The sequence below is a fragment of the Agelaius tricolor genome, unplaced genomic scaffold, assembly GCF_023055355.1.
Source record: "Agelaius tricolor isolate 1412-34295 unplaced genomic scaffold, bAgeTri1.0.p SCAF_4, whole genome shotgun sequence".
Lineage (NCBI taxonomy): Eukaryota > Metazoa > Chordata > Aves > Passeriformes > Icteridae > Agelaius > Agelaius tricolor.
In genome coordinates this window covers 47,007,988-47,296,345 of record NW_027269264.1, presented here as the reverse complement: position 1 = coordinate 47,296,345, position 288,358 = coordinate 47,007,988, and the positions used below count along the sequence as shown (strand labels likewise).

The 288,358-nt window shown below is 40.9% G+C and overlaps 6 protein-coding genes across 9 annotated transcripts; 3 read left to right on the top strand and 3 right to left on the bottom strand.

Annotated features, from left to right (window-relative positions):
* The first annotated feature begins 45,748 nt into the window (after positions 1-45,748).
* On the top strand, positions 45,749-131,151 carry RAI14 (retinoic acid induced 14). Of its 3 annotated transcripts, XM_071425575.1 has the most exons (19): positions 45,770-45,901; positions 55,447-55,589; positions 56,326-56,417; positions 94,263-94,393; positions 111,218-111,306; positions 113,037-113,101; positions 115,912-115,969; positions 116,166-116,236; positions 117,601-117,707; positions 120,046-120,224; positions 120,846-120,874; positions 121,808-121,894; positions 122,627-122,713; positions 123,393-123,453; positions 123,770-123,888; positions 124,403-125,914; positions 126,678-126,827; positions 128,804-128,869; positions 129,128-131,151. In XM_071425575.1, exons 3-19 carry the CDS (start codon positions 56,382-56,384, stop codon positions 129,203-129,205), a joined length of 2,925 nt encoding a protein of 974 aa, XP_071281676.1. In that variant the 5' UTR covers positions 45,770-45,901; positions 55,447-55,589; positions 56,326-56,381; the 3' UTR covers positions 129,206-131,151. The 3 variants fall into 3 exon arrangements, with proteins under 3 accessions (XP_071281675.1, XP_071281677.1, XP_071281676.1); XM_071425574.1 differs by lacking the exon at positions 55,447-55,589 and having other exon boundaries at positions 45,749-45,901; XM_071425576.1 differs by lacking the exons at positions 55,447-55,589; positions 121,808-121,894 and having other exon boundaries at positions 45,749-45,901.
* A 10,077-nt stretch (positions 131,152-141,228) lies between these two features.
* Positions 141,229-146,558, bottom strand: RAD1 (RAD1 checkpoint DNA exonuclease). Its single transcript, XM_071425573.1, has 5 exons — positions 146,273-146,558; positions 144,682-144,790; positions 143,806-144,064; positions 143,354-143,452; positions 141,229-143,021 (listed from the first exon to the last, which is right to left on the bottom strand). Exons 1-5 carry the CDS (start codon positions 146,465-146,467, stop codon positions 142,838-142,840), a joined length of 846 nt encoding a protein of 281 aa, XP_071281674.1. The 5' UTR covers positions 146,468-146,558; the 3' UTR covers positions 141,229-142,837.
* A 40-nt stretch (positions 146,559-146,598) lies between these two features.
* On the top strand, positions 146,599-151,261 carry BRIX1 (biogenesis of ribosomes BRX1). Its single transcript, XM_071425572.1, has 10 exons — positions 146,599-146,842; positions 147,530-147,641; positions 148,030-148,073; positions 148,672-148,742; positions 149,124-149,173; positions 149,271-149,344; positions 149,444-149,494; positions 149,786-149,887; positions 150,413-150,541; positions 150,865-151,261. The coding sequence occupies exons 1-10, from the start codon at positions 146,675-146,677 to the stop codon at positions 151,132-151,134; spliced, it is 1,071 nt and encodes a 356-aa protein (XP_071281673.1). The 5' UTR covers positions 146,599-146,674; the 3' UTR covers positions 151,135-151,261.
* Positions 151,262-153,780: 2,519 nt separating this feature from the next.
* Positions 153,781-166,896, top strand: DNAJC21 (DnaJ heat shock protein family (Hsp40) member C21). Of its 2 annotated transcripts, none has more exons than XM_071425570.1 (12): positions 153,781-153,966; positions 154,118-154,211; positions 155,078-155,201; positions 156,107-156,229; positions 159,209-159,513; positions 161,142-161,293; positions 161,627-161,714; positions 161,957-162,115; positions 162,768-162,807; positions 164,657-164,847; positions 165,246-165,318; positions 166,351-166,896. In XM_071425570.1, the coding sequence occupies exons 1-12, from the start codon at positions 153,870-153,872 to the stop codon at positions 166,507-166,509; spliced, it is 1,605 nt and encodes a 534-aa protein (XP_071281671.1). In that variant the 5' UTR covers positions 153,781-153,869; the 3' UTR covers positions 166,510-166,896. The 2 variants fall into 2 exon arrangements, with proteins under 2 accessions (XP_071281671.1, XP_071281670.1); XM_071425569.1 differs by having other exon boundaries at positions 165,243-165,318.
* Positions 166,897-167,809: 913 nt separating this feature from the next.
* On the bottom strand, positions 167,810-180,420 carry AGXT2 (alanine--glyoxylate aminotransferase 2). Its single transcript, XM_071425571.1, has 13 exons — positions 180,346-180,420; positions 179,784-179,968; positions 179,355-179,478; positions 178,413-178,507; positions 177,219-177,312; positions 176,124-176,217; positions 175,198-175,298; positions 174,048-174,140; positions 173,180-173,312; positions 171,997-172,085; positions 170,405-170,554; positions 169,978-170,076; positions 167,810-168,501 (listed from the first exon to the last, which is right to left on the bottom strand). The coding sequence occupies exons 1-13, from the start codon at positions 180,379-180,381 to the stop codon at positions 168,391-168,393; spliced, it is 1,404 nt and encodes a 467-aa protein (XP_071281672.1). The 5' UTR covers positions 180,382-180,420; the 3' UTR covers positions 167,810-168,390.
* Positions 180,421-184,580: 4,160 nt separating this feature from the next.
* PRLR (prolactin receptor) lies at positions 184,581-276,917 on the bottom strand. The gene is made up of 14 exons (XM_071425568.1): positions 276,385-276,917; positions 255,108-255,198; positions 208,160-208,273; positions 207,048-207,180; positions 203,514-203,683; positions 202,552-202,718; positions 201,596-201,737; positions 199,449-199,581; positions 198,051-198,220; positions 196,634-196,803; positions 195,545-195,689; positions 194,613-194,712; positions 193,610-193,679; positions 184,581-192,990 (listed from the first exon to the last, which is right to left on the bottom strand). Exons 3-14 carry the CDS (start codon positions 208,227-208,229, stop codon positions 191,980-191,982), a joined length of 2,481 nt encoding a protein of 826 aa, XP_071281669.1. The 5' UTR covers positions 208,230-208,273; positions 255,108-255,198; positions 276,385-276,917; the 3' UTR covers positions 184,581-191,979.
* Positions 276,918-288,358: the final 11,441 nt, after the last annotated feature.

Sequence of the window (288,358 nt, the reverse complement as noted above, 5' to 3'; positions counted from 1 at the left end):
AGATTTAAAAAGGCAGAAACAGAGTAAGCTAAAGTGCACAAATTAAACATTCTTTCTTTGTTATCTGCTTTTCAGAACTACATTAGGTTACTTATTTGCACTTTTCATGTTGAGATTTTGGTCCAAAATCAAGGCTGTTTCACAGAAGTTTTCAACTTCAATAACATTACAGGCTTTGATGGAAAAATACTCATCAAAATTGTTTGAGGATTCCTTCCTGTGCAGACAGAATGTGTGAGGGCTCCCTGGAAGTGGCAATACCATTCCAGATATCCTTGCCACCTGATGAGCACAAATCAGCACAGGAAGTTGGAGGTGGGTACATTTCCTAGCCACACAGGGCACAGCTGATTAACACTCTCCTTTTGCACCCCCATCTAGATCAGGGAAGCACCTGCTGCTGGAGAAAGAAACAGTAAATGCAAAGTGAGGATATCACTGCCCTCCAGTCAAAAGTGCTTTATGTAGGAACACTGGCGTGTCTTCTGTGAGATCTGGGAAACTGCAGAAAGTAAATTTATACATCAGTGCTTGACTTTTGTCTGCTCTGGCTTTTATGTTATGAGAAAATAAAGGGAATGTCTCAGAGGAAGACAAAAGAAGTTTAAAACAAATGTTCCCACCTCCAATGGTGGGATCTCAGCTCCACAGCATGGGAAGCCACAGCTGAAAATGCTCTGTCATGGCAGAAAACATTTCCCAGAAAGCAACTTCAAGGGAGACTGACCCACAGAAAAAGGCACCAGGCAGGGGAAAAGTGCAGGAAGCTTCATGTTGGAGTCCTGGACACAATAGACTAGTGTTAAAACAAGAATAATTTCTGACCAGAAAGCTCATCAAGATTGGATTTTACCCACAGAATAAATCAGAGATCACGTCACTGTTGGGGAGAGCAATTCTGGGAGCATACACTTGTGCAGATGCCCAGGGAGTATTGTGTGTACAGGAGGTAGAAGTTCACTAAAATCTGAGTGCAACACCCCTGTCACACAGGCACCTTCAGCTTTGGGCCTTGAACACCACGTGATACTTGCACAAACACAAATAAACACATTATTTTAATTATGTGTGGACTTGTCCTTGTTTCAGTCTTTACACAGAAACCTGAATGTTGGCTTCAGAAACTCCACTCTGCTTGAACACAGGCAGGGCTTTCTGGCAAGCCCAGCACATCTCAGGGACCAGCCCCCACTTTTCATCTCTGCAATGCATGCAGGGGGCCCTGCTGCTGGATCTGATTGTGTTGAAGGAGAGGGATCTTTCCTCACCACCCTCAACCCCCAGTCTGGGAAAACCGCAGGGATGCTCCAGGCTCCTAATGCCATGACTTTGGCCAAGAGTGACACCAGTGCCCACCCTCAGTCCTGCCACACTGGGATTCACTTCTGCAGCATAAATAAAACCAGAAAATCTACTTCACTTGGCTGACCTGTGTGCTTTGAAAGGTTTCTGGGGAAGGAGACAAAAGATGGGAGTAGGTTTGCATGTGAAGGGTGAACTTCTGGGGAATAGGTTATGGGACTAGTTTAGTCAGCACTTCACATGGTGCTGTATCCGCTAAGTATCAGTTAAGTAATTAGTGTAGTATAAAATGAAGTATAATTTATACAAGTATTCTAGATCTGTTATGAGAACAACTGAAATGTTTTTTCTTGCTTAAATTAAAGGAGCTGCTTTGCAGACACAGCAGGAATTTGACTGCCTTCAGCATCACTGCCTCTGTGCCAAAGAGAGCTAGAGAAATAAACAGGCTTTTTTTGTGAACTGAAGACGTGCTCCTCCAGCACCACACGCTCACACAACAAGGGGTGAATTTCCATATGGGAATGTGGAGACACACAGCCAGAAAAGCCAATGTGCAGGAGAATAAGCAGGGAGACAGGAGGTGAGGCTGGACAGGGGGAGTGGGGAAGGAACTGTGTCAAAAGGGTTCATGTACCAAAGGAGTCCATAGTCTAGATGAGTATACAGATAATTTATGAATTTGGGACACGCACTTGATAAATCTCAGCAGATTCCTTGTAGTCATGGGAGGGTCTGTACAAATATGTGCATTTCAGATGAGATGAGAATCATGTGTGAGGAATGGGGAGGTTTCACTGCTTTGAAGCGGGTACCAATGAGGAATTTGTAGCTAGTGTTTAAAAGCACTCCTGCATGTTCCAGTTGGAACTTGGAACAGAACTAGGTTATGAAAATACTGTAAAATAATATGCTGTTCTTACACAATAATGTTGAACAATGCTGTGCAGTGTTTCTCCCTTGCTATGGCAAAGGCTATGAAAAATAATGACTTCCTAAATCAGAGATCTGTAGATAAAATACAACTATTGTATTATCAATAATGAGTTATGTTGGTTTAGAAACCTTTTCCTGTAGCCAATTTGTGCATCACAAGACGCAGTGCTCAAGATCAGGGTCTTTTTAAAATGGCAAGAATGCAGCAGAAGTCCAATTCTGAATGAAGGCCATGAAAGAGCTTTTGTGCCCTGGAATCTTGATATTTTAAAAGTTTATTCACAGTCATTACTAAATGTAATGACTGTGAATCCTAAAGCCTCCCTAATTAGACGATATGGAAACAAGAGTGGATATTTTCATGTGTATTGGAAATAACAGAAGCCAAGTCCACACAAGTATGGGACACATGGTGTCCTCCATGGTGTCCAAATTAACTGCTACAGATTTCACTTTCACAGGCACTATTTATCCTCAGTGCACGTCACTGTCTTGTTTTATTCATTGTTAACCCATGGGTTAATCTGGGTAGGCAGGCCATGAGGGCTGCTACACTTGGCACAGCTTGGATTTCTTCTAGGAGAAATAAGCAGAAGCTGCTGTGGTCCATGAAAGCATCTGAAACACTGTGTGGTGGGGCAAAGGAGTGAAGGAGACACCACAGAGCAGAAAAAGGGTAAGGCAGACCAAAGGGCTGGTGTTCATCCTGGCTGGGAGAACTTGGGTGTCAGCAGGGGTAGAAGAGACATCCCAGGGCTTTTGGAGAGCACTGGGAATCAGAAGGAGCCGTATGGATGATTCATTGCTCAAACTGCAACAAGGAGGCAGCTCACATGGAGCTCAGCTAAGGAGCCTGGCCATTGCCCACTGTGAGATGGGTCCTGCTTCAGAGACATCAGGAGAGGAGCCTCAGCTGGGGCTTGGGATGACCTGAGGAAAACCAGCTGCAGGTCTCTCATGTCATGGCAACATGTCCACCAATGCTCCACATCCCCTGGCAAGTACTGGAATTTGCTCAGCCAGGTATTGCCAAAGAGGTTTGGAAAGAAGTGCAATGACCTGCAGTCAAGGTCCCTCCATGTTGATTTTCAGGCTGAGCAGAGGTCACCTCCAGGCACTGCAGATACTTCCAGACACTGAGACAGACATAAACTGGCTGCTGCTATCTCTAATGTATTGATCACAAAAATTGGGATATTTCCCTTTTTTAAATTTTTTTTTTTTAATTTCTATGTTGGGTTTTTTCCCCTATTTTTATTTTCTTTTCCTTCTTATTTTTTTCCTTTATTCCTTTATTTTTCAGGTTACTTTTTTTTTCTTCTTTTTTCCTTTACCTCCCCTCACTGCCTAGTGACCCACGCTGTCAATGCCACAGCTGATCATTTGCTTGAGGCTGGAGACAGCACACAGAGGAACCCCAGCTACTTGAGAGAGGGCTCTGGGAGGCTGTGGCACTGATGCAGGCTCTCACTCAGCGGGGAAGGACAGGGGCTCCCTTTAGCCAGATTTATCTGGAATAAAGATAAAGCCAGGAGCTGGAATAAGACAGACCTGTAGTACATCAACCTTTTGGGTGGTCTGTGTGTGAGAAAGCTGCAGAGTGGTTTTTCAGGTCCCTGAGCAATGAATTCCAGTGATGAGAAGTTTGGTTTGAGAGCAGAAAGGACTGCCAGTCCCACTGAGAGATGGCACAGCCAGGCAGGGTGGGCAGACAAGCCACGCTGAAGGGGCAGGTTGTGAGAAATTTGATGGAACCAGAGGGCCAGAAGTGACAGACTTGTAGGAGAGCACAGGGGCTCCTCTGGGCAGGCCAGACACCCTTGCAGCTCAAGGGAGGTCACTGGGTTGTGCTGCCAGCCAGGCTGGAGCATCCTGGGCTGGTGCAGTTCCTGGAGCAGAGGAGATGTTTGCCAGGCACTAACACTCCCTCCTCTTCATCCACTGCTGCTTCTTTGCAGAAAGACATTTTTTGCAGGTTTTTTTTTTTTTCTGCTCAGCACTGTGATGGCATCGTGAGGCCATTGCCTTGCCTTTTTATGCACATTCACAACTGATACACTGCAATCTAATCATAAGTCCCTGCTGATAAATGCACATCCTGTCCATAGATCTCAAATAATTTTACAAGTTATGGCAGTATGGCACTGCAGTTGCCAGTATTTGACAAGTGGATAAATCAAATAGAAGAAGGGAAATTGATTTTCTCGCTGCTAAAATAGAGTCACGTAAAGTCCCCCAGTTCCCAGGCATTTCCTACTTCCAGTCCTGGGACTGGCATGTTCTTACTATCTCCAGTACAGAGTTTGAAGAAAACACCAGAATATCTCAAATAAAATTTGTAGCAATTTTTATACATAAGATAGAATTACACCAGCAGTTGCATAAATTTAAAAATATGCCAGAGAAGAATAACTGCTGAGAACAGCATGATAGCTGGATCACATGCTGTTTGCTAATAACCTTCTTGTGCAATGTGCCATATATACTTCAAAATGCAAACACTCCAACTTGCTTAAGCTTTGAATTGGGAATAGAATCCGCATGACAAAGACTAGGAAACAAATGGTTGAGATATGCAGATTCATTTGTATCTGCACATCTGTTCTAAAAAAAGCAGAAGGAGAGGCAAATATAATGCAGAAGAGGAGCAAATAAAATGCAGAAATAAAGGAGACATAGGAAGTTAAATAAGACACAAAATTAAACTTTCTCAAAAGTCCTTATTTCATGAAATAGAAAAAAATCTGGGGCAATACTACAGTATTTCTCTTAGGAGTGTCACATAAAAATGTATTTCTAACATAACCAAAGTAAACTTACAAAGCTGTAAACAAAAATATGAGACATATGCTGTGAAGTCTCATATGCAGAAAACCACAGCAGTTAAACAACACAACAGTCACAGCGGTTCAGCAGGTCAGCAAAAGCTCCCAGCATGATGTGATAAAACTGAATTTGCACCCAAGGGAAAAACACGTGTGATCAGTGAGGTAATCCCGAACCTGGGAGTGGTGCTGGTGAGTCCAGCTCTGGAACCAGACAGATTGTTCCTCTGGCCATGTTGTCTTCAAAGATTTCAAAAGACTTGGGGATTGTAAGAGGACTGAAAATATTGAAAGTGCTTTCAAAATGTGAATTGAGAGTACATTTGAATACAGTGATTAAACAAACTCATGTGGAGGAAACGCTAACAGAGGAACATACTTGTGAGGAGTTGTTACCAGAATCTACACCCGGGTGAATTGAAATCAAGAACTAAAAAATCTGTGCAAATAGTGCACAGCCCAGTCTTTTGTGTGCCTGGCTTGAAAAATGTGCTTGTTTATGCTTGATGGAGGAGAAACAGGTTGGTGTGGAGTGGGCAAAGATGCAGACCAGGTCCAATTAGAAGCTCTGCTCAGTCTGTCCAGCACAAACCAGCAACAAGGCAGCTCTTCTTGGTGAGGTGTGCAGGCTCCTTCTGCAGCTGATACAGACAGTAAACTGAGGGAATGAATCACACCATCTCTGTCAGACATCAGCCACAAGAGATACAAGTGAGTTGCCTTTTTGGGTGTCTTTCTCTGCTGTACTGGGAGATGAGACAGCTTCTAGCAACTTCACCTTCAGACAAAGTTCTGTGAGGTAGCCCCAGTTGTGTCCGATGGTCCCTTCTGATCTGATGTGACCAGGCAGGAGTGGCTGCCACCACCTGCTGTCCTCCCTCTGGCTCCCCCCAGCTCCCACCCACCCACTGCTTTAACCAGGATATCTGTTGTGCATGGGAAAAGTGGCTGCATCTCTATGAGCAAGAACAGATTTTTGTCTTCAAACCCCTGGTTTTTTCCTGCAATTCAGCCATGCTCAGTTCTTCAGGTCCCCCCCCACTGTCACTTACACTTCTGCTTGCTGGCACCTCTTTCTGCTTCTCCCTTCAGCCTCCCAAGCCCTTCCCAGCCCACTCCTCTCCCTGGCGTACCCTGGCACGCTGGGCACAGCCGCTCCTTTGCCCGCCGCGTGTGCTCGGGCTGGGCAGGCTCGGTGCCGCCGGTGCCAGGCGAGGCCAGCCCAGCGCGGTCCCAGCAGAAGATGCCAGGTGCCCGGGGAGCCCGGACTGCTCTGGCGGGCTCCGCCATGTCGTGTTCCCCACCAATAAGCGCAAACAGAAAGCAAAGGTATGGAAAATGGTGCTGGAGGAGCTTCCTCCGGGCAGCGCCAGGAGACAGTGCTCCGTCTCCCTCTAGTGATGCCGGGGAGCAGGGAGGCTGCCCCGAGTCCAGGCTCACACGGCGTTTGTCCCCTCCAGCGCACGGGAAGCCCAGGTCCCCTCCCTGACCAGTGGGACAGAGCTTCAAGTCCCATCCCTCCCATCCCAGAGCTCTGGTTCAGGGTCTGAATTATTAATTACTGCGAGCTCTACTCCTATGGAAAAGCTGCTTCCCAGTCTAGTGGAAGCCTTCTTAGAGCTCACACCAGCCTGCTGCTGCCAGATGGTCCTCTGTGTGTCTGGAGAAAACCATCCACATCAGCAGCTTGCAAACTGGGAGAGCAGGAGCTCACCAAGTGGTCTTTTGCCCTGTGGGGCTGTATTCAGTGTCCTCGCTGTAGCCATCCTGCGTGCTGGCTTTGGCTGGGGAAGAGTTAATTGTCTTCACAGTAGCAGGTATGAAAATGTGGTTTGGACTCATGCTGGAAGCAGTGCTGATAGCACAGGGATGATTTTGTTACTGCTCAGCAGCACTTGCACAGCACCAAGTTCTTTTCTGCTCCTCACCCCAACCCACCGGCAAGGGGGCTGTGGGTAGCAGGAGCTGGGAAGGGACACAGATGGGAGAGCTGTCCCCAAATGACCAAAGGGACATTCCGTACCATATGGCACCATGCTCAATATATAAAGCAGAGGGAGAAGAAGGAGGCAGAGGGCACACTGGGGGTGGTTGTGTTTGACTTCCCAAGTCACCACTATGTGTGATTGGACCTGGCTTTCCTGGGGATGGCCAAACACCGGCCTGCCCACGGGGAGGGGTGAATGAATTTCTTGTTTGCTTTGCTTCTGTGCACAGCTTTTGCTTTGCCTGTTGAATTGTCTTTACCTCAGCCCAGGAGCTTTCTCACTTTCGCAATTCTCTCCCCCATCCCACTGGTGGTGGGGGAGCCTGGGTGGCCAAGTTGATAGCTGGGGTTAAATGACACATCCTGCTCAGAAAATGCCCTGGATTACTCTCCTTGAGGAGGAAAAAAAACCCTAAATCTGCTTTCTCTTAGCAGCCTCACGTAACCGGATAAATGTAGTGTCTGGTCGCTGGCAATGAAAGGACACATCGGTCACCTGCTGTCACAGGGCCCTGGCTCTGCCGGGCAGTGGCCTGGCGGCTGCACTCCGTCTGGAAAGGCCGTGGGACAGAGCACAGCAGGGACACAGGCAGGACAGGACCCGCCAAAGGCAGGGAGGGACACAGGACACGGCACTTCCAGCAGAGCCCGCTGGATGGCAGCGACAGGTCTGGGATGGAGCCGGTCCCTGCGCAGCTGCCCTGGATTAGCGACTTGGAAAAGACTGAAACCTCTTCTAGCGCCTGTACCGTGGGCACACAGATCCCTGTAGCGCTCCTAATATTCGCTGGGAGCTCTTCAGGCGTCATCGCCCCACAAATGAGTTGCTGCAGCGCTGCATGACCCATGCTGCTGTGCCTGCGAGTGCTGTGCTTTTTGTGGTGTGGATGGCCCGCACCGCGGGGTGCAGGCTGGATGCGTGTCCCGAGCTAAAATCGAACTGGTCGTCGTCCCTTCTCTGCCACATCCCGGCCACTCCAAACACTGTGAACATCCTCAGTCTGACAGACCTGAGCCTGCACCTCCTCCTGACAGCACTCTGGGGCTGGGGGCCAAGGCAGCCCCATGGAAGGCTCCATAACCTGGTGGAGCAGGCAACACATGTCTAGGAGCAGAGATGCAAGCAAGGAGGGCAGGACTGCTGCTACTTTTCTTGTTAGGGATTTTGTTTTGTTTGTTTGTTTGTTTTTTGAGGAACACCTGTGGGCTTCATCTAGTCACATTTAGTAGTATAGTTAAAAATAATAATTTGGGGGTGGACACCCAAGTGGAGTTTGTGCGGTCCAACACCCTGTTCCGAGTAGGTGAGACCAGGTTGCTCAGGCACTTTCCTGGCTGAGTATTGAAAATCTCCGTGTGGAGATTCCCTGCATCTCTGAGGCCTTCTTCAAGATTTCTTCACCCACATGATGAAAAAGTGAAAAAGTTTTTGGCTCATTTTAGTGCTCCAGGTTGTGTCTGTACTTCTTGTTCTGCAATCAGTGAACTGATCACTTCAGGTGACTTGCACTTGCCTGATCAGCCCCACCCTGCCTTGAGATAATTCTAGACAGTGATAACATTCCCCCACCTTCCAAAGAACCCACTCCCAGTATTACACCTAGAGTTTTGCCACCAAAAATTACTGCATTTTGTTCCAAGGTGATATTTTTCTAACAAAAGAAATCTTGCGAAGCATTGGGCAGGTACATACACAAACCCAGCCAAGATGAGTGTCCTGAAGCAAAGCTTTTTCTCCTGCTTCCCAATCATCAGTACCCGTGGCTGCCCCGGTGGCTCACTACCTTACTTGAATCTCTGCTCCACCAGGTTTAGGGAGCCTTCCATGGGGCTGCCTTGGCCCCCAGCCCCAGGATGCTGTCGGGAAGTGGTGCAGGCTCAGGACATGTCAGATCCCTCAGACTGAGGATGGTGACGGTGTTTGGAGTGGCTGGGATGTGGCAGAGAAGGAGCCTTCATCCTTCCAGTGAAGGAGATCCAGGTGGTTCGCAGGGCTGGTGGCTGACACCCACCTTGGCAGCGAGAGCGGAGCAGCAGAGACACCCTGGGTTTGTGGTGCTTCAGTTCTTTCTGGACAACTTGGGTTTCTTGGTGCTCAGGAGAACCTTGGGAGTGCTGGGAATCCACAGTTGCTTGGAAAAACGGGATCTCAAGAAGGGAACAGCTGCTACCAAAGGGTTCAAACCTTGGAAAAATGAGATTTTTTTAATCAGAAGTCCCATGGATGAGCTTTTCCCACTTCTCCAACCTCATTTTATTCCAGCTATTCCAGCAGGAAATGGAATTTAATTACCACCAAACCCATCCCTGAACACCTCAGAGCTCCCTTTCCCCCTCTAAAATTCCTTAAAATATATGGGAAGCAAAACTTGGAGGGATTTAAATCAAAACTGTGATCTGCAGATTTATATTTTTGTATCATTTGGAGGAAAGTTTGGATTTGGCTTTCTATGGATTTTCCTTGATTTGTGGCTGCTCTGTTGGGTGTTTTGGTACCTAAAAATTCTATTTCTGTACATAAGAAACTATTCAGAACTAATCCGTGTGTTGCAATAAAGAGATTTGCAAGATAAATTTGGGAAAAACAGCTGGAAAATCCAGTTTTGGATTGGATTTCTGGGTGGTGAGGAGCTGTGTTTGTCATTCCAGGCTTTAATGACTGCAGGGGGTGAGGGCTGTGACTCACCAAAGGGCTTACGGCAGCTATGGGAGAGCTGACCTGACTTCCTGCCCTTCTCTCTATCCCACCCTCTTTTTTGAGGTTCCCTGCCAAGCTTCAGGCATGGCTGAGTGTCTCAAACACTCCCAGGCTGCCATAAGCTGTAACCCAGCATGCTAAGGTAAACCAGCACCCATCTCAGTTCTCTTTCAAGCCACAGGACTACAACTTGTAATTTCTTAACTGCTTCTCCCATTGACTATCTGGAATTTGATGGGCATGGGATGCTTCATTTCCAGATTCAGGGAGCTCTGGTATTCAGACAGCTGAATCATACAGGCTATATTGTGCTCACCAAGGATTTGAGCCACAAGGAAAAAGAGAGCTTATCTCTGCACTCGCAGGCAATGAATCAACAAAAAGACACCATTAAAGAGCTAAAGCTGAGGGAGGAGAGCAGCCTGAGTTCAAAGTCACATGAACTCACTGGCCGTGTTTGAGCTAAGCAACCTGGGAGGTGGCAAATTCTTCACGACTTTAAATTAACCTTGTCAGCATAATGTTCCTTGAAAAAACAGAGAACAAGAAGAACAGTATCATTGACTAAAAGCCATCGTGCCAAGTACCCCATTCAGTGATCCAAATATTCAAGTCTCAATATGCAACTAGAGCAGATCTGCAGAAATATCAGTCTAACTTTTAAACTCTTTATTCCTGATTAATTAAAGCACCCATTGAGAGGTAAAGGTTTTACTGTCTGTAACGTGTGCTTACATATTTCCACAACCAGTTTGCAAAATAAATATTCTCCAAACCAGGAAACAGACACAAAGGTCTCCCTTGACTGTGATGATTTTCTATAATTTATATGATGACTCCATGATTCCAGGCACTAACCCTTGCTCTCACTATCACATGCTGGATGGATGCTACGCCATCTCACCACCCCTTCCTGATCCCTTTGATCCAGGCAGACACACCAGCTGCAGCAGCTGCTGACATATGTCTGGAGGAAGAAAGTTCTGTTCCATGAAAGATTTAAAGATTTTCCTGGTTAAATCATTTGAATCTGGAACAAACCTTCTGAATTTATTTTATTAAGAGAAACCCTGTCTCAAGCCTGTGATTTCATTTTGACAAAATGGGAGTGTTTGTATTTTGGGTTGAAATGCCGAATTGAAAAATGTTTGTATATTAAAGTACATCAAAATGAAAGCAGTTTAGTATACAAACTAGAAACAAGTGTTGAGGCAGGACTTTTTCTTCCATCTCATGAGCTGAAACATCAGCAAATTGAATTCCACTTTTCAGAGTATGTAAAATTCCTTAGATTTCCATATCCTGGCAGAATTTTCCACCACTGCTTGCTTCACCACTTCCAGTGCTTGTACATACACCAGTTTCAGAGCCGCTTTGCATTGATACTGGAGTTACAAGAATCCTACCACAGTATTTTTACACGTGGGGCCACATTTTTGGGGGTTGTTTTGAGTACAGCTGTGCAAATTTGCTTGAAAAGGCAACCTAGCACAGGTCTGCTCGGGACCCCAGCCAGCTCTGCCTGGCATGCAGTGGAACACAAATGGAGGTTTTTCTAGCTCTAGTAATCACAGCCAGACCTGGTGCTGCTTAATTTAACAGCATAGCTCAGAGGCCAAGATTTTCTGTTTGCAGAATCACATGGGAATTGTAAAAGGCTCAGAATGTCTGAAAATCAGACAGCTTATACAGATGGCTGAACAGTGTGCTTGGGGACACAACTTCAGGCAGACAGTCTCAAAAGTCTTGGCTGTACCAGCTGTAGGAAGGAAGGTGATATCCCATTTTTCTTTTATATTGTGTAGAAATGTAGGTATTCAAGGAATTGAATCATATGGCTTACATAAGAAATCTTTCTTCTAATGTAGAGCACACTGTACTGTCCCCCTTTCTCTGGGCATTTGTAACTTAATTATGTGAAAGTTAGTACTTACTATGAATGGAAAAGAAATAACATTTATCCTCATTATTGTTATTTGTTTTAAAATGGGGAAACCATTTTTGCTGCTGTATTTTTCCCCAGCAGAAATGAGATGGGATATAATGGAAAAGTGCCTGCATGGAGAACTGGTGCTAAGACTGGCCAGGACCCAGCAGCCCCAGAGAGACACAGGGAAGCAGATGCTGACATAAGCAGCAAGAGTAACCTCTGGCCTCACAGAGATCACCTTTCCAGCTCTTTCACCATCTTTCCATGTGGTCACAGACACAAGCCCCTTCTCCTGTGATTGCCTGTCATTTTGCTGACTTGACATTCAGTCCTGTGACTCAGCCTGGGTGTGATGGACACACATCCATCTGCCCAAGGGGACACACAACAGTCTCCGGTCGTAGCTGAGCCAGTTCTTTTCCAAAGTACACCTGGTGAAATGCTGCAGGAGAGGACGTGGCACGTATCCTTCAGACACCTCCAGTGGCTCTGTGGCCTATTGTAGCTCAGATGCTGGCTGCTGCATCTTTTGAAGCCCAATTGATCCTCATTTCCTTCAGGGAGGGAATGTTGGTGTCCTGGGAGCAAAAGGTGCAGAAAAGCCTGTGTTCAGTTACCATCCATGTTCTTGGCCTAGCAAAAACTGTCCCTGGTGCACGTTACCCACTGGCCTCGCTGGTGTCCTTAAGAGTTTGAGATGCACTCATGATCAAACAGCAGGGGGAGGTGAGGCTCTGCCCTGGCCCTTGTAGCTGGCACAGGCAGATGTGTCCTGGATGCACAGTCCCCCCTGCATTCAGTCCTCTCCCGCCTTAAGGTGAGCAACAAATTCCCTGGGGGCTGTGTGGGTGGCACTCTTTGCACCCTTTGGGAGAATGGGTGCTCTGGGGTCACTGCAAGCTGCCCTTGCTGTAGGTTTTCTCTTCCTGGCAAGGCACACTTTTCCTTAAACAATATCTATGTTTCCACCTTATCTGTACTCATCCACCCCTCACCAGGCATCAAACGCCATCCAAGCACTAAAACAACATGACCTTGCAGAGTTTCATTTACCTGTTAGCAAGCAGGCTGAAATTGCTGGTTACACAGCCATGCAATGGCCAAGGAGCTTTATTGTTTCACTGGTGGCTGACAAAAGCTGGCAGCAAGCATGGCTCTTGCCCCTCTGCCACTTGAGATTGCTGCAGCCCTCTGAACTTGATGGGCAGTAGTGCCAATTAATCACAGCTCAACTGTGAGCCCAGCAGGCTCCTGCAGGGAGAATGCAGCTGCAGAGGGGAAGGGGAGCAGGGTGGTGCTGCTGGAAAGGGACTGTACCTCCTGGGTGAGGAGATGAGGGGGCCAGGAGATATCTTCAAGCAACACCTTTAAGAGGGTTTCCTTGATAAAGGACAGGTGTCATCACAGCAGGACATCCCACCAGCCCTGCTGCAAATGGAAACCTCTCAAGTTCACAGTCAGACCCAGAGCTGCTCAGGGCACAAACTTCATTTTCATCAGAATATTGTAATTTAATTTTCCCTGGAGAAAAAAAAGATAGCTTTTCACTGTCACAGAGGCTGAACCTTGAAATATCTTCCTTGAAAAACAGAAGTTTGAATCCAGAGGAGTCCTAAATAAAGGCTTATCAAACTGTAAATATCATCATCATCCATCATGATAAAGATGACAGTTATACTGCAGGAATCATATCACAGGAGATGTAGATCAGCTGAGAAGCCTGAGTACAGAAAAGTTCAGAGGTATAAAGAAAGAAGATTGCACCATTTGACCCTGAAAAGTCAAATGCAATGTCCAAACTAGATTATTTCACTGTATGAATTAAAGAGAAATTTTAAGAAACACCTTTTTTTCTGCCCACAAAGCGCATGAAGTGAAAACACATATTTTTCAGTGGTAAGACAGTTTAAATAAACCAATCTAACAAATTTTATAAAATAATTTTGTTTCAAATAATACCAAGAGGAAAAAAACAGTTAGGACAGCGTGAGAAGACGCGCCACCCCCAGCAGGCACATTCCAGCAGGAAACAAAACAGCCCGTGGGTTCTGGGTGGCTCAACTTTCCCAGCACAGCCTAATCAATAATCTCACACGCAAACCTTGCCAGCAGCCCTGCTCACAGGCAAACACGGGACACAAACACTGATTTCCCAGAGGGAAGGTGTCCCCTCTGAGTGCATGGGAACACCGTTGCTCCGCACACATCTGGGGCTTCAGGCACTGAACTCTGAACCCACACGTAAGGATGTGGTGTTTGTCCTGGCCACAAACATTGCAGCCCAAACCTAGATTTCCCCATCATTCCTGCTGTCCATATTAGTCTGCTGTGAAAGTTTTCCAGAGCTGTGGGAAGGGAAGGCCCTCCTGGTAATGTGCTGTTAGAACTGAACAATGTATTCACACTCCATTCACTCTCTTTTGAAGAAGGAACATGTGCTCTGGGAGCTCTGGCAGCCACAGTCCTGCCACATGCCAGCAGTGTCATACTGATGCAAAAATGTATTTATTACATATCAATGTAAATTACATTGATATGTAATAAATAAGGCTCAGAAAGTAATAATTCGCCTCAAATTGCCACTACTGGAGTCTGAACCTGCACAACCTGAGTCTGTCTCGGGCAAGTGTCCTTTGGAAATGTAGACCCAAGAGGAGGTAAGGGTGCCAAGAAGAGTGATTAGCTATCTAGAAACCTTTTCAGAAAATTGAACTAATGGAGCAGGTTGCCTTGGGAAGCTGAGGGAGTTTCTAAGAATAGGTTAGAGAACATCTGTCGGAAATGGTTAAATGATATTTGATCTTATCTTGTAGGAGGGGAAGAGACTAGCTGGCCCTTCAACATCCCTTCCAGAGCTATTTTTATGTTTCCATGACAACTCTTTTGCAGATAGATTTTTCTTTGTATCAAGGCACTGGGATACTCTAAGGTGACTCATGAAAGCGGATTTTGGGAGTTGACACTTAACACCTACATGTGAATTGTTATTAACAGTTTTCCCCTAGACTGATCCTTGTATTAATTATTTGAGGAGACTTATTAAAATAAATCTGTTGTCATGCCATTTTTATCCTATTCACATCCTCCTATTGAAATTCAGCCAAGGATGGGATGACAACAGAGAGATTGCATCCAGTTTTGGTAGGATGGAGAGGGAAGAACAACATTTCCTGCAGTCACTACTAAAAGAAGTTCTTCCAAGTAAGATTATCCAACAGGAATTTGCCCAGGTATCCCAGAGTTCACAGCATTGCTCTTTAAAAAGCAATGTTAGAACAAGTGGCTGGTGAGAATCTGGATTTGCAATGCCTGGCCAAGATGGGACTGGGCAGCTGCAGCCTGGGGAAGGCCCTGAGGAGGAGCTGAGCACGGTGCAGAACCAGCGCAGAAGATGCTGCAAGTTTGGATATACTGAAAAGGAGTATACTGAAAGTTCTGGCCAAAGGAGAAGCTGCAAACCAAGGGACCCCAAATCAGCCAGGACTGATAATGATATACTCAATAAGCAAATATTCTTGGCCAGGGAATATTTACAAGAGGTTTCTGCAACAGCGCTAGGACAGAAGATGGTAACAGCTATCGAGTGACAGTGAGCTGTTCAGATACAACAGGTGAGATGGGGGAAACTCACTTTGCCATTTAGAGACGAGCTTAAATTTTCCTCCCTAAGTGGTATTCTACACCCTCCTTATGTAACTGTAGGAAAATGTTAGCTAAACAGTCTCTGGTCTGCTACCCTAAGCAAACTCTTAACCAGCTTGGCAGGCGGCTTGGCAATTGCCTAGGATTCAAAAGCCCCGATGGAAAATTCTGAAACAGAAGCTCTTGCCACGTAGCACATTGGCATCCTGAGGAAAAGACCTTGGCCTGGAACCAGGGCCTTCTGAGTAACAAAATCAACCCCTGGGACAAGCTAGCATGGATACTTTTTAATTGTAATTTACACACTGCTCAAAAAATTTTAGGCAGTGACAGAAGCTCAAGAGTAATAAGACCACCCAAACACCTACTAAGACATAAAGACAGTAATTATGAACTGATATTACCTGGTGTTAAAAAACAACCGCTTGCCTTTCCCTACCTCCAAGCTGTTTTTCTTGAATTTTTTTCCCTTTGCCACACCCCACTCCAGCTTCTTGCGACATTCCCACAGGGCCAGCCCAAGCCCATGCCCTTGGGGGATCTGCTGATGCCCCAACATACATCCAGTGCTCCTTTACAGGCCTTGTCTGGAGCTGCAGCCAGCTAGCCAGAGCCAAATCTGGGCCACCTGGGCTAGGGAAGGTGTCTCACCCCGTGGCTGCTCTTACTGAGCAAGAGAGCAGCAGAAACACAGTGAGGAGCTGGGCCAGATTCACATCTCACTTGGGCTAGTATTTACCTTGTGAATATACTGGTGTGCAGCTGGGGAGAGCGAGATCAAAGTGAGCTATCATGCTCAGAAGGGAATACAGAGCGGAGGCAGCTCTAGGTCAAAGTCATAGGAAAGGCGCTGTGATGCTTAGCTGCATTTATAGTTACTCCATACATTATATCATACATGGTGTTCTTCCTGTCTCTGCAGTCAGCCAGCAATCCAGAGCTGGAAGTTCCTGAGGAAATGGCCTTTAGCTCTTCCACCTGTCCCCAGCGTGGCTCGTGGAGACCTCTCCACTGCTCTGGGAGAACACAGGACATGGGCTAGGACAGCTGGCACTGCTGCATTCAAACAACTTATTCAACTGCTGAAAAACTTCCCTAGCATCCAAGGAAGGTACAGAGGTGAAAATGTAATAGGCTAAAAGGAACAGTGGAGTCCTTCACAGCAGCATGAGATGAAGATGCATCATTTTATATTTGGTATCATTCAATCCTTTCCCCACATCCAGGCAGCAGAAAGGGTTCCAGCAGAACCCTTTCCAGCAGAAAGGGTTCCAGGACAACATCCAGGCAGCAGAAAGGGTTCCTTGACTGTGCTTTTCAGTATTACCAAGAGTGGGTGATTTCAGCTGTAACTCTGGCAACTTCAGATTAAGTATCTCTGGTCTAAGGGATTTGTTTTTATTCCTTCTGTAGTCAACAGATAGAGCAAGGCAGCTGCAAAGGGGTGATTCACCCCACCCTAAAATAGATGGAATGAGTCATGACCAGACAGGCTTATCTCCTTTCACTGATTATAGAGAGAGATCAGCCAAATAGCTTAGGTGAGATGCCATGACTTTTAGATGGCTAAAATTAAATGTGTGGTATCTCACTCTGTAATCACAGAGGTCTGTAGGTTTCCTGGCCCAATTAATTTTTTTGAGAGAAGTTTTTCCATCTTTCACTGCTGATAAAATGGTATCAAGTGTTCTTGTGTATTTAGAGAAATGTAGCCCAAAGAGAGGTCTCAGAGCTCAGCACAATAGCACAAATTCCAGAAGAGGATAAATAGGGCTCTAGGCAGTGGGACACGAAGAAAATCCAGTCTAAGTTATGTGTGCTCCATAATGACTTAACAGAATGGGAAGTGTGTATTATTAGTAAAATGCATTTGTGGTCCCCCAGCACCACTTGCTCTTGCAGTTAAACAAACACACCATGGGACACTTTCTACAGACACTGAACAAGGAACAAACAGAATACTGCTAGAAAATGACAAGATGCCCAAACTCAGGCCTTTTACTGTAGGCATTTTGTGTAAAATCTGCAGTATCTACTCCTCTGTGTACGTGTTAAGAAATCTCTTTTCTCCTGACAGAGAGGAGGTGCAAGATTTCCACAACAGAGTAGAAATATAGCCATGTAGCTGCTCAAAGTTTCAGCATGTTTTACAGAATAATAGATAATGGCCTGGGGCATTGCTTAGGGAAAAGCTGCTAAAAACAAGCAAAGTCAGTTTTGCTGGATAACGTATTGAGCAGGATGATTATGAGGGTGAAATATCCAAGCCCAGAAAAGACTGGGGCAGTGGGATGGAGATGGAGAGCAGAGCTTCTGGCAGAGAGCAGAGTGATGCGTTTGCATTGCCAAGCACATTTCCTGCAGTGTCAGTATTTGCTTTGATTGCATTTTCCACATGACATCTGCCAAGGTGGCAGAGCTGCAGAAGAATAAAGCCAATGGACAATGGCAGTTTCTTTGGAACTTATGATGGAGATTGAAAAACCCCAGCATAAACAAAAGGCCTGTGACTCATGCTGCAAGGGACACTGTGTGGGTATAGACTAAGACCTCAAGAAACAAGGGTGAACTGCTGCTTGGGAGTGTCTGGGACACAAACCAAAGAAATATATTTCAGCACAGCTGTATTGCAACTGGGGAGACAGTTCACAGTTACTTGGGACCAACCACTTCTAGAATGCTTGAAGCAATTCACAGTGTTACCTTTTGTAATGAGGGAGGTCTCCATCACTCCCACGTTAAAGAAGAGTTAAATTACAGCATCCCAGGATCCCAGGGCTACCTGACTTGTAGACTCAGACCACCTGGTAGATAGCTACATAAGGGAGCAATCCACTGGCCAGTCGCAGTAGTGAGGAGTTAAAATCCTTGCTTCCCCTTTCTTTAGACAAATAAATCTTTCTGTGGTTGCCTGGAAGGAAAAGCAGGCTGTGGTATGTGGACATCTGGGAGAGATTCAGGCCACCCTTTGTGGTGTGGGGGGAGACCAGTGTGGTGAGGCTGCTGTGGGCCACCTCCTGCCCCAGGCTTCTTGATGGTTTGGCAATGGCCTTACAGCTCCTGCTCCTCTTGCAGCTGCACTGGGATGCAATGTCCCCTAGCAGCCCACATCTGAAGGAGAGGGGCTTGTCCTCCCCAGGTTGTTCTATATGTACCTTCCTGTCCCTGGAGTATGTGGCTTGCCAAGAAAATAACTCTCTGAAAAACCTCACAGAGCAGGAATACAGGACCTATCAAAGGAATGGCAGAATTATGAAATGACTGAGTTAATAGCTCTTGGAACTCCCTTTCCAGCAGCGCTGGGTGTGCCTTCCTATTTACCTTTGACAGTGTTTTTCTCACACCGTGAGGACAAGGGGCACAGACTTTGCTTTTCTGCATGGAGGCAAAGAGGGGCCTGGCAGAGTCAGACCCCACTGAGCTGCTCAGAGAAGACCATGCTTTGTGCTGAGATGTTCCCATCTGAACAGTCTCCTTGAATGTCTCCTACTGAGAGTCCAGAGGCACAGCAGCAGAAAAACACTCTGGGCTAGCACTTCCATGCAGAGTTGTTTTGGAAACAGTCAAACATGCCAAGTGTAAAAAAAAATAAAAGGCATTTTACCTAAAGGAAATGACTTCTGCCAGACAATGAGCTATCAGATCCCTTCCAGATGGAATTTTTGTTTTGAATCAACACTTTGTGCCTCAAGGAACCATGTTACAGAGCAGGAGGCACTGACCTTGGAGGAAGCGGAAAGGTTTGCATGACTCCTCTGTGCCTGCTGCAGACCAGAGCTGACAGTCCTTTTAATGGGCATGCAAAGTTCAAGGCAATACAATGATAGGTTTGAAAATAGACATGGAAAGAAGGCTCTGAAGGGCTCAGTGCTTTTGGGGGAGGTTTGGTTTCTCTCAAATTGAAACAGGGGCGCTTAAGTAGGTTATGAGCACGGGAAGGAGTCCCAGCTGCAGGAAGAACACATAATGGGGCAGTAATTGTGATTCCAAATGCAATGAAATCCAGTAATATCAGAGTGGTGCTGATACCAGCTTTATGCACCCTGCTGTGGCATTATGGCCTGACACAGCTGTTTTCTGCATCACCTCATTTTGCAGCCGCTCCCTCGGAGCTGGAGCCACGCCTGGCCTCTGCTCCATGGGCTGGCAGCACTCACCCCTCTTCCCTGGGAAGGGCTGGAGCAGAGCAGGGCTGCCTGTGTGTTATGGAGCCTCAGAGTGGGTTTATGCCCTGTTTTCAAGAGAGATGTAGGAAAAAAGCCATCTTATGTGGTAAGCTGTGCTGTGGAGTGATAGCCACAGGGATATTTCATCATTTCCTAGGTAAATCATATGACAGGGGGAGCAGAAGGCTTGTGACTGTCCAAGAGACACAGATGCACAGCCAGCCCTGACCCTCACTGCCTCTTTGTCCCAAGACTGGTGGTATCATGCTATGAGGTGAATCATAGTGCTGGTTTCCCCTGTTTTTATGAAAGTTGCAAGTGGTATTGCCCATGGCTGTTACACGATCTGCTTCCTCTTTAGAATGTGCTTCCAAAAACAACATTCCTTTGGTATTATCTTCTCTTTTCTCTCCTTTCCCCTTCTTCCTAATCCCGTCTCCACAAACTGGTCATTTGTCACTGTCTTCTCAGACTAAATTCCCCATCAAGCTCTCCACCAGAGATGGAGAAAAAGGGCTGCAAACATCCTGCACACCAGTCCTCAAGGCTTCACAATGCCTTGCACAGAACAGCCATGTCATCTTCTCCAAAACTTTCCATAGTCACTCCTGTCTCAAAACAGATTATCCCGGGGATGAGGTGGGCAGCAGTGACTTTTATGCACCAAGAAAGCTTAGTGTGGAGTATTTGAGGAGCAGCAAAGGATCTTGTTCTGCTCTCCTCCATCCGTCGCTCAATCAGGCTTGCCACTCAGAGAGCAGCTGGTAGATTTTTAATTAAAACATCCGCCTCACAACTTCTATTTGGTTCCAGTTTTACAACACTGAAATTACCAGCAGAATGCAGTAAATAAGCTCATGTAATTTTTACAGGAGGTCAGGCACCAATTTCGACAATCTTAACTCGAGCACTTTACTACAGGTTTTTATATTGATGTTTTCCAGCAGCTGAAGGCAGGGGACCAGGTCAGAGCTCAGAGCAGGGCAGCTTGTCAGGGGAAAGAGGGCTGGGGTGAGGAGCAAACCAGATTGTATACAGTCTAGCACTGCTGTGGTTTTAGTCTCTTAGGATTAAATAACTTAACTGAGAGCAGCCAGAAAACAGCTGCAAATGTACACTGCAGCTGCAATCAGCGTAGGCACAGCCTGTGGAACAAGGCAGTGCCCATAGCCACACACCTGAAACCATTTGCCATTGCTCACGGCTGATGTCTACACTGTGCTTTCACTCATCTGCTTCTGAACAACCCCCACCAGTGGCTGAGAAATGTCCTCAGGCGAGTGTGGAGGAAAAAAGCCAAAGGCTCTTGCTTAAACCAGTCCTGTGCTTGCGTTTGCTTCAGAGCAGTCACCCCAACCACGGAGCACAAGCCAGAGGACAAAGTTTCAGACCCCCAGGACTGGATCTAGTTTTCTGGGAAGTCAGTGACTAATCCCCGAGGAATGGCTGCGGGTGGGAGATGGCTGCTGCACAATGCTGCTGCCTCACAGCTCAGCTCGCCCCCGATGGTGTGGGATGAAGACGGCTCTGAGGAGCTCCACAGTGAGCGCACTTCCTCCTCGTGTTGCCCACTAACTGCGGGAGCATCGCTGCTTCTTGTTATGAGTAGAAAACTTGCCCAATTTTTTGAAAGGTTGCAGAGTTCACAGGTTGGGCTAGTTGCTGCCAGGGTGGAGTTATAACTGTTTGTTGTTGTAATCACCTGTTGTTAATAGTTTTTCGTTAACTACCGGGTTTTGATGGTGGGAATTCCCCTTTTTGTCGAGTGGCACCCTGCTGCTTCCTGGAGGATGGCACCCAGGATGATGAAGAAGAGGGGACATCGGGATTGGCGTGCAAATGAAGGAGCCCCTCACCAAACCTAGCAAAAACCCCTACAAACAATGAGCGAACACAGAACTGAGGGATTGAAGTGATGTCTGGATGTGAGGAACAGAATCCAGTATCCACTGAGACCCTTTTTACCCTTCATCCTAACCTAAAAAAGATGTCGGCTAGAAAGAGGACCTCAAATGTCAAAAAGAAAAAGCGGGAATCTCCTGATGCTCTCGTGAGGATGGAACCCCCCTGCTCTGCTACAGACCAGTGGACAAAGCTGCACTCTTCCTCCTCCTCTGTGACACTCCTGGAAGCAGTGGCGGCGTGAGCACGACCCATCAATTCTTCCCACCCAACCTGATTTTTAATAAAGGCATTAAAAAGGAGAAGGAACTCCTGCATGTGTTAATTTCACTTTTCACGCTGATCCTCCCCACCCACCCCTGCCAGCCCAAGCGCTTCACCTCTGGCTGAACTGGCTATCACAGAGATGCTGGACTAAGAGTGATCAGACAGGCAACAAGGAAAGGGGTGCACTGAGTTCTCCTGGTGATGAAATTCAAAATTTCTTCTCCAGGAGAACCCTTGCTATCCCTGTACTGGGGAAGAAGTGGCCATCAGGAGCTGATGGGGAGAGTTTGAACTGATGGAGAGAGCTTGAGAACTTTCTCTGATGGAGAGAGAAAGAGAAAAAGGGGAAGACAAAAATTACTTCATACTTACTTTCATACCCTTAAAATCTGAAGACCTGAATTCATCTAAACCAGGGGATTTAAAGCTCACATTTCACCTCTTGGGTTGGAGTCAGACTAAAACACCCACTCCCTTTGGCCCTCTTTCTGAGTCAGTGTCAGAAATAAGAGTCTCTGTGTCGGAAAGCCCCTTGTGCTCCAGTGACAGCAAAAGCTGGGAAACCAATCCATTCCTGGAAATCCCCTGCAACTCCAGCAGCTCCAGGCTGAAGAGAGAAGCTGGAAATGATCAGTGTTGCACTCCAGGAAAGCCCAACCAGCCTGGAGGGCCAGACAGGGCCTGCACAGAGCACCACAGTCATGGGAGCACACTGCAAAACAGCAGCACTGGGAGCTGCGGGGTGGCGTAGGACAGTGGGAGATGGTGGTGGAAAGGAGCCTGGGCTTTTCCATCAGGGAATAATCCAGGAGAATGAAGGTGGCTGAGGGGATTTTTCTATCCTCCCCCAGCCTCCTCTGTGGGACAGAAGTTACCAGAGGCCATCCGAAACTGAGAGGGACCAGCATCTGCTTTCTCTGCATTTTCATTTTGTTTATATACGTGTATTACTGTCTGGAAGAAATGTCCTCTGCATTCCAGACAGGGATAATGAAATCCATTCAGGGCAGGCAGAATGGGGATGACAGGTTAGGCATCCCAGACAGCCCAAGTCAAGGCCTTGGCTGTGCACGGGCAGAGCCCAGCAGTCCCACATCGTTGCCATACACTGTCACTCACAGGACTCGGCTTCCTGCAGCCTCCTCCCCCTTCCTGCCCCCGATCCCTTCTCTTCCCCTCCATCCGGTTCCCGAGGGAACCAAAGCGAACTTAGGAAGATGCAACTCATCATCCTGGGACTTGCTCAGACCCTTTCTCATCAGGGTTTTTCCCATCAAATTGGTTTGATAAATGTTTTGACCTCTGCATACCTCTGATAAACTCTGAGGGCTGCTCTCCTCCTCCCTCTACCCTTACTGTAAATATCTTGCAGATGCTCTGCTCATTTTTGTTCTTTTACAGCCAGCTGGCAACTTTGTTGGCATGCCAAAGAATTTCAGACCTTGGAGCAAAGCAACTTTTTAGTCTTCAGCTCTGAATCTTTTCTCACCAATATGCAAATCATTTGATATTTTTAAGACTTCTATTTAATTTTGCCATTAGACCATTGGACAAAAATTGTAGTCTAGAAAATGCTGTCCATTAAAATGAGAATATTAAATGTATACAGCTGAGAAACATTATGGAAAGGGCCAAATAAATTTCACAGAAGGTTAATGCCTTCAGACAAAATATTTTAACCAGTCTATAATATTTTATAATATGGATAGAATTTTCTATAAAATTCCTTAGGTGAGGCTGAAAGTTCACCTGGAAGGATCTCCTTCGGTACTGAATTTTCATTTGTTGGGTACATCTCAGACATTTCCAACTCTGTTCCCATATAATAGCATTATTTTCATCTTTATGACATGCTAAAGATTTTCCATAGAACAAGAAGCAATGCAGCTGACAGGATTTGCTAGGTAGTACCACTGTGGGCATCAGCATGCTCAAACTGCATTAAGACCATGAGGCTGACATCTGAGGAATGTGCACAAAATCAAGGAAAAAATGTGCTGGACACAGTTGATTTGGAGCCCCTGTGGCGCTGTGTGCTGTGCAAGGAAGAAATCCAGGAGAGAGGAATTTGGTTCTGTCTCTGTCAGTGGTGAGAAGAACAGATGAAGCACAGGGGAGGGTGGTTTGAGGCTGGTTCAGCATAACCTGTCTTTAATGGAGCTCATTAGTTTGGACTCTGGGCCACACAAACCCAGTCACAGGGCTTCCAGGCAGCCTCAGGCACAGGCAGGGCGAGGCTGCCCTGCTCACCACGCACCACACAGGCAGATGCCTGGAGGAACAGGCTTGTCTGAAGGAAGCCAAGCTAAGCCTGTAGTTTTCAAATGTTCCCAGCACTTGCTCCTCTCCCATTGCCACCCCCATGTTATTCCCATTCAGCAGCCAGGGGAGCTCTGAAGAGAATTGCAAATGGGCACTGCCTTTTCCTCCTTCTCCATGCAGACTGTTAGTGTAGTGACCCGCTCCAGCACGCAATATCAGATGTGGCACCATAAACATGAGTAACAGGGAGGTGTGAGGCTGACGTAACCAGGAGCGTGGGTACAAACTGGTTGGGCAGGTGTGGCTGCTGGATAAAACATCTACAGAGTTTGGCTCTGAAGTGGAGGGGTTAATCTGTGTGTGAGTCAGGGAAAAGTGTAATAACATAACGTGAAGATCAGCTGAACATGGTGGGGTTGACAGAGTCAGGAGTGGAAAATCAGGGAGATCTGAGAAGCACCAGGAGAGGATGGAGCAGTGAAACTGAGGGAAAATAGCATTTTGAGGAGAGAGTTGGGCTGCTGAATGGAGTGGAGGAAAAGAAGAAAGATAGATGGTATATCAGACAGTTCTAGAAGAGGCAAACCTATAATGAGGCAGAAGTTTCTGTTGTTTCAGTTGTTTCTGAGGCAGAAGTGATTGATTTGTGTATCACTGTTACAGCCTACCAAATGAAAGGTTGTTTGCTGTCACAGCATGATTCAGGCATTTTCAAGAACCATTGCTGGAGGACACAGATGAATACATCAAGCAGTTGTGTCTAACTTACTTGAGTGAATGCGCTGCTAAAGAAGACACTGTTTTAAAATCTTTACGGATGATTAAGTTAAAGTTCCTGTTCCTTGCACACACAGCGTTTCCACTTTCCCCTTTCTCCTCCAAATGCCAACTTTTCCTCTGACCTGTGAGAGGTAGTGGTGGATAAAGAGGCAATCACAGCCAGTCAGGAGACCAAGCGATATAGGAAGCCTGCCTGAGCAGTTCCCTTCTGACTCCTGGCAAGCGAGAAGGTTACAGGAATGGACTCACAGACCGTGTGTGCAGAGTCAGACACAAAGGCAGCTGAATTCCCTGCTTCCCCTGGCTCAGCACCACCTCTGAACCACATCCCAATTCATCAGCTCCTGACAACCGAAACACTGTCTCTGAGTGCCCCTGAGATGAATCCCTGCCTTGCTGCAGGGTCAGCACACAGCCACCTTGCCAGTCCCCAGCAGCATCAGCCCTAAGCCTTTACAGTCCTTTGGAATTGTCCCGTCCCAGTCTAATCAGCTCGATCAGACCTCCCCCTTCCTGTCACAACTAGTGTCAAATTGAATCAAGGTCTGAGAACCTGAATTTCCCAGTCTGTCATTACACCTTTATTTATTATCCCATTCAGACATTAGTCTGGATGCCTTCCCCCCAGCTTATTCACACGTCTTCTGACGTAGTCTTTTCCTGTTTTTTTTCTTCCAGACCCAGTGCTAACTGGGTTATGAAGTCAACCAGCTTGAACCCAAGTTCTTAGCAGTGACCTCTTCACCTGTGACGTAGGGAGGTCCTGCAGCTCACAGCAAGCTGGGGCAGAGGTGCCCAGTGGCCTGACCTGCCTTATGGGTGTGAGATTTCCAGCAAAAAACCAAAACCACTAAACAATATATAAGCATTTTGTAGAAAATACATAGCATGGTATGAACACAGCAGAGCTGAGAAGGATTTTCCCATGTATGTTATGCTGCCCAAAGAAGGAAGAGTTTGAGAAAAAAAGACAGTGGCCTTTTTAATGGAGGGACAGGCAAGATGGCAATCAGGACCACTACAGGAGTTGAACATCAGAGTCTGATTAAATTGTGCTGGATTTTCATGGGTATGAAAGTGCCAGTGTAGCTGAGGGGACAGAAGGAGTCTGGGTCACCTGGTTGCTGAGGCAGGGGATGCCAGACACATGTGTCCCAGCATCTGCAGTACAGAGAGGGGTTACAGGTAGGGACTGGCCAGTGATCAGTAAAGGACATTTTCTGTATTGTTTACTTATTGTAACTTTGTTTCCAGCCTTGTAATGAAAAGCCAGATCCTGTTTCTTCCTGAGTAAACTCTTCCTCTGTCTTTATCCTTATATTCCTCTGCAGCTGGAAGGATTCCAAGTGGGACTCAGTGGCTTTTGTTTTTTTTTGTTTATGTTTCCGATAACTAATGTAAATAAAGCGCTGTGTACCCTCCCCATGTTGGGTGTTTGCACTGTGACATCTGTTTAGCTTCATAAAATACAAGGACCCACCCTTGTCTCCTTCAGGCCGAATGAAATGGGAAGCAGACAACATGGAAAAGAAGTTAAAGAAAAGCAAGACACTGTGTACACAGACGCACTCTGTCAGAGGCTATATACGTTGGAAGCTGGTTCTTATCAGCCTGTGGGCACACGACCAGGCAGTCTGCAAAGTTGCTAGGACACAGGCACACAACTGCAACACCTGCAAAAGCTGTTTTGTGATTACAGGATTATGTAATGTAATGTGATGTAATGTGAAACTACACCTGAAGTGGCTGAAAACCTGACTAGTAAATGTGAGACTCAGTTTGGCCTAGATCTACAACACATGTGTAAAAAAGCCAACAACCTCCCACACCTATGTGTAAGTCAGGCTCTCAGGCCATGTATTTGAGTCTGTAGTACAGGTTTTACTGTAGATGGCTTTCAGCTTTGGACACTGTGCTCCACTAGCTGGGCCCAACAGAGTTATTTTGTTCCCAAGAGAAGCAGCTTTGTGTGGAGCAAAAGGGAGATGAATCGCTTCAGCAAGTAAGGGTTTATGTCTCTCTCTGCTTACCCTGTCTTCTACCCCACCAGGTCCTCAGGAGCCATCGGTGGCTTTAACCCATGCTGGCCACCAAGGACCCCTAGGCTGAGATATTTGTGTCCTGCTGATGCAGCTACCATCCAGATTCTGCCCATTTCTCCCCTGTAAGGCAAAGTGTAACGTAAGTCCTGTGAAAGTTACTCTGTTCTCATTCAGACAACAATCTTCATAAAGAAATCTGTCTCTCTTCTAAATCCCTATAACTTACAAAGGGAAAAAGGAAGCATAAATCAAGCCTAAGTTTAAATGACCTGGACATGGGCCTCACCAGGAAAATCTAAAATGGTTCTGTGGTTGCAAGAACAATTTTCACTCCATGTTTCTGGACTGCATAACACACCACCAAAAGCATTAGACATTGGGAAAATAAGATCTCTTAATGGAAATATTATAGAGTTGTAATTTGCTTAGGCAGCAGTTTCTGTAAAAAGATTTCTTACTATTCTAAGGAAATGAAAAACGTGTGTTTTGGGTTCATATAAAAAGCACAGCCATTAGCAGAGAGAGGCCAGTAAACAGCAAGTGTGTTTCAGCAAAAGCCTTGGTGTAGTGCTATTTTAAGGACAGCTGGATGCAAGTATAGACTGCTGTGCTGAAAGACTTTAGCAGACTTGTATGGACAAGATGTTAATTGGAAATGCAATGGATGACATTATCAATACTAAATATGCTGAAACTAGTTTAGGATGGACTTCACACTGGGCTTGAGTTTTGTTGCCATTTACACCAGCATAATTTCCTTGTAATCAAATTTTTTCTTTGCCCATGCTTTATTGTCATGATACCCTTAGACCAGCAAGCTCTGCAGAGGGACATTTACCTTCGCCTCAGCCTGCTTTCCAGATGCTCTTGCAGGCTAAAGGAACATTTTACACAAAATGGTAGGTGGCTTGTTTTTCTCAGGGCACCCTCCGGATTGCAATCTGGAGGCTCAGGATATATCTACTTGTGGTGCCAAAGTGCAGGCAAAGTTACATGCTTATTTACAGGATTTACTTAGTACATATTGAAGTGTGAAACCTCAGTGGATCTCTCTGAGTGATTATATGGATTGTGTTGCTGGCACAGGAGTAAAGCAGAAGCATAGAATTGTACACATTGAATCACACTTCCAAATACTTTAAGTGTGCCAGATGAGTTAATATATCTTATTAAATCCACTAGTTATCTGTCAAACAAATAAATTTGAGTAGGTCTTGGCTGCCATTGAACAGTTCTATGGAGGAAGAAATATTTAAATGGGATAAGTGACTTCAGGTGTAAGTCTTTCTAAAATACCTGAATGCTCAAAATATTTTGAGCACTCACATTAAAAAAAGTCAGATCTTAATTTTATCTCATATCCAGTGCCCCAAAAAGGAGTTACTTGATGCCATAATTTTGTAGGGACAAATTGGTGTCAGCTCTTTGCAAAATCTAGCTCTGATGTTCAATCTGAAACTGAATCCCTTTCAATTTTTAGTATGTCCAGATTAAGCATTTAGGTCTGGTCTTTTTTTTTTCTTTAGAGAGAGTGGCCCAGCTTTGACCATAATTGAAACATGCCCAATGTCAGAGTGTTGGTGAGGATCTAGGTTTCTAATTCTGACTCCTCTCAATTTAAACACCCTATTTGATGAATTTACTCAGAATAATGAAGGATGAAGGCTAAATGGGCTTGTGGTCATTCCTGGAAAACAAGTTGGTTTGTTGGGGTTTTTTTTTGTTTTATTTTGTTTTTAACTGGAAAGAATTTATATTCATCATGCTAGGAGTTTAGACTGACTTGTATCATCTTTAAACACTATCATGTCAAGGAAATGGGAGGAGCCAAGAATTGTGCTGGATATCTAATAAACGAGATATGACAACTGAAAATCAGCTGAAACAGGGATTGTCTACCTGCAATAGTCCTGGCTAATGGTGAATACATTCATGTGAGACAGCTAGTGGTTTTCAATAGCAGCTCACGTGCACACCACGCAGCCCTAAGCAGTGTGCAGGCATCCTTCCTGGCATGTCTGCAGTCCTGCAGGGCTGCACTCTCAGTGGGGTTCCCAGTTACAAACCCATCGTGTCTGGCTGGAGCAATGCAGGACCAGCTGACCTGCCGTGTGAACTTTTCACGGTTGTTTTTGTGATGTCTGGACCCTGTGGAATGTGTAAGTTTCCTGTTTCACCAGTGTACCATGACTTGCATTTTGGGCAGGGAAACATGTAAACATAATTAGATTGCTGGCAGCTACAATTCCCTTTGAAAATGCTGTCAAGATTTGTGCCTTTAAATTCTATTTTATTCGGATGGATTAATCTGATATTGCTCGAGGCTGACTTGTTTATTGACTTAAGAATTTGGGAGTTTCCTAACACACTGTTTATGGGTTGCATTTGCCTGTCTGTCCAAAATAAAGGTGATGCAGAAATTGTATGATTTTCACAAGTCAAGCACTCTCAATTTAAAGATGTGATGTGTCCTCTGGCTTCTTTCTGGTTTTCCTCCCAAGTATCAAGATACACAGCTTTCAAATACCCACTAGCAGCAGAGCCTAGGCTTTCATAACTCAAAAAACATGTGTGTTTCCCTGCTGAGGGTGATGGGCTGAAAACAGTAATTCTGCTCCCAAAGCAGCCTCCTCCTCTGTCGATGCTGCTGCTCTCCATGTCGAGGCTGAACCGAATCAGTGTAAGGCCAATACATTATTGATCACCATCTGGGCAGGCATAACACGATTCACAGCCTCAGGGGCTGTAGGAAAAGGACAAAGGGGCTGACAAAGGTCAAGGTCTTCTGCTGGAGGTCAGCTGTTCCCTCCTCTAATTAGACATACAAATACCTGATTTTTGTAGAAACTGCAGATTGGGAACGCCCTTTTCACCCACCTCCCCACAGGCTGGGTAGGAGATGCAGACTCCTGGGGTCACTGCCCTTTAAGTTTCTCAAAATAAGAGGACACCAGAACTTGTAAGGACCCTAACAGCTGGCCTTCACAGCAGTTTTCTGGAACCAGATAGGGATTTACTGCCCTGATGTGCTAGAAGAGGAGTATCCCAGGCAGATTGATTTCAATGCATCAGGACTTTTTCTCGATGCCGACTCTGATTGCATTCAACAGACAGAGAGGCTTTGCTAAATCATTTTTCCAGAATATCAAGAAAGGAATTTAAAAACTAATAGGCACAATGAGGATTTACTACTAACTTATCTTCAGTCTTTTGCAAAGCACTCATAGATGAGTTCCTAAAGCCAGCTTGATGGCTGGAGACAGAGATGTGCATTGACACCAACAAAACCCAGGATAACTTTTCCTTATTTTTCTTCTTTTGTGTCATGGTAGTTTCTCTTTTTCTGCCACTAGGTTCAATAGAGATGCTTATTTTATTTAATCTTTAAAATATGTTTTCTCCTTTCCATTTGTCAGTTCTGGACACATATTGTCATAGAATCTCATAATGGTTTGGGTTGGAAGGGACGTTAAAGATCATCTTGTTCCAACCCCAGTGCCATGGGCAGGGATGCCTTTCACTAGACCAGGTTGAGAAGACTTGTGAAAAGTCCCTGTCCAGATTTCTTGCAGGCTCCTTACAGGTACTGGAAGGTGCTAAAAGGCCTGCCCAGAGACTCCTCTTCTCAAGGCTAAACAGCCCCATCTTAGATCGTCTTCACAGGAGAGGTGCTCCAGCCCTCTGATCACCTTTGTGGCACTTCTCAGGATACACTCAATGTTGTTCCTGTGCTGGATGCAGTGCTCCAGGTGGGTCTCAGCAGAGCAGAGCAGAGGGGCAGAATCCCCTCCCTCCTCTGCTTCCCACGGGGCTCTGGATACAGCCCTGGATGAAACTGGTTTTCTGGGCTGTGAGTGCACATGGTGCTGTGTCATGTTGAGCTCCTTGTCAACCAACAGCCCCAAGTCCTTCTTCCTACATCTGCCCTTAATGAAATCATGTTGGCCATTGCTGATCACCTCCTTATTTTCCATGTGACTTAGCAAAATTTCTGGGAGGATCTGCTCCATCATCTTGCCAAGCACCAAGATGAGACTGACCAATGTTTAGTTCCCTCGTTCTTCCTAATTTCCCATTTTAAAAAATGTGGGTTATCTTTCCCCTTTTCCAGGCAGTGAGAATTTCACAGCATTGTCACAACTTCCCAAAAATAATGGACAGTGACTTAGTCACTTCATCTGACAGTTCCCTCAGGACCAACAGATGCATCTCAGCAGGCCCCATGGACTTGTGCACCTTCACATTCCTCAGATGTGCTTAAGAACCTCATCTTGTGCTACAGCAGATGGCTCTTCATTCTCCCAGTCTCTGCTTTTGCCTTCTGTGACTCAGACAGTGTGGCTGGAGCACTTGCTGGTGAAGATTGAGGCAAAAAAAGTCATTGAGTACCTCAGCCTTCTCCATATCTTGGATAACCAGGTCTCCCGTTTTCTTCTGGAGAGGCCTCACTTTTTCCCTAGTCTTCATCACTGATGTACCTGTAGAGGCTTCTCTTGTTGCTCTTGATAACCCTAGCCAGACTTAATTCCATCAGGGCTTTGGTTTCCCCAACCCAATCCCTGGCTGCTCAGGCTCTCCCTCTGTACTCCTGCCAGGCTAAGGGAGTCTTCACTTCAAGATCAGGTTGATGGTGTTGTCTACACAAACAAAATATACCCCTAGCTCCAAGATGCACACACAGCTCAATTTTTAGGGAAGAGAATCTTTCCTACTTTCCTCCCTAATGTACTCTCTGCTGGGATGTGAGCTCACAGCTTTCCCAGCTGCTTAGGAGGCCATACTTTACACATTTTTGCAGTATTGGAAATTATAGAAAAGTATTGGAAAGTATAGGAAAGTACCTAATTATCTAGAAAATACCTAATTATATCTGGAAGTTATCTAGGTAAAATCCTTCCTGCTTTTCAAGTCAGAACAGTTTTTCATTCCAGCATGGAAGTTTTGCTGGAAAATGACTTTTGTGTTTTTATAGCTGATCCAGATCAGGGTTATCATTAGCTTAAGATTTTCCAAACATGCTCTCCCAAACCCTTCTCCTCCTCCCAGGCTACCAGCAGTCTGCAAAAACTTGTAACAGCCACAGAGGGATCTTTTACTTGAGGCTGTGCAGAAGAATTTTCTGATGCAGTCTCTAGCTACTATCATACCCATTCTGTTTATGTACCTGGGATGAAAACTATAGGAAATCCCAGTCTAGACCTAAATTCCTGAGCAACTTCTTTTTTTGTTGACTTTGAAAAAGAAACTACATTTGAGTGATGTCTTTAGAGCAATTAGAGAGGTCCATCCAGTGTCATCTGTGTCACTTGCACATTTTTATTATTGCTTTTAAAAACATTTATAGAAACACTTGAGCCTAACCACAGTCATCAAGCATTTGTCTCTCCCAGACTGTTACTCCTCAGAGGCAGAAGATGGACTGATGGAAGCAGATCTCAGCCTATGGAAAGGACCAGGAGTTGTGCCTTACTGATCTAAGTTAATCACAGCACCCAAATTGCAATGCTTTTTACCAGCAACCAGGAAAAACATGAGGTTTCTATTAAAAATTTTCTTTGGAAACATCAGAGTTTATAAATAGCAGACAAGTCTATCATGATCAGATTGACATTCCCTCACACGATTTTTCCTCCCATTATAAAGTTTGTAATTTTCCAAGTAAATTCTGTTCAAAGGTAAGAAGCAAACCAAGCAAAGAATGTTACTATATTTTTATTCTCCTACTATTGCAAAAATGCTAGAACTTCTACAGCTGTTTGCAAATAAATAAACAAAAATATAAAGATCTACAGGGGGAAAAAAGAGATGGATTTTTATATTTTTTATAGTTTTATATTTTTTATAGTATTTTTATAGTTACGAGTGACCACTGTGAACATTCAATCTCATCACAGATGTAGCCTGTATTTCAGAATCTTTCTCAGTTAACCTTTTGCCCAGTCCAATAACTTGCAAGAAACTCACACTCATGTCCTAGAAGGATATCCATAGGCCTTGAAAATTCCTTTTTGGATTTGTGCTGGATCCTAGGGGACAGCAACTACTTTTCTCTAATGCCACATCAAATCAGTCTGAGATATTATTGTAATTTATAGAAATTCAGAGGTCTCCTTTCATTGGTAGAACCTTGTAGATAAGGTTTAACATTAATGCAACTGAGTCTCAAATGCATAAATAATTAAAATTCCATGTATACATAAGGACAGCTATAGTGCTAGTGGGGAAACTCTGCTCTGTTATATTGTGAAAACTGTGCTGATTTTGGCCTACCAGAAAATGGGCATTTATCCTCAGTTTTGATATTTTGTCCACATTCTTCTTACCTTCGGGGCTTGCTCAAGTGCCCTTCTGCTTTTCAAGGTAATTAATGGGGGAAGTGAGGAGACCTGTGCTCCAGAAAGGTGGTATGCTCTGGGAAGGGAGTATATTTTGAGGAGTGATAGCGTGGAAAATTAGTCAGAAAGACATAAGCTTTCTTTTTTCCTGATTGTCAGCTCTACAATATAAGGCTCCTCATTGTTGGGGTACTCATATTTGGGTGTAACTCTAGATGCATTAATTAAAACATAGTCTTCAAAAAGGTCAGTTCATGATCTGCAGCTTAGAAAATCTGAATCTCATTGTGAAAGCTGCCCTCTCTGCCACAGTTCCTGGGAAGAAACAATAGATGGAAGGAGAGAGAAGGGAGGAGGAGAGAGAGGCAATATCAAAACAAGAGTGGGAGAAACAGAGGCAAACAGAAGAGAACTAACTCCACAGGGAAAAGAAAACACAGGTCATGGAAGAGGGCAAAGGGATGAAATGGGGGGTGTAAAGAAAAAAATTCAGACAAACAGAGAGCAAATGGGCTGCAAACTAGAAAAAAAAGGTGTGGGGGAGGGTGGTGGAGAGGAGGAACCAGAGTAACTTATTGAATCCATTATTGTCACTATAGAAGTCTTTTTAAAAAACCCTGATGAATGCAAAGTTCTCTCAAAAATTTACACATGTAGCCTGGGAGGGCTTTGAATTTATTTAGATGCACTGCTATGAAACCCAAATCGTACTCTGATCACTGAAGAGAACTGCCAGCGTAAATGATGTTTAATGGCTGGTCTTGACACAAGTAAGGATATCCTGCATTCCTGATTTACAGCCCTGAGGAAATAGACTATGAAAGAATCTTACACACCGAAATTCCAGTTTAACACACACACAGCCTATATATCCAACAAAAACACTGAATGTTCTTCTTATATTCTTTTGTTATGGATTTAAACTCAGAGCAACAGAATCATAAGATGTGTTCCTGTGGATGAAAATTTAAATTAAACATAAATTGGTCCTATTGATTATCTATCTATAGAGTCTCAACATGCCACTACTTGGAGATATGATGAGAAGCACTCAGTCTCTTAAGCACATCTTCAGAGCACTTATGCAGCAGGGTGAGGAAAACCTTAGAATGATGCATTTATATGAAATAAAAAGATTGTAGAGTGTGACAGTGCTTTTGACTAGACATAGTACACACACCACCACAGGTTTTAGGTATTTTTCAGTCATTTATGCATCACATTCTTATATTTATAATCAGTTCTATTTTAGTATAACTATTTTCTTGAGAAGAAGCTACCCAAGTAAATGTTTGCAGGACTGGTCCTTAACTGATTTTAGTATCAATTTCAGTTCTGGCCATCTGTTTTTTTCATTCTAACTCTGTAAATGAATGTCTGTCCTTTGAGAATTTCAAGAAACAGAAAGTAACAATGAGCCTCTTCTGCAGTTCCAGACTAAATACTCTAACAATTATTAGTTGATGGGATATGCAGTAAAAAGAATTCTTACTGACAGTATAATTTATAAGGATAATTTGCTTTACCTAAAAAGTATTATAACATTTCTGTGCAAAGATGTGGTGGGCTTAGCTGTGTGCTTAGCCAGTTTTGAGCTGGTCTTTGGTGATGCAACCTAACCCAAAGAACAAGTACATAATCAGATAAGTAGCTCTGTGTTAATGGTATGTCAAGATTGTGGATTATTAGGGTTTCCACTTAATTTATTTTGTTTTGAAGACCACAGATTACAAGTTGGCAAGTAAAGAGAATTAAAAACCCACAACCAATGAAAAGAAGCTTTCAAATCTGCCATCTATACTGGTATGGCTGGAATGCTGGTGAAGGATACAGTCAGGAACTTAGGATTCAGTGCTTACTCAGCTTTCGTTAGCACTGCCATAATTAGTTTTAATAATGAGATAATACCTAAGGATCCAGCCTTTACTGTTACTGGGAGCTGTAACCATGTAAATGGAAACAGAGCGGGCTACTCAACCAGAGACCTATGAAATATTACCTAAAGGAAAGAATGGAGTATATGGGTAGGTTCTTATTTACACCAAGACAGGAAAAGCACAGAAAATGTAATTAGATCCACTTTGAAGGAATATAAAAAGTAGTAGATAATACAAATCATGCCTGTAATGATAAGATAATCAATTGTGTCAGATTAAATTGGCACTAAATTCAGATTTTGTAATTTTTTGTAACTTTTCCACAAAGTTATTGATGAATAAATATCCTCAGAAAACAAAAGTGTCGATGTTAAATGCAATTCCATATACAGCAAGAAGTCCCACAAAGCAGAACTCTGTGCTAATCTCCTTACCCTGAGACTGATCACAAATGGACAGTAAGCTGAAGGGAAGAGACTGTTCTGACTATCCAAGAGAGGAAAAAGTGGGAAAAAAACCAAAACAAAATACAAAACACAAACACAAACCAAACCAAAACCACAAAAAAAAAATCTCAAAGCAAACAAAAGCATAAACACCTATAAATTGTATATTTCTTACTGAGGTCAGGTAAAAATTGCAACATAATTAAGGAATTTTTTAATACAAATTTTCTTAGCTCAATTTCACCATTCATGAGGTACACCACATTGTTCACTAACCTGTTGGACTAGTGAAGCACAAAACCATTCCTGCTGGATAAAAGCTTCTTTGAAGAGCAGGTATATACGGAATTTTGTGCTGCTTTGTGGATTAAATTCTGCTAAATACTGATGGCAATCTCATTCCATCATGAACTGAACTGAGACCTAAATGCCTACCGACATGGCATGGATTCAATTTAATTTGATACAGCTCTCATGGATGTGTACCATGCAATCCTCCCTCCTCATGTGCAAAGAGAGGATTTGGACAGGTATTTGCTGTAGTGTACAAGATAATGAGAATGCCCTAGTTGGTTCCAAAACTGGGTTAGAGTAATCACATTTAAAATAAGTCAGGAAGCTTGTACTGTGTCTGCATAAACACTGTGGTTTGGTGTGGCTACAGAGTTAATCTCCCATCATTTTAGTTTGACTTGAAGAGCAGCTTTGGTGCACATGAATCACAGAATCACACAATCAGCTGAATTGGAAGGGACCCTCAGGGATCATCAGGTCCAACTCCTGGCCCTACACAGGACCCCCCAAAAGTCACAGCCTGTGCCTGAGTGCATTCAAACACCTCTTGACCTCAGTCAGGCTGGTGCTGTGACCACTTCCCTGGGGAGCTGTTTCAGTGCCCAACCACCTTCTGGGTGAAGAACCTTTTCTTAATATCCAACCTAAACCTCCCCTGGCACAACTTCAGGCCCCTTACACCCTATCACTGGTCACCACAGAGCAGAGATCAATTAGATTCAGAAGAAGCTCCGTCCCAAATGCCTATTAAACATTCCAGCTCCTTGGAGGCGTGGAAGGAGGAGAGTATAGCGGTCTAAATCAGCAATTTGCTCTTTAGAGCAATTTGCTCTTTAGATGTCTTTGAACCACCTGCGTTGGGGACAGTTTGCTCAGGGGACAAGGCCAAATGTTGTCTGAAGGAAAAACTCTCAACTGGTGTAGTGAAATTATGGGGGCCTAAGCCTCAAATATCTTTCTAAAGCAGGCATTGGCAGTAATTGTCCCAGCTGGGGAGGTGTATCTCACTGAGCCATTGTATCATATTCATTCCTCATTGATGGAGAAAAGGTCTGATTTGACATATTTTGAAGGACAGCATGCGGGACACTCAGGTTCCTGAAACTGAGAGCTGTGTCTTGGGAAGGTGTGGTGGTGAGAGAGAGAGGTGAAGGGAAGTTCAAAAGCTGCATGAAAGCTCTGGCAGAAATAAAAGTGAACATGAAATTCAAAGGCAAAACTGACATTCCAAAGGGAATTTCTCATTCCATCAATTAGATTAATAAAAACTCTCAGGGCAAAGGTATCTATTTGCTTTCTCCAGAAAATACAGTACTTCGAGCAAATCTCTCAAAGCACTGGTTGTGTTGAAGGATGAAGCTGGTACCAGAGACTGAATCTTCACCAGTTTGCCTCTCATTCCAACTAGATACTATCTCACTGCAGCGTTTGAACAATGCATCATCCTGATATAATAATAGTGAATGTGATTCCAATTTCATTCTGCGTACTACTTCATATACAAACTGGAGTTAGAACATCAGATGCAGGATTCTGGAATAAACAGCAAGGCTGAATTTAAGATTGATTCAATGTAATTGTGATGTTTTGACCTGAATTGGAACTTGTTGGATATCTAATGAGAGAAGGAGAAGTTTATGAATCTTGATCCAAAAGGAAGAATAGCAGAGGCTAAGCTCAGCAGGAAATCAGTTCTGGAAAGAGGTCAAGTATGGACCTAACTAATGACAGAAAATACAAATATATCCAAATAGAGAGATTTTAGCATCTTCATTTAAAATATTTGCAAGTAATAACTTTAGTATACCATTTAGTGATCTGGTTTAAATATGGTTCCTCAGGGATAGCTGCCTGGAGAAAACAAAGTTGTGGAGTTTGAGGCTCATTTGATAAAAGGGGGAAGGTGACCTACACTTCTTTTAAAATAAAATGACAGAAAATGATGGTTTAAGAACCATTTTATAAGCTTTCATGTGCACAAATATTCTCAAACTCTTCCTTTCTTTGAATTTTCTAAAGAAAAAACTCTTGGTTTTGCACATGATTGTGGAAGCAAATACTGAGAAAAGGCAATGAAATTACTTTAATGTACTCAGTTTTTATTTCATTCCAACAACCACCATTTAATGTTCATAGAAAAAAAGTGTACTGTACCCATCTGTCTCTACTCTTCTGCATCATATTGCAGCTATAATTTTGTTACTCAGTTACTTAAAATGCAATTGACAACATCCTTACTGCTAATATGCATGCACTGTTTATTTGCAAAGATCTGTTTTCAAATTGCAGAGTAAAATAAAATGACAAGCAAGTACCCAAGCAAGAAATTCTTTCTTAATTATTTTTGTGCTTTATTATTACATTTTATTGTAAATGGCCCCATTCCTTCCAGTAATAATTTCAACCTGAGGCTATGGTTTCTTGTCTTTGTTTTTTTTAACGTACTTAAAAAGCGATCCATAAACTGTACCCATATCTCTTGGTAATCATACTCTTACGTTCAGGGCATCAGAAGTAGGGCAGCTGATTTGAAACAAATGTTCCAAATGGCTGTATTTAATGATTCTTATTAATCCTGAAATTGAAGGAATTGAAAGGAATTGAAAGCAACACCAGATTGGCAGCTGGGCTCTCACTGTCACAACCAGCAAGAACAGACTTTGGTGCCCAGGGCAAAAGCTAGCAGGTTCCAGAGTCAGGCTCTGTATTTCCACAGAGGTCAGTACCACCAGAACCTTTTGTAAAATCATATCTCTCTGCATAAGTGGCACTCTTGAAAAAGGAAAAAAAAAAAAAAGCTTTTTTTCTCATTTCTTGGGCAGCAGTTCAAACTAAGAAAAATGTTCTTTCCTCACAAAGAACTAGAAGGAGCAAATTGAAATCTGTACGTTTTCTTTATTGAAAGACAACAGTACCATACAACAGTAAGACACTCGAAGATTTTGCTGATCCCAGTTAGGAGTTGAAGATAAGAGCCTTGACTTCTAGGAACTCTGTACACCATCAGTTATAATAGCCCATGGTTTCAAGGTAATTATTGATGGATTTGGGCATAGCTAGGCATCTCTCAGCACAAACAGGATCTGTGTTAAATCTGAGCACATCTAACCAGGCATCAGATCAACACATCCACCACACGGTGTTTACACTACCGTGCACAAGGGACCTAGTGGTTCCTAGAAAATGAAGGCTTGTGGTATGTTTGGTGTAACTGGAAAGCAGCAGATGGGTTTGTGTTTCTCTGACTGGGAGGGAAGGGTAATATTTAGCCTAGACTCAGTCACAGACCCTTGAATTTCCAACTGGTCATGAAGGATGGGCGAGTATGTGGGAAGGAGAAGGGGGGATCAGCTGGCTGGTGACCACTGACCACTGGACACAGTCCTCACAGAGGATGATGTGATCCTGTGCATCATTCCATGGCAGGCAAGTTATTTCTTCACTCAGGACCAGAGGAGCCTGCTAAATAGATGAACTGAAGCTACTTTGGCATTAGGCAGTGAAGTGCCTGAGACTGACTATTCAAGCAAAAGATTAAGCACACAGTGTAAAACTGTGAGAATAGAGGACATTTCAGCAATGCATTGTAGAGATACATGATATTGCATGTGAGAAAAATTCCACTAGACAGAAAAATCACTTTAAAGAAATAATTTCCAGAAATTATTGAATTATTTCTATTGAGTAGAGTGAACTTATACTCTGGATAATGTGGCTTTGGCATTTTTAAACTTTGATAATGCCAAAGCCAGACCTCATCACTTCATGAAACTCTGCCTTCAAGTCCATATTCATAAACTTCTAAGTACAATTGTATTCCTCTGTGATGTTCTGATTTGTCACAATCTTTAAGGACTGCTACACCATATTAAAGACTTACTCTCCCTCCTTTGTTTGCTATTTATTTGGTGATAATTAGATGCTTCATTTGTAGAAGTCCTTAAGAAAAGCCTCTCTGCTGGAGCAGGATTACCTAAGATTTATATCTGTCCTTGTGCAAAGTGCAGAAATCTCCAATGTCTCCACACTAAATTGCAGTCTTAAACTTGGATCCCATCCCACTTTCCAGCCCTTTGATATTTTCTCTTGTGATCCAGGATAAATGCTGTAGCCATCTCTAAGAAATAAAAAGGAATGTCTGACACTCATTTACACCAATCCCAGCAGAGGCAGGGGCATTTGCATGCAATATGCAAATATGCAATATGAATGAGACCCAAAGTTTGATTTTCATGATACAGTAGAAAGAATCCTTGGATTTTCTTTTCTCTTTTTCTTTTTATACAAGTTTTAACATGGTCTGAAACCCCCTGCATCAGAGAAGCATTTTAAAAAACAAAACAGATGACTGACAAAGTGAGATTCAGTTTCTCTGGAAGTGTAAGGAAACTTCTTTTCCAAAACCTGGAAGAATGTCAATGAAGATATAATGCATATGGGGTTTTGAACCTCCACAACAAAATCAGCAGCAGAAATTTTGTCATGGGAATACAGCATGGGACAGAACAGGAGTTTCAGCTTGCTGATGCCAAGTGCATTAAGAAATCCTGTGAAGAGCAAAGACAAAAAATAGGCAGTTTGAAATGCCATTTGCAAGGTGCTTGGCTTCTCAGTAATGCAAATAGTCATATAAAATATGCAGGAATGTGGTTTTTTCAGGTTTGAATGGGAAGAGGAAATTGATTTACAAATTCTGACTGGAATAGGAACCTTAGACCAAGACTAAAGACAAAGCAACTTTCTGCACTCCTGTGTGGAGTGTATGCGGCATGTAGCCGCCTCTTTCTGTGGGAACTGCTTTGACTTTTGTGCTATTACAACACAATCAAGGTGCTCAACAGTGTAATTAAATACTAGGAATTTTGCTCTTCAGTGATCCTCAGATTAGTATAATCTTCTTCATGGTTGGTCTTGGGCAACTGGCCTTTCAGGACTTTCAGTGGTGTGCCTTCAAAGGGCCCCTTATATTTGTGGAGGGGTGGATGTCAGCTCTGCTCAAGGTGTGCTCTCCCTGTCTGTGGTAGTCTGGTGGCTTCACACAGGTGTTCCCATCTGGCTTTTGAGAAATCTCAGCCCTCAAGCTTTCAGGGAAACCTGTAGGTGCAGGGTCTGAGTAGAGGATTTTCTCATAAGTATTTTCATAAGGATTTTCTCATTGATCCCGGTTCCCATCTGTATCTGTGGGGCCAAGCAGAGAGGAAAATGCTCCTCTTGCTTGCAGAAGACTGTAGAAAATGTGAGCCCATATGCACAGAATTTCCATGGCCCTGTGCAAGAGATATTGAAGCAGTCCTAACTCAAGGACAAAGCAGTAGATGCTACACATAAACAGGAATTATGGTACTGAGACCTGAAATACACCCTGTTGATTCTGGGATAGGCTTTTAACAAAGCTTTGCTCTTTACCTCCAGAGCTCTTGATGTCTGTTTGGTCAGTTGTGTTTCTGCTTGATGAGCTTTTCTATGGGAAGAAACAAAACACTTTTTCCTTTTTAAATTTAAAAAAGCATAGATGTTCTGCCATTTCAGGCACAGTCTGTTTGTGTAAGGAGTGTGTAATTTTCTTTTATTGTTTCCAAAAACAAACACTTGGGCTTGTACTTTTAAAATATTTTCAGAATTAAATATGTTATGGAGTAATTCTGAGGCTGCGTGGGAAATCTGCATTAAATCATCAAGACCACTTCATGCAAAGCAAAGCTGAGTTTGTCCCCCCAGGGAAGATATACAAAATAAACTTATTTTACATTGGACATTGGTGAAAAGGCCAAAATTTTTTTCTCCTAGTTAAATCTACATAAATCACTTTCATATCAAAGACACTAATATGCAAGCACAGATTTCCATAATAATCTGAGAAAGAGAAAAAAAAAAAAAAGAAGGCAATCTTTACTCTTTGTACTTAAGAAGGATTGTATTAATTCCTTTTGTATATTCCCGTAGCTACAAACTAAGATGAAAAGTATAACCACAGACAGATAATGTCCTTTCTCTTGCAGGGAAAGAACAGTAAACTATGTTTCTCTTCTCTCCTAACTGGAACATCTATTCAGTCCCACTCAGGTAAGGCTGCTTTAGGGCTGGCTCTCCAGGGTTCACCTGATCTCTGCTGCAAAAGCAGTGAAGGGTTTAGCAGCAGTAACACAGACAGCCTGGCCTCTTCCCTCAGCTCCTGACTCCGGCTCCCATGGCAGAGGAGGAATATTCAGATTTAAAGGGCAGCCCAGCCTCACAGTGCCACTTGAGGCCATGACAAAGCAGGACCCTGTGGTGCAGGAAGAATCACAAAGGCAAAAGTTCACTGGAGCTTTCCAAGATATGTCACCTGGGACTATGAAGAGGTCAAGTTATAAACTGGGGCTCCTTGCAGAAAGGTGTGCAAAGGTGAGTGCAGGTGCAAAAACCATGAGAAAGAAGAATGGTTGTTGGAGGCAGAGGAAATCCATCTTGAAAGAGAAAGTTGAAATAATCTAGATAATTCCCTGCAACCATTCCTGGATTTTTCCTTCACTCTTTGAAAGTTCAGTTCAAAGTAAAAGAAGTCCCTAGGTAAGCTTTCCTCTCTCTGAAGATTCTGTCACATTTAAGAGCCTAGTTTGAGCAGATCCAGTTGTGTTCTTTTTCCAGTTCCACTTTTAGTGTTGTCCTCTGGCGCTGACCCTTTCAGGCTCATTGCTGTTGCTATATGAAGAGCATGGAAACAGTAAAGGCAAAAAATTCCCAACCAAGTTTTCTAAACATACCATATTGTGAAGAGGCATCAATCACCTCCTTTCTGTGCTAACAAGTTATTAAAAAAAGAAATTGCTCTGGTGGAAGCAGATAAAAATGACACTTTTTAACTGTCTCACTTGTTACCACAGTGATTCTTGCATTTATGTGGGACATCTGCTACAAAGAATGATAAAAAGTACTTTACTGTAGGCAAAGAACAGTCTGGAAACAAAATCATGTCTTAAAATGTAAAGCTAAACTTTCTTTAAATTGCATTTCAGTGAAAAATAACAGCCAAGATTAGTAAATCAAATTATATTCCAATTCAAAATAGTCAAACCAGAACCAGTCCAACAAGGGAACTGAAAATGCAGCACTTAGAGCTTATAGAACAGGTTTAGGCTGCTTGAAGGGATAGCAGGAAGTAATCAGGCAGCTCAGGCGTGTGATTTCCTTTGCAAATGACTTCTAGGTGGAGATGTGGCCAGTGCTTTTTGTTCTACTAAAGGCAGTAGCCAGAAGCAGGGGGGAAAAAAATTAACTAGCCAGGAGCAGCATAAAAAAATTAACTGTGACAAGGTAAGCTAATTAGCAGATGCTATCAAGATAGAGTGATAAGATGTGATTAAAGACATCTTTAAGCCACTTCCAGGCCTCTCCCTTCTGGAGAAGTGGCTAGGAATGCAGAGGTGGTTTCATTACACCTCCCCGTGGGCAGCCAATTCCAAGTCAAAACTGACTGCACCCTCTCACATTTTCCAGGAGACTGGGCAGAGGAAGGTATCTTGCTCCCCCATCCTCGCATCATGCCTGCTGCACAAAGGACTGGAGTGGCATGGTAAGGGTGTCACGCAGCCAACAAGTTAATATTTAGATTTTGAGAGAAGCTGCTTGTGTAGGATGTACTTTACCTCACAGATTTAGTTGTCTCCAACTAGCTAACAATTTATGTTAGCTTATGGTGAGCATTTAATGAAACTCTCAAAGAGTTGTGTTTGCCCCAGAGTAGAAGCACAAGTGGAAAAATATGACTATGGCAGAGCACCGTAGCACAACGAGGGCAAAATTTGGAATAGAGCTGAGCTCATCCGGCTCCCAGCTTTGTCCTCTGCCTGCAGAGGCTCCAGCCACAAAATTACATAGGAGTGCTCTGAATAAAAAGCAATGATTAGCCCTTGGAAGGGGACCCAAAAGGGGGCTCAGGAAAGAAGAGATGAAAGGACAGCTTTCCATGCAAGGAGACTAACCCAGAGGGCAGGTATGTTCTGAGACACAGATCAGTTTGGTTTAATGCATTTAAGCTTGCTCCCACAACACACCCCAAAGCCTTTATCTTGGTCCACAGCTAATATGATTAACAATACTTCCCTGGTAAGTACTAAATATGGTATTTTCCACTTCCCAAGAACTGAAAGTTTTATGATGCATAGACAGAAGGTACTATCAGTTATTAATGTGTCATTTTATATGTGAACATCCCATGCAAACATACCCAAACTCCATCTTAATTATATAGTGGCATTGAGAACAGAAATAAAAATCATATTTGGTCAAACTATGCAAATGCAAGAGATAATGACTTACTAACATTTTCAGGTTAGTCACAGTGACTACACAGACCTTTACTGGTGTTGCTATATGTAGGCAAGAGACTTTCTAACAATACTGTACACATGTATTTGGCTTTAAAAATAACAGGAATTAAAGATAACTCAATAGTAAATGGAACATATTTTGTATCTGATGAGCTAGCATTGCAGGGAAAGTTTGATTTTCCTGTTTTTATTGGTTTTCTGCAAATTAAGTTCTTATCATTAACTACATTAGATTAACATTTTGGGGTGTGTCTTTTTAATAAAAAAAAATAAAAGAAACAGTGCTGGCACAATGATGGCTGTTCTCAGACATAAAACACATGCAGAACAAATTGACCAAGGTAAGGGCTGCAGATTAGCAGAGCAAAGTATACTTCTGGTGATAATCAAGTATATTTGTTTAATAACAATACTTGCCACTATTACAATAATCACCTAAAGTTTTGAAGTGCTCATTTCCTCCTTGTACTGTTTGCCACTTCAGGAGGTGTGGATACTGTTGAGGACAGAGAAGATAAGAGCGATCACAGAGATTAAAGGAGAACTTCTCAGTCAGGGAGCCCAACTGTGGTCAGTGGGACCAGTAGATGGAGAGCAGCTCTGGCAGGACATTATGGGAAGCAGCTCTTCCCATAGAAGAATGGGATGGGACCATTGACTCCCATCTCACTCTTGTGGTGGGATGGGAGTCAATGGTCACTTAACAGGTTAACTCATAGACAAAGTGTACAAGGTCTTGCACAGGTGGTGTTTTTAGTGAGATATCACCGAGTATTTGGTGGTTTTGGTGGTTTGCCATTGGCTTGACGGAAGACTCTAGAAAGGGTGCTCCAGAGATTCAAGTCTGAGCAGAAGGGTTTGACCTACATGGGAAACAGACTCCTAGAGCACATCCTGAAACTTGGTACTGCTATAAAGCCCACCTGTGATTCCCACTGTAAGCTCCTATGTAGTCAAACACTACACCAGTTATTAATTTGGATCCTGAATAGTTCTCTTCTCTGAAGAGAAGCCCACTTCTCTTTCTTCTCAAGCAATCCTTTCTACCTAGAGGTCTGACAAAGGGAAGCTTTGGGGAGAACTGAAACACAGGACTTCCCTCATGTGCTGAAGAACTTTTGTTTCCTTAAGAACTTGACATAGGTTTGGCCCCTGCCCCCTGCCCCCATCTTTATCCTAAGGAGATCCTAAAGCGCCCAAAGATGGCAGTGGCCTGGCATCCACCTTCAGCCCGGGGGAGACTGAGGGGATGCCTCATTGCAGTTACAACTTCCTTGTGAAGGGAAGAGGAGCAGCAGACACTGATCTCTTTTCTGGGATGAAGTGACAGGGTCTGAGGGAAAGGCTTGAAGTTGTGTCAGGGAAGGTTTGGATCTGATATCAGTAAAACGTTCTTTCCCAGAGGACGGCTGGGCACTGGAACAGGCTCCCCAAGGCAGTGCTCACAGCTCCAAGCCTGACAGAGCTCAAGAAGTGCTTGGACAATGCTCTCAGACATGCTATGACTCTTGCGTTGTCCAGTGCAGGACCACGAGCTGGACTCTTGATGATCCATCCTTGTGGGGCCCTTCCAATTGGCATATTCAGTGACTCCGTGGCTCCCCGCGCCCCTTCAGAGACACACGCCGGCCCCGAGCCAGCAGGGGGGTCTCCGCTCTCCGCCGCCCTCCTCCCCCTCACGGCCGCTCCCGGGGGGGGCGGGGCCGAGCCCCCTCCCCGCGGCCCTCAGCCCCCGCCATCACGTGGCCTCCGTGTCACGCCGCCCTCCCGCCCCATCCCGCCCCCGAGTGTCCCGGGGCGCTCGGCGCCGCCGCTCCGCCCTTCGGCAGCGCCGTGGATCGCTCGGTGCGCGGCTCCCGGCACAGCCGCGCCGGCGTAGCGGGACGCGGGCGCTCCATGAGGTGAGGGCGCGGCGCGGGCGGCGGGCGCGGCTCCGTGCGCGCTCGGCGGCGGCGGCGGGCGCCGTGAATGGGGCTTTGTGTGCGGCGCCCACCTGCTCCCGCCGCCGCCGCCCGGCGCGGGGGGCTCCGGGCGCTGCCGCGGCGGAGCCCGGGCGGGGAAACCTCTGAGGGGCGCAGAGGGAGGGAACTTCTCTTCGCTGGGCGCTGCCGGAGCGCCCCGTTTGCCCGGTGTGGGGGAGCGGGGAGCAGCGGGGCGACGCAGCCCGTGAGTCTCTGCCGCTGGACTGTTTATTTTCATTTAGTCTATAGTTTATATTTCGTTTGCTGAGTTTTGTTTTGTTTCCTCCTCAAGATGCGTGGCGGGCAGTGACAGCTGCCCGCGGGGGTGAGGGATGGCACCGCCGGTTCGCTGCCCCGCGCCCTGCCCGCCCGCAGAGAGGGCTCCGGGGTCCCTCGGCCCGAGCGGAGCAGCCCCGGGGTCGGGGGTCCCTGGGAGAGCGCGTCCGGCCGGACCCCGACAGCGGCTGTGCCGGTCCCGGGGCACCGTGATGGGGATGAAGTCCTCCCCGGGGGGACCCTCGGAGTCCTCCCTCCGAGCAGAAGGGTGGCCCCGGCTGTCCCGGTGCCCTCCCCGGACGTTTGGAGCCCGTGGAGGGCAGCGTCCTGCCGGGCTCCGCCGGTCCAGGCTGCCGGCCGCGGATCCCCGTACCCCGCGGGCGCGCAGGGGGCTGCGCCTTCCTATGGCAGCGCAGGCTTAAAAGATCCAGAATTTCTGTTGCTGTTAAAAAAAAAAAGATTAAGTAGTCTGCTTTAGGAATGGCATCGAGTTTAATCGGGAACCTGTGCTTCTAACTTCTCACAGGGCATGCGGAAGATTTATCTTCCTCTTGCACAGCGTTTGGCAGCACGAGCCTTCTGCAGTCTGCTGTTGCCACTTGTGACATTCTTAACTTTCCCCTTGTGAAAAGAGTATGCTTTAACAGCGTTGCAGGATCTCTAACGAATTCTCCCGTTTGCTTCTATAATAAGCATGAATGTGCTTACTACAGCACTGATATAAAACACTTAGGCTACTTTCATAGAAGCTGAAGTCTCTTTTTGCCTTTTTCTTTTATTCTCCTGTACCCTAGCAGGTTGTAGATTAGCTGTGTCATTAAAAAAATAAATAGATCAAATGCCAAAATTTACACATACATCATGTTAGAAAGGTTTTCTGGTGTCCAGGGTTAACTAGGAGTAACTGAATTTGTAAATATCTGTCAATGACCTGCTTGGCTCTTGTCTTGGGACACTCATGGAGAGCTGTCAATGAGATTTTATTTACTAAAAGAAGAATTGCATAACAGCCATATGAACCAGAGTGAAAGAGAATTTTGAGTAGAACAACACATTTTATGAGCTGAGGGTTCCCTTGATTTAAAGCCAAGCTCCGTGCCAATAAGTTACTGAGCAGTAGCAGACACCCATCCTTCCTCTAAAATATTGGCCCTCTAAAAAAATTGGCCCTCTGCTATTCTTTTCCCCTTCCAAACGTGCATCTGCTAGCAAAGCAATAAAATGCTACCTCCTCCCCTCTATTTCCCTGAAACAAGAGATAGATGGATAACATCAAGTGAAGAAGAGACTAGATGGGAGGCTGCTCATCTCATGAAGTGATGTAAGCATTTCATCACTTGCTTGCCTCAGATCTTCCTTTTTTTTTCTTTCTGTATATTCAGTTTTCCTTCTCCCCCTCACTGATGACTTCATGCCTTTTTGAGGGAGAAGCAGTGATTGGAGAAGCATGAAAGCTGGTTCTTGTGTAAGATGTTGGTAATTTCTAAATCTTGCTGCAACAATACCCTAATCACCTTCCTTTTGGGAGTTGATTGTGGTCTGGTTCTTTTTGCACAGGGATAGTGCTTGAAATAAATATAGGGAAAAAAAACCCAAGGGAAACTAGAACAGATTCAAAGCTTTAGTGCCTTGCTTAATGGCAGTCATAGTATAGTATTGAAAATTCCAGAGTAGAAGCACAGCAATCCATAGCATCTTCTGGAGTTATAGATTTGAGCAGCTGGCTCCTGCTGTGTGTGTACCTCTTGCATGTCTGAGAAGCCTGCCCACTTGCCAGCATTTTTTGGAGCTGCTGTCTAAGTGCCTGTGGATGCATACAGGTGATTGAGGTAGTTTGGGCTTTGCTTTCAGAGTTGTCAATCCTGACTGCTCCTTATATTTAGAGTCATCTGATCATGGGCTTTTCAGGTTCAGAGGAAGTAATGCAGACAGGTATAATTCTGGTAATATGTTAGAGCAGAGCTTGTCACTGCCCAGCTGCCAAAGACATGCCAGTCTGCTGAACTCTGGGAGCAGCTGAAGCTCTCCCTGGCACCTTGGACTAGCTGACAGTCCAGGTGCTTGCCAAGGAGTACAGGAGTGGAAGCACACAGCAATGAAAGAATACATCCTTCCCTTGTGTTGAAGTCCTGGACAAGATGGGCAGAAACACCTAGAGGTGATGGTGGTGGCCTGTGTGCTGAACTTGAGATGGTCACATCTTAGGGAGAGCCTCATGGTTAGTGCATTTTCCTGGGGAGTTTTAGGTCTTGATAAGTCCTTCCTCTGCAGGCAGAACTTGCATTTTAGATGAATGCTACAGTAACTTATGTACATTTTCTAAAGCTGTCATAGTCTTCTTTTGGTTTTCTGCCTGGAAGCCATTGCCAGTGCTGAAAATACTGTAAAACACGATGAGTCTTATTTATTTTCCCTCCTACATGAGTCTGTTGGTAGAGGAGAGAGAAAGCCAAATTTGTTCAGTCATTACAACATGAAAAGAATTTGTGTGCTGGTCTGCCTGTGCCTCTGTAACTTCAAGGAGTTGAGCATTTTCCATTTCTTTTCTCATAACTTTTGAGAGGCAAGGAGCTACTGTTAGTTCTTGCAGATGTCTGACTTCCCAAAGGCACTTTGGAACACCCTGAATTATCTCTTCAGAGTTTTCACTTTTGAGTACTTCTGAGGACCTTGTTTACAACTACTTGCCTGAGACACCAGCATGTTAACTCTAAGGGATATGTGAAGATTCCTAAGTCTATGAAGACTGGGAGAAATATCTTAAACACTGTATCTCCTTCTTCAATATTGATACAGCACCTAGTGCTGCTGCTATTGAATATGAATTTCAAAAACCTGAATATAATCAGAAAAAAAATCACTTGATTGTCATTGAGATCATAGAATGGCTGAGGTTTGAAGGAGCTTCTGTGGATCATCTAATCCAACCCCTCTGCCAAAGCAGGTTTGGCTAGAGCAGGTTGCACAAGATCATGATCAGGAAGGTTTTGAATATTTCCAGAAAAGGAGATTCCACAGCCTCTCAGGGCAGCCTGTTCCAGTGCTGTCACCCTCAAAGTAAAGAAGTTCTTCCTCATATTCAGGTGGAATTTCACATGTTTCTGTTTATGCTTCTGTTGTTGCCCCTTGTCCTGTCACCAGGCATGCCTGAAAAGTGTCTGACCCCATCCTCCTGACACACATCTTTAAAACATTTGTAAGCATCGATAAGATCCCCTCTCAATCATCTCTTCTCCAGGCCAGACAAACTGATCTTTCTCAGCCTATACTTGTGAGAGAGAAGCTCCAGTTCCCTATCCATCTGTGTCCCTCCACTGGGCCCTCTGAAGAAGTTCCTTGCCTTCCTTGAGCTAGGGAGCCTGGAATTGGACACAGCACTCCAGATATGGCCTCACCAGAGCAGAAGAACCTCCTTCAGTGTGCTGTCCACACTATTCCCAAAGCACCCCAAAATACAATTGGACTTCTTGGCCACAAGGACATACTGCTGGCTCATATTTAACTTGTCCACCAGGACTCCAGGTCCTTCTGGACAGAGCTGAATTTCAGCAGGCTCACCCCTAACCTGTGCTGGTCCCTGGGCTGCAGCACCCCACACTTGCCTTTGTTAACTTCATGAGGTTTTTGTCTGCCCAGCTTTCTAGCCTGTCCAAATGTCATTGAATGGCAGCATAGATACCATTCCACAAATATCATTTACCAAATGTGGGTGTTAATCTTGCTGAGGTCCTGCTAGTTTATAGCACTGAGAGTCTTCTAGAATAGAAAAGATCTGAATTTTTAGTCCTTTTTATTGAAGATTGAAACCACATGAAACTCTCAATTTTTGAATAATGTTAAAAATTATGTTCAGTTTTCATCAGCTAAAGTATTTACCCAAGAACTTGGTAGCTGAGAAGGGGAGCTGTGTTACCAGCACAGTCTCTGAAAGTATTTCTAGATTCAAGCAGATTCTAGTGGGATGCCCTTCCAAGGTGTTTATGGGAATGGGGCTTGTCAAGTGTCTTAGGTAAATTGCTTTGATACTCCTGTCTTTCTAATTTCACCTCTAATAGGTGACTGCTCTGCCTTAGGCTGCTTCAGAATATTAATCCATAAAGTCATGGGTGTATCTCTTCATAGATTTAATGTTGCAACTGTACAGTTTGTTGTGTTCGATGATTCTGAAGAACATCAAGTTGAATGGTTGATAACAAAATACTAGGAAGGAAGTATAAACAAGTACTAGCTATTGTTATCCATGTAGGTTTCTCATTTAAGAACTGAAATTTCAGAAGTGGGACTCTAAGGCTTTTTTCTCCATTGCTAATTGCAGCTAGATTCTTTATTTCCAATCTCATTCAGTTGAGCTGAATATTGAACATAGAAAAGTCTTCAGGACTGCACCCAGTCTTATGTATGATCAAACTAAAGAAGATGGTCTCAAAATTAAGGGCCGTGCAAGGGTGTGTGTATGCTTTTGTTTTAGAGACAGGAAAATTGAAGGCAGAGAAGGAGCATCAGTATGTCCCAGTTCACGCAACAAGTCTTGCCTTTTTTGTTGCGCCTGGATGTTGATAGACACCTCCAGACAAAAGAATGAGAGTGGGACTGGAATGAAGCTGTGTGTAAGGAGTAAACGACAAATTTACCTGGACTTAATTTAAGTTAGAATTTTGCCCAGAGTCCTGTCTAGTATGCCAAGTAAACAAGCGAGGGCAATGTCACATTTTGAATTTTCTACAACCTGCTCCTGTTCATTGTGTGTAAAGGCCTTGTTGGTGCTAGCTTTCTTCTGGCTGTCTAGAGCTGCATTTGAATACACTGTGTAAACAAACTGCATGTATCCCCAGACTGACCATCTTGCCTGGGTTTATACTGTCTGTATGGCGTTCTCAGAGGCTGATACTTCTTCAGCTGAATCCATTAAAAGAAAATTTAACATTTGCAAATTCTGAATATCAAAGGAAGTGTAAGAGTAAAGAGTTGGTACAAAGTGTCCTGGAGAGAGGAGCGATAGCTGTAGATTTGTTAGTGTTGCATCAGCTGTGGTGCTCTAACTTCTGGACTCAGATGCTTAAATTTGTACAGTTCAGCACATCCTTGCCAGTGATTTGTGAGCAGATAGAGGGAATGCACTAGGTTACCCAAGGCCCTTGCTCTCTCTGATGTTGGATTCTGTTTAGAGTGGGATTAACTATATATAAATCACTCCCACTCTTGTGTAGTGCTTGGGCTTCTCAGTGCATTTTTCAGTGCATTTTCATTAGTAAGTAATAGTAGATTAACCAAGCCAAGAATTATTTGTCTTTATAGGTAACACTGAGTTTATAAAATTCTGTTCCATTTGTCTTTTCCTATGATAGCAGGGTGGGTTACTCAAGATGGAAAAACTGAGTTGTGCTGATAAAGAGCAGGGAAATGTTCCTGTAGCTTTCGGTCGCATCATACATGCTTCTCTGATTTGGCCTGAGAAATGGAAGAATATGCTCAGCTGGATGGAAATAGGAAGTAGTCAGGGGAGGTGGAGTGTTGGGTGGATTATTGTTTTTTAGGACAGAGTGGGCTTGCTGTATTTATGTGGGAGCAGCCAGAGAGGCTGAGCAATGGCTAATGCCTCCAGGCAGTACTGTGTCTTTGGCCACGTTTAAGGAGCAGCTTGGGTTGGAGCACATTCTTGGTGTTGTGTAGGTCAGGGAAGCTCAGGGATGGGAAGCATTTGTGAAGTTGGACGCTGAAGGTGATCAGCAGAAGGGATGTATTAGTGTGGATGCCTCTGGCTGCTTTGCAGTGCTGGCTGCTGCTAGGCTGTGCTTCTGGGTCAGAGCTGGGCTTGTGGTTTAGAAAGTGATCATCCAGAGGGTAAATGATGGTGTGCTTTGGGGGAAGATGCTTCTGGGGCCCCTTATTTTCCCTGTGAGAGGAGGTGTAGTCACACAAAGGAGGATGTAAGTGTATAGCAGCAGGAGAACTCTTCCACACTCCAGACTCTTTTTTCATTTCCCCCACACCTCCACGTGTGTTGCCACATCTTGCCTAGAGTCTGTAAATCTTTACTGTAACCTTTCAAGGTTGAAAAAGTTTTTTTGGAGTGTTTTTGGGAGGGGAAGGGGAAATTAGTTGAAACATTAGTCATGCTTTACTGTGAAAGACATCTGCGTGAGATGGAGGCTTCTCAGGGTGTTCTGAAAGAGGTGTAAGATTTTTGAGACCTAAATTAATTGAATTCAGCATTTATCAGTGAGGAGTGACTCATTAGCATGAACACTGTGCATAATATAAGGTTTTACTGTAAACTTCCAGTCTTGCTTAGGGAAACAAAGTCTTTTCCTTATTGCATCACTGGATTTTGGCCCCCTCAAGGAGTTAATTGTAACATTGTTTGAAAGGCCTTGCTCTGATTTTAATGCAATTTATTGAAAGGGGAAAAAATGTCAGTATTTTTGTTTACTGTGGTTTGCACAAATCTCACTATAAATCTGCAGGGAAGATTATCCTAATCTGTTTCCTACATTTAAACCTAAATATTGTATTGTGTATTAAAACACAATTGCAATGAAATTGTTGAGGCCAAAGATTGCCACCACTTCAACGTCTCTTGTTCTAGCTAGATAGGTTTACCACCTACCTAAAGCTGTTTTTTGTGGCTTGTGTTCCTCAGGGCTGTTTCTTGACATTAAGCGAAAGGAAGATAGAGGACTAGATATTTAATTTTGGAGATAATGGTTAACAGCACGTGATCAGCATTAGCTGTTGAGAATCCCTGGAGTTAAGCACTTATCTGCTGCTAACTTGCTGCAGTTATAAAATGACAGCACTCAGTATTTATTACCACATTCGTTCTGAAAGCAGAGAAATGCCACTATTAGTAGAGATTGCTTCTTGTAAATACCTGTGATTCATTGCAGAAATATTGTTTTGAAGTGTCTTGATGCTCCCCGGTGAATTTCTAGTAGTCACTTCCTATCTTGTAAAACAGGAGAATAATTTTAATGGCGCTTCCTTTATCCCCCCTCGGGCAAGTGAACAGTTGTCATAAAGCTCCAACGAATCAGGATGCTGACCTCCTTTTCCATCAATTCCAATAATTGCACCCTTTGAGAGGGGACTTCCTCCTTTAAACAGTGACAAGAAAAGGCAGCCCTCACCACTTCATGCATTTTTATCTCTACAGTGGAAGGATTATGGGCATTATGATGCACAAACTGTAATCTGAATGTTTGTGTTTAACTATATCATATGGAAAAAATACAGATGTGAAAAGCACACTAAGCTTGGGAATGCTGTTTTTGTGTTCTTGAGCATGCTTTTTTAATTATGCTGAGGATTTGAGTTTCACATTCAGTGTATAAAATGTGCTTTTTCCTTTCTCACAAGAGGGAGAGTAATGTATTAGCAGTGCTTGCAAAACTTGTTAATTAGACTCTCCTATAGGTTCCTCAGAGGAGAGGGTCCAGCTTTGCAGCTGCTCTGTGTACCTACAAGGAGTTTTCCTCTCTCCCATAGCCTCGTAGTTGAGCACTTTGTCTTCCTTGGGAGCTATAATAAATCTTTTGTCCATAGGAGCCAAAAATGCTGAGGGAGTGGGAAGGGGAAAGACAGCCTACAGCAGACAATTCTTTGGCAATCTGTATGTGAGGAAAGATTTCTTGTTTTCAATTCCCTGTGCATGGGATTTATTTATACTTCATTAACTAGTCAAATTAAGCAGTTTGCTTTTTTTAGTCAAAGTATATTTAAGTTATAAAATATGAAATCCTGTTAAGTTTTGGGTTTTGAGGGATATTGTATAATGTTTCATGCCTTTAAAGTTTCTTTACATTGTTCTTTTTTTCTTTTTTTCAAATAAAATTTGGGGGTTGTTTGGTTTGGTTTGATTTGGGTTTTTTTTTTTTTTTTTTGCTGGTGTGGTATGTAAAGAAAGCCAGGTGAGTAATGGAATTTGTCTTGTCTGTACCCTGGCATTTGCAGTTCTCATCATCCTTGATATTACTGGAGGATAATTTAGAAAATTATTGGGCTCTTGCTGAGGTTCAGGCTCCTTTCCAGTGCAGGTTATGACAGCTGTAATTTAAAAACTTTCTCAAAAGTTTGGGTAGGTGTAGCAGAAACAAAGTGGTATGCTTCTCTCAAAGCAATCTGAAATAATTCCTTTTTTTTTGATTGTTCAGTTATTATTTTTTAAATTTTATTTATTATTTTACAAATACTCTTTTCCATCCAGGAAAAAGCTAAGAAATTTTCACCTAGGTCAGGCAGTGTAAAGGTTCTGCAAAATCTATTTTCCTTTTTTCTTTTTGCCTACTAAAGAATTAAACAAAACACCACAAACCCATTCTCCTTGTGATTAAATGCAAGAATTTTGAATGAAACCCCTTATTCATATACCTGGATGCAGTCAGGGATCTGAAATGACTTGAAAATGACTGTGTAATTAGAGTTAGAGTAATTTAATTCAATTTAATGATTTTTTTAACAACTTGCAGAATTAGCCCATTTAGATTACCTACTGCTACCTACTGGAAAGTTGTAGCCTGTGGGAAATGTGTCTGTGTGTATTTAATGAATGGGATTTTTGTTTGTTTGTTTGGGGTTTTTTTAAAGAAATGTACTTGACTTTTGAGTTTGTCTTAAATCACTCTCAGATAAATATGGGGTTGAACTAAATAACATGTTTACTTAGCACTGATTGCTATTCCTGAATGGTAGTTAGGGCTGTATTTTGTGGAAGCATTCATATGCATATATATTCCACTAACAATGTGCTGTGTAGTTGGATTTTTAAAATTCATGGTAGAGTTATCATGTAGAGCATAGCAACTTGCCTTTAATAATGAGATGTACTTTTATGAAATAGCTGAATCTCACTTTGGTTATCAAACTGTAATCTACTGTTTCTGAAGAGTGATGTGAAACATACTGCCCCTGCATAACCTATTTGATTTTATGCTTCAGTCCCTATTTCAGTTATTTATTTATCTGACTAGACTTGTAAAACTTCTTCTACTTTTTTTTCCTAGGGTGGAGAGAGGAAGTTTATACAGCTGAACATCCTTAAATTTAAACTGTTCCTTCAGAAAGAATTTGTATAGCAGCTAAAACTTGTAGATGAAAGCAACTAACTATTTCAGTAACCCTACCGTAAAACTAGAAATGTGGAACATTTTTATCTAGATGCATTTACCAATCCAGATGTTGCTCTCTCATTATGATTTTCTGCTGTGCTCTAGGGAAAAGCACATTGCCATGCTGCTTTAATGTGCTTTCACCATTATGTTGGATTGACAACATGTGGCATCATTGAAGCTTTCTGTCGGAAACCTTGCTCTAGACACCCACTTTCCTCTGTGAGAGTTTGCAGCTTGTCTGTTAGGTTAGTTTTGTATGTTTGTTCAACTGCTGCTTTCCTTCATGTGGAAGGGAGGAAGGGGGAACATGACTGTGATAATGCACTGCCAAGTTTCAAGCAGCTATGGCTCTTAAAAACAGTTCCCCCACATACAGTTCCCCCCTTATGGGGAAGAATCCAAAACAATTCTTCCAGCAATTACCTCTGTCTTGTTCAGACGATTCTGTCTGCTCTGCTGTGTCAAGCTGTCCTAGTATGTGTCCAGCAAGGTAGAAGTACAATTTAGAGTTTGGTTAGTGGTTGTACTTGTGCATAGAATAATGGTGATACTTCTGCTACCCAGTGCAGACCCATGGTGGTAGGATGGCAGCGTTTTAATGAATGACTTTGTATGCTTAATTATGATTTTGCATAATCCATTATTACAAATGACTGTCCTGGTGATAATAGGCAGTGGTCAGAGGAATCTGCTCATGTATGAACGTGTTGCTGATCTAATTATGTGGAGGTGTAGTTAATATGATATACAGCTTAGGTTTTGGTGAACATTTGTTCTGTTGTTCAGTGGTCAGATTTAGACTTATTTCTAAGTTTAGAGAAACAGTTAGAAAGGTTCCCTTAAGTGACTGTTAATCTTTTTTAGAGCTTGAGGGCTAAATCCTCAAAGACTGATAGGGGTATGCAAATTCAATTGTGACTTGCCTGCCAGTGAACTGGATGGTATCAAGTTGGAATCTTACTTTCTTTCTTTTTTCTTTAGATATTGAAGAAGAATAAAAAGCTCCTCAAAGGTTTGGAAGGTTGAATGTGATCAGCATGAAGAGCTTAAAAGCAAAGTTCAGGAAGAGTGACGTAAGTACTTCTGCTATGTTTGACTGCTGGTTTTCATGCTGGAAACAAGTTCTTCACTCCCACCTTGATAAGCTTGTAGGTTAATGAATTACAGAGAAGAAAGCACAAAGGCAACAGCTGAGTACAGTATGGAGTAGGCTGTTTCTATTTGTAGAGCCATTATCTGTTATGCAAATTAACAGTGTTTTACTACCTTGGTCCCCATAGCTGAATCATAGACGTCTGTGGGGTCTGCAGAACTTCTGTTAGATTGTGCTGGTGCCCAGATTGGAACTTTGTTCCAGTTTTAGGGTTAAGCCTTGTAAGGGCTTTACTACCCAATCATATTTCTGTCTAAACCTAATACCATTCTTATCAGTGTGGTGTTTGAGCACTTAACTAATGTCTCCCCAGTCTGTGGCTGGATTTCTTTGTCAGCAAGAATACAGGAACCAGCTGAGCAATTAGGGCAGCTGTGGTCTATCAGTTCTAGTATGACAGGAGGGGTGGATATGAAGCTTGAGCAGTGGGGAAGGAAGACATAAATGTGGAGGTTCTCAGGAGAATCTCCAGAACAGTATTTAGAGAGACGTTAGGCTGCACAAAATCTTGCTTGTTGTAGAAGTATTGGTGGATACCCAAACTTTGACATGTGTAGTAAGCAATACTTCCCTTGGAGCAGTGGAACTGCTGTAGTCTAGTCCTGTTCTTGTCCTACTACTCGTCCCAGGTTTTGTGTCACTAGTAAGAAGTCTGTGAAATAGGTGAGTTTGTTTAATCCACTTTCCAGATATCGTGTGGAATTTGTAACAGATACTCATGATCCGTGGAGAATGTAGTGTTTCATTCTTCATCCTAATTTTTTTGTGCCCTTTTGAAAGAGGTGATGTATTGTTTGTCAGTGCCAGATTTGCATGGGGCCCTGGGGCAGCCATGTTGGATGAAAATGGAGTGTCTTAAGAAGCTTTGGTGTTCAGGAGTAAAGTTACACAGTGCACTCAGTGGGTGTTTTGATGTAAAGATGGTCTCACAGCATACCATTAGAGTAATGTGTCTTCAGCCAGCCTGTAGTGATCATCAGTAGCAGAAGAAGGTAGAGTTGCTCTTATGGTGTGACCTGCAGATGTGCTGGCTACTGCCCGGAAAGAATTTTGAGCTGTGGGTTAGCATTTGGTGCAGCTGCTGAATTGGTGTCCTTGGAGCAGCACTGGTGGATGCTTCTCTCCTTCAGTTTAGCAAGAGGTATTTCTTAAAAGACTGCCTCTGTAAGCAAGCTAAATATGTAAACCAACCTTTGCTGTCTAGAATATCTAGAATATTCCAGAAATATTTTAATTTTGGGTGCAGAGGGAAACACTTTTCACTACTTAAGCAGTATTTGATTTTGCTGGTCACCAGGTTGAATCAGCCAGTGGCACAGTGTCTTGTGCCACTTCACAACAAATAAAAATAATATCACAAGTCTCTGGTGTCCCATCTCACTGAACTTGCCTTTCAGTTTAGAACTGCTAGAGTTTTGTGGTCAGACTTTTTTCTCCTGTTCCAATGAGCAGCAGCAATTGCTATTTTGAGTTCACCCACACCACTAAAACTTTTAATAGGCATCTGCTTGGGTAATGAGAGCAGTCTGCTGGCTAATACATGAACACACTTGGAAGTTAGGTGTGCCCATGTGTTAGGATGACTTCATCCACACTTTTATGCTGCTTGGCTGGCCTGCTGCTCTAGAGCAAAGGCTAAGTGACACGTGTGATGAAACCAGACCTTGCTGTAGGAGTTCAGCCACTGTCATAAATCGCGCTGGTTCACTTATTCCTCACTTATCTAGCCCTGATAACTTGTGTACGCCTCTCCCCAAAATCAAGGGCAGTCTGAACGTAATTGCTGTTTTGATACTACTGCTGTCTACTGGCTGGAGACAAGGTTGACCGCAAAGGATTTTTCAGATACCTAAAATTTAGATATGCATCTCTAAGAGCATAGCAGTCTAAATCCATGACAGTCTGGTTTCCTCTGTTTTGAAGCCAAGCCTTAAGGGCATAATTCAAGGCAACCAACAGGAGCTGTCCTATATTTTGTGCAAGATAAGCAAGGAAAATTCTCTTCAGTTTCCAGAAGCTGCTCTTAGTTACAGTTTTTGAGGGGGAGAAAAAGGATGTCTTTTTAATGGGAAGTAGTTGGTTGTATTTCGTCTTAATGTATAAGATGTGGTAAATTCTCTTGGATTGGGGATGAGGGTGAAGTTAGAAGGGTTGGAGTGAATTTTCTCATTGCTCTCTAAAAGAAATCTTGAATGTATTGTGTTTTAGAACTGAAGATATCTTAGGGTAAGGAAGAGTACCCTTGTCTGTAATCTCATTGTTAGCATTAAAAAATGGGGAGTGGGATGAGTAGGAGGTAAGTCTTCAAGATGTACATAAGAAACAGGAATTGCAAACACTTCTCCAGCAGTAGGGCTGATAACAAAAACTCTGTACTGGAATGAAGACCACAAAGGAAATTTCACTGATGCATTGAAGCTCTCCAGGCTTTCCTGCAGTGGCTGAATTAAAAATGAGTATAACTGGTGATATTCAAGTATATTTCTTGGTATCCCTGCCAGAAGGCATTGCTTTGTTGCTCAAATGATGCCAGTGTTGATGCTTGTGAAAGAAATGACCCTGCTCCCTCTTTTTCCATGTCTGCTCTTCTCATTTTGAGGGTATCTGACCCTGCAGTGAGCTAGGTCAAGGACAAGAAGTGATGGAAAAATACTTTATGGAGTGAGTGTCAGATGAGTAACTCTGTGCTCTGTGTTACTGTAGGGTCAGCTTTAGGAGGAATTGTGGAAGTAGGAGGAACTGCAGGACATCCCTTTCTCCAGTTGTTGTTTGGTTTAGTTCCATTGTCAGGTCACACCCTAAGAATACTGGCGCAGAAAGCACAAGGGTGGGCATGCCAGCAAAGGAGTTGCAGGAATACACAAGTAAATAAGGCTGCTAATTTAAGTATTTAGCAGGATTGATATAGTCCACAGCTGAGAGATGACAGTATGACTCATAGATGAAGGGAGACTCCTCACTTCATGCTTTTGCTGTATCCCTGTATTTCACCTGATTTACTGTTTGTGAATCCAGCCCCATTAACTGGAGAATCCTTTGTCCTTGACACACTTAATTGCTGTGAAATCCTTCTTGGGGGTGACTGTTGCCATGTGAACACGTGTGTTCGGAGAGAAGGAATGAGATTTATCGCTCTGTCACAAATGTCTATTGTCAAAGCATGATGTGTAGTCACAGGAGGATGCTTGTAGACTGGGAATCTGTGAACAGGGTGCCTGGGTGGGAGCAAATGCTAAGACTGGAAGCTAAGCAGTGGTTGTGCACACTCAAAGAATGTATAGACAACAGAAACCACAATCATGTCTTGACAAAGCAGCAAGTCTCTTCTGTCTGAGAAGCTGTATTTTCTCTACTCTCCTCATCTCTTGCTTCTCATTATCAAACTCAAAACCTACCATTAAACACATAAAAGCTGACTACCTAAAAGGATGGCCATTTTAATTGTTGCTAGAGGCTATCACATGTAACACTTGAAAAGGTTGCCATAGTAATACCAGGAGCTATCACTTCAGACCTGAATTTGTTTATACACAGTCCATAGTTTATTCACACAGTGGAGAATGAATGTCTCTGCCCTGTAAGACAGAAGTTCTTCATAGTTTCTGCTTAGAAAAACAGATTTTGAAAAATTACTATTAAAATATAGCTACTGATTTCTTATTAGGTCTCTAATATTGGAGATTGTAGTGTTTTCTGTAGTAACTAGTCAGTTTGTGGTCTGACTTCAAAAGCGTCTAGAACCTTAAATAGTGTAAAAGTGGATTTTCATGTGTGAAGATTTAGCCTGTCTAAACATGTTTTGCCTGTTTCTTAAATATGACAAGGTGCTCATCAACGTTTTCAGGCACCTACACATATTTAAGTATCTAGCTCTTGATACTAGGATGATGTAAGTGCATAAGTGGTTTATTCAGGTAGACTGGCTTTTAACCATGATCTTGGTTACTCTAGAAAAAGCGTATTGTGTGAAGGCTCTGATGGTTTGGATTGTTTTCACTGTCTTAAGTGTGTGGGCAAGAACTGAAAAGCTTTAGGACCCTTTTCTGTGAGTATTGAAGATCATCTGAAAAACACATACTGCAATTTGACAGAAACCAGTTTTCTTCTAAAAAGCTATCTTGTTGAATGGACAAGAAGATTTGTTTCCAAATACCCTCAATAATAATAATAATTAAAATAGTAGAGTGTTTTTTAACATTGAAAATTGACTGTGCAGTTCTCCAAAAAAGGTACTTAATGTCAGAAGCAGATCCGAGACAGGCTGGGATTCCCCAATGCTAATTACCAGCTTTAGCTTCTAGTATTTCTGGAAATGCCTGTATGTTGTACTATTACATGGGTGTTGAGAAGTTTGCAGTTCTAAGGAAAATTTCTGCTTTTTGGCCTTTGCTGTAGTCATTGTTCCATAAATCTCAAAATGATGAAGTTAGGTATGTTGTAGTGTAAAATCTTAGTCTTAATCTAGACACTATGCTAATTAAATCTTGGCATTTCTTTTTAATACCAAATGTTTGAAATAGTGAGTTTACATTTAGCAATTTTTAAAGTATAAAAAGCTAACCTACTTGGGTGTTTGGAATGGAAAGACTGCCTGGGACACATTAAATAAAAATCTGTGTTCTTGTGTGTTCTGGGCTGAATGTGTGGGAGAACAAAACTTGGGTGGGGCAACTTGAAAAGTAATAAAGCAGGATCTCCTGCAAACAGCCCTTAAATTACCCTGTCCACTAAGAGATACAATTAACCCAAAAGGAAGCATGGGATTCAAGTTTGCTGTATCTGCTTTGTACATAGATACTTTCTTTCAGGGTAATTGTGACAAAAAATCACCACATACCATATTATCTCTGGCAAAAAAAGTGAAATGGCAGTGTTGTTTGACCATTGTCCACCATTATTTAGAAAATGAACTACTGAAGCTTGCTTTTACTTCAGTATCCTGCTTTTGTTGTGTGTTGGATTGAATCAGGCTGAAACACATCATCATGACTGCAGCTTTTGCTCAGTTTACTGTTCCTCAGTGGTAATCTTTGATTCCACTATGCAGCATGTGATGGAGGGTTGATCTCTGGAACTTAACAGATTGCCCTCAACCAGTTCTTCTTGGGAATGGAAAATTGAACCTTCTTTCCCTCTTGAAATGAGTGCTGTGGTTCCTGATTGTCCCTCCCTCTGTTAGGAGTCAAAAGTTTTACCTTCCACCCCATGTTCTGCTCTTTGGCTTCATACCTCCAGTTCTGAGCATACACTCTTCTCTACTCAGCTTGCTCTGCTTTGTCCAGGAAAGAAATTAAGCCTGGTCTGAGTATATTAGAGTAAGACCTGCTGCTGGTTCCAGTCAGTTCAGGGTGAACCTCTTGCCATCAGGTAGTGTATTTTCTTTATTATTCACAATAGGAATGTCCTCAGAGTACATTTAAAATTATTTTATTCAGGTGAACTGTAATTCTGGTGTGCAAGAGCCCTCTGTGAAGGGGGCCAATATCAGCCCAGAAGTTATGTAGCATCTCTTTTAACGGTGAAAAGAAAATGTAATGGAGAAGACAAGCAAAGACTGACAAATAAGGGTGTGGGAAAACAGAAGGGAAGCAAGAAGGTCTGAAAGAGAGAAGAAAGGAGGGACAGTTGAAGGGTCAGAGTTACTATTTTGGTAACTGTTCTGGGAGAAGAAGCAACTGGGCTGCTGTGGGTTGCCTGTTGATCATCTGTCTCTGGATGGGAAAGTATGAGAAGTGTTTAAGGCTAAATAACTTGCAGATATTCTGTAAACCACCTGCAGCATCTCCAAATGTTTGAGACAGAAAGGAGAGGGAATTGGTTAAATGAGAACTGTGCTATGGTGTTTGGAATTACAGTAGACAAACCTTAGTTTACTTTGAATAAACACATGGTTATTTCCTTAAACAGGATTATGAAATGGGAGTGAGTAGGAAGAAGAAAGGCAAATTGGCATATACAGACTGGAGAAAACTAGTAATTTTGAATCTCTTGGTAACAAGAAAGGAATCTTTTTGTGTAGAAACATTTCTTTTCTGTCCCTTTAAAGAAAGCACAAAAGTTCAAAGGCCTCCCAACTTTGGAAGAGTTGGGGGAAAAGCATTTGTAATTTTTTCATTTATTTGTTTATCTTTAGTAAGATTTAAATGTAAAGTAAAATAAATGTGAAAATTATAAATGAGCAATCTGTGTGTCCTTACTGTGGTACACTATATCCCCTCTTCCTTTTTGGCATTGCTCGTGCCTGATCTGATATGAAGTTGTCTGTTAAAACTCATGTGGAGGAGAGGATTTTAAGGAATGGCCCAGTCTTTGTGTTTGAAGGCTTTTGTCTTGTCTTTTGTTATTAGTGAAGACAGTTTGCTGTGAATATCTGCTGTAATATCATCTAGTGAATATAACACCCATACACTTTATTTTAGTGGAAATTTGAGCCTTTTCATTCTGTGCTTATGTTTTGGGTAGACTGTGAATGGTACAAGCAGACAACAAATGTTAAGGAGTGAGTCAGACTGAAAGAGGTGTATTAAATACCTTATTCCAGCAATGGATTCTAGGGCTATTCTTCAAGAAGCTGTTCTGATTGTGTGTAGTCCAGGAAAATATACAGCATTAGGGACATGTCAAGCCCTTTTTTGCTTTCTTGCATATTGTCACATTGAGGTGTGCTGAATATACATCTCATACATGCTCTGAATATCGGTGAAGGTAAAGCATAGAGTAGAATCACTGTGTCAATGGCCATTCTTCCCTGGAAAGGGGAAGTCTGGACTTGTGTAGTTGTTCTGATATCTGAAAACCTGTTTAATGAGCCATTTTGCCTATTTCAAGACCTGAATGGTCTGGGCAAAGCTGCAGCCTTAAGCTTTTAAAAGTCCTGTTAACATTGAGCTGGCAAAAGCCATCACAGTGGAATGTCTTTTAACTACAGCTTCAGGATGTCATAATTTCTTAGACTCACTGTTTATATTCACGTTTATTGTTACTGCAGGTACTATCTCTTCCAGTATTTGGGTTGCTATGTGGACTTCATATTTACCTTGAAGTATTTTGAGGTAGAAAACTCTTTAAGTAGTGCTCTTATTCCACATGACCCCAGTGCTACTTTCTACTGTCTGGATTTTGAGAGGTGGCATAGTATTATTAGCAAAACATAATCTGAAACTGGCTAATTTTACTCCTCTGTAGCTGTCTGAGGACTCTCATTCTCTAGATATGATGAATGTGATTGTCTCAGATGAAATACACAGCTAACTGTCCAGAACACTTGCACTGACTTGATTGTAATGATAGAAGCAAAGGTATTTTAATAACTTTGCAAATGATGTGGTTGCCGATGCGTATATATGTGCCTGACATACCTGTGTGGCTCAGTTCATGGGTGCATACCTCTCCTCTTTCATCTTTGCTTCTTTGCTGTGTGTGGTGGAAAATTCTTAGGAATCTTGCCAACTTGGGTAACCTGTCTGGTTATCCAGAGCCTGAAACAGGGCCCTTTGAAGTCAGAAGAAAGACTTCAGTCTGCTTGAAAGAGCATTGAATCAAGAATGAAAACCAAAGTGCTGGTTCCATGGACGCACATGGCCAGCTCCAGCGAGGGATGGATTTCCCCTCAATGAAGCATTGAAATACATTTGGGTGTTGAAAGTGCTGAGATTGGCAGGTTATCCAAAAGTGCCTTCTTTCTGGGGTCTAGAGAAGGTTGAGTTTCTGTTCTTTTCCTCCAGCTTTTTTTTTTCTTTGGGGGATGGTTGCTCATGGCATGATGTGATTCTGTTTGACAGGAGCAATGGCAACCCACTACATCTAGTTTCAGTCTACCCTCTTTTAGTTTAAAACTATTATCCTTTGTCTTATTGCCCCAAGTCTGGAGAAAAAGTTCCTCTCCATTGTTCTTTACTAACTGCCTTAAAGTATGAAAAGGCCACAGTAAACTATTCTGGAGCCTTCTCTTCTCCAGGCTCAGCAACCCCATCTCTCTCAGCTTGTCCTCAAAGGAGAGGTGGGTCCCCTTTGATCTCCAGCAGGTCCCGGTCCCTCCTGTGCTGGGAGCCCAGGGCTGGATGCAGTGCTCCAGGTGGGTCTCAGCAGAGCAGAGCAGAGCAGAGCAGAGGGGCAGAATCCCCTCCCTGCCCTGCTGCCCACGGGGCTCTGGATGCAGCCCAGGACACGTTTGGCTCTCTGGGCTGTGAGTGCCATGGCTGGGCCATGTGCAGCCTCTCACCCACAGCACCCCCAAGCCCTTCTGGGCAGGGCTGCTCTGGGGCTGTTCATGCCCAGCCTGTGCTGGCACCAGGGCTTGTCCTGACCCTGGTGCTACACCAGCACATGTCCTTCTTAACCTCATGAGGTTCCCACAGAACTCCTTCTTGAGCTTGTCTAGGCCCCTCTGGATGATATCAAACACACCTCTTGGCATGGTGTTATCTGTAAATTTGCTGAGAGTGCACTGGATCGCACTGGCTGTGTCACAAATGGAGACACTGAGCAGTACTGGTCCCAACACAGACCTCTGAGGAACACCACTCATCACTGGTCCCCATCTGGACATTCAGACATTGATGACTGCTTCCTGGATGTGGCCATCCAGCCAATTCATTATCCACCAGACAGTCCATCTGGAGCCATGCGTCTCCAGTTGAGGGAGCAGGACTTTGGGAGAGGCCGTGTGTTGATGACACATTATTGATTATTTCTGTGTGCTTATCAGGGGATGAAGAAGGACCCTTTTCTTTAATTCCTTCACTGTGGCTAAAGGAACGTGAGCGGTATACCATGGGCTTATGCCTTTCATTGCTGAGAAAGACTGCAAGTTCAAACTGTCTTGGAGTGTGTTACTGGCACAGTAACAGCATACTTAAGGATGGAATTCTTGTGGATTTCATTTTGACCACCCAGTTGTATTCCTGTCCCACTTGGTACAAACAGCCTGTTGCTGTCTAATTTTGCTGGATTTGTCTCACAGCTGTCTCCAGTCCTGTGTCAAAGTGTGATAAATGCAGCAGGCAGCAGGTGTGCATCCCTGCAGCCCTGGTGTTGCAAATAGGGCTGTGCATGTGAAGTGCTGCACAGCAAGAAGATGCCCTAGGCTTTGTGTTGGGCAGCAGTTTTTTTTCCAGTAGTGAATACCACTTCTTAATGCTTATGTTGTTTGCTTGTAAACTTGAAGTTGCTCAGTGTGTTTTGGTTTTGTTTCTTGTAGTGTAGGTTCCTTGTGTGCAAGCCAGGTCTCGCTTCAGCTGGATTGCTGTGCTGGTTATTTACCATGTTGTGCACTCAAGAGGAAGGTTGTGTTTCCATGTGTTTGTGAGGAACATTAGCTCAGATTAATGTATGTCACAGCAAAAAGGTCTTGAAAGTTTCCAGCGGTGATGCACTGCAGCTATCTCCGTTTACTCAGATGATGGTAAGATGCATAAGGTCAGATGTAAGCTGTTGGTTTTTTATGTTTGTGAGTAATTTTGCTTTCCTTAGAGGGTCATTTAAGGAAAGAAATGTAATTTATGTTAATTTATATTGTTTTCTAAACTGTGATATAGTGAATGAGATGGGACAAGCATGAACAGTGTGTGGGAAAATGGCTATAGCTAAGTTTCTTCTGTTGAAGGGTGGCCACTGGTTTCTGTTGAAATGCTTGGAATTTTGGGATAATATATGGTATATTTTTTTCTCATTTTTATGTGTGATGCTTGCTCAGTCATTACACATGAGGTGGTAAACACCAAAGTTTCTTTACTATTTTCTTCTTTTAATTTAGGCTAGCTGGGGGAGCATGGACACTCCTCTGGCTATAGAAACTTGTGTCCAGACTCTTCTCATTCACTGTGTCTTTGCATAGTTTTTGGCAAATGAGCAGCTGTGGGTGCTGTTTCACCCTGTAAAATACACAGTATCTGTGTCATTTAGCCATGCAGTGGTGAAGGGAGGGCACCCAGTCCAATTTGAGAATTTCTGATGCAAAATGGAAGAACATGAAGTAAGTGTTCTTCAGAGACCAGGAAGGCGAGTTTAGCAAATTAACTTCTAGCTGAAATGTACTTGTCATTTTCAGTGTGTTTCTTCTGCTAGTATAGGAATGTAATTATTATGCCCTGGAACTCCATACAAGGGAGTTTCCATGCCTGGAATTTAGATTTATGATCTGCTTCCTCTCACTTCCAAACCCAAAGTATCATGATAATTTTAGATGAAGATCAAGTCACTTTATGATTTATTCTTGAAATGCTAAGTTACCTGTTTGCTGCAGTGGTGGCTGTGATTGTATTTGCCTTTAAGCTCAGAAGAAAAAAGCCTGCTATCTAGAAAGTGTGCATAAATACTACTTAATGACAAATATCTTCCTGCTCTCTGGCAGTAGCAATTCTTCCACTCATTTTCCTCTCCTGTCTCTTGGGTAACTCCCATAGGTTTAATAACTGTGGCTGGGGCAGAATTTTAATTTTCTTAAACTTATGTTTCTGTTTTTAACATTGATAGTTTTTCTGATATTTGGTTCCCTTCCTCCCACCCTCCACTGGCCTGTAAATTACTTTAGCAGTGCTCAGCATCCTCAGTTTTTTGAAAGTAGGATTGTTTCAGCTCTGTACACAAGGCAAACACAATTAGAAAATTACATCCTTTGACATAAGAAAAACAACCTTGTACGTGGTACATGTACTGAAGGTGTCTGTAAACAAACTCAGTATAATCTCATGGGGGTGGGGGGGAAATGGACATTGTAAATCTTGCCATTGGAATTTATTTAAGCTGCTAGTTGAAAATCATGAGAACTGCCAATGCAGTGCAGTTAAGGAAGGAAAGGTCAGGAGATTGGAAAAAAGGCTCAACCCCTCATCTTTCAATGTGATTTTTTGCAGACTTGTGCAGGAGCTTATTATCCCACTTTCACACCTTAAAAATAAGGGAGAGCTGTGGAAAAATATTTCAATGGGGTAATTGTTGTGGATAGAATAGTAGTTCTGCAGTGCTGAAATACTGTGGAAACATTTGGACTGTGTAAATTCCCTTTAAGGAGAGACAAGCAGCTTCTACCACACCCAGACTAACAGCTTTCAGAGCTCTGCATAGCTTGGGTCTCATCAGACTCTTCTGACTTTGGTATGTCAGCTAGCTGTGGTGACCAAGAAAAACCAAACTCTGCCTCCTGTTTAAAATCTGTTGGTATTTAGTGTTGCACACTGCTGGAGATCAGACCTGCTTTGCAGGGCACTTGAGTTTGTCCCAAATGTGTGTAATAGGACTGAATGAGGGTTCCATCAGTAACATTCAGAGGGGTGTCTTTAAGTATAGAAGCTGTAAATGTCCTTGATGGTAGTCTCCTTTAATAGTCCCTGATGATAGTCTCCTTCTCTTTCTGAGAAGTTGAGACCTGTGTTTATGGTGAGAAGGTGCTGAGGACTTTGTAGGATCACATCTTTTACATTTTAGTAGTTCAGTTGTATGATTACTCACAGTTTCATCAATGCATGATCATGCTCTGACCTAGACCATGTCCCCTTCTGCTTTCAGTGTATGTCTGTGTGATTTTGGATGAATTGTCAGTTTTCACACACAGCTGAAATGCATCTTCTTTTCAAGTATGTTTGAGTAATCCATAGTGATTAAGCAAAACAAGTAGGAAAGAATGTGATCTTGCTATATGCCACGATTGTAATGACCCCCTCTTTTCAATAAATCAGTTGTTTGTCAGAAGACTCATGTCTGCATAAGCACACGACATTGCTGCAGACAGGAAGTGCCCTAGTCTGTTGACCTCGTCTCCCAGGGAAAATCAAAAGTTCTCATTAAATTTAAAAAAAATAACAAAACCAAGAAAAACTCCCCCAACTTGTCTTAGTACAAGATGAAGGCAATAATATGTATAACCTCTTTCTTTTCTGTTGTTTATGAATGTGCAATCTGATATTTAAATTGCATTTAAAACCTTTTTAATGCAGCTGAAAGGAGTGAGGTCAGATGTATTTTCTTAGGGTTATATTACACTCCACAAGGGTGAACAGGAAATGGTTTAAAGGAATGCCAAGAAGCCCCTATTCCCTAACCAATTCCCTTGTTTTTTCTTAACCAGCTTTATTTCACATTGCATGCTTCAGCTGCTGTGAGCTTTTCTGGGTTGAGTATAGGAGCAGGTTTCAGTGTGTTCTTAAGTTACATCACCCAAGTTCCTTTGCCTGCATTTTAAAGAAGAAAACTGTCTAGATTCTAAATACAGCTGTATACAGACTAATTGTGGTGAAACAGAGATCTTGCTTTGTGCATTTCTAATCTGTTAGAAATGGTAGGTGTGCTATCTTATTGACGCTGTTAATGTTAAAAGAATATGCATCACAATTTCCAATTATTATCACTGTCCTCAGGAATTTGCATATGAATGTATGCAGTAAGATCCCCATTTATTGACTTTATTTTTTGAATTCTTATTCTTCTGTTTCTAGATAGTTTTCTTCAAAGCAGCCTTATTTTTTTGTCATCAATCTGAGTATAGAAATTTGAAAGAAACTTACATATTGCCAAATCCATGCTCTTACAAACTATGAACACCTTGTGCCCAAAAAACCCAAAACCCAAACCAAAACAAAAACAAAAAACCAAACAAAAACAAACAAACAAAAATCAACAACAAAAAACCCCAAATCCAGATTTAAGTGTTTCTGTATCATACACTAACTGAAATACTTAAAGACCATTTGTCTCTTTGCTGGTTTTGCTTGTCACCTAGAATATCCAGTTAAGTAACACAAAGGAACACCTTTTAGAAAAGAAATTTTGGAAGTAGATATTTCAAAGAGCTGTGGGGGATGTAGCTTGTTTTGTGGAGTGATCTGCACAGCATGAACTTGGGCTTCCTACTTTTCATAGGTGAGGCAAGTCCCTTCCTCTGTGGGGAAGGTTACTTGCTCTAGAGTAAGTCACTGCTTTCTGAGGCTTTGAACAGAAGCAGTGAAGGCTTTCCTAACACCTGTTTTCTGATCTAAAAGCTCTCAGATGTTTTCATACCTGATTTCATACCTGATTCTAGGGGTGCATTTAGTGGTTGGTTAATAGGGCAAATCTTGAAAACATTCACAATGTTTACCAGAATGCTGCCACAATGAACATGCAAGACTAGACCAGAAATGTTCTAAATTCCTTCACAGAGTATGTGTGATGTGGATTTTTTATAGTCTTGTCTCTTCACAAGTCATTTCAAACACATGCACATTAAGTGTAAGTTTCAAAAGTAACCTACTGCTGATCTTAAAATGTCCTTAAATAGTCACATTAGACATTATCCTGGGCTTTTTCAAGCTTGGATATCAACCCAGGATGTCTAAAGTATGACAAAACTAGATAAGCTGACCAATAGTGTTGGTACATGACCAGGAGTTTAAATGTACTAATCTCCAGCTCCTATCCTATTAGGAATATGCAGTTGTAGCTTCTGGACACTGTGATTTGGCTTCCCAGGGTTCAGCAGCTTTGCTGACCACCAGGATTAGGTGATCTCTTGTAACAGTGTTTACAGAAGTCAGAAATATTTGCACAACAGTAATTATTAAAAAGGACTAAGAGCTGTGGTTATGAAATCCATCACCCATAACAATAATTAACACTGAATGGTTGTGTAGAAGGCAAGTAGTATGCTTGCTTGGGACTGAATGCCTGCTACGTGAGATCAAAACCATGGTTGTTGAATACTGTAACTTTAAATTAAACATGGGGACAAAACCTTAAAATGTAATTAGGGGGTCTTCTCTAGTCTTTCTGACATTTGTAATTCTAGACTTAGTTGGTTTTTCCATGCAATTAATCCTTATCAAATGTCTGGTTTGTTGCACTTTGGGTTTGTGAGGCAAGACTCAAAATTATAGATCTTCCAGTGTTACATCCCTTGCTCACCCTGCATTTCTGGTCAGTTTTCTGTTTGTTCCTGGGCTCTTTTGGTTTTGGAAGACACCAACAGAGAAGACTGGGAATGGTAATTTTTCTTTCTACTTCAGGAGTACTCTGGCAAAGTCCACTTGAGACCTTTGCTGGATCTTTACCCTACTTGCTTCCTGCATGAGTGGAGAGGTCTTCAGTCTCTGTTTTTGGGAAAAGAGTTAAGGCATTTGAGATTGCCTGCCATTGCTGAGCCCTGGAGAAAAGTTCTTGGTTGGAAGCAAAACAAACAGAAAAACTAAAGGAAAAGAGAATATGTCTATTGACATGAAGTCTGACTTTTATTTGAAATAGAAAAATAGAAGCTTGCACTGACATGAATCATCATCATCCATGTTCTGTTCCTTGTTTTCTCTTCAGCTGATAGTGGGTGGAGTTCAAAAGTATTTCAAGCTAAACTAACTTCAGACACCAACTTGGGATTGCATTACCATCGGCCTGGGCCTCCATTGTCCTCCTGCAGCTTTGAGGATCTTTGTGGCGTTTCTTCATGTGGGTTTTTCACACTGCCCTTGAGGCATTGTGCTTACCAACAGATCTTAGTTGTTGTTGCTGCTATAATGAAAAGCATTGCTGCTAAGCTGTGCCTTCTTCCCTCTTTCCATGTCCCTTTGCTGTTCCCTGCAAGCTTATTTTGTGTGTGTGTGTGTCTGTACCACAGAAACCTCGTACTGGGCCAGGATCTTGCTATGCTTAGTGCTGTTATGTTATTTTTATCTTCCCTTCTTGCCTTTCCAGTTTGAGGGGTTCTTCTTTTATGAGGTTTTGTTCTAAAATGAAAACTGCATTTCCCACTTATAAAGCACCAAATGCAGATGATCATACCTTAAAAGAGACACTGTGCTTGTTTGTGGAGCAGCGGGTAAAACGTGATTTGTGCTACCCAGACATGCCGAACATTAATAAATTCCAATCACCCAAGTCGATGAAAGACACACATTATCTGTTTCTGGCAAGAATTATATTGCATCTAATTAGGCCCAACTTTAGAACATAGCATTTCATGAGGAAAGTTAATTACAATGCCTTAAGTCTTTGTTACAAGAAAGCAGTGGTGGGGAAAATCAGCAGTTGACGTTAATTTGTGTTCTCTTACTTAATCAGTCTTTTAGCATGTAAGCTTGTCAGGGCTGCCATGCGCAGCAATTTTTTTGGGAAGAATGTAACTTCAGCTGATGAGAATGACAGAGAATCTCATTTCCAGTAGTAGAAAGCAATGTAGTGTTCATGCAGTTCTCCCTCCTCAATGGCTCAGTATAGAGAGTACTTTTAAGGGAGTTAATCAACTAATTTCTTTTGTGTGCTAAGTGAGGGTTGGAGTTACTGCCATTGGGGTTAAAAAGTACCAAACGCATTCTATTTGTCATCTCTCTTACCTTCCTTCTTGATCCCGTAATTTAAACTTCCTTTCTGAGCAAAGCAAGTCTCCCTGATTGATGTTGCAACTATGACCACATACCCTGCAGAAGTTGTAAGAAAGTAAGGTTACCACTTAGAAAACATCTTAAGAGCGTTTACAGTTTTTCCTGGGATTGGGAGGAATCAGTCTTAGATTCCTTAGATTTCACAAAGCCCTTTGTGAGAAGCAGAACTAGTGAAGTGTGGCTTCCCTGCAATGGTTGTTTTGTAGTTCTCCACATTATAACAGTACCTGTGGTTTTTCACTCTGGCCTTCAGTGTCTGCCTTTTCTGCTCTTTTTCTGACCTCTGTGCAGAGGCAGCTCTCTCCTGGGTCCCCCATGTGCCTGCCAGGCGTCGCATAGTGTCTGCTGGGGCTGTTCCACATTACTAAAGCAGGTGGTGCAGGTAGCTCTTTGGCATTTCACAGGTCAAACACAACAGCTAAGCTCATGCTGCAGCCTTCAGTGGAAGCACTGTATTATTCTTGTCAATATAATCAGTTTTTCATGAATCTTGCATGAGTGTATTTATCTTGGAGACTGTTTTCTAGCTTTTGGTAGAAAAAGCTTGGAGTAGGTATACTGGTATTAGAATGATTGCATAAATCTTTGGGGGGTTGGGGAGGGGGAGGAAATGGTGCCAAATTAAATTTTATTTCTAGAGGAGCAATTCTGGAACAAGAACAGGACCCTCAAACCTCTATTGCTGAGTTTGCTAAAACCAGTTTTATCAAGGGATGAAGGTTTCTTTTGGTCACAAAGTAGTGTTAACAGAAAGCTACCAGCTGGGACCTGTTTCTAAAGCTGACAATTTATATTCAAGTACAGGGATGTGATTTCTTCCTGTGCTAAATAAACTTGTTAGGAGATCTGGTTTGACTCTGTAAAATAGTTGGAATTATGAAAGTAGTGTTGCACTGAATTTTTTTAATTAAAGCTACCTAACGTGTCTGTTCTGGAGACTTTCTTTTGTCAAGCATCTGGCTGTCCTTGCAATTTGAGAATAATTAAGTTTAGATTTTTTTTTTACTGTAGTGCTTTGTGCAATGGCACTTTCAACCCTGACGGAAACGTTAGGATAAACTGAACTCTGACACTCATCTGCCTGCACTGTTTCTAATAAAAGAAGTAGACCTCTGCCTTTTGCAACATTACAATATTTTTTTCCTACCTGATATCATGTATGTTATGCTGATAGGTGTAACCTCTTGTCAAAGAAGAGTTATATTTTGTCACTCTCACTGTTTTGACAACTTTAATGATAGAAGTTGCATCCTGTTTCTTCTACTTTTATACTGTTTATGCAGACAAGAAATGAAAGAGAATGAGGTATTTTGTCTTTATTATAATTGTGCTTTGTTGTATGATACAAATTTTCCAGCTTCACTTTCAGAGATATTGAGTCTCACATGTCTGAGAGTGCATATGCAGGAGTGCTGTCTGCCTGGTGCCTGCTCTGTCCAGGTTGCTGCCTCCTTCATTCTGTCAGGGTAGCAGAGGTTTTAGTGGAGGAGGGTCTTGAGATGCCTTGTTTCAGGACATGGTGCCTAAAAACTGGCAGTCATTAAATAATTTCCATGCAAAATCTGCATTTTTTTGTATGGGAGAAACATACAGCTTCCTCAGGAGCTCTTCCCATGAGCCTGTTACCAGGGCAGGGTGCTGTAGCCTAGTGAACAGTCAAAATGTGTTACTGTGATAGCAAATCTGTCTGACAAGTTATTACATCTCAGACAAAATGCAAGTGAGGGCTGGACAAATCCTGCAACACAGGTTCTGTGGAGCTTGGAAGCTGCTCTACAGATGCTCCTTCTGTGAGAATGAACTCTCTGTGGTCTTATTTGGCTTTGCTTGGCTTCCCCTCTGTCTTCTGAGATCAGCAAGCAAGATGCCCCACTGTAGGGTATTGACACTGATATCACACAGATGTAATGACTTTCATAATCTTTCTTAAGCACACATGTGAATCTAAGTGCAAAAAAGGATTGTTTGGAGTAGATGAACCAAAACAGTGGGATTAGTTTATTAAGACAATGAGATTTTGCCCTCTTCTGTAGGGCATTGTTGGGACTTGTAGCAAAATGCATCAAACCACAGTCTTCATAGCTGTGAGGAATATAATACATAGCTGTGATACCATCTCATTTGAGCTGTGCTGTTTCTGCTTGGGGTGTTTCTATAGTGCAGTTGTTTTGTGAGCCTGGGATGCTCTCTGGAAGGATACAGAGCAAGTATTGCTCATTGAGTCATCTGTGGCAGAGCAAAGACTGCAGCAGGAAAGTATGTTCAAAAGGCAAATCTTGAAATCTTGTATACCGTGGTAAAAACAGGACTTTGCAATGCTGCCCTTTGTAAAACACAAGCAGCCTGCAAAGACCTGACTGCACAGATTTCTTTTTCCTTCATTGCTTGTAAGCTGGGTTGGGTTTGTAAGAAAAAGCTCTGGTTCCCATTGTCATCTGAAATATGAACTCTGCTTTACATTCCTGACCTGTAACAGAGCTATTTCAAAACCATGCTTTTTCTCCAAAACAGCATGTGTTGAATTATAATGGCCCATCCTGCAATGCAGACATTTTAATTTTCAACAGGCATGAACGTCTGCAAGGAGGTGAAAGTTCAGGGTGCGGGGGGAAGGCTAACTCAGAAAATATGAACAGAAATATGCTTCATTCCCAGCCCTCTATTCTTTAGAGCATTCTCACCAAAAGAAATTAAAACCAGAAAGAATTTTAAAACGATTTTTATCTTGAGAAGAACATGATGCCTGTTTGAGGTTTGGAATGTAAGTCATGAATAAAAAGCCATCTTGTTTTTGTGTACAACTTCACAGTTGTACACAGTTTAGATGGTGGAGGGGAAATACACCTTTCAAGTCTAAAAATCATTCTGTAATTATGCATAATATGCAAAGATAACTGACTGTCGTGCTTAGCCTTCATAGTTTGGCCTATGGGAAGGGAAACCTTCTGCAGGCAGTGTTCTGCTTTGTAAACACTTGACATTCTTCACGCCTTGTAAAGCATGTTGTCTGCAAGTTGTGTTGGTTAACTTTGGCTCCTGAAGTATCTGTTGCTCACTGCTCCCCTGGCTTTTCTCTGGCAGAAGAGGAGCATTTCCCTAGTGTAGTGGAAGATAACTTTTTTTTTGGTGTAGTGTGGTTGCAGATTTTTGTAGCTCAGGGACTAAGCAGCATGAGAGGCAGTTGCAGAAGTAAGTAAGGTATCAATTCTGCTGTACTTCTGATAAAACATAGGGCTTGAGAGTTGGAGAACGAAACTGGGACCAAGTAACTAAAGAGCTTTAGCTGTGGTGATGGATTGACTTTCGTACAGTTCTGGAAATAACTGCTTGACTTCCCAAAAGAAGAGGAACGTCAACTCAGTTTTTTTGCAAAAACATATCCAGTGCCTGAATGCTGTGTGTCACCAGGGCAGCAGAGACAGCATGGATCACCCGTAGCTCCTCAGGCAGTCTTACGGAGCAGGGGAGGGTGTTACAAGTGCTAACATAATAGAGAACATGTCTCTGCTGAAAGGATCTAGAAGTCCTGTTTGGCAACACTGTGTGCAGAACTAAAGTGAGGCAGTGGAGCTGTCTGTTTTCCTAGAGCCTGATTTATGCAGGAATTCACTTCTGACAAGTGAATTATTTGGTGATAAACACGCCTTAAAAAAATAAAATTAAAAAGTGCAAGTATCACATATGTTTTGATGTGAGTAGGTGAGCTGCACAGATGCAGTAAGAAAAGGCAGAAACTTAAATATGGGTACGTGTGTCTGTTCTGAAGAAATGCTAAAATAGGAGGAAATTGTAAAATCAATGCTAAGAATTCTAAACATATGATATTTTCCTTGTTGTGACCAACCAGCCTGTAGCTTTTGTTGACCTTGTTACTCTGGCTCATTAATTAATCCTGACATGTACATGTGCCTTAATAATGGGGGAAAATTGGGTTCAAATTCCATGTGGTGCTTTCAAAATACATATGTGGAAGTGTGTGCTTTTCTCTTTTTTATTTAATGGTTATAAATTTTCCCTTTCCCTCGGATCTGCGTTCACGGATTGACTGTGAAGTGAATAGTTTGCAAAGAGTTAATCTTTTTGCCGTGTTGAATACCAGCTAACCCAGCTGTGTGGAACACAGGTAAATGCAGAGCAGTACAGCTCAGTCTGGCTTACTGTGGAAAAGGTCGCTGGATAATGCTCCCCATCCTCCCACCTAAACAGTTAAGGAAACTGGAATGCTTAACCATGCAAATCAGATACAATTGTAGCATTTGAATGGCTTCTTTGCCCTTTTTTTTTTTTTCAGCTGTTGGTGCAAGAAATGCCCTTTTATGCTGTCTTCAGAAACAAAAGAAGAACAAAAGTATTCTTGAATACTGTGCATCATCACAGATGTGTTGAGCTCTTGTTTTCATAGATCCTTCCAGTTCTCCTGTGACTGTGTTTATTGCAGGGCTCCACAGTTTATTTCCCAGATACAAATTATTTTAGGCTCAATTTAGAAGAGGCAATTTCAAGATGAGTCTGTTGTTCTGTTATTTTAAAAACATGAGTATTTGTTCCAGCACATGTCCCAAAATACGAATCCTCCATCCCAGAGATTATATTAAACCAATGAAATAATTGGCATATTTTCTACATTTGGTGGGAAGAAAGCCTACTTAAATGAATAATTTTGGTATCATACCTACTTGTTATCTGTACAATCCCTAACAAAAGCAAACAAACAAACAAAACCCTCTGTGTGTACAGAAGCCTTCTATCACACCTAGTAGGATCTGGACACAATTGTTTTCTCTTTTTACTACATGTTGAAATTCTAGCTATGCTGGAAGAGTAGTTGAAGTATGCACTAATTTGGTGTTTCTTTTGTTTGGTGTCCTTGTGTTTTGCTTAAGCACATAGAAGTTGACTGACTGTATACAAAAGAGTAAAAAATTTTGGTAAAATACATCTTGTGAGTTCTTCCAGAGCTGACTGGGAGTGATCTCCAAGGTAACCAGGCTTTTCCTAACATAACTCAGTAGCTGTATCTAAAATAAGAGTTGGTAGTGGCTGTGTGGGTGCAGTAGCAAGAAACATAGGTTTTTTACTGAGCCCAAGTAATTAGCTTTCAGTTTTTGGTCCAGTGTTTTCTGTAGATATCATCCATGTGAGACAGGCACTACCACATCTCTGAAGGTGTTCAGAATTCACTCCCGAGCTGCCAAGGTCAGAAGAGACCATGTCTTGAAACGTGGTTAACTTCTTGGTTGAGAATAAGTATTTTCAGTGCTTGTCTCCACAGTGATTGCTCTTTCAGTCAACTGAAAAGCAGTTCAGCTTGCTTTGGTGGGAGGTATATGCAGACAGAGGAATACATAATGAAGACTGGAGTTTTGCAGGCTAATAATGTATTTCTTAAACATAATCATTTTTAATGGCTTAAAAGTAATAAAAATGTTGCACTGCAGCACCTAACTTTTCTAGTTCTACTTACATACAAGGATTATTTTTATTGCCTTTTTTATTTTGTTTTCCAGTCTCATGCAAACAGCATATGGATCGTAAACAATATGGTATATTATTTTGGGCTTTACACTGAAATTCCGTCGTTTCTGTTTGCAAAATTGTGACGTCTCTTCAAAGAGCAGTGGCATGACTGGCTATAGTGCTTGAGGTAATTGAGAGCATGTATAGTGTGTCAGGATGTATGGACTGTGTTGATAAAGCTCAGTTAGACTGGCTGTCATCCACTTTCCACTTCAGTTTTCCTGTCTGACATTAAATGTTTGGAAAACTTTTTGCATAGGCATAGAAATAAAAGAATGACGCATTCTAAAATAAAACAAAGCTAAGGAAGTGGCTAGCTACCCATGAAGCTCAATATTAATCTAAAACCTCTATTTCCAAATAATGTAATATTCTCAGAATGTTTCTCATTTGCCAGAATGTTTGCTGCCTTCACTAAAAAACAAAGCAAAACAGCAACAAAAAAAAAGACCCCCAAAATAATTAAGAAAAAACAACCCCACACCAAAACAAACCAAAACAATATACCAAAACAAAACTACATTTGAAATGGTGGAATCTCCCTTCCTTTATTTATACCTGATGTTGATTCTTTCTTTTAATTTAAGTGTGAATAGCTCTTGCATAAAAGCTGTTTTTAATATGCCATGGAAGATGCAGGTAACCATCAAGCAGTCACGGAGCTTTGGCCCAAGGTTTGATGTCTTGTTCAATCAGGAGCATTTGCCTAAAAGAAAGTGGCATTGGAGATGGCCAGGCTGTAGTGAGCCCGGTTTTACAAGGGGGAGCACAATGGAACCAGTTCAGTGGCTGGGCAGGCATTCAGCAAGCAGCCCGAGGCAACGTGTTGTGTCAGGGACTGAGTACAAAGCCTTGGACAGCTGCAGCACAGAGGTTTAATTTATAGTGACGTTGCAGAGTGCATGCCAAAACTTTCCTCATTCCTAAGGAAACACTTTCCAGTGCATAATCATTCAGTCTTGTAGAGATCTTTAGAGATGCTGAAGAGCATTTTGAGCCTTTTCTTCTCAAGCAGATAGCAATGTTCTGTGGTGAGGTTATGGATGAATTGTCTGTTCACACTTCACTCTAATTTCTGTAGTCACTATGGTAATAGTCCCAGATTTTGCTAATAGCAATATCTTCACTGCAACTCCTGGAGGAGTAACAGGAGGTTGATTCCATTTTCTTAGCTTTGTCAGCCTCTTCCCATTCAAATAACATAGCAGGCCAAAATCTTTAAAATTTGATTTCTCAGAAGTAATTGCAGGGCTGTTGTGAAATACTATACAGAGCTTTCCAAATAGAAGTCATTGATTTTTTAATTTCTTTTCCCATAGTGCAGTGAAGATTTTTAGAAGGATTAAACAAAACTGAAAAGTGGTGATTGATAATTCAACAGTTGCAAACAATATTCTTTTACTAATATGAGGGTTCTTGAGAGCTTCCTTTTCAAATCCGTATTTAGGTAAATAAATAAGCTATTTAGCTTTCAAAATGGCTGGTTCAACAAATAATTCAGTAATGGGATGTGCATAGCATAAAATATATTTAACATAAGAGATGGTAATCTACTGAAATCATATCCTTCCATAGTAAAGATGTGTCCTCAGCCCATGTCAGAATGACCTTTTTTATCCATGCTGAGGTTTTTTGTTCAAGCCATGAATTACAGTGTGGCTGTAGGCTGTCCTTGGTTTAGACTTCATCCCTTGATGCAAGTTGCCATTAAAATCTCCTTCCAGAAGATTATAGAAATTGGTGGCTGGGGCCTGACAAGACCATACAATCAAAAGTATTGCAGCTTTTTGCCTGTGTGGTTAAGGCAGCATGGCCAAATCTGGTGGCTTTAAACCATTTGTGCTCTGCTGTCTTTTAAAAAATGTTGGTCTCATGATGCAGAGCTGACGTGTTGAATTCAAGATTGCTGCCTCGTTTTCCTTCATTGTCTTGGGATACTCGAGAAAGGGCTGTATGGATCCCTCCACTCTATTTTGTGGAGGTTCCTTCAGCACAGGCGTTCCTTGCTTAGGACTGTGCTTGTTGGTGAGGGGTAGCAGTTCTGCATTTTTTTCTTTCTACCTTCTACCTGTCACTACTGAAGGAAAGCAATATTGTCACGTGTGGTTAGCTGCTGGTTTAGGGCACTGTTTGTAGCCTGACTTGGTCCTGGTGCCTATCAGGCTGTACAAACACCAATATGTGGTTGGTTTTCCTTCTGCAGAGCAGGAGAGGGAATAGGAGCTGTGGCACAGAAAAAACCCAATGGAGCTGAACAAACTTCTGTTCTGTTATGAACAGAACACTCAGTTTGAGGGTCCCTAGTCTTTTTTTTCCAGCATGCCTGCTGGGGTATACCTAGGGAAGAAAAAGCACTGCACAAGTGTGTATGACGCTTCTCCTTAATACTTTCCTTAGTAGTTTCAGCTCAAGCAGTTTTCTGCACATGTGGAAACACTTTTCCAAACTTGTAGTGAACCTTTCTGCCTAATGTTTGATCAGTCCCTCCCTGAACCCACATAAACCTATTGTCTGGAACATCCTTGGAAAGGACTTCCACAAGTCCGGTATTGTTTGTTGCTTTACTCTGACCTGGTTTCACCTTCATGTGATGGTCCCTCATCTGTGCTGTAACAGTTGAACCCTCTGTACCTCCCCCATTTCAGTGGTTTTTGTCATCTTTGTGTCCCCCTTAGTTTGAGTACGTTGAAGTACCTTAGCCAGTTTGATCTCCATACAAGTGTTGTTTTGGATCATCTTTGCCCTTCTGAAACCTTTCTAATGCAGCTCTAATGCAATTTTAAAGAAAGAGCCCAATACTGCACATTGGTGAATACAGTCCATAATTGTTCTGTTTCCCTCTTTATGCCTTACCTGCTGGGTCCCAACACTTTGATTTCATATTAATTGGACCGGGACTTAGGAAGCATGGATACATTTCCTGGTTCCCTTGTGTGGTCTCTTGGCTTCTTAGTTTTTGCTGAAACTTAGTTTCTTTCTAAACTTCTTTGTTGTTGTGGTTAAGTGTACGCACTATTAGAGGGGAAGGATACTCGCTGTGTGCTCAGGCTGACAGACTCCAATCTGTGTATTATATAATATGGGGGTTATGGTAACACGGTGTTTTTCAGAAAGACTTTGGAATAGTTACACCCCAGTCAGTCCCCAGTAATTGTTCCTCGCTGGTTCTGTCACTATGAGAAACAAAACTATTCCTGCTTGTCATTTTTCTTTAGTTTTCATGCAAGAATCAGTTTATTTTTCTGGGAGCCAGGCTTGAACCACCTACAATATAAAGTGGAGGGGTTTTTTATATAACACTTAGACATTACATGCTTAGTTAAGGCATCTCTGCATACCTTCTTAAATGGCACCCTGAATACAACGAGGATCAGAGTAATAATGTGCTGAATGGTTGCCATTAATTCCAGGGGACTATATTAAATATTTGAGTAACTGAGATATTAAATATTTGAGTAACTGAGATGGCTTCTGTTGCACATATTTCAGTAGTGAACTGAAGAGTACTTTATGTCTTACAGTTGATTACTCTGATTTCCTTCGCAGCACCTTTTTTCCATTCAGCATTTACATAATGCAGAAAATTATATCCTTTGCCTCTTACTGAGGTGAATTCTGAATTCATGTGCGTTCTTTTCTCTTTCCCAGATATTTTAAAAGGTAATCTTCTCTTGGTTTCCAAATAGTCCTTCAAACTCTTTTTTCCAAGAGGATTCATGCTAATAAGTGTGAAATGTAATAAACCACAGATTGCTTTCAAAGTCTATAAAGGCAAATTTTTTTAAAGCTCCATTGCTGCAGAAAGGTGTAACAACTTGTTGATTATACCTATTTCGTTTGTAATGAAAATGGCTGGTGCATTAATGTAGCTTTTAAGAGCAATATCCATTTCTTTTCCAGGAGAAGGCTTAAGAGTATTTATCTTGGAGTCTTCTAGAAAACCCTGCTCATTTGTATAATACCTTTTTAAAATAGCTAGCCAGATGGATCCAGGCAACGCTTGTGTATGTCACATATGTCTAACGCCTTTCCTTCTCCTGGGACCAAGCTGCATTACATCATATTTTATGATTACAAGACAGAATTTTGGTAGAACTGGAACTTAGCCATATGGTTGAGTCATCTGTTCTCTTCAGTTTTGGAAGGATTATACTGGCATCTTCAAAAGACTGTTAAATTTATTGTCTTTTTTAACCCATAAAATTTGGAAACCTTCTGCTATCTCTGGCAATGAAAACTAACTAATTTTCAGCTTATTTATATAATTCTTTGCAGTTATTAACTGAATCTGTTGAAGATGCTGTTCCGGGATGAAAAAAGGATGTTTGTATCTTTTTCTGGGTTTTCTACCTCATGAGATGGAAGGGAACCCCTAAGATATGTGACGTGGATTCCTAAAAGAAACCAAAAAATCAACAAATGCACATTCTTTGCATTTTTTCATGACTCATAAAACTCTTCGGCATTATCTCTCCTTCCATGAAGGCTTAAAACCTGTTACAAATCCTTGCTCTCCCTCTGCTCCTCCAACCTTTCACATGAATTATTGAAAAGCATGTTTTGAAAAAAAAAGAGAATTACTTCGCCACTGACTGGCCATTTGCTCCTGGGAATGTGTCTGAATTCGGCAGTTACTCAAAGTTCTTCTGTTAGATGCACTCCACAGAATCCAGCATAGCCCTGGTGTGCAGTCTCAGGCTTTGAAATGTGTTTAGAGTAAGCTGATCCTGATGGGGGAGCGTGGCTAAGGATATTGGTCAGGTCAGTCTTGCTTGTAAGCATCAAGGGGAAAATGTTTTATAAGATTTATGATGCTACTTGGGATTTTTCTCTCTCATGTCAGCCCCTGCAAGAACTGTGATGAAATGGTTATAGCTGTAGCAGGGATGTTTTTGATGATGGAAAAGGGGCTGGTAGCACAGCCAGCCCACTCACTTTTCCTGGAGTTGTGTGCTCTTTCTCCAGAAGGACTCTGGGGAGTGGACTGCTCTTCAGAATTTTGTGCTTTGGTCACCATTTTATTATAGGTTTTTAATTTCTAGTAGCTTTGTACTGGGGAAGCTGAAAATCTCTATGTTGTTGAGCTGCTGTGCTCTGTTACAGCAAATGTGGGCAGATCATGTGAAGAAATCAGAATATAAACTAGACAACCTGCAGTAGGGTGCCTTGGTACATCAGCAACAGTATTCCTTAGAGGGGAAGGACAGGCAAACCACTGGCAGCACTTATCCTGATAACAAGAGAGTATCTTGATGATTGTGACATCCAAATATAGTCCAGTCTAGGACTAATTAGTAGGAGCCAAGTGAATCTTTATTTAAAACAAAAGAGCAGAGGGTTGTTTGTATCTCTTGTCATCTTGTGTGAGCCACTCTGGTGCATTTGGTGAGTTGCAGGGTATCAAAATAGCAAAAGCACTATGGGGAAAGGACTGAGTGTTCTAGTAAATCACATATTATTGATAAGAATATTCAAATGAGGACAGGTTATTGATGTGCAGATCTGTCCGTCAATACTGAGCTGTGGTGGTTGTGCTGGGTTTTTAGTTCAATCACTGATCAAATTGGCAAGAGTTAAACCCCCAGCATTGGCTTGGGGCAGCCAAAACTGAGTTTCCAGGAGCTGCCTGGAGGAAGGTGTGCAAGCTGTGGCTCTGATCAGATGAAAGGCAAGGTCATCCATGCCTGCTGAACAGAAAACTTGTGCATGTCATTATTCATGCCTGTGGAGAAATGGAACTCCTTCTTCAGATAAGGCCTAAGGACAGAACCAGGGTGAGTGCCTGCTTGTTCTCTCCCTCCTTTTGCTTTAGGCCTGGCATGTGTGGGCAGCTGATGTTCTGCATACAGAGTCTGACGCATAAAAGACTTGCCTGATTCTCAGTGCATGTGATGTGGAGGATAAACAACGTGGGAAGATGTGGTGGTGTGAAATCTCACATGTTCTTCACTGGCAGCTGAAGTGGATTTTATTTTCATGCAAAACAATTGCTTTCTTTTCCCCATGACTCTTGGATTTATCCCTCATTGCAGTCATGGAAGTAAAAGCAGCTAAGCTTAGCTTGCTTCTTTAATCTTTGATTTTGGAAACTGACTAATATTAGGTCTAGAGGTCAATTCACAGCACTAACATCTGTTAGTGGCCTCAGGAAGATCAGACAGATAGTGAAACTTTTTTGCCTTCTTATGTAGTCATGAAGTACTTTTGGAGATTGAGTTGAGTCCTTGAAGACTCCAAACAAAATAATTTCTTGGAATAGGGATTTGTCTCTATGCTTGCACTGTGTTTTGTTTGGCTTCGTCATGGGTTTCAGAATAGAAGGCTATAATCCCGTAACAGTGGTTATGTCCTTTACAAGAATGATGAATTCAGCTATAAATAGACTGTTTTTGTACTCCAAATAGTTTTGAAATGTTAATACATATTTTGTTATGAATTTGGAAATTGTATTGCTTCCTACAATGGCATTCTAGTAGGTATAAAAATATTTCTAAATGTTTTTAAAAACATCCAAGATCTCTTCAAGCACTTGTGAAGAACATTAAGATGGTGAAGTTTAGTCAAGCAATGAACTTTGTCTTGCTAATAGAGGGATAAAAGGTAGCAACTTTCATTATGAGCTGAAATTTCATGTAGGCATTTGTAATAGAAGCACAAAGTGGCTTGGCTATATGGTGGCTTGTACCTACAGCTTAGCACAGTACATCTTACACCAGTTCTGGACAATATGCAGTTCTGTTTGGTGTTTATTTATTTATTTTTTTTCTTATCTGCAGCCTTTGTGTCTGTATTCCCCTTTGCAGAATAATGGCGAGGAAAAACACGTAGCAGCTCTAAACACCATGAAAATCAGCTTACTGGGCAGAAATGGCAAGATAAGCAGTGTTTTGAGAGGTTTAGCAAAAGACAGAAGGAAAGATGGAGCCATAGGTCTAAAGAGCCAGTACATGATGGGTGTCCATTTGGCCATCAGAAATGAAAAGGATCCATCAAGTACCTGTATTCTCTAAGTTCACTAGTTAACAGAAACTGGAGCATGCTACAAAACAACACCCAAACCAAGTTGTAGAATCATGGAATGTGCTGATTTGGAATGGACCCATCAGGATCATTAAGTCCAGGTCCCAGCCCTGCACAGGACACCCCAAGAGTCACACCATGGACCTGAGAGCATTGTCCAAATGCTTTTTGAACTTTGTCAGGCTGGTGCTGTGACCACTGCCCTGAGGACCCTGTTCCAGTGCCCAACCACCATCTGGATGAGGAAACTTTTCCTGATATTCTAAACCTCCCCTGACACAACTTCAGGCCACTCCCTTGGGTCCTGTCACTGTCACCCCAGAGCAGAGATCAGTGGCTGCCCCTCCTCTTCCCCTCACGAGGGAGTTGTAGCTGCAGTGAGGTCTCACCTCAGTCTCCTCCAGGCTGTACAGACCAAGAGACCTCAGCCACTCCTCACATAGCTTCTCTTTCAGACCCTTCACCTCTTTTGGATGCTCGCTGATGGCGGAGTTTACAAACTTTCCACTCAGGAAGTCGTATGTCTATGGCTTTAAATGTTGAAATCTAAGGGACTGTTCCTGTCCCTATCTAGAACCAAGGAGTTCAGATGTGTACCTTGGTCCTTGCAATCTGGTCTTCACAGACCACTGTGTCTAACACAGTATAGAGGATCCTCAAGATCATCAACACAGTAGCTGAATAAACAAACTTTGCTTGCAGAGTTAGCATTCCCTCTGTATTTTACAGCCTACTTACCACTGAAACATACTTACCAGATAAAAGGTCATGTTAGATTATCCAGGCAATTTTACTTTGAACCTCTTGATTTCCCCTTTTTCCCAAGTGACCATGAGGCAGTTGTGCAGCAGAAATCCTAAAACATGAAAGGCTTTATGTGAATTGCTCTTTGACCTTTTAAAGTAACTAAAGTCTGTTGATTAAGTAGTTTTTCAGTCTTAAAACTTCTTTAGAAGTGGTCTTTTTCATATGTCTCATGCTGATTATCAGTTTGTTGTTTGTATATGGTTTTATATTTAAGGGTAAGGAAAACTTGAGGATCTTTGGATAACCATTTGAGAAGTGTGGTCATTTTTAAGTCTGTGTTTTGACACCCCCTGGATCTTTTTGAAAGTAAGAGCTCCCACGTGTCTAGCAGTAATCAGTACTTTGTTAGATATATTTTAGTTTTAGTACAATTACTGAGTAATTTCAAGATGAGAACAGTCATCTGAGTCCTCTGTAGCTCAGATCTTTAGAACTTTGAGAAAAGACAGAACAATGGGAGATGGTCACTTCAAACAGAATAGATTTAACATCTTTATTTTTAGAAAGTCCCCTGTGTTTTTTCCTGTGCTAAGATAAACATTGTTTCATTTATACAAATATACACAATTAATTCTTGGCTTTACTTTCTTCTGTCTTACTGAGAATGATTGTTTGCATGTGGTGTGCATACTGCTACGTCCTTTGCTATCTGAAAATAAAGATAAATCTTCAGTTGCTGTACTGATGATGTGTGAGATGATAAACAATGGACAGTAGCTGGACTTACTGCCAGTGCTCTGGCTATATGTTACTAATGATTTAGATGTACTTTTTCTTGTTTTCTTCTAATGCCTTGCATGTTGTGAGCTTTTTACTCATCACTTTTCCTTTATATTCAGTGAAATGAAATGGCTTACATGAAAATATCAGTAATTTACTGATATTTAAAACATCAGTTTAAAAGAAACGAGAATACCTGATGTACTAGATGTAATGTTAGCAGGAAACGCCACTGTTCCTCAAATGCAAAGATTGATTTATCACTTTAAAAAAGGCTGAAAAGTACTATCTGGATGGAAAAAACCATTGTGGCCTTTAGTATTAAGTGAAACAAGCAGCATGTGTGAGCTGTGTGTCTCCCAACCCACACAAAACTCCTCCATGTGCCTCTAAACTCGCTGGTGTGGGCCAGCTGTATTCCTTGGTCTGGGTGAACTGTGTCACACTCTCTTGGCCTCCCTTGCTGACTTCTGCTCTCAGGCTCTTCACTCTCTGGTTCTTACAGAAATGAAGTTTTGCAGTTGAGTTAAAAAGTGGCTGCTTTTCTCTGATTTAACTGTACATGCTCTCTTCCTGACCTTATGGCTACTCTGCGTTCAAAGCCTGACTGAAACTGTGAAACTAACCACAGGGGTTTTTTAGAATAACCCAAACAAACAACAAAGCAAACAAAAAAACAAAACAACCAAACCGCCACCAAAACAGATAAAAAATACCCAAGAAACTTGCATGCAAGAAATACAAATATCTCAGCAAAACAGCAAACTTATTTCCACTTTCATTTCAAACTTATTTTGATTTTCATTGAGTGTTCTTGCAGCATAGCAAAGACCACACTAACTTTTTTCTGCAACTTCCCTCCCCCCACACTCCCAGTCCCCAGACTTGCAGTCTCAGATGACCATTTTAGTCAGGTCATCTTCCCCCTTTTTTCTTGGTGAAAGACCCTTTCTTTTCACAGTTTGTGGTCCCCTTCTGCCAGGAAAGTTTCCGGGCAGCCTTGCTGGCTGATAGAAGTGCCCTGCTGAGTGACTTGCTGTTCAGTTGCATTATTCTGGGGTTCAGCATGAAAAAATGGTTTGCTTGGATAATAATCACTTCTTTATCTGCAGAAGCTACCCAGTGAATGGGTAATTATCAAGGTTTACTGACAATCTGCCCGTTAGTCTTTTGTTAGCATTCCTTGTCCATTCACTCCAACTGCTTCCTGCCTTCCCTGTCGTGTTTTTATCTCTGATTCAAATGGAATTCATGGTCTGACACAAGTACAGCCTCCAGTATCAAACAGACCTCATGCAATTCGCATGGCCAGTTACCCTAGTGAGGCACCATAGCAAGAAACAAGAGGAGGGCAATGGACTAACGATTCTGGTTGTAAAATGTGCACAGGTTACTTCATTGCTGCCATTTCCACCTTTAAATAATGACATGTGTAATCTTGTGAGCTGCAAATGTTTCACCTTCCTATGTAAATATAATTAGTGTTATTAGCCATCATTAGACATCAGGTGACTGATGGCAACAGGCAACATGGATGGTCAAGTGAAGCTGGAGAAGATTGGGTTGTAGCAATTAGTGACATTTAGATAGTATCACTATAAATACTTTGAAAGCCATTGTCACGCTTTGCTTTTCTGACAACTTAATTAGAGGTCTAGACCTTACTTGTGGTGAAGTTAATGAGAACAGCGTCTTTTGGCATGGCCTTTCAGGGCGCTGCCTCGGTCGGCGCGGTGTAGCAGAGGTCAGCTTGCAGTGCCACAGAGCTGTGCCTTCGCCCAGGGCGGGCTTTGGGAGCGGCAGCAATTGAAAGGAACCCGGGAGGCAGCAGCTGCCGGCATCTGCTGAGCTCTGGATGTCCTGGGAGAAGCTGCTTCAGACTGGAATAAGCTGTTGCTGATAAGGTCAACAACATCCTGCCCTTCTGCAAGTGAGATTTCCACTCCCACCACCCAAGCTTGCTGCTGGCAAATACAATCTCTAAATTGCAGATGGGAAGGCCAGGAAAGGTGTAAGCTCCTTACCTACATAGCACTGGCTTCTAGGTTATAGTGTTTACAGATAAGCCATTCTTTTGAGAAAAACTGTCATCTGTTGTTTTAACTTCAAGGGATGTTTTGTTTAGTGAATGCATTCAGTACAATAAGATTGTTCTTGTTTTTAAAACTCTCTTGGGAAGTCCTGCACATGTGGACTTTTGTGGATGACCTTGTGGTGCAGTGGTGTTCAGTGTCTTTGCCATGCATTTGTTTGTGACGCCAGTCTTTAAGTATTCCTTTCCTTTTCAGACACTTGAGTTGCTGAGTTCGAAATTATCAGGAATTTCAATTTGCTACTCAGCTTCCCTGCAGTTCTGATTTCAGTGGAGATAACATAACTCTGTCTCCAGTAGGTTTGCAACAATGCAAGGTCACTTAAATCATCTCCTGTAGGCTGCATGCCAAAGATAAAGAAACTAAGTTGTTGCCAGTTAATGTTTGCTCAGGTATTTGCTCATGGAAAACGTTGTACAAGTGTTAAGTAGAACTATCACCTCTTGTTATACGTTATTTCTTGCATGATATTGCTGGTAATAGACAATTGAGGCTTAATATCCTGATATGGTGGTGATGAAAAAATGAATAGCTACCTTTTTTGAACATGTTTTGATTCCTCAGCTTCTCTTCTGGAAAGGAAATTGTTCACTTTGTGACAGAGAAAACAATGTATAAAACAGCTAGTACAAGCTTTAACTCTATAAGAAAATAGCCTTCAATATTAAGGTTTCTCTTTGGACTCAAAATCTGTCAACTTGCCAACATGCTATGTGTGATCCCAAATATGAAGGATTTTTACTGGATGGTTTCAGTCCCACAGCTATGATAAGTACTTTATTAGTATCTTGCAATGATAAAATTGGAAATAAATTGTGCACAGAGAGGGCTTACAGGAGACTCAACAGCTGCCGGTGCAGTTGCTGTGGGTAACTGCTGCCAAAGCTTGTGATGGAGCCATGGTTTTGAGAGGTCATGCTGATGGTGATCACTGGAGGTGGTGTGAACACTGCTTCGGCTCAAGCATTGCCTTTTTTAACCACTGGTCATAAACTGGTGGTGTAGATCAAGTCAATCAAGTTCTCAGCCTCACTTCATTAACACCAGCCACAGAGTGCCCTATGCAGGAGTGGCTTTGCACCCTAAGTGTGGCTACCTCTGTGCTGCCCGCCCTTTCTTGGGTTCACGAGGGTATCAGTATGAAAAACACTGAGCTGTTACCAAGGAGGTGCTTCTGAGTGAGGCCCTACAGCACACCTTTTCATCTAAAAGCTGAAAATTGAGAATAAAAGGCATGCTTGAGAGGGATGTTCAGTGCCACCAGATGTTTGAATTTTAGCATGCCATCCTTTCAGCTGTCAGTGTTGTATCTTAGCATTTATAAGAATGACAGATTATCTGATCCCCTGCACATTACTAGGAAAAACACCTATTTTATCCAAAAACTTGCACGTCTTGAGCTTTGATCAGATTACTTTGTCTCTGTGTATGTAATACTCATTATTGCTACCTACACTGAACACGATACACATTTAAAAAAACCCAAACAAACAACAGACTAACTCTTCCCCCTCCCCCAAACCTGAAGAAGTACTGAGTGGAGTAATGGCCATGGTCTGTGAAGCTGAAATATGTGTTTCATCAATTTTGCATGTGTTCACAAGCCATTGTTATTGCAAAATGTTAATTGTTTGAAGGAAGGCTGTTGATAACTGTTTGGCTTGTGGCCTACAGGAGTGGGATGGGTGTGTGTAGGGTGGGGGTGGAGGTGAAGAGAACTCTCATGTGCAGTCTTTTCTGGGATAAGAGTCTTCCAAATTCATTACTCATATGTGTTTATCTTTAAGCTGAGATGCTCAGGTTTGGGGTTTTTTTACTAGAATGCTACATACTCAGTTGACTAACTTGTGTATTTGCAACAGTCTTACTGTAAAACAAACAAAAACCATCTCCAAATAAAACAAAAGAACCCCCAGCTTTATTGGTGGTGAAAAGTACCTGCTTAGCCATTGTTTTTTTTGCTCTTGTGCTATAGTCAATATATTCCTGAAGACTGTGCTGCTATTTTGTGCTAGCCTTGAGTTTGAAGTGTCTGTGTAGGTTGGCTCAGAATGTGGAGATCTCTCTGACATAAAAGAAAACTCTTTTATGTTACCTGAGTGAGTGGTATAACAGAACTGAAGTCCCCAAGGGCTGTGTGGTGGCTGGTGCCGTGCTATTTGGATGAGATCTGAAAGCAAGGCAAGTGAGGAATCTTTAGATAGAGGGGGTGGTAGGTGGTGCAGAGCTGAAGAAGGGGCAGCAGAAATGTCTGGGCAGCTTGGAAAAGGGAAAGTTTGGGGACTGCAGTAGAGGAAATGCAGTGGGTTTATGAAGCTGGCCATCCTATACTCCTGGCAGAAGAGAGCACCTCCCATGTGCATGTTTCCCAGGATAGACAAATGCTGGTGCTGCGTGATGGGTGTCAGTTCAAGGTGGCTTCTACAGTGAGCACTAACAGGGAGTACCCATGTTTTGCATCATCCCAGCAGAAGTTACCTCCCAAGTCTTTGGTGTATACTTGATGATGTGTGACTTGTGGGGTCAAAACCAGGCTAATATTACAAGAGATTCCAGAAATGTAATGTAATGCAGCAGTTACTGCCTCTGTTCAGAAATCTGGGTTTTCTGATCTGCTATGGACAGCAGTGCCTATGCAGTATTTGATTGCATGAGGCACTTTAAGACCACTACTGACTTAAATATCTCCTACTTTCTTGCCAAATCCTGAGTACAGTGTCTTTCTGGATGTCATATGTATTCTCTGTCCTTTGAGATTTTTCTTCCCCTGAAGAAATGGACAGTAGGGATATGATCCCATATTGAAATGGGTTTTTGAGGGTCTATTATGTGCCATTTATTTTATTAGCTGTACCTTTAACTTTTGAAATGCATAGCTGGTCTTTGAGCACAATGGGGAAGAAAAAAACCAGTTTGATGCTATCAGAGGAATATTTGAACAACAGTTGATGCCTGGATACTTGTTTCTTCTGTGTGAACAGATTTGTGTATAATTTAATTTCAAAAATAAAACAAGGTGTGTAAATAGTTTTTTGTAGCTTGCATAAAATTGTCATTTCATCTACAGTTACAATGATGGCACTTTACTGATGTCTTAGAGTGGAATTTTTATTGCTTTAATGAAAAGATCAACAACTTTGTGTGAGCAATAGAGTGTGATGGCTTTTAAACATCTTGGGTAGGACACAGATATTTTAGTTTATAAATAAGCATAACTCTGCTGTGTGATGATAAAGAGAAACTGCGTGCATTCTTTTGTTTTCCAGGAGCAAAACTAAGTTTCAGGTACAGTAGTGTAATGGATGTTAAATATGCAATTGCAAGAACAAATATAGGTGGATTTAGGTATGTGGCAATCTCTAAAATTACTCATTCCTTTAACATCTCTTGAGTTACAATGCTTGAACGAAGAAACACTAATTAGATATAGAACTGAAAACAGGAATCTAAAATGACTGCCAAATACAGATCTAGCCTAGCCACCAGCCTCTACCATGTTCCTCTAAGCAGGAAAAGGAATTAATTTCCAGCTCTATGTGAAAAATAAAGAAAGGTATATTGATAGCCTTTCCTTGACACTGAGATACATCTGATACTACTGATTATATTTTCAGGGTCACTTAATGGCTTCTCCAAGTTTAGTTCTACTTACTTCTCAAATATGAGGGAATCTTTTTAGCTGTGCAGATTAGTAGGCAACAGTTTTTAGTTTTCAGTTGAGGCCTCATTAAGTCTTTCCTTAGTTGTGTTTGTGTGTGAGTGTTCATTTTAGGATAAGGAAATGGTTGAATACTACAGTAAAGACGAGTTAAAGAATCTGGTCTTGTAAAAGAGTGATTCCATATGTAATAAAATGGTTTACTGTTAGCATGAACATTACTTTGCATCATCAGAATCACTTTCAAAATACTCCAGGGTTCTCCATTCAATATCTGAGTATCTCCTAGGTGCAGCCTCCACACTACATAAATACTGAGGGGTAATTTGGGACACAGCTGTGTTCATTCCTGTTTGGTCTGGGATTTTAATGATAGTATAATTATAGATGAATACAGTTACCACAGAAGCTTCTTAAAGGGGAAATTGACACTTTATCTCATTATTTCTTAAATACGGGAGTCAGTATTTGTGTGCTTACTTGCTTGTACCAAAACACTGAATATTGGATTATCTGTCAATAATGTTTCAATTTAATAGCTGGCTATTGAAGGAATATTCATGAAACTGCTTCTTGAAGATGTGGCCATTTTGTACTCTAAAGCTGAATGTTCTCTTGAAAGCTGTTCTGCCAAGGATTTTCAGCTGGCCTTGATCTTAACATTTTCCTGTAGTTTATTCAATTTCATTTACTTTCAAAAGTAAATTGGTGATTTCAGGTAGTATTGCATTGGATGTTGTGTAGATGAAGGTTGATTCATCAAATAGCCTGTATTTAAATATCTTACGTGACTGAATAATAAAAAAGCTCAGAAACAGGTCAAACTACAAAACAAAAGACGTACTGTCAAATAAAGAGTGTTAACTTTAAAGTTTTTTTATTTACAAGTGAGATACATTTTTTTAAACATCTGCTTTTAATAACAGGCTGCCTTTAAAGCATGAAATTCCCCAAATGCAGAATAGGCAATGAGTCTCATTTTGGGTGGAGCCTGCTGCTTGGCTGGCCACTCATTGTCATGGAGTCTAAATATTGCTTAGAGAAACAATTTTTTTTTGCTGATGTAATTAGTGCTCCAGAGTCTATAGAAATTTATTGCAGTGCCATAGGAATAAAGACTATAACCTGCTGGATGTGCACTGACTCACCAGTCATTCACTGCCATAAGAGTGCAGTTGCTCTGTCTGCATGCCACTTCCTTTGTCAGAGCTGCCATTCATAGTCTTGGTTCCAGGTGGTGTTCTCCCAACCTGTCTGCTCTCCTGCCCATGCTCTCCCTCATAGTTCTTTTGATTTGTTTTTTTAAATTACTCTGAACCTGGAACACTTTCCTCCTGTTCCTCCTGTTTTTCAGGGTGTGAATAGCCTGTGGGGTTAGTTCAAATAAGTGGGCACATCATACACTTTTCCTCTCAAGCCCAGACAGAGAAACATCAAAGGAAGAAAGTCTGTATAGAGCATGAGGACAAGGTGTTGGGTGTGTGGGTGTGTGTGTGTTTATTGGTTTTTATTAAATATTTCTCAAGGTAAGTAACATGAATTCAGTAATTCCAGAAGATGTGTACAAATCAAGTGCTCATGAACAGCAGTCATGCTGGAGATGAGCTGACTGATGTCAAAGAGAAAGCCACAGCTGTTGAAGTTAACTCTCCTGAGTGTAGCTGGGTGCTAACACTGCTTCAAACACAGCTTTTAACTGCACCAGATTGTTTTTCTTGGAGACTGAACACTGTTGTTAGTCCAGTTGTGTGCAATTTTCAACTCCTTTTCCAGAGCTCATTTTGCTGTGATCACATGGAATACAGAAGGTTAACTGTCCTCCGTTTTCTTAGGATCTTGTGATTCTACTTGGAAGTCTTTTAGAGGAAATAGGCCATTGTCCTGTTCAGACCATTCAGAGAAGGGAGAGTCATCAAGTTGGGAACTCATGTCCTGTTCTTGATTCAGCTGCTGAGAGGGATCAAAAAGATTTAGTGGATTAGGTTTGGAAAGATCTGAAAGAAGCGTGGTTTTCTTTTCTTTCAGTTGCACTGTGTGAGTGGTTTGTTTGTTTGTTTTAGAGACCAACACAGGATAAAAAATTCAGTAAAGCTAGCTGCTGTCTGCAAAGGGCAGTCTCTTAAGCCATTAGCCTCCACAAAATGTACGCTGGGAAAAGCCTTTAATATGGAAAGTTTTGGCTGGTTTGGGTTGTTAGGGTGGGGTCTGGATAAGATGAGGCACCTCATTGCTTATCCATATGATGTATGTAGTGAAGGTCCAATGGGGCTGGTACAGCTCTGAAATGGAAACCAGGACTGGAAAAATAAAGAAGAATGTTTGAAAATACAGTAAGAAAATATGGGGTTTTTTTCCCTGCACTTCTCATCTACAGAATTTCCAAGTTACAGTTCATCTTCAGTCATTGCTCAGGCCCTGGCTTAAGGCATCAAATCCTTGGGAACCTCTGCTGCACAGCTTGCAGATTACTTTTATGCGGGTTTGTCTGTGCCATTTCTTTGGGTTGGGCTTTTGTTCAAGTGGTGATAAATGCATGCAGGATCATTCTGAAGAGCCTATAAATGAAGCTGGTACTTATAATATTTCTCCTTACTTTTCCTTTTGCTCAGACCAACGAGTGGAATAAGAATGACGATCGGCTGCTGCAGGCAGTGGAGAATGGAGACCCTGAGAAAGTGGCTTCACTGCTGGGTAAAAAGGGAGCCAGTGCCACCAAACAAGACAGTGAGGGCAAAACTGCGTAAGTCCAACCAAAACTTGTGATTTAACTCATGGAAAGCCCCAGGCCTAGAAATTTGCCACTTCTGTGATTTAAAAACCAGATACTATCCTGAAAATGATGGTTTCTTTTTCTTCTGAAGCACAACACATTCTGCAAGTCTTGATTTTTAATTCTACCTTTAAAATGCCATTTCAAAATCATAAACCCATTGAGGTAACTTGAAGGTTAATAAACTACTGGGTAGAGTGGGATTCTTTTAGGACAGGGTATTTTCAAATTTCATGGCACACTGCGGATTACACGCTCCAAAAGGTATTAATCTTTGGGGGTATTTTTTCCCATGGACATTACTTTAATAGGACAGAAGTTAAGATAGAGTTTCATGCTAATGGGTTTGACTGAACTGAAACTATGGTGAAAGAGTTTTAAAATCCTGCAGATGCTAAGGATTTGCTGAGGGTTCCTTGTTTTGATTGAAGTGTGTAAACGAGATTCCTTTTGATATATATATCGAGATTCCTATTTCATATATATCTTCTGTTATTCCTCTTGTTCTCCCACAAACATTCTGAATTGTGGAAGATAAAAGATTTCACTAAGAAAGTACAGCCAAAAGATTGCTATCCTTGCACTTTTCTCAGTATGGCACAGAAAGATGATTCAGTGAATAAGTGAGAAATAGGTATCCTGTGACAGAACAAAAACCTTGATAAAATTCTGGATAGATGTGGGCAAAGAAGGACTTGGGAGGGCAGCACAAAGCAGTTTATACCAAACTCTAAGTTCTGATAAATTACCTCTGGATTATATATATTGAGTCATACTCTGCTTCTTTCTTGGTCTGGTTTAATTTCCTACATCTGCTCTATTTCTGCTCTGCATCTGAGAGAGCTGAGTGATGGATTGACTCATAATAACCTGCAATTTCTTACTGCAGAAGTCCAAGTCATCAATTACGTCAAGCAGGCTTTCTCCTCCATACTTTAATAGTTTAAAAGTTACACACATATGTTTTTCTTTTGGCCACTGAATCTTAAGAATTACAGCTGTATTTAGCGTTTCATGTTTTTTACGATCAACATAACTTCAGACCTCAATTCTTAAGATCTTCCTAAACTGCACTCTGTATACAGTGTATCCAGTGTAACACCTACTTTGCAAGTTTCCTGTATAAATTGATACTATGGATTTTCCTAGGGAACCACCCAAGACTGAATTTCTTAGTATCTCTTAACTCTAAGAAAGTAGCCAGGTATTGGTGCAACAATTTTTGAGCTTTACATGGTTACAATAAAAAAATTCCCATTTTCATTCTTTGACTGCAGCTACTAGGTCAGTCGGCATATATTTATATGAATGATGGTGTTACTAATAATGCAGTTGCAAATACTTCTTTTAGTTGCTTGGAATAAATGTGAGTTAGTGCTATAAAGATCTCTGCTGCTTCTTGTTCTGTGTGCTCATTTGATTGTCATTTACTTTTAAATTTTTTTCTGTGTTGTGGTTTAAAAGGCAGCTTGAGAGAGAAGAAAGAAAAGCAGTGTTGCTGTGATGCAGAAATACAGCATGTCACGTCTCATTCTGTTTCCAATGCTTTGGGAAATTTAGCAGACCTGCTCAGGTTATTTCTGTCTACATTTTGAAAGATAGAGACTGACAGGTGTGGGAGCAATGACACTAACCTGAAGAGACATAGCTGCCAAAGGTGGCACAGAAATGTTCTCCAGCATGTCTTGTTGCTATTGGCCTGTGTCTTGTTTGTGTTTTTATCACTCTAGAGTATTTTTTTGGTGTGTACAAAATGGAGTTCAGCCATCATTTCTGCAGCATCTCCTATGTTTGCAGTATGATGCCAGCGCTTCATTCCTGCTGTGTGCCTGGGTGCCTGACACAGCTGTTTTTGCCTAGCCTCAGAAGCTCTGCTTAGAGACCCTTCTGCAGCCCAGCACTGAGGTCTGTTGGTGTGCTGCAAGAATATGGTGCTGGTTTGTTGGCTACTCCACCTTAACATCAGCAACTCATGTGCTGGGAAATCGCGATCTGCACAGGGCTTTTTGGGAGAGCTGTCCACCCCTGTGCTCAGATTTCACAAAATCACAGAATGGTTTGGATTAGAAGAGATCTTAAAGATCATCTTATTCCAAGCCTCCTGCCATGGGCAGGGACACCCACATATGGCCACATTGCTCAAAGCCCAGTCCAACCTAGCCTTGAACACTTCAGGCATGGTTCTTCCACAACCTCTCTGCTCAACCTCTTACAGTGCCTCACCTCTTTCTCAGTAAAGGATTTCTTATTACTTCATTTAAATCCACCCTTTTTCAGTTTGAAGCCACTCACTTTGTCCTATTTCTATATGCCCTTCTCTCCAGCTTTATTGTAGGTTCTGTCTTAGGTACTGGAAGGTGCTCCAAGGTCTCCCCAAAGCCTCCTCTCATGAGCCTTGCACATGGAAAATAAGGCAGTGATTGGTGACAGCCACCATGACTTCAATAAAGGCAAATAATGGCTGACAAATTTGTTGGCCTTCTGCAGTGGCGTCCCAGCTGTGGTGCATGAGGGAAGAGCAACAACATCATCTGCCTGTACTTGTTCAGAGCACTTGACACTGTCCTGCACAAAACTCCTGTCTACAGCCTGGAGAGACATGGCATGGACCAGTGCTCCCTCTCATGAGGGCAGAGTAGAGAGGCAGAATCACCTTCCTTGACCTGCTGCCCACAGAATTATTTGGATGAAGAGCAGGGTACGATTTCTGTGAGCTGACATTGTCAGCTCATGTCCAGCCTCTTTTCCACCAGCACCCCAAGTCCTTCTGGGCAGGGCTGTTCTGGGTCTGTTCATGCCCAGCCTGTGTTTGTGCTTGAGTTTGCCCTGACCCAGGTGCAGGACCATCACTTGGCCTTGTTGAACCTCACAAGGCTCATGTGGTTCGCTGGTTGCATTTTAGAAAGTTGTCTGCAGTGCCATGTGTGAAGGGAGCTCTTTGGATGAGTGTTCTATTGATCCCTGTGAGTACATATTGATGTGTTTGTTTACTTGGTTAGGATGAAGTTGACTAACCAGAAGAATGTGGCGGATTCAATTATGTAACAGACTGTATAATGTGATTAAAGACTTTGGAATGTGGTTGCAAACAAAAAGGAGAAACAATTACAATATTTTGCAATATTTTGTTTGGTTTGTTAGCTCCATCGTTGTCTGTACCCTTAAGGTGTGACGTGTTTCTTTTAAGACTTTTCTTTCTCAGTCTTTTTGTTAACAACCCTACAAACAAAATTTACAGTGCTGTCCAGATTTTTGAGATATAGTAATATAGTTTATTATTTTAAACAGAATGTGGAGAGGATAATTTTTCATGCTTAGAGAAGTACTTTTAAGTTTTCATTTTATAATTAGATAGCTTCCTATTATAAAATGCTTGAGCTGAAAGGAACAGAGACCAGCTCTGAGGGTATTCTTTATTGGTCCTGTTGTGTACAGTATGTATCATCCCACTGAGTCCTGCTATGATGTGCTCCAGCTGTGGCCCAGTTTTGGACATTACCTCCTAAATGTCCTCTTTGTGTCCTTTTTAATCCCTATCATTTAGGTCCTTTATTTTGTGACTTGTGGACATGCAATAAAAAGGAGGTACTTAAAATAATGAGGTCTAGGTACCTCATTAATTTAAGGTATCTACTACTAAGGTAGATATTTCTTAGAGATAATATTTACAAATTTTCATTAGGAGGTTTAACTCCTCAGCAGTATCTCTTTAAAAAAAAGGTACTTAAAAAAGACCTTGTCAGAGTAATGAAATTATAGTTTTTTAAGACTTGCTTGACTTTCCACACCGTCACCCTGCCTTTGACTAAGTTCTTTCTATAAACAATAAATCACTTTTAAGGCCATGGAGCAAATCCACCTTTGGCATAAGTTGACACAGTTCCATTGTTGCTCCCACTCACATAGCACAGACTATTGCCAAGTATAGTTGTAATAGAACCTATCTGGAAATCTGACTCTGTCATTGTAGTCTTACTTTGCCAGATAGGTTGGTTGTTTTTTCTTTTGGTCCAGCTTCCTTAAACAAAAATACGTGGCTTTCCAGCTTGGAATTTGATCATTTGAATCCACTTAAACTAACAAAAAAAAGGCTTTCAAAAAGATCCCTTTCGGGAATGATCGGATTGGATTCATTCATGTGCTGCACTTTCCACAAGATCAAGTGTTCAAATGGGCTGTTATTTTAAGACGCTACTGCCATTATTGAGGGGAAGTGGAGGGATGGGGGTGGGGGAATGATTTTGGAAAGGATTTACAGTGTATAAATGGTAGCACTTCCTTGTCCTGAAGTTATTTTGTCAGTGTGCCAGTCCATTACTGCCATGTTTCTGCAAGGTACTAAACTAGAATTAAATGCTTTTGGCTATTAAGTGAAACAATAGATCTCTGTACATTTTTTTAATCTGCAATTGAATCAGTTGTTGTTCAATAAAATCACTCTAACAATGGTACAAAAAAGCTTTAGAAACCTCTGCAAATTTGTGCTTTAAGGACTCTTTCACAAAACTACTGCCAATAGCAGTTAATAGAAAAGATATATTTTCATTTGAAAGAGACTCTTAATGCCTTGGAGGCTGAACTAAAAATAAATTTTGGAGCATATTCCAACTGCAAATACTTGATATTTATTATGTACATAATATTAATTTTTGTTTTCTTCCTTTTGGATCTTACTGAATAAGGAGGTGGGGACAAGTCGCATGAAAAACATCACTTTTTGAAAAGTAGATAATGTTTTAATTACCTTTGAGAGAGAATGTTTCCTTCTATGTAATAATATTTACCTTAAAAGAAGCTATTGGAAGAATACATAGAATGATGAACAATTTGAGTTGGATGGGACCCATAAAAATCATCAAAGTCCAAGTCCTGTCCCTGCACCAGACACCCCAAGAGTCAGATCATGTGCCTGAGAGCATAGTCCAGACATTTTGAATTCTGTCAGGCTTGGTGCTGTGACCACTGCCCTGGGGAGCCTGTTCCAGTGCCCAGCCACCCTATGGGGAAGAACCTTTTGCTGATACCCAACCTAAACCTCCCCTGACACAACTTCAGGCCATTCCCTCAGGTCCTGTCACTGTCTCCACAGAGCAGAGATCAGTGCCTGCCCCCAGTTTGCTCTCACTTGTGAGCGTGTTGTAACTGCAATGAGGTGTCCTGTCAGTCTCAGCTGCTCCTCACACGGCTTCCCCTGCAGACCATAGAGCAAAGTAAGGTCAAGGGACCTGCTCAGGAAATTCCATTTTAGGAGTAAAAAGGGAGGATAGAAGTTGTTAAGTTCCAGTAGGTGTGGCCAGCAAAATAGCAGCTCTGTCCCTGCCAGCTAGATTGAAGGAGGCGCAGACTTTCCTAGGCACTGTGGGGTTTGGAGAATGCATATTCCAGAGCACAGTCAGACTGTCAGCCCTCTCTGTCAAGTAACGTGGAAGCATGATCTCAAATGGGGCCCTGACCAACAAGAAGTTTTTGAACAAGTTAAGCAGGAGATTGCCCATGCAGAAGCCCTTAGGCCAGTCAGAACAGGGCAGGATGTGAGGAATGTGCTGTACACTGCAGCCAGGGAGAATGGTCCTTCCTTGAGCCTAGGGAAGAAGGGACCCCAAGAGACTCGAGGATAACCTCTTGGCTTCTGGAGTCTGGGATACAGAGGATTTGAGGCCAGCTACACCCCAGCTGAGAAGGAGATTCTGGGAGTTTATGAAGGGGTTTGAGCTGCCTCGGAAGTGGGGGGCACTGAAGCACAGGTTGCAGAGCTTTATATATAAAGCCTGCTGGCTTTATAAATTGCTGAATGAGAGAAATGAACAGTGCCCTACCTCTACACTGACTTGTGGATGTTGGCAAACACTCTGTGGTTGTGTCTGGACTGACAGAAAAGGAGCAATTGGTAGTGCAGAGGGAAACCCATCTGGGCTGCTGAAATGTGGCAAGAAATCGCTGCCCAGGTAGAGAAATGGGCTGTAAAAGTGCATCATGTATATGCACACAAATGCAAGGGTCAGGCTGCTGAAGAGCTGTACATTGATTTGATCTCTGAGAAAAAAAAAAATTACTTTTATCACAGTATTTAATTTCTGATGGTCGCAATAATGTCTAGGTTTCTGAACATGGACAAAGTAAGAAAGACCACGGGGATCTCAACCTTTGTTTTATCTCTATCCAACAGACGGCTGAAATCTGGTTCTTATTCCAAAATGTCTTGTGAAGTTTTATTTCCATGGGAGATCTGGGTGTAAAAGCTTTTGTCTTTCTAAATATTTTTTGAAGTTTTTTTTAGGTTTAAATCATGATTGTTCATTTTTTGTCCCCTCCCCTGCCCTGCAGCTTTGCTAGGGATATAATTTAATTAAGATGTTGATATTAAGTTTCCTGAAAAATTGCTTTCAACTTCAGACAAATGCTCGGAAATGCTAGGCCATGGTTGGATTAATGTGTCCACTGCCAGGATACTAAATTGGGCTAATTAACTTTCTATTATGTTTAGTATGAGCTGATTGTTCATGTATGGTGAGAGGGAATGCTTTTATCTCCACAACAGCGGAGCAATACTTAACTTTGATTTCATAATCAAATCATGGCAATACATGAAAAAATCCACACTGCCTACAAGCACCATTGACAATCATGCAGGCTTTTAAATGAGATCCATGCAGGGGAATTCATGACAGTGGTTTGTTCCTGGCTCTTGACTGAAACTGTGTAGACCATTTCTGATGGTTTTGACCCCTCACTTGACCCTTCCAACTGGAGTTGGAAAATTTCATGATCCAGTTTTTAGTTCTTGCCTACACTTTTGACAGAATTTGAAATCAACAGCATCCAGGCTCTGTCATTTTTAAAGTAATTTTTATAGGCTATTTTAGCATTTTTGTAGCTTCATGTTATTAGGGAAAAAAAACCAGGCCATCTTCTGAAGAGACAGAAATTAATCATCTTTAGTTGTATTTCAGTTCCAAAGATGCTAAACTTTTTACTTTATCTCTTTAGTGATTTCCTATGTTGTAAATCAAACAAATTCCATGTATTTAAAAAACAAACTCCCTATTCCATATAAAGTTCTCTGAGCATTAAGAATCCAAATGGATTTTGCATCTTACATGCAAGGGGCTTCAGGCAGATGATATCTGAAGTTCAAAGACAAAACAACCAGTCTGCAATTTCTTGAGCCAGCTTGTGTCTTCTGTTCTAAATTTGCTTTTCACACAGCTGATGGCTATTGTTAAGAGCTTTTGTATTTCATTGTCTTTTAGTGGGACTGTCATCTCAGAGGGAAGCAAATCCTCTTCTGAAGGGCCCTTGTACTCATGTTTGGGTAGCCTGTGAGCCTCCTGCCTACAGGCAGGCTCGGCCAAACCTGTACTGCAGCATGAGGCAGCCACTGGAATTCCCTGTTGATGCAGCTCCATTTGCAGAGTTGCCAAACACCCAGATTTTGCCAGACCTGGCTGGCTTTCAACACGTTTGTCAGTTGCTTGGATCAGAGGAGAGCCTGGATGATTGGGAGTTTTTGTATGCCTGGGTTGAAACAGCTGCAGTTTGGCTCATGTGGAGGCAAAACCCAGTGCCCCAGTTTCCCGTGGGGAATGCTGTGCCTGCTCCCTGCACTTGTCCCATCTGAGCTGGCAGGAGAGCCATGAGGGAAGCGTGCCTCTCATGGGTTGGGCCAGAATCAACCTCTTCAAGGCTGGGGGGGACAGGGTTAAGGCTGCAGTTGTTTTTCAGATTTATATCTACATGATGGGCTGCAGTTGTTTTACATGTTTTTCAAAGATTTATGCAACCAAATGAGCTGTATGTGTAGATTTTAATTATACCCACTGGCTGTTACTGGCATAAAAATGTACTCTAATCTAGGAAGGGGAGCAGACAGCCGAAACAGAGCAATGTGCAAATGCTGAATTTACTTAAGTTTTTTTTTTAACTTCAAACTGAGGTCTCAGGCAGTAGACTGTGCTGGTGGCTGCTTATTTACTAGATTTATGTTTCACTCTGTTTTCTGCTACCTTGTTTACAGTCCTGTGTTAGGAAACTGCTGAAAGGTAGCTGGAAAGTAAATGAAAAATTCAGAAAAGCTCTGAAGTTGCACATGCCTGTGGCCCAGCCCCTAGTTGTCTTCCAGTATATGGAATCTTAAGTAGTATAGTTATTCTGAAATACAAAATAAAAAGTATATTGCCATAATAATCCAAAGAGTTTCTTCTAAAAAAAGATGAAGTGGTCATATTAACCAGTGGTCTTTGAATGTGTTACAAGTAGAGTGATTACTATGAGAACGTGTTATTGCACTTGGTTTGCGAATATCCCATGAAGTACAAGTTCATTTTGTGCAGCTTAATAAAAAAATAAGCACATCCAAACAGTTGCTTCAAATCTGAAGAGATGGGAAGTATTATGAACCTAAAAGGTACAGAAACATCAAGGACAACATATCCTGAGCTATCACTTGTCAGTATCCCTCAGGTTCATAAGGATATTTCTGCTCATCGGTTCTTGGAGAACTAGATGCAGTTCTTAAGTCTTGCTGGATTTTCACACTACAAAAGTATTTGCTTTAGATTAACCTTTACTCAATTGCTCTTCCTCTTTTGAACCTTTTCCTGGCCTCTTGTTAGGCCAACATGGTTCGGGATTAAATTGCTCTAATGTTCATGACTTTCCATATACAAAGGTGATTATCAGCAATTGCTGACCCACAGGCAGCAACACCAAGTGAGTTGTGTTGCACTATGTAGTTGTTGCTCTCATCTTTGGGGTTAATTTTAACTTTGAACTCTGTTGGGCCTTGAAAGGACTGAAGATGGCTAGCTGGTTTTACCCAGCTTCTGGAAGAAAGTCATCTTTACCTGGGCACATCCTCAGGGATTTCATGCTGTGCTAAAAAGATGTTGTGCCATTGGGCATGAATACTGAGAAGGTAACTGAGCACCTGTTTGGACTTTATACATGGGATGTGGTCTTAAAGAAACTATCAGAAGTAATCTTCCCTACTTGTCTGCCTTCCTTGGCTTTGGAGGCTCAGGCCACGCTGCACAGATTTCTGGGCTCTTTATGCTTTCTGAGACTTCATCGTTTGTCATACTTTGCTATTTTTCTACCCTACAACTCCATTTTTTGGTTTTTTTTTTTTTTTTACTTTTAAAAAGTACTACTTTAAAAAGTACTAATTTTTACTACTCCAAAAATAAAAAAAGTATGTCTAAATTTCAGACTTTCTGTCAACATCTAGGAATGCCTTGAAGCTTCTGCTTGCTGAATCTCTGTTGCATTTCGCTGACATTAGTTCCTGAGGAATTTTAAAATAGACACTGTTCAAGAAACTTTATGTGGTAAATCTAAATTGTGAGCACTTGTGTTTACAATTAATGGTACATGGAAGGAAAGTCCATACATTTCAGACTTGAAGTGGGAGTTTGTGTTAATGTGGTAATAGAGTTTGCCAAAGAAAACTGTATGTGAAAATGGAACTGCTAGAGCACAACCTGAGAATGAAAAGTATAAAGCTGCTGGGGATCCCAGAAATCTCTCTGAAGAGCAGCTGGGTGGATATTTTGCTGAGTTTGAAGGCTAAAATCAGGAGTCTGTAGCTTGCCAGCTCCTCTGTTGCATGACGCAATTGCTTCTTTTCTACAAGAAAACAGCCATTAAAGAGGCTTGCCTTTTATTAATGTCCTATAGCTTGAGGTGTGTATGATTGAAACAAGACTTTCCATGCTATGATGTAAAGATGGAAACTTTATATGAAAACTGCATTGTTTTGGTTTCATATATGAAACTTCATATGAAAACTGCATTGTTTTGGTTTCAGTGGTGGGTTTTTTGGTTTTGTTGGTTTTTTGGCAGTTGTCCTAAAATACATGCTACACAGAAGGGGCACGTAGGATTTTTGTCAGAGGGTTCTGTGTGTACTGGGGCAGGGCAGATGCCATCTCATATTAAAATAGAAGGATACAGTCTGTGTGCAGCACTTCACTTTACTGTGGCTGGTGCTAAAGGGGAGAGAGGGGAAAATAATCTCATACAGCTCCTGGTAAATCCATACCCGCCTCTGTCAACTTCTTAAAATCTTGCACTGCACTCTAGAAGCTGTTTGCAGCAACTCATTGACTGACTGTTTTAAAACTCTAAAAACATAATTTTCTCAGCTTGTACTGGTGCCAGTTCTGATTTGAAAACAAAAAGTATTTCCTTTCTTCCTCCTAAGATAATTTTTGAACTCTTCTGGCTGCATGTATACAAGTGACAAGATAATGATATGGAATGCCACCATTATTGAAAAGCCACATTTTTTACAGTTGCTCTTGGGAGTAGGTAAAATGGGTGCAGTGTGAAGCTGTAATTTTTATTTGTTTAAAGAAAATAATAAAAATCCCCAAAGAACTGGTAAGTATTGATAGTGATTATCTGTAGATGTCTGATTTTCTTTTAAGACAGTCTGATCTGCCAGACATCAGTACGGCTCCTCCATAACTAAATTACTTGTTCTACCTACAACATATATTGTCCCAAATGAGTGACAGTATCTTGGTAATGCAGTCAGGAAAAGATGAAGTTCCCTTTGACTTTCATAGCAAAACATTAATGGTTTAATTTTAGGTTAAAGGTGAATTCTACATGCTGCTCCTTATTTTTCATGAACAGATTGCCTCTGTGCTGTGTGATGAAGCAGTGGAAGGCAGCTTTGGTTTCCAACTGGTTTTGTTTGCTGTGCCAGCTCACCAGCCACACAGTTACCTGCCTGCCTCTGCTGGTGCAAGGAGAAAGCACAACCCAAAGAGGGCTTGCAGAGAAAGGCAGAAGACACCTCCCACTCAGTACTGTTAGGGAGCTTTCCCAATCATTTAATCTGAGGGTGGTAATTTCTCTATTATTAGGTTTGAGGTGTGTCGAAAAGGGTTTACTTTCAAAATTGTTTTAGTGCTGATAAAATCTCAAGCCCTTCACCGATCGGTAAACCATATTCTTCTACAGCGACTGGTCATGGTGCTACATGTGAGAGGAGGCCACACTGGACTTCCTCCTGTGTGACACCAGCTATTCTCTTCATGCAAAGAATGTGCTGCTCTAGTAACTCGTGGCCCTTTCTCCTTCAGACCAGGTCTTGGTGCTTCTGCCACTCAGCCTGCGGTGGAAAGCGACCAAAAGCTGGATTTCATCTACTGTGTTTATTTTAGCTGTTGTTATTGAAGGAGGAGTTGAGGCCTTGAGGGATAGCATTGTAAGCTAGGTGCTGCTTCTAAAATATATAAAAGCTCCAGTTAGTTCAGAAAGTCAGCCAGGTTATCAGTAAGTCACTTTGTGGCTGAGGTAGCTGGTGAATTGCTTGGCTGTCTGATCTGGTAGTAGCAAAACTTAAATGTATTCAATTTTTTTCTATTTTTTTCTTTTATTTTATCAGCAATACAAGGTCTCTATGCAGCTTTGTATCTTTATCATTCTTGTTTGTTTGTGTGAAGGTATTGGTTGGTGGGGAAACTATAAATCGTCAAATTGTTGGAAGGCAAGTTAGACTTTTTAAAAGTCAACAAAGGGTTGACATCCATTAGAAAATGAAGAAGAATGATCTGCCTTGGGGAGGGATGTTTTTACTCAAAATAAACCTTGACAATGAGTGTATATGAGTTCATAGTGTTTTTCAAACATTATTGCACTTAAAATATTTTCAGAGCACTCAGATTGAAATTGCAGAGAACAATAGTATTATACACTTGCATATAAGTTTGACTGGTTTCCATGTTTGTCATAATAGGAAATAGCAAATACAATATTCACTTAGCATCCATAGTTCAGCCAAATTCCTTATTGGCTTTGGACTTTGGTAAGTAGTGTGTTGAAGTGCTTTCAGGGCTTGGAGAAAATCTGTTACAGAGTATGCAAATTCTGCCCAGAAAAAACTCTGGAGCATGACCTTGCCAAACAGAGATTGAACCCTCTGATTGGGTGTAATTCTGCTTTCCCCCCCCCACCCTGTTTTTCTTTTTGCAAATGATAATTTCTTTGTTAGAAGGTTATTGTCTTAAATTAAGACTTGATATTTATTTTTTTCTGATTTTATCACGTTTCTCTTTACTTTTGCAGCACTTCCCCTAGATATATGGACCACCCAGTTGTTTTAAGCCAGCTGTCAAAATACCATTCAGTAAGAGGATTTGCAGGAAGCAGCTCTGCAAATGGTTAAGAAGAGAACCTGAATTTAGCAGAGCCATGTCTTACTGCTAATACCACCTTAGCAATTGCCATCAGCTACAGTTTTACAAGTCTAACCCCTAAATGTGGATTATTTCTTTCTACTTATGGTGTAATGATTTGTAAAGAAAAGTTTTATGTGAGCTGAGTGGTAAAAATTACAGTCCTTTTTCATTTGAGTTAGACTGACATTTAAATAATTTTTGGAAACACTCATTCTTGGTCTTTTGTCAAAGACTGGCTCTATCTGAACTCTTGTGCTTTGTCTGTCAGATGCTGGTTAAAGAAGTCTTCATTCCCTTGCTGGTTTAATATTGTGACCAAAATGGGAAAAAGGTCATTTGTCCTCAATAAGGCATGGGCTGTTTAGGACAGATGTAAGTGCTTCACCCGTTGACATCTATCTGTAAAAAATCTGCTGCTTCAGAGTAGTTCAGGGATGTCATACACAGCTGTGTCCTCTGTTCAAGCAGCAAGCATCATAAAAAGCCTCTATCAATGTGGGGTTTTTATTTGAGTAACATTTCAGGTCAAGAAATTTGAGGTCCTGACAAGATTTTGAGATGATATCCTTCAGTTGAACCTGAACCTCATGAAATGAATTCACTTTCACTCTAAAAGTCTGTTTATTCCAACTGGGCTTTGCATCCTTCACAACTAACATAATTTTTCACCTTTTCTTGTTAAGTACTGAGTAAATATGAGACCTGTACATTCCCAGTAGGAAAAAGCAGTGTCAACCTACTGATCTTCTATCTGCTGCAGAGGTGGGTCTTGAATCACTGGGAATGGTAGCTGCTCCTCTGCTCACTGAAACGTCTGGATACAACAAAAAGAGACCATCCTGCTCCTCAGGAAGAACAGAAATGTTTTACAGCAATAAAAGTAATCTATCTCAAAACAGTTCAGGCTGAGCTATCAAGACGTAGCTCTAAGTGGCAGTAACAGGCTCACCTATTGTGAAGGGAAAATGAACTATGTTGTAATGGGATCTTCAGCTGAATGAGAATCCAACCCTCAGTGTGGCCCTTGGTCCAAATGAAGTCTTACATGTTTGTTTTTGTGTACCTAAGTCATTGCACAACCAGGAAATGGGAGGAGAAGTTGTTTGCTTTCATATCAAGGAAAGTTTATTCATAGGAGATGCAAGTAAAATGCACCACTCTTTAAGGCGTCCAGATGGTGAGAACTCCAGTATTTGGAAACCTGCAGTTTTTGCCTCAAGTATTTTAGGAAATTATGTAGCTTGTTAGGAATTATTCTGAAATGACTGTCTACAGTCTTCTTTGTTTCAAGAGCCTGCCTTGCTATATAGGATTCTTCAGTATTTACTACTCAAGTGTTTGGGTTTGGGGTTTTTCTTTGTTTGTTTGAGTTGGCTATTTTGTTTGTTTGGGTTTTTTTAACTTCAAAAAACCTTCCAAAAAAAAAACCAAAAAAAACCCCCAAAAAACAAAACCGACACAAAAAAAACCCCAAACCAAAGCAGGGGCTATTAACTTTAAAATCAGAATTGCTTCTTAAGGGGGAGGGTTTGTCCAACACTAATAGTTTAGCTTTAATATGACTGTGATAGGTTCATTCCATTCTGGAGTTGTTCTCTCTATAGAGCAGGACTCTGTTTACTAAATCAGCAGTTAAGTAAGCATATCCCCCATTCCCTTCCAATTGCTTTGAGACTGTTAAGAAAAAAATATCTCACCTCAGGTTTATGTTAGAGGTAGTACCAGAAAAAGGATGCAGAGAGGAGACACACAGCAAGCTGTTCTTTGTGAAATAAAACATCTGCGTATGTGATGACTTGTTGAGAACTGCCATGGGAATTGTTTTTGTTGGTGGGATTCATGTGTTCATAGGAGCATAGCCTGAAAAGAGTTATTTTTAATTTTCTCTGATATTTTTTTACAGTCAGATTTTACCTAAATAAAACTTCTTTAGCACTTGTGTGTTCATGTTGCATTTGGCGCTGTACTACAAAGTCTGTCCGTAAAATCTCAGTGCCCCAGATTTAGCCAAGTTATTATTATTCAGGTATTTATTATTACTATGAATATTGTCAAATGTAAGTTAGCCAAGTGTGTGTTTCACAGTCTTCCTAATACATAAGAGAATTTGATTGTATTTTGTGTTTACACAAATGTATCAGAACATGTTTTGGTATTTTGCTGGTATGTTGTGCTGGCTAAATTAGAGGTGTTGGAATTTGTCAGACTCCTCTTGTGTCCCTCCCCCAGTCATTTTCCCAGAGCCTGAGAAACCATTTCTTCCAAAGAATGTTTACACAACTTTGCATTGGTCACCAAGTACATGAAGTTTTGATTTTGAATGACTGGAGAACAGACAGCAGCAGCCCTGCTTGTGCTCCTGGACGTGTTAACTCTTCAGTTTGATTATGGCAGTAGAATTCACAGGATGAACACACAGAATGCTTTTATATTTGCAGAGAAAGGCTTAAGTGCTGCCTGTCTGCCATTTGCAATCAGCAGCAGCCAGTGTAGAAGGAAGGACTCCTCCTAGGAAGTGAGGTGTTTGCTGTACTTGGTAGACAATTCTGTTCCAGGACTTCTCCTGTTTTGATTAATTCTCCTCTCTTTGTGAGATGTTGTCTGTAGGTCTCTTTCTCTGCTGAGTTTTCAAGAAGTCTATGGCTTAGAGAAACATGGTGTGGTCATTCACAGACTCTGTGTCTGAAATACCCATTTCATTCCTGCCTGTTGTTCCAAGTTTCCCTGGTTAGGCTGAACTTTCAGTGTTAGCTTTAACACTTAAAGGAAGCAGTTGTTCAAAATATAAACTCCTAAATATATTAGTTGATGTGGCTCTGTGATTTATGATGTTTCTTTTACATTCCAGAAGAAAATCCCTTTTACACTGGGGTGCAAAATTTAAAAAACTAATGCCTCCTTCAAAAGATATTAGAAAGCATCCCAGGAATACTGGCTTTTTCAGTTTGGTGCACATTTGATGACAGTTCTAACTTTCCACACACAAAGAAATAGTAATTAGAAGTGTTTTGTCTTTAATTTTTGTTTTATGTAACTCCCACTGAAAAAACTGCTCTGTGTGCATCAGGCTGATGTTGGTAGGACTCACATGGGCAGCAGGATGTCTGCCCATATCTTAAAACTTGACAGCACTGGTATGTCATGCATCAGGAGGATATAAACTTCTCTGTTTTCAGAAGCTTTCCCTTCATTTTTGCTTCAGGACAAAATGAAGTCAGCAGCATCTCTGTAGCACTGTTTCTGTGAATGTTGATGTGCCCAGCCTGAGGATGTCAAACATAAAATCTCAGCTGTAAAAAGGCTTGAATTCAGTATAATTTCTTTGGTTTGTTCTGTAATTACATCTTAGGTAATTGATGCTTGGAAGTGCATCCTGCCATGGTGTGGTTGGTAATGTCTGCAGTTTCACACTGTTTAAGCAAGCAAGTGCTGAGGTGAACAGCAAAACCACAAGTGGAAAAATACATCTCTGGCACAATCTCGCAAATATTCAGTAGCTTTGATTTCTCCAGGTGATACTCAGAGTAAAGTGTTTTCCCCCACCCATACACATAGGAAATATGAGCTTTATAAAGGACAATGCAGAAATACAACTTGAGGTAGTTTAATTAAGGAAATGCAGAATCATGTTTTAGAGGAACTAAATTTTGTCCACTGAAGGGGGAAAATCTAACTAAATCTGACTAAATCTGACTACTCTGACTAAAATATCTAGAACAAAGTCAGTTATTATGATTGTTTTCTTTATTAATTCCCCAAGCCCAGGCATTCTTTGGGGTGGTATTATATCACTAGGGACATAAGTCTAGAAATTGTGTGAGACTAGATGTACATAAAGTATATGATATGAGCTGATGAGACAGCAGCCCATGTAAAATCATAGAATCATGGGGTTGTTCAGGTTGGAAAAGACCTCTAAGATCATTCAGTCCAACCATTAACCCAGGAACCCACATCCACCACTAAACAGTGTTCCTCCACCAGTGTCACATCTGCCTGTGTCTTAAGTATGTCCAAGAGCCTTCCAGGGATAGTAACATCACCAACTCCCTGGGCAGCTTTTTCCAGTGCTTGACAACCCTTTCAGTCAAGAAATTTTTCCTCATGCCCAATCTAACCTCCCCTGGTGCAGCTTGAGGCCATTTCATCTCATCCTATCCTGAGTTACCTGGGAGAAGAGACCAACCCCCAGCAGGCTACACCCTCCTGTCAGGCAGCTGTAGAGAGTCATAAGGTCCCTCTTGAGCCTCCTTTTCTCCAGCATAAACATCCTCAGCTCCTTCAGCTGCTCCTCATATAACTTGTTCTCAAATCTTTGCCAGCCTGGTTACCCTTCTCTGGACATGTTCCAGCACATCAACATCTTTCTCGTAACAAGGGTCCCAAAATTAACACATTGTCTGACCTGCAGTATGGAAGTATGATTACAAAGTCTTTCTGATGTGCCATCTCACTTACAGAGCTGTTGTTATCTTCCTGGGACGAAATGGAAGGATTCCAAAAGATCTAAGGACAGGGAGGAAAGAATTTGCCAGTGTGAAGTTAGTGAATGAAAGAGAAAAGATATTTTAATAATAGTAAAAGACATGTAAATGCTCTCTTCCAGTTTTCACCTGGCAGCCACGAAAGGGCATGCAGAGTGCCTCAGGATCATGGTGACACATGGTGCAGATGTGACAGCCCAAGATGGTGCAGGTATGTCTCTCGATACCAGTAGCATGATACACTCAATTTGCTTACATAGTCATTGATGTGCAGACTGAAAACACAGATTTGACAACTTTGCTTTTCCCCACACACCCTGTAGGAAAAGCAGTTGTAACACTTGCAGGTTTCAGTATATTTGCTTTCCTGCACGGAGAATTCAGAATCTAAAGTCCTTAAAATCTTTTGTCCTAATGCTATAAATTTCAGTGTTTGTAGTGGGCTTCAGATATAAAATATTTGCTAGATGTTTTGAAATTGTTATTTTTAAGTGAAAAAAAAAAGAGAAGAAGAAAATAATTATCCTCCCCACCTCTTCTTATTATTACAGGTTGCATCAAGATCTTCAGTTTTACTTTCATGTTTATCCAAGCTATTAATCCCATTAACTTTACAGGAGTTGCAGTAAGACAATTCTTCAGGATTATGACACAGTGAAAACAGCTGATACAGGCCGAAACAGAGATGAGAGCTGTTAAGTATGATGTCTCAGTTCTCAAAAGTCCTGTGCTTAATTACTGCTCTGCTAGGAGAGTGATGGCAGCTGAATTTGAAACTGGCAAACTCTTCTTAATAGATTTCAGTTGACACATCTTCAGAATCTGTGCCCAGCATTTTCTCTGGCTAGCTCAGCCACCTGGATGACCTGTCAGCATTCCGTCTTTCCAGTAATGATCTGTAATTGCTGGGCTCATGAGTTCTGTTTTGCCACTTACTGCAGCCTGAGGGAATCTCTGTCATATGTGGGAATCATTTGCCTCTATATATAAAGAAGTATCTGTGATAGTGGAAGAATGTAATGATAAGGGAATATATGATGCAGACTATAATTCCAAACTCATGCTTCACCTTGCCTGATGAATTATTGATCACTTGGGTAGTAAAAGGTTGCCTGCCTACTTCCACCTGAGAGTGTCAGCCCACAACTCTATAGTGAAATCCTTCTATGTGAAAGTCACACCATTTGCAATGAGAGCTTCCTGTCACAAGTGTCTTTGTCTTTATTGAGTACTAAATCCTGGGTCCTTCTTTTCTTAGTTGCATGGATAATTTCTGGTTTTGCTGTCTTGTCATCAATTTTTCAGATGCTCTGTAAGATGAAGCTGGAGGAGAGACTTCAGTGTTTCATCATAAATCCATAATCAGTAAATCATCATGAATTCAGCTAAATGAAAACCAATGCAGACCTGTATTTGATAGAGAATAGGAAATCTGTGAGGTGCAAACCAAAGCAGGCCTGTGTTTGAGTCTTCTGTGTCTACTTCATGGGTGACACAAACTTAATATATTTGTAGGTGGTGAATTTGGCATGTTTTGCTCTTGATGCTGGGTACATTTTCATTGCCAAATAGCAAAAATCATGACACCGGCAGACATCCGTGTGCAAGGGAGGCTGCGTAATACTGGAAAATTGTTTTCTAAGAAACAAGACATAATGTACAATTTTAGACTTGCTTCTTCCTAGGTGTAGTCTGATACAATGTTTGTGTCACTCCTTTATATGAATTAAGACTTTAAGATTATTCTGTTACTTGCCTGAACAGGTACTAAAGACATCCTGCTTGATGTAGGTTTTTACTTTATTTTCTCTACCCTTACTTTTTATGTGTTGTGATAGGAACAAGACAGATAATTCAAGATTTTTCCTTTAACATGGAAGGTTTTATTCCTGTGCTTTGGCATGATTGAATAATTAATTTGCTTTGCTTTTATTCTCTTAGGGCACAGTGCTTTACATCTTGCAGCAAAGAATAGCCACCCTGATTGCATTAAGAGGTTACTTCAGGTAAAAGAAAAATCAAATTGATTTTGATTTTTTAAATTTTCGTTTGCTTTCATTAGACTCATTTTATGCTAATAATCTGCACCACACTTCTATACTGTTCTATCTCCTTGGCATCAAGAGAGGTGCATCACGAGTTTAAACATAAAGAGTTTAAGGACATTGTAGGCACTGTGAATGGATGATAGAAAACAGTGTATCTTCCCTGAGTGGTCTGCAAATACAGTTTTCTATGTCCAGCTGCTCTGACGTAGCTTGGTTGGGTTTCAAGTAGTTGTAGCTTCAGTTTAACTTCCTGTGTTTTGTCTGTGTGTTTGGACGACTTGGAATTAGGATGGATTAAGAGTTACAGGGGAAAAGGTTTTTCACTTCTGGGGGAATTCTGATAATGTTCCATTGGAATGCCTTCTGTCTGTTCACCATAGAAACATTTTCAAGTTTAAAATAAAAAAGAGATGAAAACAAAGTAGTTTAGATCCAAAAATCATATGGAAATAATAGAATCTTCAGTGAAATGAGGTAAAGGACAGTGAGGGGTTAGAAAGGGAGTTGAAAGAATGGGGAGAGAAAATAAGAAAAACAAAAGTGAAGATGAACAGAAAAGTCTCATTGTGTTGAAGGTGAGTGCTAGTAAGCAAAGAGATTGTCCATCTCAACTTCATTTCAGAAATACAGGTAAGTTTTCATGGTGGTGATCAGAGAAACAGAACAGATTTTTCTAAGTTTGGAGTTATCAGATCTCAGATAAAATAATGAATACAGACTGAGAATACAGATGAAATAATGATTAACAACCCTGCTGGAACACGATGGTGCAGATAAAGAATAGATCCTATATCCCAGCCTCCAGACTGTTTTTCCCTGGTTGCCTCAGGGCTCTCCAGCTGTCCGGGGACTGACCTCTGTCAGTATCTGACAATGCAGGGTCCAGTTTCACTGATTCTCACCTCCACCCCTTGCCGGCGGTCTGCCCAGGGTTATCCTCAGCCCCGATCCACGTCGCCATCAGGCCGTGGCTGCTGGCATCGCAGGCAGCTCAGAACCAGCCGTGCTCAACACCAGGGATCTGCTTTTGTTGGTGTTTTTCTGCTTTCATTTCAATATGGAGGTTTATAAATACATTTCTAAGTGCAGACCTGTTGGTCATATCCTCCAGTACTTCATGCTCTTAGGGTTATCTTCTGTGGATCAAAGTGTGTGTGCAAGGAATGTCTGACTGGTGTTGAGCTAAAACAGGCGGAAAAAATTATTTCACACAGGCAGAATCATGACATTTTTGTTACACGATGTAATGGTCTATGTGATCCTGTTTTCCTAGATAATCACAGGTGTGTGGGAGACAGTGCTGCATGTAAAAGTCAAAAGTTACAATGTTTGTTTTCTGGAAATGAAAGCAACCAACTGTCCAATAAAAAGCTTTGAAACTTGTGAAGGGCTTAGAGAGCCACTCCTGTCAGGAGCAGCTGAGGGAGCTGGTGGCGTTTAATCTGGAGAAAAGGAGGCTTAGGGTAGACCATATCACAATGAGAAAAGAGGAAATGGCCTCAAGTTGCACCCAGGGAACTTTAAGTTGGATAATAAGAAAATTTCTTCACCTGGAGGAATTTAAGAGCTGTGTAGATGTGAGACATGTCTCAGTGATTAACTTGGCAGTACTGGGTTAATAGCTGGATTTGATGATCATGATGGCTATTTCCAACCAAAATTCTCTTTGCTGTAACTAAAACAAAAATCTTTGGTCCATTTAATATTGGGGTTAACTGTCCCATCACAGCCTCAGGTTATTAAGTCCCATCCTCCAAGATTGCTCTCTTCAATTTGCTGTTGTTTGCACTTTTCGGGCCTGAAGCTGCAACGGTGTCCTTGGACATCTTGGAAATCCTTGGAATAGGATTGTTTTGTCTAACTAAACTGTGAAGAGAACTTGCTAACACTATATGGAGTTCAGATTATGAACTAATGCAGTACAGAATCTGGATAATATGAAAGCTAAAACTTAAGTCATCAAGAGGGATGGAGCATGTCTGCTGTGAGGAAAGGCTAAGACTGTGGTGTTTAGCCTGGAGAAGAGAAGGAGACCTTAGAGCTGCTTTTCAGTATCTAAAGGGGCTACACAAGAAAACCAAAGAGGGAGTTTTTACTTGGGTATATTGTGATAGGACAAGTGGCAATGGCTCAAACTACAGGAGGGTAGGTTTAGATTCAGTATTAGGAAGAAATTCTTTACTGTGAGGCAGGTTGAGCAGAGAAGCTCCGGGTACCCCATCCCTGGCAGGCCATGTTGGATGGGGCATTGAGCAACCTGGTCTAGTGGAACATGTCCCTGCCCATGGCAGGGAGGTAGAACAAGATGATCTTTTAAGGTCTTTTCTAATCCGAACTTTGGCATGGTTCTATGAAATGCAGGACAAATTGCCTTAGGACATGGTTGCTTTAGCTTTTACTCTAATGTTAAAAAGAAAAAAAAAAATCTGAAGCAAAAGAGACTTTATTTACTGATTTATTTATTACTTTATTTATTTATGTATTTATTTACTTTTTTATGTTCTGACTTAAATTATTCTGAAACCATAACATTTTTTAGGGACAGTTCTCTTAACCATGAGGATTTCCTATAGCTTCAATATAATTTGGTGTGAAGACAGGAAATACCAGATTGGTAGAGAGAGAAGTTGTACCTTCCTTCAGTGTTCTTCTCTGAAGCAGCACATAAATATTTTTGCAAAGATGTTAGCACTCTGTCTATATAAAAGATATGTTTTATTTTATTTGTGTCTCTCTAATTGCTTTTTCTCCTTTTCCTTATTGTGCAGAGTAAATGCCCAGCCGACACCACTGACAATTCTGGGAAAACAGCTTTACATTATGCAGGTAACTTCTTTGATGAAAGTTTGTACTGTTTTGTTGTGCTTGATATTCCTAACTTATCAGCCAAAATTTCTTTCTGTAACCCACTGCAATGCTGCAGTATTGCAAGTGGAAGTGTGGGACACAAATTTTGAAATTGGGGTTTAATGGACTTTCACAGTTGTCTTGTTTTTTTAAATTTAATTTAATTTTGTTTTAGCTGCATGTGGGTGTCTTCAGGCAGTTCAACTCCTGTGTGAGCACAAATGTCCCATTAACATCAAAGATTTGGTATGTACCTCCTCTCCTGTGTGTACTGCAGATACTTCAGAACTTTTATCACCCTCATTCCTTCTGTTACCATGCTCCATCTCGGGTGCAGTAGTTGAAAGCAATGCTGTGCTCACACCTTCAGGGTTTCTCTGCTGGAGGAAGTTCCTTTTGCAGCTTGCCATTGTAGAGGTGTGGAAGCACTTCACAATCTGATACTGTAGTGGCAGGATTTGCTGATTGTTGAGACATTGGCACAGGTAGCTACAATCAATTCTTACATGTTCAAAGCATAATTAAAAGTGTCCCCAGGAGGCTTTGGAAAAGGCCCAGTATGTGGCCAAGGGCTGCAAAATGCTCACAAAGCCCAGTCATAGCATGACATGCCTGAGGGGAACAAATATACCTCATGTATTCCAAAGGCTCAGAGACACTACTGTGAAATGTGTACAACCAACCAGGTCTGGCTTTGGGAATGATGCCTGATATAAAACCAAATGACAGAAGGAAGGGATCTGTAAAGCACAGGCCAGGCAGAAAGTGATAAAGATACTCAAACTTGTTTGGTTTTGGCTTTGGTCTATATCTGGTCTTTCTAGCAAAATATGTCACAGACATAGATATCTGATCTAAGATTTCAGCAGATGCTTTTTAAAGGCATAAAAGGTTTGTTCAGTCTTAAGGCTGTAGGAGTATCTTAAAAATGTCCTGAGCTACATCATGCCCAGGTATAGGAAAGAGAGAGACCAGCTTCAGAGGTGCATGACAAAATGATAAGGAATGATCAGAATTTGGGCAGTGGACCTAACTGGGAAATTCCAGTTAGCTACTAGTAAAAAACTAGCCTCACCTTGAAGGCAGTCAAACAGTGGAACTGGTACTTAGAGCTGCGTCTTTACCTTTGGAGATGCTTAAAATGTGACTGGACAAGTCTCTGAGCAATGTCCTGAAACTTGAAGTTTGCCTAGCTCTGGATTGAGAAAGAAGTGGGAGAAAGCCCCAGATACCTCTAAAGGTGTCTTCCAAATTGTTATTCCATGACTTCATGAAATGTTGTATTTTTGCCTAATACTTAGTTAAAATTACCATTTTTTGTTATGGAGCTACAGAAAGATATTTTGTAGTTTCAAAATAATTGTGTTTTAGCATTGAGCAAACAGCAAAGGGAGTACAAAGCAAGTTCCTGCTCCCTGTGTTTTGCATCATCCCAAACAGACTAGAAAGGAATTATAACACACTCAGCTATGTTTATGGTACACTCGAAAATGTGCTAATAGCACCTCATTTTTTGCCATGTTAAGGTAAAATTTGCAGCTGACTTTAAATCTCAGTGTGTTTTTATAAATGGATGGAATACTTCATAGTTTCTTTATATGCATTTCTAGGATGGGAATATACCTCTGCTGCTTGCAGTACAAAATGGTCATACAGAAGTCTGCAAATACCTTCTCGATCATGGAGCAGACATCAACACCAGGGATAAAAATGGAAGGTACAGTACATTAACATGTTGATTCTTCACCAAAGCTGACTGTCAAATGAAGATTTCTTCTCAAACCCTTCCCAAAATAGTTGATGTTAGGTGAAAGAATGCTTTCTGTACTAGACAGCATATCCAGATTGCTGAGAAGGCTTACAGAATTCTGACTGAAGTAAAAGATGAAGTAGAAACTGTGTGGCTATAAAACTAATCGGCCTGTAAGATTTCCCTTGGGATACCAGCGCATTTAAATTATTCCTGTACAAATATGATTGACAGCACTCACCCACGTATCACTTTCTAAGTTTCCCAGATAAAATGCTGCTCTCTTCTTGGAATGAGTTAATACCTCCAACTTAAATTCTTAAAACTGCTAGTTGTGAGCAAAATCTGTGAGGGTTGCTTTTTCTGCCATAATGCAGCCACAGCAGCAAGAAAAAAAATACAGTAAATCTCTATAGTGGAGATGCTGTTTTTTAAGAAGGTGCCAATTTGAGATTTTTCTGCATTAAGAGAGATAGTGCAAATATCAGACAACTTCTTAAAAAGCAACATCCTTGTAGTGAAAAATGCACTTGTTCTGATGATACTGACAAAGATCAAGAGTCTTAGAAAATTATGGACTGTTTTATAAACAGCTGGTTAAATTGTGGAGGTAAAGCGGGATACTGACAAGACTTGGCACTTACACTTCATAGCAATTTTGATTATTCTGTGTGACACAATGCTGATTCTGTTCTCTGGTGGCACCTGTGAATATAAGACTGGGCCCTAACTTGTTTTTTATCAGTCCAAAGTTCATTAGAGTGCTCTTTATTTCCAGTTGTCTGAAGAAAACCCCTTTGTTTTTGTCAGTTTTCACAGCCTCATTGGTGCTTTGAACCTGAGGTGCTGCACCCTCTGAGGCGCTGCACCCTCTGAGGCCTCTGCCTTGTCCTCGCTCTCCTAGTGTTTAATCAGCAGTGTTAAGGCTTTTGGCTTTAATTGGATGAAGGAGTTTCTGTCACAGATAGGACTCCCATTTTTGTATTTTTTTTAAGATAGCAGTGTATGTAGAAGCAACAAAACATTGTAACATGGAATGTGCTGGTTTCCTTCTTGCTTTAATTGTGGTGAGGGGAGTGACTAGTCCTGCACCTCATGTTCACAGAAGTAGTTAAGATTTTACTGAAACAGGAGAAACCTCATTGGGAGAAGAGAGGGATAACCTTGGAAAATGGCATCTCCAGATTCCTATCATGTCCAGACTAAGTGAATTATTTTGGTAATCTAAAACCATCCCTGTGACTCTGGAGGTGTTATCCAAGTTATCACTCACCACTACTTTTAGCACAGTACTGCAACAGCATCACTTTTCCAAGTGACTCACCCATTAGAGGGAGTGTGTTTAATTCATTAGTGAAACTGTTTTCCTAATAGTTAGCAAATATTATCACTGTAGTAACTTTTCAGCATTGTATCTGCACCGAGGAATGTATTTGGCAGTAAACTTGGCCAACTTATTAGACATGTTTTCACGCTGAGAAAGGAGAACTGTGCCTGAGCAGGAAGGCAGTATTAGAGCATGCTTGAAAGGTGAGGTTTTCTGTGTGTTTGTAATTATTCTGTATGTCTCTTATGACCCCTTCAAACAATTGAGAAAAGCAGATACATGTTAGGAAAAGATTCCTTCTGTATGCTATGCTTACTCTAGGAGCTATCTCTGTGCAGCTGCTCTGTGTAGGAAAGGGAATTGTTTGTGCTGTCATGAAATCCTTTTTTTCTTTTTTTTAGGCTGACAGTAGCACAGGGTTTGAGGTCAAACTCATCTCTTGGACTCACTGAAGATCTTTTAGATTTAGTTGTCTTTTTGATTGAAATCTGTTTTTCTGTTTTGTCTCAAACACAACATGTGGAGGAGAACACAACATGTGGAAAGAAATAAAGGTTTTCTTGTTGTACCACCACTGTAATCAGAGTGTAGCGATGAGGTTTGTTTGTCTGACTTTACCCTGCAGCCATTTCTATCTATGACTCTCCTCTCAGCCTCAGGAGGCCATATTTAGAAATGTTTGCAGACCTGTATTTGCAGCTGGAGTGTATGAGGAAGAGGAGGAAGAGCTGGCAAGTGTCTGTTTGTAAGGAGAAAGAGAAGAATATTATATTATCTGTTATTTTATTATTATTATTATTATTATTATTATTATTATTATTATTATTATTATATCTGTTTGTAAAGAGAAAGAGAAGAATATTATTTATTGCACAATAACAGTCACAATATTTTTTTTCACTGAAGAAATGAGCTGCTAAAGAGAATGCCTTGACACTTGCTGTTTGTATTTTGGTTTTTTTTTCTTCTCTTGTTCAGAACTGCTTTGATGATGGCTTGTGAAGCTAGTAGCCTTAACATGGTGGAAGCTTTCCTTAGGAGAGGTGCAGATGTCAGTTTAGTAGACGTCTTTGGACAGAATGCTCTGCATTACGCCAAGCTCTCTGAGAATACAGGAATCCAGAATCTCCTGTCGTCAAAGATATCGCAGGACGTGGGTATGTGAGAGAGGCTGACCTGCCCTTTGTCACTTCTTGATTTAGCACTGAGCAAATTTACTTAAAAGTGTAGCCCGAAATGCTGCAAAAGCCATTTTCAAGATTATCTGGCTGAAATTTCCCAAAAACTCTTTGCCATTGATGGTAATATTTAGCATGGGATAAAACCCTGAGCAGGCCAAAAAGAGGTGTATTGGAGAAAGACAAGTTGATGTAGCAACATTGTGAAATTTTGCATACAATTTGGAATGGATTCTCTTTTATACATAGAAACCCTCAGCAGAGGGGTTGGAGAAGGAACTAAAGCAGGCAGAGCATTTTATGGTCAAACTGCAATGGATTTCTGAAGTAGGAAATTTAATGCATAAGAATGGTGCAAGACCAGAATAAGAATTGTCATGATTCTTCAGATTTTGTCTCAAAACGAAATGAGACAGTAGCAGAGAAAGAATGTGATTGAAATGGAATTTGAAAATTCTACTTTTCAGGTGTCAGACAGGAATTCAAAAACCAAACCATTTATCTATGGTATGGGAAGCAGAGCAGAGAGGTGGGTCAAAAATAGAAAGTAATTCTTCCTTTAATAACTTCTCTTTATTCCACTTCTTTTCTGCTCCACAGAGGCAAAGTCTCCAACAAAAGTGAAGCAGGTATTTGTCCTTTTGGTTTTGAAAATACTCTGACTCTCTAGACTTGTAACGTAACAAAAAACAGTAACAGAAGCACTAGTAAGTGCCGTTGTGAGATGGGTTGCCATGACTACCATATAATGGAAAAGGTTTTTCTTGCTTAGGTAAGAAATGTGCTTCAGGAACACTACTTTTAGACTTGGCTTCTCTGTATAACAGCAGCCAGCACCCTTGGCGAGGGGAGGAAAGGAGGAGCAGTGTGTATGTGCATGTGTGCTGGGATGATTCCTGCTTTCCTCATGTGTAGGGCAGGAGCTTGGCTCTTTGAATTGCAGAAAAGAGACCTAGAGAAATTCTCTCTTTCTAAAACATAAAATTAAAGGTTATCCCTGGTTTTGCTGGAGACTCCTTGCTGTGGCAATCATGGCAGATTTAGGCGATTAAATTAGTTTCTTACATTTTTCATTCAGTGTCATATCTTGGTGTGCAAGTAGACCTTGTAGACGTGCTGGTGGCTGGGAAGTAGACAAGGGTGCAATGCATTGGTCATTCCTTCTCTGAGTGCAGAGGTGGGTTTTACGGGGGCTCAGGCAGAAGCTGGTGGAGAGGAAAAATGGTAGATGTGAAGAATGGCATGACTGGGCTGTGTGTGAATGGAAGTGTTTTAAGGTCACTGGTGCTAAACCTATTGTCAGCTTCTGCTTTTTCACTAAATCTTGTTTGTTTTCACTGAAGCATGGTTTACAAGGGAGCAGATTCTTATTGTCAGGCATGTTTAATATCTTTGTGTTAGTAGAGATGTGGTCTTTACCCAGGGGAAAAAAGGCGCTGCATGAGCTGCTAAAGTTGATATTAATGTGGGATTTATTTTTTATATTTTTTTATTAAACAACTTGCTCAGACTTTACTAACCAAACTAACAAACCTACCTTTTCTGGCTGGTGAAACTTTCAGCATGATCAAGGCTCTAAAATAAGTTCAGAAAGAAGTGGAACTCCAAAAAAACGCAAAGCCCCACCTCCTCCTATCAGTCCTATTCAGGTAAAGAAAAGACCAATTTTGAGATGCTTTTAGGGGATAAAAAGCATTTTGAACATTATTAGAGTTATGTGGGCAGGATTTTCTCTGTCATTGTTATTTTATGTGCCTGTTTTACCATGAGTGCTTTTCCTTACATTAGGATGACACCATGAAAGCTCATGTTGCTTAGATTAACTAAGCAAAATTGCTTAAAATACAGCATGGTCCAAGATACAACTGTACAAATTTTGCTGTACAATTGCTTCTTCCAACTAAAGCTGTTGTTCTTTTGCTGATTTCAATAAGTAAATGATGAGTTCTTTATATTTTAGTTATACATATATATGGATATATATTATTATGGGCATATAAACATATCAAAATAAAATACTTAACTGCATTTTGGTACTATATAAGTCTATTTAATAGTTAGGGTTAGTCTTAAACCAGAATGTAACCTGTGTAACAGCTACACTTCTTATGTAATAATGATTCAGAAGGGCACTAAATAATTAGGTCTGTTCTCTGAAAGTAATCTAGGATTGTGACTTATATTAGTGCAGGTAAAATACTCTTTAATGCATGTGTATGTATGTATGTGTGTGTATATATATATACATATATATGTATATATGTGTGTGTGTATATATAGATATACACATATATACATAAATATATATATGGGCACATGTTAGGGAGGTACCTGTATGTGCAAGTATGTATACATACCTATTTATATAAAATTTTTTACAGGTTAATGATTTATCCTCTCCATACTCATCAACTTCAACTCCCATGACTGGAAAAGGACAGGCTTTCTTTGCTGATCAAATGTGCAAGGTATCAGTGTTCCATTCTTATGAGCTATGGAAAGGAAAGTACAGGATCTGTTTTGCTTGATGTTCTATTTTGATGACTGTAGTCTCCTGTGACTTAATTAGCTGAATTTTAGGAACAAAAGCGAATCCAAATCTATTTAAATGCAATTCATGAAACAAGACTAAAGATTACTTTAATATGTGAAAAACATGTACATATAAATAATCATAGGTAAGTGTTTAGAAGTATGGTTATGAAGGTATTAATGTTCCAAGAGTTCAATTTCTAATATCAGCAAAATGCATGGAATTGGGCAGTGCGAAGAGACCATTTTACCAAAAGATGTCAGTGAAAGGGTTGAATACGTTCTGTCTGATCTTTACCTTGTGCTGCTGAAGATTTTTTAAGCACATGTGAGTATGTTGCTACTACTTATCACAGGGTTTGTAGTCTTCCAAACTATTTACAAGATGCCTGTGTTTCATTAGTATTTAATGGGAATTGGGCAATGGAACTTAAATGGCTTTAGCACACTTTGAAATACTGGACACATGCTACAATTAAATAAGACCTCAGAAATAAAAGTCATCCACTTGGACAGGCTTTATCCAGCAGAATCTATACTGTCTATAGTTGTTTTTGGTGAACTGTCCAGCTTTACATCTGCTTTCTGTGAAAATGTTTTCTTTTGATGTCTTAGCAGGAGGAATTCAGCTCCTTTTACAGGGACAATAAAGACAGACTGAGTGACAGCACAACAGGTACACAATTAATCCTTATCTCATAAGGTATTTTAGGTGGCATGAAATGCTGAAAACCTCTGTATCTTTCTCCTTAAAACATGAGACACACTAAGTATTGAGAGTGATGTTTTGTAATTCCACAAGCAGCTCCCCACCAAAACATCCTGCTTCTATTCCATTAACCTAACACACTCTTGGGGAGTTTGTAGGAACAGTTTGCTTGCTCATTGAATTTAGTGGTCATGGGAACAAGCTGTTTAAATGTTGGAATAACTAACTAAATAGCATTTCAGCTTTTTGAAACCTTTTGAATCTTTTTTTTTTCCTTCTGAAGGTGCTGATAGTTTATTGGATGTGAGTTCTGAAGTTGACCAACAAGATCTACTTCTGTTGATGCAAGCAAAAATTGCCTCTCTGACATTGCACAATAAGGAGCTGCAGGACAAATTACAGGTGTCATATTTTTGTGCTGTTCTGATGCTCTCTTAATCTGCTAGGCAGAACAAAGAGCTACTTACTGTTTTAAAGAGTTGCACTGTGAAGATCTTTTAATGAGCTTGTTGGTAAGATCATGGAAGCACTGTACCCCAAAGGATTAAATCAGTGTTTTGATCTTCTCACTTTTCCCATAAATTACTGAATAACTTTGTTTATTATGATAACTACATTCTAAAATATGTTGTTGACAGTTGTGCTAGAAGAATTTTAATTTGCATAGCTTTGATTATTAGCTTATGGAGCTCAGCCCAGACTTTCAGAGGAGCTTGGCACTTACTGCCTTCTCTCACTGTAGGTGACTAAGTGGGAGCAGCTGAGTTTTGAACTTTTCTAGAAGTTTCTTCCATGGCTCTTTCATCATCTGTCTCTATAGGATGTGGCAATACTTCCTTGCTTACTCTATTCTAAAAAAAATTAGAATCATGTACTTGGTTTTATTGTGCAATTGTTGGTGGGTTTTTTTGGACAGGAAAGAACACCTAAAGAAGGGGATTCAACTGTAGAATCTTATTCATCCCAAACACAGTTTGAGCAAACAGCAGAGAGACAAAATGAGTTCATGGTGCAGGAGCTGAAGCCTATGTTAAATGCCACTCAAGTCCAAGAAAAGTTGACAAGCCCCAGAGAAGTAAAAATAAAGTACCTCCAGGAAGACTTAAAGGATGTGCAGAGAAAACTGGAGAATTCTGAAGCCAAAAGAAAGCATGTGGAAACTCAAGTCCAGTATAGAGTCCCAGAAACAGATCATTTAAATAGACCAGACATTTCAGAAAATGGTTCTGATCTTAATTTGAAATGCGAAGAAACTCAAAACAGGCATGAGGAAGCTGTGAAAGAGATTTTGAATATACAAAGGCAAAAGAAGACAGGTCTTGTTTCCTCTGAAAGTGAAGAAACCAGTTCTGATCTGAGTATGTTGAAGATTACATATGGAGAAGTTGAAGCACTTAAGCAAGAATTGAAGAAAGCATTGGAGGAAAGTGAAAGACAAAAAGAAAAAGTGAGAGAGCTACAGAAGAAGTTTGAAGACAGAGAGCAGAAGGTGGCAGGCAAATTGTCTGTGGAAGAGTGTGAAGAAATGAAGAATTCATATTGTTCAGTTATTGATAACATTAATCAAGAGAAAGCATTGCTGATTGAGAGGTACAAGGAAGGGCAAGAGGAAATTAAAAGGCTACAGGACAAGCTGACAAATCAGATGCAGTTGGAATCTAGTGCTGAAGCTGGAGAAAGGAAAGATGTGATGCACAGAACGATAGATGATCTGAACAGGCAACTTAGTGAATTGTCTCAGTTGTACAAGGAAGCACAAACAGAGATTGAAGACTATAGGAAGAAAAAAACTCTAGATGATATAGCTTCAGACTACATTCCTAGAGATGAACATGAGAAACTGATGGAGGTAACAAATTCTTTGAGATACAAAGCAGAAAATGAGTTATCAGAAATGAAATCCCAGTACACAAAAGTATTAGATGAATCAGAAGAACTCAAGCAACTATTAGACATTCAGAAGCAAAACTCTTTGCCAATCACTGAACACCGTCAGGTAATCAATGCACTCAGAAATACCATAAAGGAGATGGAGGAAGAAATAAATGAGCTCAAACGACTACTTAGCAACAAGGAAAGTGAATTAAGAAACTTGGAAAAGGAGTTACTGGAAGAAAAAGCTGCAATTAATGAAGCCATGGTACCCAAGGCCACATATGAAAAGCTCCAGTCCTCACTAGAGGGTGAAGTTAGTGCTTTGTCATCCAAACTGAAGGATGTAATCCGAGAGAAGGAAAACATATCCTTAGATGCCATGAAACTGAGAAATGAAATTTTGCACTTGAAAGAAGCAAAAGAAGGTATGCATACTCTGCTTGAAGCAAAGGAACGGGAGGTGACTGATCTTCAGCACAAGTACCACCAAGTTCAAGAAGCTCTTACTGAAATGAAAAACTCATCAAAACTAGAAGAAGATAAAGACAAAAAGGTCAGTGACTCAGTACAGTGGAGGGGTAGTGTGAGTTCAGAGTGCAAAGCATGTTTACTGGTGCATGAGTGCCCTAACAATGTTGGTTCAAGTACCTTCTGAGTGCATTTCCCCCTCTGAAAATCCAGGTATTGCAGGCGAAGGGGTTTTCTCTATGTTTGGCTTTGCAGTTGGCTTCCCTCCCCTATGGAGATAGACACAATCTTTCAATTTACCTCTTTTAAGTTCTTAGATTGGGTTCACACTATTCAGGTAGCTGAAGTCAAAGAAGTGAGATTTACAGCAGGAAGATATTCCAGAGGAGACAAGAAAACAAAGTATCAGGAAGGAGCAAAAATTCAATGGTGGCATATTACTACATTATCTCAGCCACAGCATGACTTGACTAATTTTCCTCTGCAGCTACCATATCCATCACTACAAATTCCTTTATCCAGAGCTATGCAATTTGGTAGCTGTGAATAGCTGGCCTGTGTTTGGTTCAGCAGCAGAATTTGTAAAGGTGGTAAATGCTGCCCTTCTTGTTAAATATTGCTGATGTTCAGAACAAGGAGTGCAGGTTGAATAGACTGGACTAGGATGGGGAATAGAGGAGCATTGTAACCCTTTGCTTACATGACATTTCTGTTTGTCTATAGAATTTATTTACAATTTGGTTTTCCCCACTTCTTTGATTTAAGTCACAAATAACTCAAAGATAAGACACACAGAAATACAGTATGCATAGCATCTTTTAATGAAAACCTCTGTTTTGCCTCCCTAGATCAATGAAATGTCCAAGGAAATTAGCAAATTAAAAGAAGCATTGAACAGCCTTTCTCAGCTCTCCTACTCAACCAGTGCCCCCAAAAGACAAAGCCAGCAGCTGGAAGTGTTACAGCAGCAAGTGAAGCAGTTGCAAAACCAACTGACTGTAAGTGTGACAGTTTGTAAACCTAACATTATCCCAGTTCTCCAAAGAAACATGTACTATTCTTCACTCTGCCTTATTTGAAATAGAGTACAGTCAGTGAGTACATGGAAAAGAATCTTCATCCAAAAAATCTGTAATTTCTGTTTCTCTGAAACTTGTAGGAATTTGCAAGTCATGAATTGCACTTTAGAAAGAGCATAACTAAAGAAAGCTGATTTTCCACATATTTTTCTCAGACCAGTTGAGAAACAGATTTTTTGTAGTAAAATGGAGTGACCAAACTTGCTGCTCAGACCTTAATTTGTGGAAAAGTATGATCAGTTTGCAGAAGGTTTTCAAGAGCATTCATCAGCTGAAGTTGTTTTGGGGTTTTAAGCTTTTTGGAAATATGAGGTTTCATGTCAAGCAAATGCATCTTTTTATGGGGAGCACAGTTCATTCTCTGAAATTCTGAATGCCTTAGAGGTATTTTTTTTTTAATTTTGTTGTTTGTGTGTGAAAGGTCCAGTCTTCTAAGCTGGGTTGAGTCATAATTGATATTTCCCAGAGCTTGCCTGCCCAGAGGAGAGCACTTTATCCACTGTTGAGGATGAAAAGAAGGTATTGTCCACTGGAGGCCTTTGTTGAGGGCTCTGGAGTGCCTCTGAAAGGAGAATTCCCAGACTGACATGCTAAGTGGTGTCTGCTTCCTACCTTTCCCAGCAGAAAAAAAGAGGGCTCAGTATGCCAGAAGAACTCCCTTGCAGGCAAGAGAAATAGTAGGCAAAGCATCCTGTCAGTGTAAAGGCCCAGACTTTCTTGTTCCAGTCCTCCATGTCTGAAAGGACCCTTCATCTCCCACTAATTAGGATCAGCAAAGTAGTGTAAAAGTGCAAAGGTATACAGCACATTGGGAAAGCAGTTAACATTTAAAACATGACAGAAGCACTCTTTCCTTCCTGTAGGTTAGCTTTCCTAACAGCTTCACATATCTTTGGAAAGGTGGCTTATGAGTTGTGGCAGTCTGTGGTGATTGAAAAGGTTTGGGTGGCGTTCATTAAGTCAGGGTCCTGCAGGGTAGGACCTTCGTAAGCACCTCCTTTCACCTGGGAAGGCATCAGCTCTGACAGAGGGGTTGATGCCTTTTTCAGACTCACCTAAAAACAGAGGCCAGACAGAATTAAGAGAATAAAAGCAGATATATTAATGAAGGGCCTTCAGGTACATTAAGGGTGGACAAAGCCTCCCCAAAGGGGCTATATCCAAGATGGAAGATGATCACAAGTTTTTCAGACAATTCTAAGTTTGGTCCATTTATGTATCAGGGACTAATACTCCAATTACAACTTCAGGTAATGAAATCATATACCCCCAGTTTGCCTCTTCCCCCAATTCACTCCTGTTTAGACTTTCTGGGGCCTGGGGCAGTAGGGTGTCCTTATATATATATCCAAATATTTCCAAATGTATGTATCCAAATATATCCGAACAATTCCTCTCTAATTGGAATTGTTTTGTCTGAATAAAATGGGAGAACAGTAGCTGACAGGCTATGGAGTTTTAGAGTTATACCCTAAAGCAGTACAGATTTGAAAAATATAAAAGCTAAAATCCTAAGGCATCAGGGCCACTGCCTTCAGGGAAGAGCTGAGTTGCGGTTGAGAGTTGATTTGTCAGAGTACTGTTGTCTTTCCTCAATTCTGGCTGCTGATAAGCTTGGAAATATAGGATGTGCTCATTCCACACCTTTGCATCTCAGTGCTTGTTAAAACTGCTGATATCACCAGCTCTTTCACTGGGGTAGGTAGAACTACAGCATTTTCCTGGACATGCTTCCGAGCAAATTTTGAGTGCCTGGTGACACAACACTGTCAGAACTGGTTTTCAATGCATTAATAAGACTATGGTTTGAATTCTCCCCAGTCAGAATCTACTTGGGGAGTTCTCATTTCAATAGTTCTGAATGCTCTATGCTTTTCTGCTTAACTGTTTTTTAGGAAACAAAGAAACAACACCAGGAAATTGTCTCAGTTTACAGGATGCACCTTCTCTATGCTGTGCAGGTATGGTTGCATGTTGTCAGTCATTCAGTGTTAGTGTATTAACTGAAGATGTTTCTTCTGCAGATCTAGTAAGAATTTTGCATGTTTTCACTTAGAAACATCCCTCCCATAAGGTATGACAGTTCAAGAACAATTTCAACACTGCTTCCACTTGGGAAATTGGTCTAATTAATATACCTGAAAAATAGTTTGTCAATGTTCTGAAAGACTGGAGCTGCATTCATTCAATCATCTTTTTTTCTCTCTCCCTTTGTCTAGGGTCAAATGGATGAAGATGTCCAGAAAGTGCTTAAACAAATTTTATCAATGTGTAAAAGCCAATCACAGAAAAAGTAAACAAAAAAGCCAAGGAAAACTCCCTATTTTTATTAACCCTGTTATGGTTCTTTTATCTAGATTTGCCTTAACATAAGATTTCAAATTGGCAATTTGCTGCTTTTGTGTTACTGTGCTATTTGTGAGGGGGATATATTTGTCTGTCTGTACCACTTCCATGTGCATTTCCATGTGCAGAAGCTAAACACATGCCTGCTTTTTATACCCAAAATGCAAGTATGTTCTTCAGACTTTTTACATAGGCCACTCCATGTCGTGTTTACCCTGTGAGTACTTTTCCAGCTTCCTCCAACAGCAGCAGGTTAACCTGGAGGAAAGCACTGGTGTTGCCTGGGTAAAGGTGAAATTCTCTGTGAGGTCTTCTGTACTGATTATAAGCTGCATCTCATTACTGGGTGTGTTTGATACTGCAGCACTCAGATTGCTGACTTTTTGCCATATGCAGCCTTTGGCAGAGCAGAAGTGAACTTTGAAGCAGTGAGCAGGAGTAGATATTTATGCTGAGCCAGAACCTCAAACAGCTACACTTCCTGGTGCAATGTTATTTAAGATTAACACACTAAAACGTGGCTGCCCCAGTTCACCCAATGCACTGAGTACACAAAACCCATACCATGCTTCATAGTTTCCTTAACTACCTGGTAGTGGAATGAAACTATTTCAAAAGGTAAAAGCATTAGTTTATTGAAGTCACATACAAACAGAACTGTCTCTATAAACAGCCCTTTGTGATAGGTTTAGCTGTCTATGCAAGCGTTGGCCATGAAGCTCAGGAACAAAACCAGGTCATATACTTTTAGACAAGGGATTCTAGTGAACACAGGATGTTTACAGTAAATGTCAATGCCTCATACTTCCTAACCTCACTTTTGTAAAGATCTTCTCTGCGGTATATTTTTACTGGCCCTCTAATGAATTTTTTTGTAACGAAATCATTTTTTCTACATAATATTTGCATTAAGCTTATTAACAAATATTTTTAGGTAATTGTGTCTTAGAGAGTTTCTTTTTATACCCCCAAGTACTCAGTAATAGTGAAGCGTAAAGTGTTTTCAGTTTGTAAGAAATTTGTATGGAATAATAGACCTGTCTGTCAGTGTGGTCCAGAGCAGTTAAGTGTAAAATTCAGCCTGCTGTTCCAAAAAAATTTTAGAAATTATAGGTAGACAACAGCAGGAGGTGTCAAAAAATTCTGTATGTTGTTTCTAGAGGCTATAGGCATCAATAAAGCCTTTATCAGCACTTCTACATTTAAAGTCAAATAAAAATGCCTGATGTGGAATAGAATGAAACTATGGAAAAATGTTTTAAGCACACACTGCACTTGAGGGTACAACCATTTTAACAAGCTTGCGGCTTCAATATGGTATTGTGTTTTTTTTTTTAATTCTATGGGGATATGTCTCTATTAATAGAGAAATCTTTCAGAGCTATATAATCTATGAAGTTTATATAGAGTCATAATATGACAGGAGTCAGCAGTGCCTCAGGCTGACTGAACTCATAGTGCACTTATATCAGATAATTCCTAACTCTGGCAAAGCTAAATGGATTTTAAAAACAAGAAGAAAACCACCACCTTTGCATCAGTTAGACCTTGGTGTTACTTTTCTTGAGTGGTTTAACTAATGCCGTCTAATTTTGAACAGTATTTTATAGTTAGACAGCTTTGAAAATGCTCCAAAGAAATGTGAAAAAAATTTTGCTGCATTACTTTAAAAAGAACAAAATTTTAAGCATGCTAATGCTGCAAGTATAAAACTTGATGAATCATTTTGTAGGTTGCTTGATGGATTTAGTCTTCTACTTTGATTTGGTTTGTATATTTATTACAATTATCTTTGTGGAATATTGGAAATTATATACTACAGCATAACAAGTTTCTTTATATGTAATTTACAAGAAGTTTCCTCATGCAGCAAATAAACTATTTCCTTTTTTTTTTTTCATTTTTGTCTTCATTTACTTTTTGTATTGATGGAAATCTCACTACACTGTTCTAACATAGTACAGATGTGTTCTGTATCTCCTGTTTAAATGGATGACACAAGAGCCAGGTTTTCCTCCCTGAAATTCAATCTTCACTATTCACTATCTTGATCTGTTGTGTGAAATAAATCCAGTCCAAACCCCGCGCAGTGAGTTTTGCAGATAATGCCTTCTATCTCATGGATAAGTTTGTAGCCATTTCTCACATGGACATCCTGCTAGAGGTAATACAGGTTTCCCATTTGCCACTGGATAATTCCAGCAAAGTTTAAAATACCTTAGAGCTGCAGCACTCACCAGTGATGTCCTACAGTTCTTCAAAACTGGTGGTTCTCTGTCACTTAGCACTTCACACATAGAACTACAATGGGAATATATCTAGGTGTATGTGCATATGGATATGTCTGCTTTTTAAACTTAGTCACACAGTCAGCCCCACTGCCTTTTATCATCTCTTCTCAGTTTTATTTGAGAAACTGTTCTATTAGTGACTGATTTCCTAGTATCTTGCCTGAAGGAATTGCATCTCTTGTGATCTCATCCCAGGGCTCTTTAGCCTCTTGTAGCAAATTTCTGTTAGCTGCCCAGCACTGGATTCCCTTTGAAGATGGGCAAGCTGACATGCAGAGTCTGGGCCTGTGGGGTACATCTGCCTAAGCTGCTACTCTGAAACATTCACATCTGGATGTTTCTGGCCTCCTGCATGGTCAGTCCAAACAGCATGGGCAGCATTTTTGTAGCAAATTCCTTTCCCTCTCTCCACTAAGTGCATGAGTACTGGAAATAAACTCCTCTTGCCAAACTCACTGCACTATGTCCTGCCACAGTAGGGAAGGGTGACAAATGATGGTAGCAGACTTCAGATGGAATTTGGGAGTAGACAGCATCCTAGATCTGCATTATCACCTATTGCTTCTTTTTTTTTTTTTTTCTTTTTGTCCCTTTCTCTTGCTATGCAAACTAAGGGCAAGTTCATGTAAGCAGGTGTTGCCCTGGTTATTTATCATCTGGCTCTCACAGGGCCCTCCTTTTACCAGCCCAAACTGACATGAGAATATAGGAGGGTGGAGGGTGAAAATGCAGATTCCAGCAGCAGTCAAAGGTTAACTTTTCGCAGTGTGCCTTGTGTCCTTGCTGGACAGATCTTTTGGCTGTGGCAGCACATAGTGAGGCATAACCAACACCTGAGCACAGGGGTCATTATCCTCTGAGATGAGTCTGGGTTCCTGGGCACGTTGCATAGCAGACTTCCTGCTGGGGCCTCCTGGGTAGAAGCACAGGTGGAGCCAATCTTGCCCCTTGGTGGCTGAGCAGGGGGCTCAGGGATGGCAGAATGACCTGCTGATTGCCCCCCCACCTCTCCTCAGGGCAGCTCCGTGGGGATGTGATGTGCTGTGTGTCAGCATAAGACAGCAAAAGCCCAGGGAAGACCACGCTGCTCTGTGCTGCAGCAAACCACACACAGGGCCCCAGGAGAAGCAGCCAAGAAAGGGCCAGTGGAGAAGCTGGCAAGAAATCCCTTGGCAAATGCCATTTCACTATATGGAACTGTTAAAGCCCACTTCGTGTTCTGTGAGTTTGCCCAAGAATAGCTGTCTGGGGGAAGAGGTAGGTGGGGTGTGATTTCAGTGCTGGGTGATTCAGAGCTACACAAACCACTGCTGCAGTATCTACATTGTGTCTACACCACAAATCTGCTCTCTGGAGGGGTCTGGCAGAGTGGGGTACCAGCCTGGGGTGTGCAGGAGGATATGCCAAGAGGCTGGAATACCACATGGGAGGAGAGCTGACTCATGGCACTAGAACAGGGGGCTCATGGGCCCTTTGCCTGTCTGACCTTCCGCAGGGAGGCTCTTGCTTGGGTCAGCCACACCAAAGCATCCTGGGGCTTTCTTCACACCAATGCCAGCCCTCATCTGAGCAAGAAGCAGACACAGAAGGCAGAGGCAATCTGCTCTCAAATGTGGCAGAGGCCCAAGTGCTGCAGACAAGAATCACTGTCTCAGGTGGTGTGGTCAGTGCCGGGCAGGTCCTGGAGCACAGGCAACCTCCTGTGGCTTTGGATGTCTGGGGGTCAGGGCCTCAGTCTGCTGCTTGGGACCCAGGCTGCAGAGCAGCTGTGCCTGTTGGGAAACTGTGTGGAAAAGCTCTGGGGGGGTAGGTGTGGAGGTTTCAGAGTAGCATAGACAGATGTGATGTACCCCAGCGCATATTCCACAGGCACAGCTGTAACACAGCAAATTTTTTCAAGCAAAAAGAAATTGGTGCAAGACTTTTAGGACAGTTCAGTGATCTAAATCACCTATTAACCGTGGGTTTTGTCTGCCACAGAGAGTACTAAAACTCCTAAATTTAATGTCAAAGCACAGTACAAGAGTTTGAGTACCTTGAGACCTTCATCTATAACACCACTTGGTTCTGCAGCTATGGGTCGTTGTGTGTGCTTGTGGCACTCCCCAGTTCTCAGCAGAGCATTTCACAGAAGTCAAGTTTCAAATGCTTTTCTTCATCCCTGCGTCCTTCTCTCTTTGGATCCTTCACGATCCTTTTGAACATAAGTAACAGAGACACTAAGCACAGACTAGAACCATATTTTGTTTTGGTTTTATATCTGTGTTCTTCTCAGGCAGTAACAAACTCACTCTCCTCAACAGCCATTTTCTTTAAACCCCTGTCTTAGAATTACAGCGGTAAATTGGAGCTGAATAAAAATCAGTGATTTAGTGTCTACTAATTTGAGGAAGCTTGAGTTAAAATTTCTGTAACTACAGAACAGATCTACCAGTCAAGCCTGCTGCTGGCAAGAATGTGATGTGCCTTGCCCAACAACTGTTAATTAGAGTCCCCAGACTTCAGTACTGTGTGACAAAAAGTCTTCTTGGAGAAATGACAGCCTCTGTCACATCAGACACAGTGGTGGCAGACTGCATGGACTGCATGGACTGTCACTAACACATGACTCCTCTGATGACCATTTTTTGCCTTTACACAAGCAGCAATAATCAGCTTGCTTTTAGCCCTGCTGATGCCAGTCCCCAGTCCTACAGGTGGCTTTGGGAGGGTCTATTTTGTGGTACCACCCTTAGCTCCTGGGGCATTTTAGGGCAATGCATTTGTAGGTATTTCCAAACCTTTGGCTGCCCTGACAGACTCTTAATTGATGAGTTTAACACAGGTTAATGCAATCATCGGGCTTTCAGTCTATTTTAAAAGTCTGCTCGCATGCTGATCTGTCCAGATTCGCAGTGTTGGCCCTCTTTGTACATTTTCCAACAGCCTGAAATGCTCAGACAGTTGGTAATGGGGCCTCCTACCAGCAGCTGGAGATTGGAAACAGGCACATCTCAGTGACATCATCTCCTGCAAGGGGCTCAGGGCTGGAGCCCACGGGTGTCCGTCTGTCTGCTCCTGCCTGCCTGGCTGGGCTGCTGTTAACCCTGCCTGGGGAGGATGCTGCAACTGGCACTCTGCTAGTACCCTCAGGAGACTGACAGTGCCTGCATCAAAACACCACTGTGCCTGTATGGGAAGCTGTTGCTCCGCTGTAGTCACCTCTCCCTTTGGGATCAGCCAAAATGCTCCTTAGTGATGGCTGGGCTCGGGCCCACAGCACTCTTCCTGCATTCCTTGTTGTAGAGCAGCAGCAGTCCCCACACGCTGCACATTCAGAAGCCCTGTCCAAAAATGTTTGGATGCATTTGCTTCTCTGTGAACATCTACTGCCCACCAGGAGTCATCCCCCAAAAAGTCTGGGGAGCAAGGGGGCTGCTGGATTAAACTGCATTTTTCAGACAAGAAGAAAAAAACTCAAAACATTCCTGAGAAAGCAACCTGGCATTCCTGCCCCTCAGAGCCTCCTTGACAGCTGGAAAACTGTCGGGAGTGACAACTCAAAGCACAAAGGTCTGCACTGCCCCATTCCTAGAAGCAGATTGTCTGGATTCTTGCTGTTCAAAGGTCCCAAAAAAAGCGGCGCAGCGTTCAGCAGTTGGTGGTGCCACATCTGGATGTGAGCACAGCTGGACAGATGTTGCAGAGCTGGTGCACACGTACCTGTGAGGCATTCCAGAGCCAGGCGCCTGCAGGAAGGTCACGGTGGGAGGGCAGGTTGTGCCGCTTCTGCATTGCCCCCTGCACGTGTGCGGAGCCCTGCGCTGCCTGAGGGGGGCTGTGTGGTTTTCAGAGTGTCTTTAAATTCCTGCCCTTGCCGCCACATGAAGAATTCGTGTCCCCGTCCAGCGACCGGGAGGGGCAGGTCAGCAGAGTTTCCTCTGCAGATGCTTTGGCCGGGGGTGTCTGGCACCGCGTTCCCTTGCAAATATCTGCATAATTAAAACCCTTGCGAATATCTGTATAATTAAAGCCGACCGGGATCACCCAGGCTGGGTTGCAGCATGGAGGAAGAGGAGGTGTGAGCTCTGTGCTGCCCATGCCTCTCTGACAACTTTTCTGGGAGCTTTTCTGGTCAGCTCTGGAGAGTGACGGCTCGCAATTGCAGCCTGGATATACCCCAGCTCCTCCAGAACCTGTCCCATGCCAGTAGTTAGTTTATTAGGAGAGTAAATGCGTTTGGCCAGCTTGTTGTCCAGAAAAAATCAGATTTGTTTCCTGGTGTGCAACAAGCAACTAATTACACACTCAAAGATAATTATTTATTCTAGTGGCACAAGCCTGGGTGCTTAGTGGTGTTCCGCAAATCAAGCACACCAACTCTCAAAACTTTTTACTATTTATACACTCTGGTGTTGAGGAAACTCCCCAGTCTGGCCATTGTTGAGCCTCTCTGGCAGTCACACTCCCAGTGCCAGACTTTCACAGGTGGGACTGAATCTCCTTCACAGCGGGCGGCTCCGAGCTGCAGCTGACACCCCAAACACTCCCCTCGCAGTCAGACCAGGTTACCTCGCTGGCTCCACCCCAGGTTTGCCATGAAAGAGTCTCAGATGTCTCGTTCCACAAAGCTGTTATACATGGATAATGAGATGATTGGCTCTTGCAATTAAAAGACAACTGTTATAAATTATCAAATCCTGAGCCAAAATTATCAAAAATTTAGCAGATTTATTAATTTGTCTGTGAGACCAAAGTTTGGTCTTCGAAACCACCACAGCCAAAAAGACAGCGTTGAGCCTGGGATTGGCGCCAGGTGAACACAGATCTGACCTCCTGAGTGTCAGAGTCTCCCCAGTTCACGCTCGTGGCTTCGCACAGCGAAGTATATTCTGCCCGAGGCAAAAATGACCAAATTTTCTTTGTGTCTCTTCACATGCATCACTGTTGCTTTCCGTGTGCAGAGGTGGACAAAAGCCGCGTCCAGGTGTGCCATTGGTGTCAATTGGCTCCGGAGAAGCTGTGTACTCAGGTGTACCAGGGTGGTGCTGTTGACTATCTTGATAGATGCCATCGGCAAGGCGATAATCGTGGTACCTGGAGGAGGCAGCATGGGGAAGCCTTGGAGTGCTGTCCAAGGGAGCAACTTCTCCAGCTTCCCCCAAGAAGTGCTTGCCTTCCCAACCCACTGTGATGGCCTCAAAGGTTGAGGGGGCCCAGCAGCTGTAGCTTGAGGGGCCACATGATCCTGGGAGGCTTCAGCCCTGGCCCCAGGCTGCTTACCTGCTGTGGAGAAGCGCCACGCTTCTGGAAAAACTCCAGAATGGGTGCAGGAGTCTTGGTCTTTCTTACGGTTCTAGGTGTCCCTTCTGATTTTAGGTGTTCTTTCTGGTCCTAGGTGCCTGCTGCTGTTTCTTCAAGTTCTAGGTGTTCCTTCCGGTCCTAGATGTTCCTTCCAGTCCTAGGTGTTCCTTCTGGTCCTAGGTGTTTCTTTCTGCTGTTTCTTCTGGTCATAGGTGATCCTTCTGGTTCTAGGTATTACTTCCAGTCCTAGGTGTTCCTTCTGCTGTTCCTTCTGGTTCTAGCTGTTACTTTCAACAACTCAGGGAACCACTGATTATTGCCCTGGAAGCTTCTATTCTTACCTTAAAGCATCGATGGCTATCTTAACGTGTGTCCGGGAACTAGTTGAATCTGAATAAGACAGCTGCTCCCAGCCAGGACAGTCAAAAGACATGGTTTCGATTTCACAATATTTTACACCATACATTAATAGCATGAATTATCCCTACCATATATTACAACAACTATTGTGTGAATATTAATAAAAGCTTTAGTGATATATAGTTATGTTATTGTAGTTCAGATGTCCTCTGTTCTTCCCACAGTTCCCCTTTCCCCCCTTTCCCTTTTCCCCTTTCCCCTATGGTTGCCATCAGACTGCTGGGGCTGTCTAGGACAGGTATAAAGAAGGCTGCACGTGTGCCCCTTGTATGGGGCAGTTGGGAATGGAAAAGCTCAGGGGGTTGCTTAGGGAGTGCAGCATGGCAACACCTGATCTCTAATGAAGTTACAAGCAAGCAGTCTGCAGTGATAAATGACACAGAAGAGCTGACTGGCAGACTTTGGAAGGGGCCAGGGCAATCCCCAGGGGTATAAAAGACTGAGCATCCATCTTGAAGATGAACTGGCCATATGGTATCCACGAGGGCACTTCCCAGCACTGCAGCTTTTTCCTTACGTAGTCCCTTGTTGTATTTTTGTTAAGGTTTAATAAACCTTTTTAAATTTTCAAAGTGAGCAGTTGTTTCTCACAAAGCCATTTATTCATGGCACACAGAAACAGCTCAATACCTCTGAGGAGGGACCACAAAAAAGGAACCTCAGGGAATTTTACACCTTCACTGTCTACCCAGGTGCAAGTGTAGCTCTTCCTCTCCAGTTGGCACATGCCACCCTCTCTGTGTCTATTCACCTAGCTGGCATCACCCGTGTTCATCTCTTTTGTTATCCAAAATGTCTGCAATTGCCAGCCCCTGCTGTGTCTCCCCACTCACCCTGGCTGGTTTCACTGGGCTTTGTGCCCTCTGTAAATCAATCACAGGGGCTGGCAGTTCACAGCCTCTTGTCTCTCCCTGGGCTCCCACCCAGAGCTCAACCTGCTGCAAACTCAGCTTGCAAACACAGCTGCCTGCACCAGACGTATCCCTCAACATTAGCAAACATAGCCATTAATGTTAGTGGGCTACAAAAGACATTGTTCTCTTATTAATCAGTATTCTATCTTCTATCAGTTAATGATTCTCTCAGTTCTTATGCTCATTAGTCTGCAACCCTCACTCTTCATCTTCTTTTGATATGGTGGGCTATTTGTCACTCTGTCATGATTTCTCCCGGCTGGAATTCCTTTTACCCACTGGCAGCCAGTTTCAGCACAGTTGCTGAGTTGGCCTTATTAGTTTCCTCCCTATTTTGGGAGTTCTGCCATATGTCCTTGTGGCTTTAAAGTTCTGCATGGTTGTGTCTACATACTATCCTTCTTCCCTAATTTTGTTAACCTGCCTCTAGGTATGAGATCACTGAAGCTTAACAAGGCAATTCTGCCAACAAGTAATTTATCTTTCCAACACCTGGACATAACTTAGGGCTTGTTAGCTGCTTTCTGTTCCATGGATTAAGTCTCTTTCTGGTTGATTAGGGGTTCAAGTGCCTAATTAGTTGGAGTTGTGTTCCACCTGTCCCTTACGTTGCAAACCCATTACTGCACTCCACTGGCTTTTATGGGGTAAAATCCAAACATATGTTCAGGCAGATTTCTTATCTCAGACCTCCAGCTTTCTGCTCACTTGCTCCTTTTTGGTCAACTCCATCTGAATTGGAAGGGGTAGAAGCCTGTTCAGTTTTCCATTGAGAGTTTTACTCCACACACAGACACAGCCTCCCACCCACTACCCCACCTCAAACGCTGATGCAGAGGGGATGAAAGTGGGAATGAAATTCCCATTGTCTCTCTGCTCAGAATTTCAATGGTATTACAAAAGGGAAGTTTTTCCTGGGCAATGCAGCTCTTTCTAGGCTCTCCTGGATGCGTTCCTCCAGAGTACTTACACAGACTGACGTTCACAGTCATGGTGGACATTCAAACCCACTTCTCACTTCTGTGAGAGTCTTTTACTCCACGGAAATCAGAGCTGTGTGGGGCACCCGACTGCATCCCTCTCCAACACTCTCTGCCTGGAGGAGCCCTAGCAATTATCTGTAGCAATGCTTATGCACTGCCCTGTTATTCTTAGACCCAGCTAAGGGCAGAAGCAGGGAAGAAAGAGGCAGAACCCACTTCTTATCTCTTCCATTTATACCTAAGCAGTCCTGACCCCCTCAAAGAGAGATTCACATAAAAATGAGTTTTTGTCTCAACAAGAAGTCATCAAGTGACTATTCTGTAATAGCAGCATTTTAAAAATAATTCTGTATTTGTTCAGTTTAATGTTAGTGTTCTCTAATGTTACTGTTCAGCAAAAGCACTGCTTAGTGCTACTACAGACAGTTTCTAAGTATTTATTTTGGTAAGATCCACCTGCTGGATTCTTCAAGCTGCTACAAAATGAGGTTAAAAACAGACACCTACAGGAAACAGCATATGGCTTATCTCAGCTTTTCCAGCTGCTCCACTAACCTCACTAAAGACTCATCTAGTCAAGTATACAAGAGTACTATTTCCTTGTAAATCCATGTGTAAATAAATGATAAACAACTAAAGTAAATAAAAACCAAACCACTGATTCTTTCCCACCACTATCTTTGAAACAGAGGTATAGAACTGAATTCCCCCTGGAGAATTTTGTGCTTTACAGATCTCAATCATTGTAGAAAGCCAAGGAGACACAAAAATTCAACACGTTGGGAGACAGAAGATACTAGTAGCACCAGGACTGTTGGTGTTTTGTTGCATAAAGATTGTCAGGAGCCAAAGGCATTATTTTGACTTCTGGAATCTTCAAAGACTGGTGGGGAGTCTGGGCCTATAGGCAGTAGTTTTCTGGTGGAATCAAAGTGTCTTCTTGAAAACCTGTGGTCAGTTCCTGCTCTGAAAATCACAAATCAAAATAATTGGAGGGGAAATCTCTTGCCAGTTTTGTGGCCTCTGGATGTGGGATGTCCACAGCCCCCCGTGCTGCCCATCAGAGCTGCCAGGCATCCCCTACCACAGCTGAAACGGGGTAGAAGGCACTGGTGACAGCAGCCAACCCAGGAACTGGTTTACTTTACAAGACAAGTAATTCTGAACACTTGCATGCACCCTCTTAAGAAAGCAGATGGGCAAAATCTGAGTTATGACAAGCCTCTTCTGTGATGCTACAAAAAGTAGTGAGCTGAACATTTCCTTTGCTGCAGGTTTCCTGTAGTCTGCAAGGGGAAAGCTCTTGTTAAATAGCAGAGACAAAACGTACTAAAGGTAACCTGGATCCAAAGTGTAGCAGGAAATCCAGTGCAGCAGTGGATAGCTGCAGAATTTATGTAACTTACTAGGCCAAAAAGATGCAGTGCCCTTTTAGTCGCCATCCTCCTCTTCACCCTTTTTATTTTACTGTGCTTGAATGCAGAAATGTAACTGAATACATCACAGATGGATCCTAAATCAATTCACTGCCTTTCAGCACCAAGGCTGTAGCCCAGATTTCCCACGTTCTTGTCTCCCTAAAACCATATCCATGAAGTCAAAAGTGCACAAGCACCTCCCTACCTCTGGGAGCCCGGGCCAGGACTCGGCCCATCTGGGGTACGGACATTAACTCCTGCACAAACCATACGTGCCTTTAATATCTAATACTAAATGCAAGTTATTTTCTGGTATTTTGTGGTGTTCTAACTTCTAAGGGTATTGCTTCTATGATTACTGTTGGTAGGCCACAGAAGAAATCATTTAAAGTACTATTTCAAAAAGGAACACAATACATCTGTAGGCAATTATATAAAAATTCAAATGTTAAGCCACAATTCCTGAACACAATACAAGAAACTTGGATATTCTAAAATAAATCACAGCAAGAAAGTGGTGTGTTCTAACTCCATTTTTATCCTGTCACCCAGGGATTATGTAAATCATCCTTGATACTCAGTAGTCAGGGATAACATTAATAACTCCCAATGAGACCATAACCTTTTTATCATTGAAGAAATTGACACAGTAAGTCAGAAGGAAGTTAATTTATACTTGTCTTGGGTATATTTTAGTTTGGAAAAAACACCCAGTAAATAAGAGTAATTTAGAATATTAGGTATCTACGTCAGCCTTGTAGTTCAAAAATTTGTAATTGTTTATAAATTTCAAACAGTTAACTTTATTGTAAACTTTATTGTGACAAATGGATGATTTGCACAAAAAACAACAAAAGTGAACAGATAACACTGTGTATTCCAAAAGTATACTCTTCCTGGCATAAGCAAGATGTGAAAAATTATCCACAAAAACATATTTTAAAATAAACCCAAAGGATTCTGCTGAATTGTGAAGCAATCAACTTGGTAACATATGAACACACTGTTTTCCACAGAAAACAAAGCAAGACCTCATCTGACAGACAACAAAACTTGACTAGAGTCTAAAGCTGCAGAAACCACCTGGAGATTGCTGACTCTGATCCCACCCCACAGCAGAGAGGCAGGCAGGGCTCAGTCTCTGTGTGTGATCTGCAGACTCTGCAGCCAGTCCAGTGCCTGGCTGCTCCCAGGTACTTCCCGTTCTGTGCAGGGTCTTTGGTGTGAAAGGACAAGTGGACTTTTACCTAAACACAGCCCATCTGCTGTTCTGGAGGTGGACACTGTAGAAAACTGCCCAGGAACCACACTCTCTTGTCAGTGAGCATGAGGTCAGCCCCGTTTTTAGCAGATTTGAATACACCACTCCATGGGACACAGGCAGATATTGCCCTGCTGCCATTCAGCAGCAACTCCTGTTGCTGAAAAAGGCTACTGAGAAGGCAAATAAAATTCATAAAAAATTTTCAATATGAAACTTTTCTCTCTTACGATTCTTAGCACCACCAGTAGAGAGCAGCAGAGTAGGAACAGGGACATGAGTACACAGAAACAGCTCAGCAGCAGCATTCTTGCAGATGTGTAATAAACTATTGACCCAAAACAATGATGTTGCCAGGACACTTGTGAGTAATGAGTAAGTAAATCTTGGCCTCTATATCAATTTACCAATTCAATATCAGTTTGCAGACAAAATGGTAAATCGGTGTCAGATGGAATTCCAAGGAATTGAATTATATTAAAAATTAATCAAGATGAGGAGAAGCCTAGTGGCTTCACTGACAAAACATGTCAGCATTTCCCAGCAAGAAACCACCTGCTGCTATTATGAGATCTGTTTGAAAATGTTGTTCTCTTTGAAGATAAATTTGGTTTTAAGTCACTGAAAGTTATCTGGCCAATATACAACTAGTATCCAGATTTTCCCCTGTGTAATTGCTTACTAGAAGCCAAAGACAAAAAAAACATAGCACAGACAAAATTCTTGGAGAATGCTGCAAAAAGCATCAATGTATTACACAAACAGTACTTTAACATCTGTGTTGGAAGCAGTGTCTATAAGACATAACTCCCCTTTCTGCTTTTTCAGTTTGAGTCAAGGCTATGAAATGTTTGCAGTGGAAGAAAATGAAAGTTTTCAGCTTTCTTATTCCAGAGTTAAAAAAATAAAGACAATATTAACTCTATCAAACTTTACAGCTTTCATTTAGTTTTGTAAAAAAAATATAATATTTTATATAACCAAAAATATATTACAGATGCTAGCACACACACCTACAGTTCTGCTTCAGTGATGTTCTCATCAGGGCAACAATAGTATTCCACAAAACAGATCTGTCCATCTTCATTCCTAATCATATACTGCAGTGACAGAAATCCTTGAGCATCTGTTCGAATGGACACTTTGCAAGACAAAGCCAATGCCTTTGTGGATGGTTTAAGCAAAGAAATCTTGTATCTGCAGGAGAAAATGTTATTATTACATATTATTTCAATAATATGAAAAAAATACATTGCACAAAGAGAAGCTGAAACATTAGTCACTAATAAAGACCCAGAATAAACACAAATCAATTAGGAAGACGCTTATTTGGTCTTTCCCTGGTAACAACATTAAACTGTCATTGTCAGCACTTAGCTTTTGATTACAGACACAGCCTTTTATCAGATGGGGAGTATTTTTGCCCCCTCATACTAATAAAATAAATGTTACAGCAATGCAAAAGCAGTTTTTAAACTTTCCATCAAGAATGCATGACCTGGCACAGAGGGCATCAGTCACTTTCTAACCTGTTAGTCTGGGTCTGGTTACAGTGGAATGCTTCCATCAAATCAGAGTCCCTAGGGTAGTCTAGATGTGCACTTCCAGCATTTCCAAAAGTCGATAACCTGGAAGACAAAAAGCACCATCTCAAAATCCCTGATGAGAGCTCTGTAAAAACTCACCAAAATGAGTCATTGTACATATCACATGACAGTTTCACAAAACAGTGCTGTTTGTTTCACTTTATTTAATCAAAAATGCTAAACTGTCCACACCAGTGTCACATTTATGAAGTTGTCAAAATACTCATTACTATGTTAATTAGAGAACATACTGTGATTTGCTATACTCATTACAATTCTTCCTGAAATGAACGAATTAATTCTAAAATAGTTCCCCTCTCTCCACTGTGAAAACGTCCACTCCTCACCAAAGACAGCCAAGCACAAACATTTGAGTTGAAAGCCATTTCTAGTACCTGAAGTAGGGTTTATCTGGAGACATGGTAATCTGCAGAACTTCACTGGTCATGTCCAGTTCAGCAAATGCCTCTCGCAGTCCCTCTGACTGTAGGATAATTTTATTAACAACCTTTGTACTGCAGAAATCAAAATCTAACAACTCCTCAGGTTCTTGAGTGTTGATTTTGCACACTGTTACCACTCCTCCTTCTTCCAAGAACAGCATCAGGGGATACCCATAACCACGGTAACACAATCTAAGGGCCGTTGATGTTCCTGAAAATGAGAATGAAATATACATTCTGCAGAGACCACAGCTAGGGCATTTGATCACTTTAGAAAACTCACATTTTTCTGGCACACAGGCCACAGATCAACCTTAGTGCTGCCTCCCAGATACCCCCTGAAATGCTAATGATTATGCAGTAAAATTAAATTACTTGCGTGGAGACAACTCAAATCCAAATAATTTCACCCACCACAAAAGAAACACCAGCTGTGACAATTAGGACATACTACAAACAGTTTAGAGGAACTGGAAAATCCTCATGGTCCTGTGGCTCCCTCTGGCTCACATCATCCTTCCTTACTACTCTTGTTACTTGTGCAACCCAAACTGAAGCTAATGCAGCTGAGCTTGTGCTGTGGTCACACCCTCCTGTGGCAGGTTATCAACACCTAACCCTCTGGTTTGCCAAAATCACAGTGCTCTTTAGTGCACTCGGTTTAGATCTTTAGGTCAGCCACAAAGAAAACTGTAGAGGAATGAGGAGCTCAAGGCAGAACTGCAAGGGCAGAACTGCCCAGAAAGCTGCCATGGTATCACTCCACGTACTGTACTCATCCTGCAGCACCCACACAGCCTCCTGTGGATTCATAGAAATACACCACACCTGGCAAGGAGCTGGTTCCAAAAATGGTGAGGCAGTCCAGAAGAACAGACAGACTGATCCGGAACATCACAGACTCCTCCTGAACAGAAAATTCCTGAAAAATTTCTGCCTGTAAGTTAAAGAAAAGAGATGAAAAACTGGGAGTTTCTGCAATTATTTTACAGTTTAAACTTCAAGGTTTCCCATCCAGAAAGCAGTGCAACACAAAGTGATTTCTACATGCAACACAGCAGTCATTATAGAAAAATGGGTCTTCATCCTCAAAACTAGGAAAACACAATCAAACCACACTTGAAACGAGGTAAGATGGCATGAACATGAAATCCTAAATACTTGTCTATTATGGTTTAAGTACAACCTACAAACAGTAAAACTAGAGCTGCTTACTTCTGGAGCTAGAAACATTCATGGAACTGTACAATGTATCACCCTTCTCCAGTAACAATACTTACACTTTTTATGCTCAGTGCATGAATAAGCATTCCAAACACTACAAGGACATAAGAACAGATCAGAACAGTGACTTCACCACTCTGAAATATGTGCTGAATCCTGCCTTTGACTAGCCTGTTAGGGATAAACTGCTCCTTGCTATCCTGTCTGTCACTGGAACTCACTGCTTTGTGGTACCTATAAGAACGGAGTGTCTCAAATAAACCGGGGTGGCATGAGCTGCTTTTGGAAAAGTAATTTCATATTTTCCTGGCAACCCAGAGGGAAAACCCTATCCTGGGGTGTTTTGAGCATAGCACAACCATCTTTAATCTAGTGTCTGTGCATCAGTACTCTTTCAAAACTGACATAAATCCAACCTTTTAGCTTTGGGATGAGCTATAGCTCAAAACAATTAAAGAGGGATACTATGAGGACTTCCTGTGCACAGCACAGCCAGAAGGAGCCATGAGTTTGGAGGGCACTAATACATTAGATGAGGGTGCAAACCCACTACCCTGTCAAGTGCTCAGGGATGTACTGCTGCAGGGTTTGGAATTCCAGCAGCATGGACACCCATAAACAAGGGCAGCCTCACCATGGCCCTTCCTCCATGCCAGCTCAGGCATCTCTGCCTTGCTTCCAGCAAAGTCTCCCCTTCTCTGCAGGTGAGCACATGGAAATGTTGGGGTTGGGAGGGACCTCTGGAGATTATCCAGTCCAACCTCTCTGCCAAGGCAGAGTCACCTGGAGCAGTGACACGGGAACACATCTAGAACACATCCAGGCGGGGTTAGACTGTCTCCAGAGAGGGAAACTCCAAGACTTCTCTGGCATTCTGTTCCAGTGCTCTAGCCCCCTAAGCATAAAGAAGTGCTTCTTCGTGTTGAGGTGAAACTTCGGTGGTTTATTTTATGCCCATTGCCCTCGTTCCTGTCACGGTCACCACAGAAAGGAGTCTGCTCTTCTCCAGGCTAAACAGACCCAGCTCCTGCAGGCTGCCTCGCAAGAGATGCTCCAGTCTTTTACTCATCTTTGTGGCCTCCGCTGGACCCTGTCCAGTGACTCCTTGTCCCCCCGGTGCCCTGACAGCGGCGGTAACCGGGGCCTGTGCAGGTTCTGCAGCAGCCGCGCCCGCCCCTCGCCCGTGTCCCGGTACCTGGATGAAGGCGTTGGCCTGGATACACTTGGCATCCTCCACGGTGACGCGCAGCCCGCTGGCCGTGGCGAGGCAGGTGGCGTGGTCCTGGAAGTGCACGGCCCGCAGGAGGCTGGACAGGTGCCGGGCATTGTCCAGGCTGGCCGACAGCGCGTAGCGCTCGCCGCTGGCGGGCGGCTGTGCCGAGAACGGCATGGCCCAGCACAGGGAACGCCGCAGGCGGGAATGCCGGAGGCGGGAGCGCAGGAGACGGGAATGCAGGAAGCGGGAATGCAGGAGGCGGGGCGCGGGCACGGCGAACGGAGGGAGCGCAGGAAGTGAGATCACAGCCTCGGCAGCGCAGGAAATGCGAGCGCAGGAAACGTGACGCGGGAAGCGGGGCGGGCCAGGAGCCCTCGCGGCATGGCGTGCGCACGGATGGCGGCCAAGAGGAAGCGTGGAGCGCTGGCCGCGGGGAAGGCGAAGCGCGCCAGGAGCGCCCCGAGCGCGGGCGAGGCGGCGCCGGAGGGCGGCCCGAGGGATGGCAGCATCCCGCCGCAGGAATACAGCATCCCGCCGCCCGTGTCCCAGGTACCGCCGCTCGGCCCGGCGCTCCGGTTGTGTGGGGGAACGCGGCTGAGCCGTGACAGAGGGGTTTGTTCGTGGTCTTTTGTAATAGCGGCACAAGTAAAAGTAAACGGGCGGTGCGTTGTTTCCGTGAGAATACGCGAAAAGCGCTGTCCTGGTCGATGTCGGTAAGATGTGTTACCTCAGTCTCAGAAGTATTGGGAAGAGTTGGGCAGTTCTCTTGCATACAGAGGCTGTGTGGAAACTGTGCCTGTTCCATTTAGGAATCATACGGAGAAGGTTTTGGTAATTGTTTCCTTGTAGGAAAAACGTAAAGTACTGCATGTAAACACAAAGATTTCGCAATTTCGACAGGAGAAGCTGGCTGTGCTCTGGAGTTGTTCCTGAGTCCATTTTGCAGGAAAATAAGCGACGCACGTGGGTTTTTAGCAGTCGGGTGGGAGGGAAAGGCTGTGCCCGGGAGCACGCTGTGGATCGGGATGAGGACGGCTCCTCCTGTAAAAGCAGGGCCCCCTGTTCTGTAGGGCAGTCTCCACTCTTGCTGAGAGCGTGGGTCTGTCTGCACGGGAGATAAAAACGGAGGTTCTTGCTGTGTCTTTCTGTATTCACTGTCCAAACTGTAATTTTGCTGCATTATAATAACATTAAGGCTAGCAGCTTCCCATGTGACTCTTGTGTCTTTTTTTCTAGGGCAAATGGAAAAACAAGGAGCGAGTGCTGATATTCTCCTCTCGTGGAATTAACTTCAGAACAAGACACCTAATGCAGGACTTAAGGACATTAATGCCTCACTCTAAAGCTGGTAGGGGTTGAACATCATTCCTAACATATTTTGAGAATGCTTTTAAACCAAAAGCTCCTAACAACTTGTTCTTTGATTTTTTTAAATGTGGTGCAGAAGAGTTTTGATGAAACTTGTATCTCAAACAAACACCTTTTGAGCCAACAAGTACAGCAATTTTTGTATAATAGTATTTTCTGGGAATTGAATCCTATGGCATCACTCCTGAGTCTGCACAGTTGGTTTTGTTGCTATGTTTAGATATTCCATATATTCCATAACATGACAGTTTGATAATTACTCTTTTGTTTATAAACTAGTAAATTTTTTGCAAAAAACCTGACTGTTACAATAATCTCTTGTATTAAATTGGTTTTCCAGCCTTGTAAATGTTGACTTTGTCTTCCAGATACAAAAATGGACCGTAAAGACCAGTTATTTGTAATCAATGAGGTAATTCAGGTTTTATCTTGGTGCTTCTTTATTTTATTTTATTTTCTGTGGAAATTCAGTATGCAAGGGAAAGGGGCAACCAAGTTCAAAGTGTAATTTCATAGGTGAAAAATTACTGATACCCAAACAGCCAAAAGTTGACTTTTATTAAAACCAGAATGAAACTTATAATTAGATACAGATTTTCATCACGAAGAAATACAGCACCATGTGCTTTTCTGTGTAGGTGAGAAGTGTAGTACAGCTTATGCTTAAACAATGCAGGACACAAATATGCAGCCAGCCCAAATGTAGTAGGAGGTTGATAGTTCTGAACCTAGAACCTCATGTCTCAGCTCCTGCTCTTGTGTTTGTATCTGGAGAGCTTATCAGGTTGTTTGTAGCTTTAGTGAGGTTATTACTCCTTGTACTAAGTATGTGAATTTTTTTTTAAAAGCTAACCAAAATTTGGGTGTCAGTAGATGTCATTTCATAAGACAAGATCTTTGCTTTTGAAATTGCAGTTTGGAGAGGAGAAAATATTAGAGATGAATGGGGAAAGTTATCAAAAATGTATTCAGGATGTTTGTAAGCAGCTAACTTGATGTGTCTTGTGTAGGTGTGTGAAATGAAAAACTGCAATAAGTGCATCTTTTTTGAAGCCAAAAAGAAACAGGATCTCTACATGTGGTAAGGAAATGTTATGTTTTGTTACATTTCTGTTTATAGCTGCAGATGCTTCAGTTCTAGCTGAAGTTTCCTACTGTAATAGTGAAGATGCATGAAATACTGCTGCTTAGTTAAATTTGTTCTAATATTGCACTTCTGTGGATAGTGCAAATTTACAAAGTGTGAACAGCTTTTGGTGACTGTTTGCAGAAGCATTTTACAAAATTATTTAGAAAACAAGTGTTTATGAGCTTTTTAAAGGAACTCAGTACAGCTGTAAAAGTGACAGAAACTACTTCAATGCAGGAATAGCTAGTTGGGGTGTAGTGTGGAAATCCAGCATGTATTCTCCCTGCTGTTAACATTTTTCTTTCTTTCTTCCCCACCACCTGTCCTCTGAAGGCTTTCAAACACACCACAGGGACCATCTGCTAAATTCTTGGTGCAGAATGGTAAGCTGGTGGACATTATTGTGTTTGTATTCTTGCTGTTCTGTCCAAAATATTTTCTGTAAGTAATAATGGTTTGGTTTTTTTTTAATCACTGTAGTTCACACACTGGCTGAATTGAAGATGACAGGAAATTGCCTAAGGGGCTCAAGACCCCTTTTGTCTTTTGATCCAGTAAGTATAGGTTTTATTTCATTTTGGTAGGTTCTTACTCTTTTTGCATGACTATTGCATTTAGCCTTGTATGTAAAACAACATTTTTATTTTTTGTAGATATTTGACCGGGAGCCACACTATGCCCTGCTAAAAGAATTGTTTATTCAGGTCAGTCTATAGTTCCAGTGTTTCTTCACTGGAGATGTTTTTTGGCAACATACTTAAGAATCGCAAGTGGTTTTTTTTTTCAAGCAGCAGTTTTACACTTCTGAACTTTGAAAAGATCAAAAAGGATTTGGATCATATTCTTAGCATGACTCAGACACTTATTCTTAAGTTTTGGGTTATGAAATGTAACCTTGGTTCGGGAACTTAGTAAATTAAATGGAATTTAAAAATAGCCATTTGTGTTTGACCTCTTAAATTGCAGATGTTCAGAAACTCTGCCTTTTATTACAGATATTTGGTACACCACAGTACCACCCCAAAAGCCAGCCTTTTGTTGATCATGTCTTCACCTTCACCGTCACTGATGAAAGGATCTGGTTTCGCAATTACCAGGTGAGTGGTCTCTCCTAGCTCTTCAAAAGGAGGTCAGTGGAGTAACTTCATATCAAATCCACCAAATGAAATAAGAATCATGATTATTGTTATCAGGATATACCAGCCCCCAGTGCTTGCAGATTCAGTGTCCTGAAATTACAACCTTCTCCCATATCTCTGGAGAGATCTGGTTTACTGAACTTGCATTCATTAAGTTGTGATTCTGTGAGGGATGTCTTGGTGTCAGTTCATACTACCCAAGGCCTAAACTGTACCTTAACCTAAATTGCTGCTTTGACCCAAAGTGATCTAGAGCTTACTTTCTGTAGAAGGAATTCACAAATACAGAGTACTCCAAAAGCTTGCTTGAATTCCTAAGAACTGCTCTATGTACAGAACTGGGTTTATGCAAATCTAACTAATCAGGTACCTTATCTTGAATTTAAGTTCAATTGTGTATTACCATATATATGCAAAGCGCCTGCAAGGTCATATGCTTTGATTCAATCTGTAAAAATTGAGAAAGTTTTCTTTTTATTGCAGATAATAGAAGAAGATGCATCTCTAGTAGAAATTGGGCCTCGTTTTGTCCTGAACCTCATAAAAATCTTCCAAGGTAGCTTTGGAGGACCAACTCTCTATGAAAATCCTCATTACCAGTCCCCAAATATGGTAAGCAGTTCTGTCTTAGTTTTCTCTTTCATTCAGCAACTAATTTGAAAACCAGCCTTGCAGTCAGTCTGTGCAGGAACATCAAGTATGCCTTTCCCCATGACCCTTTGTAGTGCCCTAAACTAGTGACAGTTTGAGGACAGAGTAGTTTTGTGATCATGAAGTGAATGCAGAAGTCATGTCACTGAAAAGATGATGTTACACTGAGGGTCTTGGCCATTAAGCAGAGAAATTAGTATTAAAGAAATTAGTTTCATTAATAACAGATTTCTTCCATCGTGCTTATTTGAAACATGATGAAATTTAAATTCTTATTTTTATAGCATCGCCGGCTGATAAGATTGTCAGTGGCAGCTAAGTTTAGAGAGAAGCAGCAGGTGAAAGAAGTGCAGAAGATAAAGAAAAAAGGGACTAAGGTCCTTGTTGAAGAAGATCCTACTGAAGTAGTCTTTGAAACTCCAGCTGAAGAGAAGCCAGTGGAAATACAGCTTGTGAAACCAGAGTCAAAGCCAATTGTTAAAGATAAGAAGAAGCTACGCAAAATTCAGAGGAAAAAGCAAAAAAAGCTATTCAGAACTGAAGGATCTGCATAGATGTTACAAGGAATGAAACTTCATACAAAATCAACCAAATATTGTAAATATTTGAATTTACATTGTACAGACAAACATGTCTGAACTTCAGTTTTAAGTGAACAAAACATACATTTCTTTATAAAGATTGAGTTTGCATTCTTTTATTGTCTTCTGGGGTCCTGAGTTTTCAGAAATAACATGGCATCTCATTCAGCCTGGCCCTAAACACTTCCAGGGATGGGACATCACAACTGTCCTGGACAACTTCTCTGGGGCTATTTCTTTGTTACATACCTTTAGTTGACAGTTCCTGATCTCATGACCTGGTTCTTCCATTCACTAGTTCTGCACTCCCCCAGACTTTCTTGTGTTTCAAAGTCTTGCCCATGCCCCGTTTCTGTTTGATACCTCTGTTTCAATTTCCAGCATCTTAATGCTGAAAAGACACAACGGGCTGGAGAGGAAGCTGACCTGTTAAATTCTAAACACCACCCCACCCAGCAGGGCGAGGGAAATCCCATGTAATTTCTGCAGCAAAGTGGTCTGTGTGCCACGTGATTGGAAAGAAAGACTGGTGAATATAGGCATGTGCTCCATTCACATAGTCCAGTACATAGACATCTGAGTTGGAAAGGACTCCCGACAGGATAATTGAGTCCAATTTAACTCCTTGCAGAACTTTGTAACACTACAAAGCCGTATGACTGAGGATCATACAGACCCTCTTTAACTCTTGACAGGCTTGTTGCCACTTCCCTGGGAACTGACCATCCTCTGTAAAGAGCCTTGGTGTCCAACAGGAACTTCCCCAACACACTGTCCTTTAACCCCAGCTGCCAACTCAGCCCCAGAGAGCTCACTCTCCCTTGGTAGGATGGGGAAGAGAATAGGAAGGGTAGAAATGAAAAGTTATGAGTTCAGATAAAGACTTAAGAGAAAACCAAAGCTTTTTGTAAAGCAAAAGGCATGCACAGAAGCAAAACAAAACAAGGATTTTATCTACTATGTCCTGTGGGTAGGGACGTATTCAACTCCCAGGAAAGCTGGGTTCCATCACATGTAACAGTTACTCAGGAAGACAAATGTGTCACTGTCAATGTTCCCCCTTCCTCCAGCTTTGTGTGCTGAGCATGGTGCCATGCTGTGTAGGACAGCCCTGCAGGCAGCTGGGGTCAGCTGCCCCGGCTGCGTCCTCTCTCACTTTCTTGTGCACCTCTCTGGTGGGTGGGGTGAGAAGCAAACAAGGGTGTGAGTCTGAGCATTGCTCAGCAATAATGCAAGCATTTCTGTTACTATCCACACATCATTTGTGTTTTCAGCACAAATCCAAAACCCTGCTCCATGCCGTAGCAGTGCTACTGTGATGAAAATTGACTCTAAACCAGCCAAAACCTCCCGTGACAAGGGTGTGTATTGGAGGGAGGTCCCCTCTCAGCCTCCTCTCCAAGCTGAACAAGCCATGTAATCTCAGTTGCTGTAACCTCTCTTCATCTAAGCTGCCCTTCTCCTGACAAACTCCAATAGCTTTATATCCTTCTTATGTTGAGGTGACCCAAAGCTGCCCCCAGCACTCGAGGTGAGGGTGCCCAGTGCAGAGCAGAGCAGGACAATCCCCTCCCTTGCCTGGCTGGTGATGCTGGGCCTGATGCCCCCAGGACAGGGTTGGCCCTCCTGGCTGCCAGGGCACTGCTGGCTCGTGTTCAATTTGCCATGGTTGAATTAAACACTGAGATTAGGATTTCCAGATTTTACCTTGAGATCAGGGCCTCTAGATCTTGCTGTATCATCCAAAACTCAGTTTGTGTAGTGCCCACTGATACACACCTGACCTAGAGAAGGAAAGCGACTTGGACCAACACTAAAATCTCTGAAAAGCATATGTATAAAAAAAAGCTACCTTGAGAATGTGCACTGTGCTGGCTGTACCACTGAGCTCCTCAACACCCACAGAAATCAGAAACATCTGTTTCAGAAATAGTGTGGCCAGCAGGCCTAGGGAAGATACTCTTCCCCTGTACTCAGCACTAGTGAGGTCACACCATGAGTCCTGTGTTCAGGTCTGGGCTCCTCAGTTCAGGAAGGACTTTGAGGTGCTGGAGCAAATTCAGAAAAGGGAAACCAAGCTGTGAAGCACAACAAAACCTGGAGCACAGGTCTTAAGAGAAGCAGGGGTATTTACCCTGGAAATGAGGAGGCTTAGAGGAGACCTCATTGCATGCTACAGCTCCCTGAAAGGAAGGGGTGGCCAGGTTGGGGTCAGACTTTTCTCTGAGGCAACTGGCAATAGGAAAAGAGCACTGGCCTTAAGCCGTACCAGGGGACGTTAACATTGTACGTTAGGAGTAATATCTTCACAGAAAGGCTGATTAGACATTGGAATGGGCTGCCCAGGGAGGGTAGAGTCACCGTCCCTGGAGGTATTTAAGAAAACCCAGGAGTAGCACTCAGTGCCACGGTCTGGTTGACACGGTGGGTCAACCAGGTCCTACCTGTTGGGTCACAGGTAGGACTCGATGATCTCGATCTTCTCCACCCTCACTGATTCTGTGAATTCCAGCACAAGGTATCCGGTTAATCGGACGCCCCGTGGTTGAAGCGCTCCCAACGTGCCTCGGGCAGCCGCCTGACACCGCGCCGCAGGTCCCTCCCCTCCCGCCTCGCTCCTCCCGCTGCCGGCCTGGCCCCTCCCGGCGCGAAGCGGCGGTGCCCGCTGTCCCAGTATCCCCGCCCCGCCGGCCGCCGCCGCCATCGCCATGAAGTGCCACTACGAGGTGCTGGGCGTGAGGCGCGACGCCGCCGAGGAGGAGCTGAAGCGGGCGTACCGCCGGCTGGCGCTGCGCTGGCACCCGGGTACGGCCCGGGCCCGGCCCCGGCCCCGGCCCCGGCCCCGCGCGGCGCGGGGGCACCGCGCTGCTGCCTGGCTCGGTGCCGGGGGCGGCGGGGCGGCTGCTGCCGCCGAGCCTGACCACCGCTGACACGGTTTCGTTAAATTGTCCTGCAGATAAAAACCTCGAGAACGCGGAGGAGGCAGCGGAGCAGTTCAAGTTGATCCAGGCGGCGTACGACGTGCTCAGCGACCCACAGGAACGGGCCTGGTGAGCGGCGCTTGGCCTGGCTGAGGTTTTATTAGCCCGGGCTTGCCAGGGCTTGTCCTGTGCTGCTCCTGGGCCTCGCTGCAAGGCAGCGAGGGCAGCCGTGGGCAGGGGCAGCCGGCTGGTTTTAGGTTTTGCCAGAGTTGGAGCCCTGCAGCCCCGTGGAGGGGCACGGGCTCGCACTCTCTCCCTCCTCGTGGTGTGCCGGGAGCTGAGGGCGTGCTGGGCCCCAGCAGCGCCCTGCCGACAGCCGGGCTTGGCCTGCGTCCTCCTGCCCGAGCAGCTTTTCAGGGCAGCTCTGGTCAGCCCTCAGGCCCCGGGCAGTGCATACAGGTGTCCAGTTCTAATTTGAAATACACACATACACATCTCTAAAGGATCGCTGTTCTAAATGTTCTCTGTAGCTTGTTTTTCACATGGGCTGAAGCATCTACCAGGTTACACAGCCAAACCCGCCTCTCCTGAGTTTGTCTTCCTTGAGAATACTGGACTGTTTTTCAGTTTTTATGTGCTTGGGTATGATTTGGGGATTTTTGAGTGCATGCAAGTATTGAGTGATTGAAGTAATGCCCTCTACCCCTTTCTGAAAGTTTGGTGAGGCATCTTTCTCAAATGTGATTGCTTGGTAGCTGGCTCTTGAGGAATTATTGCTATACATATTGCAGATAAAATAATAGTAAAATAAAGGTTGAGAGGGAATATCTACTGGGTCTGTCATGTTTTTTCTCTCTGAAGACTTTGGATGTGAGAGACAAATTACAGACAGTGGGTTAAGCTATACAGTGATGTAATAGGTGTGCTGTGTTAGTTTAGCAGCACTGAGGGTTGTTCTGTGTCTCTACATCCTTGATGCTGTGGATTTTTTCCAGGTATGATAATCACAGAGAGGCTCTGCTGAAAGGGGGAGTTGATGGAGACTATCAAGATGATAGCTTGGATCTGCTGCACTACTTCACTGTTAGCTGTTACTCTGGATATGGGGATGATGAAAAGGTCTTAATCTTTAATTAATCTTTAATTAATCAGCTTAAATTTCATTATAAGTGTTAGCATTTGTTTTGTGTTAAAGTTATATGTAGAATTGTTAGCACAGCTTGCACAAATCCAAGACAAAACTTAACCTGGATGTATAAGGAGGCTTTAATTCTTGCATATTGTCCAACAATTTCTTAATCAAAATGTCCAGCTATGTTGTACAACTACAGATGTGTGCATATTGTTTATTTATCTCATATAGTGAAGCATTCCAGGGCTTTGCAATACCATCTATTTATTTAGAAATAACTTTATCAAGCAAGAATCTTGTAAACTACAGAAAAGCAATGTAACAATAGCCTTTGGGGGAAGGTGTGCTTGCTGTAATTGAATTCCCTTTTGGATTTTTGAATTTCCCATTGGATTTTAAAATACTCACTAATAATATTTAATATATTGAAAAGGTCCAGGTGATTAGAAAAACATCCACCAGAGGCAATACTTATCTGTCCTTCTGTTACTGTACTAGTAGTCAGTTAGTAACATATTAATTTAGGAAAATATAGGATATTTAATAGTGAATTTTATGTCTGGATCTTCCACAAAACTTGATCCTGTGTAACTAGGAACTTATCACCATCTCCAGCATATGGAAATTTTCTTTTAAAATCAGTGTTTACGCATGTGAGAGAGACAGAGACAGTATGAGGAAGGTGGAAATAAGAGGCATGAGAGATAGTGGAACTTTGGAAAGAAGAGTCTTGTACCTCAGCAAGTGCTCACAAGGCCTTTATTCTGGTTTTGAGTTGTTCTTGCAGTGTAGCAAATGTTTCTCTAAAAGAGACAGCACCTGAGCATTTGTACATCTATTATTGTGCCACACAGAAGGTTGATTTATTTGTTTGTTTGTTTGTTTGTTTAAGGGATTCTTTACAGTCTATCGACAAGTTTTTGAGAAGATTGCGAAGGAAGAGCTGGAATATATGACACAGGAAGATATTGAAGAATTCCCTATGTTTGGATATTCCCATAGTGACTATGATACGGTAAGGGCAAGTGTAAAACTGAACTGCAGGTAAACCATTACTTTGTCTCAAAGGAGAGGTGCCTCCTGATTTCTGAGGTGAATACCATGCATCTGTGGTTATTTTCTACTATTGTAGACTATTACTGCAAAAGAAGTGCTTGTGGTCTGATTCATATTTATGTGAATTAAAATTGGTATTTCCTGCTGGAGTATAGTATTAGCCAGGCCTGCTGGGTGAGTTGTCAGACAGATGCTTCACAGGGACAACCATCAATTATGCCAGTGGAACTTAAGTCTAGTGCAAGACCTATAAAGCAAAAGAATGGATGTTTTCTTTGCTTCCTGATGAGAGTAGTTTACCAGTGTTTAACACAACTTATGTTAGAGACAGGGGTACCGAGCTAATTTTTTTCCTGTAACATGTAGTATCTTGCCTCATACAGGCAAACTGCATAGCACTTAGTGTGTAGCACAGCCTTTAGAAAGTAGATGTGATGTTGACTGGCAGTGTGAGCTGCCATTATGATTATGTTGTCATCTGCAATTAGCTTGTAGTCAGATTTGATTCAGAAAAAATTGCATGCTTTCCTCTGTGAAGAAAGAAAAGAAAGTGTATGGGTACTTGTATGACTTGAATTCTTATTATCTGGTTTGCCAACTATTTGTTATAATCTATCAGACTATCAGATTTAGGATTTTTATAAGGTTACCAGTATTTATGTGTTGAAATTAAATACTGAGGTGATAACACTCCCTGGGGAATAACTGCACAGTATGAAGTGCACTCAAATGTTGCTTCTAGTGTGGTACTTCTCCCTGTCACTTTCTCTGTATGGATAATTATTTATGAAATTTGAATTGACTCATACCTTAAAAGTTAGTAGCTTCAGTGGTACAAAACTTGGCTGGAGTTGGAAACAAAAGTTACAAATCAAACTTCTTAAGAAGTGCCAGAAGGGGTGTTTGGATGTGGGGAGAAGTTACAGGATGGCTTAACGAATGGAAATCTTTCCCAAGGAGAATACATAGTATCTCTGGACCAGCTAAAATATGTCTTTTAATGTCATTATCTTGAAACATCTTTTGAAAACTTCTTCTTTTGAAGCCGTGGGACAGATAGGATTATAGACTCAAAATAGCTTTAATGCTTATGTCAATTAATAACTGCAAAAAGGACTGGAATTCTGATTGAACATGCTTTGACATCTGCCTAGTTCACGCTGTTCTGGAAGCAGAGTGCTCACTTTTTGCCCCCCTAGGGATTCCTAGGGGTATTTTATAGGAAATAGCTTCTGATAAGTAGAAAGGTAATTTTCCCCGTTGTCTTATATTCAGACAAAGAGATTATACTACCAGAGGATTCCAGCATTGCAATGCTCACTTCTCTACACAGTAGGAATATAATGGGGAAAGAGTTTTAGAAGGGAGCTACAAAAACTATACAAAGGCTTTAAAATCTCTGATGTGAATGTTTTCTGGTTTGGTCTACTTTGTGAATTCACAAGAAGCATGAGAGGCAACTTGGTCAGAGCCAGGCAGCCAGGAAAGATATTCTTAAGGGCCATGAGTTCACAAGCATTCATGGGAAGAGAAGACTTGTAGGTCAACAAAAATGTTCAGCTCCAGGTATGAGTAGCAGGCAAAACAAAATCCACTTGGGAGTTCAGCAAGGGCTGCTGTACAGGCTGCTGGTGAGTGCCAGACATGTGCAGGTTGTTAAGGTAGCTGCTGAGAAAGGGGAGAGTCCCACCTTACACATCTGGTGAAGGGGAGGATGGTCCCTGTCATCAGTTGGTGGGTGTGCATCCTTTTGCACAAAAGTATCCTCTTCTGAAGCAGAAATCTCTGGTAGATAGTCTAATATTACTTAGGTTATTGGATGAAATATGAATGTTTATTGGTTATTTTTTTGATAGCAGAGAAAACTTGTAGTGACTTACCTGCCAGAAGCCACAGCCATGAACTTCACATGTAGATAGACTACTGGAAGTTATTGTTGAGTTGTTCCTGTGAATAACAATTGATCGTTTTAGTTTCCGTGAATAAAAATGGCAGAGGAAGAACAGAACTGACTTAAAAAAAACATTAAACCATGAGATTAAATACTTCTATGAGGTATCCCAAAATATGAGCAGTTGGGGAAATAGAAGTGAAAAAGAAGTTGGGCAAATAGTAGTAAAAAGGAAGATTGATAGGACAAGTAATGTAAGAAGGGAGTTTAGGCATATCTTGATTGCTGAATATACAAAGTACAGAAGGACAATAATTATTATTTGGAGAGAAATAAAGAACAAACCCAAAGTGATTATGAGGCCACATTATTAGTCCAGCACTTACACATGAATAGTAAAAGGGAGGAGAGTAAGTAACAATCACTTTTTATTCTAATGTGAAAGCTAGGGGGCCTAATTTTAGCCTACAGTCACGTAGTTTGCTAACAAAACAGGAGTAAATGTTTCTTCACATAGCCATTTCTTAAACTGTGCAAGTCACAGCTCCTTGCTGTCTTGCTCGGGAAGCAGAGAGAATATACAAGGAAGAAATAACATTATGTATTTGGTTTTTGTTTTGCTTCTTTTTTTATGCTGTGCAAGTGTGTGGCTGACCTCTGGTGTGGTGTAATGTGGAGTGTGTGTTTAATGTGTGTTTGATGTTTGTAGGTAAGTACCAGCTTGCAGGCAGCATGTGTGATTCTGATTGTGCTTTTCAGTTTGACAGGAGAAATACAGGACAGCTAAGTAACTGGACACTAGCGTCAGCGTGATCCAATAATGCAGGGGGATATTTTTAGAAGTTGCGGTTTGTAATAGTTTAGATGAGGTTGTTGCTTTCAAACTTCAAGGGTGATGTTACAAATTTTTCTAAATCTTCATTGCTCTGAGGCAAAACTGTGGCCTGTATAGAAGTTCAGAAAAAAAGGTTACAAAAGCTCTGAATTATTTATCTGTTTTTTCTGTCCCTCCTCAACAAGTGACTTAGTTTTGTTTTTTTCTTATAGGTAGTCCACCCTTTCTATGCATATTGGCAGAGTTTCTGTACTCAGAAAAACTTTGCTTGGAAAGAAGAGTATGACACACGACAAGCCTCAAACCGCTGGGAGAAACGAGCTATGGAAAAAGAGAACAAGAAAACAAGGGAGAAAGCAAGGAAAGAGAGGAATGAACTGATCCGTCAGCTAGTAGCCTTTATTCGTAAGAGGGATAAAAGAGTACAGGCTCACAGAAAACTTGTAGAAGAACAAAATGCAGAAAAAACTAGGAAAGCAGAAGAATTTCGGAGGCAACAGAAGCTAAAACAAGCCAAGTATGTACATGTCGAACAAATTATTATTTTTTTAACTTGAAGAAATTATCTATGAGAATACAGTATCGACTTAGATGCTTATAGTAGCTCCACTTGCTCTTTGAAACATCCCTGAAAATTTTACATACTAATTTTGGTCTCAAGTCTGAGCTTTTTAAAACTCAGGTTTCTGCATTGTACTGACTTGTACAGAGGTGTAAGATAACTGGGGAATGCTTATCTGGGTGCTGTGAGTAACTGGCTGTAATAGCACAGAACCCAGTGTGCTTTTATTTACCTGGGAAAATGAAACTTATTACCTATTTTCCTTTAAAGAAAATAGAATGTAAGTTGTAGAATAAGAGAGAATAACCTAGACTTAGATCAGCTTCATCTGCCTTGGAGGTGTACCTGCTAAGCAGATAGAAGGGATAATGAGCTTAGCTTTGTCTTCCCTCTGAATTCTTTGGGAAGGATCCTTTCCTTGGACTAAATGCAGTGTCAAAGTTTGGCTTTTTTGCCAGAATAAAAGTGGTCTCCTGACCATAGCCCCAATTTATTTTTTCAACTGGAAGAACTGTTTGCCTGCACATATGATGGAGGAGCTTAAATTCTTATTAAGAGTGCACTTGCAAAATAACAGATATTATTAAAATTATGTAATAACATAAATGGAGTATATGGTGTACTGTTTTTCGATATATACACATATACATTCACCCTTTAGGGACAATAAAGTAGGGTTATGCATTTACTGACAAGTGGCTTGATAATTCTGAGACAAGAAGCCAGCTGGAGCAAAATTCAACCGTCCTGTGATGCCATATTTGGTAACTTGGGGCACACTTAAATTGGAAAAACTGAGATGGTACATTCCCATAGCACACAGCCAAGGAGTAATGTGCTTGTGGATTTTGTTGTCCTGTATTTTTTTGTTTGTATGGCATTCACATTCTATGAACAGAGAGACATAATTCTCTCAGAGTTTTTTCCAAGAAAAAAGAGAGAAGAAGAGAAAAAAAATTCTTTTCTCTACTTGCTGCTCCTGTTGTTTTGCACATGTAGAATATGTTAAAAAGATTGTTTACCTGAAGTGATTTGTCAATTCTACTGAAGATTGTTTTGTTTCCTTGGCCAATTGGAAAAAGCTGTGTCCTGACTGTCAGGAGACAGTCACGAGTTTTTTTTAGTATTCTTTAGTATTCTTTGTAGTATAGTTATAGTACAGTATAATGTAATATAACATAGTTTAATAAAGCAATTGTTCAGCCTTCTGAATCAATAAAGTCAGATACCAATCATTCCCTTCATTGGGGGTGCCCTGTTTTACTATAAGTTTGGATCTTAGAGTAGGTTGAGATGACTTCCTTGCTGTCAGCTTGATACTGACCATGCTGCACAGCATGTTCTGCCTGAAATTCAACCAGGACCCACCTATGTTAATAAATCTGCTTACAGTGCAGACGTGCCCATTGACATCACAAATTAACTCAGATTTCCAATTGTGTGCTCCATCATATGTTCAGAACTTTCCTCCTGTGATGAGGAAGAAGAGCAATTATCTTTAAGTAGAAGTTCTCTTTCAGTAACACTGTTCCCCTAGTTCCCATCTCAGGGACAGCGTAGAAGTTACTGTATTCTGCTTGCAGGCTTGCTGAGCAGTACAAAGAGCAGAGCTGGATAACTATGTCAGATCTGGAGAGAGAGCTGCAAGAGATGGAGGCACAGTATGAAAAGGAATTTGGAGATGGATCAGGTGGTGAAGATGAATTAGAAGAACAGGAGACAAAAAGCATTGAAGGTATGGTGTGTGGGGAGGTGATATCTACTGAGACTGCAGTATGAGTGTGGCTCACTTACAGCCTCAGATTCACAGTTCTGACTGTAATGCAACTCACTCCCTCCCTCTGAGGGTGCTGGGCTAGAGTCTGTCCCTCTGGTGTTTTTGTTTGAACAAGCTGCAGCTATTAATTTATACCAATGTCTGATTTGGTGAGGTGATCTTGAGCTGTGTGTCAGTAGTACTGGAGAAATTAAATGTCAGTGCTGTGACTATTTTCTGGGGCTTAAAGAGCATCGTGTTCAAAAATTGCTTATCTGACTTTGTCTCTCTGATTGCTGCTGATTTCTTCAGACAAACTGAATGATGAAACTGAAGAAGCTGAACTTGTTGATGGTCTGTACTGCCCTGCTTGTGACAAATTGTTAAAAACTGAGAAAGCGTAAGTATTTGTTGTTGGGAATTTGGGGGTGAAAGTGTTGGATTTTAAGTCATTTAAAACTGCGTTTTAGAGAATTTTTAACTTCACATAATGATGAGTGTTGTCTTTCCAGTAAAGACATTGCCAGTGCAGAATTTTTCATACTTATTTTCCATACTGGATAATGGGCCTGTTGTTAATTTATATGTAAATATAACTATGTTTGCTCAGAGCAACCTGCAGTAACAATCTGGTCTCCACAGCATGAAGAATCACGAAAAATCAAAGAAGCATCGAGAGATGGTATCGCTGTTACGACAGCAATTGGAAGAGGAGGAAGGGAAATTTGCTGTGTCTTCAGATGATGCAGATGGAATACAGACCAAAGAGGAGGAAGAAACAGAAGACATACCCAAACAGAAGTACTTGAAATTGTTTTTAATTTTATCATGACTCATGATTTACTAAGTTTTAGTGGCCTTCAGAGGGACCTCCTGATGATTTGCCACTGCATTGCTCTCAGTATTGTGCAATTTGAAATACTTCTTAGCATCAGAGTTCCAGTAAAACATGTGCCTTTGCATTACTACATTTGAGTGCCATAAAACAGCAGACTTATGTTTTTTCTGCTGCCTAAAGTTATATGTTAAGGAAAAGAAAGGTTTGCTATTTTCAAGCAGAGGGACTTCCACAGAGCTAGTGGTTATTGATTTGGTACTTACTGTCGATTGCTGGCATAAATGGAAAACGAGTGTGCTCAAAATCAGAATTGTTACCCAACTTAATTTTTTAAACAGCCAGAGCATAATCCTAACTATCTCACTAGTATCTTTGGGTTCAGTCTGAGCAGAACAAATGTTTTACTAAATGCAGTGAGTAGTTTGGGAGACCTATTGTTTTATTTCTGGCATAAGTAACTTTCTTTTTGTGGCTACCTAATAACATGTTAATAGGATAAAGGAAAGTATAGCTTGAAATCTGTTGTATTGCACTAAATGCAGATATCTTTTTAGAAATCCTAGGTTTTGGGGGTTTTCTGTGTAAAAAAAGGTAATTTTAAAATTATCTTTACAGACTCTCAAAGAAACAAAGGAAGAAGCAGAAAACAATGAAGGTATGTAGTCATAATCATAGTCTGGGAACTTTACAACCCAGTTTTCTTAAGAAGCCGAAAACTTGTCAAATTATTTGACAAATTATTTCTCTGTCCTGCAGAATAGGAGAACTTGAAATTCCACAGTATTTTAAACTATTAAAAATATTTTAAATTATTTTTGCCACCAGAATAACTTCTATTAGACTTATTATAATCATATTTTATGATAATAACATCATAAACCTCACTTCATTCTGTTAATGCAGATGCTAATATGTAGTGCTGACTCTAAAAAAGCTGTAGTCTGAAGTATAAGAAAAACAGAGGGAAACAGACAGATGGGGAGAATGCAAGGAATTGGTCAGTAAGACCAGTAGTGGCCAAGGTGCATTAAGAGCTCAATTTGGTGGTCACTTCTGGCTTTAGTTGTAGGAGTTGGTATAATGTGTTGGTTTTTAATCTCTAATTTAGAGGGGGTCAAAAAGACTGCCACAGTATTGGTTTTCTGCTGGCAATGTAGCTGTTGGAAGGAACTTTTTCCTGATCTGCAAAGAAAAGTAACATCTGGAGTCTGTTGTACTCCAGGATCTGAGTCTGTGTGTGGTATCACAGATCTGTGCTGACAGCAGCAGGTGAAATTCACCAAAAGCAAGCTGTTTCAGGCTTGAGTGGCAGGGGTGTCATAGTCAGCATGCTCCTCTGTCTCTCTTCCTCAAACTTCATCCTTTTCAAGTTCTTACTCCTCAGTCCTAGCCTTGTTCCAGTGAGCTGTCTGTACCAGGTCCTGCCTCTTCCATGCTTTACCCTCAGATTTCCTATTCTCTGTTCGCCTTTTCTGCCTTCTCCCACTCCATCATTATCTCTTGTTCTTAAGAAACTTTTCTGAGACTTCCAAGCAGCTGAAGCTTCCTGGCTTCACATTGGCTGGTGCAGTTGCATAGTCAGAGTGTTGGCTGGACCTTCATGTTTCTGTGCAGGCCATGAGGCTTCAGTTAACTCCTTCCTCCTCTGTTTGAGACCAGAAGGTCTGTTCTCACTGCAGAGGTGGCACATAGTCTCCGGGGCTCTGTTCCATCAGTTTGCTACAGCCTGGACAGTAGGTGCCACTCTTGCGTTGCTCAAGCTGCAGTCTTATGCTGGGAAATCCTCACCTCCATCCTCTGCCAAGCATTGTGGAGTACTGGGAATCTCTGTGGGTTTTATTTTCTTTTCCTGAAGTTAGGATTGGCCAAGTTTTTTTCAGGTAGCTGAGACTTTGCACTAGAGGTGGTAAGAGTTCCATTAATGTGGTGTTAGGTCAAATTTGTTATTGTGCTTTTGGGAGCTTTGCTGTTCTGCTTCAGACAGGGACTTGATATTTTGCCAAACCATGTATTGAGTCTAATCTGGCACATGGAAAAAGCTGCCAATATCTGCTGGGGAAGGAAAATACAGTGTGTCTACCTAATTTCAGTCAGCTCAGTTATTTTGGCTCCAGGGTCCTAATGCAGTTGTCTGGCACAGAAAACTTTAGTCTAAATAATTAACCCTTCACAAAGTTAGAAGCCACTACCTGTGAAATAAGAAATAGTAGTCAGAACAAGATGAACCCTGTGTGTAATTAAAAGCTACTGTAGTAGCTTTTGTAGTTTCAGAGGCTGTTTTATTGGTGTTTCTTCCCTTCACCACAGGTGGCCTCATCTTTCAAAACAGGAGAACTAAGGTTTTACATGTTACAGTCTCACTGAAAACACACAGTAAAATTAAGAGGGTCCATGGCTTTCTCTCCTCCCAACCCACCCATGTTTGAGGTAAATGAGTATAATACTATAAACATAGTCACTAACGAACTGGAAGTATTTAACTTGGATTTTTTTTGTTTGGACAGAGTTATGAAGACTCTTTTGATCAAAGTGCTGACGAAGAAACAGTTGAACAAAAGGAGGTGCCCAGCGTGGAGAAGGACAGTGGCTCAACAGAGGAGTTGGTAAATGATGGTCAAAGATGTGCTGTGTCAGAGGACACAGGCATTACAGATGATGTCAGCCAAGGGAATGAAACAAAAAGTGAAGAAAAAAGGTGTGTTGGTTGCAACATTGCAGTCACTGTGTCATTCTGTGTCATGTTTGATATTGTCAAACAAGGAGAGATTTACTCTCAAATGTGGACTCTGGGGCCTGCTCACCAAAACTGGTTTGAATAAATACGATACTAAACAAAGCATGTAGGAACTACTCTGGAGGTGGTATTTGACTGCAGATTGCAGCCATATCACTTCCTAGGAGCTGATTCAACATTCTGAGATTAACAATTGACTGTATAAATTAATTTTTTTTTTCTGGATGCACTTACCTTTTGTTGCGGGAAGCAAGAACAGGGGAAAGCAGCAGAGTTTTTGAAAACTGAAAAACATCAGAAGCTTGTAAATGCTAAATGTTCCTGTGCACTGATTTTAGCTCCTCTTTGTCTGTTAGCAGCACTAAGCCTAAAGGGAAAAAAGCCAAGGAAGCAAAAAAGTCTGCTAAGGTGTCTTCAGAGAGCTCAACAATGGTATGTCAAATTACTTATGCTATTTAAAATAGAATAAGGTGTTGGAAGGGACCCTAAAGATCATCTAGTTCCAGTAGACCACATTGCTCAAAGCCCCATCCAGCCTGGCCTTGGACACTTTCCGGTGATGAAGCATCCACAACTTCTCTGTGCCAATGCCTTATCACCCTTACAGTAAAGAATTTCTTCATAATGTGTAATCTCGACCTGCCCTCTGTCAGTTTAAGGCCATTGCCCATTGTCCTGTCACTCTCCTTGTGTAAAAAGTCACCCTCTCTCCTTTTGTAAGCCCCCTTAAGACATAGGAAGGCTGCAATGAGTTCTCCCTGCAGCCTTCTCTTCATCTTTCTCAGCCTGTCTTTACAGGAGGGCTAAAAGGTGGGGGTCATATAACTACAAAGAAGGCTGTTTTTTGGTCACCTCCAGTCCACCAATTCTGTCCCTGTGATTTTGATAGAACTGAAACTTCAGCTCTTGTCCTCACAGAGAAATACAGGACTCAGCTTCATTTCTAGGAGAGCTGGTGAAGCTCTGTGTGCAAGGCATTTCAAATAAATTAAACAGCTGGGGACAGTTCAAATAAATTAAACAGCTGTTGTCACCCAGCAGGTGACAGGCCAGTACTGTTTGCATCTATCTCAATATTGATGCTTCCAGAGAGCAAAACTTTGTAGTAACTACAGCTAAGACATACTAAATTCACTGCATCTCAGAGCCCAAAGCATTACCTGTATGGTCAGGTGAGATCAAAACTATCCTTTACTTTGAATAGTAAAGATTTACTTAGATTTGCAAGGCTTCCATTCTTGATTCTACTTAAAACACTTTGAAATATAATGAAGTTATATTTGCAATTATTTGTTAAAAAATATGTGCTTAATTGTTAATGAATAATGAAATATTGATGATAGAAACAATCAGCTTATTCCTGCTTCATTGCCAAGGAGAAACTGTCTGCAAGAAATTGGTGTATTATACTGATGATATATTCAATATGAATGTGAAGCATTCTGGTTTTTTTTCTCATTGTAGAATGAAGTTCCTATCCACTGTGTAACCTGCAACTGTGCATTTCCATCCCGAAATAAATTGTTTGAACACCTGAAAGTCACAGGACATGCAAGAGCAACACCAACTGTAAATGGAGCTGTGAACACCAAAAACAAAAAAGAGAAACGTAAAAACAGATAGAACTTCGCTATAGTGACAGTCTTCAGAATTGTACATTAACACTCTGAAAAAACTGAAACATGCACACTGCCTGTGTCTGGAGTTAAACAAAGAAGGCAAGTACCAATGTAGGAAAAAATGAAGATGCACAAAAGGAATACTATCTTGTGGAAGACTCTGTGCTTTCTTCTGTTCTTAAAAGCCTTCTTTTAATCATAGAATGGTTTGGTGTCATGGCAGAGGTGGATGTTCCTTCCACCAGACCACCTTGTCTAAAGCCCTGTACCCTGAGCAGCTTTCACACCATAGGTGGGGAAATAGTAACTCAAAGCTATTCACCCTGTGTTCCTGTAGAACCTGCATGGATCATTTCCACACAGAGGAAATAATAAATTATTTTGACACATGTGCTGTTGCTTTTCTTTTGAGAGGGCTCAGCTCAGGGTGAGTAGCCAGTAGCAGGGCTTATGCTCTATTGATAAGAACAGGGTGCTAAGAACACCCAAGTCATGGATTTGGTCCTCTGTGGGCCATTCTTTTGGGAACTGGGCTTGATGATCCGTGTGGATCCCTTCCAATTTAGAATATTTTTTGATTCTTGATCCTCTATCAAATGTGAAGCACTGCCAAGATACGGGCTTTTCTTCTGCCATTTTCAAATTACTTAATTACATTAAGCAGCAGACAGAAGGGAAGAAGTTAGATGACAAAGCTGTTTAAACCAGTTTTGACAATTGCTGTTTGTTTTGTACATCTACCTCCATGGCAGATGTTGGGGAAAAAAAGTCTAGTGGAACAGCCTTGCTGGAATAAGTGAGGGAGAAATAAATGAGTAACATGAATGAATTAATTTGTTCTGATTTCTAAGGAAAGGCACTACGCTTCTGTTTAAAGGCATAATCTCCCTGATCTTCAGTAGGAAAAAAAAAAGGTGGGTTAACAAATACCTGATTTTGGAGTGGAATTGGTTTGTACACAGGAATTATGAAGGGAGTTGGAGAAGGCAGTGCTCAGCAAAGGCTGTACAATATTGTGTAGGACCCATGGAGTAAGATTTGGAGAGGTACTGACACTCTGTTACCAAAGTTCCTCTGAAGTACTGACAGAATACTCTCCTCCCCCAAATTTACATGGTGCTTTATTGGGTCAAGGAATTTTTCCAATATTAAAATTGAAATAAAAGTAAAATGATAAATGTACAGTTCTTGCTGACTGTCCACAACATCTGTTTTTTTACTGGAAACTGAAGGAAGCAATGACATTACACATTAAAAAGTGATTATGTAAGAAAGAACATTTTATTCCACTTTCCAGAGTTTGCACCTTTACAAAATGTTTAATGGGTGTGCTGTGCAATCCCAAAAGCAGCAGGAGGAAAAGAGAAGTGTATTTTGGAGAAAGTGATGACTGGATTTCCTATCCCCATGATAAAAATAATTACTGTAATTAGAAACATCTCAAGTGTCTGCAAACTTTTTGTAATGGTCTAATTACAGTGTGTCCTTGTAGGCAGGGTAAACAGTTTTAACTCTGAAATTTCTTTCCCACCTCTTTCTGTCACTCTTTCTAAAAATTACTGATTTTGATAGGATTTTCACTGGGGAAAGAAGAACATATGCCTGCCTCTCTCTCCATTTGATACCCTGTTAATCCAGTCAGGGTTTTTTGATAATGGCAAAATAGGCTCATACAGATCAGCACTGTAGAACTGAAATGTAGCTTTACAAAACAGATTACACCATATCCTTGTTGAACACTGTATCAGTCAGAACGCTCTTATGATACTGAACAAGCATGTAATTGTCACACTGTGATTTTATTTTCCAGGGTAGATTAGTGCCCAGTCTGGGTTGCAAGTGTCAAGGATTGTGTGTGCCTCTCATGTGAGGAAACAAACCAGTTCTATTTTGCAGCTGCTTTTTCCATGTGTCTCTGTAAAGCAGTACGAAATACTTCCACAGCAAAGTCGACATCCCTCTTAGTAATGCACATAGGAGGCTTAATTCTGAATGTCTGAGGAGAGAGAACAAAAAGAAAAAAGAAATGCTCAAATTGCATGGAAAGAATATGGTTTCAAGCAGCCTATCTGGGTCAGCACTCCCACCCCAAAAAAGTGAGGAAAAAAGGAGAACAGCAGTGTAGGCACTGAGGCTTATGATAAATGTACTTTGAAGTGGAGCAATTTTGAACTTGACTGCACTGAATTGCATCTGACTCATGACCGCCTCTTGATAACCTAACTGCCTCCACAAAAGACCTAAGTAGAGTAGGTCGTGTCTGCAGCTCTGTTTCGGCAGACAGTAAAATCTCAGATGGATTTGTATGAAGAAAGAACAGAGACAGACGTATTTTTCTTTCTTGCAGCTCTACCACAGGGAAAAGTAGTATCTGCTGAGAGTGGCAGGCTCTCCCATTGTGTCAGCCGATTTGCTTTTTTATTATAGGCTGTTTTTATAGGCTTTTAAGAGAATGCATTATGAATGAATCACTAAATACTACATTGTAGTTAGGGTGCTATAGCTGGAAATGTTGGTCAGGAAGCATTATATGTACAGCTACACTTGTCAAGAACGTGGTCTCTTAAATCTGAATGTTTAATCTATGTTTCCAAGAGTATTTATTTTCCATAAGAATCTTTAATTTCAGGTTTTTCTGGCCTCACGTCACGGGACTTAATACAGGAAGAGCAGAGTAATGGGCTTTCTCACCCACAGCCCTGCTGAAGCAAACACTCACAGGTAAACAGCCCTCTTATCAGACAGAATGAGATTTTACTGCACTGAGCTTCAAGTCGTTACCTGCCTCTTGGTCTGTGACTTAGGGAAGGACTGATGAGGTAATAGACACAGTGTCTGATTTATTTTAGCCACCCTCACATGGCAGCTGCCTCCTCTGTGTCAGAGGGCTTCACTGAGGGGCCAGCCCTGAGGCAATTCTCTGCCATTAAATGAGTGCTGCAGGGAGCTGGTGCGTGTCCTGGCTACACCATGGAGTACACTGTCAGCTGCTGTGGGTTGATGGCCTTCACATCCAACTCTCTCTTCTGTGCTGTTGCTCGACTTGTTGTCAACACCATTTTTTTTCCTTTAATTGCCATAGAATTAGAACATTACCCAGCTCCCCAGACTCAAAGAACTACTAGTTTTGTACTGATGTATCAGGTGATAACCTAAACTGTGCAAAGACTTGTTCCTGAGTATTGCTGAGTTCTTCTAAATTGCATAGACTGTATATGTTGCATGCCTTGGTTTTCTCGGGGATGTTGTCCCTCTGAAGGAAAACTCCAAACTTTGAGCTTGTTCAGAATATTTGAAAAGAATCATATAGTTCTTGCCCAGTTTTAAATAAGCAATATTAAACAGAGATGGCTCCTAAGAGTATACATTTTCTAATTTATTTACTAAACTAAATTAACTTAACTTGAGGGAAGCAGGGATGTAGTTCACAAGGAAAGAAAATAAGCTTTATTTATAACCAGAGGTTCAGTACCTGACTGTAGAGCCCTCCTCTGCCAATCAGAACCCCCATGTCTTTACAGTCCTCCCAGATCTGATTGATTTCTTCAGCTGGAAGAGGGCGTCGGCTGTCCTGAGGATAGGAAATACTAAACTTCACTCAGATATTCTAAATTAGTTCTGTGACAAAGATTTATATTCCAGTCTCTCCAACAAATCCCAACTCTAGTGAAAATGTTAGCTGTATAACTTACCTGCTCTCATGAGCCTGTGCAGTTAAGGTGCATGTCACTGTTTACTCAAAGCTTGTGAAATAGCTGAATGATGGAATGTTCTGGCTCATATTTAGCCAGAGCAGTGTTTTCCAACTGCACTGTCTGCTTTTTAACAGGAAATATTTCTATTATTTCAACTGAAATAAAATGGCACTGTAAATTGAAAGGAATGAAGAAGTCACTAACCTTATCTGTCACCATTTCTACTCCAATCATAAGTCCCTTGCCACGGACATCTCCAACAATCTCAAATTTATCCCGTAGTTTAGCCAACTCCAGCAGCATGTATGTTCCCACATCATCACTATTTTTTTGTAGACCGTCTTCTTCAATGGCCTGGTTAAAATGAAGTACCATGACAGTGTTGCAGGAAAAGCTTTCAACACATTCTGTTAATCCCCATTGAACTTGTCACTATATTTATCTCACTTCCTTGCTTTGTTCCTTGACTACCTCACTACTCACATTTAGAAAAACTCATCACATCACTGCTGTGATGATCACAGCATCAGAATACAGTTGCCCATAATACTTTCATATTTCTGAGTCACTTTTAACATTTTTCTTAATGTTTACATTTAATCCAGTAATTCCTGCTCACATGTACTTGTAACTGGAAAATACCTGACCAGAAGGATTATTTTCAAAATCTTACCAGAATGTTTTAACTTTTTTCAGTATCATGAGAAGAATACAATTTGACTGGGCTTATCTATGTGTACTAGGCAGGGAACAGCTTGAATAATATATTATATTTAGCAACAACATGTTTTTTTAATAACAATCTTTTCTTCATTCTTTACACTGTCCTTCTTAATCAGATTTTTTATTTTCAGGCACATACACCACCTACACACAGACCATTAGATGAACCTAACATTTGCATTTAGAAAAATTACATTTAAAAATAATTACCGAAGATAAAGTGGTTGTTTCTACTTTTTTTTTTTCTTTCAACTCCATTTTATTCTTCCTGATTCTAACAATTTCCTTGGAATTATTTCAGAGCCAGGCTCCAAGTTATTTCGGAGTTGAAAAACCCCAAAACATGGGTTCTTTATACAATCATCCATCTTCTTAATAGCTTAAACCCCCCAAACCACTCAGGAAAGCAACACGAATAGAAACAGTGTCTGCTGTAATGAAGTGCACTTCAGGAATGAATGTTCTGTGCATAATCAAGACAAATTGATTTGTAATAGTGACCTACTACCCACTGACTGATTTTCTACTGAATAATAAGTGAAATGTGTTGCACATTTTTCTGTTTTCTTTTTCATGAGGTAATTTTTTTTTCCAGAAGAATTTTTGACCTTAGGTATTTGTAATTGTCTGGTCATAAAAGTTTTTTTAAGCATAAGGTAAAAAACATAAAGTAAGCATAAAGCCTAAAATTTTGTTAAACATGTATGCCAGAAAATAGATTTTCTTAGCTGTGGATTTGTATAGTGCTATGAAAGAATTAGCTAAGGCTTTTCAGTAAGTTCTCTCCTACAATTTTATTAACAAAGTAGAGAGCCCAAGGGAGATAAAGATGATTCTGAAGTCATAATTACAGGGCTCCTAGTCCTTCTAGAGATCTGAAAATTTTTGCAATTAAATTAATCAGGATTTTTTCCTGTGTATGGGACACACTGGGGCACGTATACATGCATATGTTTATGCGCTTTACTCAGTTATTTTAAAAATTGCCCACATAGAAACTTATATGTGCAACTTTCATCTTTTGATACAATTTATCTTGTGGTACAGATAAATTCATATAATGTTCTCCCTACGTCAAGAACTGCAGCTCCAACTACACAGGCCAAAGGGTTTCCTCCAAATGTATTAAAGTGAAGGTTTTGAGCCAAGGAACTTGCAATTTCTGAAAGAGAAAGAACAACACTTGGTTACTCCTTCCATTCATAGAATCACAGAATCATAGAACCACAGAATGGTTTGGGTTGGAAGGGACCTTAAAGATGATCCAGTTCCAACCCCTCTGCCATGGGCAGGGACACCTTCCACTGGAATCAGTTGCTCCAAGCCCCAACCAGCCTGGCCTTGAGTGCTGCCAGGGATGGGGCACCCACAGCTTCTCTGGGCAACCTGTGTCACTGTCTCAACCCCTCACAGTAAAGAGTTTTTTCCTCATATCTAATCTAAACCTAATCTCTTTCAGTTTAAAGCCATTCCTCCTTGTCCTGTTACTCTATGCTCTTCTAAAAAGTCCCTCTGCATTCTTCTTGCACTGAAGGCCAAAATAGGTCACCCCAAAGCTTTCTCCAGGCTGAGCAATCCAAATTCTCTCAGCCTTTCCTCTTTGGAGAGGTGCTCTGCCCCTCTGATCATCTTGGTGGCCTCCTCTGCCCTGTTTGGTAACCATACTGAATTGCTTTAAATATTTGTTACTGTAACAACAATTTCATTTGCTGTGGTTCAACTATGATTCTACTGGAGACAACACAGCAAGATTTCCTGGAAGCAGTCTGTGCAAAATATGAGTATTTCCAAAAATTATACTGCCTAGCAGATACCAAAACAAAACTTATTTTAAAAGTCATGCTTCTAACATATGCTCTCACCTGCTATCTTACACAGACTGAGCCTCCCTAGACTGAGCCTGCCATTTGTAGGAATCAAGCAGCTGGGTTATTTATTCACAGTATATTTATCAGTAAAACAGTGAATCTGGTGAGGATTTCCAGACTCTTTTACCAGCTCTACAAACCACTCACATGTTCATTCCTGCTTCAGTTATACAACTAAACCCATTTAAATACAGCTTTTTACTGATACAGCACATGTGGTAAAACAGGTGAAGCAATGAGGACCCAACTCAATTCTCAAAAGATAGATTGAGAAAAAGTTTTAAGTAACATTCAGCTTTTTAAACACACATCTCTCCACCAGGAATTATTTTGTATTATATTTTGCAATTACTCTGTTTTAGATCATAGTGGAACAGAACACTTATACCTTTTGTTGTAACAACAGCTGCCATTGGGAAGCCATTGCCAATTCCTTTTGCCAAAGTAACAATGTCAGGGACCACACCATGTGTTTGAAACCCCCAGAAATGGCTGCCTGTGCGTCCAAATCCTGTCTGTACCTTTCAAAGAAAAAATTCAGAGATACACTCATCACTTTCTCACACTTTGTGATATAGCTCCTTTTCTTGTGTTTCCATTGTTACTGATTTGCATTAAACAGCAACTGTATCTGGAGTCAACTTGTATTAGGACCCTTATTCAGATTGTTCTACACAAAATGCTATTTATTGTAATTGGGTTTTTCTTTCATGTGATAAAATGTCATCATGTCTTAGGCCTGGTGAGATGCACAAATAAGATGCAGTGTCCTTTTCAAAGTGGAGAAGAAATGTAAAAACATTTGACACATTTGATACTATTGTAGTATTGTTTTAGCTGAGAAAATTCTACTTCTAAAACATATTTGCAGAGGTACAGCAATCAAGTATTTTCTGTGTTCTATGTGTGTCAACAATACTCATAAAAGGAACGGTTATTTTGACAAATCTTCCATCACAAGTAGCATTTGTTGCTACTTACTGCTATTTGTCGCATATTTGTGTAAATTTACTGCTCCCAGAAGGTAAGGACTGAAGTCTGCTACAAATGTTACCTTTGCCCAAAATGAGAAAAAAGGCAGTAAAAACTGGGAGGCTCCTATGCTTGGAAAGATGCAGTTTAACACTGTGTTAAACTTAAGCTATGAAGTGTATCACATTTCACTTAGATTATTTCCAGGCTTCACCTGGATTCTTTTAGGACAACTTTCAGAAGTACCCTACTCTAGAATTCTTACGTAAAAAAATCTGACTCACTTCATCTGAAATGCAAAGGCCCCCTCTTTCCCGTATAAGCTGATAAGCTTCCTTTAAGAAATTTCTTGGGTACTGAACAGCTCCATTAACACCCTGCCAAGAGAGAAACACAATGTTTTCAGGAACAGAGAAGGAAACAGGAATTCTACTTGAGAAAAGAACCTATCAGCCCTCAGGTAACAGCAGTCCTGCAAGCTTCTGGCTCCAGCAATGAAATCACTTCAGAAAGCTCCTGCTCAGGTCACGCATTCCCATTCCACAGTGCTGCCTGCTGCTCCGCTGGTTGTGCTGGCAGGAATGTTTGTGAGATCACTGTAAGACCAAGTCAATTAACAACAAACTGCTGAAACAAGGACCGTGAAAATCTACACACAGCAAAACCCAGGAACTGTTTGATGAGGAAGTTAACCAGAGAATTCAAATTCCTTCTTTGGTTAATTTGTTTAGAATATTGCCTTCTCAATGTCTTTTCACCTTGACAGTTTGCATTTGCCTTGGAAATTCAATTTTTTCCCTCCACCTGGACCAGAACAGCTTTTAAGACTCAAGTACATAAGTACTTAGAAAACAGTAAAAACCAGACAACTGCTCCAGTTTTCCCTTGCAGTCACAGTTCTCACATTGTTTCTCTTGCCCGGGATAAATTCTCATTTTTCCTATTGAAGAACCATGTCAAAAGCAATTGCGAATGTAGGGTGAAACATTTGGAGAATGAATCCTGTGGCCATCAGTTGCTGGACAGCTGTTAAAAATGTAGTGGACAACATGACTAGAAGAGGGAGAAGGAGGTTGAGTTAAAAGTTTACAGAAATAACAATGAAAATTGAAAGGAGATAATAGAAACCAAACCATAGCATGCATCACACTCACTATTTAAATGCAGAAAAAAATATGTATGTTTTTCTGTTAATCATGATTCTTTGTTTAATTTCACAAGAAAAATTCTAGTTCCATTGAAGTCAGTGACAAAAGCTGAAATTTGAAGGCAGTGCATCTAATCTTTCAAACATTTAAAGTGTTTAAAGCATTACAAAATCATAGTAAGAATCAGCAAACATCTATGTTCAGGTTGCAGCTAAAGAATATCAGATTTGAGTATTTATTTCACACTACTTGTGCTATCACAATTGAGAAATGGCAAATTACCTACTTGGATTGGTTCAGCAATAAATCCAGCTACTGTCTTGGGCACTGAGGTATTCAGAGTATCTTTGAACTGTTCAATGTACTGGTCTTTTGCAAGACATGCACCTGTTTAACGGGGAAACAGTTTGAAGGGAATTTACTTCATATGAACAAAACTAGCTTCAAAACATGAAACTTTGCATCTAAGCAACAAGTGTTGTGTGACTGCATGGTAAATACCACCTCTCAAATGAACAGTAAAAAGCTAAACTTTAAAGGAGAGAGTCTCTTCTCGTAAATGTGTACTCCATGGTTAGTGCAGGTAGGAGGATTCTGGAGAATACAGTCTGTGCTTAGATAAAGAACAGAGCAATTAGTATGGCTAATGCTGCCATCCACTAGGGACAGCAAAGCTAAAAACAAACCATTCTGTTATGCGTCCATATGAACTAAAATAATAAAAAGTGCTTGTTGAAACAGTAGAAAAATTGATTGGAACTGTTGTTAGCTGCACAGCAGTAGAAGAGATTTCATACTGTGTTGTATATGGAACATCTTGCCCCATGTAAGACCTCCACCTATTGCTGATTGTCCTTATTATTTGCCTTATTCCAATATAAAAGCTGGAAAGCTGTCAGAACTTTAGAAACCACAAAAAAGACCATCAACACTTCTGTTCTTCCAGATGTGCTGAAATGAGTTCCACAGCTTCCAGAGTTGATCATGACAAATACTGGAAACAAACACTGGGATTTCAAGAAGAAATCTGAGAATGTCGTGTCATCTGTCCCACATTTTTCCCATAGGGATGCAGGGTCCTGAGATAATCTGCAATATTTCCTTTGGGTCAGCCTTGCAAAACGGAACCAGACATCTACTTTGCTTGAGGAGGTAATCATAACATATCTTCACTAGTATTTTGTAATCCAAAAATTTTTGTCATGGACCAACCTTCAGTACAGCTGCATTTTCGAACAGTTTGCACTGGAGAATCTCTACAATGGCTGCCTCCCCATGGACCACGAAAAACATCTGGTAACATTGTCTGTCAGACATAAGAGAAATAGCTATAGATTTGATGATGGCTTTCTAAGAGATCTTTTGATCTAATGACTAATGGCAAAACAGAAAAACAGCTGTTAGAATCAAGGGGCAAACACAATTCAGGGAACTTGTGTGAAGAACACTAGGGGGATAACACCAAATAACCAAGACAGTGTTGGAATCAAAAATTTAGACTGTTCCATCAATAAGCACTCAACTGATTTTTTATTCCTTTTTTCATTCTTAGGATATTGGTTACCTAAAGGTAATGCCAGCATTTAAGAGCTTCTGGTAGTATTTTGGTAATCTGAAATAAGAACAAAATCTGCAAAGTAGAGTGAGGCAGGCATAGCTAACAGAGAAAACTCCAGCTTTCTAATCCTTGCTGCTGATGAAATACCACATGAATTAGGGCACTCACTGAGATAGGCTGGGAAGCTGCTGTAAATGAGCCTTCCTATGGTAAATAACATGGCTGTCACCTGTAACTATTGGAGTCAACAATAGCAGCTTCTAGACAGAAAGTTACTCCAATCTGCTCAAGGGCAGGGACATTACATACTGCCATTTAACCTCAGTGGATCTCCTTAACAGGTGTGTCTCCTGTCTTGCTGAGATAGGATTCCCATTCATTATAGTGAAGGATCTGCTCCAGACCATCTGAAAGCAGCTTTGCACAGATCTGACAAAACAAACTTGAAAAAATGGGTTCAGAACATTATTTTGCTCCTTACACAGACTCCCATGAAAACATCAAGCATGACTAAAGAACTGCAAATCATGGACCACTTGTGTTATGGCTGTTCTAACTCCAAATTAGCCTAAGAAACTATCCGTGGAAGAAAAGGGGACTCTGGCTCTTGTTGAATTTACACAGCAGAAGCTGCTACACTGCAGTTTTGATTAGTGGCCATAAAGCGCTTGAGAGCAGAAAACAGCAATTGCTGAAATACTCAAATAAACTGTTAGTTACCCAGATTATGAAAAAAAAAAAATTCTCACAGTTGTACAGCCAAAGCCATTGGCAACACCATGCTTATAAGAAGTCAGAGATGTCAAACCCAGCGTGTAAGGGCTGCCTCCGTGGTATCCTCCTCTGCTCAAAAAAAACAAAGCAGATCAACATCACTCATTTCTGAGAAGTGTCTGGAGTAATATCAGTTCTGAGAAGGCATGCTTCTGAGATATAAATTGTTGGGGAAAATGTGCATTTTTACACTGAAACTAAGAAGATTCCTACTGCCATTTTTTGCACTGCCTTTTGATGCTGCTATTTCAAATATAAAAGCTGTGAAGAAATGTTTGAGAGGAGATGAGTACAATCATTGGAACCAACAGTGATTCAGACAGTGCCTCATGAAATTCTACTGTAGCACCTGATCCCTACAGAGCAAACATCTCTGTCTTTTGAATCTTGGAAACAGTTGCTGTCTCCAAAAGGTGTTGCCAATCATTAAACTAAATGGTGGTTTGCTGTCAGTTTTATATACAAATCAAAATTGGTTAGTGAGGATACACAAGCAAGGTAGGTACCCAATGTTCTGTTGAACACAGTAACAGAAAAATACAGCTCTTCATTAACACAGCCATTTATTCTAATACTTGAGGCTCCCTGGGCTGCACAGTAAAGGGAACTGTTTATGCTGGTGTTTACAGTGCCCTGGTGTTCAGCCCACATCCGTCCCTGTCATTAAGCCAGAAGAGCTGTTTGTGTACCTGTGCAGTGAACTGTGGTTCAGGGCCCTGACAGAATAACAAGGCTGCAAAGCAAACAAAACAAAAATCAGCTCCCAAGCAGAGCAGTTCCCTGCTGAGGTTCACTGCACTGCTGTTCCAGAGGTACCTTTGCACCCACAGGGGCACTGCAGAAGGGAAATGGAGGAAGAAAGGAGCAATTGCTCAGTCTTGGTCTGGCCATGAACAAAAGCCTACCAAAGCACACCCTGAACACAGACATCAGATCATTTTCTAGGTAACACAAGCAAAAATTGCAGGTTGCATTTTTATTGCAAACTAGTCCTAACATGCTGTATGAAAACTTCAGCTCCTGATTTACTCCTCTTTGTCAAATACAGTAATTTTACAGCATTCTCCTCTGCAGACCTGGGGTGAAAAGTTCTCAGTTATTTCTTGTTTTAGGCACACAGAGAGTGATCCCATACACAGAGTAGTTTTGTGAAGCTGTGTCGGCATTACCTGAGAGAGATGATGTCAAAGTTACGAGTGTGTAGCCTTGCCATGAACATAGCTAAATCATTGGCTTCTGACCCACTGTTGGTGAGATAAACCACCTGTGGGAGAACACTTGGGATCAGTACAGCACAAAAACACCCCCTTCTTCTTTGGCATCAGACCACGTCCCTTAGTAACATGATGAATTCTAGCCTAGCACTGCCACAGGGCAACCTCATCACGATAAAATTAGTATTGCCCTAATGCTACAGATGAGAACAAAGATCCAGCGGATGTGCTCTGGGAGGGTACAGAAAAATCTCAAAAGGTTTCTATTTACAGGTTTTTCTAAGATAGATTTCTGATAGAGAGAAATTAAAGTGTTGGGTCAAACTAAGCAGGACATTTAAATTTTTTTTTTTTACTTTCCTTCCATCTTTAAGATTGCAATAGCTTAATGGTCTTCTGCTAGCCCAATTTCATTTTATCACCAATTTATTTTACCTGAGAACAAAAGTTATTTTTCTAACTGTTTCACTAAATATGAAACATGACATTTTTGTGATTTATCTGTTTAAATGTCGGTAAACATTTACACATACTACACAAAATACTGTCAAACAATTTCCACTGTGGATTTTCATGAGATCAAAAAAATTAAGGTCAGCTATATGTCAGAATAGTACACATCTTCTTTGTTCCTCCAAAGTAATTTTTAAGCCCGCAATGCCTCTTCACAGTGACAAGTGAAGGGAGAAAACAAACAGAACAGAAACTGGGGATATTATGTCTACAGCTAGGTCTGAAGAAAAGGCCCTGAGCACCCTCGTGCTCTTTAACTGACAGTCTCTATTCCCCATACAGATTTTCTCTCTAGAGATATCATGGCTCTCGATTATTTAATAACTACTTCCTATAAACAGAGACCCACTTCACCAGGCCCTGCTCCTGTCAAAAGCAATTTACCTTCAGTGGATCTGGAAAAAGAGAAGTTAGCTTCTCCGCATACTCGTGGATTGCTGGGTACATGTAGATGTTGGTGGTATGCCACAGGCGAGCCAGCTGCTTCTGGGTAGCCATAGTTACCTTCCTGCATGTAGCAAGGGAGAGACAAAGGGATGGAATTCCACACAGGCTCTTCATTCATACATGCACATACCTCTCTGCTATTGATTCTGCAAACGCAGATGCTGCACCGTGCACCAGATGGAGGAACAAGCAGACCAAATTAATGAATCCTTCAAAATGTAGCAGAAACTGAACTGTGATACATGTCAATTCAGTAAGTTATATTCTGGTTTTAGGCTCACAGTGCTGTAGATTAATGAAGCACAAAACAATTATAGGTGTCTCTTCCTGGGTTTTGTACCATAAATCAAAAAGCAACATACTTACGGGTGACAGTGTCCAACACTGACAGTGACAATTCCAGCAAAGAGATCAAGGTATCTTCGTCCCTCATGATCAAACAACCACTGCATATGCCCCTGGTGCAGCAGCAATGGCCTCTTGTAGTATGTTCTCAGTGAAGGTGCAATATTTTGTTCACGGATCTTCTGCATGCGTTCATAGGTATAGGACTGAGTGGAATAAAACAGTCAGTATCCACCCCAGCCTTCCAAAGATCCAGACTCATGGAGTTGGTGTGGAGCACACAGATTACACAGCTGTCTACAGGATTAAGATTGTAACAGATTCTGGCACATAGAAGGCTGTTCAACAAACCTCTGAAACTCAGCTTTTTGAAATAAAGCTGTGCTTCTGCAAAAACCTCTTCCTTAAAATGTTTTCAAATTACAGATTTGTCACACAGGTATATTTACAGGTTATATCCTAGCTGTAGCAGTTGGGCTGTGCCCAAAGAAGCAAATTTTATAATCATATTTAGCAGATGAACCTGTCACCCAAACTCAGTAATGAAGCTTTATTTAAATTCAGTGTAGTATGCATGACTTACTTCATATTTTTCAGGTACAAAATCACAAGGAGGCATTTTTGTTTGCGTGGAGAGAGAACTTTTCCATTTCTGCTGCCTAAAGGCAACTATAAAATAGTAAAAGAATTATGAAACACTTGGCAAACTACACACCTAAAAGATTTGCTCAATAAACTTGTTCAATGAACACACGAGCTACAGTCACAGAAAATTTCGGAGGGTTTTTTTTGGTCTGAGAAGTTTTTTTTGGGAAAAATAAGTAAGAGGCAGAATATATGTCATTTTAAAAGAAAGGGGTTTATGTCTCACCCATTAAAACTCAAGTTTTCAGTTTCACATGGACTTCTATTTTGACAGAAGAATAATTTTTATTTTGAAAATAAAACCTATTTCTAATACAAGTTCTTGTCTGGAAGCAGTGGGTGAATGCTATGCAGCCAGGTGCCCAGGGTGACTGCAGCATGGGCAGTCCCAGGGAGCAGGGCAGAGGCAAAGCTGGGCTCACCGAGAGTGCCCTGCATAAATGGAGCTGAGCAAGGTCCAGGGTCCACCCAGGCAGGAGCAGCAGCAGATGGGGCCAGGGCAGGGCTGGACACAAGGCCACAGCAGAAGTGCAAGGTCCATCCAGGAGACAGAGCCAGGGCTGGGCTGGTGGCAAGGCTCATGGCTCAGCTGAGGCAGAGACTGAATGGGGCAGAGATGAAACCAAGGGCTCCTGGACAAGGGGTACAGCCCTGGGGGAGGCTGTTCAGGGGACACGAGCTGTGCTTAGGGCCCTGACAACTCCAGCTGCCATCTTCCATCCTTGCTCCAAAATCCTGGGAACATCACACTGTCCTGCCTTTCATTGAAGTGCCCATGCAATTCAGCAGGTATCAGAGACACCTGATTGCCCAGAGAGGTTGTGGAGTCTCCCTCACTGGAGATATTCAAGAGCCCTCTGGACACAATCCTGTGCTGTGTGCTCTGGGGTGGCCCTGCTGGAGCAGGGAGGGTGGACCAGATGACTCACGGTGGTCCCTTCCTACCTGACCCATCCTGTGATTCTGCCAGGAGTTATCTCAAGAGACTCTATTCCTGCACCTAGAACACTAACTACTGAGAGTTACACAGTTGTTTTTAAAAGCCAAAGGTTAAAACACATGTGAAATGTAAATGACTGAAGAATAAAGTTTCCTGAAATTAATTAGACACAATGGCACGTCCCTTACAACGACTTACAGCACTAATGAATATAGAATCTACAAGAGACCCTTCTCAAAAGAGTAGTTGAAAACCCATGAGTTAAGGAAGCTTTACCCTTGGAACTCTTTCCAAGGGATTTGCAGCTGCACCAAAAGCGCTTCCACCCCGCGCGCAGGCACGGTGCTGCCGTCCCTCCCGAGCTGCACAGAGTCCCGGCCGCCCCCGGGCCGCGCCCCCGGACGGCGCCCCCTCCGCTCCCTCAGCGCCCCCTGCGCTCTCTCAGCGCCCCCTCCGCTCCCTCAGCGCCCCCTCCGCTCCCTCAGCGCTCCCTCTGCTCCCTCACTGCCCCCTCCACTCCCTCAGCGCCCCCTCCGCTCCCTCAGCGCCCCCTCCGCTCCCTCAGCGCCCCCTCCGCTCCCTCAGCGCCCCCTGCGCTCTCTCAGCGCCCCCTGCGCTCTCTCAGCGCCCCCTCCGCCCCCTCAGCGCTCCCTCTGCTCCCTCACTGCCCCCTCCGCTCCCTCAGCGCCCCCTCCGCTCCCTCAGCGCCCCCTCCGCTCTCTCAGCTCCCCCTCCGCTCCCTCAGCGCTACCGCCGCTCCCTCAGCGTCCCCGCCGCCCCCGCCGCTCCCTCAGCGCCCCCGCCGCTCCTTCAGCGCTCCCTCAGCGCTCCCTCAGCGCTTCCTCCGCTCCCTCACTGCCCCCGCCGCTCCCTCAGCGCCCCCGCTGCTCCCTCACCGCCGCCGAGCCGCCGCAGCCGCCCCGCCATGGCCGCCCGCCCAGGCAGCGCACTGCCCCGGCACGTGTGCTGCTGTCCCCCCGGTGTCAATCACATTCCATCCCCTGAGGTCATCCCGTGCTGTCCCCTGATGTCATCCCGTGGTGTTCTTGTGGTGTCTAGTGCTCTCCCCTTAGTGTCACCTGCGCTGTCCCATCCCGAGTCTTCCTCTGACATAGTTTGACCGTGAGCCCTTCAGAAGAGCCTCGACAGGCTGGAGAGGTGGTCAGAGAAGAACTCTCTGAAATCCAACACAGGAAAATGTACGGTCCTGCACCTGGGGAGGAACAGCCCTGGGTACCAGCACAGGCTGGGGCCCCACCTACTGGGAAGCAGCTCTGTGGAGCAGGAGCTGGGGCTCCTGGTGGACACCAAACTGTGCATGAGCAGCTCTGCCCGTGTGGCCAGGAAGGCCAACAGAATCCTGGATGCCTTTGGAAGAGCACTGCCAGAAATTCAAAGGAGGTGATCCTACCCTGCCACTCAGCTCTGGTGAGGTCTCTCACCTGGAGTCTGTGCTCAGTGCTGGTCTCTGGAGCATGGAGGGACATGCATGGAACAGAGACATGGAGCTCCTAGAGTGGGTCCAGCAGAGAGCTACAAAGGTGATCAGGGGATTGGAGCATCTCCATGATGAGGAAAGGCTGAGAGAATTGATCCTGTTCAGCCTTGAAAGGCATAACTGAGAGGGGACCCCATCAGTGTCTGTCAGTGACTGCAGGGAGGGGTCAGAGCATGGACCAGGCTCTGCTCAGTGGTACCAGGCAGCAGGACATGAGACAGCAGGCAGACACTGATGCACAGAGAATTCCACCTGAACATGAGAAAAATCTTTACTGTGTGTGTGATCGTGCAGTGGAAGAGCACAATCACACACACAGACTAAAGAAGACTGTCTCCCTCACTGAAAATACTCAAGAACTGCCTGGATGCAGTCCTCTGCTGTGTCCTCTGGGGTGATGCTTGAGCAGGGATTTTGGACCAGATGATCTAGTGTGGGGCCCTTCAACCTGACCCAGTCTGTGATTCTGTGAATTGTGTTATGTTAAATACATCTGGGTGGATGGGAGAAAGTGGCAGATACGCTGAGGGCTAACCTCTCTAGGCTGATGACCCATTTATTCCCTTGTTTTGTCAGGGAATAGGTGTAGCACAACCTCCTACAAGGATGGGAGAATTGGGAAGCTCTACTTCCTTTCTCCATTACTTGCCATCAGCCAAGCCCTGGGCAGCCACACACTCAGTCTCCCACCAGTGGGAATGGGGAGAGGAAGGGAAGGGTAAAAGCTGGAAAACCCTTGGACCAAGATAGAGTTTGATAGGAAAAGCAAAAGCCACACATGCAAGCAAAGCAAAAGGAATTAATTCACCATGTCCCATGGTCAGGCAGGAGTTCAGCCATCTCCAGCGGAGCAGGGCCTGTCACTAGTAATGGTGACTGGGGAAGACAAACACCATTGCTCCAAATGCCCTGTCTTTACTCAGTACTTCACCAGCATGGTCTGGAATATCCCTTTGGTCACTTAGGGTCACCTGTCCCAGCTGTGTCTCCTCCCAGTCTCCCACCCACCCAGAAAAGGCCTTGGCTTCGTGTAAGTTTTGCTCAGCAGCAACAAAAACATCTCTATTATCATCACTGTGTTCAGCACAAATCCAAAACACAGCCCCACCTGCTGTGGAGAAAATTAACTCTGCCCCAGCCAAAACCAGAACATCCATGTAATACTTAAGAATCAAGGGTCAAGGTGGCATTTCCTGAAATGGAAATTGGCACACAGTTTAACCAGACACAGTTGGCAGTGAGAGGTATTTCACATTTCTTTTGATGACCCTGCCTGCTCCTAAGACAGCAGACTGACCCCAGGTATCCTGGGGGGCAGCCCTAGTTTTGCAGGAAAACTGCCCAATGTTGGGGCAAAGTGTCAGAGATGAATACTCTCTAGTAACCAGGGCAGTGCCTACACACTTTAGGACTCCCCCAACCCTCAACCTTTCTTGATCAAACTTTACCTTTGCTAAACAAATCCCTGATTTTCAATGATAAACACAATTTAAATCAACATGAAGAGCCATAAAGAAACATAAAAGTTGTGACCAGGCATGTGAGTCATCTGTGTTACCTTGCTCAATTACTTAGTGCATGAAAATTGGTTAAATACCTATCATTGAGCTTTCCCCATGGAAAACAGCAGAATCCTGCCCTACAGAGTGTCTTGGATGCCTGGATTTTCCTTTTTCTTTCTGTACATTACATAGTAGAAATGTTGCATATCATGAAGAAATACAGAATCTTGGAATTTTATTCACGAACTTTTATTAAACTGAAATGCGAACACCATTGCAAAGAGATTTTACAATGACAAAAGATCAAAAAATTCATCAGAAAGCTGCAGACCTCATAACAATATTGATCTTACAAGTGAAAACACTAACAGATTTTAGTAAAGCCAGCATTGTCAATATTAAGAACTTAAAAAATGTATTTGAAAGCATTTTCTTTTAGATACACTTAGAAACAATGAAGAATTCCTGAGCAACTACTTTTATACCAGTATTCTCCAAAGAATGTACATACAATATATGAAATCTGATTCTTACAACTTCTTGTATTTTAGAAATTTACAAAAAAAAATTTGGATCCGGTTCATAGAATAATTGTGCTTAAAGTCATTCTGTTGCTACAGTAATGACACTGCAATAATCTCTCATGTTCCACATTGCATACAAATTTTGAAACTGAAGTGGAAAAAATGCCTAGCTTGTATTGCAAATCTACCAGCGAAATGGTTTATGCAAATGGAAATAAGTTTTCTCTAAGTATTGGGTCATCTCTTTCTCTGCTGAAAATATACAGTTTATTCTGAAAATTATTCAGAAGGTGCAGTTTTCATTTCTTTGAGAGTCTGCTGGCACAATTAAAGGCAAGGGAGGTTACACAGACTTTTACCCTCACTTAGTAGCACATCAGAATTTTGAACAAATACAATTAGTTTATGATTGACACATTTTTTCTGGGCTGAACTTTTTCATAACAGTGCCCTCAGTACTGCTATATCTTACACAATGACTAAAACATACACAAAACCAACAAAAATATTTCAGAAGCTAAGATAGTGCTGAGTATCTCTGAGCAATATAACACATATATAAGAACTGATGGTTATATTATATCAGATGAACTGTTTTTGTAGTCAGAACAGAAAAAATTACTTTCCAAAATTAAAAATATACAACACTAAAGCAGCCTAGGAGCTCTTTCTAAGTATAGCTGAGCAGTAGTTTCCTCTCCCTTTTGGAATGAAAGACAAAGGGATGAGAATTAAGAGTAGTCTACAGCATTACAAATTTAAAAAAATGTGTTATGACATCATTGTAGTTCTGTCTGTAGAAAAATCTGCCTTTTTCTAGACATGTATAGTTTTGCATCCTACTGAAGGAAAATTTTCTACAAGTCACTTGTACAATGATTTTCAGCATCCTCTAAAAAGTCGCTGAAACTAACCACTGCAGGAACTGAAATGAAATCTTCCAATTTTTATTGATGTCAAAATGAGGTGAAGGTACTCAGCAGCTCACAAAAAATAGATCCAAAAGCAGCATTGTTAAAAAAAATAGTTAAATTATGTCAAGATCCAAGACAAGCAGCATCACCGAGTAGAAAAGGACAAAAAACCTTCCAAAAAGAGGAATATATAAAAAAAGACCTTGTTATATCTAACTGCTCTATGCACCAACATCTTGAGTATAAGATCAGCTCTTAGCATATTAGCACTCTAAGAGGCCACACGACTAATGCAGGTATTTTTCTTAACTACTTCCAACAGATATACTAGTGCCTCTTAAAAATGTAACATATTGAAGAGATGTATTTTAAACCTAACTTGGTAATTTTCAGAATTTATTACCAAGACAGAGACTTTCCAACTAAGGAAAGTATTAACAGGTACATTGCCACAGGTACAAACTGAAACAATGCCCAGAAATTCCAAGAGGCTGCTTAGTAATATCCCCAAAATGTTTTTTCTCTTGGAACTTCCAGGCCATTGAATTATATATACTAAATAAAAACAGAACAATGCTTAAGGATGGTAGAAATATGTGTGGGACAATGTAAATGGATAAATAAATCTCACCTGTATATCTGTGTGAAAAACAGAAGGTTGTTTATAAAAGCAGTGTGTTGCACTTTATTTCTCTTGATTTTTTCCCTTAGGAATGTAGGAAATGCAGTGTCAGATCAGATGCTGAGCCTGGCTCTTCAAGTTTTGTTTTTGCCTGGGACCAATGTCAGATAGGGGGAAGAAAAATCCCATAACTGGCAGAAAAAGAATGACCACTTCTCATGTATAGGACTTTTTCTGCTCATATGAAACAGCTGATCCATCGTAGCTGATTTCAGCATTTTGCCAACCATAATGCTTTACTGCTTTTGTGGACTATACCAGGTAGCTGTGCACATTCCCACTTTTGATAATAAAGTATTTTCTTCTCTTCCTTTTTCCCCCCTCACTAACTCATGTATAATTTCTCTCAGTTCTGCTAGTGCTCACGTTTTACAGTCTATTCTTATATTTGATTCTTTCCCTTCCATTTTCTTGTCTTCCCCTCTGCTTTTCAGCTGTAGTCAAAATGCATTTTTCCCTCATCATCTACCATGTAGCATCCCATAGTGACTGTACTCCTTTTCTGCTCTGTCACATGCAGCAGTCTTGTCCCTCTTCCTGTCACTTAGTGGTGAACTTGGCAGGACCAGGTTAACATTTGGACTCTATGACCTTATAGGTTGTTTCTAACCTAAACTGTTCTATGCTTCTATGATATTTAAGCTCTTTATATCCCCATGTATTATGTATTTAGGCATCTTTATCTTTATTTTTCTGCTTGACATACACCAGAAAAATGAAGAAATTCCCTGATTTGTTTCAAAATGGTTTTCAAGGCTGAGCCACAAAGTTATTAAAATTGTTATAATTCAGTCCGTCTTTCCGTACCCACAGGAACTGGAGCCTGATTTTAGTGCGACTGTTTGAGATAGCTGAGAGCAGGGCTTTCCATTTTTACTCATTTAGAGACAGAACTGGAAGGTTTGCTTCCTAGGAAATCAGTTGAAAACAGGTAATTCTAAATAGCAATTATTGATAAATACCAAGTTCCATAGCTGAGATCCAGAATGAAAGCACCTCTGGAAAATTGGCTCGATCAGTCCCAGTGACCTGGAAATACAAATACTGGCAAAAGACTTTTCAGGTCAGGAATGGGACTGATGCTTGAATGCCCATCTGGGCACCAAGGATGTTCTTACAAAGTAGAACTTTCTTTAGGTTTTTTTTTTTTCCCCATATTAAAAACACTTAATTTTGCTACACATCGAGAATATTCCATCCTCATACTACCACTGCCATGTAAGTGATGATTCCATGACAAGCTGTTTGTTAACAAAAATATTTTGAATTTACAAATAAAATTTTAAAATTCTTGATAGATCAAGTCACAAATTTACACATAAAGCAAAATGCTTTTTCTTGTTTGCCTTTTAAAGGGAGCAAAAAAAAATCTCAGAGGTAGCAATTATTTGAGAATGTGATGCCTGATCTCATGATGCTTTTTTACTCCATTTGCCTTTACGGCTTTGTAGAAGATGTCTGATGTCTATCAAGTGGCTTACAGGACTTCAGTTTCCTTGCACAACACCTTCAGATCAGTTTATAGTTGCCATGAAATTACGAAATACACTTACAGGCTTCATGATGTAAACCCCACATAAATAATGCTTCAGAAAGCACAAAAAATTCTGCTTATTCATTTTGAACACCTGCTGCTACTACACTTTGGATACTTGAATGACATTTAAAGCAGCTGTCTATTTTTCAGCCATTTAAACATAGATACACAAACAGGTATACTACAGAATTCACTGGTTTGACATAAATCATCATTACATATTTGTTTTACAGTTTGTTCCATAAACACATACATCCTCTTACTAATATTATATCAGGTTAATTCACTGCATTTAAAAAAAAAATCTTTGTAGTTACATAGTATCATAATGACCAAACCTAAAGTCCTCATCATGTGTGATACTGAGCTTTGTGAGCACATGCCAATTCATTAGTTTGTATTTCTTCTAAAGTCTGAAATATTACACAGAAATACTAAAATTGTACATCCAATATGTCTCTGGTAAAAAAAAATCTAGTAAACAACTGTATGGTAATGAATCATATTTGCCAATACTGAAGAAAAAATGTTAAAATTAGTCTGAATCAGAAGGAAAGGTAATTAAATAACATACAAATGTTCAATTTTAGGGATTTTGTAAAACTAATTATGTAGAAGAGTCTTTATGCTACCTTTTAGGGCTTTTATGCCATTACAAAGTAGTTCACACTATAAATGACATGTGGATAACTTTGACATTGAAAACATCATTCACATTCTTGAAATAATTATTCCAAGTGAAAAATTTGACTAACTGTCCAAGAATTAGAGGGGTAAATTCTGTTCATCCCTCTGGATATCAAAGGAAGTATCAAGAGCCTGTTTTTCCCCACTGGTGTGCCATAATTTTATACTGATTGACTCTGTAGAACTGCTGCAAAAACTCATGTACTTCCTAATGAAAAGCTTAAAGACCTGCAAGAAAAATATTGTTGCAAACAGAAAAAATTAATTATTTGAAAATTCAAAGGACCAAATACTTAGCTGAAGGTTATTTTGATTCTACAGAACACTGGTATTTTATTTTTTAATGTACTTTCAGATGTTTAAGGTCACTTTCAGAAGCTCTGCCACTGAGGAACAAGGTGTTTTGGAAAATATAAGCAAATTCAAGGGAAAATTATTCTATTTGCACATTTGTTCAGCTTCAAGAATTAAATATATTTATGACAATGTGCTCAAATTACACTTAGCTAGCAAATCCCCCAACATTTCAAAGCAGAAAGTAAATGCCCCTTTTCCACTGTAGCTGACTTTCCCTTTTCACAGGGAGACATGATGATTTGGCATATTGAGACATTCATGAGCAAAGGTGGGAGATGCTCAACACCACACAAAGTAATTTAGGCTACAAGTATTTTACAGTTTCAGTATTCATTTATGACAAAGCAGAGAAACTCCTTGACTTTCCTTCTGTGTGGATTATTGGAGGCACACATGCCTACAGTTAGGCAGGATGAATCATACACTTAAAATCTGCTAACTGTTGTGTCTGTTTGCTTCAGGTGAGAAGTAACTTCAGGTAAAAGATATGGTGGGAACAGCCTGTTACTGTCATATGTCTGGGTAGTCACTGTGTTCTAACCTTAGAAATCTACCCTATAAGGAACATCTTTACGCTCTAGGCTTGATGAGATACTACAGCTTCTGTGCATTGCTAGATACATCCCAGAAGGCCTGTAGCAGCATATCTTTATGCACATCACTAGGTGTAGGAAATAACACAGTCAGAGTTTTCTGTGTAAAGAAAGAGGAATGTGTCTGATCCTATTAGCTCTGTTAGATTCAGTCAGAAAACTGAAGAGTTAATAAGACACTGTCAGACACAGTGTGTTGTCAGCTTACACACACATTCCTCATAACTCAAGAGTTTCTTTGCAGTACTTCTAGCATCTCTAGAAATCTGTAAGGTATACTACAGACAGAGTATCCATGGTAAAATTGTTCAATTAACTATAACTGAGTTTTATGTTTGATACCTGGAGTAGCCCCTTCATGTCTTCATGTGTTAAATAAGTGGTTGAATTAAGGGATCTAGGATGCCTTCCCCCACCTTCAGCAGAGCATCCAGACTGCTCTGATCAGCCCCTGGAATTGGGCAGCTGCCTGTACAGAGGACAGGCTCTAAATCTGATGCCACCCTAATGTTACAGTCTACACTACCATGTATGTTTATAGACACACAGATGATTAGTTAAGTTTTAATGCCCTGTCTGCAAAGGCTAGGTGCTTCCACCAGCCTGTGCTTGAGCAGTTTCAGGGCTTTGAAGGTAAAGGGTGAGAATCTGATTTGCTGAATTAGATATGACCTTCTGGGACCTTCAAAATCTGAAATTCTCTTTTATCTGGCTCTGCAAGAAGTACCTGATACTGCAGGAAGGCTTGCTCAGCGCATAAAATCATAAAAATATGGAGAAAAGTAAAGCTGTTCAGGAAGGAGACTGACAAAAGAGAGCCCATCTATCAAATACACTCCCCTCCACAGGTACAGGATCATTACCTCACCTCAAATTTCCAGTTTCCCCTGAAGCTAGAGATGCTGGCTAAATACTTGGCCCACTTTTAGCTAGTCATCATATGATCATACTTTTCTGGAGTCAATCAAACTTTTGTTTCAAGAAGGAAGACCAGAGCAACTTTGCAGCCACTACAGTATAACTTTGATTCTGTCTTCAGATATATATGGGGATATAATGGACCCTTGCTGTTCCCACTGCTGTTCTGGGGGCACATGACCAGCCCAAGTACATGGACTCCTCATTCCCACTGCTTTTTCAGTGGAGGTCTGAATCAGACCTTGGAGGCTGATTCCAAAACTAATGTTCATAAATTCATTATGAAAAATATGACTTCAAATTTTACTTCCAGGCTCAGAGAAAAGTGCAGGATACAGGAGAGCCCCATGTCATTTACAATTGGCATCAGAGTACAAATCCAAAGGGAAAGAACCTTGGGTCTCAAAACCTAAACTCTATTTTAATTATATAATTACGGGTAATAAAAAACCTGTGAAACAAATAATTTACAATTCAAATAGTAATATATCTTTAATATATTAGAAATATAGTTTAAAAATGTCTCCATATTCTTAATTAGTATAAAGTTTAATTTTATGCTTTGTATAGAAATTATAGCTTTACTTGTTACTGCCTCAGCAGAAGGAAAGAGAAAAGTTCCTCAGCAGCTAAATAGCATTGGGCAATTAAAAAATATTTCATTTTGCTCTTTTTTGGTAATAGAAAAATAACCTTTAAAAATACGTAGTTTAACATATGGGCTTATATTAAAGTAAAATTGTGTATTATATACAGTAAGGCAGTATATCATATATTATCCTGCTTTCTTTTTCATTTTGGTTTGTCTGGACTAGGATATGAATGGGATGCAGCTTTCTGTCACATTGAAACTAAACAAAATATATTTAGAATAATTTGTTATTTTACTGCCATTTGTAGAATATATTTGCTTTTGTATATGATTTGTCATGTACAAGAGCTCTTTTTTCTCGAGGATTGAGAAGAAAGATAAAGAAAACAAAGCAGTGTCAGAATGCATTCAGAAGAAAACACATTGTAGGTAAGAATACAGTTGTGCAATGATTTATCTAATGGAGGAACTGCTCAGATTGCTATGGTTTGCTGACTCACCCATAACAATTTTCATCTTTGTTGAATCTGTGGTATTTCCTCAGGCTTCATCAACCAACAAAAGTTTTGCAGAACTGAATAATTATTTTACAGAGTATTTTTCATGATACACAAGACCCATTTCCTCATTTCCCTTTGTCAGAAATGTGTGCTAGTAATCCAGGGAATTTACGTCCATGACTATTACCTCGACTCACAGATTATTTTATTACCTGTACAATGCACATAGGAGGATAGGCTTTTGGAGGCTAGGCTTTTCCAAAGAGCTGTTTGCTATGTGATTTTGTTTTACTGTGTGTAACTACTAATTATGTGCTGTACTAAGAGGTTATTTAAAGGAGGGCATAAAGGAAGATGGATCCATGTAGTCTGATCCACTGTCGTCTCTTCTAGAGTCACTTGGAGTTGTCGTGCTGTGGCTTGTATCCTTCTCAGCTTGACTTTCCTGAGGGTTCTGAGATGTTTCTGGTACAGGTTCTTGAGATACAGGTGTGTTCTGGCTGCGCTGATCTGGCAATAGTACTAAAATGTGATGGTCCACAACTGTTGAGACCTTGGTATATTCTTTGCTGGTTCTTGGAACAGTACCTTTTTTTGTCTTTCCATTGTTTTCTTTATGTTTCAGTAATAGTGATGGTTCCTCATCTGGTCTGACTTTATGAACTTCTACATAGTCCATTAGTTTAGGATTCAGGAAAGGTGACTTGTTACCATGTTCATTTTGTCTGACCTGCACTGTGGTTTGGTCAGTTTTGAAATACTCCATCTCATTTATCTTTTCCAGGTCATCATACACAGTTTCAGCAATAGGATATAGCGATTGACGACTTTCTTCATTTCCCACCAAAACTGGTGAAGTGTTCACATTTGTGGTGTTCAGTGTTATCTTGAATGCTTCCATAGTGCTGTGGTAGGCAAACATAGCAGCCTGATTACTGGGTAACTGAGCTGCCAGCCATGTGCACGACTTTATACTCTCACAAGGGAGTGTTTTCTGTTCTGAGGTCGAGGCCGCACACCGAGTGTCCCAGCTCCCCTTCCCCCCTTTCTTTTCTTTAGCTCTTACATCTTGTGTTTGAAGAGTAGATGGAAGGCTGCGGGATTCCCTGCACTTCACAGGGAGGAGAGAAGGGCTATCACAGCTCCCTCGGCCTGAGTCACTGTCTATTTCCTTGAGAATAATTTTTGCATTTTTACTTGGAGTGTCATGACTTGGCATGAGCTGCTGATCCTCACTGTCCTCTACCTCTAGATATTCTATCAGTAGTTCCTCGCAGTCTGATGTTGGAGGGAAACCATGGCAACCAAGAGCACTCAGCAATTCTTCAGATTTTCCTGTCTGAAGGTATAATGAAGAGGATATAATTTTTCATTGTCAACCTTAAGGATTATATGACTAGAACAATTGTGAACAGTCTACATATTTGATGCACAAACACTTCGACAGTTACATTGCTAGACCTAAACCTGATTTCTACTGCTGCAGAAAATATTGAAAGAAGGGAAGAATAATTCCTGAATTTCCTCAGTGGGGAGACAAACCTAAAATTCATGTTGTAATGTGGGAGGAGCAGGGAGCTTTTGGCAGGTATAGGTCTCCCGAGATTAACAAGAAGGAAATTGAGAACTACAGTGTAGACATGTCCTGCCTCTGCAGCATAGCAAAAGACCGTGAAAAGCATTTTCCATAAGAACTACAAGGAAGTTCACCGAGGCATTTTCTTATGCCCCAAGGAACAGGGCAGTCACAAACCCTGCTCTTAAATTCCTGTTACAAGTGAAAGACAAAACTCTGACTCACACATATCCCCCACATACTTAACTGGAAAGTGTTGCTTATTTCCAACATTGAGTAATTGAAGCAGTTTTACACATTACTGTGGTAACTGTATTTGCTAGTCCATAAGTTGGAAAAGCAAGTTATGGTGAATTCTTTTGTTGTTGGCTGTGGTACTCACCTCCAGTAGATGTGTATCTATGCCTTTTATCTTTGGTCCTGGAACTGGTGGCAGGATAAAGGCCATCATTCTAAAAAAAACCCAGAGCAAACATACCAGCTGTAAATACAGACACTAGCTCACTATTTGTTCTCCCACTTCCTCAGAATATGACTGAGATTTTAAACACTTCTCCCATATCTTATATGTCCCAGTTGGACCTCTGTCTCCTGTCTGCCTCTCAAGCTGTGTAATTGACAAATCCAGTTACAGCTCATACAGTACCCTTAGATGACTTATAAAAAACATACTAGCAATACAAAAGTTATTTAACTGGGAAAGTAAAATTAGTAATGTCCTTTTAATTGTCATCTGTCCCTTAACCTCCAGTTCTCTAATACCATTGTAAATTCACCACTGCCCAAGAAAGAGTGAAGTGAGGCACAGCTCAGGAGGGCTAGTGGGGCTGTCTGTGCATGTTTGCCTGTTACCTGATTACTACTAAACAGGATGGCTTTTCCAACCACAGTTTCTTTCCCTTTCTTCTACTCAGCCAGTATTTTTTGTTGGACTTGTACAAAAGCAATAATCTTTGCAACACCTTTCTCTTTCAAATTTGATTGAAATTAGCCAGGATTCTAAGAAATCATTTGGGAAATTGATGGAGAGGCTGGCAGAAAGACAATCTCATAATATAACCTTGTTTACTTTAGGAAATTATGACAAAACCCAAAAACATGTCTCCTACAGAACAGGGATACTCCAAGTAATGTTTGATGAATATTACATGACTAACGAAGATTAGTCAGATCTAACAGAGCTGTCTCTAACTGAGAATTTAGCCTGGTTTCCATAAGAAGCAGAAACACTGCTTTATCAGTTGCGAATTAAGTCAAATACCTATAACTAATAGTTTATAAGCTAAAGTAAATGGTAGAGGATATTGAATCAAATATTAGAATTCTATTTTTGGAAAGTTTTCTCTGATCTTGGACTTGATGCAATTGTGAAATTGGTGGCTTACCTGTACCCTTTCATAATCATTATCCAGCTCATGATTAAACATATAAGAGATGACAGGACACCAACGATGATCCACACAACCATATCTTTTACTCTAAAGTCTAAGAAAAAACAAAATTATTCAAGGACAGACATCTAGCATATGCAGTCAGCATACCAAAAAACCCTCACAAATTACTTTTATTTTAAAAATTGGCCTGAACTGCCAAATTTATTATCGAACAGAGGCCTTCAGCAGCACAGACAGATCTCAACAATCCCTGTAATATCAAATAATGAATATAATTTTTACTAATGGTACTGCACAGGAAATAAACTGTCTTGGAAAAATCATACAAAAATGCATGGAGAGGAAAATTTTGTCACAGCCAATTATACAGATTGGGTTCAAATCCAGTTGTACTAAACCTGTAGTCATTGCATTATTAAATACATATCATACAATTAATTAAATGCTGGGTAAAGTGACCTAGGATTACATATTTTGAAGGATTTTTGTTGTAATGTAACACTTTTCATACTGAAGTGGTTATTTCATATGAATTCCAGATAAAGAGTAATGAAGTAATGAAGAGCTGTTACTGTCTGAAGGCAATCACTCTTTGTTGTCTCTGTCACCATTTTAATGCAGTTGCCAGTGTTCTTTTAATTAAAAACTACCATAAAGAGAACAAATGAGGCAACAGACAGAAAGGACATGGTTTAAATAAGCAAAGAAATTATTCAACCTCTTAACTCTATCATAAAGTAATGAAGGGGAAAGGTATCTGGGTATGGTGCAGAGATGATAAATATTTGGTTACCTTAGCAATGATGTTCTTGTCTGTCCTAGGGAAACTAAGGGATCTGGATGGATGCCACAAATAGCTATCAAAAAATATAACATTAACTTGCATGTAATAACAATTACAGAAGGGATGCCTGGCCACTCACCAGTAGGGATCTCAATATACATTTCAGGGCTCCACTCACTCCACAGTCCATGGTGGTCTGGTTTGCAGTGAATCTGTACAATGTACCTCTTTCCAGGATGTAAACTAAACATTTTGTATTGTGTTTGCTGTCCAACAAAAATACTCTGGAAATAAAATAAATGTCACAGCTAAGGTTTTGGTAATCAAGATGGTAATATAGAATGATTCTGGATATCTTTTCCTAATAATTGTTGAGCAGGCATGGAATAATGGTACATCTATTTTATTTCTATAGTTTAGCTTTCTAGGAGGTGGGAATGAGATCTGGCTCTGGTGTAAATTAAACTGCTGTATAAAAACACATCATGAATTTATGGCAAATAGGTGAGAAGCTGTGGTAATGGTAGGAACTGCAATGGTGACAGGAAGAGGAGGAGGCAGAGATTAATGAGGGAGGAAGAAAACAGAGATGGAGAAAGAAAATGCAGAGAGGAAGAGGCAATGTGGAGTTGTGGAAATGCACAGGGTAATAAAAAGTAGGTCTTGCAATGGCCAGAGGGAAGTGCAATGGGAGGGGGATGGCAGGAGGAGATACAGAGGCGGTTTGGAAGTTCTGCAGACAAGAAGGGCATGGAGTCAAATACCAATAGCTGGAGTCTTTAATTTACCACTCAGCTGTTTAAGTTGTAGATCCTAGCCATAAAAAATTATTATTGTTGGGTAGCCACTACAGTTACTACCTAATGGTTATTTATATAAATTTAAATTATTTTACGTAATGTCACTGAAGCTTTCTGTTATCTAAGAAGTACCTGTGATTAAGAACAAATTATCATGAAAAAACATGACTAAATGAGAAGGAACAATTTAAACTACAATGCCAATAGGATTAATAAATAATGACCAAAATTAAAAACAAATACTTAATCACTTGCTATTGTACAACAGCATCTGAGATACCAGCAGGAAATCACAGGTCACACAAGCGTTTTTGAAAAATTATGAACTATTTAGAGTGTCTGCTTCATTACATTCAGGCATGGGACCTGGCCGACAAAATCTAGCTGGTCAGAAAATATTATCTAGCAAAAACTTGTGACATCCTTACCTCCCATTCCTCTCCTTCTTCAGGCTTTAGTCGCAATTCATATTCAAGGGTAAGCCATCCAGATCTGACATCAGCCTGTGGGGGTGGAGACCACGTCAGGACCAGATACGGTTTTCTCTTTATTGACTTTTTTAATTCCAGGGTTATATTCACAGGAGGATCTGGCTGTACTGTTGAAATAAAAGAACTGTCAATAAGAATCTAAGTGACTTTTTTCCTTGCAGCTTAGGAAGAAATATAAAATGATGTGAGTGAATAGTTGCCATCTCCATTGTGTCTGGTAATTTAGAACTGCTACTGGAATATAGAAATCAAGAGTTTTCAGATAAATAAAGTATGGATTTAGGAATTTTAAACCCCCCCGCGAATAGTAGTAAGTGTATTAAACTCATGTTGAGATTTGCCTTAACCATTTATCATCAAAAATATTTTTTCTTACATTTCTATTTGTTGTTACTTTTCCCCACAACTGTATTTCAAAGTTAACATCTTTAATATTATGTTCTGAAAGTTGTGTCCTACTATAATCTTATCAAAGCTTGGCATAAATATTTAGGAACACTGAAAACATGGATGCAGCTAATGAAACTTGTCTCCTCCATCTTTTACATTCAGAAAACACAACCACATGATCCCTACACTTCTAAGTAAGGATACTTAAAAGTAAACCAAAACACCATATTAAAGCTCTGTCTATCTTTCAAAAATAAATCAAAATGGAACACAGGATTCAGACTTGCATCTCCCTCAGTTCAGAGGTAGAGCTTCTGCATATTGTGTATATATTTTACCACTGTCTGATCAAAGATTCATTGGGTCATTGCACTGAGGTAAAGTATAAAGCCATTTCTCCAACAGCCTTTTTCCAGTTGCCAGACTCCTGGCAGCCAGATCCTTGACAACAAAATGGTTATCAAGGATAATGTTCCGTTCCCTTAGATAAGACCCTAATTACTTGTCCACAGTCACTCTGTAGAAAAAGTCTTATAAAAAGATTATCAGTATACTGCTATAAAAAGCACTAATGCAGCTTCTCTTGGGTCTGGAAACTACTTTTGGGTAATCAGATTTAAGTATTATTAGTTAAAAGATTAAATTGATTTCTGTTGCTTATACAGTGGAAAAAAGATTTTAGCTGGATGATGTTTCTTAGGGTTTGACTACAAGAAATATAGAAAACCAATAAATATTTATCTGAACATAATTTTAAAGCTTTTAGCATTTTTGGCTTCTTTGGAAAATAAGATGGTAAAGGGATGAATATTGATTTGTTATTGCACTAAGGAATATCTTATTTGTATAAGTTTTAAACTTGAATGTAATCCTATATACAAGGAGAGCTGGAATTAAAATTCTTGTGTCAAAACCCATGATTCTGAATAATTTGGTTCCACAGAAACTACTTTTTAACTCTTACCTATGTAAGTCACATCCACATAATGGGGATCAGAGACATTACTTCCCATTTCATTAGTTGCCCTCACAGTAATATTGTATATGGTCCAGAAAGAGGTGTGCTTTTTATCGAAGTAGCACGAATTGGGGCCTGCAGTTTTGTAATCTGGACATTCATAAATTTTTTCTTCTCTGAAATGAAAGAATCCCAGTGATTAGGTTACACAGACTGCAACACCTGATTTTGGTTACTAGTACTTCAGCATTATTTAGGGCTGGATCTGATTTTTCACACCTGGCAATGTGAAGAAAATCAGAAAACTGCTTCCAGACTAAAGAGTCATTGGACAATCACAGAGACTGTACTAAGCATTTTCCCCACAAAGCAAACACCACAAAGCCTGAAGGATTTAGGCTATTGCAGATGCAGCTGTGAGCTAGTACAGCACAGCTCTTCCTTCTCTGAAAGCCACTGTTCACTGCACAGCCCAGAGCCCTTAAACGTTACAGAGACTGAGTAGAAGTGATTGCTGAGTCTTCTATCTATTAAATACTATGTATTTCCAATGATCATCTCACACTTACAGGAATTCTGCATATTACACTAATATGCCTTCAGAATTTATTTGGTCTTTCATCTCTTGATCATTAAAAAAATAAATCTACTTTGTACTGTCCTTCACATCCATTCCCAAGCTTCCCAAAGTCATAGGAGGGGTAGGAGAGAAATTTGAGTATGTAGTCATTGTTTTCATGCTCTTCCTAGATGCACAGTAACAAAAGAAAAAGTTGTGGATGTGGTCCTCTTACTTTGCCATACCTGGCTGGACCAGTATCTGTCTTTTTACACTAAGAGTGGGCTCTCAGCTGATAGTTACAGAGTTTAGCATCTATTTAGGTAATTGCAAAGTACAGCAGTACTAGGTGAACTAAAAAGGACCAAAAAAGGTTCATAAGACTTATTGACTCTTTCTTTAAAATCAATGTTTAGCACTTTATCTGAGTTCCAAGGAAAGGTTACTACAGAAACCAGAAAACATTCATGCCTTATGAATACTAGTGCAAAACAAGCCTTATCAGAAGATAAAAATTTTAGTATCTGCTAATTTTGGAAAGTTTTATTTCTAAGACTGCGTGGTTGAAGAGTTTTAGGACTGTGCAGTTGCACTGTTTACTAACAAGCTGTTGATGAGCAATTAAAAGACAGAATTCACAGTAATTATATACCTGTCATTATAAAGAGACCAAGATTTAATATTTCAATCTTAGACATGTTGCTGCTTTACTCTGATGCCATAACATGCCACTGGACAAAACCATGGACTACAGAAAATGTGATCTCCCAAAATAAGAAACCAGTGAGGGTTGATTTTCCAGGTACTTCCAACAAAACACAGAATAACTACACAGTACTTATTACCCCTCTTTGCTGTAAAGCAAAGTGTGTTTGGTCAAGAGTCCTCCAGCTGAAGCAGGTTTCCACCAACAAGTAAATGTTTCTTTTTCAGGAGAACGGCACTTTATTATTATAGGCTTTTCAGGAGGTAACCTTTCTGTAAGAGATAAAGAAATGAACTAATTAGTAAGTTTAATCCATTAGGTCCACCTTAAATTTGCAAAATAAAGTCAAACAGAGAACAGGAAAATAGAAAAATAGGAAAACAGAAAAACAGGAACAGGAAAAAAGAGAAACTTGCTTTGTAGTGGCACAGGAAAGGAGGGACCATTTGCTGCTTAGGGCAACAACTTGCTACTTTCACCTGGATTCAGAATTCTCTCTCACTGCAGCTGCACTGAAGAACAGTTTTAGTTTTCTGCCTGTGGCTTTCTTCTGCCCCAAAATCTAATAAGGAATGTTGAAATACAGTCATAGTAGGCTCTACGGAGTTATTTAAAATACACTCTACTATCCAGTCTATTTTCTATGGTGTTCTGGTTTCAGCTAGCATAATTTCTTCTCAGTAACTCGTATAGTGCTGTGGTTTGGATACAGTATGAGAATAATTTTCATTATTCATTATAGGGATATTATCATTCATTATAGGGATATTTTGTCACTAAGTCATGTTTATCCTAAACCAAGGGTGCCTTTTTGTGTCTCCTGCACCATCAGTAAAGAGCTACAAAACAGAAAAAAAAAGGTTGGGAGTGACTATAGATAGACAGGTGATCTGACCAAAGGTCACCTGTTCCACAGAACATCATCTCCAGCATACAAATTTGGGAGTTACCCAGAACCAGTGCCCATCAGGATTCAGAAATGGAGTCTGGCATTTATCAGCAGTGGGTGAGAAAATATATTGTCCAGAATTTTTTCCCCTTTTTTATTATCATCATCATCATCATCATCTACAATTATTATTATTATTATTATTATTATTACATTTTACTTTGTTTTAGTGATTGAACTGTTCTTATCCCAACCCACAGATTTTCCCTTTCATTCTTCCCTTCATTACACCATGGTGATTTATGAGTGGGCAGCTGTGTGATGGTTTGTTGCCAGCTGGGCTTAAACCACTACATACAAAACAAATCTTTTTTTCCAAAAGATGTGTTTAAAGATTATTCTGTTTGTTTGAAAGGTATGCTGTAATTTTCTTTTGATTTTAGATAAAAAAAGGAAGAATGTAAATGTATGTCTATTTGTTGGCATTCTTGCCAGTAATTTTCTTCTGAAGTACTCAAAATATACAAAGAAGCAGGTCTCATATTTCACTGTAATGTTTTTATGTTCAGTACTCAGGCTACTTGCATGATTGCTCCAGAGCAAGTTTTTATAGTTTCAAGAACAGCACTTAAGAACTGGGCGGAGAAAAATGCTTGAATTTTGAATAGGATGATGCTCATCAAAACCCTGAAGTGATTGAAACTTTTGCAGTTGTGTATTTGTGGCAAAAGTATTCCTATTACATCAATAATATATATTTTCTACTATGTACAGCAGAGAGATTGATTTTCCAAATTTATACTTGCCTAAGGCAGATCTGAAAATGGGATATTTAAAAAATATTTTTCTATTAACAGTACTTCAACAATATCCATGTCAAATAATGAATAATAAAACTACTAACTGAAGAAGTTTTGAGACAGCTAGGTTAAAGTGTCTTGCAACAAGATATGATGTCATACATATTTAATGTGTCTACTTAAATCCAGTAAAACGCAGATAGTGACTTCCATGTGATATTATCTGTAAGAGCCATCAGGGCTTTCTGTCTGGGCTCTTATACAAAAAACATTACCTGATATTTATAGCTACAGATAAAATCAACATGGTTTTTAAATAAAGGGATAGGAACAATAAATTATTTAGGCATGTCTGTATCAGAAATGACTTCCAAGTAAATCCCACCTTGTTCATCATAGCTAGTTTCAGCAGAGGATCCTGACCAGATCAACAAGATTAACAAAGCAATTACAAAGGAAGTATGGTAAAATGCCCTGAGTGCTACTAAGTACCCATGTGAGAGGCCAGGTTTTCAGGATTTGGCATTTAGGCACCTTCATAGCATTGAACCTGCCACACTTTAAAAGCAATTTACAGAGCAGCAATCATCCACTCACCTTTGGGGATCTCAATGCTTCTTTCTGAGCTCCACTCACTCCATTCTCCAAGGTCTAGCATGCAACGCACCTGAACAATGTACTTCACCCCAGCTTTCAGGCTGCTCACCTCATAGTGTGTCTGCATTCCTACAGACACTGTCTGTAAAAGAAAATGGACTGGGAAAATAATCAAGAATTGGACCACTTCAACGAATAAACCATAAAGGAACAGGCATGAGGTTCTGACTTCTGAAAGTCAGGGATTTAAGTCGGCTTTCTATAAGATATCAATTACCAAGAAGCAAAAGTAGTGATTTAGCAGAAAAAAATCACTGCTGATTCTGATATTCTAGAAAATATTAAACCGTAGACTTCCAAATATGCCATCAGATCCATAATGCAAAGAACATTACAAGTAGTCCAGCCCACATATAAACTTCCACTGAAATACTTCTCAGTGGCTTTAAGTTACTTTCTCAGACTCTTCTAATTTCTCCTCAGAACTATTTCAAAATGCATAGCATTCTCCATCATTAAGCAGCAACAAGCTAAGCAGCATTTAGGACACATGACTATAAGTTTAAGAATGACATTTTATCCTGAAAACTCAGCTGTAGCAGTACTGAAGCTGATTCCTAGAAATTTGGCAACAGGTCGAGAATGTCAATGGAGCGGTTAAATGTGAGTGGGCCACAACAGAATTTCTGAGGGGCAGGTTGCCTCCAAGTGATCATGTTGGAGAGGATGATGATAACTGGTTTTTGTCATACATAACATTAGGATGATTATGTAAATATATTGAATTTCACAGACCACTCCAGTAATTTTCTTTATTTAAGCAGATCTAGTTACAATAATTTTTCTATTCTTACATTTTTATAGGACCAATTAAACTGAGACAAGAGAATTCATTTGAATAGAGCACTTATAATAATGAATAGAGCACTTATAAAATAAATGTATTTTTTCCTTACCTCCCACTCTTCCTTTTCCTCAGGCTTTAGTCGTAGCTCATAGTGATACACATGTGAATTAGAGCTGGCCTCAGCTAATGGGGGTGGAGACCATTTTGCACAAAGGTATGACAGGTTAGCAGATGTGTTTGTTTCTAGAGAGAGGTTCACAGGAGCATCTGGCTGAACTGTATAAATGAATGAAAAGTGTGCTATTTAATTTTCTCTCAGAAAAAAACCACCTCCTTTATGTTTTGTATGTCATCATATTATTTTCAGATATTTCATCAATGTAAAAGAATAATAAAGAAGACTTTTATTTTTCCTTTTTCCTCAATAAGTTTTACTAGCTCCTGATTTCCAACAGTATCAGCAAATCTTAAACTTTATTCTGAATATGTCAGGCTAAGGAAATACAAATCATAATTTTATAAGGCCGCTCCTGGAAAACTAGAATGTCATCTATTTCATAGCTAGAAAAACTAAGCATATTATAATTAAAATGGTATATAATATGTGTGCGGAAACTAGATTGGAGTCAGGAATATAAAGTTCTACAAAAAGCCCGCATAATGCTCAGGCAGTTATTTTTACCCTTCCAAGACTGCAATGCCAGCAGCTAAAATGATTTTTACATTTGAAGTACTTGGTAGGTTAACCTAATTTGAAAAATTTTATAATCTACATTGAGTCTCACTAAAATACTGCAGACAACTAGAAAGTGAAGCAAATTTTTCAGCTAAAATTTTTACATATGCATACATGAAATTCCTACAATCAAGTACGTAGTTACTTAACTTAGAATTAAAATGCAGTTTTCACATACATTTAACATGCATATTTTAGGTTATCTGTAAATAAACACTTCTCAATAGCAAATTGCACATCATGAGGAAAAAAATCTTTCACCACTACCTGTTCTGGGATTAAAAACTGAACACATCTCCAACTAGTTTGTTTTCCATTTCATTCTTTGATTTTACCTATGGAAGTTACATCCACATGCTGAGGATCTGAGCTGTTACTTCCAATCTCATTTGTTGCCATTACGGTGATAATATATGTTGTCCAGGGATTAGTGTGGTTTTTATCAAAGTAACAGGAATTTGGACCTGATGTTAGGTAGTCTGGACATTCATAGATTTTTTCTTCACTGAAACAAAATGATTGAAAAATTTAGGAAATGAAGCAAAGCAGATAACATTCTAGCAATGGACTAGATTCAGCAGAAAAATCTGAAATGTTTGTGGGTTTGTGTATATATATATATATATATATATATATAATCACAGATATAATTTATATAGATATAGAATAACCAGAAATTTAAATAATTATATATATATATATTTATTATAATTTAATATTATATATATATATATATATATATAATCCCATCTCTGGGAAACATTTGGTACATGTGAAATGACACTACCATAAATGCTTCATTTACATTTTTACTGCAGTTGTTTTGATGAATGCTTTCTCCCCTTTGTTTATACATAGGAATAAATCAACAAAAGAGCAGAAACAGAAATTTCCACAGACAAAACAAAGAAATTTTAACAATATTTATAAGCAAGTAAGAGGCAAATGAAAAATATTTACTTCAATTACATAAGTTGCTAAATATCTTTGCATATCACCCCGAGAAATTAAACTTATGGGCCCTATGGCAAAGAGTTCTTTTATTGATTAGTTTGTTTTCAGCAAGGTAGGAGAATCATTTAGGTTGGAAAAGACCTCTAAGCTTCTCAAGTCAAGCTTTGACCACCTTGTCAACCAGACCATAGCACCAAGTGCAATGTCCAGTAGCTTCTTTAGCACCTCCAGAAATGGTGACTGCCCACCTCCCTGAGCAGCCCATTCCAATGCCTACCCATCCCTTCAGTGAATAAATTCTTCCTGAGGTCCAACCTGAACCTCCTCCAGTGCAGTTTGAGGCTGTTTCCTCTTGTCCTATCACTATGCCCTGAGAGAAGAGACTGATGGACACATGAGTACAGCCTCCTTTCAGGGAGTTGTAGAGTGATAAGGTGATCCCTGAGCCTCCTTTTCTCCAGGATGAACACCCCCAGATCCCTCACCTGCTTCTTACATGACTCATGCTCCAGACCCTTCTCCAGTTCTGTTGCCCTTCTCTGGTCATGTTCCAGCACCTCAAAGTCTTTCTTGCAGTGGGGGGTCCAGAACTGCACACAGGATTTGGGTGTGCTCTCACCAGTGTCAAGTACGGGGCAAATCACTGTCTTGGTCCTGCTGGCCACACAGGCTGGGTGCCACTGGCCTTAACCACCTGGGTACACACTGGTTCATGTTCATCCCCAGGTCCTTCTCTGCTGAGCCACATTCCAACCTCTCTACCCCAGCTTGGAGTTGCATGAGGTTGTTGTTACCAAGGACAGGACCTGGCACTTGGCCTGGCTGCACCTCACACCATCGGCCTCCATGCAAATCCCTCTGCAGAGCCTTCCTGGACTCCAACAGATCAGCACTCCTGCCCAGCCAGGTGTCATCTGCAAACTCACTGAGGGTGCTCTCAATCCTCTCATCCAGATCATCAGTAAAGATATCTAACAGGGCTGATCCCAGCACTGATCCCCTAAACACACCACTGGTGACCAGCTGCAGTGGATGCAGCACAGCTCACCACCCCTTCCTAGGCCCAGCCATCAGCCCTTTCTTAACACAGCAAAGAGTGCTCCTGTCCAAGCCATGGGCTGCCAGATTTTCCAAGAGAATGCTGTGGGAGACATTGTCAAAGGTTTTGGTGAAGTTCAGGCAGACTACATCCACAGCCTCTCCTGAGAGGGTTGCCTGTTCATAAAAGGAGATCAAGCAGGACCCGCCATTCCTAAATCCATGGTAGCTGGGTCTGATCCCTTGGTTGTCCTCTATGTGCTGTGTGGTTGCACAGGACAACCTGTTCCACAACCTTCCTGATGTCAATTTATTTCTTTTTAACATGATCATAATCAAAACTATCTGAAAAAAAAGAAGAAAAAAAATTACTTCACAGTCAATTACTATTGCCCTTACATGGGTCTTTGGATTATTTAGGAGAGGGATTGTGCTCAAAGCTGGCCAAGGTGATGTACTCACAGCCTGTGTCAGGTGATAAGAACTGTACAAATCCAAAGCATCAGCTGATGTGGCACAAGAATGAACAGTAATTCCACTATTATGCTTTATGTATGATCAGTAATAAGGTTTCTTAGTTTCCAGGAAGTTTTGTCATAGTTCACAAAGAAAAGATGGGAGAAAGGGGTCTATACCTAAGAGAAAATGAGCCTAGAAAGGCAATTGTGGCCCAGGTCTAAAATGCTTGGCAGAGCCTGGTTTCAGCAGATTTAATAAATGGATAAGCACTCCTATCCTTCCCTAAGCAAAATGGCTCTGGGCAGTGAATTAAAATGTTCATTAAACTTTTTGATAAAGACTGAAACATCTGGGCTTTCATAAAATAAAAGTTCCCAAATCATTGTTGTGTGTGGTAACTCCATTAAAGAGTTTTTTTCTGCATTTTTTTCTGCTCAATGATTTGAAATGCTTAAATGTCGCAGTGATTTCTGAGACTTTATTTTACCTATTCTTAATCTCCCTGGATTTATAAAAAAATTTAATCTCTAAGCCTCCCTGCTTACTTGTCCCTGTTCAAAGACTGTTTTCAGGAAGAAAGTACAAAGTTAAAGAAAGATGGACAGGTTAAGTAAAGTTGCCAAACATATACGCTTCATTCCTGAGCAGGATGAGGGAGTGATAATTACCAAAATATTAATTTTTGAGATGTTACACCCATGTCTGATTTCACTGCATTTTGGGAACCACTGACCACAAAACCAACAGGAGAAAAAAATTACCATAGTCCAGAATGGGGTTTTAGTGTGCATGGTAATGGACAAGCTCCTTGGCAGGGCCCCAGCAGCCCTCACTGACCCTGCCCAGCCCCTCCATGGGGACCTGGGTCCCAGGTCCCCAGTTTAGCTGGTCTCCAGCTCCACACAGTCCTGTCTTTCCCAGTCACAGCCCCCTGAGCCAGCCCAACCCATGAGCTGATGTCCCAGCCCAGCGTGGCCTCAGCCTGTCCCTGTCCCCAAGGAGGTGACCAATGCCCAGGGCTGGGCTGCGCCCCTCCTGCCCTGCTCCATGGCTGGGGTGATGGGAGATCTGCTGCCCTGTGGTGCCCTTATGCTTCAGTGCTCAGAGGGTGACCCCATCTAACTGAAAGCTTGTGCTTCCCAAAAAGATGGGCAAACACGCCTTTGTTTCCAGCACATCTTCAGACAAGTGGGATTTTTGGTAGATGAGTTTCAGGAGGGACAGGGTGAAGATTCGGGGCTTTTAGTAGTCATGTTTTCTTCCAACAAGGGAAGCCATGGATTTTATGCAGCCCCTGTTGTCTATCTAAGGTTAAAATGGATTCATAAAAACAACTTTACAAATTAATGTTGTCATTCTCTTGGTCTGACAAAACCCTCACCTGATCACTTACAGAGTACATATGCACCACTTGTTACCTGTCCTTGCTGTAGAACAGGGTGTAATTGTTAGGGAGTCCTCCATCTGAGCCAGGCTTCCACCAACATGAAAAGGTTTCCTTTTCTAGAGAACGACATCTTATTATCTGAGGTTTTCCAGGGTATGATTGACCTAGGGAAGTGCAAAAATCCAACTAGTTAAATTAGAAGTGGGCAATGCTTTTGGATGCTATTGTTGAATGATAAAAGTCAACCTAGCATTCCTTTTTTGAAGACAATAAAATTATACAAAACTGAACTGAATTAAGCAAATAACTCTGCCTGGGAAAAGGATCAATATTCTCAAAAAGGTATATACACTTTACCTCAAACTTCTAAAACACCTAGTATAATGATTTTGCTTTTTAACAAGAACATTTATTTTTTACCTAAACTCAAAATGGTATATTTATCTCAAAATTAAATTATGAAGATGGGAAATAAATATATGACTTTTAGGATTTGTCCCCATAAACATTAAAATTTTGTATCTTCAGATTATTTTAAAATTAAATTTCAACTTTGCAACAGAACTAAAATTCCATTCTTTGCACATATTTGAGGTAAATTATAGGTCAGAAAATTATAAAAAGAAGGAAATCAATGGGCTAGATAGATTTTTTTAGGTACTGGCAAACTGAATGTACTCATTCATTGTTCAATCATTCCCTGTTAATCCAAATATATTTAAGAATATTTCTCGTTAAGACTACTTCTCATTAACTTACACCAGGAATACAGACTACACTTTTACATTCATTTTAAAACAACAAGCGTGTGACCTTTTAACCTAAGCTTATCTTTATTTCATTAAAGTTCCATGTAATTATCTCAAACAGAGTAACTATTCATATGCTAAATCCCAAGAAGGTGACAGGCATAAAGTGAATATAGTGTTTCAGTATTGCCACCAAAGAATCCTTAAATTAATCACGTAAAAAGAAAAGACAACTCCAGCCATTATCAAAATTGCCATAACAAACTTCAGAAGAAAGCAATTTAAAGAGGTACATGCTCCAGTGTTGGTCAGGATAAATGGGGTAAAGCCTCAGACTTTTCTAAAGAAAGTGTCTTAAGGAAAAAACAAGTGTTTCAGGAAGTGTTGTACTTACCAGTCAGACCTACTGTAGTCAGAGCAAGCTGCAAAATAATTGGGACTGATGAAATGAATCTCTGTTTCATGATGCCTGCCTCTCCGCAGGAGGAAGTATGAGATCAAGGGCTCACTGAAAAACACACCATCATGCAACAGTCAGTAACAATGCTCAGCATGTAATACGTATCTCATGACTTGACCAAAGTCCTTTTTTGAATTGCAGGTAATTGATTCTTGCTCTCTCTCAAAAAGGTGAGGCAACACCAACAGTTCCACTTTGGAAGCTGAAAACCAGAACCTCAGAAAAGCAGGTAGGCCTTGATAGAGGTCTCTGAATGATTAGCAGTGCTAGGATTACAATTTTTTAGCATTAACAAATCTTGCATATTTCTTTGGCATGTTGGGATACCGGGTTCTTATCTTAGAGTTCTAACTTCTAGGTTAATTAATTAATCTAAGAAAGCAGCCTTTTAGCAACAAAAATATACTTTTACCCCTACTGATGCAAAGAAGAGGTCAACATACTTGAACTCTGAAAGTCATGAAAACAGAAGGCAAATAGAAAAGGTCCAACATTCATTTACAAGCTTATGATTTTGATCCAATCTCAAAACTTCTCTATATTTAGGACTGTCAGTATTGAATTCAGGATCCCTTGAGCAGAAGAATATTACTCTTTCAGTACATTCAACCAATTGTTTTTACTGTATTTCATTTTGCAGTAAATTTCAGGTGAAAGACAGATTTGCAAGGGGTCACCACCTGGGACCAAGACCCAGTCCCTGCCGTGGGCTCACACCACTAGATGTCCTCAGAATTCAGGTTACAGCTCTGGGTGCTCTGGAGTCCCTGCTGCTGCTAAATCTGTTTGCTTAGCCTGAAGAAACGACACCTCCTGCTTCTCCCACCAGTACACTCCCTGCTTGGAGACGACTGCAGTCAGCTGTTGGATTCTCGGTTGCCAACCTCAGTCTTCGAAACTAAGAAGAACATTTTACTGCCTCAATAGGGAGTTCCTTATCTCAGCTTTCCACTCCTACCCCTAGCACATTCACAGGTAGATGTATGTTTGCAACCCATTCCGTGTAGCACAGCATGAGAACAAGCTGTGTCCTGGGTGAGGAAAAATCCTTTGTGGTTCATCAGATGACTAATTTTGCAGTATGCAATTAATTTTCTACATCAAGAAACTGTAATGCATCATCATACAAATGTTTTTCAAGCACAAAGCCAAGTGAAGTATCAGTTAATGCAGCTAAGTCTAAAACATGTTTACTGTGGACAATGTGGAAGAGAACAACAGTTGGCTACATTCCCATATGCCACTTCTGAATATCTAGGCGTGTTTCAGGTGCGCAACTGAGCTACAGGCTGGAAAATTGCATCTGGGTTAGTTTTAAACTCACTCAGAGCATTTTGTGCATATAAAGCCAGTGAAGAGAGAACCACTTAAATATAAATTCCAGTTTGGTGTAAACACATGCAGCTTTTATTACTGTAAACAAATGGTAGGCACAAACATTAGTGTTTAATGTCAGAAATTACCCAAAAATAATTTTATAGCCCCATAAAAATAGGGCTATATAATGAGGAACACAGATGATTAGGCTCATAAAAGGCACATTTTTCTCAGGTGAAGATGAAATAATGAAACTACAAACAGTAACTATTTCATGTACATATGACAGTATTTACAATATTATATTACTTCTAAAAATAGTTGGAACATTTGCAAAACAATGTACTTTAAAGCTAAGAGTCATATTGATAAAGAACTATTGCATGATTTTTTTTTTACTTTTCTGTATGTATCTTTCTATGTGAAGAATTGACAAAAGAGAAACTGATTACACTGGCTGAAAGAATGACATTTTTTAATACAACAAAAGAGGGCATCATCAAGAAGGATCTTTACTAGAGCAATTTTCAAGGAAAATGGGATGATTTTGTAAACTGAAGACCTAAAGAACCAAATTAATAGTGATAGGCTGAAATTAATGCATTAAAAAATATATTTTTCCTCTGGAGCTTTTGAAAATGGGATGATTGTGAACCACTTCTGTAATATGGCTGTGTGAAAGAACAAGAGGTGATACAGGGAAGGAATATGGACCTATCAGTGTCACAGACTAAGCTCTGTCTACAGTTCTGGTAATCTACACTCCGGAAAAAAGAACCGAACAGATTTTGAACACAGCTATCAACATGACATAGAGACTGCCTCATGATGGTGATTTAAAGAATTGGCTTTGTACTCCATGCAAGTGTATGGTTGTCATCTGCAAACATAAAACAAGATAAGCATCAAAAGAGGGAAAATAAGAATGAGTAAAATAAGAATGCTTCCATGTTCACTTGCTATTCAGTATTTGCGACTCAAATAGGGCTTAGAAGGCTTCTGGAGAGATGTCCTGTTTTTTGAAAATACTTGCTTAATAAAATAATACTCACTTTGTCATAACTGTATCTAAAGTGCATCTTCCCTATATATAATGTTTTCATAAAAGGGTAATTAGTGTTTTTGAAGATGCTATGAAGTAATGTCTCTCTTTTAGGACTGAATGCATTCTTTCATGAGGGATGCAGCGGACATTGATTTGCCACAATGTGATCCAAAATCAAGGGTTGAGTAACTGATAATTAAAAGATCATATGCCTCCTTTTGAAAGTCTTGATTTAATTCCAACCATGTTATTGCACTCTGACATTCTATCTGAATTTTGCCTTTTAACACAGCTGTCAGATAGTATTCAACAGCTGTGCATCACATGCCAGAATGCAGTGCTCCTTGATGGAAGTGGAAACTATTACTGGTGTTTCAGAATGCACAGAAGAATTAGATATTCCTGTAAAATAATTCTGCCCTGGAATTAATAATATAATGAAATTGTAGGTTTGAAAACTGTGCTGACAATGCTATTAAATAAAGATGAAAGCTAAACACCAGTACCTAAATCAGGTGCCATGAAGCTGAGTTGAGAGAAACATGTCCTTGTCCTAATTGACTTTCAGTTCTCGCATTCTTTCATTTCTTTCTTTCCTGGCTCTGCTGATGGATAAATTTCTTGAGAGTGACAGAGAAGTCTTTACTCAGTTCTGCACAGATGGAAAAATTTTCTATCTGCAATGTTTTCAGGCTTGCAGGAACAGGAACAACTGTGTATCAGCCACTGGCAATGACATTATTAATTTCTGCTTCTGTGGTTAAAGAAATCAAAAGCCAAAAGTACTTTACCAATCTCTACTGAAAAAGTCTGGCATTTCCATTTGTCATGATGATAAAAAATGTTCATCTTTCGGGCCTGGGGAAAGACAGTTTAAGAGCTCTCAAAACACCATAGTTCATTACCATTTGAAAGGCTGAACTACAGCTGTATGAAACAAAATATAAAAAAGGAATCAAATAAAGCAAGAATGTGAGAGTCTGTTAGACAGCCTAGAACATTCAGCTGTATTATGGACATGGCAGGAGTCTGCCCTCCCACACAGAGATCACAAAGCCAACAGGGATACATGTTCCTAGCCATGGCCAGAGCATCATAGCCAGATGTGTTTCTGATTGACAGTGATGGTTGGGATTATACAGCAAATTAAAAGCTGTAGATGTGTAGTGTGACCAGAGCTCTGTTTTTCCTCTCTGAATGAGTCCTAATTGGATGTCTCTGAATCCCTCAGGCACCCAGCACTATCTTCAGGGTGATGTACAGGCTTCAGAGAAGATAAAGGGCTGAGGCATGTCTATGATCTGAATTTCTTGTGACTGATTCCAGCTGGCAACTTTAAGCACGTGTGTTCTCTTGTGTACTTTGTGAGGAAGCCTAGTACCTGCTACTAGCTATGAACCTAGATATTCAGTTAATTTACTGGGATTTGGGACTTCATATTTCTGTGTTGCATAAAATGGGTGCAGTGGCAAGGACTTTTAGATTTCACCTGAAAAGCCTATATATGGCCTTATAATATATCTTTCCCAAATTTCTCTCATAAGTCACCCCCCAACAACCCTTGGCAGTCCTTCCTTTGACTAGCAGTCAAGATGTGATAATGAACAAAACAAATTGCCTCACCCAAGGAGATATGTTTCTCAGTCTGAAAGACTTGAGTCAATTTTGAAAAAGGAAAATCACAAACCCCCAGATTCCTGAAAACAGTTTAGACCCTTACATCTCCATCATAGTATTTAGACTCTTAATTCCTATTGATTTTACAGAACAGAGACTGAAATTTTCTTAAGAACTCTCACTACCTAAACTGACAAAAAAAAAAAAAAAAGTCAAAAGAAGAAGAAATTACCATTATCATCTTTGCAGATGAGGAACCAAGGTAAAGAATGCCCAACAGACTTATAGTAGAAGTGTAACAAAAGCTACAACCTGACCATTTTTCTTTTCTTTTCTAAATACCACCTCTACTGCCTTTGCTTTCCCACAAAAACAAATCTAATGCTTTAGCTAACAGTAGTACCCTCCTTTCTCTACCAGTCTCACATTTCCTGAATATTCAATTTTCTTCCCTGGTGCTTTGTAAGTTTAGCCATAATTTCAGGATTTATTTTTAAAGCAATCTCTAACAGAAAAGAAAATCGTAAGTTCTAAAGAGTAAAATTTTAGAGACTGAAAGCTAGAGCTTATATTAGAACTTGAATTATGCTGTGCATTCATCTCTACCAGCTATCAAGCCCAACTCCACAATCACTATCTTCTTACAGTAATTTTAGGTATTTTTGATAGATAGCATAGTCATAAAGTATAAAATAAAATTTTCTACCTAGGGGATTCATGTATGTGAGGCAGCTTTTTATGCCTCTCTTTCATGAATATCAGATTATTTGAAAAGTTGAAAAACAAAAATTCCATAATAGTATATTTCTGAAAGCACCACTAATTTATTTCTAAAACATAAAGAGAAAAAAGGTTACTCTGTATTAGCTGTTGTAGATACTGACACTCTAAGTAAATACACTTAAACATAGAGAGATAGAGACAGTGGTAAAATACTGTACATGCTTCCCTTTATCTATTTCAAACAAAATTTTGTAGAAATGAGCTTTGGATGCAGTTTAAATTTACTCATAAACTGTGCTAGGCTACTTGTTTAAAGGCTAATCAACATCTACCCAGGCCAGGACATGATCAGATAAAAGCTGAGAGGGCTGGGGGAGGAACTCTAGCAGCCTCATCAGTGAAAATCAGGTGCAGGGAATGAGCTACACCTGACTACCAAAGCACAGTCAGACCATTGTCCTTGTGTGTATCTCACCAAACAAACCTCTTTCCCCACTGACTCATCGACTGAAGGAGGCAGAACGCTAAGGACACAGTGGAAGGAAGGCACTGGGGAGTAAAGGAAAGGTTCAAAGTGGACTGGGGAGAGACAAGAATGGGAAATAAGGGTAATAAACAGTTCAGTTCAGTGTAAACCTGTGGCTTGTCAGAATAAAATGTGTGCCTGATCATTGTAGCCTGTAGCATTGTGTCGTTTATACAGGTTTTATTGTAAAGTTGGTTGTTTTTTATAAGTTAAGATTTGGTTTGACCCTTGATTCCCCCATGTTCTCCCTCATAATGGTTTGTTCCTCCCACCAGTTACCTGACCCTCATTGTAACCAACCCCCTTTCATTTTGAGAACTTTCTACGTCAATCTTCCCTTACCTAACATATGATTTGTCCCCTGCGCACGCAAGAGAAAAAAATGCATAATATACCATTACATGGATGATATCCTTATCTGTGCCCCTAACGACGACATGCTTGCATGCGCCTTAGAGGATACTATTACAACCTATTACGGTAGGATTTGAGTTGCAAACAGAAAAAGTCCAACGCCTGCCGCCTTGGAAGTATCTGGGCCTTGAGATCACCCACCGTACCATTACACCCCAAAAAATCCTAATTCACACTAACCCTAAAACCCTAAGAGAACTGCACCAACTCTGTGGATCCCTAAACTGGATCAGGCCCTGGTTAGGGCTCACCACAAGAGATTTATCCCGTCTCTTCAACTTGTTAAAAGCGGGGGAGACCCTGGATTCCCCGAGGGCCCTGACTCCGGAGGCTAGGGCAGCACTCTAGAAGGTCGAATCCGTCACTGCAAGTTGGCACACCCACTGGTGTTGTGAGGATCTGCCCTTCAGCTTCATCATTCTGCATAGGCTACCGCATCTTTACGGGTTGATTTTTCAATGGGACACGGACCATCCAGGCCACAAATTGTTTAATGTTGAATTTAATTTAATTCCAAAAGAGGTTCAAAATCACCATCCACTCAAAGCCCTGACAGTTTTTACAGACGCATCTGAAGGATCCCACAAGTCAGTCGTTACTTGGAAGAACCCACAGACTCAGCAGCAGGAAGCCGATGTGCAGATTGTGGAGGGTTCTCCACAAGTTGCTGAGTTAGATGCAGTCGTCAAGGCTTTTGAGAAGTTTCCACAGCCTTTTAATCTAATAATCGATTCGGCCTATGTAGCAGGCGTAGTGTCCTGGGCAGAACATGCAGTGCTCAAAGAAGTTTCCAATCCTGCCATCTATCGCTTGCTCTCGCGTTTAATACACCTGGTTTCCCACTGAGAGCAACCCTTCTTTGGAATGCATGTAAGATCACACACCGACCTCCCTGGGTTTATTGCCGAGGGAAACCGCAGGGCAGATGCCCTAGCCGCACCCCTCCAGCTGGCTGGCCTACCTAGCATCTACCAGCAGGCCAAATTAAACCATCAGCAATTTCATCAGAGTGCCCCAGGGCTGGTCCGCCAATTTCACCTGCGGCGAGACCAAGCCAATACGATTGTGGCCACCTGCCCAAATTGCCAGAAGACGGCTCTACCATCATTGGGTTACGGGGTGAACCTTAGAGGACTGCACAGCTGCGAAGTCTGGTGAACTGATGTCACCCAGGTGTCCGAATTTGGGCGGTTCACATATGTTGACGTATCTGTGGACACCTTCTCGGGGGCTGTCTTTGCCTCAGCCCACACTGGGGAAAGAGCGACAGATGCACAAAAACATCTGATTCATGCCTTTGCAGTTTTGGGGATCCCATCTGCCATCAAGACAGATAATGTCCCAGCATATACCTCCAAGGCACTCAGTGAGTTTTTGCAGGAATGGGGGGTATAACATTGGATGGGAATTCCACACTCCCCTGCTGGTCAGGCTGTAATAGAACACACTCACCAAACTTTAAAGCAAGTCCTCGCCTGCCAACAGGGAGATGTCCAGGCTCTGTCCCCACATCTCAGACTTTGTAAAGCACTCTTTACTATCAATTTTTTGAATTGTTCTTTCGACAGACAAACAGCTGCCAGTCCTGAGACACTTCCACCAGCAACAACACTATGGATTCAAAGAGAAGCCACCTGTCCTTATTAGGGACCCAGACTCTGGAGAAATCCAGGGTCCATTCCAGCTTATCACTTGGGGTCGTAGATACGCCTGCGTGTCCATGCCCTCAGGTGTCAGATGGATCTCTAAGAAACTAATCAAACCCTATACAACAATGGAATCTGTTAGCACACCTCAAGCTGTAACCCCCCCCGGCCAGGAAGACCCCACTGACCACACGTTTGCACAGAATAGAAAACGCTGCAGGAGGGGAAGAAACTTGTGATATTATCTTTTTTATTCGTTTGCCTCTCCCTCAGAGAAATTCCGTTTTTATGTTTGTTTTAGTATCCCTTACGTGTTCTGTTCTCATTTCATTTCAGGCACCCACAATGCTCCTCGCGATTGTGGATCCTGTCCTTCATGAAGAACATAAGTTATTTTGCTGTCATTCGTTTCCTGCCGTCCTTGTGCTTCAGCGTCTTATAACAAGTCATCACTGCCTCCACCACAAAGCCTTCCTCAGCATGCATGATCGCCTTTGCTGCTGTTGTTAGAAAAAACAATATATGGTGGGAGAACCAAAAAGCAGAGAGCACTGGAGTATAAAGGACTGGACTTTACACCTTTTACAGCACCCTCTCCATGAACTGGACTCTGTTTCTTTTTACAGTGCCCCCCTCTCCTTTTTAAAACAAAAAAGGGGGAGACGTAGAATTGTGTCGTTTATACAGGTTTTATTGTAAAGTTGGTTATTTTTTATAAGTTAAGATTTGGTTTGACCCTCGGTTCCCCCATGTTCTCTCTCATAATGGGTTGTTCTTCCCACCAGTTACCTGTCCATCATTGTAACCAACCCCCTTTCATTTTGAGAACTTTCTATGTCAATCTTCCCTTACCTAACATATGATTTGTCCCCTGAGCCTTTTCCCTCTTCTGGGCCATTCCTATTGGTTCAGTTGTGTCCCTTGCTCCTCCCCTGGGCTTCGTTCATTGGTCCCTCGTGGCTCCTTGTGTCACACCCTTCCCCTTTACAAGTGCCTCCCCAGCAGTTTTTCTCTGACACCGTTACTGGCCCTGCCTGGGTCAATAAAGCGCCTTGGCATCCATACGTCTGTCTACTCCTTCCTTCCTTTGCCTCAGTGCTTTGCAGTCCTTCTCTCGCCTACGTCACCACGCCGCAGACGGAGCCACTACCCAGAGGTTCTCGCAGAGGACCTGGGAGTGGTGGGATTCGTGGTCTCCACTGGTCACTCCGGGAGCGGCTACCAGCACCCGTCAGCTCCTGTGGCTGCGGGATGAGACTGCAGTTGCTTCCTGATAACAAAAACAGGAGAGTCCCAGGGGCTGTTGGTTTCCACCATGTGGCCTTTGGCCAGTTCCTCTTCCACAATCTGAGTGAGCACCTTTAATTTTTGTTTGTTCAGCGGCCACTGCTCTACTCGGACTGGTTTATCTGTAAGCCAATTCAGTTTTAGGGTAAGGCGCTCCCCAGTGGCCACGCCTAAAAATGCTGAGGAGCAGGCAAGTCCAGTTTCGCCCCCCATTGTGACATGGCATCTCTCCCCCACAGGGTAAACTTGGAATTCAAAATGAATGGGCCTACAGACACTAACTAACCTGGCCCATACAGGGACCTGGACAGGGGGGGCTCCCTTTAGGCCGTTGTTAATCCCAGGGGGAGGAGACACGCTGTGCACAGTGGGAGCAGTCGCCGCTGCAGCTTTTGGGACCCTTTCCAAAGTTTTAAGTTTTCCGTTTCCAGCAGCAAGTGGGTGGAAGTGTTCTGAGTTGGCAGCAGTAGTCTACCCCATAATCTCATTATACCCTATTTCTATCTCCTGTCTGGGTGGACTGTTCTGAATGGTGCCTTTGGATGTCAATGAACTCTCAACTGGATCAGCCAGTGAAGAAAGAGCTGGATTGCAAACCTCCAGGTTCAAATCCAGATCCCACATAGCTGGGGAAAGCAAGAGGATCTGGGACCAGCTACTAGGTCAGCTAAACATCCACAAGTAGCTACTGGGGCGATCCATTTCTTTATGTACAAATGCACGCATACATATGTAAATCTACACTTTAGGGCATTGTTGATGTGTGTGGCCCCTGTGTGGGTTTTGTGTCCATGTACCCACCCACTGGGAGCAGCTGCTCAGCTTTGCTACAGGCAGAAACTGATGTTAGGGACCTACAGCAGCCTCACATCTATGGGGCTGCCTGACTGAGCTGACTCTAGTGCATCAACATGCAATGTTTTACCAAAAACCCCATATTTTGTTTAATAACTCGCTCTCTACCTTCCACTCCAAATACACTATTTTGTGAAGAAAGAATTTAGATGGGCAATTTACCTGCCAGAGCAATAAAAACTACTCATACATTAGGTAACGAACTCTGAAAACACTAGCTTCATCATTGTTTTTCTAACAAAATCTGTCTGTAAACAATTTGAAACAAAATAGAGTATTTTCTAACTAACAATAAGAATGACCTGTATCTCCCAGAGACCAGGTGGGAAGACATACTACTCAATTACCAGGGTACTCTTTTGTTTGGCTCCATTTCAGTAAAGCTAATGAGAGCAATAAAAATAGCATGAAGTCATTTGGCAGCTAGACATTGTGCCATTACAGAAAAACAGATTTAATTGAGGGTGATAAATGGGGGTTTTTTATGTGCATATTTAAAAGGGCATCAATAATGTGCAGCTGAATATGGTAGAAATACATGTGTGCAGTTACTCAACCATGGCATAAGGTGAAATGTAGTTTAAAGATAGAGCTCAATGAATGGTTCCTGCTTTAGAGAGGACAGAAATCTGTTAAAGAGTGTGCATTCTGGGAGCACTGTTTGACTCAAGACTGGCTAAATAGAATCTTCTACTACTTTGTATTACTTCAAAACATATAATTCTATCCTTCCAGAAAAATTTATTCTGCTTTCATTACTTCCTTTGTCAGGAAGTGGATTATGAATTAGTGGCATGTCCCTACATGTGACTGACATAAAATATGTTTTTTACCAAATTTGCACCAGTGCCGCAAGTGCTGGCTTCATCGTATCACCAACTGGAAAGGATGATGATAGAGTAAACCTTAACTTTCTGCTGTAACCAGAACAATGTCTCTCATCCAAGTATTTCTACATCAAACAATCATTATTCAAGTCATATTTATAGTGATAGTCCTGAGAACAGAGACAGAATCCTGCTGTCTCGGGTACTGTATAAAGAAGAGTTCCTGCTCTTAAGATCTAAAAATATAAGTAGCCAATTAATAATACAGCATGGAAAAAAGGGATCTAAAAAGCAGGTCACACTTGCATATTTTTGGGTTGAGATGAAAGATTATTTTATTGGTAAAATATTGTCAAAATATCCCATAAACTGGAAAATGCCTATGAACCATCAGTTTTAGAAAATTCATTTTGGAACGTCACAAATTCTTTTTCAACCAAAGTCAATGAATTAAAATTTTGAAAATTCCAAAATGAACAAGTTTCATCAAACCACATAAAGCATTTTGTTTTGCAGTTTTCCAGTAGCATATTTTCTGAAATCTAATAAAATATTTGTAGGTTTTCCAATTTTCCAATGAAAAATTCCTGATAATTTTAATTATACACAGAATTCCAATGAGTAATGCAATGGCATGAAAATCTTGCTATTTTGACATTTCTGAGGGAAAATGCTGGTGTAGAGGTGAGGAGGTTTTTTGCAGAGAGACAAAAATTATGAAAAATTTAGAGAAAACAAAGGAACAGGACTTAGGCTGTAGTAACGGGAACACAGTAAGGGGCATAAGTGTCCATAACAGAGGTTAGTGGGAATAAGACAATGGGGAATAACACAGAAGTGGGAAAGAAGAAATAGTCTGTTGGGAACAGGCAGTCAGGGAACAGAAGGTCAGATGGAAGCTGTAATTTTGAATGTAATTTTGAATGCATTCCATGATCCCTTATGAGTTTCAAAGCTCCATCCAGTGGATGCTGAACCCCAACAGTCAGGCTATGGGGTTGGATGGAGGAGAAGCATCTCCTGTATTCTAGTACCTGCAATCATTAGTGGGGCAATGCTGAAAAAAGCTGTGACCATGGCTGTAGACCAGTCTCTTTATTCACTGGTAGTGGGACAGCCCATTCTGGCTGAATCTGGGTCTGGAGTCTCTCATCAAAGCTTTATGACTGCAGTAAGACTCTAAAAGAAAGAACCTGGCTGCTGGAGAGTGAATTTTCTTCTTCAATCACAAATATGCATAGCAATTAACAGTATTAACAGTGGGAGCAGAGACTAACAATCGTTTTCTGTTTCAGTGTTCTCTTTTTCAGGAGGTCCTCAGTGAGGTTGTAAAAGTAACTGTTTCTTTGTGTTTTTCTGAGACTTATTGTATACTTACACTTGAATTGTTTAAATGACTGTATAGTTATTGTGAGAAAGAACGCAATTACCAAAAATTACTACTCTAATCAAACTGATAAAACACTCAATATTCTATTATTTGTGAGCATGAACATTTCTCAAACATATTCCCTAAGCTTCAAATTTGTTGGTAAAAGAGCTTTGTGGTTGCATGCTAAAGGCCACTACTAATGCCATGTACAGGTAAGTGGCACATTGGTTAACTAAAGGAATGAAAAAATGTTATCCTGGTAAATTTAAAACCAATTATTTGAGAGAAATTGCTGACAATAATGGGAACACAACACTAGTATACCTTTAGCCTTCAGTGAAGCTTAAAATAATAATCTTTTGGCACTCTTAAAAACATTATACCCCCTTTAATACTGAAATACATGGATATGCAGAGAGGTATCTTTATCATGCCTAGAACTAATCTTGGTATCATTTTATGGATCTACTCGGATACCTAACTCCTGAGTAGAGTTGTGTCTAACACATTTTATAAACAGATTATTCTCTACAGGAGTTCAGATAGATGACATTTATCTCTAATGTCAGTAGAAAACACACAATGTCCTCATGAGGAGAGTCTTTATACAGAAAGTCAAATGTTCAAGCTACTGTGAACTCTTCTACATGCTAAACCAGTAATAGTATCAATATTGCTCTATCACAACCCTGTTAAGTTCTACATAGATTGTCATCTTCCAGGAAAAAAAAAAGTTTAGCAGTGGAAGAATAGTGACATTCCTAAAAGCTGAAATGTGCATTCTGAGGGAATTGAATTCACCCTTTGATCAGGAGTACTAATTTCCCTTATGATTTCTTCATGATGAAACTATAAACTGAGTGAAGTATAGCACTAACCTGCTCTACTCCCCATCTTCAACTCAGGATGCTAAGCTTTGGAGATTCTCAGCTATGGTGAATTGTGGTTTAGATTCTTCCTTTGTTTTGAAGTATAAGGAAATGACCCTGAGGTTGCAGACTGTGAAATTTTCATGCACTTATTTACAAAATAATGACTAACACTGCAATCTCTGGAGGTTAAAGGTAAATTCATTAATGAATTCATTCATTAACCGATTCACTCATTAACTCATTTGCTCAGCTCCTTAGGAACTGCAATGACAGCACTGCCTCCTATTGATGAATCATGATATTTGCATTTCTAACCATAAATTAAAATGTGTCAAGAATCTATTTGAAGAATCTAATTTTGCAAAGAAAGAGGAAGTTTCATGGTGCATTAAATGCAAAAATTAGCTTCACAAACAGATCAACTATCTATGGGATATTAGGTCTCAGAGCATGGATAGTGTTTAGATTTAGGTAATAAAATGCTTCTCTCTTACCTTTGCTGTATCAAAACTGTGCCCAACTAGATTAACACGAATGTACCAGTTTCCCCTGTTCCTCTCTGGAGTTTGCACCCTTGGTTAAATAATGAAGAAACAGCTACTTAACCATTTGGAGAAGAAAATATTTCAAGGATAAAAAATATATTCTACACTAGACCAAAATCTATTTTAACACTTGTCTCCAGTATGCTTCTACTATTTGGTGAAAAAAGAATAAAATGAAGAAATTTTGGCGAGGGCATGCATCAATGCATCAGGCTGCACTTGTTTTTCAGCAAATATTCTTGATTCACTGCGTATTGTGCAGCTTCAGTGGCTGGGAAATTTCTTATTTGCACAAAGTCTCAGATTGCATCTATGGTGTGTTCAATAATTACCAAGTTTTATAGGCCTCATTACACTGTGTATGACTTAACCTTGGAACACTGGAGTCAATGCTGGCGTCCTCTGTCTTTGACATGGCATACCTCTTCAAGATTATAAATCCACATTCAACTTAGTGGCCAAAGGGGAAGGTGGAAAGGGGGTATTATGACCCTTTCAGAGTGATCCTTTCAGAGCTAATTGCAAGAAAAAGCATCTGATTTTTACCTAAAAGAAACTGAAACCAAAATGAAAAAGTTTCAATAACTGCAGGTAGAGAAAGATTAAAATTTTTTTATGCCCAAGCATCTGAAATGTCAGTTCTGCATCTTTTAATCCTATGAAGGCTATCTCACAAAATCATAATGCCCCCTGCCCCCACCCAAATTTGAAGTTAATAAGTCTGAAATAGCAATCACATTTGTATTTTAGAAGTATTTAATATCTACAAGGAATCAAAGAAGAGGCATAAGTGTCAGAAGCATTCATGCTTGTCTTCTGTAATGAGGACTTAATGGTACATTGCAGCAAACTAGGAAATTTTAGTTAGAACTGATATAATTTGAAGCATGGTAATCTAGATCACTAGAAATCAGTTATCAGCCTCTGTAATTACCATCAATCCATTTTGTTTCATATCCCAACACAAACTTTAATTTTTAGGTTTTTTTGCAGGCACCCAGTTACCCAATCATATTTCAAATGGTAAAAAACATTCATTTTGTGTGTAATTCACTGTATTTCTTCCACAGTCCCTGGAATAAAAACTTTATGCTGACATTTATGAAATGGCAGGAGGAAAAATGTTGTAACTGTGGGTATTACTTTAGGTAATAACAGCAAGGCTTTTAAATACTTGCTTGCATAAAGGCTGACCTTTTCCATTGATATAAAAGTAATTTCTATTGTAACTTGGATCCACCCCTTAGTCATTATTGTTACCTGCATCTTTTCAAGTTATTTTTTCAGTGATGCCTTTATGTTTATATGTCTGAGTCTGCCTGGCTTCATGCCCTAGGTCACAGCATATTTTATATAATTGAAAGGGAAAAATCATGGGAGACTAGCACAGTCATGTTTTAAATTCCTATTTTAATTTAATCTTTGATTTGCCACACTGACAGTATGTTGAATATATGATCTGACACTGTTAAAATTCTCGCACCAGACTTTCAAATTAAATTCTGGTTTTTTTAATTTTAAACTGGGCATGGTAGAAACCTTGAGCCAAAACTGTTCAGGTTTCTATCTTCCTTAAGGTCTGCTTCCACTTGAAATCTGGGCTTCCTGCAGATGGTTACACCTTTGACAAGGCTGTCAAAAAAACCAGTCTTGGGTGATGAACACCAGCACTCAGAACAAAACAAATGTGAAGTAGCTCAGAGAAGAACTCTGAGATCATCAAGTCTCACCTGTGAGTGATCGCCACCTCGTCAACCAGACCACAGCACAGAGTGCCACAACCAGTCATTTCTTGAGCAACTTCAGCACCTCCCTTAACAGCCTGTTCCAATGCTTGACAACTCTTCCCATGAATAAATTCTTCCTGATGTCCATCCTCGCCCTCCACTGGCACAACTTGAGACAATTTCACCTTGCTCTGTCACTTGCTGCCTGGGAGGAGAGGCTGACCCTCACCTGGCTACACTCATCTTTTGGGGAGTTGCAGAGAGTCATAGGGCCCTACTTGAACCTCCTTTTCTCCAGCATAAACATCCCCAACTCCCTCAGACACTCCTTACAGGATTTACTCTCTAGACCCTTCACTGACTTAGTTGCTCTCCTCACAGAAAACACTAAGGCTCTAAGAACCAGCCACAAAAGTGCATAGAAGAGGGAATTTTCCTTGTGCCTTAGAGAGTTTTGTCCCAGGTGCAGCTGAGAGAGCAGGGAACTCAGTTTGCAAAGTTGCTGTCTGGATGAAGAACAGGTTTTGAGGTTATCTCAGGATGGTCTTTCAAGACACAAATAGCAATAGAACCTTAAGAGGGCAAATCTGTTGCAGACAGTATGGATGGGTAATTGAGGCATTCTGAAATCTTTAGATGTGAACATACATTTTAAAAGTAAGCAGACAAAATGAGTAATGAAATTCCATCGGGTTGTAAATACCATTTTTCTGCTTTTTAAACTCGGCTTACTTAAAGCTGATTTTTACTTCGCTTTCAGAGTCCCATCTGCATTTAAACATTTGCATAGCTATGTTCTAAATAGTATGTTGATTGATACAAAAGTTATTAACTGTTCAACAATACAGATCAATTATTCTTCACAGATAAATGCTGCTGAGTAACAAATACAATAAGAATATTTTCAGTTCAACAGCCACCTCTGTGCTGTTCTTAACTGGTTCAGAAGCCTACAGCCTACCTCAATTGTCTATTCTGGACCACACTGTGAACTCCTCTGGATGCACAGAGACCCAACTCATGCAGATTGAGAGTCAGCCACAGGCATATGGGTCTGAACACTCAGCACTAACCCCTTGTATGGATATGTTGCTGTCTTTTGAGGAAGCTGTAAGCACAGTCAGAATGATATGTTACTCTATCCAGATAAGAGATAGACCCCAGCTTTGGAAGGTTAAACAAACATGGCAACACTTAGCTACTGCTCACAGCCCACTCAGTGCTTGTTATGAAAAAGAAATCAAGGGGACAGTGCTTTTAATAGAGATTTCTGTAACATTCCTCCTCTGGAGGTGAAAAAGAACAGTAGTTCTGCAAATTATTGATGCACCCTGGATTTCAAAATCTGCTCCACTATTTCAGTTTCCCACTCTTACTGATCAGCTCTTTAATCACATATCATTCCTTGAAAGATGAAATGGGTGCTTGCAAACACCGATGCATGCATAGATGCATATGAAAGGAAAAGGTCACGGACTCTTTTTTAGGTCTCAAAACTTTTAACTTGAGCAGGAGTCCTTCCTTTTTAAACCTGTGTATACCTAGAAGAGTTACACAAGTGTGTGTATACAACAGTATAGAAAACCAGAAAATCTCCAAGTCAACAAGTACACAGTAACAACCATACTGCTAAATGAAGTATACCCTTTATTCTTCAGGAATCTGAAGGCTTAGCAGCAGGCTCTCAGAGTCTGTTTTGCTATGGAATTAAATTCACTAGTATACACTTTAACATGAAATCAGTTGTATGTCACTGAAATTAATGCATTTTTGCCACAGTGCTTTAAATATATACAATAAATTCTTTACTAGAAACTAAAAGGGATGGGAAATAATTTGTTCTTTTAGTACCATGACAGGGCAAATACTACAGATTATGGGGTAAATGCATCAAATGGAGATGTAAACCACCAGCAGAATGCACTGCTGCACCAATAATATCAATAACTATGTTAAAAACCAGCTGCGGAAACACAGACAGCAAATATTAAAATGAGATGCAATCCTCCATGTTGTCTGCAACTGAAATTGGTAGGAACCTTCATTGCTTCAAAACCTTTGAAACTGGAGTCTCAGTTTAGACATGTGCTGCTGCTGCTGCATAAGACCTGGCATTATTTGTAGTTTCCACTGTAGAAGTTCAAGTTTTGGAAGACAAAACTCCACACTAAAGGAGGGGAAAAAATTGAGAGCAGACCATCATGGTGGACACCAAATCTTCCAGATACCCTTCTAGAGTTTGAGAAGACTGAAGAGTGTATCAGAAAGCTCACGTATGTTCTGCTGATGAAGAGGTAGAATTTGAACTCAGCTCCAGGGTTTTACTCCCATCCCTTCCAGTAGCTGAGTCTCTGATATCTTGTTCATCTGCAAAATGGGTGGGCATCTCACTGAGATGTGTGTCTTTTTAACTACACTTACAGTTTCCAAGTTGATTGAAATTAATGTTTCCAAGATACTTTGAGGACTTCAGATTGAAAGGAATATTCAGAGATGAATTATTGGTAGTAGTGATTTTGTTGTAAATAGCTAAAAAAATCCAAGTGGCAGAAATTTTAGCAAACATTTCAAGGAATCACAGAATGGATGAAGTTAGAAGACCTTTGGAGAATGTCCAGTCCCCTGCAGTGCTCAAAGCAGGGTCAGGTAGAGCAGTTTGCTCAGCATCATGTCCTGTTGGGCTTTCACTATCTCCCGGGACAGAAATCTCACCATCTCTCTGGACGGACCTTGCCCCTGTTTGACTTCCCTCACAGTAGATAAGTTTTTTCTTGTATTTAAGTACATTTTCCTGTACTACTGTCCATGCTACTTCTTGTCCTTTCTCTGGATGCCATTGGGAAGAGCCTGGCGTAATCTCCACTTCCTCATCTACCTATTGATTAATTTCTCCCAGAAGTTCTGTTTTCCTGGTAGAACGATTCCATATCTTTATTATCTTAGACAATTTTCTGGATTGTGGTGTGCCCATGTTTTTTTTCTACTAGGGAGCTCCAGATGGAATACCAGGTGCTTTAGTCTGAGGCTGTCAAACCCTTCAGGACAACACTTGAAAAATAAAGCTGAAATATACAACTAATTCCATTGAGTGAGAAAGGGAGAGATAATGAGGCCAGCTCTGAGAAGAACTCTGCTTTAGAGCTCTGCAGTGCTCATTTTCCACTGGTGTACATGGATAAGAACTGGCACAGAGGATCAGAAAATTCTGGTTCTAATCCTGAATCTCCTATTTTATTTTATATTATCTTTTTCCATTAGTCAAAATCTGATTCCTTTTTTAGAGGAAATCTGCTCCTAACAAAGGCATCAGCCAATGACTGAATTCCTTTACAAACCACTTTATTTTTGACTTTACAGCCAAACCATTAAGTAAGTCACATAAATTCTCAACCTGGGAACAAACTGTCATCCTTCAGAAAGTTCATGTGTTTGTGTTTGGCTAACTGCATGGAAAATAAAAGCTTTGTCATTTCTTGGTATTTTTTTCTCTCCCTCCATTAGCATTCAGGTTGGTAACCCCTAACGAGAGCTACATGCTTGGCATTTCTATTCGAGTGTCATTTTCACTGATTGCAATGAAACTATATCCCAGAACGTCTTAATGATAATAATTTCATAAAAATCCTAGACTGACAGCACACGTATTATTGCTGAGGAACATGAGTCTTTGTCCTTTATAGCTTCTACAAAATATGCAGGTCTGTTTATCCTGCAGCTTAAGTTACACAATTATGTTTGACACTAAAACCCATCCAAGGTTCCTACTTTTACGATCAAAAGAGTACTAGGTTATGACATCTGAGTGGAGCACCTGACTGCCGTGGGTTGGCCCTGTCTGGGTGCCAGGTGCCCACCAAAGCTGCTCTGTCGACTGCTTATGGGAAAGAAAACACAAGGAAAGGCTCCTGGGTCCAGATAAGTCAGGAAGAGATCGTTTACCAGTTACTCCCACAGGCGAAACAGACTCGACTTTGGGAAATTAGTTTACTATATTACTAATCAATTCAGAGTAAGCTAATGAGAAATAAGAGCAAAACTTAAAGCACTTTCCCCCAGCCGCTCCCTTATACCCACATTCAGCTTTACTCTCTATTTGTCTACTCCCTTCCCTCTCCCTGCCCACCAGGGTAGGTGGATAGGGAGTGGGGGCTGTGGTCATTTCATCACAAAGGAAAGACTCCTCACATTATTCTCCTTCTTCTATGGGGTCTGTCCCATGGGAAACAGTCCTCCACAAACTTCTCCTACTCAACATGACTGTTTCCTGTAGGCTGCAGTTCTTCATGAACTGCATCAGTTCATGTGGGTCTCCTCCACAGGGTGCAGTCCCTCAGGAACAGGCTGCTCCACTGTGGGCCCACACTGGGGCCACAGCTCCTACCAGGAGCCTGCTCCAGTGAGGGGCTCTCTGCACAGGCCACAGCTCCTACCAGGAGCCTGCTCCAGTGAGGGGCTGCTCTCTGCATAGGCCACAGCTCCTGCCAGGAGCCTGCTCCAGTGAGGGCTGCTCTGCACAGGCCACAGCTCCTGCCAAGAACCTGCTCCAGTGAGGGGCTCTCTGCATGGGTCACAGCTCCTGCCAGGAGCCTGCTCCAGTGAGGGGCTCTCTGCATGGGTCACAGCTCCTGCCAGGAGCCTGCTCCAGTGAGGGGCTCTCTGCATGGGTCACAGCTCCTGCCAGGAGCCTGCTCCAGTGAGGGCTGCTCTGCACAGGCCACAGCTCCTGCCAGGAGCCTGCTCCAGTGAGGGGCTGCTCTGCACAGGCCACAGCTCCTGCCAGGAGCCTGCTCCAGTGAGGGCTGCTCTGCACAGGCCACAGCTCCTGCCAGGAGCCTGCTCCAGCACGGGCTTCCCATGGGGTCACAGCCTCCTTCAGGCACATCCACCTGCTCTGCTGTGGCTCCTCCAGGGGCTGCAGGTGGATCTCTGCTCTGGCTCCTGGAGCAGCTCCTGCTCCTCCTTCTTCACTGACCCTGCGTCTGCAGAGTTGTTCCTCTCACACACTCTCACTCTTCTCTCCCTCTCCCTCACCCCCTGTGTGCAGCAGTTTTCATCCCAAAAGCGCTGCCACTGTCACTGATGGGCTCAGCCTTAGCCAGTGGTGAGTCCATCTTGGATCTGTCCAACATTAGCTCTGTTGGATGTGGGAGAACTGAAGGAAATGTAATCCCACCTGCTATGAAACCCTTCTCACACAAAACCTGCTAGGAGATGTCACCCCCTGCTATGAAACCCTTCTCACACAAAACCAATACACTGACTGAGGACATTGTGAATTGAGGAAATGGGTTCTTTGCCAGCTCTACCATGGCAGCATAGAGGAAGAAAATACTCATCCTGGTTGTTGTAATGATTAATGTACCATCCCTCTTCTCAAGCCAGGAGATGAGGTTTGAATCACAGACAGCTGGTAGGAAACAAAATTGTTTTCAAATAATTCCATTCTACACAGTGGTATTAACCTTTGTTGATGGTGTCAGGATATGATGAGTGGCCTGGGACATTGCTTACCCCTACACCCTCAGCTGAACAGAATACATCTTGGCCACTGATAACACTTTGTGCCCTTGAATATAGTAAGTCTGTAATTTTGTGAGAATTGTGAGAACAAAAGCTCTCTAAGTTACAATTTTGCAATACTGACTCAACAGAAGTTAAGCTCTGAAATGCGTCAATAACACATGATTAAAGCTGAGACCAGCCTGGAAGAAAAAAAACATGTTTTTCCATGCAGTGAAACTAAAAAAGCTTGATTTTCTAAGTTATTTCACCTTGCCACTTTAACACTAGCTTCCTTCTTCCTGATATCCTCTATTATATCAGGAGACTGAAAGGCTATGGCTGGACTGGAGATAAACTTATGTCAACAGGTTCTTTCTACACAAGTTGGCTTGAATGGCCAGCACACATACGCTGACAGTCTAACAGGTTTTTGCCAAAAGGAACCTCTTGTTAAAAAAATTCTGCACAATCTTCCTTTCACATCAGCAGAAATACTAATTAGAGATCTCTGTTCTGTTCATTTGACAATTTTTGGAAAAGAATTATTTGTAGTAGCTTTGGGAACTTTATCTACTTTTATAGAAGATTTATACTGGACACCAGTATAAAAAATATTTAAAGGAATGGGCCTACAGATTGTGAGTTAACCTCATGTCTCTAGTAAACAAATACCAGTTTCATGTTCCAAATATCCCATAATTATTTTTAAATTTAATTTTATTTTTCATGGTAAGTCTGTAACAGTGACCAGTGTTTCTGTTCACTCTGATCATGCAGTTCTCTTTTTATGGGTTGCCATCGGAGTAAAGAGGGCACAAAGAGGGCTTTTAAAAAACATGTGGACTACAAATTATTGTCTGACTTAGATAAGAATGAACTTGTTTGGTCATCTGCCTAGAAACCAGGAGGCATAAGTTAAATTATCGTCTCATTCTAGGAAAATCACTCCCAAATATCTTATTTCTTATCGAATGCACTAATCTAGGCTAGAATTGTTTTCTAGTCCCCTTTTTTTTTTCATTCTGGCTGAGAATGCAAGAGTTAAAGTGACAGAAAAAAAGTATAACCAGGACAGAGTTTAACTACAGGTTCATCTTTAAGGTACTTGGATGGGAAGGAATGAAGTTTGCTTGATCCTTGCTCAAATTTTCTCTTTATTTTAGTGGCAGCTTAATATAAAATACATGAAGAGATCTGAGGGAAGAAAACACTTTGGAATCATAATGCAAAACAATATGCAAGATACACTGGATCTGAATGCAGACGTGAAAAATTACTTGCTATTTAATTGGCAGGATGGTCGAAACTGCTATAGAAGTTAAGGAAGAACATGGAAAACAAAGAGGTTCACATGACTGATCAAGAAGTGTCTTTGGGCCTTGCCTAGCTTGCTCTGCTGGTGACAAATTCCCAAAGAAATGTCAAAGAGACAGGCCAGCAGTTTTGTCTGGACAAAAGTCAGAAGGAAAGGTTTGGAGTTGTAGATTCTTTGGCAGTCATTACAGAGAAGACAGATGGAGTTGTCTATACAGATGAATGCAGAATACAGTGTGGGGGGAGAATGAAAGAGGATCAAGAAAAGACCTCTGCAGAGAAAGAAGAGAGGACATGCTGTAGCAGAATTGTGGAAGACAAAGGTAAAAGGAAAACTGTCTCCTTTTGTGTGTGTCTGTACATGTGAGCATGCAGAAGGGAAGGGAGGCTGAGAAAGAAAAGACTGTGGTAGGGCAAAAAGGACCAAATTAGTTACATTTGTATTTTTTTAGAGATAAATCAAATACTTGGCAATTAATTGATATTTCACAAGTTGCATATTAAACATTGAAAGTTTGCATATAAGCACTTGTGGTGTTGCCACAATTAGCCAACTATTTCTGTTTATCGAATTAGACTTGCAGAAGCATGTCTTTGTTTAACTTTCTTTCCAAAAGAAATGTTCTAAAAACATGTTCTAAAAATGTTCTTGAAGAGCAATCAATATTGTTTGTCTGAACACAGGTAAGAAAGCCAAAAAAGCTCGGTGACCTTAACTCTAGATTTATAACAGCTGTTTAATGTGGAATGTGGAAAACCAAGTACATGTTTGTTTAGAACTCCATGAAATACTGTGAACATTTGCAGCTTAAATGTTTGAGTAAACAAACCTGCAAGGTTAAGAAGCGTGACATCCATATATTCTCCTGCATGTGTTGAATTACACTATGACAGGTAAATCTTATTGCCAAGACTGAAAAGATCAGCTAAGTACAAGATACTTCTTACTGAGAGCCCTTCTAGTGAAGGATTAAAAAAGCAGAGATAATTGTGTGGGACATGCACACAGGAATCATTTAATCCAGGAAATGCTGAACACAGAAAAAGACACTGTTTGTATGGAAACAGATTGTGAAAAAATGCACTAAAGATTGAAAACAAAGCAGAAATACCCAGTAGTGACACCAAAATTTTGTGGGACTTATTAGGGTTTAGCAGAACAGCACAAACCCACAGAACTAAAAGAATAATTCAAGCAGGAGGATCTCTAATCCATCCTCTGTTGAAGGCACTTACCCATGAGACCAGAACATGTTGCTCTGGATTTATCTATTCACAGCAGGAAAATCTCAATGGGTACTGCACAACATCTCTGAGGCAGCATGTTCCACTGCCTGGCTGTCCTTAGGGTGAATGAGCAGTACCTGATACTCCGTGAGAGCCTCTCTTGTTTCAACACATGCCTCTTGTCTGTTGCCTACCATGCAGAGCCTGCCTTCATCCTCCCAGTGACTTCCCTGCAGTTCCTGACTGGCGTACTACCATCAAAATGGAGGCCTTTATTTTTCCTTTCTGTTTATAGCTCTACTGTCCCATTGTCACTGTCTGGTTGTAATCCAAACCCTTTACTTTCCTGGAGCACTTTTCTGAATTTTTTAGGCTGTCTTTCTGATGCAGTAATTGCATATTAATTCTATGGTGTTTGTTGCCCTTTCTCCATCTCGGAAGCAAATGAAAAGTGTGAAATGAAAAGGACAGTTCCTTCAGTCACATTTGGCTAAGTGTGAACAATCTAGGAAAAAAAGAAAAAAGTACTTGACCTACATGAAAAAGCGTATGCCAGCACCAACCTAATATGAATGTCTATATTTCTATAAAAGGATACAAAATTGAAATAGATCATGAAAATGAATTCTAATGAGCCACTGCTGTTTCTTCAAAACAGTCCTAACTTGAAATGATAATTTTGTTTAATTTTTCTGGAATAAGTGTTATTAAATTAAAAAAAAAAAAATCATCAGCTTCCACAGAGCTGCCAGCTAGGACAGCAAATAGATCTAGCCCCTCCCCCCCCCCCCCCCCCCCCCCACTAAAAAACAGTTATGTGTGAGACAATTACCAAGTCATTATGGCACTGAATTATTTGCCTTGTTACACTGTGTATTTTGACTTCCCTCTGTTCAAATTCGACTTCTTTCTGTCCGTGTATGGATGCAGTTAGAAATCCACTTGGTTGTAAATAAGCTAGGTGGTCTAGGGAGGAAAGACAGTACCAGGGGTTCAGCAAAGACTGTGAGTCAGCCTGTGGGCTCTCACACAGGGCAAATGGCTGATAATGAAATAGCCTTTAAATCACGGATTTTGTTACTGGCTCAGGATTACACATTTTGACTGCTGTAATATTATCAGCCTTCCCTAGCTAGTTTGGGATGAACATTCCAAAATCTGCACAAGAACAAACAGCAAAAAACTACAATTCACTGCTAAAACAAAGCCTATTCAAACTTTGTGTGCAGAAGAAATAGTTCAAGAACATTTTGTGCTTGGGGAAAAAGTAATTCTGAAGTCGGCAAGGCTAGCAAGAGCTTGGCCTGATGCAGCTGCCTGTCATTACAGATGACAAAGATTAGCACAGGTGGAAATGCATTTTTCTCTGTCATTTTCATGAGAGCGGCCTGTTCCCAGCACTAGTGTGTTCCTGTTAATGTCACTGTCTCCTGTTAGAGGAGGTGCCACATGGCCTTCTGGCCTGTTAGAAAGAGACTGTTTGCATGTTTAATAACATCACTGAAAACAACTGTTCAGCTTTTCAGCTACTGAAACGAATGCAGTTATGTCCATAACAAATTATCACTTCATTACTCTTAGCTCCTAAGGCGGAGATATCTCCCCAAGGCCCTGTGAAAACATCCATAATTCTCTTCATGGTGGCAAGAGGCAGACGTTACTTCCTCAAGGATGGGTACAATCAAGATTGATATGTAGAGAAAAGACACCACCTTGCCCTTACTCAGCAACAGAAAATACAGCAAGGTTTTGAAATTCTCATATGCTTTCCCATTTTTTTTTTCCTTTTTTTTTTTTGGTTATGCAAGGCATAAGCCTTGCAAGTTCCACTGATGTTTTTGTGTTGTATGGGGAGTGCAATGCCTTCTTCCTCACACAACATGAGTATATAAGTACTTTGTGGATACTTGGGAAACACTAAATAATTTCCACTCTGACTCAGAATGCATTCTAGAACATGGGAAAACTAAGATCTTTATTTTAAAATAAAACTATGCTGTTTATAAGCAGTAACTCTGGAAATAGGCTTAGAAAATTTCTAATATCATAATGCAGCAGAGCTCCAGTAGTACCTTTAGGGATTAAACTGATTTGAAGATAAAAATATTAATCTCCTTAGTTTTGTGTATAAACAACTGAAATGAAAACACGAATGCCAATTCTTAGAGTGTCCTCTTCATCACAATAAGTAGACCAATAAGATCTCTTGGGATTCCTCTCTTGAAATATTTACCTTTTCTATTTTTGAATGTCAGTAACTGTGTACTTATTCTTTCCATTGTCTGGTTGCATTTTCCTTTGCTATATCTTCTAAAAAGGCACTTATTGCATCAACTGGTCTAATTTTTCAGATGCTTCCCCTTATTCAGATAAATAAGGAACTGTTTTATACAAGTGGAGAAAATGTACATATCTTCTAGTAAACAGCTGATTTCAACTCCACGGAGGTAATTCCAATACAAAAAAAATAAAAAATGTCAATACAGCTTACTATTTTCCCTGCCAAATTTCACAAAAGCTTCACAGCTTCTCTCACACCTCATCAACTGTACAGAAATTACTGTTATTTCCATCTTCTGTGATGGCACAGTGAGTGAAATACATTGAATACAGCTGAAAATAAAACTTGGAAGGTTATTTCACTTATCCCAGCTTTTATGACTATATGTATTTTTTAATTTTAATACTGTATGTATTTTTTCCTGTTTAAAAAAAGAAAGATAAAGTAAAAACGTAACCTTTCCTTTAAAAAAATTTTTTACCACCTTTTGCAAGATGATGTACAGTTAGGTTTTTAAGGATCATGCAAGCTGGTTTTGCCCACCACACTATTCTTAAATGAGCTGCTAACAAAAATACTTTTTATAATGTTGCATTTTTACACTTTATTTTTCAAACTCCAGGTTGAGATGCGTTCCTCTGGTTAACACCTTAAAAACCAAGAGGGATCAAGTAGAAAATCACAAACTAAGAAGGAGTTTGGAAGAACTTGTAGAAGAAATAACTGTTGATGAAAGAATTCTTGGAAGCCAACAACAATGACACTGAGTGTTTCACAAAAACCTCTACAAAAGAAATAAACCTGAATATCACAAAACTCAGATTATAAATTTAAGCCTTCACTGTCTGTCCCAGTGAGATGAAGTATTAACTTGTCCCTTAAAGGTTTTTTAAGCTGTGGAAAGAAGTGAAAGACAAAGTTTATGTTGACCTAAATGTATTTGATGGAAAGAACAGGAACAATGATCTTGACACAGGATAGTACAAAAGAGCAGAGCCACAGGTTAAGGATGGGGTTTGTGGGTAACTACAGCAGAGCTGAACAGCCCTTAAGGGTTAGGAAAAGGTGCTTAAATGCTCTTCAAAGAAATGAAGAGCCTGAGTGCACTGACTGCAGAAGAAGAGGAAGCAGGAAAAGAAGCTTAGTTTAAACAAACTCCATGCTTAAAAGCAGACTCCATGCAGGAGCTGTTTTCAGTAGCTGGATTTTTCTCTAAGGAAAAGGAGTCTTCATATTTTGATCCATTACTATGTGCATAAATTATAAAATGCCAGGTGTCATTTTTGCAATTAGATAGGAGGCATTGCTGAATTTGAACCTTCAAAAATTTTATGCTTTGCTGTATCCACATGCCCTAGATAAAAGTAAGCACTATTTACTTAAAGCATAAGCTGACTACTGACCACACAGACTTCTGTAAATGATTTACACATCCAGGAAAGGAATACCTCAGTTATATGTACATCAGCAGCGTAAAGCAAATTTGCAATAAATTCTGCGGCCATGAGGTCATAAAGTATTTTCTTTTCACTCTGTGACTGTAAAGAACCAAAACCCTATTCAGTCACAAAGCATTTGTCTGCCTGGTCTCACCAACCCTAGCTGCTTTATAAGACAGTAAGCAGCCTTGCTCCATCACAGGATAATGTGCATCAAAGAGGTAAGAATGAGAAAAAACCACCAGCTTGTCTTGGTTATCCCAATGCCTTACTGGCTCAAACATATCATGTAAACAAAACACAATTATGAAAGCAAAACAGCAGATCAAATTAAGGAAGCTATGAGAGAAAAAAAGCAAGAAAAGACATGTAGGCAGCTGTAGATAAAAAAGTATACTTGACACTAAGAGCTGAGCTTGATGGTAGCCTAAAAAAATGACATGAAAATGTAAATCTCAGCAGCAGAGAATTCTGTGCTGTAGAAGAAAACTTCAGACCTTTGCACAACAGAAAAGAAGACTGTTGCCTAAAGCAGAGAACTGAAAAATGTTCTGTCTAAAATATTACATGTAGACGTAATAATTGTTGTTTTTAAATTTTCCAAAGATTTGCTTTAGGTTTTATGTAACCAATATGGGATTAGGTCGCAAATGCATTGATCCATTCAGTTTAATCTATTTTTTCTTCAAAAAGTCATTGAAGATTATGCAGAACAATAATATCTCAGTGCAGGAACTCTTTCAGCTCTGAATCTTGATGTTTGCCAAACAAAAACTTGATATTTCATATCACATTTCATTTTTATTACCATGACATGTGAAATTTCAAGCATTCTTCTTTCCTACAGAGAGCCAGCACACAGAGAATATAAACAAAAACATGGGTAAGATGCTAAGAGAAAAAAAAAAAGGTTACGTTTAAATAAAGGCAGCATCATTAGAGACAAAGTACTTAAATCACTGGGTGCCTCACCTTCCTAAAATCCTTGGAAATATCAGGATCTTGCTAACCATGGTTTTATTTAAAGAGGACTATAAATAAGGGATGAAATAGGACTCACCCAATATGTATGTATTGATGTATATGCACATATGATATGTATGATTCAAGACATTTCATGTCATTATTCAAAAAGTTATATCTTCTGTTCTGCTTGAATATGCTCTTATTAATGAGATACTCTTATTAATGAGACTACCAGGGAAAACATGGATCTTATCTAAAATTCTTCTTATTAAGAGTGCTGTGATGCAAGATCAGGGTAGCTGATCTTAGATGAAGATATATTTATCTATATACCAACACGGAGAGATAGGTGACTGAGCTTCAATTGAAATAATGGCTACTTCTATAAAAACTACTTCATCAAATATAATGATGAAACAAAGAGCTTTTGTTGCCTGAGAAAGCATATCTTATACAGTCCTGAAGAGGAAGAGATATTAATTAGGTTTGTTTCTGTTTGTCCAAAAATGTTGCTGACTTTAGATCCCAAATAATGAATTTATTCCACTGTGTTACAGGTTGTACATGTGGGAGGAAAAGCTGCAGCAAGAGAGGGGAACAGAGGCTCAGCAGGTGGGTACAGATTAAATCCCTCCTGCAGCTCCTGTTAATGCTGTCCAGGTCTCCAGCTTGTGAGGCAGCTAGGGCTGCCAAAGAAAGAGCTGAAGGAGACTGGTACATGAGGGGAGATTTGTGCTCTACTATTGCTACACTTTTACATATTGTTGGACTTGATGATGCTGGAGGTCTTTTCCAACCTCAGGGATTCTGTGATTCTATGATACAGGTCTCAGTGATTGATCTGCAAATCTCAATGACACAATAAAAAATAACTTTGTGTCAGGAGCACTCCTAAATAATGAATGTTTTTTGTAACTGGGAAAAGAGGAGCAATACTGTTGGTATGAACTAGCCATGTTTTCAGCATGCTAAATAGAGCCAGTCTTTCTAGACATTCCAGGTCATTATTTAAAAAGTCATCTGCTTCTATTCTGCTTGATTATACTGATACCTAATAATGAGACTACCAGGAAAAAATATGGAACTTATCTAAACTACTTATAATTAAGAGTAGTGTGAGGCAAGATCAGGATATGTGATCTTAGATGTATATTTGAAAGAGAAAAATTTTGATAAGGCCTGTCTTATCCACTCTCTTTACAATTCAACCCATGTGACAAAATAAGCACTGGATTTGAGGTACTTTTACACAAGAGGTGTGGGTGCACCATCTGGAGCTCAGACACATTCTAACAAGTGACACTGCAAGAAGCCTGAGCAGCCTGTAAGACTATGTATATAACCTGCAAAAGTATCTGCAGCAACTATTTCTGTGTTAGTGACAATGAAAAATGGGAACCCTAAATGGAACTGGAAAAACAAAATGCCAGGAATATACACAGTGAACACATATATTTAATTTCTTCATAAACTCTATTAATTACAGATTTACTCCTTCCATGACATTGCCGGAGTCCACTCATAATGCTGGATACCAAATTCAGTACTAAAATTTTCCACAAATCCTGAAAAAGATCTCCAGCTTTGAATGACAAAATAAAATTAATTCCAAAACAAAAGATGCTGGTGCCTTCATGTTTTCCCCTGTACAGTGCAAAGCCTTGATTTGATTTATTTCTGTTTTAGTTCAATCTTTCAGTGTCTGTGAATGAAAGCCCATGATTTTTCCACTGAAAGAAGGATACAGAAATGACACTGGTGGTTGGCAACCACAGGCAATTAAGTCAACTAAACTTTGTAACTATCATGTAAAGACTCAGCAATAATGAACTTTGTTTTTAATCAATCCCTTTACACTACTATGTTGCAGAAAAAAAAATTCATATGCATCCCTCTTTTGTAAATTACTGGACTTTCTCAAGTCATTATCTTATTCCTAACCATGGCCAGTAATAAAAATATGGCAAGCAGTCATCTAAGTTAAATATTTAATTATTTTACCTTCCATAGCGACCCCATGGACACATTAATCTCTTCTGTTCTGCATTGTCCATATTCAGTATATACAGACAAATCTCACTGAATTTAGCATTAGCAGAAGATACACATCTGACACCTGACTTCTACACAGTAGTTTTCTACTTCATTGGGCAAAATATAAAAACCCCATAAAAGTCAAATTAACAGTTTTCAATGAAACAGAATGCCTGAAAACCTCACACAATTAAAGAAAACCAAAATTACAGCTTGATAGAAGATCAAGGATATCCCCCTGATCTCACTGCCACTTATGCCAACATTAATTGGAATGATTCTAGCATAATAAGTAGCAATACATCTTCAAACAAGAACAAAAATGTGATGCAAGAAAATGCCTTGCAAATTATGAGAGAAACCATGTGAAAACTGCACACATAATAACACATTCAATATCATCCTTGAAAACAAAACTGTTAAGTATCTGCTAATTAGAATGGCATTTCAAGCAAGATTTTAAGCTAACAAAGTTCTTTTCAAATTATCAACCTCTTTCTCATTCTGAAGAATGGTAGCTCACAAAAGTTAACTATGGAGCAATTATTTGTGTAATGGTTTACCAAGGGAACAACAGCTTCAATACTTTGCTTTCAAGACTGGCCATACTTTGAATAATTGCAATAGCTATCTTGAGTTCACTTGACAAATAAACTGGACAATTCATGCCAGTTCAAATTATCAGCAACTGGTTTTCACATATTGACTTAATGTTAGGGTTCCTATTTCTTTATTTGTGTTTACAGATATTTTACATCACAGCGCATGTGGTCTAGGATCAAACTGCACCTCGAATTCAATTCCATTTTTCTCTAATGGTATAGCTGTCTTCTACTGTAGCCCTGTGGGTGTGTAAACACACTATAGCCATTGTGACAACAGGCAGCACACTGTCCTGACTTTGCAAGTCTGCAGTACTGAAGCATCTCAGGCTTACTTAGATATTTTCTTGGTCTACCTGCACATTTTGCAGGGCTTGTTTAGGTGAAGCATTAATTTTTAAAATTTATTTAAATTTTTGCATCTCTTTTTCTGTATAACTATAATTTTATATAGAATAGTAACATTAGCTATTCTGATATGATGAAATATTTAATAATGGTACGATGAACCAGTCTAGGAGAATACAAGCCTGGTCTGATACATGAATAAGAACACAGAATAAAGACAGAGGTTGCAAAGCAAAGTCAGGCATGAAAAGGAATTATAAGAAATGGGGGGAAACAAACCAAATCCAAGGTCTGTAAACTACTTACCAACAGCCTATTAATGAATCCACACAATGAGCTGAGCAAAATAAAAGCAACAAAGAACAGTATCTGAAATACATAAACCCCAAAAGTAAACTTAAAACCATCAGACCAATGAGTAAATAGCAAGGTGCAGAAGATTAGCAAACAAAGAAAAATGGCTCAAAGTTTATCCTGGGGAAGGGAATAAGGAAAGCAATAACCTATTCCTCCTAGTGGAAAACAGCAAGTGATCACAGCATCAATAATTCACTCCTCTGAAAGATGTGAGGTACTTATTTGTCTGCTGCACTGTTCCCCCTTTCACCTCTGCCTAAGGCAGACCTGATCATGCCATCATACTGTACACAGGAACAGAAAGCCCACATGAAAACACAGTGACATCATATAACTGTGTATTTCAGCTATAGGACAGAGATACACAGGTCATCACAAAGAACTCTGGGCTTTATTTACCTGCCTTTGAAGCACGGGATTTTTTCACTGCATCTATATAGAACTGCTATATGTACATGCATGAAAAGAGAAGGCAAAGGATGTTTGTAAGATTTAAGATTTAAGCTCAGCAAACAGATTCAGTTCTAAACCTATTAAATGTAATGCTTTCTGTGTGCACATCTTTCTGATGGAATTGCTTATATAGTCAATTATCTGTTTCAGCATTCATTTCTAATAGTCTTCACAATGTGTAAGCCACCCTTTAGAAACCAGATATTTGCTGGTCTGGACTACTGACTAATGCATAGTTTAGTGTGATGTTGCTACAGCAACTAAAAAGATGAAATTCCATGTCATATATCATTTACACGTTACTTAGAACATACAGCTTTCTAAAAGCCATTAACCAGACACAGGTGCTACGATGGAGAAGACAAGGATATTTTAAAGCATTCTAAAATATTTTCCATTGTTCTGAAGGAGTGGGGAAGTAAATCAAAGTAATAAACAGCATAAGTAAAAGTGAAGAATTTTAAAATAAGAGAGCATTCACCTTTAACATAATACCAGCATTTCTCGGGGTCCAGTTGCCAAAAGAACATATTTCTAGATCATGGACAAACACTAGACTTTCTACTTCAGTACTAAGTAAGTGTCTGTGGACCACATCATAGTGTGAAGATATTTTGCAGACCATGTGTTGCCCATAGGAAAATGACTCCTCTCTAAATGAAATCTTGAGAGAATTTCAAAATGGGGGCTTGGTCTTCCTCCAGAGGACCTCCTTAGCAAACACATGAGGGTTCATTAAAGTAGTTTTGGTCCTCCAAGACAAGCTAATTACCTCTCATCCTCCCTGCAGAGACACAAACTAATATGAAAATGAAACCAGTATGTGTTTGTGTGGTGTTAGTGGTGGTGATGGATAAATTTAGCAGACAAATTGGGACAATTCAAATTAGTAAATTTCATTATTTAGTGAAGCTATTTATGCATTGAGTTTGAAAGTGATCTCAAAAACATGCAGTTTGTAAGGTCACTGTGAATAGAAAGTACCCATGATTGGGTTAAAATTTTAGATTCACCAAATGGGTGCACATTTTGGATACAAAAGTGAACAAAACATCTGGGAATGAGTCTGGGGATACTTTCCAGACCACAGCAGGAAGATTAATGAACTAAGTCTGTCAGGCTAAAATGGAAGCTTGCTGAGGGACTGGATAAGGTTTTGATTTAAGAAAAAAGGAGAAGAAAGAAAAGCAGTAAAACAATCTATAGAGTGGATAGGCCTGCTGCTCATTGTCAAAAAGGGTGTAATTCTTTGCTTATGTATAAACACTACAAAGTTTCATAATTATGTAAAAAGGGAACATTTTGTACTGCCAACAAGAGAAGAAATTCTGTAATGGGAGGATGCCCGGTCTTTTTCTGCATCTGAAGTACCAGAGGGTTTCTGGCACTCATATTGAGAAGAGAGGCAAGCTTCTGCATGTTCAACACACTCTCTGAGAGCACCATCAGTAAAACCTCTTGAGTGCCCAATGCTTACTATACTTTCCACAGCATCATCCTCCTGCACAATGCTGCAATATGTCATTTTGGGACTGGAGACAAAGACAACGTGAATCCAGCTAGATTACAGCACCTGCCTTATTTTATTTAAGACATCTGTGCAAATAGGTTCAAGTTTTGAAAATGCTACCTTCTCTGTGGACATTTGTGCCTACAGTCCATAAACTGACTAGGTAAAAGTGCAAAACTAAAGTAAAGAGACTATGAGTGTTACAAATGTCAGTACAGGAACAGCTGGAAGAAGAATGGAGAGGAAGAACTCTAGTTAATGTCCTTAAGCCTATAACATGCACAAATTTATCACTGTATTGTGATGGAGAATACAAGAAGGTCTGTAAATATGTCCCCAGGAGGCAAAGCTTCTATTCACTCAGCTCCTGGTATCCTTTTACTGTGTTTCAAATAAATCTTCCACAGATATCAACTCACCTAGATTTGTAATTCAAAACCAGTGAGGTACAATTACCAGCTAAATCCATCCAGCTGGGACACTCCTTCCTCCTTCTGGCAAGGCACATTAACACCACTGAGCTTATTGGCTCCTACCCATCCTTTGCCTCACGCACAAAGAAATCCCTTTACCTCTGGAACAATCAGTCTGACAAACTTTAGCCATTAAAAGAAGCAGAACTGCAGGGAGCCTGTTTCATTATCAGCTAATATGAAGGGCAAAGATTCAAGATAGTGAGATAGATTATAGCTCTGGAAGGAAGGCACCCTTGAGGATGCCAGAAAGGATGGGGCACCCTCCTGAGTCAGTGGTTCCTGAGCAGCTGATCAGTGCTAGCACCATGCCTAGTCATGCTCTCACAGTGAAATCTCAACTGGAAGTCTTCCTGAATGTGTTTTGAGACACTATGGAAAAACACGTGTTCTAGCAAGCAGGCACATGCAAGGCTGTCAGAGATGCTCTGGCCAAGTGGAGGATGCCAGTTAGAACAACAAGGACTGTCAGCTTTGCCCTGTGCTTTCTCCAAAGAATTGTTTCAGATGGAGGCCAGGAACCCTGTCATATCATGCCATCTTTTCTTGTAAGGCATACTGCGCTGTAAGCATAAACTCTTCAGTCAAACACTACTATTACCATACTGCCTTTCAGACATGGCTTTCAGACAATGCATCACGAGCGGCATTAAAGGCAGGCCAGCAGGGTCCTATGGAATACAGGGCAGAAACAATTGCTTGTGCTAGAAACAGCAGAGGAAGATGCAGGGCAGTAGGACTGGATTACATAGCATAAGGACTGAAAAGGGGAAATACGGATGTCATTGGGTCTCTAATGACTTGCCAGCTATTATAGAAGCTGCTCATTTCATCTTGGCAGAAAAAAACCCCCACTAATAGGAAAAGTCTGGGCAGCAACAAAAAAGGGGAAAAAAGAAAAAGATACAAAAAAAGAAAAAAAAAAAGCCCTGCTGCCACAAGCTATTGGAGTAAAGTCTCATTCAGATACAGCCAAATGTCCTGTGTGCCCCATTAGACTGCATCTAAAGCAGAGAATTTTCTTTCAGACAGAAATTAAGGTATTTTGCTAAAGGTCTTTTGCTAATCATAAAAAGACTGAAATCAAACCAATGAAAAAGCCTTCTTTAAAAATGAGATGGGAGATCTTGGTCGGTTGCCAAACAACCAGACATCCATTTTTATGCCCCTCTTCAACAAGACATGAGGCAAAATTTAGAAACTGGTAAGTTGAGAAAAAGAGAGAGCAATCACCCACCAATTACCATCTCAGGCAAAATAGATAAAATATGGGTAAATTAATTTAATATAATTTAATTTAATTTACTGCAAATTTAATAGATTTGGATGATGAGAAGACACAAAGACAAGATTAAAATCATACCTTCTTCCTCATATCTTTTTCCCAGCCTCAACTTCACTCCTGCACTTGTGGAGTACTTCACACCCCACCACTAAGTTAGACCAGGGGGAACTGGGGAATGGGGGGCTGTGGTCAATATGCACTAGCTCATCTCTGTTCTCCTTCCTTCCTGTGCTGCTCCCATGTACTGTTCTCCTGCTCCTGCACAGCTCCTTCCCTAAGGCTGCAGTCCCTCAAGGACTGCTCCAGCACAGTTCAGTCAGGAAAAGCCAACCTGTGCCAGGGCAGGTCTCTCCTCTGGCTGCTGTGTGGGTATGTGCCCCAACATGGTCTCTCCCACGAGATGCAAAAGAACACCTGCTCTGATGCCCAGAGCACCTCCTCCGTCCTTCTCACTTGCTGGTGCTCACACTGCTGTTTTCTCACTTTTTTTTCCCATTTCTCCTCATGCTGCCATGCAATGTTTTAACCTCTCTTAAATATGCTTTCACAGAGGTGCCCCCAGCTTGGCTGAAGGGCTCAGTGGTGTCCTGCAGTGGGTCGGCTGTGGAGCCAGCTGTGTTTGCCACAGGGCAGTCCCATACCTTTTCTCACAGAGGCCACCCCTGATTGCTGACACTTTGACACTTTGATGTACATCTAGTATTCCTCTGGCTTTTGAGATGTGAAGGCAGTAAAGCCTGTTCTGGCGGTCTGGCTCTATCTCTTGTCTGTCTGTAGCTATGAAAATATGGGTAAGAGGAGGAAGATGAAAAACATTTGCAAGGGGTGAAGAGAGCAGATTTAGAGTCTCAAGACCACGTAAAAGACAAGAACAGTCATGGTGCTGCAAAACTTAAGCATGATCTTTTCCTCACAGATTCCTGCTCTGTAACCAAAGTTAGTCTTAGGCTTGGCAGCAGCTTAGATGCGGGCCAGGAGACACAAACAGCCAGGGCCACTGCATTTTACTGTCCTTTCACAAACTGCAAAGCATTCAGCTGATTTCCAATATTTTATCCAGGCTTATATCAAGTTGATTTTATGGATAATATCAGTAGGTCTTAAATGATCTGACAGTGCAACCAGGTAACTGGTAAGAAGCTGTCATCAGAATATGGAGTCATTCCATATGAAAGCAGAGCTGAGCACAGGCAGCAAGAATCAAGATCAGAACATTCATTTCTTGACTGTAAACCTCTGTATGGGAATAAGATATCATCACAGCCTTTGGGAAGACTCCAGTCCTGAGTCTTGAAATATGAAATATGTAAATCTCACTGCTTCATGGAGTATATAACAAAGTTGGAGTGCATAACTAACTGTTCTGAGTAGCTTGTAAGTTACCAGAGTATGATGCAACGTTGTCAGAACTTTTCCAGAGAACAGCTATAGTTATATATTTCTTAACAAATTTTCTGGCTCAGATGGTAATGTTGGAAAAAAGAGTGATATTAGGACAGCAATGATCACAGAAATGCAGAGTTAGTGGATGAAGCTGAGCATGATTGTGACAGGAAAAATTACAGGATCAGAGCTTGCCAATAGTAAAATAGCTCCAAACCTTTTATGAGTACCTTGTGGTCAAATGATACCGACTGACCTCTGGGTCAGGACCAACACCCAGAAACATCTCTAAAAAGGCAGAATAACTAATTCAGAATGCATGAAATAAGGCCCAGAAGGACCTTTCACCTTCCCAAATTAATACTCCATTACTAATACTCCAACATCTGAAAAACGATATGGTCGATCTGCAGATGCTATTAAGTTCACCAAACTGGTGTGCTCAAGTATAGGAGACTGAATTAAAGGAAATGTTCTTTCCTTGAATTAGGTCTTTCCCTGGCTTCAGCTTTTCCTCTTAAGCACTGGGACAGCATCTGCATGCTCTGAAAGCAATGGTTCTTGGATTGCCTCATCCTAAAAAGTCCATTTACACATGCCATTTCTCTAAGCCCCGTCATTCCCTGAGAGCAAGTGAGGGCCTCTGCTTCTCTCAGATAACTCTTCAGGACCTGAGACTGTTCTAATGAGAACACCACTGGGCAAGTACTCCATTCCCTGCCCTTAATCCAAAAAAGGTTTTTTCCTTTAGTGCTCTTTTTTCTTACTTAATTCCAAGACCTGACTACACAAGTGTGTCATTCTGGCAGAATCTTTGAAGTGCATTGTTATAGAGGAAGCACAACCCTCAAATGCTTTGTTGAAAGTTGTTAAGACACTTGATTGTCTTCAGGTCTGTTCTTCTCACAGGTCCTTTAAAGCTTCATGAATGCACACAGTAAATTCACAAAATCTTATCTGTAATAATTGCACTTCACAGACATAAGCTATGCAGTCTTCATAAAGTCATTACATTCTTATCAGATCATTGTTCACCAGTCCTCTATGCATCACCTTCTTTTCCTGACCCAATGAAATATAAAACTGGAACAACTCATACTTACACACAGAAAAGAGGAACAGCTGCAGATGTTGCTCCTGCTTATAAATTATCCTGTTCCAACCCTCTGCCATGGGCAGGGACACCCTTCCAGCAGACCAGGTTACTCAAAGCCCCATCCAACCTGACCTTGAACACTGCCAGGGATGGAGCATCCACAGCTTCTCTGGGCAACCTGTGCCAGTGTTTCATCGTCCTCACAGCAAAGAATTTCTTTCCATATGTAATCTAAAGCAACACTCTCTCAGTTTGAAGCCATTCTTCCTTATCGTGTCACTACAAACCCTTATGAAAAGTCCCTCTCCAGTTTTCTTACAGCCCCTTAAGGTACTGAGAGGCACTATCAGGTTCACTCCAGAGCCTTTTCTCCCATTTGAAAAACTCCAATTCTTTCAGCTTGTCTTCATGAGAGTGGTTCTCCATCCCCCTAAACATCTTGATGGTCTCCTCTGGGCTCACTCCAGCAGGTCCTTGTCCCTCCTGTGCTGGGAGCCCAGGGCTGGATGCAGTGCTCCAGGTGGGTCTCAGCAGAGCAGAGCAGAGGGGCAGAATCCCCTCCCTGCCCTGCTGCCCACGGGGCTCTGGATGCAGCCCAGGACACGTTTGGCTCTCTGGGCTGTGAGTGCCATGGCTGGGCCATGTGCAGCCTCTCACCCACAGCACCCCCAGGGCCTTCTGGGCAGGGCTGCTCTGGGGCTGTTCATGCCCACCCTGTGTTTGTGCATGGCATTTCCCCAATCTGGGTGTAGGACCCAGCACTTGACCTTGTCCTGCACCTGGATTGCTGCACTGGTTCATGAGGTTTGCACAGTCCCACCTCTCCAGCTTGTCCAGTCTCTCTGGATGGCTCCCTTCCCTCCAGAGGGGACCACACCACACAGCTCGGTGTCATCAGTGAACCTGCTGAGGGTGCCATCGATCCCTCTGTCCCTGTCACCAACAAAGATGTTGAACAGTGCTCATCCCCACACTGACCCCTGAGGGACACCACTTGTCACTGGTTTCCATTTGGATATTGAGCAGTTGATCCTGCCAGCTCCTTATCCACTGAATGGTCCATCCACCAAATCCATGTTCTGGTAGGATACAAGGATGTTGTGGGGAACAGTGTCAAATGCTTTCCACAACTCCAGGCAGAGGATATTGTGCCAGCCACTCTTCCCTTATCCACCAGCATCATAAACCCATTGTAGAAGACCACCAAATTTGTCAGGTTGATTTGCCCTTACTGAAGCCTTGCTGGCTGTCACAAATCCCCTCTGTATTATCCATGTGCTTTAGCACAACTTCCAGGAGAATCAGCTCCATGATCTTGCTGGACACTGAGGTGAGACTGGCCAGCCTGTAGTTTCCAGGTTCTTCCTTTCCACCCCCGCCTCTGCATTATGTTTCTCTTTTTTTACAAGCAGTAGGAACGTTACAGAACTGCTACTACTTCTCAAATATAGTGGCTAATGGCTTAGACACTTCATCTGCCAGTTCCCTCAGGACCCACATACACATCTCATCAGGCCCCATGGACCTGGTCACCTTCAGGTTTCCTTAAACCTCATCTCCTATGGCAGATGTTTCTTTATTCTCCCTGTCCCTGCCTTTGCCTTTTGGAGCCTGGGTGGTGTGGCTGAAACACTTGCTCATGATTAAGGCAAAAAAGGTGGTGAGCACTATGATAAGATTATGTCAAATCTGACTGTCAGTTTAGAGGAACAATTTAGAGGCAGCGGTCAACAGGTATTTTGAATTGGTTTAGAAAGGATATTTAAAGATTATGAAAGATGCTTTGATCCTAATTGACACAAGCAAAATCAAAGACTTTGTACTTCAAAGTGAGAAGTTACTTCATCACTGTAGAATGGGGTGAGTTGAGTTAGACAATGAGAGATGATGATCAAATTCCTCTGATTCTTACTTATATGAGGGGAAGAGGAACAAAGAGAAAATTGCAGAAAAACACTCAGAGACTAGTATACCTCTAATTAGAGGTATTCCTATGGAAATGAAGACAGACATCTTCACCACATTCAGGAGGTCTTCTAAATTTAAATCTTCCAGGAATCTTACAAAATCCAGAATAGAAAAAATTACCTTTGCCCATATATTCAAATCTCATGAACAACGACAGTGAATTTGAAAAAGCAAGTATATTTTCATCCTTAGAAGCATTACAAAAAAGTGGGTCTGTTTTAAATTTCATTTAAAATATCTGGTAGACTTGAAGCAGCCATTACCAATCTAGTCTCACTGCTCTATCTTTAGCAGTTGATATAATCTTAAACTGGATCTGAGTGAGAAGGGAATTCTTTTGAACTACACACATTTATGTATTGCTTATTTAATAAGATTTAACATGAGAAGCATAGTTTATAAACTTTAAAAATTTATATAACCTCCAAAATTTGTCTTCCTTAGAGATGCATTTTGATTTTATTCCTGTGTAGCAGAAAAATTAGGTGTTTTCTAACTGTAGTGAAAAAAGGTTTATCAACCTATACATGTAGACTGAAAAGAATGACTCAAGTAAGACTTTTTTTTCTCCCATCCCTATCTAGCCTTGGCTGACTTGCAGAACACTGGAACAGAACATTGTTCTGGAATCAATCGTACTGACTTGCGATGGCAGGCAGCATGAAGGAAGAATTACATCAGGGATATTCTCTAAGACTAGGTCAAGACTGCTGATGGAGAGCAGCATAATTATTTACTAAGTAACGACAGTGGAATTTTAAAACTTTGCCCTTTTTAAATGTGGAACAAATACAGTTCTAATGCTTTACAGCAGAATAAATATTAGAAAATCCTCTGTAAAAATTAAGTCAACAGATAGCTCTGATCACCCAAAGACATTTTCTAAAGACCAAGTATATTATTTCAATTTACTTAAGAGAATAATTCCACTATGTTATGATGACAAGTACATTCCTTTGAAAGGCCAGAACATTTTAAATGTAAGCTGGTGTTAGACCACATTTTTCTTGAAATATCATTATGAATTAATCATCATTCATTAACCATGTCATAGTCACGTATATGCCAACTGAGTTGAAAGACAGAACCAGAATTTTTCAAACCTATGTATTTTTGAGGGACTGAAACAGTTAATGGCTTAAACATTGCTAAATTCATTGAAGGACTTTTTCCCACTACTGCAGACTGCAAAGAAGGAGCTGTTCATCTGCAACCACTGATGACCACTGAAGCCCACTCTTCCCACATCCATTAATTGGAATTGGGACTTGATATAAGATAAAGGGGGTATACTACTGTCCAATCAGCCCAGGCCTGAGGAGAAGAATGTGTCCAGAATGATACTGGAATAGAGACTGGGATTCTGATGGCTGTGATGTGCAAGGTAACTACCCTGGGTGCAGAGGGCAGCACAGCCCATCTCAAGCTACAGCGGGACATTCAATGAGACACAGAAATGCAAACCCCGGAGGTGAGCCCTGTCTCTTTGTCCTCACTCAAGGGAATTCAATTGTGACAACTCTCCTGTCAGGAAGTGCCTGACACTGCAGCCTGAAGGCATTAATCTCGGCTGATGGGCCATGATGGACTCAACTGTACTGAGATCACAGGTCCTGTAACATCTTAGGTGTCAAAAACACCCTGAGTGTTCCCATGATCCACAAAATTACATCATTCTATGTGAAACTCCTCACCCCAGAGGTGGGCATTCTCCCCTGAACCCAAACTAGTAAACCCAATAGATTTTGTGTTCTGTGGATTTTTCTCAAGATTACTCCCACCACCCAACAAATACAGTCTGTAATCATCACTTTGACAAGATTGTGACCAACAGATATGGAAATTCCAAACACCAAGACTCATCGCAAGGCCTTCAAGTGGTGAGATCTTCTATTCTTATCCTTTCCTTTTCCTTCTCTTCCATATATGTTTAAGTGATATTTTTATGCTTTTATGTTACCATATTACTATAGATAATAATAACCAAAAGGCTACATCCTGACTTTAAATTGTAACCAAATTGTTCTAAAATAAAACACTACATGTATAAATTTACAAACACCAATAATTCACTCTGCCCCAAGGGATGTATTAACAAGAACCTGGGTTACTCTCCTTTGTGGGGGTGGGTCATAACAGTTTTCTCTTGTTTTATACATGTAGGTTTTTTAAAAGGCTTTATGAAGCTGAAGGAGAACCACAGTCCCTTGTGAACTCCCATAAATACATTGGTGTTTGTTTATGGCTGCTTAATGAATATGTGAAAGGGAGATCCTGGATCCTATGGTCAAGCTTTGCCGCTCTTGACTGATACACAGCAGAGAACAAGGGTGCCTACTGTGAATGCACAACTATGGGAGCTTTCTATTAACTGTGTCTAGAAGGAGCTACCATAAAAGATGCTGTGGGTAAATTCAACTGTAGGTGACTGTTTTTCTCCAAATACACCATCCTTTTGTTTCTAGAGAAAGCAAACATTGTTTAGGGTTACTGTACTATTTGCTTCTCTACAGTATGGAGAATAGGAAAGTCAGACACTGGAGGATAAAATGTACAGCAAACTCTGTCCCCTGACCCATCAAAACTTCTCTTACTACACTGCAGTTCTAGCTCTGATCTAATACATGTTCTTTGAAAGCTTCCAGACTTCTGAGCACTCCCCTTCTACCTTCCCCCTAGCTGCAGTGTTGGGTGCCTGAGCACAGGCTCAGCTTCAGCAATGGGTAAGGGCCTAGCTTTGAAAACAGTCCTTCCAGAAAGGTCTGCCACAAAGTGTCCAGGAGTGGGCTCTCCCATTTCTCTCTGCCATGGCTTAGAAACCAAGGCCTCATTCTGACCCCACCTGAGCTGTGCTGCTGCCATGCCTGTGCTGGGCCAGGTGCCCCACTAATCCGGACCCTGACCCTTCAGCCTGAGCTCTCAGCTTAATCTCTGGCATGGATTGTCTGTCTGTCTGGACTCATGGCTGAACCTGGTCACTGTAACTAGGCTTATATGGGCACCATGGGCTGTGCCCTGGCACAAATTATGAACGCACATATCTCTGGCACCACGACAAACTTTTGTCTCCACCTAGTTCCTTGCTGGGCAGCATGTTTTGTGTTTGAGACTACAGCTGGGACATTTTGACCATGTGGAAGAGTGGATCAATGCTTTTATGTTATCATGTTATTTATTATATGATACTTATGTTATTAAGTGGAGGGTTTCACTTCCCTCACATGCCTTGCTCCTGGACATGTGTTCCCACTTCTCCATGTGCCAGCTGAGATCCACATTGACAGACTACCTTGGCAAAGGCCTTCTATCAGGCTAACAAGTTAAATCAGCTTCAAAAGTGGTACAGCGAGCACCAAAGATGGTGCAAAAGTGGTAGTGCTCACGGGTAGGTAGGAATAAAGAGATGGAGGGAGGAGTGGGTGAACAGGACCTCCCCTTTCACAAAAGCATTTGCTAGCTGCACTCAGTCACAGTGTCAAACCCAGCCAGTGACTGATCGCTGTAAATTAAAACTGTGTGTTTCTCTCAGGGTTTATGAATGGAGACAGCCGAGAACACAGAAAAAGTAGCTCAGCTTCTCAAATAGAATACATAAATGTATTGGTTCTCACCAGGCTGCCTACTTAAATAAGCCATTAGCTTTGGTAGTTTAGTAAAGCAAAAGAGAAGCCTACACAGAGAAGCAAGGGAAAACAAACAGATTAATTCTCTATTTCCCATCAGCAGGTTATGTCCAGCTAAAGTCTAGGAAGCTGGCCCTCACTATGCACAGAAGTTACTCCGGAAAAAAATGATCCAACAATTATTGTTCCCTCCTCTTCTCCTTTGCCTTAGTTTTATTTCCAAGCAGTAGAATGTCTCCTTGGTTATCTTGGTTCAGCTGGAGTGTCTGTGTTCCCTCCCAAGCTCATTGCTGTGCCCAGAGTACAGACCTGTGGAGGGGGGAGATGCAGCCTCGATGCTCTGGCTGGTGGTAGCCAAAACACTGCTGTGTTACCAGCACCTTTCCAGCTACCAATACAGCACTCTGAGGGCTCCTGTGGGGAAAGTTGCCCAACACAACCCTTCCTTAACTTGCCTATGCCAAAAAAAATGTCAAACAGCACTCTCCAGAAGCCAGGCAAGCTACCTGTCCCACTAAACTATTGGATATTGCTATGTTGGATGATTAATGCTTATACAGTTTTCTTTACTGGAAAAGACTATTACACAAGGGATCCAAGAGTTCTGTGGGAAGTGTGTAAACCCCAGAAGTGTTTATGTAATCACTACTCCCCCTTGAGTGCACACTGTAAATTTCCACAGTTTTCAACATGGTCAGGAATGTTACTGGATACCCCATTTAAAAAAAATGGGGTAAGAAACTAAGATAATTATGTTAAAAGCCTATCTCCATTGTACAGATCTGGGCTATAGAAACATATATAAGATTTCTTCTTCATAACCCTCTATTTATTTTGGCAGTTAGACAGATGCATTCTCTAAGCAAAACTCCCAAAACATTTAGCAGAGGTTAACACATGGAAGAAAAGCAATAGTGCATAGAAAGGAAAGTGCAAGTTCAAGGCAATTTCCCCACTTATCAGTGTGGTAACCTGTACTGACCTGAGCAAGACGTCGACAAAACAGGGCTTTAGAAACTCAGTAACAATTATCACTAACGTGGGTGATGGCAACTAGGAAAAGACATTTGAAAGGTGTGATTATACCCCTGTCCTTTCCCCTTTCCTCAGTTTTTATCCCAAGGACTTACCCCTCACTTGCACACGTCGGTAAATGCAGTCAAGAAAGCATCAGCAACACTGGCCAGACCTGTCCTGTGGGTGTTGCCCAGCCACTGTAGCAGCAGGCAGTGCTTGAGGGAAACACAGCCTCCCCAGCTGCCACAAAGGATTTTCTTCCCACAACAGGCAGCACCCTAGCTTCAAACAGCCATAGTTCACCCTTTCATATTCTTCCCTGACAAGTCAAAGGCTCTAAAGTGAGAAAATCTAATACTCCTGCATACAGGAATCAGCTCTGACCACTGCTTAGACCTGCAATGAAAGTATGTGCTGAGGCAACGAAAATAATCACACAATTCCAAAGAGCTGACACTGGTACCACAGGTCAGTCTTCAAAAAAATTTTTTTTGAGTTAAGGTAGATTTGTAATATCTGTGACTTGTCATCCACAGCCTACTCTATAGAGTCACCCTCACAGAGACAACAACTGGGAGCAGTTGCTGGACAAAACCACCCAAATTAGCCAAATCACCTGCTATTATGAATAGTCATACTGCATAAGCCTCTTAATTAGCTACTCAAGATTATTTTTAAAGTAGATACTTTGGCTCTGACTGTGTTGTTTTTGGAAAGTGATCTGATCTCTAATTGCTTTAAGGGAAAATAATAGTCTTCCAAATTCTTCCTAAAGTTTATTCTCTGTTTTACATCTGCTTGTTTATTATTCAGATCAGAGTATTACATTTTCATTTCCTCTCTGTCCTTAGTATTACAGCCTCCACCTGGAAGTCTTTCTGCTCTCTATAACATGTTGTGGAGTGATACAATACCCACTTCACAGATGGCAGACAACTGGATGGATGGAGCTTTGAGATCCCTGCACATGGTACAGAGGATTGGAGCTTGGTGAAGTAAAAAGGTCATTTCCCACACTGACCATTCTATGACTTTATTCCTTCTTATGTTTTTTTGCTACACTAAAAAGATTTATTTTTATGATATCTTCTTGTAAGAAAAGCTAATAGAATAGTAAGAATAGAAGCTTTCTTTGCACCTGATCAAATTTTAATCCATGCTCCTTGAATGAGAACAAGTAGAACTTCACAAATTACTTTGACATCTTCACTAGAACTCTGAATAACATCATTAACACTCCTCTAATTCCACTAGAAGTAATTCAGCTACATCAGGCCAACACTCCTAGACTTGTGCTTGTCAAAGTAATTTGTCTGTGTTTCCAACTAATGAGCTGCTGGCTGAAAGAGTAATTTTTGTTATTAGTCCAATCTCAGTCATTGATTTAAACAAGTATTGAAGATTCAGATCCAACACTCATCCTTAGGAATTTCAGAGCTAACCCTCTCCTACACAAGAGCTTTCCTTTCACTGCCAGTGTTATTATATACTGAGGTAGAGTCCTAAAAATTATTTTCTAAACACCATTTCTCAATCTTGCTGTTTCAAATCTGTAAAGAAAATGTGTTTTACTGAAAGTGGATAAGATTTACTGCACTTGTATATTGACAGGTATCAGTCAATCTAGCTCAAATAGCTTCAATATTTCATTCTGCTCAGAGCTGTTCTGAAGTCTCCCATATATTCTAAATTAGTCTGGCCAGTATAAAGCTGTCTGCATAATTTTCTTCCAACATCTCCTTTAATATAGGTTTTATGTACACAACATTCTTCAGTCATCTTGTAATATCTGAGAAGAGATTTTATCATTACCTGCTCTGTTTTCTTATAATCCTTCCACACAATTATGTGATGGAGATCCCCCATTACCCAATGTTAGTAGGTGACTTGGGAGCTCACCAAATCATCTGTGGAAAGAACTCTTGTTCAAAAACACAAACATCTACTGAAATATGCATTTATAAAATGAAAAACAATGTTGAAAACCAACTCAGTGTGCTGCTGTGTGTTCCTGTGTGTTAGCAATTTGCGTCACTGTTCTAAGATCTGTAGGCAGTATATTTTGCATTAGCAGCCTGGATTTCTGTCACTGTAGCTAAAACACTCTTGGTTTTGTGGTTCTCAGATCTGGTATTGTCTTACAAAAGCTGGTTTTAGCCCAGATGTTTATCAATTCATCATTTCAGCTCCATCAAAAATCTGCAATTTTAAAAGCAAATGGTTGGTGTTTTTTTAAAAAAATGAAATATCTGATTTCTCACATATAGTTTCAAGTTATATACTCACGTTTGTTTCTTCTGTTCAAGGGACAAAATTCTCACAAAACCCACAAAGTTACACACATTTACATCAAAATGAAAATGGCAAGCAAATACACACTGCTTTTTTGAGAATGGATTATTATAAAAAAAAAAAAGCTGTTTTTCTGGTGATACTAGTTTATAAAGAAATACAAAGTTTTCAGATGGTCTTTCAGAATTCATTTGTTCAGCTTCCTTACATAAACCTGAGGAAAATACTTAAAAAGAAATTGCCTACATATATAGATTTAGTACTGTGTTTATGTGAAAGAAAAACAACAAACAATAAAATAGCAATGTATCAAAGCCACAGGGAGCTTTAATACATTGAATAAAATTTAGTTGCAAATAATTTTTAAGTGGATTTGATCCTAAATCTGCTTCTTAACAAAGTCTAAAGTGCTTTTGCAAGAGCTTCTACTGAAGTATTTTCTTTCAACTCTGTGCTTCTTTTCATTAAGCAGAAAACAGAGTGGACACTTGCTAACATTTAGGTTGTTTATTCCAATACTTAAATAATGTACCTGCCTCACAGTTTAACTTCAAAGGCTGGAACATAATTTTCTTGGGATAAGGCTGCATTTAAAATTCAGTTCTAAGATTACATAAATTTTTGGTAATAGCATGATACTGAAATATTTTGTAACTCTAGGCTAATATGAATTTTATGTCAGCAGTAGCTAGCCCATGGCTAAAGCTTTTGATGGGGTACTCACAGTAGGGCTTCTATCCAATAACTCCACATACCATAGTTCTTACTATGTAAGCAAATCCCAAGTTATTGGCAATCCCAGAGTTCAAGGACAAAAGGAAAAAATCAGAACATGCAGTACCATATGCACATTTGAGGCTAAAACATTTCATGCACTTAATCAAGTAACTCAAGATAATCTGTTTCATCCAGAGAAAGGGCAGAAGTAACTGATTTTACCACGGTCTGTTCTCAGGCAGTCTCCACTGATTTCAGAAACCTTCTTTGACTCCAAATCTGCTGGCTGATGTGCAGTGTTGTGGCTTTGTCCCTGTCAATCAGCACAAAGAATATGCCAGGTCAGTTGTCAGCCTGTGCCCTGCTTCCCCCTATGGATGCCTACCAGACAGTCCTTGTCACCACCCCTGGTAACTCATCTGGGGGAGAATCATGCTCAGCACTGAAAGGGTGTTCCTATCCTGGAAGCTGCTCGTTGTCTCAGCAGCTCTGAGTCAGCGATAGTCTCCTCTCTGTAAATATTATTTTCATTACTCACCACTTGCTACCTACTGGTTTCTACCTAACCAGGCTTTATGTACAAAGAGCTCTAAGCCATGGTATGACCCAATGATTACCTCCTTCCCACCTTCATTTACTTTCATGACAATTTTTGGCCTGTTAACTCCATGTGATTTCATTTTCTCTTTCATCTTCAAGATTTAACCAGGCAGAAGGAAATGCAGTCAGTACTGGTCTCTCCAGAGATCTTTTGAGAACACCTCTAAGAAACCTTACACTCTTTGGAGATTTAGTGTGTATTTTTCTGAACATAACATCATTAATGTAACTCAAAACTTCAAGAACTGTTACAAGTAGATAATGCTTTGAGATTTAAAGTGGTCCCTATATCTTAAGAAGAGATTTAGGGTTTTTTTTCCAATTTGGATTTGTTATAGCTTAACAAAATCAAATTAAGAAACAACTGATGCAATCTAAATTTCAGCTATTTTGCATTAGATCCTGTAACATATTCTGATCCAGCAAAATTCTGGGAAAAAAAAAAAAAAAAAAATTTGGCTTGTCTATGTTCTTGCACTGAACTCAAAAGAATTACACCTACATCTAATGCTTCTGCCTGCTTGATCATGTCCAATTTTTGTGGGAGCTGAGAGGATTAGAGAATGTAATACAGAAACAACAATGTATTTTTGAAACCACTCAAGGACATGGACAAGATGAAACTTTACTAGTGCTAAGCCCCCTTAAAAGCTTGTGAAAAGCAATATTTTTCTACTAAAAAGTCTAAATATACTTAAATAAAGAAGCAAATCAGTTATTTCTCATAAACATATCCAGTGGAAAATTTTAAGAACACTAAAAATCTTCAGGATAGAATGATTTTTCATTTTATTTTCTCTATAATTGTTTTATTGTTCTCTGTAGAACAAGATCAGCCCTCAGAGCTAGCCTGTAAGATTCACCATGATATATCTTTTTTCAAAGAACAATGCAGTTGTTTAAATATACATTCTTCTCATCAAATTTATTTTTGAATTCTGGTGAGTTGTAAAAGTGTTAGGGTATTTTTAAGCTTTAGAGATTTAGGATTATGTAAGTGAATAGTTTTCTAGCAGAAAGCATACTTGTAAATCAGCATTATTCAGAATATTTCCAGGGGATCTCTATCTTCAGCTTTGACTGGACTTTTGAACAAACTGCACTTTCTCTGTACCTGTAATCTACATCTTTTGCTGGCATAGTGGTTCGCTGTATCCTGCACCTTGCCTGTGGCATTCTTCAACTAGCTACACAAAGATACAGCTGCTGTTTGACTGTAAAACCAACACAGAGAAACACAGTCTATGTATTTTTAACTTTGGCCTTCTATTTTAGGCAACATGGAAGAGAGCTTCAGTGCAAGTCATGCCACTTGATTTCAGCTGATGCATTACAGGGTAAGAGATCTGCTTTGTAAAATGCCCCAGAATGTTTGCATTAACAGATTCTCTAAAGAAAAAAACCCAAGAAAACATGACCAACTTCTTGAGGCAAATCCCCTCAGCACAGCTGGGGACCAAGGCAGCAGGGAAACAAAAGGCAGAGAGTGGCACACACGTCATCTGCCCCACAGGCAACACTTGCTTGACAGGCCTGTGGCTGCTGCCCTGCATTGTGTTTGTGTCCCAGCTACTGGGAAATGCTCATGTGGGCTTTGGGCCCCACCAAAGCCAGGACTAACCCTTACGCTGCTCTGCAGCTGAGCAGGACTGCACTGCCAGATCAGCAGCCCGGCCTGCCAGCCAGGACACCTGGGCCTGGGTCTCATGGTGCTTGGAAAGACAGCCTCCCACCAAGACACACAGCCTCCCACCAAGCTAAACATGGGAGGCTTCCCAGGGAGAAAGCAGCAGAACTGAGGAGACCAGAGGGAGTTTTTAGTCCCCTGATGCTTTATCAAACCTGATGAAACTGTTCTTAGCATGACACTGATTTACTAAAATGTTTCTTGTTTCAGCTTAACCCACACTAGTGACAATAGTAGGAGGATGCGAATTGCAAGCAAAAGTAAATAACTAACTCATTAAAATCATGTAGCTGAAATACAGAAATGAATAAATGGCAACAAACTCCTTAATTTGTTGATTTAATCTCTTAATTTTTCCCATGAGGCAGCTAATAGGGGAGCTAATGAGCTGCTAGTCATCAGTCATTGGACACTGACTGCTCCACATTCAAGAGGCTGATTAAACAATATAGGTGCTTATTTTATTCTGGCAGCACAACAGGATTGAGATTATTAGTTAGGAAAGAGATCAGACATTTTGAGCAAAGGAGAGGCAATCATTCTAGTTATAGCAGTCTGAAGCTATTCTCATAAAACAATATAATATTAACTTTTTCCTTATTTGGATTAGAACAGATGAAAACACCTGAAGCATGGTATGAGGTATAAAGCAAAATAGGGCACAGGATTTCAACATGCAGAATGACTCCAGCTCTAACCTCTAGGGGGTCAGCACAGCTAATAGACATCAACTTTCAAAAGAAACTTCTCTCTACAGACAATGAATGTTAAAATAAGCTTCAACCTACTCATAAATTACAGATGTCAACCCATGGGAAAAAGAAAAAAAAGAAGTTAGTATTTCGTAGTTGGGGGGAATTTTCTTCTAGTCTTTTCTGCTGATGCTGAACAGTTAAGTCAGTTTACATGGTACGGCTCTTTGACTAATTTCAGCACTACTGACCAATAAACTCCAGGTATTTCTACTTCTCTTAGCATAATTTACAGTATTCCCATAAATCTGCAGTGAATCAGTTCAAGGAACAAAAACTTGGTTTTTTTATCTCCTTGAACAGATCAGATGAATATCAGTCAAAGAACAAGGGAAGAAGTGGAAATAGTTTGAACTCTTATGCAATAACACTTAAATCCAATTTTTTTCAAGTAAACACAAAGAATAGTACCTGTGAAGTTTTGGTTTGGCTAGCAGGATGTAGCTAAAAGGTAAAATGTTAAAGCCAATGAAAAACTAGTTTTTTACTGCCTGCTATCAACGTACTATTAAATTATGCCTGTTCAAATAGAAAATGGATTGCTCATATCCATTAAGGTTTCCCTACGTAGTTAAATGACCTGTTGAACCTAGTAAGCAGCAGTCTCTTGACAACAGTGAGCTGAAAAGAAAAACAAGAGTGGAAATACTGTAAAGACATCTTTTCAGGTACTCATGAGTATTGGTTATTACCTGCAACAATAATCCCTCACACCTCTTTGAATGAAAATAGTCGATGCTGTAAATCCTAGCAGAACTGTGATGACATAACCAGACTTCCGTGGATTTACTAGGCAAGAGTTGTTAAAAAGGGTCGATCACAAAGCCAAAGAGCTTCTAAACCTGGCTGACCTTTGGCTCAGCTACCTGAATCACAGGGAACAGCCACACACTCCTCCACGAGCTGGGAACACTTAGATGTTATTTAAGGGAATCATAGAGAGATTTTGCAGGGAGGATTAAAATCAACTAAAGACATAAAGAGCAACTTTTCTCAAGTAGCAGTAAGGATTCCCATGGAATAGGATAACAAGACCAAAGTTGGAGAAGAAAAAATTTGGGAACATGGTGTTGATTCTTAAGCTGTGGCTATTGGTCTTCCCATAGTCAGAAAAAGGAAGTTTTAAGGTCAGGTGGAAAAAATTATCTGGGGGGACAAAGTCCTACAGACACAGCAAAATTTATCTTCTATTTGTAGAATCTAGTCCATACAGTCTAGATTACCTGTCTTTGGATGCATAGTCCACATAAAGTTGGGACTCCTCATATATAGAAAGTGAAAATTTCAGGTTTGCATTAAGCACTATTCACTACCAGCAGCTGGAACCAAGGCAGCAGCTCCCCAGCAACAGGGTAACAGTCCTCAACTCAGACACTGTTTACACAAGGAGTGTAGGTTACACTGACCTCTCTTTCAAGTACTAGGGGTTTAATTCTTCAACACAATGATGAACACCAATACAGCTGCTTATCTGAGCCTCCACTGCAGGGACAAGAAAAAGGAGGAAAAATAGCTACTTTCCTCCCCCTTCTGGAGTATTTCAGAATTCTAGTCTGAACTTGTAAATTAATTTTTACATGAGTCAGGAAACAGCAAGCAGGTGTTCACCACTCCTGTGCTTCCAGGATCTGCTCAGCAGCGATGGAGAAGGGCAATGGATCTGGGGAAGAGTTTGGAACACAAATACTGTCAGAACCAGCTGTGGGAGCTGGTGGTGTTCAGCCTGGAGAAGAGGAGGCCCAGGGGAGACCTTACCACTCTCTACACCTCCCTGAAAGGAGGGTGTAATCCAGGTGGGGGTCAGCATCTTCAACCAGGAAACTGATGAAGATCAAGAGGACATAGTCTAAAGCTGTTCCATATGAGGTTTAGGTAGAATGTTACAAAGAAATTCTTTACAGAAATGTGATTAGATATTAAAATGGACTGCCCAGGAACATGGTGGTGCCATGGTCCCTGCAGGTGTTTAAGGAAAGACTGAATATGGCACTCAGTGCCAAGGTCTGGTTGACACGGTGGTGTTGGGTCACAGGTTGGACTCTGTCACGGGATGAGAGGGAGCTTCAGACAAGCCCTGCCTTAGCTTCAGATTTCTGGCAACCGCTTGAATTTAAGAAATCACTCTGGCATGCATGTTCTAGGGATGGTAAATCAGGTCTATTTACAAAATAAATTATTTATTAAACAGACTGTAGATACCAGACAAAAGAGCTTAATCAGAGTTACTTACTGCAAAGTATAAAATTAAAAAGAAGTACTAATAGATTACAGCATAACATAAATGTGTGCACAACATTAAGGTGGCACCTATATAAAAGCTAGAAAAATAAACAGTATTGATTAGGGGCCAAACGTAACATAACATGAAAATATCAGTAATGTACACAGATTCCTTCACTCATCCTCCAGAGGAGTAACTGCAAAGCAGGCATCCCTGCTCAGGCAAGAAACTCCACACATTTCCAGGGAATGTGTACAATATTTCTGCTTTATGAAAGTTTTAGTGTAGCTTTTATAGTTTCTAAAGTTAGGTGTTTGTCAGTCAGAAATCCAACTTATCTTCCAGATCTCTCTCTGACAGTAAGATGTTTATGGGCCCTTGGGAAATGCCAGATCACTGTTAATCCCGTGGTGCCAGAATACCTCACTACAAGATAGTTTGTCTTGTTTGAGTTATCTGACCAGTTAACAAACAAGAGATAAGCTCTTGTTGTGGGGGCAAGATGTCCTGCTACAGAGTTGATGATGTCAGAGGTCTTTTCCAACCTAATTAATTGATTCTGTGATTCTGTGACAGTGAGTCGTGCATTTGGTGTACACTAATCTGTCAGTTTGTATACTGTAAAGGACCCACATTTCAACCCTTTGGCACTGGACCACTCAGAGCTGTATTTTGGGATACTGTGGAATGGAACTCAAACCTAAGTTCTGCATGGGAGAAGCAGCTGTTGACAGATGTAGAGAAGTGAGATTCTTTAGCAGGGCTGCAACTTGAAGCAGTACTCTCACTATTCTTTTATAGATTCAGCTTTGAAGAAGGAAAACAAAGATCATTACAAGTTTGTTCAATTTAGGAAAGAACATTTTTCCAAATATTCAAACAGCATAATATTAGATTCTAGAAAATACAAGCTCAAGATGTTATGTTTCTTGATTCAGATCAAGAACCTGAATGCAAGTCTTCCTTTCCTCAACCACAGAGCTCCTGGCTTTGCTGAAATAGTTGTCTCCACTTTTTTATAAGAAAATATATCTTGTTTTGATGGTGCCTTAGTTAATCTTCTATATCACATATGAACACTTGAATGGGAAGTCCTCTGGAGTATCCTGATCCTGCTTCTTTGAAAACAATCTAAGTAAGTTGCTTCATCAAAGTTTTGCCTTCAGCAATTCTGTACTGCCCTGAAAAAATACTTTTGTACTGTCCCTTCATTTCACAAAAAGAAAAATGAAAACACTCCTCATTATGCATTAGCCATCTTTCAAAACCCTTCTGGTGGTGCCTTGTTGCTTCCATCCCTCAGACTTAGATTACCCAATTTTTAAAAGGAATAAAAATCTCTGAGACACGTCCATTTCTATGTCCCAGGTTTTTTGGACTGCTTTCCTTTGTAGCAATTTCTCAAAGCTACCTGAATGTAATTTTTAAAAACATCTTTACTATTTCCTTCCCTGTTCCTCCCAGATGTTCACAACAATGCTTGTCCTACTTTCATAATATACTATGACTTTAATTCATCTCTGGGCCCCATCTCTAGCTTATCTCACTCCTAAAAACCTTACAGAGGAATCAGCTCTTCTTGAGATGCAAAGAGTCCATTACAGTTACAATACAACAGCAAAACAACCTGTCCTTCCTAAATTAAATAAATTTTCCTCCTTACACTACTCCTTGCCTCCTTCATTACACTGCAGAAATCAAGTCAGACACAGCTAATTATCTATGTCCACTCTTTATTTACCACTCTTTACAGGACCTGCCTCACAGTCTCCAACAAGAATAGGCATGGTTAGATTAAAAAGTCCAGGGATCCTCTGATCATCTGTCAAACCCTATTCCATGCCATTAGTATTGAGTTATGGACAAGCCTCAACTTCTGTATCTCAACTTAGCCTGTTTGAACTATTCCTCCTTGAAGAGTTATTACACATTAAATGAGCTAGAGAGCAAAATGCTGAACATAGTACAGCAGCAGAAACATTAATCTGTAATACTGGACAGCCAGGGTCCTTGCTACTGTTAACAGTGTTTTATTTATGAAGAGTGAAGCTACTGACAGAAGAAATGAAAGAATTTAATTTTCATTAATATTATATATTAACACCTGTTAACTGCTTGGTGATATGAAGTGAAATGATTCCAGAATACCTATTCAGATTTCTTTCAAATTGGAAAAAAACTATATCATAGTACCTTTATTCTAGTGGATAAGAGAAATCAACTAAAATATAGATTATTGAAGATGTAAGTTAAATTTGAAAGAAAGCAAGGACCTGGAGTTGAATCTCTAAAAATCCATGAGAATGAATGCCCTAGTTTCTCAATTACTTTGGCTAAAATTTTTGGTTAAAAATTATATTAAGAACCACAAGGACGAGACAAGGAATCATGGAAGTTTGTTTTAAAAAGAAAAGAGGTCTATCTGAGAAGAATTATAAAATCATTTAAATAGGCCTCCATGCTTGTTTAAAAATATGAAAATAACTTGCAACTGAGTTCAGAATTTCTTTATCAAACCAGACATTAAACACCCTAGTTCAATAGATGCACTATCCTCTTCATGCTTTTTATGGGGTCAGGTGATGCTTTCAAAAGACCTGAGTGTCATAAAACACCATCTGCTTTAAAAGCACCTCTTTACTCATCAGCTTCCTCCCTGAGTTATACTGTTGCTGTGAAATAATATTCAGATTTCTTGTGTCTGAAACACAAAGTATTTCTGGCCTGTCTACCTATCAGTATCAGTGCCATTCACATATAAACCAGCTAGTTCTGAATCAATTCACTTGAGCATTTAAATCAGTATTAGTGCATTAATATAACTCTCCACTGGGGCTAATATATGCTGGTTTTTAGTGTTGTGTAATGTAGCCAATTCCCCTTACAGTTTTAGTTAATGAAAGACTCTTTTCCACATTTCCTTCCAAAAACTGTTGTGTAACATCACTGTGTACTGTAAATAGCTTCCCACTTCCATCTGCTATCTGCTCTAAACTGCTCTGGTTTGCAAAGTTTTTGTTTTACAGTTCTTCAACATAAAGCCTTGTTGTAATTTCTTCTGGACTATGGCTACCAGTAGCAGCGGCACATAAAGATTATACTGCAAATAGATTCTTGGTAGTTAAACAGAGTCTGAAAGAGTGCCTAAAAAATTAATTTTAATGAAAACATTTCATAACAGATTGGACATCATGAGACTCTTGAATTCAATGGGATACCCCTTACTAATCAGCTGAGCTGAGTACCTTGTTCTCAGCACTCTGAAAGGATACACCAAAGGCCCCACAAACGTGATACAGATAACAATCATTCTTGACCTAAATTTTGTTTGTGACTACAATGACAAGAACATATTAAAATAATAAACTAGAAGTTGTCATGGTTGATTCAGAGTAAAGATAATGTACTAAGAAAACATAAAGAAACACACAAAAAAAGATTTTTACTGATACCAGTTACTGCCACAGTTTCCAACAAAGTTCAGACAAGCCAAGACAGTTTGAATGATGCCAGGTAATTCTGAAATATGGTTGTATTAGGTTTGTGTGGCAAGGGTTTGTAGCAGAGTGGCTACAGGGGATGCTCTGTGAGCAGCTGCCAGGATCTTTCCCCGTGTCCAACAGAGGCAATGCCAGATGGATTGAGGATGGACCCATTCCAGGCCATGGGTGAGTGCCAGGGTCAATGATGGCAGGAGCACCTTTGGGAAAATATATTTATAAAGAGGGAATAACTCTGCAGACACCTCCAGCCAGAGAGAGGAATGAGAGCATGTGAGAGTAACAACTCTGCAGGTACTGAGGGCAGTGAATGGTGAGGCAGCTGCTCCTGCAGCCCCTGGAGGAGCCACAGCAGAGCAGGTGGATGTGCCTGAAGGAGGCTGTGACCCCATGGGAAGCCCGTGCTGGAGCAGGCTCCTGGCAGGAGCTGTGGCCTGTGCAGAGAGCAGCCCCTCACTGGAGCAGGATCCTGGCAGGGGCTGTGGCCTGTGCAGAGCAGCCCCTCACTGGAGCAGGCTCCTGGCAGGAGCTGTGGCCTGTGCAGAGCAGCCCTCACTGGAGCAGGCTCCTGGCAGGAGCTTGGCCTGTGCAGAGCAGCCCTCACTGGAGCAGGCTCCTGGCAGGAGCTGTGGAGAGGAGCCCTCACTGGAGCAGGCTCCTGGCAGGAGCTGTGGCCTATGCAGAGAGCAGCCCCTCACTGGAGCAAGCTCCTGGCAGGAGCTGTGGCCTGTGCAGAGCAGCCCTCACTGGAGCAGGCTCCTGGCAGGAGCTGTGGCCTATGCAGAGAGCAGCCCCTCACTGGAGCAAGCTCCTGGCAGGAGCTGTGGCCTATGCAGAGAGCAGCCCCTCACTGGAGCAGGCTCCTGGCAGGAGCTGTGACCCCACTGTTGGCCCACAGTGGAGCAGCCTGTTCCTGAGGGACTGCACCCTGTGGAGGACCCAGACTGGAGCAGTTTGTGGAGAACTGCAGCCCATGGGAAGCACTCACATTAGAGAAGCACATGGAGAACTGTCTCCCATGGGAGGGATGCCTTGCTGGAGCTGGCAAAGAGCATAAGAAAGAAGGAGCAGCAGAGAAAATGTGTGATGAGCTGACCACAACCTCCACTCCTTGTTCCCCTGCATCACTCAGGAGAAGACAGAGAAATAAAGAGTAAAGTTGAGCCCAAGAAGCAGAATGAAATAGGGAAATTTTTTCTTTTAGATTTGTTTTCTCATTATTATTCTAATTTTTTGACTCTCATGCTATTAAGCAATAAATTAATTTACCTGAACTGTCCATGATGATAGCTGATGAATGATTCTCTCCCTGTTCTTATCTTGACCCATGAACCTGCTGTTATTTTCTCTCCCCTATCCAGCTGAGGATGGGAGTGACAGCATGGCTTGGGTGGGCACCTGACAGCCAGCCAAGATTAACCCACCACATCACTGACAGCACAGGAAATCACAGTTTTACACTTACAACATGCTACTTAGAAATCATTATTACTGTACAGTTTCTATGACCAGAGTCTCTAGATCTAATTGCTTTGATGGGTACAATACAAACATCAAAGATATATTTCCCTTTTCAAATAACGTGAAACCTAACAATCTCATGCATAAAAGCTTCTCAGTAATTCAGACTAAAAGAGGTTCCAGGAGGTCATCTAGACCCCAAGAGCACCAAGGAGGGATCAACAATGCCAATAGAATTCCTTTGATTTGTTTAATCTACCCAATCAGGGGAATTTTGAAACCTCTTCAGGCAATGTAGACCACTGATATAATATTTATATTAATGAAATGTTCTTAATATCTATTCTATAGATATTGCAAGCTACAACTTAACCCAAGTACTTCTTTTGCAGCCTAAAAGCAACAGAACAACAAACTGCTTCTCTCTCTGCAGAGCTCAGAGAGTACTTTGAACACTTTAAATATATCTTCTCTTAATATTTAAATGTAGCAGGCTTGATTAATTTTCTCATATGCCACATTCTCCCGATCTCTGAATCTTACTCTGCTGCAGACTCCCCATCTATCTTTTTTAAAGCACCGTGCCTCTGAAATACAAAATATTTTAGCTGAGACCTTGAAAATATTGAAGGGAATAAGAGAAACACTTTGAACAAATCTCTCAACCACACTCCCATTTCTAAATTCTGACAAGGTATTTACTTTTTGCACAGCAGGATGATGTTATTAACTCCTGTTCTTCTTTTGTACTGTTAAACCCCTCATATATACCTGTTCAAATCTGATTATTAAAATTATTAGAGAGGACCCTCTGCCCAAATTAAGGTGTAAATGAGACCATATTCTGAAGTCAACAGTACAGCTTTTATTAAACAGTAAATGTGAGGGAGACAGAGAGAGAAAATGGGGCAAACAAAGGAGAAAGGGGAGAAAGAAAGTAACAGAGAAACAGATCAAGTAGAAAAATTATCACCACACCATAGGTTCCAACGATGTCCCATTGGTTCTCTTCTGGTCTTCTGAGTGCAGTCTTGTAGAGGTGATGACTGCAGACTGTATCCATCAAGTGGTGGAGGGAAAGAACCCAAAAAACACCAGGTCCATGGGTTTTATATTATGCTGAGGCTATGTGGAAACACCCCCTGTACCTCCCCTGGATGATGCAACACTGGATCACGGGACATTTCATGAGTCTGGCATCTTCTAAAATGTTGCAGCTGTCTCTTACCATTGCAGTTGAATCAATCGTGACCCATAATAGCCCATCAGCCAAGATTAATACCTTCAGCCTACACGTGGCTGTCCTGGTACTTTGGACAGGAGTTTTCACAGCTGAATCATTATTTAAGGGAGGACATTGGCGTGATAAGAAGGACTTGTGGCTCCTCTCAGAATTTGTCTTTTATCAGCCTCTTACATCATCTGGAAATCCAGCTTCGATCCCCAAGCATGCACACCCTTCTGCATTCTGTGCATCACTAGCAAAGCACTCAGCCAACTGTTTGAGCTGCTAGCACCAACAGTCCAGTCTCTTACATCTGCATTGTTTGAGACATTAATCCATAGCAATCCAGTCTCTCACAACACCAACTACTTTCCTGAACCCTTGTTACCTCAGTCCTGTATTTGTGCAGTTTTGTATCTGTGTTTCAGAGCAGCACCTTAGTCTTATTTCTACTAAGCAAGTTTTTATTTATCAGAAACCATACAACAATCATAATATAAAAACAACTTTTTTCTCTTCTTCTTCTCCACTAAGCTGAAGTCCCTGTCCTTTCACCACTACCTAGTACAATGGTATAATGCTATCCATGTCACTAATGACATATAGATTAGTTGTCACACCAAGGAGCTTTGCTACACCAAGCCCTTTGCTCAGACAGAGACCCACTGATAACCAGTTGTAAATAATTTTACCAAGGACTGGACATCCTGTACAGTGGTTTCATATAGACTATGGGTTTCTAGCTAATTTATAAAAATTTCAATAAATTGTCTTGAAAGCCTGACCAAAGCGCAGATATATGACATCACTACTGCTCTTCTGTCCTTGAATCTTGTTACTTTAGAAGGAAACCAGGGCATTTCTGTTTTCAGAATATTTCATTTCAGTGGGAACCTGTGTTGCTGTTACTTATCTCCATGCTACATGTAATGGATTTATTTCAGTGTCTTACAGCAGTTTATAATCAAGTGATCAACACAGAGAGGGCACAGCTAAAAAAAGATCTGCTAAAAATCTGCACAGAAGATACTAATTGCTAACAGGCTACACAAACTGCTGACCATGTCTTCTGTTGTCTAAAGAAAACACTGTGCCTCCCTTTTCCCCTGGCTTCTTTTAGATTCTAGGGTCAAGACAGTTTCACACAAGGTAGGAGAGGAAAGGTGCTGTGCCCACTTTCTTCTACTGCAGGTTCAATCCCTTATAGTGACATGTAAATACTTCTAAAATATATAGAGTAAGGTGTGCATAAGTACTTAAGTACTTATAAATGCATGGATTTTATAAATGAATTTATGCTTGCAAAATTTACATATTACTTAATAAGAGGTATCAATTATAAAGTTTAAATATGAATAGGAAAAAGAAATTAGAAGAACAAACAGATACACAACCACGCATTAACATGACCCATGAAACCCCAACAACATTATTGTACAGTGTTACTTGGTCAGTCTTTGGATCCTGTGCTGTGCCACAAGATAGAGACAATGCTGCCTATTAAAATGGAAAACCAGAACAGAAATTCAACTTTACAGGAACATGCGCAGGGGCACTAAGGAGAATTCGCAATGGGTTTTCCTCAAAAGAGAAAATCCATTGGTTAAATGATAGATGTGATGAAATTTCTGAAACAAACCTCAATTACCCAGTGTGACAATGACAAGGGCAGGGGATTACACTTACCCAAAGGCCTCCCCTGAACATGATGCAGCAGTAAACATGGGTCCTGTTCAGACAGAAGATGAACTGAAGACAGATTCAAGGTCACCTATACCTTATTAGCAGACTGGATTTATAAACTCAAGATGACTCCTAACCTATCATCCATGACTGAAAGTGCTCAACACATAATTCATCGGGCTCACTCTTCAACAATTTTGCAGCAAAGATCCAGCACAGTTGTTCAGACCTGCACAAATTTTCCCATTCTAGTCCAGGGGGCAAATTATGTTACAGCTGAGAGTAATGGCATCTCAAGGAACAAGCTCTTTGGGATGCCTGCTTGCATTGGGGCAACTTCAGACAAATCCAGCATGGGTTTAGTATATTATTTGGAGCAGCCATGAACAAAAAGCAGCCTTGTTAAAATATATCTCCTTTTCTAGTGGTAGAATGGGCCATCTTCCTCTGTATTTCTTGGTTTTTTCCAGTGCTCAGTAGAGTTTACTATTCTTCTACTTCTTCTGTTGTCTGGAATGCCAGAGCACTACCCACCCTTTTCCTTTAAAGGGTTTGAGAAAGGACAGCCCTTCAGGGCTGTGACGTGTCTCTCAACAGCCCTAGAGACCTCCTGCTTTGCCAGACTTCAACTTGGCCACAGCTGCCTGGGAGACATCTGATCACATCTCTGGGCATGGTTTTAGCCATGCTTTTAACATGTGGCTTAATAACTCCCAAACTCCTTGAGAAAGATTATATAGCTTTTGAAAAGAAGCTGTAGAATAAAGTACCTAGTCAACTTGGGATGTTTAATAATTTATGTTCAAGGAGGGGTCCTTTTGATTATTTTGCTATTCCCTTTACTACTTACTCTTTACTATATGGTGGCTTTGTTAGAACACCAGAACCTTCCAGGTCATCAGATAAAATTCACAACCTCTTTTCCACTGTGAAATAAGACACACTTGCTTTCATTTGTATTTATTTCAATGCTTCCTCTATCAATATGAGGTTGGTTTACTGGCACATAATGCAGTTTGTACTGTGTTGATGCAATGAGCTCATTGCTATTACCATTTTCCAGAACTCACCATAAGAATGGGACTAATAAATCTCAAACCAGCTGGTATTCAACAATGTTTTGTGTAGAGGTAGATGGAGATCAAAATCTTCCAGGCATGTCAATGAAAAGGGAAACTGTCACTGGCAACCCCAGGAGAAGTTTCAAAAAACCATGCTAGCTTCCTGGCTATATGACAAATACAAGAATTTTCATCCGTTTTAAGCTTCGCTTTCCTAATTGCAGGACTGAAGAACAGATCCATGGCTGTCAACAGTTAAAGCTCTGTTGTTGAAGCTACTAAGTGTTTATACATTCCAGCAATATGTATATTGATGAATAATGGACTTGCTGCAAAGAATAATGCCGTGTCTTACCCAGCAGCATTATTAATACTATTCCAGCTGTCTGGGTATTGTATTTCTGCTAACCTCACTTCCCACTGGCCTGATGGCTTCCAGGGGCTTTGAATAGCTGTTTGGTAAAGTTCAAACTGGTGTTTTGTGGGGACACTTTGGTGTAAGGTTTGTTGGGGAGCATGATGTGTAAACTGCGGTTTACCGTCCTTCTTTTTGTCCCACTCTGGCTCCAACTGCTAAACATCATGGACTGGAGAGGCTTTTATCCAGTTGTTAAATGTCTAGGGCAAGCAACACCCCTTTACAAATAGCTGTTTCTTCCCTCATCTTTTTACTGCTAGAAACTTTTTAATTTTGTCCTCGGTAGCGTTCACTTTTTAAAGCTCATTGGAATAGAATGTCCCTTAATACCTTGGTGACTGTAGTCTATTAAGCAGTACCTCTGACCCTTTCTCACAGTTTCAACTAATACCTGTGAACATCTGTTCATAACCACTGTCAAATATTTCTTTTCTCCCAACCATCCTCACGGCCTTCTTTTCCGAGTGGAGGTATATTTACTCTAATTTCACATCAATTACCAGACATGGTTTTCCAATTCCTTGCACAGCTTGGATCTTTCACACACTTCTGACTCTGGCAAAGTAATGAAGAAGCTGTGGTTATAGTCCTTTATTATAAACTCCAATACCACACCAGTGTAGCAAATGGTAACTGTGTGCTCTAAAACATCCCCATGTCTAGGTTTTGAGCACCGTGTTGAAGAAATCTGTGATGGAAGCATGTACCTCATTACTAATAACAAAGATGTGAAAATTATTTTAATTTAACAGCTTGTGTGAAGGCTGATTTAAGAACGTCTATTCCCTCCCCGGTCTATAATTACTGAGGCAGGAAAAATGGTTTTAAAAGCTTCAGCTCCTTGAGAACCCATTCTGCCTTTCAGACACAGTCCAGGCACACTTGGTCAATATGCTCACCACCATTAAAATGAGCTTAATGCTGTTATTATTGTGCTTAGAATAGCCAACAAAAACCTGTTACTTCTAAAGGACTTTTTCACAGACATATGTCTATTGTGAGTCTTGATTTACCAGACATGAGACCACCTGTTTCATGTTCAGATAATAGTACTGCTTGTTTCAGAAAAGGGCCTTAACTCCCAAAGCTTTCCAGTTCTCCAGGAACACAGAAAATGTCTTTCAACAGATGCTGCAATCTATCAACATGCTGCTACTACATGCACACAGAAAAACAAATTAGGCAACACTTAAGTCATGCTCAATGAAACTTTATTAATTAGTTGATCACTGCGGTGATCTGTCTCCTATTGTCACCATTTCCTTTATTTCAAAGCTGGGTTTTTTGGCTGTTTTACCTTTTTTAAACCCTGTGGTTCTAAGCAAGAATAAAAACAATTAACAGAAAAATTGTGTCTTTTGTTGTATTCAGCCAGGATTGTGTTTTCAGGAAGTGCTATGAACTCCACATCAACATAGGGAAAAGGGAATACATGGAGTGTAATCCCTGTCATGGTATTACAAGTTCGAACACTGAGATATAGACAAGAGTTGCCTCACCTCCCCTTACACAAATTTTTGTTTTCATAATCCCAGCCCAACCATCTCCTCTTGAAGACACATGGTCCTTTAGGAAAACATTTTGGGAGGTAGGTGTCCCTACAAACATGTTCCCATGAAGTTGATTTTTTACTTCTGGCCTTCGACTTTAGTAAGCAATATTAACTATATTTTCTAGAATAGGAGAAAGCTGCGGGACAGCCCCAAGGTGAGCTGGTTGGTTTGAAGATAGAAGAGGAGGGCCTCTTCGTCAGGTTCACAGGTATGGTCTGTTGTTTGGGTGACCTGAGGCTGGGTGGCAGCTTCCTGGACAGCTTTACAGGCTTACCCCTCTGTCCAATGCAGATCTTGTTATGTTCCCCACTCCCTCTGGCATACTCCCACACCATTTAACTGTACTTTCCTTTTATTTTGCTTTCTGTATGTTAACATTAAATTCTCACTTAATTTTATTATCTCTTACGAAACAATTTCATACACCCTCTTTATAAATAAAATCCTAGTATGTTATAAAGAAGTATAACTATGTATGAACATACATTTACACACTTCATACACTTTCATCTGCGTCTTTGTAAAGACACAAAAATACACACAGGTGTGTCTATCTATGAGGGCCTTTGACATACTTCTGTAGCAAAGAAAAAAGCAAAGTTTTCAGCAAGTACAAGAAATTCAGACATCACATGGGGTATGGCCACAACCATGACAAAACAGTGACTCCTGTGGACAAAGGGAGGACAAGGCCTCATGGATCTGATACATTTCTAGGCTAAGGGGGCTGTAAGGCTGGAATGGGGACAAGGGCTTCTGCTGACAGTGGTCATGAGACTTTTGAGGGTCAGGTCTTCCAGCAGGAGTTGGAGCAATGGAGCCTGCACCAAATGGCACCAAAGTTGTTCTTTAATTGAGACCAATGACATCTCCCTGGGTTGTAGCCTTATCTCTTCTCCCCTCATTTGTGTAAATCACAACAGAAATCTACACTGCTGCCACTCAAACAAGGAATGAAGAGAGGTACTGGACATAAAATAACTAGGAAACAGTACATAATAATATACTGTTATATATATATCTATATAGGGAATGAACTTATAAATACTATTTTAACATACAACAGTAATAATTACAGGGAGTTTGGGGTAATTTGGCATTACTTATTTAGGCAAATTTATGATTCTTCAAATACAGAGATGACACAAGGCATGTGAGGTAGGGCTTTTCTTGAAGAGAAGATTAGAAGACACCCTTTGAGTGACAAATAGACAGGAAACTATTTTTTGTCTTACTCATACTAGGACAAAATAGTATGATTATACCAAATTACCTTATCTAGACAAAAAAAACCCAAACTCCTTTACATTGTTACTTAAAACAAAGGGGCCACCTGAGGATTTTAACTTCAGATGCCCAGACTTTACCACTGAACCTGTTTAGTTAAACAAGGTAGTTTAGTTAACACTTCCATCTAAATAATTTATATATTAATGTTTCAAAGACTAATTTTTATTCTTAAAATACATATCTTCTATTTTTTTCCATTTTTATTCTGTATTCACAAAATTATGATCCGCCTACCTTTCATAAGGTAGGTAGAATTTGCCCTATAATCACTGAAGTGAATTGTTCTTTATTTTCTCTTCACATCATGATTAAGCAAAAGGAATCTTTTTGAAGAAAAGCCTACTCTTTTTGGATTGTCTTTGTTGAACTCTCATGATTTACCAGCCAATGTGTAGGGGTGAAGAAAGAGCAACAGCAGCAATCCAATTTTTGGATGAGGCTGAGAGCAGATGTAGATTTGGCTACAAGTCATCTTTGCTTTTCCAAAGACCATCTCCTCCTTCGTCCAAGAAAGAAGGGTCACACCATACAGCAGCATCCAAAATGTGCTATTCATCAAACAGATGATCTGTTGTGAATTCTAAACCCTCCATTTTTTATATCATGATTGCCCCTAATTGTTCTTGCTCCAGTTAGAGGTCTGAAAGTTTTCAGAAATTATCGGTGCCAAGTTTATTGACTCTTTTTATGGACCAGTACATACTTGCTCAAAGGGAATGTAATGTATCACATGTTCACCAGAAGTGGAAATGTGACAATTTAAAGGCACTGTTAATATGGAATGACTTTGCCCTGAGGGAACAATGAATTTGGAAAGAGAACTGCCATGCCAAAAAGCTTGGGTTACTTCTGGTTGTAAGGGGTTTGAAATTCAGGAGATTTAAGACAAGGAAAACGAATCATATCAGATGTAACAAACATCCTGAATGAGATCTTTTCAGAGATCATTATCTGTAGATCTAGAGGGATCATAATGATCATCTAATCTATTACATACAATGGCAATAGGACTCAACCTAAATGCAATCCTGAACAACAAAGATATTTTAACATTTATTTTGAATATTCATACTTTCTCATTTTTAATTCACTATTTAGAGTGCAGCAGGAAAAGAGAACAACTCTGCCTGCTTGGTCATATGCTTCTGCTAGGTGTGGAGGACATGCAGTACAGGAAGATTCAGGCAGAGCCACAGTTGCACTAGGCAGGTACATGCTGCAAACAGGGGAATTACCAGTGGCTCTTCTGGAAGTTTAAAAGTTTTAGGACTAAAAAGTCCTAAAAAAAGTAAATATAGCCTGTTGGACATGAAAGTTTTTTAGAAGGATTAAAGTTTATGTTAAATAGAACCATTACCAACCTGTATCTATCTATGATAGATAAAGCAAGGTCTCAGAGCAAGGTCACCTCTTCAGTGTGACCAGGCATATAAAAGATAGAAGGGCCAACAGTTAGAAACCTTTCTTCTCTCATTATTGCTTGTAAAAAACTGTGCACCCTTGACTTCATAATGTTTAATTAACTTAATCCACAATGATAACTTAGGTAAGAGTGAGGACTGCAAAATAGGTACATCTGACCAATAAATATATTAAAATCACATGTGCTGACTCTTCAAAAAAATTAATATCAACTCTTAGGTTGATCAACTAAATTTAGCCTAACTGCCCATGCAGCCTAAGTATAGACTCACAGATAGAAGATTTTTAGTTCAGAGCTAAGCTAAGGAGAAATGCGATAGTAATCACAGATAAACAAGAGCGGAGACCAAATAAGGCATCCCCCCAAAACTGTAGGAGAACAGTCTGGAAGAGTTCAGTGAGAAAGTCTTTGTAAGAGAAGTTGTTAGACCATTAGATTAGTCCAATTTAAGAGTACAACCAAGAACTTTGGGTATAGGCTGAGCTGCCCTTTTATCTTACCTTGTGAAGATAACAACCTCTCTGAAAGGCAGCTGTACTGAAGAAGTAAATGGGAAACAAAAGTGGTGCTGAAGCCACAGAAAATGAAGGTTTTCTGGGAGGAAGAGAAAACTTTGAAAGAAGGGTATTAGATAGCAAGATCTTGCAAAAAAACTCTAAAAAATCCTGCCTGAAGAATAAAAATATGTATTGATATGTACAGGTGGGCATGTAAACATATAGAAAATATAGAGTTTGTAAATTTGAGTGTCTGGGATACCAGAATATTAGTTTCAAACAAGACAAATGGATGGTAGTAGGAACAAAAGCATTTCTAGTGCTGAGTCTGTAATTAACCTGTGTCTGATTCTGGAGAAGAGAACCACCTGGGAGGATACAGATTTCAATTCAAATAGTGATACACCTGAATGAAGTTGCTGAACTCTATTTGCTTCACTGCCATAAGGATTGTGTGGAAGTCAAACTTCCGCAATCTCTAAATGAAAGCCAGATCTTTCAAAAGCCCCCTGTTTCTGACAACTGAACTTTACTTGCTATGGGTGGTAATTGCAGACGGAGCCATAAACTTGACACATTAAAATAGTATATTTTGTTGAGCAGCAAAAAATGATGATAATACAATATAAATAGCTGAAAAACTTTAACCCCCTTCTGAAAAATAAAGATGAAAATTCTGAGACCGATCCTACTCAACTCAGTCCACTGGAAAACCTGCCCTTTCAAAGCCTCCCACCTTTGACTCAAAAAATTTAGTCTGACAGGTTTCCAGATCAATTTCAACAACAACAACAACTGCAAAATACCAGGATTACCTATCAGCCTTTTTGCTCCTTGCTGGCTTTATGACAACTGCAGTCGGCTTTGTGCTAACTGCATTTCTCCAGATTTTGTTTCCCTCCACGGTCGGCGCGCTCCACGGGTTTAGTCCTTGTGCAGGGCTTTAACCGGGCTGCACTTTGTCACGGGAGACAGACGAGCCTTCCCGCTGCAGGCTCGCTGTGGATGCTCGGAGCTGCGAAACGCGCACGTGGTAAATGGCTGCTTTCCCTAGGCGGGCGTGCAAGCATTACTTGTTGCTAAACTTGCTCGCTGCCTGGCCAATCCATCTGCCTGCCTTGGGAGTGTGCCTAGCGCAGCTAGACAAAAGCAAGCCAAGTCTCAAAAGAAAAGACTGATAGCTGCAGCAGAGCATTTCTGCAGCAGAAATCTTACGCTGGTAACGCGGACACAGAATCCACACAACTGTCTGGCAGGCTGCTGTGCTCTCTAGAGGGAACTCATAGCACGGGAAACTGTATTCATTCCCAGGGTATTAATGCATTCCCAGGTGACTGTTGTAATAGTGAAAATATTACAGATGTTGACGGTACAGTGTTTCAATAAAATGCAGGGAAAACTAGCTAAAAAGATGCTTTTTGGATCAAAGCACATAATTTTCTTTAGGACTTGCTCATTCACCAGCTTTTCTCTCCATTCTCTCTGAGACCCATTCCCTTCAGCCTTTCACTGCCAGTCTGTGCCAATACCAACACATTCGGGAGATAACACAAAACAGAATCTGATAACTAGTGAATGTATGTGCAGACACAACAGAGTGTAGCACAGGAAGAATAAAATAATTACTGGGGAACATCAGATAGTGGAAGATATTATAGCAGTTATAGGAGTTCCAGAAGGATATTTTCATTAATGAATAACAAAAATAAGGTATATTTAGTGAACATAAAATATGAATCAATATATTGTAGTATATTGATATATATTATGAAATATTATGAGATTAGTACTACCAAGTAGATTAAAAATGCTTTGAAATAATAAACACAGTCCAACTGTCACTTAGAAAAAAGCATACAGAAGGAGTGTCATCTCTGTTTCTACAGCTTATATCAGTATTTTAAAAGAGAGATTACTGACTTACAAATAGAAATCCTTTTTTTGCTTTCTTAGAATGTGAGCCACATTATATTTACCATACCATATTAAGCTGAACTGATTTTACTTATTTCTGTAAGTTTTTCATTTCTGCTAACAGAACTACAGTTTACTCTGTCCTTCATACAACACCAAACCCTTTACAGGAAGGTAAACATACAGTAGGAACAGATTTAACTGCAGTACTTACTTTTGCCTGGTAATGAAATGTATGTTGACCCATGCCAGCTCATGAATGCTTCCTGAAAAAGGACTTGAAAATCCAGCGTTTCAAAGTGTTTCTCATATATTTAAAGAAGAAAAACACCCAGAAAGAAAGAGGGGGAAAGACCCAAAAGAAAGATAAACAAAGCAAAAGCCTGACAGCTTTAGAGCTCTGACTGCAAAATATTCAGCCTGGCAGCTCTGGGAGAAATACAACTCTGTGTACTTGTACATGCTCACCCCATTAGAGGAGGAGTCAGTTTTGCAACACTTATGTTCCTTGCTTCAGGCAAAACAGTGATTCTCTTCAGTGCAAGCAATGTTTGTAGTGTGATGGCTGTAAAGGTGAGAGGTGCACTCTGGAGTGTAGGAATGCAGCAGCAGAAAAAGAATAATTGGGAGCATCAGCTACATACTTTACAGGTTGTTGTGATTCCTTTTGAATGCTTATTGCCCATGATTTTTTATTTTTTTTTTTCTGAGGGAAACCTAATACCCCTTCAACATAAACTGCATCCATAATGGTTTTTGTGTACCAGTAGTTCATGTTTTATATTTTAGAATAGCAGATTTATTTTTTTTTTACAACAGAGTAAAAGGTATTGGCTTTACATCAAAAAGCTGATTAAACAAAAGGAAAAAAGTCTTCTTTTGTAGTTTTGAGAGCTATTATGCAATAAGGTTGTGAATTTTACTAACATAACTATTCAGTAGTCATCTATCTCTACTTAAAACATTTTTACAAATTCTTATAAATGCTTTCACTGAATCATATTTTTATCTTCTCTGAATTCAAGCCAGTGAACTGAATATAAAATGAAATGTGTGTATGTATAGTGAAGATTTCTTTAAATAAGAAGACTGAGCAAGTCTCTTTTTCATAGTGAAAGGAGATTTCAGGAGTGCGGATGCTTAGTTGCTTACTAGAGTCAAGACTCTCCAATTGAGGTCAGCATTGCTCACATCTTGTGATCAAAAGGACATTCTGCAGATCATTCAAAACAATTGGTAATCATAGAACAGTCTCTTGTCAAACATTTGTGTTTCTTGGAAAATGTTTTCAGGTGAGGAGTGCATGCCTTGTGATCTATCCACACAGAAATTATAAAACTTAGATGTGCTCCTTGAGTGGGGTTTGGCTGTGCTAAGCACCAGCTGCTGCTCAGATCAGTGTCAGACCACACCTCCACTTGCACTGCTCCCATCATGTGTGCTGTGTTATCCATTTGATTCCATGCTCAGACAGCATAGGAAGCTCAGCTGGTACTGGAAGACAATTACTTTTTTTTTTCTCTTCTTATTTGCAAACCTCTGAACAGGCTCACTCTGAGATCAGACAAATGCTAGGAACAGAATGTATAACTGGCAGAAAAGACTCAGCTGATGAGCTGATGAGCCCTAAAATTTATCACATGCCCATAGCATTCAGCCAGCTCTGAGCAAATTCTACCAGTGACTCTCTGAGTTGAAAGGGATAAAATTGCTCCTGATAAATAGGGAATAGGTGCTTGAATAGATCTTATCACCTTAAAAATAAGAAAAGGAACACAAGGTAGAACCTAATTCATATTTAATCAGTTATGTAGCAGGCAATGCCCAGTTGCCTTATTTCTCCATCTGTTTGACTCTGCTAAACACATGCAGATCACAACAAAGAAGAGGGAATGAGAAAGCTAAGATTTGTCTGGGGAGGAAACTTACAAAATGAAGGTGAACCAAGAAGTACTACCATCACTATGAAAATTTCTGTAAGAGAAGGATTTATTGTTAAGGTCTGCATGTACAGTTTTGCCTGTAATCAAAACAGGCTTTATAGCCCTAGAGTCTGGATAATGGAGAAAACAGAACAAAAAGTAAATCACTCACTAATGGATTTGTAGTGACAGATGAGGGGTGATAGTGAAGAACTAACACTGGGATCAGTAAAAATGATAACTTAAGACATTTATACCTGCACTATCCAGGTCATAGCCAGCTGACGTAATGCAGCCCTGGTAACTGTGGCAGCAGGCAGAGCAGTGTGAGGTAGCTCTTAAATATTTCCCCATGATTTTGAGTTAGCTTTTTCAGCTTTTAATGAACACTGTGTCCCTGTGGCTACACTGCTAGCAATATTTAAGCCAGTCAGGCAAGTCAATACAAGTACACTCAGCCTGTGGTGGAATACTGCCAAGAAAAGGCAACTCTGATCCTAGGAGCTGGATTAAGGTGAATATTTTAAGGTAGTAGTAAAATCTTATATGCACAAAAGACAGATCACTAACATTCAAGACGGTCTTTCAAATTAGGACAGAAGAAAAGAAAGGTCACCCAGATGATGTAAAGGCTCTAAAGCCTATCTATTAAAAGATGACTGACAGAACTTGGCTGGGTTAGTGTGACAAAGTAAATGTTGAGACAGAAAATGGAACAGGCACTTACTTGTCCCTATAAAGGTAATGTATATCTATAAATACGAAAGAGAGTAAGCACTGGAAAAGTGCAATAGCAGTTTAGGCTAATGAACAATGCTGGAGCAAAAACAGCAGGTAGAAACAGAACACACATAAAAACAGACAGTAAACTAAAGGATACTAAACTAAAAGGATACTAACCATTGGAGCATGAAAAATTGAGGCAGACTTTCGGTGGGGTATAAAAAAGCACAACTACTTCTGGAATAGATCTTGGCCAGTCTCTGAGGGTATTATCAGCTTGACTCATCCCATCTCATATAACTGGTGTATCAACTTCAGAAATCTGGTTTAGGTTAGGATTTTAAGTTGCCCAGCCATCAACAGAGAAAAATTCCTCTGTGGCTGATCTAGAAGCATAATAATTTTGTTTCTAGAGACTGATCAATTGAGAAGAGTTGGTAGGCTTTGAATTTGTTAAAATAACATACTAAAGTCTAAAAAATAGCCCATAACACCAACAGGTCATTTAAGGAAAGCAAGATTTAGTAAATTAAGAGTACAATGGCCTAACTTTACTTTCAGTATAATGACATTTGTATCAATATAACTGCAATTACCTGAAGTTATTCTGCATTGGAGCTCCATCAGAGTTCTGACATTTATGCAGAACAGGAAGCATGTAGAATCAGAAGAAAGGCAGGAAAAAAGATAAAAGTTGGAAGAACCAGTCAAAGAAATCAATAAGGTTTCAGGAAAGAGCTTTACAGGTGGGAAAAATGTGAAAAGGAGCATGTCAGGTAGTGAGGAGCATTTACTGCAGAGGAATTCAGAGAGAAGACTGCATTCTGTTTGTAGCTCTCACACAGAGCTTACCTAACAAAACCACCCAGCCTTTCTTGGAGAGTCACTGTTGAGGGGTTGTGGCAATTTGTCCCTGCCATTCCTCATCCTCTCAGCAATTCAAAAAAAAAAAAAAAAAAAGCAGCAGAGGAAATCAAGAAGGGAAACAGGGCATCTCTGTTTTTACATGTAGAAATACTCTAAGAAACAAAAGTAGAAACTATGGAACTACAGAGGGAAGAATATTTTTTATGCTGCTGTCTGCTTTCTCAAGAATGACCTCCTCTGAAGAAGCAGCTGCCAAAACTATCTGACGTATCTTTCTCTAAAGACAAAATGTACTTTCAGGACATCTGTTATACAGGAGAAGACATGGCAGGTGCCACGGCTGCTCAATTCCTCTCACACGAGCAGTGTGCCTCTAAAGTCCTGGCCTTCTCAACACATAGAAAGCTCACCCAAAAAGTACAGCAAGGACCCAGAGGACCAGGGTGTCCTTAGCACAATGGTGATCATCCTTTTGCCACTGCTGTAGCCAATGGTCTGAGAAAGGCCTAATAATGGTTCTTGTTTGCCCAGAAGTGATCCTTGGCCAGCAGGTCCAGAGCAATGCATGTATTTCATGTCATCAAAAATACATTCCTTCCTGTTCCTGGAGTTTTGGTCATAGCCATAATGTACTGATGCTGGTTTATTTGCAAGTTCTGTTCTTCACATGTACCACATTTCCAGTCATTATGTTTATGAGTCTTCTCCACATATCCTTTGTGCCTCTCACAGAAAAAAACAACCGCTGTAGCAGCCAGAGCTGTGTGACACTGTAACCCATCTCCAGCCCGTGACAGCAGTCTCCACTTAGGGTACTTTATTCTTGTACTTCTTTTCTTGGGATGTGCAAGACTGCCACTTGTTTCAGAAATCCCCAGTCCTTTGAGCCTCAGAGCAGCTGCTGACCTTAACATGCAGGGGATGCTCCCAGAGGGATCTCAGTTGATGTGATCTCCATGTGCATGGACCATACCAGCAAGCAGGCACAGCTCCAGGAGCCAGGCAGCCATGACAAGCCTCAGGATCATGACTGTCACCTCTGTCATCACCTCACCACCTCAGGTGGAACTGATGCTGGAGGCTGACAGGAGCCAAGAAAGGGAGGCTGCTTGGTCCTGGAGGACCTGGCACTTTCTGGGTGAGCCTGTCATTCGACTGTGACATGTAGGACTTCTGCCAGGAGTGAGTACACATCTCGCATAAAAGTTGTCCATCAACTAGTGAAAAATATTCCATCTACTACCACACTTGCTCAAGTCTGCAGCGAGTGCAACTCATCATCTTTGTTGGTATAATAGAGAAAATGGGGCTCCTAGTAGGTGAGGGACAATTCAGAGACCCAACTATCTCTAACAGTGTTGAGGAAAACTGAAAATTTTATAAGGCCTGAATGAGTTAATGAACAAATGAATTAACCAAGTAGTTTAGTTTTATAGCAGTTACTTCTATATTTTTTGTTTTGAAATAAAATGAAATGATAAACACATCTCCAGAATTTATATAACTATAAGGAATGTAGCTGCCATCACTGACAGCTGCTCTTCAGGAATCATCCTTGTCTTACACGTTCCATATATATACAAAGCACATGGATACATTTTTTTAGTACAGATTTTATATTAAATGTATCATATGCTAATTCAGGCTTGTATCCCTTGCCTTCTAAATGTCTGTAAATTCTTCTCTACAGGGCTGGCATGTTCAGTTGAGTTTATATGTTAATACAGATAACTTTTTTCTAGGCTGGGATCATTGTATGATGTGACAGCTGTCTACTTTATTAAGCCATGCTTAATACTTGACTACCTCCTCAAGAAATTCATGAAATGTTCCTATTTCTTTTAACTGTGTGTTTTTAACAAACCCAAAGTTTTCATGGATGCCATCACTGAGTGTCTCATTCTCTCGCAGCTGGAACATAGTTTCATTATGGTTATTATCAAAACAAAATTGGACATAGTGGAAGAGATGCAGATTGCATCCTCTACTTGTACTTAAATTTATTATTTCCCATAGTTCTATGCCAAAATTTCCCACTCACCAATTTAATCACGCAGAAAAGGAGAAAAAACATGTACTCTATTTATTTTCTAGAAATAAGTTTTCTTCTTGTAAGAACATTAATGAAAGGACCATAACATTCTTCCTGACTAAAATTTTTTGCTTAAATTATTACCAAAACAATTTTTGTATCACAACAGCTTGGTTGATGATATATATACATATATATATATATATGTACACATATATGTATATATATATATAAATACTGAGTTAACAACCCAAGATGTAACCAATAAACAGTTATGCCATGAACACAAAGTAGTATGTATCCAATAACATGGTTTCTCTCTATTGGTAGTTAAATGAGAAACCAGACAACCTTTTCAGACCTTAAATGTTTTCTTTTCTCTGATCTGTATGTGAAGTTACACTATCATACAACAAGTCATTTCTTACTGGGTATTTCTACCATTACAGAAAGCCTATTTGCATTTCTAAACCAGAATGCATTTCCACAAAACCCTACATCTAATTAACACAGTATGTCCAAGAGAATCTCACATTGTCTGAAAAGACAAATAGAAAAAGAGGTGGTTACAAAAACAGGCTTTCAAAGGACTTGTCTCCTACTTATTTATATCTCAAACAGATTCATCTCTTAATACATTCTAGGAAATTGTCTCATCCATTTTTGTAGGGCGGATAGAGCTTTTTAAAAGGCACTAAACACAAACAATACTGTATTTCTCACTTACATGACTGCCTTATGAGTATTAGCTGTAAAAGTGTTTTATGTACTGCCTTGTATTCTTATATTTTATGCTCTTCAAATGCAAAAATATGAGAACTCCATTGAGTTGTTTGCTCCCTAAATCAATCAGAAATTGTAACAGATGTGGATATGTATGTTAAATCAATAAAGTATGTAATATGTAAGAGGCAGAACTATGCAATCACAATGCTACTCCTTTTGACTCCATTCAGATATGAACTTGGCCTAATGTACATGGCATGCTGATGGCCACTGATGGCAGTGCCTCTGAGTGACATTTAATCATAAGCATCACTGCAGTTGAATGGCTGGCTACTCAATTACAAGATGTATCTTCCTTAAGAATGTTTTCCAGTAAGTATATTAATACCATTATGAAATAGAAATTAGTACTCCCTTCCAAAACTATATTGCTATTCAAAATCACGCTATATGATTGTTAAGAATCATACTGCTGTATGTGTTTGCATGGCAAGGGTTTGGTAGTGGGGGCTACAGCGTGCAGTTGACAGGACCTTTCCCCTGTTCCAACAGAGACAATGCCAAACAGATACAAGATGGACCCACTGCTGGCCAAGGCCAAATCCACCAGTGACAGCGGCACCTCTGGGATAATGCATCTAAGACGATGGAAAAATTACTGTCAACTACAGCCTGAAGAGAGGATTGAGAGTGTGTGAGAGGAACAGCTCTGCAGACACAGGGTCAGTGAAGAAGGAGGGGCAGGAGCTGCTCCAGGAGCCAAGGCAGAGATTCCCCTGCAGCCCCTGGTGCAGCCCTTGGTGAGGCAGCTGTGCCCCTGCAGGCCCAGGGGGGAGCAGAGATCCACCTGCAGCCCCTGGAGGAGCCGCAGCAGAGCAGGTGGGTGTGCCTGAAGGAGGCTGTGACCCCATGGGAAGCCCTCACTGGAGCAGGCTCCTGGCAGGAGCTGTGGCCTGTGCAGAGCAGCCCTCACTGGAGCAGGCTCCTGGCAGGAGCTGTGGCCTATGCAGAGAGCAGCCCCTCACTGGAGCAAGCTCCTGGCAGGAGCTGTGGCCTGTGCAGAGCAGCCCTCACTGGAGCAAGCTCCTGGCAGGAGCTGTGGCCTGTGCAGAGCAGCCCTCACTGGAGCAGGCTCCTGGCAGGAGCTTGGCCTGTGGGGGGGACCCATGTTGGAGGAGCCTGTTCCTGAGGGACTGTACCCCATGGAAGGGACCCAGCTGGAACAGTTAATGGAGAGCTGCAGCCCATGTGGAGAATTCATGTGGGAGAATATTGTGGAGGACTGTCTCCCATGGGACAGACTCCTTGCTGGAGCCAGGGAAAGAGTGTTGAGGAGTCTTTCCAGTGAGGAGGAAGAAGTGTCAGGGACAATGTGTGATGTAACTGGCCATAACCCCCATTCCCCATTCACCTGCTCTGCTGTGGGGGAAGAAGTAGAGAAATTAGGAGTGAAGTGGAATCTGGATAGATGGGAGGGAGGGGTTGGGGGAAAGTGTTTTGCTTTTATTTCCCATTATTCTTCTCTCATTTGATTGGTAATAAACTAATTTCCCCAATATGAGTCTGTTTTGCTCATGACAGTAATCCCTGAGTGATCTTTCCCTGTTCTTATCTTGATCCATGAGCTTTTCACCATATTATCTAGTCCCTGTCCAGCTGAAGAGGGGAATGACAGAGCAACTTTGGTGGGCACCAGGCATTCAGCTATGGTCAACCCACTACATGCTGTCTTACTTAATATTTGAATAATCACTGTTTTAGATGAGTTGTATTTCACCACTTCTTTAATATTCTTAGATTAGATTACCCAGAAAGCTGCTAAGATTTGCCATATTCTCTTCCTCAAGTAACTCTTACTGGCCACAGCTGGAGAAGAGATAGTGATGGACCTTTCATATGACCCAGCATGAATGTTTTCCTAATAGTATTTATTTAGCACAGTTTAAATCAAGAAATTACAATAACAGGAGGTATGATGCACCTTTTCCTGAAACACATGAACCTTCTTAAGCCTAATCCATGGAGATAACCTGAAGGAAGACAACTTTGCCATCATTAACTACCTGATCTTTCAGAAACCAGAGAAAAAAATAGATGGATCCTAAACAGGAAATTTTGAAATTGCTCCCTCCCATCAAGACTATGCAATTTTCCACTTAATTATTTTCTACCAAGATAATTTAATTGCTACTCAGAATTATCTGGGGCACCTTTTAATCAGAATCATATCTTTTAGTTGGATGAAATCACACAAAGACCATTAGTACATTAAAAGCATTCTAGGCTATCAGTTTAATACTGACATAATTACTAATAATTAATCTTTACTTAGCTCTCCTTTTTTCTGTTGTGTTTCAGGTTTGTTTTTTTTTTCCTTTGCCCTGTGAGTCATGGGCAGAACTGCAAGAGAAAACAACTTTTCTTTGTAGGATGCAAGCAATCCAGTTCTGCATGTGATAGTTTGTTAACAAGAAACAAATAGTTACAAGGAATAAGTCATGTTTTTAACTGATGCTGTTCCATTATAGTCTTTCAAAACCAGAAGAGTGTTTTAGCAGTGGGGTATCCCTACTTTGATTTTGAGCTTTTCTATTTGTATATTAACACAAAGAACTAAATTCTGTAAAGAGAAAAAGACAGCTATGCAGTAGGAAGCTAGCAATGGAAATGTTTGTGACAATTTCTTACAAACCACAGACTGAAAAGAAGGAATCAACACATGGAACTTTACAATGATGCCACCTGAAGAGAGAAATTCTGGAGACTGGAAAGACAGAAATGTCACATAATTTCCTCAGGTCATGTGTGAGACACAGCACACAGCACACTAATCAGAAAAGCTTCCATGGAAGGAAAAATTAAAAATAAAACATATGCAAATAAACCGTATAATATATACTGAAAGAACTCTGACAGAACTTATGTTTGTTTTCTTGGTACTTGAGCTTTAATATCCCAGTAAGACTGCCTATCTGCAAGGACAGCAGCTGGTTTTTATTTATTTTATTTTTTTCCTTAACCTAAAATAAGAATTTTTATTGAACATACATGCCTTATTCTTTCTGCATAACAATAAATGGCCTTTTCAATAGAACCACATATTTGAAAAAAAAAACTCCATAAAGACTTAAAAAAAAACTGAGCAAAATCATTAAAAATACAAACCCTTGTAAGATTTTTTATGAATAATCTTCAGTTAGGAACAAATAGAAAAAATAATGCTAATTTTGTCTCTTCATTCTGTTTCTCATGGAGGTATTCCTAGCAAAGGGTAACAAACTACCATCACAAAATTAAAGGACGTGTAGTGCATAGAAAATAAACTGTAAAGGCAGAAAAAGCAATTTCTTCAAATCAAATTATTGCTACACTTCCCTAAGGCCAAACATGCTCTGCTTAATTTAAGAACCCATTTGAGGTACTGCTTCTCTAACAAATAAAGTCTGAAATCAAACTTCTGACCTTAGGAAAAGAATGATAGAGGACAAGTTTCTATTTCTCATAATTCAGTGGGGAGTGGTGCCTTTGAGGATTTCAAAGATGGAGATTTCAATGGCTCCTTTAGCTATACCAATCCAGCGTTTAATCACTATTTCTTAAATACTGTTTCCTTATTTCAACTCAAATCTCCCTTGTTGCAGTTTCTGACCACAGTGTTCTCTCACAGTTCTCTTTTTAGAAGAATCTGGCTCTGCAGAACAAACACTTCTAAACATGTTTGGGTGTGCACAGCTGTGTGCTGGGAGAGTGTCTAGTGCAGAAGGTAAGCACTGAAACATGAGGATGATGAAGAGCAGATGGCCACACTCCTCGCTGGGATGTAGATGCCCTAGTTTTAGAATCCAGCTGACAGAACTCCACGAATTGGCATGAAGATCTAGAAGAATAATTCCCAGGTGCTCAGACAGTAAGTGGCAGTATGTAAGAACAACTCACATGACTTGGACAGGATTTAGGTGCCCACCTCATGGTAAAAGTTCAAAGCAGTGTTTTATCATTATGTACAACCTTCAGGCTTCAGGTTTCTAGAATTGCAGTTTATTGTTACAAGTTAATTTTTTTTTTTTTCTTTTTTTAGAAATGACTCTTGTCTTGAGAACAACTCTTGTTTCTTAAAACTCTTTTCATAGCTACTCCCTTCAGGATGGTAAAGGTAACAGTCTAATAGCCTGACCTGCATTTCAGTAAGCCTGTTACATAGACATGAGAAGAGATTTTCATCCTGTGTAGGTCAAAATGGCAGAGGAAAACAAATTGTAATTATGTAGGGAAACACCCTCATTTTCAAATACCTTTTGGCATGTCAAATTCCACAGTTCATTATCTGCTAATAGTCGATTATGTTGTTTTTTCCAGCTCTACATCAATGATTTCTCATCATTGTGAGATCAGAAACTTTCTTAAAAAGCTAAGTGAGATCCTTTAAAAAAAGCTTATCTGGTGCAAAAGGTGATTTAGCTGAGGAGAATTAAAATACTGGCTTCTTAGAAAAACTCTGTTATTATTAATGTGCTGATATGCACAGATCATTTATCAGAGGCAAAGACACGAAGTTGGTTTGGTGATAGGTTTGCTCCTTTGCTACGAACAGCTTTATGTTCATAGTCTTAGAGTAGTTTTGAAAAACTGCAATGCATTCTATTCTCAGTACCCTTTATAATTTGATGCACAGCAGTTGACATACACACACTACTTCATTAGCAGGGGATGATTAAGTGAAGAAGATATTGAAGTTATTGATGTATGAAAGTAGCTGCCTTCTCCTCTTACCCATATATAGAGGAGGCAGGAATTGTTTTTGAAATTGATGGTCTAAGGTATAGGACAAGTCACCTTGTAGGAGGAAATTAGCATCTACCATGTTTTTTGAGAATGCTCAGATTTATCTTGCTTCTTAAAGGAAAAAGCCAACCTGTGTAATGAAGTTTTCAATTTTACATTATTAGGCACAGAGTAAAGCTAGTATTCTGAGGTTCTTTTAAATCACTCTTCAGTTCTAAGGTACAATCCAGTGTACCAAAGTAATTTATAAAAACTATTTCCCTAAGCTGTTCTCAAAGACATCTAGTAATAGAGGTTTTACATTTCCAAGCAATGTTGAAGACAGTTTTCCCCACTGTTCTTGAAAAAGTCTGCAGCCTTCTACATTTTTCAGGCACCTGATGCAGACAATTGAAATTGAAACTGTTTATCTTAAATTATTGCTACAAATACTTAGATAGATTACATTTCTGTGTACTATAGGATAGGTACTTTGATCCATAGGCATAGGAAAGAATTTGCATGTATATGTCAATTTGTTAAGTCTGCTTTTGTAAGTGTAATGGAAAATACACAATTTTAATTATATAGAACTGCTCTTACTCATTGTTTGTGGACTAAATATAGGAATTTAGTCTCTGGAGTCATCTATTTAAAATATGTCTTAGAAATAACCATCCTGGTTACTCATTTTCCAGTTAATAGAGTAGACTGCATTACCTCTCAAAGTACTAGAAAGTACTTCATTACAGATATTTTAAAAACATACAAAGACACACAGATTTTTCACTGGTCCCCCTCTTCTGTATTTGCTTTTTAAAACGTAGCATATCTTTTGTTCTAACAGGAAACTTCTGTGGTTCTAACATCTATGGGAGATTTTGATAGAAGTTGTATTTCATCCCATATACTCTCCTCATGGTTTTTGCATTTCCTATGGATTGTCTAAAGTGATTATTCAATATACTGGTCTTCAGTAAATAGTTTAGAATAATTTAGAGGTTTCCATGTAGAACATGTGTTTAATAATAATGAATTTTTATTATAAGAAAAATATTTGTGAAACATATCAGAACACACTAATAAAATAATACCCAAAACCCCCACCCCTTGAATAATTTTCCCTCTCATGATGTTAGACTCACAGTTTTGCTTTC

What these genes read in the sequence shown, in the direction of transcription:
- RAI14 (XM_071425574.1), top strand. Translation starts at nt 56,382, where the DNA reads ATGAAGAGCTTAAAAGCAAAGTTCAGGAAGAGTGAC. An exon ending in AAAGATATCGCAGGACGTGG is followed by an intron (nt 120,225 to 120,845) that starts GTATGTGAGAGA and finishes TCTGCTCCACAG; the next exon opens with AGGCAAAGTCTCCAACAAAA. An exon ending in ACTGAGTGACAGCACAACAG is followed by an intron (nt 123,454 to 123,769) that starts GTACACAATTAA and finishes TTCCTTCTGAAG; the next exon opens with GTGCTGATAGTTTATTGGAT.
- RAD1 (XM_071425573.1), bottom strand. Translation starts at nt 146,467, where the DNA reads ATGCCGTTCTCGGCACAGCCGCCCGCCAGCGGCGAGCGCTACGCGCTG. An exon ending in AGGCCAACGCCTTCATCCAG is followed by an intron (nt 144,791 to 146,272) that starts GTACCGGGACAC and finishes TTTAACTTACAG; the next exon opens with GCAGAAATTTTTCAGGAATT. An exon ending in AACCAGACCCAGACTAACAG is followed by an intron (nt 143,022 to 143,353) that starts GTTAGAAAGTGA and finishes TTTCTCCTGCAG; the next exon opens with ATACAAGATTTCTTTGCTTA.
- BRIX1 (XM_071425572.1), top strand. Translation starts at nt 146,675, where the DNA reads ATGGCGTGCGCACGGATGGCGGCCAAGAGGAAGCGTGGAGCGCTGGCC. An exon ending in AATGCCTCACTCTAAAGCTG is followed by an intron (nt 147,642 to 148,029) that starts GTAGGGGTTGAA and finishes TTTGTCTTCCAG; the next exon opens with ATACAAAAATGGACCGTAAA. An exon ending in AAACAGGATCTCTACATGTG is followed by an intron (nt 148,743 to 149,123) that starts GTAAGGAAATGT and finishes TGTCCTCTGAAG; the next exon opens with GCTTTCAAACACACCACAGG.
- DNAJC21 (XM_071425569.1), top strand. Translation starts at nt 153,870, where the DNA reads ATGAAGTGCCACTACGAGGTGCTGGGCGTGAGGCGCGACGCCGCCGAG. An exon ending in GGCGCTGCGCTGGCACCCGG is followed by an intron (nt 153,967 to 154,117) that starts GTACGGCCCGGG and finishes ATTGTCCTGCAG; the next exon opens with ATAAAAACCTCGAGAACGCG. An exon ending in GACCCACAGGAACGGGCCTG is followed by an intron (nt 154,212 to 155,077) that starts GTGAGCGGCGCT and finishes GATTTTTTCCAG; the next exon opens with GTATGATAATCACAGAGAGG.
- AGXT2 (XM_071425571.1), bottom strand. Translation starts at nt 180,381, where the DNA reads ATGCCTCCTTGTGATTTTGTACCTGAAAAATATGAA. An exon ending in TTTTTCCAGATCCACTGAAG is followed by an intron (nt 178,508 to 179,354) that starts GTAAATTGCTTT and finishes GTTCTCCCACAG; the next exon opens with GTGGTTTATCTCACCAACAG. An exon ending in ATGGCTTTGGCTGTACAACT is followed by an intron (nt 176,218 to 177,218) that starts GTGAGAATTTTT and finishes TATGTCTGACAG; the next exon opens with ACAATGTTACCAGATGTTTT.
- PRLR (XM_071425568.1), bottom strand. Translation starts at nt 208,229, where the DNA reads ATGAAACAGAGATTCATTTCATCAGTCCCAATTATTTTGCAGCTTGCT. An exon ending in CTGTTCTACAGCAAGGACAG is followed by an intron (nt 203,684 to 207,047) that starts GTAACAAGTGGT and finishes ATTTTGTTTCAG; the next exon opens with TGAAGAAAAAATCTATGAAT. An exon ending in ATGATTATGAAAGGGTACAG is followed by an intron (nt 193,680 to 194,612) that starts GTAAGCCACCAA and finishes GGTTTTTTTTAG; the next exon opens with AATGATGGCCTTTATCCTGC.